The following is a 288,358-nucleotide window of genomic DNA, read 5'->3' as shown; positions in this document are numbered from 1 at the left end:
CATAAGTGCTTCTCAGCAGTGACTAAAACTTCCCTGTGATTTTGATGCTGTTTATATCACAAATCCAAAATATTTTCCCAGACAAGCTACTATGAAGAAAACTACCTCTAATACATCTAAACCAGTACAAAAATACTTATTTCCTAGTTTCCTGCCTTTCAGGAAAGAAACAAATATTTGCTTCCAAAAGACAAAAAAGAAGTGAACAGGAAAGAAATAATTGAATGCAAAAATATAAATGCAAGGAATTTATATTCTATTTTCCCCTTTAATTATTGCTATCATATGCATTTGCACAAGAACTCAAGCTCTCTCCCTCTCTTTGTTGATAATACAGGCTATGAAAAAACTATCTTTATATGTCTCCAACTAAATTTCCAGCACAAGAATGTAAGGACATAGCAATAACTAAGAGCAAAGTAGTTGACATGGCAACAGCAAATAGCCAGAAGATCTTGTGCAGTCTCTCAAGATGGAAAAGTTTGATTTTCCTCACTAAGGGAGGAAGGAAAAAAATATCTCTAACTTTAGATATGTTGTTACATTCTAATATAAAAAATTGAATTGCCTCATGGCCTGTTTTAGAATTAGCAGGGAATTATAATGAAGAGTAGTGTTCACATTGTAAATGAGAAATTATTTACTTAGTGGGCTATGCTCATTACCATGGTTTGCTGTTGACTTAGGTATTTGAGATATTAGATTTGCCTTAATCTCTAAGGCTATATAGAAAGGCAATGACAGATGACGGTATTAGTCTTCTGTGCAGCCTCAAAACAACACATACTGGACCATTCTGCGCTGTGTTCATTTCTCATAGTAATGCATTAAGGATTAAAAAAATACCTTGCAAATATGAAAAAATGCTGTTTAAATCCTTTCCTGTCTGTGTGTAAAATTTGAAAGTCTACTCCTGAATAATCTGTATCAATGTTACTGTATTAACACGAACTTCCTTTGACATAAATGAGTAATCTTAGAATGCACTCAGAATGATCTCAGTTGTCATCTTTTGTTATGATTGAAAGTGCTTACTCATACAATGTCTCCCTTTTTATTTAATTAATCTACAAATTAAGATACAACAAAAATAGTATTTTAATATCACAAGGAAAATCATTGCCCACTCCAGGTTCTGATGCTCACATTGTGTAGTATTTCGCTTTCAGCTTGATCCAAGTCCCACTGAAAGTAGTGGGATACAGTGGATTGTTTGCAAAACAGTTCTATTGATTCCTGAAATGTTGAAGTTCATCATTAGTGAATAGTATCTTAGACAGACTTCTGAATTTAAATAACATCGTGATGGGTAAAAAGCCTGCAAGCAACATACAAATATATTTATCTTCCTATTTTTGCAATACCATTGTATTTTAGTTATATTTTTAATTGTAGAAAGAAACTATGTCCTTGCCCATTGTTGTTCTACTTTTTTCTACTCAGGGGAACAATTGTTAGTTGTTCTAGCCCAGTTTCCTCTTTCTTTTAACTAGGTGCTGTTGGGGTTTACTCCCTGCATTTTTTATGAAGTAAGTTTGTCACAATTGCTAATTGCATTAAAAAACTGGTTTTGGGAAAACTGACACACACTCCAGAACAGACTGGAATATCGCGTATTATGCAAAAATATGGCAGATAACAGTTTTTCATTTTTGTAATACAGTGAATAAATACTAAAAAATTCAAACCATTTGAGTGAAACATAATTTCAGGAAGACTAGCAACTCATTAATTTTCTGCTGCTGTCACTACTATATGCTTTGTTCATTTCTGTTGCTTCTGACAAGGATGATTTCTGGACAGGTATTGGGAGACCCAATATGTCCTGAATAGAATATCTACTCCTGACTGTGTAATGTAAATTCATTTTGAGTGAGAAATACCAAAAAGGAGGAGAGATTGTCCTCACTGACCAATGGTCTGCCACATTTTAGCAGAGAGATTTGTCCATTTCCATGTATGGATGAACTCTGTTTTGCCCCTATTTGCATGTTCATAAGAGTGGGAGCTTCTGAATGTGTAGGACACGTACCTTTACAAAAATTATGGTTTTTGGCATAGTTGGCAATGGACCTTCTGAAAATCAAATTCAGGTTGTCCATGTAGTTGCATTTTTAACCTTACTGGACAATTTTTTACCTGAAATCTGATAGCGATTTAGTATTTCTTACATTATAGTTACATTATAAATAATTCTAGTTATTCATGTGTGTATAATTATGTAGATATATTAATTATATATAACATTTTGCATTTATATTCACTATTCTACTATTTGGTACACAAGACTAAGTTGACTTTGGAAAGGGAACAGCTACTGACTGCCAATTTTTCTTCCAAATTCTTCCAAATGCTTGCATAGAACCAAAAATTCTTATCTATACCTTTCTATCCTATCTTGTTCTCTCCTTTCCTCCCCTCTCCTCCCTTCCTATCTCTTCCCCTTTTCTTCTTGTTAATAAATTAATACTTCATTCTTCCATGATAAGCTAATTTTATGAAAACAGATGTTTTGAAATTCAAGATAAAGTAAATCTGTGTAATTCATTTATGACTGATCTCTAAATAGAAAAATTATTTTTAAAATGCTTTTAGAAATGGCCTAAATAATTCTCAGTAATATCTAATGCTAGTACTGAAATTGATACAAAATAGGGCAAAAATTACTAAAAGACTTAAAAAGAAAGACCTGTCCATGGTGATCCTTTTTGGTCCTCCAATGACATGCTGTGATGTAGGAAATTTTTGTTCATCATGAAGAGGTCAGTGATTCATCTCTTGTTCAGAAACTTCTTGAAAGAAATTACATCTTATGAATTTGGCAAGCTTCAACTCTTATCTGAAAGAGAATATCTAACATCAGAGCTCAATGCTGCTACTTAATATTTCTTACTAAGGATTAAAGGGTCAGCCACACTCAGCTTCAGTTATAGCAGTCACTGGCACCTGAAGTCTAGGAGCTACTACTGGCATTAAAAAGACAGCATGGTAAGTTGCGATTTTTAAAATTAAACAGATGAGATAATAATTTTTTATTTGCATAACTGTTCACTATCTAGGATTTGCAGAAAGGTCATACAAAAATGAAGATCTTAATATATATTACATGGTCTTTGGAGGACAAGTTGATTCTTACCAGGGTTTTAGTTGTACCTCCAGGGAAAACTGCACTTTTGTGCATCATCTTCATTCCTATGCAGTATGCTTCAAGTCAAAATCCTCCCTGTCAGGAGACACACATGGATCCATCATAACTCTGTGAATGCACAACATCTATAAAGGCCTGGTCTTACTGTTAAAAACTGAGACAAAGAAGGGCTTTGGCCCTGATTTCTCCCTGCATAGCCCCACTACACACTTTTAGTCCTCCTAAGTTGCTAGTCCCTTCTTCTAATGGCCATAAACTCTCCATCTTTTTTCCTGATCTCTGGTCACAGCCCTTTGCACAGCCTGGCTCATCTTCCTCCACACTAACATCTTTCAGCACATGCGGACACCCTCTTCTCGCACCTTCAAGATTTCTTTTCTGAGGAATGTCCAGGCTTCCTGGACTCCTCTGCCATTCAGACTGCCTTCCAAGGGACTCTGCCAAACTGTCTCCTAAACAGGTCGAAGTCTAAAGGGTAGCAGTTCTAGGGTAAGTCTAGGGTAGCAGTTCTACTGACCTCTCTCCTTACTCCTTTGAGAATCAAAAGCTCTATCATTTAGCAATCACTGTGCCCAAGATTTTCTCTGACCCCCACATCATCCACAAGTCCTCTGCTCACAAAAACAGGTGCAGTGGACCATCTTCCCTAGCTGGCTCATTCAGCAGCTGCATCAGGAAGTTATCTCCCACACATTCCAAGACCCTCCTAGGCAGTTTCATCTCTGTTGTGTTGTATTTACAGCAATCATCCTGTAAGTTTAGTCACCCACAAGACTTCTCCCAGATGCTTATAGAACATCTACCTCTTTATTTTGGTTGGGTGATCTACAACAGACTTTGTTGGTCTTCCCCCTGATTCTTACCCATAAATACTCAACCCTGTCATCACCATCATTAAGCTCTAGACAATTAAATCACTCCCTAGCACACAGGAATATACCACCACCTCTCCATCCTTCCCACGATCCTTGCAGGAAAAAAACAGGTTGTATATAAACTTCTTCTCTGTACTCCCCTTGTTTAATAATACAAGCAAGCAATTGACTTTCACCTCTAACATGCTGCTTTGCATTTGATGGAAGTGAGTTCCTCTGATCACCGTAACTGAATCCCTCTGGTGTATTTGTGTCCATTTGTCTATGCAACAGCCTTTGGCAGACTAAAAAGTTTTAGTTCAGTGGTTTTCCTGCTGGGTTGCATGACATATTTCCAGATGATTTACCACACAGCTTCCTGTACTGTGATGAGGCATCATCTGTTACTCTTCAAGCAATTGTACTTCATGCTGGTTGCAACTTCCTGCTGGGTTTTTTGACCAACAAAATTGTGGAGATTCTGAAAAAAAATCCATAAGTGTTGTCTGACTATTATTGCTTTATATCAGATTAAATTAACTATGATTTGTGGGTTGTCTAGGTAGACTCATAATGGTAGATGAGCTACAAGAGAAAAAAAAAAGCAGCAACATGCAAAATATTCTGGTAATATTACAACAGAGAGAAGTAGACAAAGAAGATATATTTTTTTTTATCATAATGAATGCAGAGTTGTTCACAGTGACTGAATAAACAAAAACCCAAGATTTGAAATCTACAATTCAGAATGCGGTAATGCCTCCAAGGAGCAATTGCAAATACAGCATTAAAATGACTCATTGACTCCTATGTATTGACCTAATATTGACTTTACTAAAGATTAAACTTCCATAAATTGGCTGGGGAAAGAAATAGAAGCATAAAGGTTTCTAACTGGAATATTTCTGTCTATGTACCAATTCAGCAAAACACTGAATGTTGTTTACCTTTATATAAAGTTTCTCTGTATCAGTGTCTCAGCCCCTGATGAAGTAAAAGTGATTGTTTCTGAGCAGATGAGTTCATGTAGGTCTGTTGGTGTATATTCAGAAGGGAAATTGTTTGAAAGACAATCCTTATTTTGAGAGATTATCTACATTGACATCCTCATTTGAATTACTTGCTGGGGATTTTCAACAGTTCCTTAAATTATTTGAATGAGAATCACATAGCATACATTTGAATCCTTAAAAAATTTACAACATCATGAATACTTAAACTGATGAAAATTTAGGTTGGTTTTTATTCTTTTACTTATTTGAGGATGAGGAACACAAATTCCCTTATAAGAGTCTTGCTGCATGAGAAGTATACATACAGAGAATGTATGTACACAGCAATCCTGTTTTCAACAGAAGAGTTCTTTAAATAAATGCATTGGAAAAACACTTAGAAATCATTCTTTAAATGTGGTAGGCAAACTGTTAACTCAGTATGAAATTATTTTATATTTTTTGTGATTATGACAGTGCTGCAAGCTAGATATACAAAACCTGTAGTAACTGCAGCAGGTAGCCAGGGCCTGGTTATGGCCCATATCAGCAGGAGGGAGTGTGGGAAGATATCTTGTTATTCAATATTGCCTTATGTCACGGCCAGAGGCAGGGAAAAAGGACTCTATCTCTCTTTTCTGTGATGGAGGCGTGTCCTTTTGTGGTGGAACAAAAGCACGGTAGGGTGAGAAACCTGTTGATCATTGTTCATTGTGTTGGACTCTTTGGTGAGCATTTTTGCATGTAAAATGTTCACATTTTTTGTATATTCTTGTTATTAATATTGTTGTTGCTACTGTTAATTTTTTTATCCCATTGATGTTTCCAGTAAATTGTTCTTACCTCAATCTCTGATCTTTGCCTTTGTGCCAACAATTCTGTCTGATCACCCTTCTAGTGGGGGAAAGGGGGTAGAAGAGGCAGAAAAGAGAGCGAGAGAGTGGAGTGTGGTTTGGAAAGTCTAAGTGGGAGAACTAAATAGGGGAGCAGCATTCCTAAATCACGACATGCAGTAATTGTTACTTTGAGTGAATTTTACCATTTAGTTCATGTTAAGCTTTATTTATTTTATGCTTTTCCACACTACCAGAGATTTCTTCATTTTGCTCAGGATGGCACTTTTCATATTTTGAAAACCAAACAGTATAAGAAATACTGAATGAACTGAATAATTGTACTTCTTCAATAGTGGGAGGGAGCTGCAGTGATCAGTGAGTTTGCATTCTAACATTCAGTTTGTTTTAGGTAGAAATTGTTAACTAATGAGGGATTTGGATGAAAGCAAGTTGAGAATAAAGAGTGCTTTATTCCAAAGGTCAATGTGAGAGCACCCCTAAAACACAGAAGTGTTTAGAAAGAAAGGAAAGTGAAAAGCTCAGTCAGCGCAAGGGATTTAAAATAAATCAGAGAAGGAGAAACAAAAGTGTTTGAACTGAAATTAGCTTCATTCATAGCAGAGAAAGCAGGTTTATTTTTAGGCAAAACATAAAAAGTATCAGAAAAAAATAATGTGGATCAGGGTGCGAAGAGGTGATTGCATCAGAGCTATTGTTTACTATAGAAATGGTAGTAGGCCATGAACACATTAGCAAATAAGCATCACACAGGAACAAGTTGAAACTATAGGGCAGGTTGCACATTACTATGATTATTTGCACACTTTTCCACTTCATGAAGCTGCTGTTATAATGTACTGTTCAGTAATATCTCTACCATAAACTTCGTAGCTAGGGTTACAAAGACAGTTTTTTCTTCTAAATTTGTAACATTTACTGTTTATTTCTCTGTTCCTCTACTAGGATTGTGGTAATGGTTTCTACTTTACACCTTTTTTTCCCCTCATATATGATGAGGGTTGCCACACATAACAATGGGTGTTTTTAGCATGCATCCTTTTCACAAGACATTTCTCTCAAGGCTGGTAAATTGCCATTTCTCATTACTTCTGGAAAAGTGTTTGACTACCCAAAGTTGCATATGAATATTATTAAATAATCCAGCATGATATTATCTTTCCTGGGATCTGCTTTTCAAAGACTTCCATATTTATTTATAAGGTGACAAAAATGAAATTTATTTATTCAGCTTTCTTCTTTTCTTGTTTGTTTTTTTAAATGCCTAATTAAGTAATGAAGTGATGATTTTGACTTTACAATAAGAGTAGCATCAAAATACCCAAAATTTTACCAGCTGCTTCTACTATTTTAAATTCAATTATTATCTGTCCAGAAGAATGTGTTTTACTACCCCAGCAGAGACAAAACAGATGCAACAGCATAATGCATCCTTGTTCAAAGTCATTGCTGTCCAGTAATTTTGTCTCTTGACTGAGGATATGATTCATAGGAGCTGCTGAACTGTACATTACCAGCAAATATTAACAAGAGCACAGCTGGTTTATTCTAGACCCATAAAGCTGAATTCCTAGCAAAAATATCTCATCTATATTTCATCAGTATCAAAAGCAATCAGACTAACCATATCTAAAGGTACAGAAAAACATTTTATTTAATGTCTTCAGATCATTAATTCACCCAATCCTTTTCAGTTTAAAAAATCCTGAAATTTTTTTTTGCGGGTTCTTAGCTACTCAGCGATATTCACTAGGGGGAAACTGCAAATATCTGTGTGTGTCAGTACCCATAATTAAGAATGAAAGAATTTTTAATCATTTATGACATTTTATGCTATGTTAAAATTATTGGAATGACTAAATATTGTTTATATCTGACTGTAACTATATAAAAAAAGGAACCCTATAGCAGACAACAACCAAAATGACAGCCAGTTGTCTCTATCTTGTACTTGTAACCAGGCTGAATTTGCAAAGAAATACTGTGTCCACTTATAATGAGAAAAACCCAAACTGATAAAGTGGCAAGAAGTATTAAAATTGTGCTTAACCATTAGTTCACATAAACTAGTAAGAACAGAAGTTCTGTTGAGGAGTTATGGAACATCTGGTATTTGGAATACAGTATCAATATCTTCAGATGTGTACACAGAGATGGACTGAAATATAAAAAGAAATTCCTTCAAGAAATCTTTTGACATACCATTGGGCTAACATAATTCAACGTATTTCCTGACTTTTGACATCAGGTATTATACACTTTAAGAAACAATGTCAGTCACAGAGCTGATATAGGAGTGTTTTATCTTTAAAGGAGTTAAGTCCTTCTCATACTACTGCAAACATTGTTTCTTGTTACCAAGACACTGCTTTGATTCCTAATTGACCTTTCCACAGGTATTGTTCTGTATTCTTGTGAGCTTTGTGTGCCTTCAATGTACCAACATGCAATATTAAATTAGGATGTCAGCTTGTTCATTTCTTTCCTTTTCTGATGTATGTCAGTGAGCTGTTCAGAGAATAACAATTCCGTTGTGAAACACCCTACTAAAATCCTAGAGATGATTTTAAGGCAGAAATTAATCATTTTAATTATGTAACCTGTGTCATTCTCAACAAAACCACAAATGACCACAATTATAAAAGGACCTTGCTTTTCAATTGTGTTTTTTTTTTCTTTATAACCTACATACTGCGTTTGGGTTTGAAATGAAGCATGATCTAAATGATGTATGGAATAAAACACGAAATTCTGCTAGCAAATGAGTTTTGGAGGGAAAAACTCTGATTACTAGCATTTTTTAAAAAAGAAAATAATTAAAATTGTTTCTAGGATTTATAATGCTGTGAATAAAGTAATGGTACTGGGAATATAAATGAGAATTGCTTAAGTAAATGACAAAGAGACTTAAAGCAAGTTCTGATGAAAAAAATTTGGAACAGATGGCATTTTAATAGAGACATCTATAATAGGTATCAAAATATAAATTACTAAGCATTATCATTATTATTTAGTTACATTGTAGAAATAATCCTAGTTTGACGTAGATATTTAAAAATGTACCTTCTATTGTTATACAACCAGAGTATTGCTTTGTCCTTTCTAGAGATGCCTTTGATAGGCTGTTTCAAAAGAATAGTAAAATTATTAGAAAATATCATCAAATTATGATAGTTACTATAATTAATTGTTACTAACATATACATGATTATTCATGCTATATTAGTACTATAAGTAAAATGATAAGAAATATCAAAATCATTTACGTTTTTAGAAAAACAGGTTTTTTTTTTTTTTCATTTACCTTTACAGGTAAATATTTGATTTGATGGTAGAAAACTATTCATTAGCTCTTAATGAATAATTGAAGGAGTAGAATTTCTCTTTCCTAAATATGATTATTAATCTATAACGTGTTTGGATCAACTGAGCATGGTGAGCTTAGGCTTTCATGAAAGCTAAAGTAACTGGTGGTTTAAATGTTGACTGCTAGGTGAAAATTTTCTGGCTAAATGTTTATTTTTTTATACCATCTACCATATGACATATGTACATATCAAACTCACAGCTCATTACTTTTGCAGCAATAAGGTGGCATGTCAGATTCTTTTTCAAAGAGGTGAATACATAGACTGAATTTTGTTTTCATTCCCATATTTTAAATAAATGATATAGCATGTGTCACGCCATATATTTGAAATTCTTTCTATCAACTTAAACAACATTTAGAAACTTAGGAGATAGTGACATGAAGGTGGCATTAATTCCTCTTTCCAAGTGTCATAAAATGTAAATCAACACATATTAAGCTTAAAAATGTCTTAAAAAAAACACAGTCAAGTAAGTTTATTTACCTTCTTTGCACACTAATTGAACAAATTAACATTATAAGATTTATTGCTTAGTTATACCATTAACTGAGAACTTGTTTTATTCTGTATTTAAAGTAGTATCTTAAATTTATTCTGGTTCTGAAATAGCAAACTATTTAATTATATAAGCTTCTCAATACTTTTATTACTTTTTATATGTGTAACTAAAATATTAGTACTGGCAGGTAAAAAGTATATATATATATATATATATATATATATATATGTATATAATTTACATAATATAAAATATCATTTGAAGTATAATATACATAGAGTTATTCTTGAAATGCCCAGTAATAATATTTGATGTCTATTTGTATCATATGGCATAATCTACCCCTTCAAAAATTTAAAAATTACAAAAAATATTCTAATTTTAATTCAAGTGTTGGTATGATAAATTGTTAACTGTTGTGATTTGGAATATCACAAAATATCTAAAACAATTTACCATGTCTGTACTCAGATTTCTTGATTTCATCAAGATATGGCAAGTTAGCAAATTTCAGTTTAATGCTGTTTAGACACATGATGCTGACTTATAGTTAAGCAAAGTGGCTTGAGACAAGTTCACATATCTGAAGATTTATTAACAGGGAAGTTATGTTGAAGGAAAATTAAAAGCAATAACTGGGTGAGAAGGTAAGGGGAGAGAGAGGAGGGAGATGCTGTTACTGCTGACTGGAGCATGGTCAAATCAAAGGCAGGTTCTGCATGCTACAGCCGCTGACTAGGAGATCTATTACAGCAGCACTGTTGGAGTCGGCAGGTGCAAGATCAGGGGAGTAACAATACAAGGGCAATTGCATGAGGAAGCAGGAGAAAAACTCCTCTTGGTGAAGAGGAAGCTTGGGTGAAGGGTTATGGAGCTGCACCTGAGAAGCAGCCTGTGGATAGGCAGATAGAAGACCCTTATAACACAAAAGGCAAAGCCTAAGGCAATGTACAGCACATCTCAAGCCAGTGGGGTCTTGTTGTTAATGAGGCTAAAGCTGTTCCTGAAATAATTCAGACTATCTTGGTCTGCATGTTTTTTCCTGGCCAGTTTCTGAGCATATACAGGGTACAGTCATTTTAGTCAGTGAGCTTGGCTTGGAAGCTGTGGAGGAGGATAGAGAGGGGCAGCAGGTCTTAATCCTTCCCTACAGACCCATCTCCTCAGAGATGGGGCCAGAGCTCTGGCCCCTCTCTTCTGAGAAAGCGATCCTCATGTCTGTTACATATAAGAAGCCATGTGTGGAGGAGAGGTGACTGATTCTGACACTACGTTCACTGTCAATAGATAGATACTGTATAGAATATCTGATTTCACAAAAAATCATGTCAAGAAAAATTATATATACAAAAAAAAAAACACGTTAGGAGTAAGTGATTCAGCTACATAATCATATCCTAGTTAGAAAACTGACAGTGTTTAGCAATGGATTTATTATAACAAGATTTATTTGTTTTCTATTTCAAAGCAAAATTTTAGGGCAACTTTCTGTAAGGAGCTGTGGAAAACAAATTCATCTAATGGTCTTCTGGGAAAAATGTAGATAGACTGTTCAAGCACGATGTTATTCTGTTATTTTGGGTGATGATACACCCATAAAAGAAAAATCATCAAAATGCTTATGAGTCTATTTTCTTTAAAACACTCAAATACTAGTTTCCAAGAAAAATAAATATATCTTTACAGCTACAGAGATACCTGAAAATAGCAAGTCCTGTTGTCTTATTTAAGTTGCAAAAGAGATGGTCATGTGCACTTTCCGTCTAAGTCACTGACATGAGTGATTTGCTCTTTTAGTAAATGAGAAAGTGTGAAATAGATTTTGAATGTTCAATTCATAGGAATCAAGATATATGTTAGAATGAAACCTTCTGCATGCCAAGAAAGAATATTTTGCTAGTGGGTATAGTCTTAATTTGAAGTGGAAGTGGGAGGGGACATGTGACCCTGGAAATTCCTCCCCATCAAAGCCATGGCTTTCTGAAGCTGTTCTTCTGGCTGACAGGGGGTGATGACCACTGTCCCAAAGCACTGCTCATAATTCCTCCCTTCCTCAAGCAAACAAAGCCAAAATGAGAGGAAAAAGCTCTGCCCAGCCTAGTGCTGTACCCTGAGAGGCATCCTCCATGGAACTTTTGAGACCTATGGGGAAAGGAGGAAAAGGATTAAACTCAGGTTCCTGAGATCTGAAGAAGGCTTTGGATTGTCTGGGATTTTGTGGAGGCTGTTTCTGACCCAGGACTGCAGAAGCCCTTTACTCCCATTGTATCACATTCAAAGTTTTATGGGGCTGGTGAGGCTGACAGGGATACTTGTGTCTATCTGCAGCAGACCATCTACTTGAGCTGTGGGCTTATGCACTGGAGCCACCCTAACATTTTCAATTTCCTATGTCATTGCTCAGTGCTGGTCCACCAGAAAACAGCTGCTCAGATGTCCCCTGGGCAATCAATCTACACATAAAGAAACCTGAGGACTGTTGTTATATCAGTGATGGATGAAAATGTTGGGTATATGATAAGGACTGTTCCCAGGAATGATTAACTATCCTTTTCTAGCCTGTGAATGGGCAGTGGGTGAGAGAGCAGAGCCTGCTACAAATCATGGTGACACTCATGTCCATGCTGTCTGTACTTCTAAGGTTCCAGCGGCCACCCTTTGCCTGCATCAGAATTTCCCAACTCCAGGAAGTCCTTGGTTGCTTTGCCTTAGACAGGCAAAGAAATGAAAATTAGACATGAAATAAGCTGTACGCATTGGGAAATTGTGATATCAGAGAAGAGCAGCAGAGAATTTCCTAAAAACAAGAATTCAAATATATCTTACTTCTAATCCAATGAAGCATCTTCTGAAAAGCAAAGTTGTAAAACCAATACAGTGTCTTCCAGAGCCAACTAATACATTGTTCCATGCTTCTTTTAAATAGTTGATATTCATTCTTTAAGGAGTAAGAGGTAAGGCAATTAATTTATTAACAACTTTTAAACATTTAATATATATTATTATAGTCATATTGAAATGTGATGTGCAATTGATACTAACAGAAAATTAGGACACATACATGGGGCTTTTAATCCACTCTACACGTCACTTGGACTTAAAATTATAACTTTGACTAGGTAATTATATTTCATTATCGGGTTTTGGACAAGAACAATTATCTTTTTGGTAATGACAAGCAAGCTGCTTTTTTTAAAGAAACTTGCTTTGGTCTAACATGGAGACTTCTAAGTTGTATCTTAGCAAATTCCGTTCGACAGAAACTGTCCCCTCTTTATGCACACATCTTAACTCATATCCTATGTTTTTCTTGCACCTCTATGTATAATTAGAAAGCTACAGATAAAACTGATTTCTCATAACTCCCTGAATTAGTATCAGATAACAACTGTTATCTGTTTTCAATTCTTGAGAATAGATTAGTTTTCATTTTAAATTTAGGGATTATTGTGCTTATGATACTCTGTAGGTTTTCTATGAGATCAGAATATTAAATTTTGCAGTGTCACAAAGCTTCTGTCATAAGTATCTTCTGACTATCATAAATTTACAAGGTCAATTTCTTTCGTTTAATGGATCTGACTTAATCTGAGTGTGAAATATTTTGGTCTAGCTGTAATCCACTATTATAGCTGAGAATAAGAATAAAGAATCACCATACTGCTTGGTACTTTTTAATAGCATCTTTCACACTGTGTATAGACTAACAATCTTTAATTCCCTTGTCCTTCTGACCTATTCTGAACAACCTCACTCCCTATTTGCTCCTTTAGTCCTGTATTTGTTATGTGCAATTTTATCATTTACCAAGGATTTACATATCCATACTTAAATTTCTCAGAAAAAAATGAAGGTCAGGCCTCACAAAAAAGATAGGTTTAGATCAGCTATTTGGAGTAAATTCTTCACTATGAGGATGATGAGGCACTGGAACAGCTTGCCCAGAGAGGTAGTGGATGCCCTGGAAGAATTAAAGGCCAGGTTGGATGGGCCTCTGAGTAACCTGATCTAGCAGAAGGTATCCCTGAACATGGCAGAGGATGCAATTAGATACTTTGTAAGGTATCTTCCAACCCAAGCCATTCTATGGCTCAATTATTATCAAGGATTATTTTCAAAGTGTACATAACTCAGAAGTGGACCTGCATTTTTCAGTTATAATGCTTTTTTTAAAATCAGTAGGTGCTGCAATGGCAAAAAGAATTTTCCATTGTGCCATCTTGCTTGCCGTATAACATTTCATTTGGTATGTAAAACAATGCTTAATTTTTTAATTGTTACTGTCTAAAAAAATTGGGTTTTTTTTTTTGCCAATTAGTTTAGCAGCAAGAAGCATTTAAATAATATTTGGTGAGAATATTTGTGATTGAGAATCAACATTACAAAATAGAATCCAGAACACAGTAGCTGGAAAGACTATCTTGTTTCCATCCTCTTCATCTCCATTTTTCAGTCATGAATTGTGGCAATTGGTCTAATGGCATTTTATCTTTACTTTCAGAGTTTAAAAGGACTGGAAATTATTTTTTGTCTGTTTGTTCTTTGACTTCAAATAGAAAAGATGCTATATTTCATTTATAGAACCTCACAAAAGGAATGTAGATAGCTATATTAAATTATTATGTAAGTACCATTAGAAAGAATAAATCTTGTTATGAAAGGATTTAGTGAGTTCTTGAAATCATGGGAGATAACCGCTTTTTCAAGTCCTTACCAGCCTGATTAGATTATGAAATACTATTTTTCTTTTACTTAAAAGAACAGTTTTTAATATTTTCTTGTCTGACAACAATGATATATTCATATAAAAACAATATAGTGTAGGTGAAACAAATGTGATGTAAGACGTTAAAAACTGTGAAAAGAAAATTATCTTCAAAGACATGGAAAAAAGTTTTGTAGCAATGTCCTTCACAATGTAAATACTCAAAATTATGGGGAAAGTAAATGATCCTTCATTTTGGGAATTTTTTATAGGCATTATTTTTCCACTTGCTGTGACTATATGCTGAGCCTATTACTCTGTGCTCACACTAAATGAGACTTGCAGGAATCTGAGTTATATGCCCCATGAAGCTTCCTTTAGAGCTGTTGTCGCATCACTTCATCTTTTTATGAACCAGTTTTCTGCCTCCATACAGCCATGAAAGAGCTCACACAAACAAGTGAAGATGTCTCTTTGGACTTGAGTTATTTTCAAGACTCAAAGCTCTTGAGTAAATATAATGTGTTTTAGAGACACCTCTGCTAAGCCATTTTTCCACTTACATAGTATAGAATGGAGGGGAAGATTCTTGTGCAGCTGGAAAAAAACCCATTTAATACTACTAAGAGGAACTCAGAGGGAAAATATCTTTCTAAGGAATCTTTACAGAAACGTGGACTTGCACGTGAATCTGTAGTGATATGTCTGCAGTATGTTCATGTTTTAATTAGTTGATTTCTGTGACTTGTGACAAGCAATTCATGATCAAGTCCACGCAAATGTCTGGGCCTTAGAACACACCTTTGACAGCTTGATGTCAATGATCATTTTACAAACTTCAAATATTTATAGTAGGGATAGAGACAGGAGAAGCAGATCCTGCCTTCAGAAGTCCATCTCTACCTTAGCACTGAATGTTTGTTTAGTTAATTAATAAAAATAAGCCTATACTTTCAAAGTAAAAGGAAGAACTGAAGTTTCATATATAATCTGTTATTTCCTGAAAAAGGAGGGGCAGCAATTTTATTGTCAAAATTTCATTCTTTAAAGCCAAAATTTAGCTATTTCAGAAGTATAATAGTAATTTAGTTCTTCAGCTCTTTTCCTGACTATAAAATGGAAGTATCAATGTGTAGTGATATGAAATGGAATAGGAGAAAGTTGAAGTGGAGAAAAAGAAATATTAATACTAGAAATATTTTCTTATTTTTTAACCATTTCATTAAATACCTGTCAGCAAGTAAAATTAATCTTTTTAATCAGAATCATGACAAAATTCAATTAATTTTCTGTTCTTGCTGTCAAATTGTGAGAACAATATTTCTGTGGTATAAGTGATGTCAGAATGAGTATCTTACATAATCTGTTTACTTAAATGTTCTTGAATAAAGAGAAATAGAATCAAAATTATTAAAGTTTTATAATATTTTCTTCATGCAATAATGACCACATAATTACAACAGTCAGTTATGTAATTATATTTGTACTTGAGCTTAGATTTCATGTAAGTGTATGCAGTAATTCAATTTCTTTTGCATGATTATGCAGTGTCATAAAAATTTAAATAAATATGCTACAAAGCAAAATGTGAATAATGTAAGTTATTAGAAAGAGAAATTGTTCGGTCCAAAGTTGCTTAATCATCATATGCTTAGTTTATTACTGCATTTTTCCCTTTTATTACTCCCAAGAAATTAGAACAAACTTTATTGGCACTTAAAACTGTGATTTAGTTTATTATGTAAACTACACTACATTTCCATATTCTCTAGACTTTCATTATTGAACAACTGATTCTTGGACTTAATAAGAATAATTTCTTTGGAACATCTTCATGAGCTCTGCTGTTGAGGATGCAATCATGTTGATCGTGTTCATCAGCATATTGCAAGAAGGTGTGGAGTAAAGAGAGACTATTGATGAGGAACTCACACTTCCATTAGACAAGTGTAAGAAGCTGTGGGGTATTTATTCCTATATAAACCACAGAAGTTAGGAAAAAAAAGAGAAGTAGAAATAGCTAAATTCTGTAAACAGCACAGGCAAGAATATCTGTTTCAAATTATTTTCATTTGGAAGCAGGTTCAGAGATTGCCTCCTGAAGAGGAATGTTATGTTGGAGGCACCATGAGAGAAGTAAATTCAGTGATGAGTAGACCACAAAGCATGCTAAAAAAAAGGATTTTTGGAGAACATGCTTTTGGACATGACAGCTAAAGTTTGAAGAAGTCCAGTGAGTGTGATTCAGATGTACCAGTCAAGCAAATAATTTTTCTTATTCCCTTTCTTCTTGTTCAACAAGGACATAGTTGAAAGCACATTACAATAAAAAAAAATTAAACAAAAATTTAGTAAACAAGAGTGAACAGAAACAGAGATTGAGGATTCCATAAAATGATCAGAAAAAAGCGCAAAATTCCTTTGTCAATGAAACACTTTATCTAGAAACTGATATAAGTGAAGCATGTTCAGCATATTTCACTGATCTACCAAATCGCTATAGATTTCTTAGGAAATATTTTGCAACTATACTAGAAACATTACTGGAAAAAAACATGAGGCATAATAATTCTCTTTTATATTTTGGTTTTTTCTCTCAGCTATGATTTTGGAAAAGATTTTAATTGACTTTGCCATAATTTAGCTCACTGCAAAGACTGATCACACTCAAATATAGTTTCAAGGCACTGAGCTGACTAGACTTTCATCAAATGTTTTTTCTAGTTGTGTGTAACTATTATATAGAGGGAATTTTTATTTCATGTTATGATAGATTTTATAAAATGCTAGTTAATGGCCAAAAGGAAATAGAATTCCTCCCATAAGAAGAATAGTGAAGTGGATCAAGTTAAGGTCATTATATTAGAAAATCCTGAAAATACTTTGTTATTTTACTTAAGTCTTTATCACTACTTTAATATTTAGAATGTATTATCTAATGCTTTTTTTATCATATGGTAATTTTTTAGTGTTCGCCTTTGCAATTTGGATTAATATTTTTTAAAGATTCTTATTTGTGTGTTATTTCCCATATTTTAGGAAAACCTGCTGACAATAAGTAATTCCATGGACTAACATCAGAATACCTTCTATCAAACCCATGTTATTTTCTAGGAACATCCACACTTGCTACTATGCAAACTAAGCTGTTACTTGACTTTTGGACCACTGCTGAAGATACATAAGAAATTCTGATTATGGGAAAAGTGTTTGGTTCATGCAGCTTAAACAAAATTAGAAGTGAAGTGTTTTATTGATTTCTTAGTGATACATGATTAACCTTGACAGTGGATGAGGATCAACATCAACTTAGCAACAGAGAAACCATGGTCCTAGGGAATTGCAAAGGGTTAATAAATACCCACAAATTTCCTAAGCATGCTTCCATAATCATTCTCAAAAAATTCTAATCTCAGGCACATGCAGAATGAAGGTAAATCACTTCTCCCTCACAGGCGAGGGTTTTTCTCGGACTGTGGTTTTGCTTCTTGCAGATGCCTCCTGTGGGAGACATCAATTGTCTCATTTATGTCAACCTGTGCAATGTAAGCACCCCATATACATGTATTTTGAACATCACTGTTCCTCTGTGTGTGTGTGAATTGATAATGGTGTGAGTTTTGTAATCATGAATCTGAAATTAAGTCACTATTATAGTAAATCTTATTGAATCACATTATAAATAGTAAATTGTTCAATGATTAAGTGCTGCTAAACCCATGTGCACCCTCAGCTTTTTGTTTCTGTATCCTCTGTACCCTGCCCTTTCACATCTCTGGTGTCTGTGTAAATCATTCTAAATTGATTCTAATCTGATTTTCCTAAGTATGGTTCATCCAAGTAGTAATTAATAGAGTGAACCCTAGCATCCAGCTCTATCATAAAGTTGCACTTTTGCAAATTCATGCAGACTTGGTGCAGTCTTTGAATTAGGCTTAGCCAGTTGCTAAAATATCAGGAAGGATTGCCTTATGGAGTGGGTTTTTTTTATTCTATTAAACTTTTTTTTTTTTTTTGTAGTTCTAACTCTTGTTATGCCTCTCAAGGATTGAGGCAGGGGCAATCCTCTGTGACGTTACTAAAAATGCTTTTACTTACAATCAAATAAAATTAGGTTTCCCTTTCCATTAATTTTCTTTCCATTTTTGAAGTCCCTAGTTGTGAGCAAAGTAATGTTTTTTTGTTTATTTTTTTTTTCATTGTGCCAGAACGAAGTACCTTCTGCCACTTTAGTGACTGTCACAGACTGAGAAACACTAACTCACCTGAAATATCTGGCTTCTGGTTAATTGGGGTCAATTAACCCAATCTGAACACTGAGATTCAGAACTTGCTGGTTGTCCTCTCTGGAAATGTTTTCCTGCTGTCACCTCATAGAACAGTAGAGAACACTAGACTCTTTTTTAGGGGTCAGTATGGACAGAGCAGTTCAATATTTAAACTGTTAAGATCCAGGAAGACATTCAGAATGGTGATCTGTTTATCATTGCAAATTTGATTAATGATGATGGTGCAAGGTTAGCAAAAGATGCAAAGGCCAACTCCTGGCAGGGTTTCAAGTTTCTCCTTGGACTGCAACAATGCTTAAAAAAAGACAGAACTTTCACAATAGGAGAACAATTTTTTGTATACTTACCCTTAAAGTGGCAAACCATTTTGGCTACACTTGAAAGCATTTCACAGCCTTATTTGCAGGCAATGTTATCCACCACCTATAATCACATTTATAGTGTCTTCACTCTGTTCATCTCTTTTTGTTTTATTAACACCTCTAATTGGCAAACCAGGCAATTTTCTACCTTCAGCTGTATGACCTGAAGAAGAAACACTGTTAGTGAACAATTTAAGACTGTCTATCAATAATTGGAAGTGTTAACAATCAATTAAAGGTCAATATTTTTGCCCTATAAAATCACCTGCAAAATTGCCAAAATAAAATTACTGAGCACTCTGTCATTTCAAAGGGTTGTTGAAAATAATGCATTATAAAGGACCTTCCTGCTTCAGAAAGCACAAATCAAGCTTTATGAAAAAGACTCATCAGACAATTTCTGTGATTAGTTTTAAGTTACTCTGAAAATGCTCATCCACCTTTGTAGTGGTAGTGATGTCTCAGGTTTGAGCTTTTATATTTTTCAGATTCTGTACTGCTTTAGTGTGCACTTCTGAGCTTCACATCAAGGGATGGTAAGCTCTCTTCACAGAGTAGGAAGACAAAACAATTTCTTCTCTAGTTGGGGACCAAGGACAAATGATCCAAATCTCAGGCCCAAGAGCATAAATAATGGTGGACTGAAGAGAGAAAAACAAGAAGGAGGGGAGTTCAAAGTTAAAGCTATAATTGGTCAATTGGCTCCAATATGCAAATGAACCAGAACCTATAAAATTGTGCAACCCTGTGACTGGTCATCCATTTTGTGACCATTTTGGGTTAATCTTGGGTGCAGCCCTGGCTGGGCTCTTGTACTGCCCAGGGTATATCCATTGAGGTCTTCTAATAAATACCTACTTTATTCTTTCACTCCATCTAGCCTCTGTTCTAGGTCAGCCTTCACAAGGCATCAATTTCAAAAATGTAACAATATTTCTTTTAACCAAACTTAAGATTCAAATGCTACATGAGACAATGTTTAATATTTGTTTTTAATTTTTGAGTCATTAAGCTAATTTGAATAAGAAAATTTTAAAGAGCCTGACCTTTACTTCAGGGTTGTGTTGCTAAGAAAAGTGATTTTCCATGTGCTCATTTACTCCCATTTTACAACTCATTTATTCACATTCACCTTATATAAAGAAGTACAAAGCAAAAATATTCAAACATCAATGATTGCAATACAGACATTTTGCATATGTCTGGGAAAATGAATTTCTTTTATTCCTGTGTAGAATATTTTGAAACGAACACACCCTTGACCAGACTTTCTATTTCAAATATTCATACTTAAATTCCATTTGGGATCATAGTCTTGTAATCTGTTGGAGATAATATATAAAATTTGTATATTGGGGCAATACTGTACCAAAAACAAAATTTAAAAGGAAATAATACCATAAGAATGAGGAATGTTTGCAATTTTGGCCTGCTTGTTAAAAACATCTGCCAGCAATGAATCAGGACTAGTTGAAGCTTGTGAATGTAAATGGAATACTTCTGTTGCATAATTGGTATTTGGTTGGTTTTTTTATCAAAAGTGGGAAAATGGCTGATGAAAAGGACATGAAGCATGGTGTGAAAACTTAGTATAATTCCCTGATTGCATTCACAAGAAGCATCTGAATAGAGGAACATTATTGCAGTGCTTTTTCTCTGGGTTTAAAATTCCTAAATCAATTACGTTTATTTGATGGCATGCTCAGATCTACTTCATTGTTGCAAGATATAGCAATTAAAGTATAGAATAACTGATTACTTCTCATATACAGAGCTCAAATCTTGAAAATCACAGGTAAAAGTATACATACAGTTACTGTATGTATTCTCTTAAGATTAGGTTTTACTGGCTCAATGCTGTCTTTAGACACAAGATAGACAACTTGGTCACATTATTTTCCAGTATTTTTTTCAGATATCATGTAATAGTTATTTGTGGGCTACTTTTTTGTTTAAATCATATCAATATTTCCTACCTCAAAAAAAAAAATACAAAGTAAACAAAAAAACCCAAACATTTTTATTTATCACAGAGGTACATGAAATCAGTGTTTAGAACTGAGAATTCAATTCTGAATGGGACAACACCTCAGGACACACATGACAAATCCTTACTGTTTTCTTAGAGTAGGAGCACAATATGGCAGCAGTACAAGGCTATTCCCATTCCAAATGTACACATCACCCAGGGATACCAAGATTACCAGCTGCTGCACTGGCACACTACTGTATAAGTTTCCTTTTACCTTCTAGAATTAACGTGCATCAATCACAAGTGCATTTGTTACTATGTGACCAATGAGTTTAGGTGGGTCCTCTGTCCCTTTCCTTTCCTATATCCAATGATCTTAGAGTAGCACAGAAGTAAACAAAACAGGTAGGCAGACAGAGATGTACTCAGCATTAAAACTGAAGTGATATTAACTCTGTGTTTTTCACTTCGGATGAACTCAGGTCTGAGCTATCTTCTGAATTCAGTTGAGTAAAAGGACTTTTTTTTTTTTCCTGCTATTATTCTTACATGACAAGTCAAAAAGTTGCAAATGCCATCTCTAGATTAAGAGAAAATGTTTAGTTACATACCATCTGTATTTTCTGCATCAAACACAGAAATGAAAACAGACATCAGCAAAAGGATAAGTAAATTAGACATCCTGCAGGTGTTGGGTTTTGTTTGGGGTTTTTTTTCCACTTCTGTACATAGCCACAAAATCTATTTTAATTTTATAACTCAATCTACATTTTAAAAGTTCTATGTGAGGAAAAGAAAAATCGCCAAGCCTGTAGGTAGATGCACAAAATTCCAGGAATGGAAACAATTCTTCTTAAGAGATAACAATAAGAATTTATTTTAATAAATGCCACAGCTGATTATCAGTTATGCATGAGAATACAGACAGAAAAAAAAAAATCCAGAGGAAAATGTCCAGTCTCTACAAGACTCTCCTTAATGTAGGTTTAACTAGAGAATTTGGAATAAGCAAGCTGCAGGCGATAAAAACATATTTTGGCTTGCCAACATCTTGCTGTTCTGGTGATTACTAAACACTCGCCATCATCCTACACCTACTAAGCCCTTATCCACTCTTCTAAAAAAACTTTAAAATCTGAGCATGGCAGAGAATTGTTTTTAAGGTGCTGTGTTAAAATTTTAAATCAGAAAATTGTCACATTCATGTAGAAGTGCTTAGAGTTTTACTTTTAAGTAGCCGATTGCTCACCAAATTGCTGAAAAACATAAATAAAGACAGCTATGACAAATTAATGCATTGCTTAGTGATTTTAGCTTACACATTTTTCTGGGTTTGGTAGTATCGGCAATGCTCAAAAAAATTAGTACAATACATGAGTGATGGTGACAAGGACTGTAGTAGCAGAAAAGTAGATTACTACTAAGAGAAGAATATGTGTACATCACATTTTGGGAGTGTAATAGAATTCTAAGTAGTAAACATACAAATGTCTAGCCACACTATAAGAAACTTGCTTTATTGTTACATTTAAAAGTTAGAGGAAGAGAAATCCTGAAGATGCTATTTCATTTATACAATGTAATAAATAAGTTTCTAGCAAGGTATCCAAGATTAAAATGTTTAAAAGAAAACTGATTGTGGAGTGGCACACTTTCCACCTGGAAGAAAATATTAATAGAAAAGAAACTGAAATTAAAGAGAGAAAGACAAAAACATTTAATTCAGAGTTATGGGTTATGGTCTCAAAACTTTAATTGTTGAAAGGCATGTATTTCAACAGACTGCAATAGGACTCTGCTGATTTCCATCCAATAAGGATTTGGTACATAAAGTTAAATATCAGTTTATCATAGAAAAATGAAAAATCCTTGTCTGTTCCTTTTGTTTTGCTCTTACAGGCATTTGATGTTGATAATGAGCCTTATGTGAAGTATGACAAACAAATATTATAACCAGTTCCTTCTAAACAAAGATAAAAATTGCTACTCTCTCTGGGTTATGGAATTTTTGAAATACATGCTTCAGGAATTCAGAAGTTTTAGCATGCCTACTTGCTTGAAGGGTACTAGCAAGAGTAAATCCAGGGGTATGTACATGAGTCAGTCAGTGAAGATAGTGTTCAATAAGCAGTTTTATGATGGCAAATATGTCAGGTTTTTTTGTAATTTCCAGTGCTTGTGGTTATTTTTGAAGTGATTTTAATATATGATGTTAATGAGTCATAAATAGACTACTGAGAGCAAACACATGGCCAGAGATTGGTCTTGTAGGTTCTCTTCAAATTCTGTCCTGAAACTATGACACAGGCAACAGATGAAGAAAGGAAAGCATGAGCATTACCTGTGACCTTGATTTTTTAAGATGAAATCTACTGGGGTTTAGTTTTCATTTAATATATTAATGATTCTTCTGTGCCTCAGGCAAAGCCCCAACATATGCAACACTTATGTTAAAAAGGACCTGTGTGGTATTTTTAATTTTAAGTATTTCCCAGAGACATATCATTTCCCTTAACAGGGCATGTTTTGTTCTCCTTTTCCTACTTATTACTAATCACATTTCAACAAGATTGATGAGTGGGTCCATGGGAATCTTATGAGGTTTAAGCAGACCAAGTGCAAGGTGCTACACCTGGGTTGGGAAAACCCCTGTTATCAAGAGGGCTGGGGGAGTAATAAATCAAAAACTGCCTTGCTGAGAAGGACTTGGGGCTGCTTGTGGATGAGAAGCTGGCCATGACCCAGCCATGTGCACTCACAGCCCAGAAACCAAACATGTCCTGGGCTGCATCCAGAGCAGTGTGGCCAGCAGGGCAAGGGAGGGGATTCTGCCCCTCTGCTCTGCTCTGCTCTGCTCTGCTCTGCTCTGCTCTGCTCTGCTCTGCTCTGGTGAGACCCCATCTTCAGTGCTGCATTCAGATCTGTGTGCCCCAACATGAGAAGAACATGGACCTGTTGGAGTGAGTCCACAAGAGGACCATGAAGATGATCAGTGGTCTGGAGCACCTCTCCTGTGAGTAACAGCTGTGGGAGATGGGGTTGTTGAACCCCATGATTTCCATATAGGCCTGTTTCTAGAACTTGCCAAGGTCTCTTTGGATGGCATCCAGTCCCTCAGGTGTGTCAGCTGTACAACTCAGCTTGATGTCACTTTCAAATTTGCTGAGGGTGCACTTGCTCCCGTTGCCTGTGTCACTGATGAAGACATTAAACAGTACTGGACTCAGTATAGACTTCTGAGGAACAGCACTTGTGACTGATCTCCATCTGGACATTGAGGCATTATATTCTTCTATTTCATTGCTTCTTCTGTGGTAATTGGAGGCCTCAGATATGCCATTTTCATCCAAACTTTCATTTTCTAAGCTGCAGAAGAAGATAACATTTCTCTGACAAAACGCATTCTATCAATTACTCAGCAAATAATCTCACAAAACACTACATCATTTGCTATTATGATCAAATGATCTATATGAAAAACTAAGACTAATTTCACAGTATAAGGGAAAAATCTTTTAGTAAGACCCCTTCTGTTATTTTTAATTTTGTGGGGTGTTGCAGGGTTTTTCATCACTTCTTAGCAAGAACAATTTTTTTTTCCTTTCTGAGAATCATTTCATTTTTGCTCCCTTTCTACATGACCACAATTAACTGAGAAATATCTGTAAATATTGATACTTTTGAAGCAATGTAGTAGTTATAACTGTATCCCTCTTAATGAAAAAAATAGTCTGAATCCTCAATCCTCTTCTTTTTTTTTTAATGAACACTGAGTTTAGATAAATTATTATCTTTGCAATGAGACATATTTTTCATTAATAACTGGAGTGCATATGTTTGCAATTCTGTAGGTTAATCATTTTTGAAGCATTTTTCAAATATATTTATTTTGCTTTTGTCTGCAAAGCAATTTGATGTACTGTTGTTGTAGCACAGTAGAACATGCTGATGGATTCTGAAGGATTTATTTTTTGTATTTTTGTCTTTTTCATAAAAATATATTGCTTTCAACTGAATTTAACATTAAGAACAAAATACAGCTACTTGTTACTGTATCTAGTCTCCTTTTTTAAAAAAAATTAATTGATTTAGGCCTGTAATTTTATACTAAAAATAAAATATTTAAAACTTGGGATTTCAGGAGTAAAAGTGAGCAAGACAATTTCATTCTGCAGTAGAAACAAGTAATCTTGGAAGATACCTCCACAATACATACAGCAAATTATATATAATTTTAACAGTACTTTGGGTATCTTGAAAAGCATTACAAATTTCCTGCAGTATAATTTAGTGTGTGCAGTCTACCATAGAAAAAGGAACAAGTAGATCTAATAATCAGTGTCATCACAATCTAATAGCCCTCAGCAGGTCTGAACAATGTAATTCTACCATTTTCTGTTTGGGTACAGTTCTCAGAATAAATCTGTCAACTTTTAATAACAATAATATCCCTTTAAAGCAATTCCCAGCAGAGATAATTCAAACCTGTATTTTTTGTGGACTTCAAGTCAATAAATCCTGATAGCATGACTTGCAATTACCTTTGGTGAGCAAAAAAATTTGTCCCCCTGAGAACAAAGTATCTTTCTACCTTATTAACCAACATCACTATTTTTCCCAAAGGATTCAAGAAGAACAGAAGCCATGACATTACACACATTTGTGAATATCAGAAAATCTGAAGTGGTACTAAAATGTGCAATTTGTAATTAAATCTATGACATTTAAGAGAAGGTTTGCCATTGATTTATAGAACATCAGATCTCAACATTCTTCCACTTGACTAATGAAAAGCCCATAAGTTCAAATTGTACTTAGGAAGCTTTGTATTGACACAACCACATAATTCTAGTTGATAAATTTCAGCATCAAGACTGTTAGCTTTACACTTACACAATAAATTTTCAAAAGAAACTTAGGAAAGCATAAATTCCTTTGCTCACAAAACAAGGATACAAAAAATTGCTATTTTGCCTGGTTCTTGGAGTAACTCTTGTCACCACTTTGGTAATTCCACACTGAGACATTATTGACCCTTTAACTGTAACATAATGTAAGTCTGAGTTTTGCTTCAAGGTTTCATGATTTTTTGGGATTTGCTGATTTCCTGTTTTTCCAGGAACAGATAGTGTGCATCGCTGTGGTGAAAAAGGCAAGTAATTAAAGATCCATACAAACAATAAAGAATTGCTTATTTCACAGCACTCCAATGGTAAGTTGAATAAAGTGATCCATGTAGGAAAAGAAATATTATTTTACATCAAAAAATCAGCTGGAAAGTTCAAACCCATTGTGATATCTCAAAAACCTCAAAACTCCTCTGTTGCACTTTCACAAGAATTGCCAAGAGTCTAATTAAATTTTTACAAAATATTAAATTGTTTCTTGAGGGTGGAAATAGTTGCTGCTTTTATTTTCTTTCTGGTGTAAATATGCAGCTTTTCTCCTTGCTAAGGAATTGAAGAAGCTTTGCTGGAAACATCAAACTTAAAGACATAGCCTAGAGTGTTGACATTTCCAATGTGACTTCTCTTTTTATTCCAGAATTTATATATCTGACATTAAAAATCAAGAGTTTATTCTAAAGTTTTCTTCTCTATCTTGAGATACAACTATAAAAGCCATATTCCAAATGGTTAACATTAGAATGAAAACTTGTTATTAAATGGCATGTTGAAAAGCATGCAGGTTAAAACTGAGATCCCTCCTGGGTCTCTTTTTTTTTATCCTTTTACATGAAACCTATTACTGATCAGGAAACTAACAGGCAAGTAATGCAGAAATAACATGAAATAGAATTGTGAAATCACAGTCTTACATCTCCAAATGTAATCCAACAAAATTTGCTGTTGTCAGACATAAAGATACTTGCTTCAGTATTTCCAAGAGAGCCTAAAATTTACCAGGTAATATCCAGATAAGCATATGCACCATTAAGAAAAACAGCTAATCATATGCTGAATATTTTCCATAAGCAAGAACTTTCATGAGTCTTCCTATACCATACATGTACTGTTAAGTTGATCAATATGAGAATTACCTGTCATTTCAAATTAACAGGATATTTAACTGGCTTTAAAGGTATTAAGTTATAACAATGTTGAAACAAAGCATAATAAACTTGCATTATATTTGAAATTCAGACATTTACTCAGAAATTGATTTAATTCATGTCATATACATAAAATATGAAATATTCAAACAGAAGATACCAAATCATAAAAAGAAATGCCAGTCACAAATTGAAAGATTATAAAAGAATAAATATGGAAATGAAAATTGATTGCTGTGGGAAATATTGATGCAGAGGACAATAGTACAGTAGAATAAGAAATCAAAAGGACTTTGCAACACAAACGATACCGAAGTTCAGATTCTTACCTTTCACTTGAAAGAACAGTACTAAATTTAAAACATTAGTAGATCAGTAGGTTAAGTAGGTTAAATTTGAAGAATACATAATATTATATCTTTTAGTTTATATGGGCAAGAATCAAAAGTTAAGCATATGAGCACACTTGTAGATTATTCTATCATCCCCCTATTAAGAAAATTAAATATTCTTTGGAGACACTAAGTAAACAAAGCTTAATTAATGTGAATTTCATACTGAACTGAAAGAGACAGCCATGGATCGCAAAAAGACATAGAAAAAAAAGGGATTTGAAGGGCTCCGGCTTCATTGAGCAGCTTGGTATTCACCCTGATGAGCCAAAGCTGGTTGAGCTTTTAAGAAGTCGCCCCCAGAGGGTGCAAAGCACCACAGTCAGACAGGTAAAGCTCTGTCTCCTCTCCCCGCTGAGTGGGAACCCAGTCAGCTCTTTCAGAGTCCTTCCTTGTAGAAGGGCAAGCAACTGTCTTAGAAGAAGTGCCTTCTTTTTCTTCAGCTTTCTCCTGACTATATTAGCTGGGGCTTTTGTAAATATGGACAAATACTTCTTGCATGCTTCTGCCTCTTGAGATTCACTCAGGAGCCATTTAATTTTCTACCTGCCTAAACCAGTAGGGCACTATTTCATCATGCTTTCACACTATTTACTCTGAGATTTCACTGAATTTCTATTTATAATTCAGATAGTGCAACTTCTTTCTTTTCAATCCAAAAAATCCTACTAGATTTTTAGTTAATCCTACTAGATTTTAGTGAAACTGATGTCTTGCTAAACAAATGAAAATAAGCAAAGTCTTGTCTCGGGTAATTGCATTCCAAGGAAATACCAAGAACACAATAAGCCTGTAAATTGTGTTCAATTCTGCAACCAAAGAGCATATGGAATGAGAATGTGAGAGTGTTTATGATATCAGCAGAACGCATATAAATACCAGTTATTGGAAAATCTTATAATATTAAGTGATGCACTTTGCAAGGAGCTATGTCAGAGTAAGGAGACTTGAAAACTAAAAAATATTTTGTTCTTTAAACAATAGAGAAGAAAAACCATATTATGAAACTTGTGGTTTACAACTTCACATGTTATTTTAGTTGGGGTTTCAAGATTTTTTTTTTCCCTAATTTAAATTTATATTAGCTTTCAGCAGGATTATGGTTGTCCAGATTAAAATACCCCCTTCTTTCTAAAGACTAGAGTACTTCTTAAACTATGATATTTCCACTTTTTTTTTCATTTAAATCAGAGTAGCAAATGCAGTAGCGTTAAACTGATCCTTGTAGTTCAAAAAGTTCCACTAGAAGCAAGAAACTGAGGCTACAGGTGTAGCAAAACATAAGCAATCTTACAGACAGCAATTATATCTTAATTTAAATGCTAAAATATCCTCCTGCTTTTAACGAATATCTTAGTTTATATCTTCTGAACAGAGAATGCCAGCATGAAATTGACCATATAATTAACAAACACTGCACTTTACAGAATCAATCAGCTTTTTAAGAGGATCTACTATTTTATTTTTTCACTTGTTTGTACCTTCACAATCAGAAAATTAACATGATTATACCAAAAGCACAGCTTCATTGGTCCCCTCAGGGAATTAATTAACCTGTTTTATCTAGGAAACAGCAATAAACCTCATAAGTTATTAGTGGCTGTGTTTAATATTGCCATGTAAGTCCAAAAACATAATGAATTATTAAGCCATGGAAAATGAAGGAAGACCTTTATCTTCTGTCTGAATGAAAGCAGAGACTTCAGAAAGTAAAAATTGTTTCCTTTCAAAGGATGAGATGCATGAACGTATATAATATCCTTCCCATATATTATGAAGAGTTTAACAGAATTTTATTACTTAACTCCAGCTATTGTCACTTTCATAAATCAGTAATCTAAATTCGTGGGAAAAAAAAAAACCAAAAACAAAACCAAAAACAAAAACAAACAAACAAACAAAAAAAAAAAAAAAAAAAAAAAAAAAAAAAAAAAAAAAAAAGAAGCTGGCTTACCCATTATTTAAAAGCTTTGGAGTACAACTGAAGAGCTAATAATTTTGCAATATTAATTTTGCTTTCTTCCCGGAATGCTTGATCTCACTGAAGGCAGAGTTTAGGTAGGTAACAAAGTGTGAGCAAACAGTCCCTGAAGAACTGTACTTTGGCCAGTGTAAGATACTACAGAATCTCTCTTTTTTTCCTGGGCAAAATAAATTATTATAAGGCAGTGTTATTTTGAGAAAATCTGGGTAAGCTTAGCAGTGGATAAGATAAATCTTTAGTTTCTTGCAGTGTGGAGAAGTCCAAATTATGAAACCTCAAACCAGAAGCAAATTAGTTACAGCAGTATAAAGATGTACCTACTAGTACTTAGTACCTGTAGCCTCCTGCCAATGATGTACTGTGCCAGAGTCCCTTGCTTGGCACTAACTTGAATGTCAGCACTTTGTGCTTCTCCTTCTTACCATAGAGGAATGGCCAAAAGCAAAACAACTTGCTCTGACTGACAGCATAAATGCTGAAAGAGATAGGGATCTAAAATAAAACAGAGGAAAGAAGAACTGAGACAGAAGATTTTGCTGGCTTGTGATCAAATGGTTGTGGAGGAAAAAATGCATGAGAGAAGAAATGAAAAGGGGTCCAAGCATCAGAGCAGCAAGCTTCACAGTTATAATCCCAATTCAAAAATCAAATTTTAGCCAAGAGCTCATTACAGCCAAGATGTCTACTGGGAGCTGTCACCCCTTTGACAACTGATGATGAGAATACAGTTATTAAGTCAGTTGGCATTCATAAAGCTCCAGAAAATTCTACTGGCTTATCAGGTTCATGCCACAGGGAGCTCTTACTGCCTTCTTTACAGCAGTTCTAGGAAATAATGAACTCTGTTTCATTCTGGTGCTTTCACAGCAATTTTTGGTGTCCATCTCTAAAAACATAGAAAGATGCAATGTGCATAAATATTCTATGACTGAATTCAAGTTGAAGAACTATGACTCTTGGCTCAGGCTAACACAAATATCATCATATTTACAGGCAATTAATGCTCACTCATCAAAAAGCTCAACTCCTTTTCTTCGAGATCTACTAGTATGGCACCATACAGACACATCTGTAAAACCAAGTACTGTACCTGACAGTTTATGCTCATAGTACAAGCAAATTGTGATGTAAAATTCTTCCATTCTGAGGCTGGATTTTTTATAATTTTTCAAGGATTTAATCCCATAGCTGCAGTAAACTTAGCCAAGTACAGGAAATCAAACGCTCAAACACTTCAGATACATGAAAAAAAAAATACCACTGAATCTTTGAACTGCATTAAAATCTTGTTTGAACTACCCCTAAGAGTTAAAATGGTGTTTAGCTTTATTTACATACAATGTCACTCAGTGTGGACAAAATTTTAACCTCTTTAATTTTTCTTAAAAGCATCCACCATGAATTAGTTGTTTAGCTAATCTACTTTAAATTCATATACAAATAATTTGAGTTAAAACTCTTAATGCCATTTAATTTTATATACAAATGCTTTATTTTATAAATTTAAAAAAGCAAGCTAATTAACCACCACTCAATAACTATGTTTCATAAGCACACACACACACACACACACATATATATATATATATATATATATATATATATATATATATATACACATTTATAATAAACTTCATTTTTCCTCTTTTAAGAAATAAATCTCATGGACAAATAGAACTGATATATTACCCGTATAATTACTTTTACTGTTCTGATTTTACCTTTAATAGTATTTTCAGGATTGTAGATATCTGAAAGAAATGGTGTATTCAGTTTCATTTCTGGAGTTAGTGTGCTTCAGTGCTGAAGCCACAAAGCTCAGTTCTGATCCCCAAATTAGTCTGGATTCCTGGAGGCGAATTTTCACAGAGAAGAATCAAGCAGCAAGTGGGGCAGAGATAGCAATTTCCAAATGGAGAAATGAGCCCAAAATAGAGCTAGCAATTAGCCATTAGCTGGAAACCTGTGCCATCATCATTAGAGAGTTTATAACAGTAAAGAAAATTCTGTGACTCAGAGCCCCATTGGTGCTGGCTTTGAAAAGCAGCCTGAGGTAGCATTTGCTCAGACACAATTGTTTTCTGCAAAGAACACAAAGTGTAATAACCTCCCAACAAGTGATGACCACTTCAAGAGTAGACTCATTTGTTCATCATGAAGATGGCAAAAATTGCACCAATTACTTTGTCCCGTTGTAGAAAGTTGTCATTTTAATCACAGAACTGCAGCAGTAATCACAAGCTCATGTAAATTGTGTTTATCTGAGTTATCTGCTAATTTATATATTAGATTATCTAATAAGCTATTTACATTTAAAAAGCAAAAAAAAAAATAGATGTGCATGGAAAAAAATCAAATATCAAACATTCAAAAAATAATTTTCTTACGAATAACTACAATTGAATTTATTGTCTATATCTTCCAATAGAAACTTAAAGGCAAAGTTGACAAAATTTGGCTTTGAATAGCAGGTTTGCTGGTAAAAAGAACAAGGGGAAGCCATTCTTAAACCTTCCTTAGTGAGGACTGTGCCTCAGTAACAGCCTCATGCTGTTCTACACTGATGTTTTCTCCTATTACAACTCTGTTGGGAGACTGTTTAGCATGAGAGTGGGTGGTGATATGCAGCACTTTTCCCTTTTTGATTCCCTTAAGACTAGGGAAAACTTGGAGTCTCTTTGATCAGTCTCGATTCATGTGCAAATGACAGCCTTCTATCATTCAGAATTCATTCATTCATATCACATCTTCATCTTCTCACTGACATTAATATCTGCATAATCATGTTCAAAAAAACCAACCTAATATAATAAATGCACAGGCTTTGTGTATGCCACATTAGAAATTTGACAAATGTTAAATTCACTTACATAAAACTGCTAAGGACTTTCTAAAGAAAAACTCAATTAAATTAATACGAATTCCAGTAACTGATCTAGCAAACCCTTGAACCATGCATTTGCTCAAAAGACTTCTTACGTCTCTACTGATTTTGAGACACAAGGAAGTTTCTGGAAGTGCAGAAGATAATGATCATAAATAATGACGATTCACTAATCTCCACTAAGAATAGCAACTAGTTTTAACAAAAAAAAAAAAATTAAAAGGACATCAGTAGAATTCCAGTAGAATATAATTCTTCACATTAACATAGGTTGCTGAGAGAGACTCTGAAACCTCTACCCAGGAGGATTTTCAATACTCACCTGGATGACATCTTTCATGATTGATCTTGCTGTGAAGCTAACCCTGGTTTGAGCAGAAGACTGGTAAAGATGACCTGCTGAGATCTCATTCAACTTTTTTTCTTACTTTGACTCCTGTAATCTATTATTCTAGTGAAAAATACTGAATGAGTTTTAAAATATAAGAAAACAATAAATTGAAGAAATGTGGAAAAATAGGTATGTGTGCAAAGCAAAAATTTTCATTCCTAATTTCCAATGAAAATAGCATGTTTTAATACCAAAAATAACCCCACTGATAACAGCCATGTCTGAAACAGAAGTTTGATCAGCTACAAACAGAAAAGAAGTGTATGTACTGCTGCAAAAGTTGAAATTGTGAGCATGAAACAGCAAGGATTCAGAAATCCATTCCTATTCAATATGTGAAGAAAAAAAAAGTAAATCTAACTGAATAGCTATTTCTGCAATACGCGAATGGAGGAATAAGCACACGTTGTAAACTGCTTCATAAAACTGAGCTTGTGAAGTAAAACATGGAAATTGAATTAATATATGTGATAAAAACATGAACAGAATTTAGGCCAAAGGTAAAACTTCACTAAAATATTACATTTCATTGAAGTAAGGAATAATAGAAAGAATACCATGGACTATGTCAATGGGAAAAACAAGAAATTTAAATAAACTTTGGGGGGCAAATGAAGAATTATTGGAGAAAAAAATAACTCAGACTTTCTGTTTTCTTTGTTACTCAAAGATTTATTTTTCACAAACATTATTCCAAAAGGGTCAGAGCATTTGCTGAAAGAGAATACCAAGCTTCTATTCATCAACTCACCATGATGTTGAGCGTCAACTGATACAAGTGTCAGAGCCTGACCAGAAAAGGACAGAAAATAAACAGAATGGAAAACGAGATAGACAACATCAGTCAACCAGAGTATGCATGAATACCTGCTCTTGAAGCAGTGGGAGTTAGCTAGCACTTATTCTAAAAGCATATTAGGACATCTCTCTCTCTCTCAAGGTGTAGAATTTCTCTTTGTTTGAAGTGTACATGTAACCCAGCCCTATCCCCTTTAGTACCATCAGCACCTTCCTCCTACACTTTGCTTTCCCAGGCTATCCAGACCTAGCTGGAGAAAGAGGCTGAAAAGGTATTCAGGCCAACTTGGTTTATGTGGCATGTATTTAATTTATCTGATGTATGCTATGCTCAGTGCAATAGCTTTGTTTCAGGTGTCTTGATCTAATAAATTTTTATGTGTACTTAGCCTTGGCCTATAGTTTCAGCAAAAATTTATGCTGTATGTGAAAAAGAAATCTAATCAAGTGCATCCATTTCTTAAATGTATATAACCTTATTAAAGCTTTATTACCAGCTGCAGGTTATTGTCAATAATCATGATCATTCATAAGACATTCATGATTAAACATGTCTTAAGCCATGAGTTGATTGCTACCAATCAGCAAATTTGAAAGGGTTACGATTTCAAAATTTGGAATAGGAATATTAAAATCTTTCCAGAGATTTATAATTAAAGAGGTAAAGTAAGCCTCCTACCTAAATGGCTTTCTATTAGAATTTTTAAAAAACCCTCACAATCCAGTATTAACATTATCATGTATTGCTTTTACTCAGACTAACCCCCACACTCAGAAAATAATTAGGTGCTGTTCTGCTCTTTTTCAGTATTATCCTCTTTAATCATACGTATTGAACATTGCATTAAATGTAAGGGGAGTGGTTTTATTTTGGGGTTTGTGGGGTTTGGGTGATTCTTTTTTTTTCTCTTACTATATCTGTAATGTATACATGTGTTAAAGAATTATTCTTTTGGATTTTTTATTTTCTGCCTCCAAAGGACAGACAAGCAAAACTCATAAACAATTCACGAACGGGGAACAAAGCATAGATATTTTAGGCTTGTGTTTGCAGAACAACTATCTCCCTTAGGTGGTTGCCAGGATGAAGAGCTAGGCCTTGATATTTTGTTCTTTCTCTGTTTTCTATATGTCTTATTCTCACTGGCTGTATATTTGATTACAATTTGGGGCATTCAAATCAGCCAGTATAGCTGCATCTTTCTCATATCATAAATCTGACTCAAACAGGACCACTAGGTACAGAAAAATTAGGAATAAATCCTGTTCTTCTGGACAGCACATGGCCCTCTGAATAACATGAAGGTTCTTTCTCTCTCTAAAAACTCGTGCTTTTCATTATATTTCAAGTTTAGCAAAGAAAGAAAGCAGGAGTCTTCTCCAACATTATACAGCCCTCTATTATCTTCAAAGCTGATCTAATTTATCCATTATAAGTGAAGCAGAAAAACATGGTATCTGATGGTCTAATTGATATAATCACTTCCTAATAATGTGGTTTTGCAAGTTCAGAGTTTACTTTCATCATCCTTTGTGCAAATAAATTTGATAGATCAAATGTTGACATGAATCCAGAGAAATGGTGATCTAACCAAAGCCTATTTAGCAAGTCATGAATTTTCTGCTTGAAATCTAATCTTGGAAGAAAAAAAAAATCTGCATTTTTTTCCATCTTCCAGGATGTGAGCTGAAAGCAAAATGAACTGAACATATAAAGAATTGCAGTTACTGCTTTCAGCTGTCATTTTTCACCACTTCATGCTGTGTATTAATTGAAAAACTACAAAGAGCCGCTTACAAAACAGAGGAACTGCTATTATTTATCATTATTTGTTTGAAATAGTCTTTAATAGAAATAGCTGTACTCAAGTTCTAGTCTGGCAATGTTGTAGCCAGCCTTTCAAACTTTACATGTTAGATGCATCTTGGATACCTAGTCATCTTCTGAAATTTGGCTACACAACATTTCCAACTCTTCCCAGGCTTATGCAAATGAAGTACTTTGCATAAATATGTTCCAAGAACTGAGGAAATTCTGAGGAGAACATTTACTTTGTTATCCATGTATTCCTTTGACTGTCCAAACTCGTCATCTTGACTCAAAAAGATCCACATGGTATTCAAGCAGTGACTGTCATGAAATTACACTTTAATGAAACTAATACTAAATTATTTTATTCCAAGCAAGGAAATATGTTTATTTTAACTAACCTCTGTCATGTTTAACCTTAGAGAGCAACTAGAATCCCACAGATTCGCTCGTTCACTCCCCAAGCCCAGCATCCACTGATTATGTATTCACAAGATTGTCCATGTAATGTCCATGCCTTATTATAATAACAAGATTAGCAGTTAGTGAAGACTGCCTATCTTTGAGCTGTTATTATGGTAGTCTCAAGTTACTGTGAAATAATACACAGTGGCAGGGAGAGAAGAGGCTGGGCAGACCATGATTTGTGAATGATGCCTCCTATTCTGAAAATCACTGCTTCAATTCTACCTTTTTTTCCTTCTTCTAGGACTACAAATCAGAATAACTAGGCAGGTTTTTACAAACAGCTCCTTAAAACAGTTGTTATTAAGGCCAGATTAACAGGGAGAAAAAGTAAGGTAACACAACTCTCTACAGACCACCCACTTTCTCTGAAACATACCCTGGAGCTTACTCTAGGTCACAGATCTGCCTACTCTCTCAGGACACATCCATTTGAAATCACAAGTCTATATTTTATTGTGGTAGGCCACTGGTCTTAATCATCTTGACAATCAGCTACACTGAATTATAGTCCAAAACCAGATGAAGACAGTTCCTCACCTACAATAATCTATTTCTCAAATGTTGATGCTTCATGCTCCTTTTTCCTCAATGGTTTTCATTGCCACAAGCAGTTAAATACAGATTCTCCAACTTTTCTCAAGTCTGAAATTCTGTGTGTTACAGTCCTTCTCAAGACTTATGATTGTGTGTTTTATACATTTTTTTTATGAAATTATAAACTACACATAGATTCTTCTAGTCCTTAATCTCCACAGTAATGTCAGATGCTGCAAGAAGCTCCATGCAGCTCTGCAGCTCTTTTGACTCCACATATAATGCATATCATAGCACCAAGAACTAGTACCTTTGTTGAGAGAGACTAGATTCTGACGTGTCTTGGGCATTCCTTCTCTCTTTAACTACTGTCATATGGAAATGCAATACTGTTCAGCCTTTAGGAAAGGTTGACGTATTTATGTCTTCTTCATCTAACATTAGTTTTATTCCACAAGAATATATCATGAAAGGGAAATAATGGAGAAACTCTGTCAAGTACAGCAAGGTAGATAGCTGTTACTTATTTACAATATTGACTGCAAGTAAGTCAGACTTATTTGCCCAGCCAAGAGCTGAATTTTGAAAACCATATGAGCTACAGTATCCTGCAATTGAACTGAGCCAAATGTAATTGACATGGATCATTTAGCAACAGAGAGTTACAGCACTTCAATTTGCAGAAAAGAAAAGGACTTTGATTCTCAATAGAGCAAGGCACCAAAAAAGCTTTACTTACTTAGGGGTCAGGAGACACAGAGGTCCTTGACAGTTCAAGTTATTTTTAATTTTTTTTTTATCCCTACTTCTGCTAGCCAATTCATCCAGAGATGCTTTTCTTCCCCATCTTCAATAGTGGAAAGACAGCACATTGCTCTCAGAGCAAAAACTACATCCACAAAGCTTGAATATATGAGAGATCAGGAGAAGAGGCTTAGTAATCAACATGAGTATGCTGACAGTTCATGGCATGAGAATCTACTAGCAAACACAAAATGGCACAAGTCATGTTTTGACAGTATAAATGAGAAAATTTGAAATCTCCACTGTCTTGTATCACTGACAGTACAAGAAAATGGACTAATTACCTTTCTTTAGAAAGAAAATAATAACTGCAAAAGTTTAATGGAGCTCATTAAATGCTAGTTGATCCCCAGGAAGCCTTGACTGGTTTACAAAACTTTTTAATTCCTTGAATGTGCCTACAGTAAGGAAAAGAAAGCTAACAGACTGGAGAGATAAATTCAAATCTATGTTTTCTCTCCTGATGATTTTTGGCAGGGGTTTTGGTGGGTTGGGGAGGGGGAAGTGGATTTTATTTTATTTTATTTTATTTTATTTTATTTTATTTTATTTTATTTTATTTTTATATGCCTACGTTTGTGAGGCCAGACAATGTTTAAGACCACTGCTAATGACCAGTGCTAAGGACAAGAGCTACCTGTCAATGATATTGTAACACTTTGTTACAGCTGCAGTATTAGTGAGTTTTCCTTACTTTTGAAGGCATTTGATAGCTCCCTTGTGTGTTACCATCAATCCCGAATGTTTGGAGCCATTTGTACCTCAGACCATATATCTAGATTTTTTTTAAAGTGCTTTCTAGGCCTTAGAGGTTTCCTCTCCCCTTTGAAGCTTCTGGTGTTTTAAAGATAAATGGAAGTTTGGGAAAATGGTAGCAGTCAGAGTCCATGCCCATGGCCTCGTTTAAATTTGTCCTAGTCCCTGACCAGGTCTAACTTTGGGTCTTTCAAGGTTCTGGTGTTCTCCCCCTTGTCAGCTAGTCCACTTTAAAGTGTGCTAGTGAGGCATCACTACACAGACAGCAAGATCACACAGAACAGAGTTAGGAACAGAGTTTAAGAACATAGGACAGACTACAATGATCATGAACAGAGCTCAGAAAAATATATATGGCAACCAGGAAGCAAGTTAAAATGGGACTCTGTACTTTTGTCCTCCTTATTTCCATTTTCCCATGTTTGTTCCTCCTCCAACCCACCTGTATCTCTCCCTTTCCCTGCCTTTGGCTCCACCCCTAACATCATAGAATAATTTTATACATTCTCACATTGCCCCTATAACCTCCCACTATAAATTTCACATATTCCCACAAGCCTTCTCAAATATCTCAGATATAAACTTCCCCCACTTATTCACAAAATATTTATCTTCAAGACTTTGAGTTGCTTCCTCAGTTTTGTTTCCTCAATCTCTCATCTGAGATATGCTCCTTGGTCTTCCTTATCTCCTGTGCCTTAGTGTTTGTGTATCTAGGTGGGGTTTATTACTTCTTCTGTCTGTGGTCTTTTTTTTTTTTTTTTTTTTTTTTTTCTCTTGACTATCTGTTCATCATATATGTCCATTAAACAGATATCCTTACATTCCAAGTGCCTACATATCCCTTGTATTCTGCATATCCATAAGCTTCTTAGTGTCACCTGAAAAATGTACTTAACACAAGCAAGTTTTGGTAACATATCTCACTCTGGTGACATCTGGGGTTTGACACATAATCTTTAAATACCCATTCCAGGTTTGCTGTCAGATGCCATGAAGTTTTCCTAGGCCTAGAACTCAAAGTCTGTGATTTGATATGGCACACTGACACTGACTTACAATGCATTCTTTTCTACAGGTATCTTCTGCACTAGAACGGTGTTTTGTACAAGGATGTGAAACAAAACATGGAGGCAGTACAAAGCAATAAGGTTTGCCTTAAGCAAGGGCAAGTAATTATTATACATGCCGAAACAGAGGGAAGTAGGTATAGCAAGATGTTGTCAAGTTGAATGCTAGAGAAAGCCACAAATTAAGTCTAGTTAAACCAGGATCAGAACAGTGCAGTGGGTTACAGGGCTGTACTATAATCACTGCCATCAGAGGCTCTCTGCAGGCCTGTAACCAGTCTTGTGTTTTACTGTCTCTGCACCACTTAGTGTAGAGATTGCTGCTGTAGCACTTCATTAATCAGAAATAACCTGATTCAGATCACTCTATCTTCATATAAGAAATGTGACTGACCCAATCTCATGTCCAATTTGCAAACAGGTAAAGGAGAGCTTTCAGCAACTAAACATGAAATCGCTGATCCTAATCCCGTACCCAGAAAACTCTAATTTCCATAGTATAACCTTACCCATCTTCTACTCCCTCAGCTGACCCCACTAATCAAAATGACTGTGTGCTCCTTTGCTGTCTAGAGTTTCCCAGCTATTGATTTCAGTCTCAGTGCAATACTTCAACCTCAGCATGAGAAAAGTTGCTTCAGCACTTTAATGTCTTTCATTCCCAATACTTTTCCTAGCTCAACAAAAATACCCCATGACTGTCAGTATTTCAGTCCTGAGAATACTGCAGCATTCCAAAATGTTATTGTTACAGGTTATACCTTGCCACATTACACATAAGACAGCAAGACAGAGTGCATCTAAACAAAGCCAGAAGCCACAGATATCCATCAACAGCAAAGGCAATACTGGCACCCAAACAGGGGACTCATTTTCAGGTAACACTGAGTCCAAATTTTGTCTGACCATTAACTAAAGGGGCATTGGGTCTGGATTTGCCAACACCTTATTTGAGAGGGTAGTACTGAATAAGATGTTGAAAAAATGGGCTAATCTGCAGATGCCTTTAACCCTCTGTAGTCCAGCTACAATTATGGATGTATAAATAATGTATTTCACAAAGGCCAGTGTATAAATTGAGTGCTGGCTATCTCCGGGTTATGCCAATTCATTCCTAATCAGATGCATGTTTTGTTATGTCCGTTTCAAGGGCACAGTCATCAGCATGCATGATTACCTTAATGATTCTGTGGAGCACTGTAGTCCATCAGGATAATTGGAAGCACATTGATATTCTAGAGTGTATTCCCACACTATAGAAATATTCTTCAGAACATTTAAGAAAAAAAGAACAGTGCTGTATCCATCAAACACCTTGATTCAAAAACTGGAAGAGGATCAAACACCACACACTTTGACCTTGAATATCAGGAGATGGAATAGATTTATCATAAAAATTCTGTCATGGAACTGTAAAACACTGAAAAAAAGTTATGCTATAAAAAAATCCTTTGTTTTGCAAATCATCCCAACATGATCACAAACTGGGAATCTTTATGCTAAAAAATATATTGGCAGCTATCAGAAGGGAGTAGCAGGAGTGGGTTGCTCAGTAAAGAGAGGCGGCCTGGCATCTGAGTGTGACAGCAAGCCTGAAAGGACAGTGCCCTCACTGGCATATCACAGAAAAATGGTATCACATGGTATCTACAAAAGCTGAGCAGAGCAAGCCTGAGGATGGTGATAAAGCTCAGCTGAAGATCAGTGATCTCCAGAGAAGCCCATGGTGATGAGGCAAGTCTAAGGACAGCCGGAAAACCAAGGTGCAGCAAGATCAAGGCAAGACAAAGGCACAGCTGCAGCATTGCTCAGACAGATCCCAGTGGGGAGAGCCTGAGTTTAAAAGCGTCACACAAGTGAAGGGGACACATGCCTATCAAAGCTTTGGAAACCTCCTGCTCAGACTTGTAGCTAACTCAAGGCCAGATGGCACATCAATTTTTTCTGTAGCTCTGGCAGTCAGAACAGAAGGATATGGAAGAAGGGTGTTCACTGTCGTGACAGGTACAGTCAAGAGTAACATAGTGTCATCATTTTCCCTGTTGTCTCTCTTTTAAGCTAAACAGACTACGACAATAGTCTAAAAACTATACTATATTACCCATTTAAAATATTTTTGTCTTTTATAAACTGCTTTTGCTATAGGGAAGAAGTGACAACAAAGCATTTCCATCACTCTGGCCTTTCTTAAAAAATCCTAGGCTATCTGCTGAGAAACATGTGCTATAGATTGGGTAGGCCACAGTATTTCCTAGTCATTCCAGTGACTGTTTACCTAACAGAAACAAGAAACATAACAGCTCTGCAGCCTTCAGTTGATTCAAATGTTCTATTCAACACTTCAAGACAGTAGAAAGCAAGACCAGCAACTATGGTTTCTCAATTGTTCCTCAGACCAGCACTACTAATAGTCAATATTAGCATGTAATTAACATAAAACCAAAGAACTTTTATTACAGTAGAAATCACTCCCTTAAGCTCATACATACTACAAGATAGCAAGATGATGATAAAACACTTACTTTGATTCTTCTTCTTCTGGCACTGGAATCAATATTAATATTGTCCCTTGAGTAGGGATTCTGTCAACCTAAGAAGCTCCTCACAAGCAGTAGTTTCCACTGTCTTTTTATTACCTATACAGTATAAATTGTCCACAGTGGTCCACTTATAATCTATTCACTAATACTGCTTGCAGTTCTTTGACCTTTTCATATCAACTACTCAGGCTGTTATGCTTTAAAATTTTGACATCATTGTACTGCAACCTTAGATTTTCCCCAGCATTCTTATGGCAGTTAGTGATTTTCATTAATTCATAAATGTTTTAGTTATACAGCTAAAACCAACTATCAAGGATTTGATTTAATTCAATCTTTAGAGTCTAAATAGACTCTATTTTTTTCCCTGAGTTTAAATTTGCACCACAGTAGAAATCTCAATGTCATGCAAGCTTTATAAGCACTACCAATGATGAAATGAAATAGGATGTAAATATTGTCTCTAAATGCATCTAGAAATGAAGTTACTCCATCAAACAAACAAGCAAAACCAGCCAAGAATTAATTCAATATAGAACATGTCATACTGCTAACCATCAGAACATGCAGGTACCAGAACAAACTTGCAAGGGAAGAGGCAAAACAAAAATACCCCATAGCTTTTGAGAAGATCATCAATTAATTTATTTAAACAAAGATATAAAACATGATGACTGTGTAACAAATACTGGACTTAACTGACAGGTGAAATTTTTGAGTCCTGTCTAAAATATCACACAACACCCTTCTGAATTTCTGACAATTGTACTGGAAGATTGAGTCCTAAGAGAATTTCAGGCAAGGAGTGAGGGGGCTTGTCCTCTAAATATTTAATCTAAGTGGCTAATGTTTACCTTTCCTCTTTCATGCATTATAATACTTCTAACAGCCTCATTTTAAAATTTCTATAGTTTTAAACAAATGGCTGAAAGTTGTAACTCAATGTGAAAGCAACTGTGATTTACCCTTGACTCTAATAGTATCAAAACACACATCACCACAGCACTATTGGCTTTAAAGTATGACTGCAACTCTGAAAAAAAGAAAATTTCAGGCCAGTTTCCTAATCCAGACTGTGTGTAATAACCTTCCTCCAAATCACCAGTTGCTCAAATGAGATAACCAGTGTGTATGTTCCAGTATATTTCCATAAATATATACATTCTTACAAAACATATATGAACATTTCCACCTAGATATATCTCCATTCCTCCATTGAACTTTCTGTTCCTTTTGGCAGGCAGGAATAGATGATGAAGTTTAAAAATTATGCTCCTAGACAATGCAGTATTTTCCCCCTGTAGCTGTGCAGGTTGCACTGTGTTTAATTAAATCTTCAAAATATTTAGTGTTTGCCTGCATCTGTCAACAATTTTAAACACTATAAATTTGTCAAAATATTTCAACTATAAATATTGGAAACTGAGGAAGCAGAAGAGAAAAAAGTAAGAACAGTTTAACATTTCCCACAAAAGCTAGAAAAGTTTGTAATAACAAAGGGCTAAAACTAAATTAAAATATAACAGGACTAGTTATTATTAAGGCGTTGGACCACAACTTCAAAATTTCCATTTTTGATCCTATTCCTCACCAACTAAGCTATTAGAAACCAAAACCACTGAGACGTCATGAAGGGACAACAAAACAATCAAATCTACATATTTAAAAATAATACTATTTTAAAATCAAAAGAAACTAGAACCTAAGTAGAGTTGGAGCAAAACCTAAGACTTTGGAATTTTAATTATGGATGGGAAGGTGGAGAGCAATGTTCACATTCCAGACATTCATGTCAAGTTCTTCTGAAGCAGCACTACATCTGCCAGACAAGTTCACCACCACTTAGCTGGCAGGAGGCTTAGGGGAGCAATAGACTGTTGGAACTTCATTATGTTGTCCACAGTGAAATGCTAACATCAGACAGCCATATGCTGCCATAAAAAGTTTGAGAGCCAACAAGTGCTGAACAAAGCAGTGGGGACACAAAGTTATATTGCAGCACGCATGTCGCAGGATTCTGAGACATCATGCACCTGCAATATTGGAAAACAGCACAGGACAGAATAATTACATCATTGAGCAAACCGTGCAATGCCAGACGGCCATAAAGGAGCATTTCCTCTCCTTCCCTATACCTCTTCTTCCCTCTCTTCCCTTGGGAAAATTTACCATTATCTTTTGCATAAAACTCCAACTGTTTTATGCAATATACAGCAACAAAACAAGTTTCTTCTCTCATCAGAATATATGGGCTTCAGCTGGTATCTAAAGAGAAGATGAAAACTCATTTCTAACTGAAGTGTCTGCATTTACTGGAGCAGAACGTGCCACAGGGCAAAGTTTGTAAGCAATCCACAAGAAGAAAACCACATTTATAGCAAGCCCAGCTGGTCTCCATTAGTGGCATTGCCTCTATCTAGCCCTCCTTTAATCACAGGGGTTCACAAAAGTTGCTATTAAAAACAAATTGTTAACATTTGACACAAACTATGAGGCTTATTTTTTCAGACCATTTCCCATAAGACACCAGGCAAAGCCACATTTATAATTTTCCTTTTAAATTGCAGTGTCATATCAGTCAACTCAGCAAGCAATTAAGTCTAGCATTTGATCAAAGTAAATGAAAACATAGACTTGCTACCTTTACCTTGGTTATTGAAAGAAAATTTAAAGTAAACTAAGTAAGCAAACACATGTTTTAATTACTTTAAGAACAAGGAGCAAGAGACAAAAATCCCTGCGATTTGTGGTTCATTAGAAGCTGATATTTGAGGGGGACTTTTATGGCTTCTTTTTTCTTTGGAGTAGCACATAGCATTTTTGCTTGAGTAATTATTGTTTGCAAGAAGTAAGCTAGATATCTGGCAAAATAGGGAAGCAGGAATAAGCGCTGAGATTTTTCAACAAAACAAACACCTAGTATCTTATGTGAAGCTTTAGCAAGTCTTTTTGTATCTAACAAAGAAAAAATAAATGTTTATTTCTCTCTATTGAGGTTCTAGAAAGTTCTTTTTCTGAGCTGGCTATCCAAGAAGCCATTGGCTAAAAATAGCATATGTTCACATACATAATCTGTGCAGACATCAAGGTCTGGACAACTGCCTACAGTTTTTCAAGTTATGATGTTCCCAGAATCATCATGTTTAACAATAGGACTCTGTGAAAGTACAAGGATCCAGTTCCATACCTAAACCGCTTAAACACTGATTACTTCCTAGATGAATAAGGATCTCTGCCTTTTAATTCAGAGTTTAACACATGGCAAAAGTTATACAAATATAGAAGAGATTCACTGCTCTCAGAGCAGAGACAACAAAGTTGATGCAGATCATAGAATTATTTAGGTTGGAAGGAACTTCTAAGATCATCAAGTCCAACAACAAGCCTAATACTGCCAAGTATAACACTAAACTATGACTCTAATTTATCTATATGTCTTTTAAATACCTCCAGTGATGGTGATTCAAGCACTTCCCTGGGCAGTCCCTTCCAAACATGTTAAAAAAGAACCATTAGTAGAACAGCAAACAGAATAATCCACTGTGCTTTAATGTCAGCAGCATAATACATGGGAATTTAGGTCTATGAACAAGGCAGAGGAGTTCATCAAAATCTCTAAGCCTGTGCAACCTATTATTTTCATGTCATCTATTGAGATACTCATTCAAATTCCCCTCTGTGACAGGTTTCAATGTGGGATCATCAGGTAATTACATTCCTTCTCTAGTGCTATCTTTGTATGTATTATTCTTTTCTGGCAATAACTAGGAAATGGTTTCTTTTTTAATTTTTTAGTTTCCAAATATGGTTTATTAAAATTCACAATTTTCCATAGTATTACTCTGTAGTTTCATGTGTTTGTTGTTTTTTTTTCCTGCCAGGATATTAGCTTCATCAGTTTGAATTCCTAAAAGTGAGGCAGACAAGATACAGTACCACTGCTAAAAGGATATTTTTTTTAATTTTAAAACAAAACTCAAGTTATGTATATTTAGCTAGAGAAGATAATGAAATAGAAATGCTGCTACTCTTCTGCTTAGTAGTCTGATTACCTTCAGGAGATGTAAATTCTTAAATTTCACTGCTGAGGAAACATCATGTATCAAACCCAGATAACTGCGTTGATTGATCCACATTGAATTCACAACTTATGAGTACAGCAATAGGAAAAAATTAAGAAAAAAATAAACAGAATTTGAGGATTAATCAAAGGAAATTTATGCTGAAAGTTATTGTCATAAAAAAAAAGGTCAGGAGAAAGGCTCTACACGGAGGTGTTGTCTCACAGGACGATTAGACCAATCTAGCAGGCAGCTGCTGTGTAAAGTGGTGGTCCTGCCCTCCCACTGTCCCACACTCCCACCAGGAGATCACCCCATTTCCTCATACTTGCATAGGTATCAAGTTGATTGCATGGCAAGACAATCCTGGGAGCTAAATTATGAAAAACTGATCTTAAGAGCAAAATCCAAAACCAAACAAATAACAAAAAAAAAAAAAAAAACAAAACAAAACAAAAAAAAAAATATGAAAAAGAAAATCTGAAAAACAATCTCCTCAGAAAATAATGGTTACATTCTAAATATTGCCTTTGTAACTTCTGGAAAGATTGTTCCAGGTGATCACATGATTTTTCAATGGGCTTAGGAATACAGACAGGTCCCAGTTGATTGGAAGAAAATGCCCCAGTTTTCAAGAGAAACAAGAAAGATGACCCTGGAAAATACAAGCCTGTGTCAGTCTCACTTCAGTGCTTGGTAAGACTGGGGGGAAGATTATTCTGGGAATCATTGAAAAACACCTGAAGGTAAACACAATAATTGGTCACAATGCAAAGTTTGCCAGCAATACAAATTTGGGTGGAGCTGTTGACTCCCCTGCAGGCAGAGAAGCCCTGCAGAGAGATCTCAACAAAATAAAGAGATGGGCAATCACCAACCGTATGAAGTTTAACAAAGTGCCAGATTCTGCACCTGGCATGGGGCAACCCTGGATATATGGACAGACTGGAGAAAAGAAGCTAGAGAGCAGCACCGCAGAAAGGGACCTGGGCATCATGGTTGATGTCAGGTTGAACATGAGCCAGCAGTGCCCTGGCAGCCCGGAGCGCCAACCCTGTCCTGGGGGGCATCAGGCACAGCAGCACCAGCCGGGCAAGGGACGGGATTGTCCCGCTCTGCTCTGCACTGGGGCAGCCTCACCTCGAGTGCTGGGGGCAGTTTTGGGCACCACAATATAAAAATTATATTAAGCTCTTAGAGAGCAACCAAAGGAGGGCAACAAAGATGATGAAGGACCTTGAGGGAAAGCTGCATGAGGAGCGTCTGAGGGCACACGCTCTGTTTGGCCTGGAGAACAGGAAGCCTTCTGAAGCCTCCTGAAGGGAGACCTCATTGCAGTTACAGCTTCCTCATGAGGTGATGAGGAGGGGCAGGCACTGATCTCTTCACTGTGGTGACCAGTGACAGGACCTGAGGGAACAGCATGAAGCTGTGTGAGGGGAAATTTAAGACAAGCATTAGGAAAACAGACTTCTCCCAGAGGGTGGTTTGGCACTAGAACAGGCTCACCAGGGAAGTGATCACAGCACCAAGCCTGACAGCGTTCAAGAAGAATTTGGACAATGCTCTTAGGGGCATGGTGTGACTCTTGGGGATGACCTGTGCAGGGCCACAAGTTGAATTCAAGAATCCTTGTGAGTCCTTTCTAATCCAAGATATTCTATGACTCTAGTGGAGATTTTCAGCCTAGTGGCAGGACCTGAAGCTGACACCCATTGCTCTGACTGATGCTGATGTTTAAGATCTAGGACAAAATGCTATTACTTTATCTAAAATGTTAATAGCAGACTCCAGATAAACCAAGAAAAAGATATTTTTGTTGTTTTCAGGAAAGATCTGGCACAAAGATTTTCAGAAACCAAGTTTTATGCAGTAAGCTATTTTTGTTAGAGTGTGGTGGATGAGTTCACTGAAAAGATTTGGAATTACAATGAGGAACATTTTAACTCATAACCTTTTCTTGACATTCTGTTTGCTCTTAATCACCTATACTTCATTTAATATCAGAACTATGCTTTCTTAAATATCATCCTGCATATTCTGTGGGGGAAGGTGGAAAGAGAATGTACATTCTGAAGTGAACTCAAACAGACACACTGGCATTTGCACAGAATGTCAGATGTTGGGAGAAATCAAACACTACATTTCTTCTTTAGCTGTCAGTCTGGTACTGGTACTGTTTCTGCTGCAAAGATATTTCTAGGAAGTCTACAATTCAAAGGAAGGGAAAGGGTGAAACCATCTTTAAATATGAGAAGACTGATAATCAGATATTGGTTAGTCTAAATGGCCTTGCCTTAGATTTTAGTATGGCATTAAAAGTCATAGGGTGCACATTAACTGTCACAAGCATGATTCTGCTGGTGCAGTGCTGGGCAACAGAGAAATCAGCTAATCTTAGCCCACATCCCTGCACAATAGCTGCTGATTGAGATTCCCTTGCAGAAGATGTTTATCTTCATGTTTGTTGTACCTGAGCATTAGTCAGATTGTCAAAGCGAGTGGCTACATCTAAGCTGCAGTGATAGAAGAGGTTTCTCTTCAGCCACTGAGACAGAATAGTAAATGAGCAAAAGAAGAGAAACATGGAACTGGCTTGGACAGATTACCACAGCACACATAGCCTGTCAGACACGGGATGATTTGCCTTATTAAGTATTCATTAAAGTATGTGAGGGGACTTGGTGAATGGAAACTCACTTAGACAGACAATCTGCACACACTACCTGAAAAAAATGTCACCTAAATCCTCAGTAGAATAGAGAACTTGGAATAAAAAAACTGTTGCTTATACATAATTTCTTGTAATAGTGATCCCAATGCCTGACAGTCCACATCCATTTATACATTTACAGAATGAAATGTGATATAGTACTTTTGTATGCTATAAACATTTGCACACAAATTAAATCAGTGGAAGATAATGGAGTAGTTTAAAGGATATCGCTATTTTATCTCTTTCCGTATTTAATCGCAAGAGTATATACAGAAAATATCTCGTGTTTGAAGCTGCCAATTAAATTGCTCTAAACACAAGTAGTTAAAGGATTTTTATTCTTCTTTCAATAATTTGGAAGTCTAAAAATGGCTGTCTAAGAAAGCTTTTAAGCCAGTATTTATGGATATATTATTACAAGTTAGTATAATAACTTAACTGCTACTGACACAGATGACCAGAGGCAAGGAAGCCAACTTCTTTCTCTTCATCTAATATTGAAATTTGAATATTCAATATTGATACTTGACTACCTTTCACAAGGAACAACTGTTCTTCCCTGAGGCCTCCAGCAGCTTTGCCTCAGTTCTATACCAGACATCCCTGCTCTAGTTCTCAGCTCCTCAAGGAATTACAGCTTAAATGAGCTGAAAAGCTTAAAGGAAAACTTTAGATAAGTATCACTATTTCTCTTGCAGACCCCTACAGCTATTATTCCATATGGTTGCTTGTTTCATAATCAGACATGCTTGCACTAAAATTACTGTTAAAACTGTTTTCAGTGCCTCAGCAAATTTTTGCAATAAAGTTTGCTGTTCAGTTCTATAAATAGCTAGTTGACCAGATACAAAGGACTTGCATTTCCTGTGCAATAACCTAAAGGATTCATTCTAATAAACAAACACTCACACACACCCCAAAATCTCTATCTACATACACAAACCTAATATTCAGTAATTTAACTGTAAGACTTGGAGGAGTTGCAGAAAGTGATATCCTGCCATAAGAATGTTTAATTGTATCTTGAAAACAATTAAGATGCCATCTGTCTCCTACAGAAATGTCTTCTTTATTTTTTCCTCTACTTTTCCCAACATTTAAGTTGGTGGAGAGAGGGAGCAGAGGCTGGAATGGCTTTTTTGATTAATTTTATACCAGCATGTCTTAGGGCATGCCCTGATCTATTGAGTTCCTTCCTTTTATGATTTCAGCTTTGCTCTTGCAAATCATTCCCACACTTTCCACCAGTAGAACAGTAACCTTTAGCTTTTATAGAGTAAAGCTGTACAGAATCAAAGTACAGGCAGCAGTCAAACATTGCACTGACATTTAGGAAGCAGATGACGCCACTGGGGAGCAAAGGGCCCCACAGTAAGAGTAATGCTGCTGAAGTATCTCTGGAAAGCTACCTTCCAGCCACTTTAAACTAAATGGATAATCCTGCCCAAGGGCATGGGTGCCTGGACTGTGGTCACAGCAAATCTGTGTTAAACTATTATCACCCTGGCTATCTCTTCACAACACTAGTGGTGGCTGCTCCATCATATCAGTTTCACCATTCTCTTGACAGAGGGCTCTGTTATGGTTTGTTTTTTTTCTTCCAAACAGTTTATTTCAGAGAAATGAAGATGAGAACTGGTAGACAAAGGTTAAAGACCAAAGATATTGAAAGGATATGGTCACCAGTGTAGTGCAGAGAAAAACATGAGGACATGGGAAAGAACAGAAATTACTTTGTCTGTCTTAGATAACCAAAGAACTAAATCTAATCCATGAAATTGTACTTAATATTCCTCATACTTCAAGGAAACTACTGTGCAAACATAGTCCCTTATATTTTCCCAAAAGAAATTACTTTTAAATGTCAGTGTTTTTGCAACATACAGAGATAGAAACATTATAATCTTATTGACTATAGTTCATGTCTGAGTCATTAAAAAACTACAGCAATATTACTGAAAAACAATTTCCTGTGAAAATACACCTTTTTTCTGCCAATGGAAGGAACATGCCTGTCTCTCTATCATAAACTGTATCTTTATGTGCCAATGCCTTTTACAATAGTAAAAAAGAAGTCCTTAGTGAGAGACCAAGATTAAACATTTAGTTATCTTCTAAACTGCCACTAGAAATTTTACAATAGTATGGCACAAGACAGAAGGAAACAAACAAAACCCTCAAGCCTCTACTCATGTCAAAATATGTGCAAAAGGCATCTACACAATCCCCTGATATTAGAGTGCCACCTCTGGTATGTTAGGACACTTTGGAATATTAGGACACTTCGCCCAGTTTTTTTACTCACTCTAAGCAGATAGACCTTTTCATGTATAAACTTCTTTGGGAACCACTAGAATTTAAGATTACTAGTTTACCATTTAGTCCTCAGCAATTCTGTCAACATCTGTTCATTCAAAAGCTTGGTAGTTATGAAGCAGTCTTGCAATGTTTGCGTTACTGCAAGGCTGTTAGATAAGTGGGAAATAAAGAATTAAAAACAGGTCTGGAAAAATAATAAATCATCGCTTGTCAGTAGAGGAACAAACATTGAGAATAACTATGCATCTTTAAGAAATACCTTTTCATTATGGGCAAGTTTCTGCATATATGCATGTGAAGGAAACCCAGAATTTGCAACTGCATTTACAAATCAGTTGTCTTTTCTTTTTTTTCTTTTTTTCTTTTCTTTTCTTTTCTTTTCTTTTCTTTTCTTTTCTTTTCTTTTCTTTTCTTTTCTTTTCTTTTCTTTTCTTTTCTTTTCTTTTCTTTTCTTTTCTTTTCTTTTTTTTTTTTTTCTTCTCTTCTCTTCTCTTCTCTTCTCTTCTCTTCTCTCTCTTCTCTTCTCTTCTCTTCTCTTTTTGCAACTTTGGTAAAAGGTGACAAAAGAGCAAAAAGTGTATAAGAAGATTCATTTAACAAGCAGATGTATGTGAATTAACTTCAAAGATGGAAGAAGTTAACATAATCTTCTCCCTGGCAAAACCTTTTTTGACAGCAAATATACCAAATTAAGTAATTTCCAGTCAGATACATGCACAAAGCTTTTGAGTTCCACAGGTTACTAGAATTGTTAGATTCTAGGAGGTACATTTCTGAGAAAAAAAAGTCTTTTCAAGTGAGCCTTTCTGGATTCACAGTGATATAGGATTATCCATATGCACTGTACTTTTCTGGTGTTTCTATGAAATTCTTGGGAAATTAAAATCTGAAATGGGACTGTATCTCAAAAAGTATCCTTTTACTATTTGTATATTAGACAGTCCTTTCATTCCATTTGCAGGTTTACCTTAAAGCTTTCACTCACAAAAACAACAGGCTTCTACCTACTCATGCAAAATCACCTTCCTAAAAGTCACATACAGAAAGTCACCAACTGCATCCAACTCAAAAGACAGAAAGTCTTCACCTATCCTCTAAGAAACATCCTATTGTAAAAATTATAGTGTTAGTTTAAGTGATAACTAAATTCCATTAGAATACATCTTAAAAGTTACCTTTTAGCATCCTAAAAGGAGCATCCACAGGCACAAGCATTGAGTTTTCTGGAGTCAGCAAATGCCTCCTGCTGTAACTTCCAGGTGCATAGTTAGTGCATGGAAATAGTGCAGCTCTTCTTTTGCAAAGTTCTTCAAAAACTGTCCACATCATTGCCATCTAGTTCTCCTAACTGCCATCCACTGCCTCATCAACACTTCATAGAGTAAGTGCATGCTTATCCCTCTGAATTAAGAGGATCAGAGTATTGTCTGTCATTTTTTTGCCTGCCATCTTGCCTTGACTCCTTCCTGCCTTGTGAAACAAGGCTCCCACATTTCAAGTGGATGAATCATTCATGTAACAGCAAGTTGAAGTTTTTATTCATTGTTTCCCATCCATAGTCACCAAAGCCAAAGCAATACATATGCATGGCCTAGATAGGGCATGATTTTTCAAGGACAATGAGTTCCCAAACCTGTTCATGAAAGAGATTCAATAGCAAGTCCAATTATATCATATTAAAAACACACACCAAAAAAAAAAGCAAAATGAAAACCACTAAACTCCTTCCAAGATATTCTGATCATTTTTGTAAAAAGTAAGGAAAGAAGTGTTCCTACATAAGATATGACAGCTATGTTGTGCCTTGTGAAATACGAAAAGTGGCATTCAGCCTTCCCTAGATGTTGATAGATTAAAAAGAAGCATTTCACATCAAAATGGCTAATTCCAGTGACCTTTCCACATTTAGAAAGAAATATGAAAAAGCCTACATGAATTACACTTGTGGGCAACTGACAAAACCAAGGTTTTCATTTTATGAAACTTCAGTAGCTTTCTTAACATGCAATCCCTTCAGTAAGGACATGAAATTAAGGACATTTGCTGCCATTTCAGGAATTAAATGACAGCAGCTGTAGAGAGAATATCTGCTTCTGTACCTTATTAAGGTCCAAATCTAAAGGTGACACAGTGCAGTAAGCTCTTGACAAGAGATCAAATTGCAAGGTTGTACCAGCCAAAGAGCCATGTCTGCTTGTTTCATTTTTCCAGGGATGACTGCTGTCATGAGTTGATCATTTTGTTCTCCTATCAAACTGAGTGGCAGTGGGATGCCTAGTTCCATTTGTGGAGGATGTTCACACTGGGAACACCAGCAAGCCAAGGCAAGAAAATAATAGCTGGTACAAAGATTACCAAGAAGTCGGGGGGGGGGAAATGTTTTTTTTATCACAGTTATACTTTTAATAGCTACCTCATATCAGGCATAAAGAAAATTCCAGGTTTATGCTGTATTGTACTATGTAACAAGACAAGTTTGTTACTTAAATACAACATTGGGAAAAAATTAAATAGAACCCAAACTGATTATATGTCCCACTCCTTCACTTAGAAAAAAGCACATTTGTGCATCTCAGTCCTGAAACAAGTTTTAACAATTACCAAGCACAGCGTAAATACACTGTTGATAGCCAAACTATTAACAAAGAAAGGAAAAAACTAAGACTGGAAAAGAGTTTGTCAGACACACAGGCACTCACACACACACACATATATGTAAATAAGCACAGTGTTAACTTTGCTTTGACTACTGTAAAAAGCCTCTGTACCATTAATGTATGACAAAGAGTACAACAACTGCTATGACTGAGAGATTTGGCACCATTAGTAAATCAACAGGTCATACACTCTGCATCAGAAAGAGCTTGTCCCGTACAAATTCCAGGAGTAATTGTAACTGAACTGTACAAGTCCATATATTCCCCCAGTTCAGGTTCAGCTACTACGACTAAGCTCCCCAGGAAAGACAATCATGTCTGTAAAAGCAATGTGCAACCAATATGCAGTAGAAACTCAGAAATCATTCAGGAAAGAAAAAGAGATATCTCCTACTGCTCAAAAGTGAGAGAACAAAAATAAGTACATAACAGTTTCTCTTTTTCTGACATAAAATGATGACTTTTATGAACATGCCCTTAGTGAACTTCTATGTGAACATTTTTTTCTAAACTTTTGTTTGAAACCATAATCAAAAAAATCTATCTTCTCCACTCTGCTATACAATTCTTTATAAAATCTGGCTGCCAAAGTTCATTTGCATGTCATGGTACAAGCATCTTCCCTTTTTTTTAAATCTGCTATTGCCAGCAAAACAATCATTAGCATCACTGCAAAAGCTTGTTTTAAAATAATAGCTAGCTGGTCCCCTTCCCTTCCCTTCCCTTCCCTTCCCTTCCCTTCCCTTCCCTTCCCTTCCCTTCCCTTCCCTTCCCTTCCCTTCCCTTCCCTTCCCTTCCCTTCCCTTCCCTTCCCTTCCCTTCCCTTCCCTTCCCTCCCTTCCCTTCCCTTCCCTTCCCTTCCCTTCCCTTCCCTTCCCTTCCCTTCCTTCCCTTCCCTTCCCTTCCCTTCCCTTCCCTTCCCTTCCCTTCCCTTCCCTTCCCTTCCCCTCCCCCTTTCCCTCCCCCTTTCCCTCCCCCTTTCCCTCTCCCTTTCCCTTTTCTCTCAGGAAGATTTTAGTTGTCAAAATCTGACTTCTGCTGTCCCCTCTCAGGTCAACATGGACCAACATCTATCTGCCTGATTATTGCGATAGAGCCAAAGATGTTTTTTTTTAAATGCAGCATACTTTGACTGCGGAAATGTATGGAAAAAGTAGAACAACACTTGACATTTACTTTCCCTCTATGGGTCCATTCTACTGATCAGACAAATAATTATTCCAACTAAATTACTGGAAGTGAGCATAAAGCTGTTTTACTAGCTATTCAAACCCCCTGTGACTGGTAACATATCTAATTAGGTCATTTTGATCACAGATGAAAAATCTAGTCATTTTGTTGAGATTGCATATAGCTCAAAAGTTCTTGTATCCTGCATGTTCTGTGTGTTATGTCTCTGGAAGGAATGTAACCAGCATCACCATTAGGCTTCTGAAGTAAGGCATTCTCAGAAATACTTCAATTCAAGGAGGAAAAAAAAAGGTAAAAATGGTTAATATACTTTTTTTTTTTAAGGAAGAAGGTAGATGAAATATTCAAAGATACAATGTGCAGATTATTAATAATGTAAAACCTTATTAAAGCTATAACCACTAACGAAACTCAGTTTTAAAATATTCTAATAACTTCTATCATGTGTGCTGAGTGTACCAGTTTCTCTGGGATGTCCATTCAAGTTATGTGATCTGTAATTAATGGATTGTACAGATGTTTTAGATTTCCTAGCTATTTTTTTGCACAGCCTTCCTCCCCCTATACAGTCACCCATACAACTGGAAGATTGCAGTTCCACAATAGTTCTCTGCCTAACTACACAGACAAATAGTAAATATGTCACTTTTCTCCTATCATTCCAGTCATTTAATAGTCACTCCCATAGCACTCCTCTGCATTTTGCGAAGTCAAAGCTTTCCTTTTTTTGTGGACAGTAGTAGCAGTTATATATTGTTTTTAGAGAAGTACTTAGTATGAACTAGATATAATGTATGAGCATATGTGGAAAACACACTTCAAATTCCCTCACTAAGCAAGCATATTCCCAACCAGACGGAAGAAAATTAATGTTATGGAAGGAAATTAATGTACTACAATGCATTTTTCTGAAGAGACTAATTCCAGCAACATGCAAGAAACCTCTGCAGCAAAGTAGTTCTGGGTTAGGGTGGGGATGGAAGACTAGGAAGCATGTTTACCATTCAGCAAGATCTGTTTATGATGCAAAGAATTGGAGCAGTACCTCAAACCCACTCCCAAACCCATGAAGGATATCTGCAGTTTTGGGTACATCACTATAAGAAGGACATCAAAGTATTAGAGTGTGTCCAGGGCAGTAGAGACAAGGTGGAGAAAGGCCTCAAGGACAAGTGATGAGAAGTGTCTGAGGTCTCTTGGCTTGCTCAGCCTAGAGAAAAGAAGCCTGACAGTATCCTCATACAGTGACACTGTACTCCCTTTCCTCTGTAGGTCTGTGTGAACACTAGCTAACACCCAGTTGGATAGCAGAGAAGTCCAGTGAGAGTTTTGAGTACCATCAAAGTGCTTTCAAAAGCTGGATCATGGCTCTGAGGGATTTGAGGGTCTAGGGGAGAGCAGCTCCAGGATCCCAGGGTGTAGGTGCCAGCCACTGGTTCAGCTGTGTGCAACACCAACTACCTGAGAGTCATGACATGTATGTGTGTATAGGTTGCAGCTGGCAAACTCCAGTCTTGCTCAGATGGAATTGAAAAGCTCCTGTAACAAACTCATCTAACATGGATGCATGTTTATGTGAGTCCCATGTTTATGAGGGTGCAGATAAAAGGACTGTTCTCTGTCTGTTTCAGTCTGTGTGCCCAGTCATAGGCACAGTTTAGGCAGGGGAGGGGGCGTTTGCACCTGCTGGGAATATGTGCTCAGCCTCACTACAGCCTGGAGCCTGGAGAGACAGAACTGCACTAACCTCATTGATACATGAGGAATTCCCCAAACCCAGATCCCTGTGGGCATAGTCACCTCTAACAGAATATAAGATACATGAGAAAAAAGGCAGAATATAGAGATGAATGGAGTCATGATTAAATATATTCTATAGAAGAGCCAGAGCCATTCTTTGACAACATTGCTAAAATTTGGAAATGCATATTGCAGCCAAGCAGCTGCATCTTGCATACCACAGGCAGTGAAAAAATCTTCATTTACCCAAAAAAGCTGCATAACAATGTCATTCCTGATAGGATATCAACTTGCAGCTTGCAAAAGCTTCTGAAATGTGGTTAGGAGCAGAAGTCAGGGAGAGAGTGGCCTGGGTGTGTGCACCAGGAGTCATCCTGAAGCATATATTAACATGTAGAAAATCAATGCTCAAATACTTGGGTAGAAAACCACCCCGTTTCTAAATACTTGGGGTTTTTACAGTCACTTTAAAATGTGTATAAGTTTCATTTCATCTAATCCTTTCTATAGTATTCAGAAATATGAATAATGAATACTTTTTCCAAAACTTCTGAATGTTGATTGAGGAATATATTATAAACTGGCATTAAATATTAAGTATGGAGTATAGATTTGCCACATTGAACAATTTTTAACAGTGTGAGAAGTAAATTAACTTCCTAAGTCTAGTGTTGTAGAGTGAAAATTTTAGGTCTTTAAAATCTGTTTTGAACAAAACAGCTCATTCATAAGGACTTAAAGCTTTCTTGCCATATAAAAAAGTTGATGTTAGTGGAAAAAAGAGGTAAGAGCAGATGGAAGCATTTCTATGTCTTATTTCTTAGGCATGAGTAATGTATGAGACAGCTGAAGCAAACATTTTGATGGATTGTCCTTTTGTACTGTTACAGTGTCCTGTCACTTTTGATAGTAATATAAGTCTGCTATAGAAAAAGTGAAGGCAGCCACATGGACGTTTTTGTATCTCTGTAATTTGTGACGACTCCCTGCCTTCAGGCTGAGTTGAAGAGACATTATTTAGCATTAATGCATCATTATTGGACTACATTTATAAAGTAGACCAAATGGTGCTTCATAAAAAAAAGCACCTGAAGCTGAGGACTGGAAACTCACACATATGCATTAAGGGGACTTACTCTAGACTAACTCTAGTCTGGTCTGCACTCCAAATTGGGCTGCATCTTCTGGTTCAGCCCATGAGAAAGAAATGCTGCTCCACAGTAAAGTGGAGAAAGTGCTCCAAGGCACAGAAAGTGGGGACAATCAAAAGATTTGTTTCAACTGCACAGTTGTGAACTGATCTGAAATTATAAACACAATCTGCCTTTGAAATTCTTCATTTAATGTCAATGTCCCATTAAGATTTTTTTTTCTCTATGCTGTGGATAGCTAGCCTGTTTACCATTGAAATGATAACATTTCCTGTCCTGTCCTAAATTATAATAGCTTCAAGTTGTCATTTAGATGGGATTAATTTTACCTACTTTTAGTTGAGTAAGATTAATTTCCTAATATCAGTCATCCAGACTCCCATCTGCTGGAGAGAAAAACACCTCAAGATGGAGATTAATTTTAGGATGGAATGGATCACTCTCAAAGTGTTGCATTCTCCACAGGATAGAGTTGGAGCCTCAACCTGAAGATTTCTAAATTTTAAGGGTAGGTAATGATGAAAATATTTTCACAATAAGTCATCAGAGCCAGTTTTGAAATCCTTCCTTATTATAATGGTTTAACATCAATTTGCAAAGTAATCTTTGTTATTTTCTTAAATTAATTTGAATTATTTATTAATTAGAGTAATAAATTCATAGAATAGCAGAAGCTGGAAGGGAAACATGCGGATTATTGGGTACAACTCCCTGATCCTTGCAGGACCACCTAACAATAAACAATATAACCAAGAACATCATCCAGACACTCCTTGAATTCTGGCAACTTCAGTGCCATGACCACTTCCCGGGCAAGCCTGTTCCAGTGACCAACCACCCTTTCAGTGAAGTATTTTTTCTTAATATCCAGTCTGAACTTTCCCTGACACAACTTGGTTTTATTTCTTCGTGTCCTGATGCTTGTCACCAGAAAGCAGAGATCAGCTCTTCCCCCTTCACTGCTCCCCTTGAGAAAGTCACTGAACTCAGAATTAGGATTAAATGAGAACCTAGGATAAACAGCAGTTCAAGCACAAGTGCTGTCACACAAGTTTACCAAGCAGCAAGCTGGTAAACCAGACCTATTTAGCTCTTGCCCTTCTCTTTTCCCATGCCAGTTCATCCCAACCCACCTGGATCCCTCGTCTCCCAGCCCTTTGCTCTTTCCTCTAAGCCTCCCATAATACACTACACACACCAAAATCCCTTTCCATAAAATCCCCAAATTTATGACTGACCTATTGAAAATTGTTTTTTTCCCTTCCATCCCCTAGCAAATCCTATTTGTCTCTAAGCTGTCAGTTTAAATGGCTCTTTAAGGAGAGCATTTCTGTCCTTATGTCTTCCTGGAAGATTTCATACCTCTTGCTCTCTTTGGCTGGCTGTAGGAGGAGCCAACTGAGCATTTTTTTATTCCCTCCACTAAGGTGATACTGTGCCTTTGATACTTCCCATGTGTTTGTGTCTAATTTGCTTAGTAAATGGTCAAATAATTGTAAATGTCCTACTGCCACTAAACTGCACAGCTTTTTCCACACAATCACCACCTTTAAATACAATTATGTAAACCTTGCAACTGGTGAGCCACCTTACTGTAGACTGAGATGCAGCTCTTCATTCTTCATCTGTTTGGGTACAAATTACTCAAAAGATTTTTTGTTTTGTTTTGTTTTGTTTTTTTTCCCCAGGCTCCTTAATTCTAATGATCAGATATTGAGCAGCAAAAATCCCCACACCAATCCATACGACTCCTCCAGCATAGGCTCCTCACCTCTGACATACCTGACACACCACAGCACTTTAAATTTGGGAGGAGCTTGTGAAGGCTGTCAGTGCTCACTGCAGTATTTCAGAATCAGAACATTAAGTCCCATTAAACTTCAGGAGGTCTTCTGAGCACAACCTTTCTGGTTTGACTGACCATGACTATTTATTTAAGATTAGAAATAAAATTTGTTCAACAGAAGCTAATCTTGGCATTTTTATTTTTAGTATTTTGTGGTATTTTATAAAGAAAGATCAAACAAGTGAAATACCAACACCCAATTCACTGTCCTACTCAGCATCTTCCTCTTCCACTCTGTCTTTAATTCCTAATTTACTTTATTGATTGAGATAATTATTTCATTGCAGAAGAGTCTGACTCAATGACAGAACATATATCACCAAATCTACCCAACTTTATGGTTTATTATCAACTAAGGGACTTTATTTAACTTATTCCAAGGTTGAAAAAGACATTGTGAGAATGTCTTTTACATTTATTTTCATTAATATATCCTGGAATAAATTACTGCTATATCTACCTAGTGCAGACAGGGATTCTGGCTTGAAAATAGTTTTTCAAAATGAATCTGCAAAAGTAAATTAATTACATATTTTACATAGCTTTATTTCATGGTGGATTTTTAAAAATTAGCGTTATAAAAATGGGATTAAGTGCTATAAATTAGTTTCAGTATTTAATATCTCAACAAAAAATTCAATAACCATCATTAGAATTACATATGAAAATTACAATTAATTCAAATAAAACCCTGTGTAATCACTTAAAATATTTTAAAAATACAATAGTAGCTTAATAATTATTTTAAGATCATAAAATTTCCCAGTTTGGTGGGGGGGCTGGAGGGGAGAAAGAGAAACAGAAAAGTAAAGTCCTGAAAGACACTAATGTGAGGGTATATTTTTGTAATGAGATCTGTGTTATAAATACAGGTAGCTCAAAACCTCTTTTTCCAAACAAACCAGCCACCACCTTTTGTTCACAGTTATTTTGTCTATAAAATAACAACAGTATAAATGGTCATTCTGCATGGGAATAATACTTGAGTCGACATACACAGCTACACTTTTCAAAAACAGCTGTTTGAATTTGCATGGCATTAAGAATTAAAAATTAATCTTTGTACTTACTCTTTTCAAATAGTTTTTTTAGGCAGTCCTTTTTCTTGTATATCTGTAGCAGTTTTCCTCATCAAAAATAAAATGCATGTATATAAAAAAAGAGACTTTGCTTTCGAGTAATGCTGTTGAAGACACAAAACTGTAGAGAATTTTTTTACTCCCTATAAAAAACAGAAACAGTACCACAATTTAAAAATGAACATTCAAAATAAATATTCCATCCAACATTTAAGTAGTTAGGCAACTGAAAGTTTTTATCATACTTGTTTCATTGTTTTAACTACTACCATGTTTTAAATGTAAAAAGGACAAAACTTCTGAGATGTGATTTGGGAAAATGTCAGTCAAACTATTCCAGCTGCAGAGGCTTCAACATGTACTCAGATTCTCATGGTATTTAATCTTCCACCAAGGTAACTTGCCTCTCTCCCAAAAACAATGTTAAAAATTACTGATTACATTAAAATGTGCATGCAGCCAGACTGTTTAGCACAGGGTAATGCTTCAAACACCAAGCAGACATACATAGTTTCATCTAGGGTCTGCCAATTATTTTATGATAATGACAACGAAAATGCACCAAGAGTTGGAGACCTGCACCAGGAAATCGGTGATCCAGCAGGAAGCTGCAAAAATACTCACACAGTATTTGACCAACTTTCAAGATGCCAAATAATGGGAGAAGCATAGAAGGTAGCTCTATGTTGGTAGGAAGACTACAGTCAAGAGGGCATTTTGGAACAAGCTGTCTGTGCTGCCATTATTACACAGCACTCTGTTGGCAACTGCAGTCATGAATTTGCCCATGTTAAAATTCCAATGCAGCAAGATACATTTAAGCCTTTACAGCCAGCTAACAGCTGGTGCAGCTGAGATGTGTGAGTCATTTCTCAGCTATACAAACACAGGGTATAACATGGAAAAAATTCACCCAGCTTAGTCTTCTGCAAAGAACTCCCAGATAAACTGGGTAGTAAAACAAAAACTGAGTAATTGACATATGTGTGGGCTTCCAGCAGGCCATTTTAAAATGCAGTGGATGATACCACCTGAAGATGGTCAGGCCAAGAAGCTGAGTACAAGTTGCTTATACAAATTCTCTCAAAAACCATTATAACTTCCCTAGAAGCATAATTTAGAAGTGCTGTTTTCCTGAAACCAGACATGGGCAAGAGGTCATTTTGCACACCATGTTGCCACTTTGGTAAGTGAACCAGCCTTAAGGCAAGTCCTCCCACAGAAAACACTAAAAATTCATGAAAGCATTAAATATGGGATCAAACCAGCAGTAACAGAATCCAGAAAAACTTTAATTCATTCATTCATTTATTCATTCATTCATTTCAGTCTACCTAGTTCCCTAGGAACTGTCCTACATGTGGTTGTATAATACACATTGTTTTGAGATTTTTTTGATTTCCCTGTAAATATCTTTGGTTTTAATTTTTTAATTCTGTTCTGCTTCTTTCAACATCACAGCTAAATTTGTAGAGATTAATAAATAAAAGGAACATATAAAATTTCAGCTTTGATTGTAGCTTTTCCTGCAAATATCCAGTGGGAAAGAAATCATCTAGTAACTCTGCATCTTTGTTTTCATGTTAGTATATTATTGTTTGCAATTTTACTCAGAAATCACTAATAATAGGTCTTACCTATTATGTCTCATTATTTGAGCTACAGAGTAATTCAAACACTCCCCCCTTCTCATGCTCCCACACAATCAACAGCCCATTACAACTTGCACATTTTTTTATCCTGCACAAACTGTGCAGCTAAAAATCACAGTAGTAACCTACATCTAAGTACTAATTTTTCATGGCTAGGATTTGACTAAAACAAACACAAACAACCCTAAACTTGGTGAACTCCGTAATATGCATCTCAAAAGAGCTATTAGTTTGTGAGAATATGCCTTGCACTGGAGCCGTGGGTACTATACACTTCCAGGGCAGTGAACAGCTTCATCTCAGGCTGAGATACTCAGGAATAACAATTATGCAACTATACTAATTACAGTCATTTAAACTGTATTGCCACCACTGTCAAAAGTAAGAGACAAAATAGCAGCTGCAAAACATCTTCCCTCTAGTTAGTGCACCTTCCTTTTTACAAACTTTCTTGTAGACTGATTTCTTAACATTATTTCAGTAGTATTTGGATGGTATTTCACATTCTCGGCAGATAAAAGACTTAAGTTCATTTAATAGAACACATTTCTGACTTGAATTTTATCCAATAATACTGTCATACATCTAAGATTCTTAGATGTAACAGTCACCTATAATTCATGAAGTCCTCACTACTTCACTGGCTATATCTGCTATACTATACTTTTTTACTATACTTTTTACTATAGTAAAAAGTACACATTGAATATTGTACACATATTCCAAAAATAAAATAGAAAAAAAAAATCCAGGACACATAAAGAAGAAAAGGTGCTTAGAAAGAGAAAGGAAGAATGTATTCTGCACCACCATTTATTAAAGATCTGCCAAATCTATAGCAAACTAACAGAAACCTTTTTTTTTTTTTTTTTTTTTTTTTGTGGATGGGAGTGGGTAGAAGTTAAATACAGGCAAAACACTAAAGTACTTCCACTGCTTCCTAGCAGTTATGCTTTTGTTGAGTGATAGGCTCAAAACCTTTTTTATGGGAAAAAGGAAGAATGTCAAGAATGAGCAGCAATTATAAAGCAGGGTAAACTTATATCAAAACAAGGGGGAGTTGGAGGGTCACCTTTGTTTTGGATATTTGATTGTCCCAATGAGTCATCAGTTTCTATAAACTGTCTCCCCTGAGATAACAAGTAGAGAGCATGTCTTTCTAGTGTGTGACCAACCTGGTGTGAGCAGGGGAAAGTGTGTGTATGTGGCTCAGCCCAGCATAAAATATAAAACTGGACAACTAATAAAACAGTCTTTGAAAAAAATGAAATTTGTGCTGACTTCAAGCATGTACTCCTTGCCTGTGACTGGAGATACCCAGCATCAGGACATAGAGATTGAGAATAGGAGTCACAATCCTATAATCATGAAATGATTTATTGTGATTGCTACATTATGGTGTGCATTGCTGTATGCCTCTGTTAAATAAAACTTCCATGTCATGTAAAATATATCACATTAGTGAATTTGAGAGTAAACATTAAAACCTCCTTGTGGAACATCTAAAAGAACCTAATTAGGGACAATTGCCTCTGTTTTTCAACAGCTCACCCTTCACCTGGAAAAATTAGATTAAGAAGAGTCAGGGAGTCCCAGCAAATGAAGAACAAAAGAGGGTCAATGGAAGAGAGAGCCAGGCCAGCAGCTCCTGCTCAACAGGGCAAAATCCTCAGTATGGAGCTGCAGGAGTAAGTGAGCAGGCTGTGGAGCATCAGGGAGGATGAAGGGATCAGGACCAACACAGCAGCCCTGTGGAGATGAACACCTTAATCTCAGCACCACAGCACAGAGGCAGGCAGAGTCTTTGGCCCAGGTCCCAGCTGGGGTTCCCCATGGCAGCAAGGGCATTACCAAGTTGCAAGGAGTGCCCAGCTACGTGGGCAGGTGGAGCACAGAACCCATGGGGAGACACTTACAGAGCTGGTTTAGACCAATCTGGAGAAGAAAGACCAAGGAGGCTTTCTCAGCTACCTGCTCTCTTCAGGTACCCTGGGAAGTGCAGGAGAGGACACAGTCAGGATCTCCTTGCAGCTACGCATTGAAAGCACAAGAGACCTTCACTGCACCAAGGGCAGGACTGTGCTTCTCATCATTTACCAAGGAGATGAATCCTGTGTTTTACAATTTTCTAGAAATAGCTGTCATATTAGAGAAGATGCAAAATAAAATCACAAAGGTGTTTTATTCTCTAAAACATAAAATAAAAAAAATAATTCCCTTAATTTGAAAAACTGGACATGAAATAGCCAAAAAAGAGCACACATCATTAGCCACTTTGAATTTTTTCTGTGTTTCATTTAGCAGATGAGAGGGATTCTGTGTTTCTTAGATCTGAAGTCTCATTCATCAGAAAGCATACATCCCTCTAGAACTGCTTCCCAGATTGCAACATCTAACTTAAAGAATCTTTGCTGGAATTCTACTTTAATGTGTGCATATATCCTTCCACATTTCCTGTTAACCAGAGCACCTTTGATCAATATGATCAGGATATTGACTCAGGAATCCCCTGCGAGTGTGAGGCCACCTAACAAAATAGTGGTGACATGCAGAAACATTTCTGCCTCAGCAACAGACTTCTATTATGAGTTAGCTTGTCAGGGCACTTATGGGGCAGATATATTCCTTCTGGACTATCTGGTAAGAAAAGGAGACATTAATCACCTCTGAGTTTATGAGTCTCAATACATACATTTTTCATGTCATAAAACTCTAGAAATACTTATACAAACACATCAGTGAAATGAAACTCAGCTAACTGCTGGTTTCATAGTGAGACCAGATATAATGGGAAGCAAGTGATTTATGGGGTCTCTGAATGATGGACATAGCTGCTCAGGACTCTCCAACTCATTAAGGAGACATTTCTTTGGGAAACTGAGCAGACTGAAGAGAAAGCTGCCTAGAAGTCAGGAACTGGATCACTGTGTAGTTAGGTTCAAAAAGAAACAGAGAGCATTGGCAAGACCCTCCTGCTCCCCTGACAGCACAAGGGAACAGCACGGCATGAAGACTGACAAACAAGTAGGCTGGCCAGTATCTCCTGAGAGCAGAGAAAAAATCAGTAAGTTCCTATCAAAACATTTCCTCAGAATCAGAAAGTGTTTTTCTTAAGGAAGGTTTTCAGTGGTTCTTCCTACAGTGCCAGGCCATTAAATTTGTCATATGTTCTGTCATATGTTCCCTCACTGTTTTCATGAAAAAAAAAAAAAAATCCAAAAGGCCTTTATTGTAGTTATTCCCTTCTCTCCTTCTGCTTTTACCCTCCCTTCCTGGATCTTGAGGTTGAACACCACTCTGTATAAAATTATTCATAAATTTTAATCAGAGGAAATACATGGGGAAGGAGAGCACAGTTAATGACTGTTTAGAGAAAGATCTATTTTATGGGAAATTAAATTATTTCATTACATTATTATTATAAGTTGTTAAAATTAAAATTAATTTTCATAAGCATTGTAGCAATAATAAAGGAATGTCAAAATGTGTTGTCTTTGCAGTTTTTTAATATAGCATGAAAACTTATACCAAGAAAAATGTTCTCTTCAATACCAAGATGTGGTTTTGTGCTAAGAGAAATTTTTACATAAATGCTCATGAAAACGCAATGATGTCCAATAGTCAGGAAAATACCAAAAGTGTATTTGGCAGGGACTACCACACATTTTGGTTAAAAAAGCTATTAAATAGTGGATTTATATGCCTTTCTATGTAGCCAATCAGATGAAAATTTTTACCAATATTCTGGAAAAGAAAAACAGTATCAGAAAGCCCATAGAACAAAGCAGAGGAAGAAATACAATATTCTATTTTCATTTACTTTATTAATAGAGCTATTTTATAAATCTTCTATAGCAAAGGAAAAGAGCCAAACCACAAGAAACTTTTTTTTTTTACTCATTAAACACTATTCTCACTCAAATTCTGATCCATCAAGCCAAGTGATAGCTACAGTTAGCAAGACCTCACTCTCCTCATCCTCGGAAAAACACTTCGGTCCTATAGAGTTATCTTTTTTGTTACTGTACATAGAGTATTATGCTCATTGACATTGCCACACACAAAACCCTGTTTGTACTGGGAAATCAATTTGCAGAGCATGCATGTTATGATGCACAACTGGAGAAGAAAGAGCATGGCACATCAGACAGTGTCATCCCGAAAGAGGTCTGTTTCTACAGTTTGTCTCAGTAATGAATAAAGATCAACTTAGGAAACTCTTCTATTTACACATGGCATGATATTAATTTCTAGACCAGAAAGTCAGAAATATTTCTGGTAGAAATATCCACCCAAGATTTACAATGCCATTGTTTGCTGTCAGAAAATACTCTAAGACAGGAAAGGGTGAAAAAGATACCATATTAAGATACACTGCGGCGTTCTCTCTTTCTCCCCAGTCCGGGGCACCTCCAACGCCCTCCGGCGCTGCCTCCCCCCGGACTTCCGGGTTGGCCGCTTCTCTCCCGCATGCCGCTGGCACCAGCACGTGGGTCGGGGTCTGCCAGGTTCTGTCGCCCGCGCTACGGGATCCAAGGTAAAGAGGGAAGGAATGTCCAGATCACCCACGAGGAAAGCAGGAAGGCTTTATTGTCGCTGAGAGCTGCAGTGGGGGGGATAGCGACCCACGCTTACCACTCCACGTGGGGGAAATGGCAGCAGGACCCGGGAGGGAGCGGGATGATATAGGGGATGTGATAGGGAGGGCAGACGCCACCCCCTTATCCGTGCGGGTGACGCGATGGTGACTTAGGACAGCGACCAACCAGACAACCCCACAGGGGCGGGCACCGAGCCTCGGGCTGAGTGGGATTGTGGTGATGGGGTGGCAGACACGGGGGTTCCCGGGGCTGGACGGGGGAGTGGTTACAGGAGCGGCAGAGGGGAAAGCACAACGGCAGGCAGCCTGGGGCCAGAAACCGTGGGGGGGGGAGCGACACGGGGGAAACACAGGGGTACACAGGACTCGGCTAGTTAAAACCCAATTCCAGGATGCAACAATTCCCTCTTTTTCAAAATATAAAAAAGAAGAATGGCTGCTTGATTTCTTCGCTGCCCGTCTGACTGCTTCTTTGCTCAGCTTCTGCTCTTGGTGTTTCAGCTGCTGCAATGGCTGCCCTTTGCAGACAGAGAGGGCCTGCTGCGATAATGCTGGGGTGGTTCTTCCCTGGGTGCTTGGGGATAGAGGAACTGGGACAACTTTATTACAAACATGGGGATTTGGGACACACACAGACTGGGGTGGCTGGAAAGTTTTTCTGGGACTTTCGGGAAAAGCATTTTTTAAGGAGATTGTAGGGTCCTTTTTCTTTTTGCATCGCCTGCGGTTTGATGCAACCCCCCGATTGGTGGGGACATCTGCCGCACTCACAGTCACCCTGATGTTTTGAACTACCACCTGCACAATTACTTGCTAAATCACAGCTCCCCTTAAGGTGCTGTGACCTGTCTTATTTTTATCTTCATGTGAGGCAGATGCGCATTGTTTTTTCACTTTTTTGGGGGAATGGGGTCTCCCTCCCCCCCCTCTCCCCCCTCCCACTGTCCCTGGGGGTGCCCTGCCCAGAAATGGACATGGAAGAACTAAATGTCCTCTCTGATCACAGTGGAAGCACTGGCATCTTGCTGGAGGCTGCTTCGGACCAGCGTTCTTTGGAGGCACAGCATCCAAGGCAACAGTGTTCATGGATGCCGCTTCCAGGACAGACTTGTCCTGAACCTCCGATCCCTCCACATGCCTCTCAGCTGCCACCTCAACCCATTCCATGGAATCTGGAAAATGCTCAGAGACCCACATTGGCTTCCCCCTCCCCCTGCTTCCCTCCCTCCCGGGTCTCCGGGAACCATGGGACTGCAGAGTCATGGGCTCTTGCTCCCCCCTCCCTCCTCTTCCCTCCCTCCTGGGTCTCCGGAACCATGGGAATTCTCCCCCTCCTTCTCCCCCTCTCCTTTTCCCTCCCGCCTGGACATCTGGGGCCCATGGGAACTTGGAGATAGGGGTTCCCATCCCCCCCCCCCATTCCCTCCCGCCCAGCTCTCCGGGGCCCATGGGAAGATGGGGGTCGGGGTCCCCGCTCCTCCCTCCCCCCTCTTCCCTCCCGCCCGGATCTCCGGGACCCATGGGAAGATGGGGACAGGGTGCGGGCAACAGGACGGGGGCTGCCTCCCTCAGGCAGCAGGGCGGAGACAGCAGAGCTCTCCCTGGTGGGGGAGGGCTGGGTCGATGACTCAGCAGGGATGACATGCAAAGGACTCAAGGGAACGCCCACTCAAGGGGGAACAATGGGTGAGGGAGTAACCCGACCTCCCGAGGGGGGTGGTACCCATGCCCACAGGGAGGCAAGTGGGGGTTGGGTCAAAGGTGGGGATACAAGGAACAAAGGACAGAAAGGGGTTGTGGGAAGAAGAGACCCTGCCATGTGGCCGCCCTCCATCTTGGGAAGACAAAGGAATCAACCACGTGGCCTCGGCCTCCTCAGAAGAACAAAGAAAAGGGTTTAAAGAAACAGAACAGTGCGGGGCAGGTCTAGAACTGGGATTTTCAGCAGGGAAAAAGGGGTTGGAAAAGGGGTTTAGGGTCAGTTCCTCAGCGAAGTGGCTAGTTTTGCTAAGGCAGGGGTGCCGGGGGAGCTTGGGGGAGCCAGGAGCACAGCCCACGCTTGTGGGGCTGCCCTGCACCTTAAACCAGCAGAGTACCCCCCGCCCACCCACCCGGGTTAGGGGAAGAAGGGGTAGGAAAGGAAGGTGGGGAAACACGTTCAGGAGAAGCAACATTTTTGTACGATGGCTCTTTCCCCTCCCTGCTTGCTTCTCGTGCGGATTCAGCTTTCACCACTTCTCAAATCCGCATTTGGAGGGTGGCAAAGGAATCTTTCACAGAGGGATCCCTGTGTTCGATCCCCTCCCCCAATTTCACTCCCACCCGCTCCCAGAACTCTTTTTTGCGAGCATCCCCCACGGTTACGTGTGGGAAGGAAAAGTATAACCACCTTACAAACTTTAACTGAACTTTTGGGGTAGGGGCCCTTCACCAATAGAGTTCCCTTAAGTAGGGTATAAAATTCCTTCTGGTCAGCAGATAGCACGGTCCCCATGCAACTTCTACCCACACAACCTCACCCCTGGTGCAGAAAAAGAGGGAAAAAAAAACCAAAAAAATGCAAAAGACCCCGGCGGCCACCGCTCACGCTGCGCGCTGCATGTTCCATACCCTCAGAAGCACAGTAAAGCCCACCCAAGTGAAGGAGAGTATAGGCCAGATACCCTCCCATCGCTAATACTCACCAAACTGGGATCTCTGCAAACAAAAAGCTGTCACCAGGGTCCTCGGTCCTGGGAAGCTTCTCTTCTTTGGCTCTTTGTGGCCATGAAGAGTTTCACTTCCCCTCCCACACGGGGAAAAGCATCCACATGCTCCCTCATGGGTGGCGGGGAGTTCACTGACCTACTTCGAGGAGTCTTCTCTCCCGTTTTCAGTCTAACACAAAGCACAGTTCCGTCGCAGCTCTGCACCTGCAGGACAGCGCTCCATGTGGACTGCACACGCTCCGCTCGGCGGCATGGCCGTGCGCTGGTGGCGACGACTCTCCACACGGCTCCTGGTGCTTCGCGGTGAGTCTCTGTCTGCACAGGGCGACTCCGCCAGCTCAGGCCCCACTGTTAGGCACCATCTGTGGCGTTCTCTCTTTGTCCCTGGTCCGGGGCAGCTCCAACACCCTCTGGCGCTGCCTCCCCCCACACTTCCAGGTTGGCCGCTTCTCTCCCGCGTGCCGCTGGCACCGGCACGCGGGTCGGGGTCTGCCAGGTTCTGTTGCCCGCGCTACAGGATCCAAGGTAAAGAGAGAAGGAATGTCCAAATCACCCACAAGGAAAGGAGGAAGGCTTTATTGTCGCTGAGAGCTGCAGTGGGGAGGGGGGTAGCGACCCACGCTTACCACTCCACGTGGGGGAAATGGCGGCAGGACCCGGGAGGGAGCGGGATGATATAAGGGAGTGATAGGGAGGGCAGACGCCGCCCCCCCAATTCATGCGAGTGACGCGATGATGAAATAGGACAGCGACCAACCAGAGAACCCCGCAAGGGTGGGCACTGAGCCTCGGGCTGAGTGGGATTGTGGGGATGGGGTGGCAGACACAGGGGTTCCCGGGGCTGGATGGGGGAGTGGTTACAGGAGCGGCAGAGGGGAAAGCACAACGGCAGGCATCACAGGGCCAGAAAACGCAGCGGGGGGAATGACACGGGGGAAACACAGGGGTACACAGGACTCGGCTAGCTAACACAAATAACAACCCCTAAAACCCAATTCCAGGATGCAATGTGGCAGAGAGGAAAAAAAAAAAATAAACAGAAACAAAAAAAAAAAGCAGAGGCAAAGAGAAAGAAAGAAATGCATGGATGACTTTAACAAAACAAATAACAAAGGACAACTGGCAGCTTGTTATGCTACTGTAAACAGACAAGTCTCAAGCATTCAGGCTGAAAATCCAGTTGCTCTGCAACAGCACATGCTCTCTATGCTTATAGTTTGCATTTCCACTGAGATCAGACTCCATTTTTTCTTTCCTAAACGACATTTTCAAATCTTAAATGTGACTCCTATGTCTTACATCATTTTCCAAAGAAAAGAGGGGATTCTAAGGGAAAGGTTCACACTTTCATAGTTGGCTTGTTTGCTGGTTAGTTTTCAAAATTTAATAACTAAAAATTATCTTCCAGCAATTTCAGCATTGCAAAGTCATCTTATAAAATCCTTTTTCATCTGTTAAAATTTGATACATGGTGAGAGTACAAATGCAGTCAGTTCAAATCAGGTTATCTCAAATTAAATCAGTTAATTCAAGTTCACAAGCAGCTAATCTGACCTGAGAATAGGATGATGGAATGGGGATGACCTTGAGATAGGACATTTTTTAATGGTTTCTTCTGACTACAGAAGTTCTATGTATTTGAGAATATAACAGCTTGGACCTAGCATGCAAGGACTATTTGCATTTTGCATATGGTACTTCTTATTAATCAGAGTAGAAATTTGAATTATGCAGACAAATTTAGGAATAATTAGTCCTCAAGTCCTCAATGTAAATGTGCTTGTGTCAGCAGCTACAAAGACTGTTGTTCCTAGCACCTTACCTTCCATGACTTCTATGGCCCCAAACATATCAAGGATTTTTATTATTTAGCTGAATTCATACTGACTCCCAAAACTTCAGATCTATGTCAAAATCCCACTGTTCCCAGGCAATGCTGATGTTGGCCTTTAAAACGTACATTGGAAGAGAAAACACCCTGAGATAGAAGTGTAATTTTTCCATCTTATTCCCACAGAATATAATAGAAAACAAATGCACTACCAACATTATTTTATGATGGCAGTTCCAGTTCTTCCACTTCTGGGATACTTAATACCTATCCACCTAATTAATCCAGCAGGTTAAGGGAATAAATAAACACATGGGGGGGAAAAAGCCTATTTGCACTGGACATCTTTCTGTGTTTAAGCTAACCTACACAAAAGATAAGAATGCAAAATTTATTCAGTATTGTGAGCATAAGAACCGTAAATTTAATTTTCTTAGAATTTTGAGATTTGAGAAAAATACAGTTCTATCTTATAGAAACAATGATAATGATTTTCATTCTTTTTATTTTTCCTGTATTGAATGTAGTATGAAGCATTGGCACTATCAGGTTACTTAGGCCACTTAATCTAGAAGAATTTCAGGGAGGGAGCTCTTGGTTCCAATTTCATTCTGCCAAGTCTACTACAGCTGAATTCTTTGTCCATAAGGTGACTAGTAGAATTATTATCTAAGCTGAACATATTGCCCTTATTCTTGACAATATGCCAGACAAAATAGAATTGAATGGACAAAAAACCCCAAATATAAAAAAAAAAAAAAAAAAAAAACTTTACAGAAGAAATCACCTCAAGCAGAAACACTCCCATAATAATTTTAGGTTTAGCTTTAGAATTGCACTGAACCAGTAGAATTTTGGAGCTCTCCATGCATCTTTGAGTTGCACTACTACAAAAACTTTCTATTTCAGTATCTCCATAGTTACCTTTCACTCAAATGTAGCAATGCAAGAGAGAAAAAAATCACTAAAAAATACACATTTACTCTATGATCACAATTCATTGATACTGCAACAAGGCAATGTCTTACTCTATTTTCCTTTTTTCAATCTATGACCTTGCAATGCAGTTTCCATAAAGAATGAAGTATTAACATACAGAGTCCTTGCATCATAAAGGGCATTTTCACTATCAATATTTTCCTGTCTGACTCAACAGTAAAACATCATTCGACATCCCACTGAAATCAGTTTTGTAATACCCATATATATCTGTAGCCTTTCCACAGAAGAATATTCTGCAGTGCTAAGAACAATAACTTCTCATACTTTTAAAGAAGTTTAAAACCTTTGTAATCAGAAAGCAGAGCCATTTTTTTGCATCTTATTTACTTAAAGCAATATTTTGATATAAAGCCCTACTTGAAAACCTTTTTGTTCATATGATCAAATCAAAACCAAGATATCTAGGACTGACTCTGCTAATAATAGCAAATACTGCAACATCTACTATTGAAGCAGCAGAAAATAACAGACCAGAAGTTGGAGTTCTCAGAAACATGACCAGTTTCTAAATAATTTTACACTTATTCCTAACTGCAGTTCTGAAGGGAAAGACTGGTGTGATAGTTAATGGTTTTAGCCTTTAAGTCATGTATATTAACACAGGGCTGATTTAACATTGGGGCACACTTCTCCTGCTGAAAGCTTATCTATCATTAATTTGAAAGGCAAATGGTCTTGCAGTTACTGAATGGTAAAAAAAAATCCACAAAGGCAGTGCTACACTATAGCTAAGGGACAGAACACAGTATTAGAAACACACTGTTACTAAAATTCCATTGAAGTTTATGACAAACTTTGTTCACTGTCCTTTGCACTCTCATTTTCTCTGGAAAAAATATTTTCCTTTCCAAAGTTCATACCCAGGAATTAAGAATTAATATGACTCAAAATCCTGTTGAATTTCATGTCGGGGAACATTGAATTAATGGGGGAGCATCTCACTGTGGTAACAAACTCAGATTGCTTCTAATAAAACATGATTTGAGAAGAAGACTAATTAGTTGACTAATCTGAAATAAATTAGACTTCTTTACCAAATAATAGAAGCCATAGGAAGTTCTGTCTCAAGAGGCCTCAATGGCATAGACCAGTGTACAGTAATTTTCTTACTGCAAGGAGGTAGTCCACTCTAAAATAATGACTATTTACTTAAAAAAAAAAAAAAAAAAAAAAAAAAAAACCTAAACAGAAATATCAGAAATATCACCCTAGTCTCAGTCAAAGACACTAATGAAGAAGCCTGAGGAGATTCACTATTGAGTATGGTAGAGTCACTGGTATCTATGTTTCCAGCAGCAGAGTGCATATATGGGATATATTTCATTTAAGTAGAAGAGATACTGAGACAAACCAAGAGCTGGTCTGTGCAATTCCTCTCCAAATGTAAGTGTGTATTTTGGCTAGAAACAAGGTGCACTCAAGTGCTGTGAACTTGAAATCTTTTTATTTTTTTTTTTTTAACTAAATAAGTATTCCCAAAGGCATTTCCCCCTCTTTCTTCTTTCAAGCTCTCATAACTCATCTCCTGTGTAGAATGCATGAAGCCGTTCAAGAAAACTTACATGGTGATTGAAAACAGAATGGCAAATACATACCTACAAATTGAAGAAAGCTATGACAGATTTTAAGCTGCTAATGCATCATGTTCTTTAGAGGATGGGACTTGAAATAAATGTTCCATTTAGTAAGGAGCTTTACTTATCTCAAATAATTGTATCATGACCACTTTGAAAATGAGAAAGGGGATGGAGGAAAAGCAACACAATTTATTTGGAAAGATCGCTTTCAATAAAGGGCAGCAAATTTATTGGTGTACTATACCTTCTGGTTTTGAGGGTGTTGTAAGGAGACACTATTGAGAAGTGAAATGAATTTCTGAAAATGAGTCTTTAAAAGATGGATAAATATAAAGTAAAATTGGACTTTAGGGTTTTTACTTCAAACAGGCCAGATATTCAGGGAGTTAGTCAAGTTGAAATTCAGAAAATTAAGTCTCTTATCTGGACACACAGACTGCAACACAGGGCACAAAAGTAGGGAGTGACATGGACTCAAGTACTCAACAGTCAAAAGTACTGAATATTGCTCTGTATCACCCATTTGGTGCATGAAGATTTTCTTTCCCACTATTAACTTAGATTACAAAAATATGTCCCTTCATCAGCACAAGCCACAAAAGCAGGTTTATAATTTTGATATCAACAAAAGCTATGTTTGTCTTCTCTCAAATCACCTTGTTAATTCCCTTAAAATATGAGCTAAAATATGCAATAATGTTTCATTCATCTGTGACTCACTGCAGGATTCTCCATAGCCAGCACAGAGCCAGTCTAATGGCACAGATCTGACTCTGTTTGTCAGCAGCTTCTGCACAGCATCCCAGCTGCTGCTTTCAGCTCCTGTGTGAGCATCTTCACCCATTCAAGTCAATATTCACATAACATAAAGCTTTAAATATGTATTAACATACTTCTCACACTACAGAACTCCTCCACAAGCTGTTTCAGTTTCTCAGTGTCTTAAAGACATTATCACAACATTACAGTAAGATGCACTCATCTAGTAGTCCTCCAGGGTCACTGACTTGGGCACATATTGCAAATTCTGAGGCCACTGTACCAAACAATTCTTTGAGCTAGTTATTTATATGTTCTGTCAGTTAAAAAAAATTTAGGAAAGAATCAGCTTTATTATGATCTAGTCATTCATCTCATAAAAATTATTCTGGATGTGTTTAAAAAAAGACTGGATGTGGCACTTGGTGCCATGGTTTAGTTGAGGTGTCAGGGAACAGGTTGGACTTGATGATCTTGAACGTCTCTTCCAACCTTGTGATTCTGTGATTCTGTGATTCATCGAAGTATGGGGTTTTTTCAAATAAATCAGTTTACTGGCTACTGGGTTTCAAATTCAATTGAACAAATGGCAGATCCATTGGTAAGTTTATAATTTATTCATTTCCAGATGCAGGTCTTCTGATTCACCCACACAAGATCTTACTCTGTGCTAACAGAGCAGCATCACAGTTATGCCAGCTCATGCAATACAAGTACTGCCCACTTCAACAAGTTCTCGAAGAATAATTAAATTTTGGTTTTTTCTTTTCCCATCAAACATGAGGAAACATAAAACATGACAAACACCATATACAACTCCATATACTACCTTTTCATCCAGACTCTGAACTGCTGCATTTTGATTTGAATCTCATTAGATAATATTTTATTGTAGCACTTTGGATTTACTTTATTAATGGAAGAACCAGCTATTAGCAACCTATTTTGTCACTGATTAATTATGGTCTTTTCAGTGTCCTCAGAATTTCATACAAGAGGCTAAAATAACTTGAACTCCATTTGGCATCCAAGCTGTTAAAACCCTTCAGTTTTTAGTCTTTTAATATATACAACATCAATTTTTATATTAATTTTACAAACATAGAATACATGTTACATTTTTCCAATGCCTATAGCAATTGCCTTCAGTTCAGTAATAGTTTCTCTTACTGAGCTACATGAACATTATTCAAACTGAAGTGCTCCAAATCCTAGCTCTTGTCGCTAATTCACAAGATGATTATTTTCCTTCCTGTTGGTTTTAAACCCTACATCAGTTTTGATTCACAATTAAAGAGAATTAATGTTCCTGTGGGACTTTAAAAAAATATATTATTTTCCTTAATCTATTTACTTCATTTATGTTATTACTGATAGTTCATTCTTGTGGCTTTTGTTCTTCGCTCCAGTCTCGAGCAGCTGGGGCGCCCAGCTAGGCGCTGCTTTTTGGTGAGACCGAAGCTGCCGCGTGCCCGGGCACTCTAGGGCTGAGCGCACCGGCGTGGGTATATTGCTTTCGTAGCCATACGCTGAGAGGAAGCAAAGAGATGAGAGAAGGCACACCTTGCCTGCATGGCTGAGAACTTTTATTTCCCGCGTGGCCACTGTGGTGGCTGGAGCAGCCGTTCCCAGGCAGCACAAGGACAAAATGGCGCCAGGACAATGAAGGCATGGGGTTAAATAGGGGGCGGGCAGACAGGGGCGGAAATCCCCCCTGCCCAATAGGGACAGACAACAGGGGAGTGATGTGGGAAATAACAACCTATGGGAACATAACAGAGGTGGGTACAATGTTCTGGTACAAATAGGAATACAAAGGTGGGGTGATTGAACCAGAACCTTCAAGAAGAATCAGGGGAGTGACTACAAGATTGGCATGGGAAAGCTCCTGTGGTAAGTAACTTGGAGCAAACCATTGTGGGGGGAAATAGGGGTTCAGAGAACTGACTAACAAACATTTATTAAATCCCCTAACTGAACTAACCAGCATACAACACATTCTGTTGAGAAATAATTCAGAGACAAGAAATATGATGCAGCTTCTATGCTGGTGCAATGCCAGCACCCCCATGAAAATACACCTTCCCAAAATAAATACAGTGAGATGTGATCAGGAACAGAACAGAGCAGGCCCAAGCTTAATAACAAAGGAAAAAAACTTTATTAAACTACTACTACTGTAAAAGACACACACACTAAATCCAGGATGAAGACCCTCCAAAACACTCCTCCTCCCCCCACCCAATTTCCTGAAAACCACAGTGAGACACCACCCAGGATTCCCGATCAAGTTGCCACCCTTCAGATAATCAATATTCAATCCCTCAAAAGGAGAGAGGAGTCACTCTTGCACCATAGACCCCCCCCCAGGAAACACAGCTGCCATTCTTCTGTGTTTCCATGTCTCACATGGCAACCGTCTGGAGAAAATCTGCCAGTGTGACACTCTCCTTTCCATGTCACAGTGCTCTCCCCACCATGCATGGACAGACTGCTCATAGGGCTCCTTTAAGGATGCTTTGCCACAGACCCAAAGAGACAACAGTTCAGCTTCTCATCTTGGGACTACAGTCCCCCCCATTTCCTCCCTCCCCTGGGGCCAAGGGTCTCAAGAACAGAGATCATCTTCTTCCTGAAGACAGAGGGCATCACCACACCCTCTTCAGCTTTCCTCTGTTCTTGCCACTCCTGTGTTGGTAGTCGTTGAAACAGGTCTCTTGGTTCACCACTGCATCCCCCTAAAATGCAGTCTCAGTTGCAGGAAAATTTGGTTCAGTCTATGGCTAACAAGAAAAGTCCAGCCAAAAGCCACTCTATCATCTCCTTCCACCCAAAAATTTCCTCTTCCAACATCTCAGATCCCAGACTGTCTCTCTTCTACTTCAAATCGAGGAGGAGGAGTATTTTACAAAGCCTTTATTTCCCAGGAAAAGGCTTAAAAGTCTCGGACTCTCTGGACGGCTGAAATCTCTGCCCAGAACTCCAACTCCTCTATCATCTCCTCCTCCTCTGCCAGCAAATTTCCAGGTGCTGCCAGGCTTTCTGTCGCTTTCCCTCTGAGGGGGCGGAACAAAGGCATTTTTTTTTTCTCTCCACCCTTCCATCTGCAAGAGCTGGCTCGGTTCCAGTCGCTTCACCCCTTGCCTACCTTGACCAGGCCGCATGGCTTCCCCTCCCCCACCCAGCCCATGGCTGGGCAGGGGAGAGTCTGCACTCTCTGACGACCAGAACCAAAGAGAGAATTCCCCTGGGAGTTCTTGCTTTTAACCCCCTGTGTTCTCAGAGGCGTGTCCATGCCTTCAGTGGTCAGTCCAAATGCCAATATCCAACTCCGACCACTGATTGGTTTGACTACCAGCTTCCTGAAAAAATTCACTTCCATGTCAAACCACGACAGCTGTCTAGATTTGACTGGTCATTTTGAGCCTCTGAACAATGGAATCTTCCAGATAGCTTCTTACAAGCTGCCTGTATATATAAAATGCCCAATTTTTTTTTTCTTTTTTAATTATCAAACCAGAAAAATAATAAACATTAGTGATTTCTTTTTTAATTATCAAACCTAAAGAATAATAAACATTAGTGATGATAGGTCTTCACAGAAGATGAAAAAGCAAATGTTTCTGTTTTCCATAGCCCAGGAGGAAATAATGTGAATAAGATTGCTGCTGTTGTCAAGAAAATTAGTTAGAAATAGGCTGCATGCACACCATGTACCAGCACGGGACAGGTGCTTTTGCTGTATTGAATCTGGAGAACTGTATTGATTCACAAGTGGTGCAGAAGAAAGGCAGTGGGTCACACAAGCTGCCTCCATGGCGAACAAGCACAAATGTAATATTATGTCACTATCCATATGCATTTTAGAGATAAGATTTTGAAAATTAATTCATTGACTAATTAAAACAACAAAAAAAATGTGTCTGATAATTTTTCCCTGGAAATTGGACTTTCTCATGCTCTGAAATCTAACTTTATGATCCTGAAGGAAAAAAACAGGACATTAGGAAGAGTACATTAAATAAAGCTCTAAATGTTAGTCAGAGTACATGTATCTAGGAATGCCACCAAGATTTTGATTATTATAAATAAATTACTGAATTCTCTCACATAAAAGACAATTCCCTAGATCTAAACAGTCCTCATTAATGTAGCATGATACAATAGCCTCCAAAATATATATTAAATACTTCCCAGATTTTCCACATATCTCCTAAAATCATACATACTTGGAGATAGAATGTACAATCTATTTTTGTAAATATTATTTTAAAAATCAATTATAACATTTAGTAGACATATATTACTATTTCTCTATCATAGTCTGATCCCAAGAGTGCCACAACATGAAATTTAGATAGCTTTGGAAAGGAAGCTATTGTAAACATACACAGACTGAGAATGTCGTTTCCCTGGCAACCAAAAGATCTGAGAACTCATTCCTTCAGGTTGCAGTTCTGATTATGAGCTTCCACATCTGCTTGCATAGGGATGAGACACCTGGGATTACATTTCTAGAGTGATGAGTGAGAAATTAGAAAACAATAGACATTACATAGCTAATTTTGTGCAGTGATGAAAATTAGTCTTCTGTTGTTTATTGTCTTGGACCACCCAGAATATTTGAGGACACCAGCATTCATATCCTGATTAAGCATCCAGCCTTTTCCCTACTTACCTTGACAGGAGCAATACCTGTAAGAAAACCAGTGCAGATGCTCTCCTGCTTTGTGCTAACATGGGTTAATGGACTATTTTGTTAGGGAGATTGTAAACAATCCTTTCTGTTAAAGCAATATATCAGCCAGGGAAAGGAGGAAATATTACACATTAGATGGTGATCAGGAAAGAGCAGGCACTTTTGTTGGCTATTTCCAAAGCAACAGGTGCAAAAAAAATTCATTTCCTGTAAAATTTTATTTTACTCTTAACATGAACAACACTACAACTCAGCTGGCTTAGATGGAGGGAATTACTGCAGCAGGATGCTTTTATTCCCTAATGTCTTCTCTGCAAATACTCAGTGTTTGCTATATGCAAATGACTTTTTATGGATGCTGTCACACCAGCAGGGTTATTTTGTTCAGCCCAACATCTAGAGGCAAACTACCTCAGCTAGGTTGTGACTAGTATGTCTGAAAAGTAAGTGAATTTTCAACACTAGCAGTCAACATAATTGACTCCCTCAGACAGTCCTACATTAGATCAGCTGAAATTATTGGATTTGTTATCATAATTAAGTTTATTATAATTAATGACTTATGTGAACAAAACCATTTTTGAAGGGGTTATGGATTGGTTAGTTGCCTCCAAGATAATTTAATTGTCTTTCATGAGGCAAAATGAAAGGAAAAATTACTTTGGTATTACTCCTTTCCCTACTAAATGTGTTCTTCTATTGTCTGAACACCTTTTTGTTGTACATTTTTAATGTTGAGAAATGTGCAGTAAGTTTTTGTATATATAATCAGAATTATCCAAAGAAACTGTCTTGTGAAGAGTAGTATCCCTAAAAACCATTAAGGTTTGCTTCTTAATTTCTTTTACTTCTTTTAGACCAATTTATAGAATTTTATTAAGTTTTTGAAAACTGAGGCTAAAAAAATTCATGATGGCACCTGTGCAATTTTAGCAGCAAGTTTTCTAACATACACAGCCTTCAATGCACTCTACCAAAACCAAAAGATGAACACCACACACCCCACCCATCAAAAATCCTCATAGACTTACAGCCTGATTTAACATTACTTTGAATTTGTCTCAAGTAATAGCATACCCTCAAGTTTTCACCTACTTTCATACTCAGACTGACTGAAAATTTCAGACTTTCCAGAGTAAGAAATGCATTCAAACTTTAACTATCAGTACTGGGTAAATTACCACTTACCACTTGATGGCACACATTGAAACTGAAGCTTCTGAGCTTCTTTCCATGCAGCAAACACAAGTGGAGCCTTGTTGCATTGTGGGATTGGGTTTGAGGGGTTCTTATTTGTGTTAGCTAGTCGAGTCCTGTGTGTCCCTGCGCTTCTCTCGTGTCATTCCCCCCGCCCCGCGGTTTCTGGCCCCACGCTGCCTGCAGCCGGATCTTCCCCCTCTGCCGCTCCTGTAACCACTCCCCTGTCCGCCCCTGGGAAACCCCGTGCCTGCCGCCCCAAGCCACACGATCCCGCTCAGCCCGAGGCTCGGTGCCCGCCCCTGCGGGGTTCTCTGGTTGGTCGCTGTTGCTGGCGTCACCGCCACGGCAGCCGCCCCTATTGGACGGCAGGCCATGGATCCTCTCGCCCCACCCCTCCATAAAACCCTATCCCGCCGGCACCTAGGCGCCATTTTCTCCCATGCGAGTGCCAGGAGCAGTTGAGTCTTTCCATCGAACCGCACCACGTGACCAATAAACCGTTCCTGCCAAGCACGGAGTAAATGGACAAATTCCTTACCTCTTTAGCAGATCCCTAGCGCACGGTAACAGAGGCTGGCCAGCCCACGCGCCCGAGACACGGAGCCGTGTCCGGGAACCCGTGGCAGAAAATCCCGGCAGCACGTGGAAGCTACGCCACAGCTGGGCTCCCAAGAGCTGTGTGCAGCCGGGGAGAGCGAAAACCCACGCCACAGAGCCTTGCACACAAAGCCCAAAGTTTATCAACCTGAAGGTGAATATCAAGTATTTTTTCTTTCTGTGGCCATAAAAACAAATTAAAGACTTACAATGAGAAATATAGTTTACCATTAGAGAGACAACACATCTGTGCTAATAGAAGCAAATAAAAACGTGTATATTTTTACAACAGAATAAATATTTTGAAAATTCGAGTGCTTCACATTATGCAACAAACTTTGCTGTACATTCTTGAGATTTGAATCTCCAGAATTTGTTTCACTGAGCAATGTAACTCGTATCAATGTCTGAGGAAAAACAGCTAAATTCAAAATTTCCAGGCAAGCCTGACCCAATATGTTTGTAGCCTCTCACACTGAGCCCTCTTATCTGCATTCCGCTTACATAACACTTCATAAGCTATGAAAACACAAATTCAATCAACAGTAAAAATTTAACACCTCTGTTCTTTATTTCCCATCATTTTAAATCCCAATTCTCAACTGTACTGCCCAAAAGTGTAGGCAGACTTGAAAGGAGGGAAAAAAAAATACATTCTTAATAGGAATCCCCTTAAGGAATAGGATGACTATTATGTTGTCTTAACGTATTAAGCTATTTAAAGGGAAGAAAATAGTTCACTGTCCTCATTTCAGCTAGGATAAAGTTAATTTTCTTCCTAGCAACTGGTACAGTGCAGTGTTTTAGATGCAGTATGATCATGATGTTGATAACAAACCGATGTTTCAGTTGGTGCTGAGCAGTGCTGACCCGAAGTCAAGGACTTTTCTGTTTCCCATGCTCTGCCAACCAGGAGGTGCACAAGAAGACGGGAGGGACCATGGCCAGAACAGCTGACCTGAACTGGCCAAAGGGATGTTCCACACCATAGAACATCATGCCCAGTACATAAACTGGGAAGGCTCAATCACTGCTCAGAGAAAGGCTGGGTATTGGTCAGTAGGTGGTGAACGGTGATTTTGCGCATCAAGGATCTCTCTGGAGTTTTATTACTCTCTATTTTTGTTATATCTTTTTTCATGACATTATTGTTGTTGTAGTGGTTATTGTTGCTGTTGTTATTATTATTAAATATAATTTTTATATATATTGCATTGGTGACAGTAATTGTGACCATGCAACTGCACAGCACATATTTGCTAGCTGGATTTAAATCACAAAAAGATCAATTAGCTTGGGCTGAGTATATGAATAGTTCAAATATTACATCTAAATCAGGACATGTATTTCAAAACACATAAAAAGAGGTACTCTTGTAAGAGCAAAAAGATTTTTGAAGATTGTTCTTCAATGCACAAACCTTTGAAAGTCTCAAATAAAACCAGGGACATCTAACACTGAATATATTAATACACATTTTTATATTATAATTATATATTATTGGATATTTATACTATATTTAAAAACTTATTAAAATTATTTCTATATTAATGTAATGTAATGTAATATTTTTATCATATATAAAATATATATATCTATATATACATTACAAAGAACTGCTCAGAGCTTAATTTGATTATATTAATTAAGCTGAGAGAAAATGTTTTTTTTACCAGCAGGAAAGAGCAAGAGGAATACTAGTAAGGGAATATTTAAGATTCTTAGCACATTAGACAGATGGGCACACATTTGCCTGGGGAACACTGAAATCTAAGCTGAAGTTTGGGAAAACTACAAGGTATTATAAAATTAATAAGTGTTAGAATGGCAAGAAATACCTTCTAGGTATTCCCTTGCCAGCACTGGGGAAAGCATCCTAGGCCCCTCCAACCTTGGAAGAAAATCATACATGAGTGTGGTTAGAAAAACACCAGCTGTATTGTCCTGCTTCAGAACACATTTACAGATACAGGGCTTTCAACCTGTAGTACTTTGCATCTCAGCTCTCAAATGGTTTCACTGTATCACACCAATCCCTTCCTAAATACACGCCCATTTCTCCACTTTCCAGCGGCACTGGTTTGGTTGACTTTCTAGCATGGTCTCGTATTCATGATATAGATACCCTATGAATTTCTGTGCTGGATATTAATTCTGCTTAGATAATTGCTCCCCCCACACCCCCCACCTTTTGTTGTCTACATTCTGACATTTTCGTGTCACCATCTTGTTAGTGATGCCACAGGTGAAAGGTGGGTCACCTGCACAAACATGAGTTTGCCTTTTTATTCTGCAGCAACCTGAAACTCCTCATGTTGTTACCTTGTTAGTTGTGCCACAGGTCAGGGTTAGCCACCTGCATGCAAACCCTAATCTATAGCTCAAAACAAGTTCCTGGATTTTAGTAGCAAATAAAGTCAAGCTTTGTATGTGTCCCCTGAAAATTGGGACTTTAGGGATAGCAATGGACGAAGTATTAGTGACAAATGCTTACTTTTTAATTACTTTTCTGATAATTAGTAGCCTTATGCAGGCAATATCAAAAGATTCAACCCTTCAGTATAGTCATTCCTACAACTGTTTGTTTTCCAGCAGATTTGTCTTACTTGGTCCTGCAAAAAAAAAATGTACTATCCACTTTCCTGCTTAAACACAACTTCCTTTAGTTATACCAAGCACAAAGATCCATCTAATGAAAAGGTCTGCTCACATCATGCTGAGTATGGAACATGCCAAACAAGCAATGCTGTTTTGCAGTCTTTGGATTTAAATTTAAGGGTGGTTTCTAATGTTTTGGTGTTTTAGAATTTCTTCAACCCATTTCATTGAACTGCTAATAACATTTTTTATTACAAGCTGAGAACATCTCATTATTTAGAGAGCAGAATTTAACTACAGTTTTGGTTTTCGTATCATTTTAATCATCTATCTTCACTTTCTACCAACATGTGGACAAAAACCTCAACCTGAAGTTAGAATTAGCACATTCAACAAATTTGATAACAAACAACCAAAATAAAATCCATGGACATGGCAAAAGGTATCAGTCAACTGCTGTTGTCATTGGGCAAGAAGAAGAAGAATTATCTTCATACATACACCATAGGTGTCAAATCCTATGCAAGCTGTCATAACAGCTACTATTGTTGCAGAAACTGCATAGGTGAATTTCTTCTTTTGAAGAATTTAATTTTTAATTTAATCTTTAATTCCTTCAATACACATTTTGCTTAAGTTTCAAGGTCTGAGACATGGGATAACATGAGGTCCTCAGCTTTGGCAAATCACTCTAATTCTTCATATTCAGGAAGACTGAAGGTGAAGCAAGTGGACTCCACCAAAGAGATGTCCACAAAGAACTTTGGTGTTACAGACATCTAATTAAACCATTAAGTTCTTGAATTCTCAAAGGGTCAGTATCTGACATCTTAGTCACCAAAAACACCAAGTCTAGAACATTCACATTACTGCATACAATTTTTCAAAACACACATGCATAAAAGGGGGAAATATCCACTTGTTTATTCATGTTGGAAAAGTGCAACTCAGGCTGCCAAGTGACTCTTCTTCTAGGCTTTTTTTGTGGTTGAATATTTTTGTACAGCTTTATTAGATGCCTTCCCCTCTACCCTTGTTTACCATCATAATCTAATTTTCTCTGATCCGGTTTTTTAGATATTTAGATATTTTTATATACACCCCTAGGATTCAGTTGGTCACACATCATACACATATTTTTGCTACCTATGCATCCCAAAGGTAGACAGACATTGATAGACATTTTTAATTTTGCTAATGTTATAATATGAATTATACAAACATTTGCTTTGTTTTAGTTTACTGTAACATCATTTATCTGATGTTAGAAGGTTGTAGTTTGGTAGCCTGCTATCTTTGCTCTAGATGCTGTGCTCTGAATTGGGTTTAAACTTCTGTAAAAGGAGAAGATGGTAACTTGCTTGAGATGGCTGAGCACAGGTAATTGCAAGGTGTTTTGAGAGAATAGATTGAGGAAGCAGGGAGAGAAGAAAGGACAGATGGTGTTAGCCCATGTAAGGAAGGCTACATAGCACTAGCAGAGGTTTAAATACTTTACATAGACTTGCTTGTTCAGTTGCTGTAATTTTCCCTCCGTATTACTCTAGTGTACAAGAACCTAACCATTTATTTCCAGTTTACGCAAAAAGTGATTCCAAAGATGCTAGAGTGACTGAGTAGGCAACTCTTTCTTCATTTTTCCAACATAATGGAATGAGATCTATGAGTTAGCAGCATGCCTAGTCCTTGAGAAAGGGCTAGATTAACTCTGGAAATTTCTATCAAGGTTGATGAGTACCTAAAAGGAAGCCTGCAACATCAGTCTGGCCACTCAGACAATCACCCATAGTGTCTGTAGAGTTTTCTCCTGTGCCTACTTTTTAAAATTTTTATCTTTGAACTCCACATGGAAAGCTTCTCAAGGCTTTTCATTTTGGAAAATTCATCATGCTGGATGGAGTTTTGCTTTATGGCTTCATAAGAAGGAATGGAGGCATACCTGGCAACTACCAACTTCTATAAATTTTTGGGGTCTTCTAGTTCAAAATTACATTGCTTATGGTTCAGTGAAGATCCACTGAGGATGAGGGCAAGCATTTCTGAGCTAGTAAACCTCATCACATCATTCACAAAAATACAGCCTCTGACATTGCATTCAACTTTGCATTTCATACTTTCTATGAAATCTAATACTCATATTCTTTTGCACATATTCTTATTCTGCCACCACAGAAGAGAGTCATGTTAATTCACCTGCTCTGTTAATCAGCATTTCCCAAGTCTTATAGAGACAAACCAGCTTTGAGTACACATTTTAGATGTTGAATATAAATAACAGAATATTTCAAAAGAACCTACATACTCCATCATATTAAAGCCTGAAATGTCTTTTTTTTTTTTTAAGAATGCAGATAGTAAATTTAAAAATTGTTCCATTATGACAAGATTTTACTATCTGGCCAAATTATTGCTGTCAAGGTTATCAATCAAGGTAGAAAGAACTGCACTGTACAATTACACAAGGGTTGGTAGAGGTAATTTTTTTTTCTCTGACATTATTTTTGCTTCAAATAGTGCAAATGACAACACACAATGTGTATCACTGTCTAATTAAGTGATTTTAGGGCCTCAGTAGCATCCCATCCCTAGGGAAGGGAATTAGATGACCAACTGATTTATTTTGTGCTTCATCACTCTGCATGCTGATTTCAGTGCATCCTTATAAAAAAAAATGCAAAATCCAAAGATAATGAAACAGGGTGTTTTTTCATTAAAATAAACAGAAGACATTTTTCATATAACAATGGGTTGTAACTGCCATCTGATGTGGGAGGAAAGGGACTACAAGTTTCAATCCAGCTGCATGCAACCCTGAAAAAAAGGCAGGAACTATATTAGAAAGCCAAGACTATGCCTTCCTCTTACCATTTTAATAAAGCTCCCTCTGTACCATAGCTTCAACAGTCACAGAGATCATTTCTAAAGGGACAAGAATATCACCTACACTGGCAGAAGCAAAACAAAAAATAACATCTGGAATCTTAAATCCCTCTCAGGTACCTAGTTTAAGGCAGTCCAATAGTCATCCTCCCCAAAGAGGGAGGCAATAAAACTAGAAGGAAAAAATCAGAATTTGCATTGAAACAAAAACAGGGGGAAAAATGAAAAAAATACAGCTTTATTTTGCTACTTTCACAATAAAAACTGTGAATTCTTGCATGCTTATGCTCTAAAACATTTTTCAGTAATGAAGAATAACTTAAAAGAACCAACACAAAGATAATGAGAAACTGAAAGCAAGAACTTAATGGAACAATTCAAAGAATCTTTTTGTATCTAAAATTCTTTGAATTTTACTTAAGAAAATGGTATCTGGTCCCCTAGTGATACCCAAGTGATCTTTCTTCTCAAAATTAAAAGTCACAAAAAGCAGCTTTTCCTTCTTTTCCTTTGTGAAACCTTAAACCTACCCATTTACTAATTCTAATATAAACATGCAAATTTCTGTTTCCACTTCCTAGACTACATAAAAAGCAGTGTAAAGAAATTTCAGAAATTAAGCACAGATTATTTTCCAAATAAACTGGGGGATTTATTTGCATAGATATCCAAATGTCTACATCAGCTGGTCAAAATATTTTTTGCTGTTAAAAATATTAATACCTGTATTTTATTCTAGTACACCAAAAAATTTTTACTTATTAGCCTCTATTTCACTCTGAATTATTTCAATGATAATATAGTACAAAAGTCTGGTACAGAAATAAAATCATGTCTTCTATAAATATTTCATAAATAGGTATATTACATATACACATATACCCCAGAGCTAAATAATTTGCCATGTTAACAAACCTCTCTAGGAAGAAACGGCTTTCATTTAGCAAAAAGATGAGTGGGACCATAAACTCTGACACTTCAACACTTTAACTTATGACAAATAAACAAGACCTTCTCTCCCATGTCACTCTTACAAGGATTTGCCTATTAATTATTCTCAGCAAAAGAATTTCAATGAGTTTTTTGGTACTAATTTGATTTTTTAGTGTCAGTGATGTAGTAAGCAAACCTGAATATTCAACTGAATATTCAACTGAATTGGAGGAATGAGTAAATGAATACATGAGTACTCTACACAACAAAGCTGTTCAAACATTTATTAATTTGTCTTATTCATAGTCTCTCTGCCTTAACCTATGAACCAAAGTTTTTGTCATCCCAGATATTAAAGACTTAATTTTACCTCTGTATGAATGCCAGCAATTTTTATTTAAATTTAATTTTTACTGACAGCATTTTCATAGCATAAATAACTATTTTATGGTTCTATAAATATTTTATATGTTTTACAACAATATTTCCTAGTGGCTGATTTCTTATGTGCTCTCCACTTTTCCAAAAGCTTTTAAGTACAGAATATGTGTGGGTAACTTATAGTTTATTTGTTTCCTCAGTTTGGTAGCTAGTTTAGTGGCAGTATTACACTAAATGACAGAGTAGGACATATTGATGTCAAATTATTAGACTGGAAACAAGCCTGAAGATGCCTAGAGAGAATCTGCAGCTCTACATCTAGATAATTGCTCTTTTGAGAAGAATTGTTTGACAACCCTTTGACAGAATGGTTTCTGAAAACAGCTCTAAGTTATTAAGCAGAACAAACACTAGCTAACCCTCCATGGGACAGGGCAGTTTACTGTTTTCCTCTGCTCTGCAGACATGGCAAAAGAAGCTACAGGCCATACATCATATGCAGAAAAGATCTACTTGATACAGATTTTGTATATCTGCACAAGTTAGAAGTCTTGGAACAAGCATGGTTAATTTTTACACATAAGAAGAATTTGCAGGAAAGAGGCAGAATGAACTCTGACCAGTTTTACACATACTAACAAATATCAGTTTTACAGAAAGCTAGATTTAGATTCAAAAAGCTTGGAACTCAGAATTAAGCAGAACTCTCCCCATAGCAAGTACACCATCCTTAACATTCCTGAAAGATCTGGATTTATTTCAATTTTGCTTCAGTTCTCTAGAAAATAGTTTGGAACTAAAGAAAAGTTCTACTGGTTTTGGTTTGGTTTTGTTGTTGTTTTTTTTTTTTTTTTTTGCTTGTTTGTTTGTTTGTTTGGGGTTTTTTTTGAGGGTTTCTTTAGGGCTTTTTGGGTTTTTTTTGTTTGTTTGGTTTTTTGGGTTTTTTTTTGGTTTGGTTTGGTTTGGTTTGGTTTGGTTTTTTGTGTTTTTTTTTTAAAGGTAGTGTAAGGTTGATTCACATAAAAGCTTAACAGCACAAGGTCAATAAAACACACACATGATTCACACTGGTTTCTCCCACTGCCAAAAATTATTAGAATCTTCATTTTCTCCCTCTCAGGAAACTGTTCATCTCATCTTTCCTATTGATATAATTCAATTTTCTATGAGTGTCTAATCGATAAGTACTGGATATCCAAATCTCCTACTTCCCTACATGATCTCCTAGCCATGAAATTAGATCATACTAATTTTTACTGCTCAGATATAAGCACTTTATGAGATGAAGCAGAAATCTAATGGCACGGGTTGAGAGAATTCCATTGCACAACCAATGGATCCAAAGTCAAGAAAAACTGGGATACTGTTTTAAAGTGAGGTATACTACCCAAAGAAAGGGAATGGCCTTGAAATAAAAACTCCCACATTCTGGAATTAATGCTAGAAATTCTGAGAATTTAAGTAAGAAGTAGCACAATGTCTCTAAAAACTCAAAATCTTTGGAAAATTCTGTCATAGCTTACATTTAGTTTCAGGATGACAGAACACTTTGTCTTATCAGCACTATCGTTTACTTTGTGTCACATGACACTGTGGTCAGTGAGGTTGCTCATGTCCAATCATGTCATCACTTCCAATAGTGATGACCATATAATGCAACACTGGGACTGTTGTCATTCACCATCTTTAATAGCACATGTTCTAAGCAACATTTCAAACTCACATGGTTGTTTCCGGCCATTAATTTCTACCGAGCTCCCTACCTCAATGGCGGTTAAAGTACTTGAAGGAAAAACTACTTGCTTTCTCTGCTTTATAGCACACTAATATGCAAACTTCATAGCTAAAGTCAATCAGAACACAGGAGTAATATACTAAATTCAAAAATTCTCTTTGTAGGTTTCATTTCCTCCTATGTTGAAGGAAGCTCAACCCATAATTCCTTGAAGGTTTCAACAGATTTAAGCTAATCAGAAAAATACGCAAAATAAACCATAGTATTCATGACACACCTATTCCTTTTGCAAGTCTGTATTTTCACCTCTTTTTCTCATATGATTAACCACCTTGGATACTGCATAACTGAATGGAATGAACATCATGAAGACCGATGAAAAAAAATCAAGGCAAGTTATTCTGAAGAAAAAAATATTTGGATTACTGAGATTTTGAAGAAATGTATTATCCCTATTCCCCACCTCTCACCACCTCCACCTCTAAACAGCAGTGTACAAAACATGACTAGAACAAAAAAAGTATTTTATTTCCAGCAAAGTAGTAATTCTAGTTATTTCTGTTCAGTGATGAGAATGGATTCAAAGTGGAAATAATGGTTCTGAAGAAAACTGGATTTTTCCTTTTTGGAAATGACTGTTAAATGGGGATATTTGGCCATCATTATTTAATGTATTTTTTTTCTGCATTCTGCCCATACCCATTCTGAAATGAGGTTAAGATACGAATGAACTGTCTCTGTGAATGCAAAAATAAGGTTTCTGAAGCTGAAAATTATATCATAGAAATCATTACTTGAATTTTAGAAGCTAACGGGGATTGAAGAAAACTGAAAATTACAAAAAAATAAATATTATATTCACAAGAAAATCAAAACACATTTTATAACTGTGTTTTGCAGTGGAAAGTAATTAGCAATCACCGATGTACAGAAAGCATACAATAGTTGTAACATATATATCTCATATTACTTGACAATTTCAACATGCAAAAGGATACCTAAAGGCCTTCCCAAGATCTCTTCTATATCCTGCAGTGGCTGGACATACAACAGCAGTGACTACAGCTCAGAAAGACTTTTCAAATGCAATCTGAAACCTGTTTATGATTGATTGTCATTAATATTACATTGAGTGCTTGCCATACATTTTAATATTGTATTGATGGAAGTAATCTGAACTGATCAATACCACAGCTCGCTCATACTCATAGGTGTTATGATTGATACAAATAGCAATTTTTTTTTCAGCACATAGTCTTTCAAGCAATCCAGGAACAAAGAGTACCTACTTTCATATGCTCTGCATATTAGAGTAAGAAAGGGAATATCACGTTCAAAAGGTGTCACTCCATTCTTCTACCGACTGACCACAAGGAGATTAATTGGAAAACTTTGATACAGAGAAAATAGCATAGCAGCAATGAAATTTAGCAGCTGTTTATTTGGACAAGCAGAGGCCTAATTCTACTCTGAAGAAATGTCCTAAGAAACTATTGTAGTCCAGTTATAGTCTTATCTCAGTAAACTGTACTGTTGGGAAGTCAGGCAAAGTATGTGCTTCACACTGAGCAGCAGCAGTAGAGCTCAATGAGAGAATTTTTATATTGCCCTGGGATCTAACATTGTCACCCAGCTCTCCACCTTTCTCCCTCATGCACTGAAACTTCCCTAAAGCAGTCTGCAGGACATTTTGTTCTCTCTTTCTTTTCTCTTTCTTCTTTCATTGGATATGTAGGATAAAATCATCTCTATTTTTGTGGAATGATTTGTATTTTATCTCAGTTTTTAATATTTAATTCTCTGCATCAAACTTTCAGTTAAAAATAAACATATACAACCTTTTAAATGTTTTACTTTTTTTTTTTCATGATACGTTGAGGAGCTTCTGCCAAAATTATGGCATTAGTAAGTGTTTCAGATTTAATGTGACCTAAAAATGACAAAGGTAGAAGGAGGGAAAAAAGGTAAAATGGGAAGGGATTCCACTGATTTCAGCTGTAGACCTATGTTCTACTAGTAACAACCCTGGTTTTGAAAAAGTCTTTAAAAACATAACTGATGTAGGAGATCTCAAATCATAACTATGACCAACGTTGCCAGACATCTTCATTTGTTGAATCAAAAGCATATTAACAGAAACAGCTTTGCCTAGCAATACTGTGGGCAGAATTATCACCGATCATAAAATTTTAAAATATTTTTTTGTCATTAGGTGAATTAGTGGAAATGGAAATAAAGTCCCCGTAATCATAAAATCATCATTTTCAAAGGCGCCTTTAGTCCATTCTCCTGCTCAGTTAGTCCATCAACAAGTCAACTGGTGTGTTATATATCAAAGTCTTGAAAAGTTCTAGAATCAAGATAGTACTACCTGTTCCACTGCAGCACTAGTCTACTATGTAAATATTTTTTCCTGTTGTCCAACATGAACCTCCCAAGCTGCAGCCTGAGAGTATTGTCTCTTGAAAATCATTTGCCTCTGAAGAGTTTATGTCCACCACCTTTGTCACACTTTCAAGTAGCTATAGGCCACACTTGTAGGCGCCTCTTCAGTACAATAAACAAGCCCACTTTCCTCAACCTTGTGGGACATTTGCACCCCAAATTTCAGTAGCACCCCTCCAATGAACTCTCTCCAGCTACTCAGCACTGTGCTTCAAGCAGGGAGCCGCATCTGGACACAGCACTTCCAGTGTGTTTTCATCAGTGTCAAGCAGAGAGTAACTTCCTTCAAAGACACTAGCCACCCTCACCCAAAGGAGCTGGAGTGCATAGCTTGCCTTCTTTATGATGAGAGTACCTTGCTGACTCATATTCAGCTGGACACCTACCAGAATATCCAATTCATTTCCAACAGCCCTGTTTCTCCAACAGTCATCAGCCTCTAACACATGGATTATTCTACTGCAGGTACAGACCTTTGCCTTTCTTTTGTGCTGAAATTAATATGTTTCTGTTTTTCCAAGCCTCAAGTTTCCCAAGTTCTCTCTTGATTGAAGTTTTAGAGTTTAGTATGTTAGTAATTTCACCCCACTTGCTGTCATCAACAAATCTGATGAAAGAGCAGTTTGTGTCATAACACAAGCCAGTGATAAAGATATTCCATTACCTGGGCTTCGGTATTGACCCCAAGAGTGCTCTGCTTCTTACCAGGAACCAAATAGATGTTCAACCAATGATTGTCTCATTTTATATATAAAGATCCAGCCAATGTTCAGTCCACTTAATTATCCTTATTTCCAGAATATACTTCATGAGCTTCCAAGTGAAAATACTGTGGCAGATGGTGTAAGAAATTTAACTGAAATTAAGGTATATTGCATGCACCAGTCTTTCAGCTTCTTCATTTCAATGTAGAAAGTAATTATGTCAAGCATGATTTAGCCTTCATAAGTCCATGCTGGCTATTCTTTACTATCTGTTTGCCTAGACAGCCAAAATTTAGACAGATATTAACAGCATGCAAAATTACTTCATGCAGAAACTTACTAAAACTTGGACAAATTTGCCACTCATTGCCAAAGAATGGACAAATCCAGACAGGTTCTGAACACTGAGAAGAGATAATTAAACCATGAAATGTGTAATGGACTTGTGGGATGTGACTATTAATACAGGATTGTTAAAATGTATATCACCTGAGAGAATACTTTAATGCTAATTAAGTTTTATAGCACATCATAATTCTAATGACTCATAGCTCAGTTACAAGAAAGAAGAGCATTTGCTAACACAGGCACTTACTCATACTAACTCCATCACTCAGCTTAGAACCAGAACCATTTACGGCTAGCATTAATTATAAGCTCAAATGATTCTTCTCAACCTAAAACTCTCCTTTAAAACCAAATTTCACATATACAGCTGTATGGAAGGAATTTTTTTTCAAACTACTTAGCTACTAGTCCCAGATCAAGTTGTGTCAAATGATTGTATTCATATTCTTCTCCATGAAAATCTATTTTCATCTTAAACTAGGTGGTCTATCTGGCAAGGCTACCATTTATCCTACAGTAGTGAAGATAATGAGCAACAATTAGAAGGCAGGTGTTCAAGTACAGCTTTACTAAGCTTCCTGACTATGAAGACAAAACTTGCTCGTGTACGCAACTCCATAGACCATTCCAGAAATTTTACTCTGATTTCACAGTGAAGCATTTCACCTGATATCACCTGAAGCATCTTCATTTTTTGCAATACTCCATAAGTGAAACTACATATGGCCCATAACCAGAAAAATAGCTAAATTATTGGTAAAATAACTCATAACTGCAGTTATTAGGGAGATTGCCTTGTTCTATGATATAATCCTGGCCGAAGAGGAGTTAATGTCCTGTTAAGTGATAGGATTTAGTAAAATTTGGGGTGATCACTTTGGAATAAGAATGACAGCTTTCAGAACAGAAACATGAAGCAAAGTGAAAAAGAATAGAACAAAGGACTGTAGTGCAGGAAAACTACATTGATACAAAACTAATACCTGCCTTCTTTACAGGAGAACAAAATTATTGAAATAAAGGATATATTTTTCTCATTACAGAATAATGAGATACACCACACTGTGAGTAGATGTGGAAGAGAACAATCATACATCAAACCTTTAGCAGAGTTAAAATCGCTACATCTTCAGGGATAAGCAATATGAATTCAAGTGACTATATGGCAAGGCCAACCAGGTCAAAACACATATAACAGTGGAAACAGCAGCAGGAAAGCAGCACACTGAGTGTCAGAAGGAGATTTTGTAAAACTTAAACAGTAAAGGCCTAATGCAAGGTCCTTGGTTTTGCTGATATTTTTCTTGAATAATTTAAAGAATTTCTGTGTTTTTTTCCTTGGTTAGCAAAGGAGAGAAATCATGAGAAAAATTTTGACCAAAGAAATTCCTAACAGTGAATGAAAACTTAGCAAAATAGATGGTGGGAGTTTAGGGAAGCAGAAAAATATTATATTTCAGCAGAATTTGTACGTTTTACCTTCTAAAATGTATGAAAATACATCACTGCATAACCTTTAGCTTCCAGGTTTATACTCATTTAAGAGGTAAGCTCTGCCTGTCAAAATGTGATAGTTTGGGGTGGAGGTTTTTTTTAAGAAATCCAGAATTTAATTAATTTTTCTAATCACCATCTCTAAGTACTTAAACATATAGTTTCACTGAGCAAATCTTTGGCATTCCAGCCATAGTGATGCTATAAGATGTTCCTGTGAACAAACCAGCAGAGAAAGAAAATAAAGAGGCGTACGAAGAGCAGAGGGATGAAGAATGACAAATAAAACTCAAGTAAGATGTGATAAAAAAGTTTTGAGGAAAAAAAAAATTGGTCCAGATTTGGAAAAGACCTTTCAAATATTTCTGTTCTTTCTAAAGACAAGGAAGTAAATAAAAGTCTAAGTGCAAGAGTAGAGGGGGAACAGGAAATTTGCATTGTTTGTTAGCAGCAAGTCTCCAGTAAAGAGCTGTATGCTGCAGTTCCTTCTGAAGAAGAGAAACGTATGAAATTATGTACATTCTACCATCTGACTAAAGTAGTGATCAGTCAAGAATAAAACACCTTTTATCAATTGCTAGTCTAACAAGTGTTAGACATTTAAATTTACATTTGTTACCTTTAGCAGTGACTCCAAATTACGCTGGGAAATCAGAAAGATAAGACAAATTACCATTAAAAATTAAATTGCGGTGATAACAAAGTTTACAAAGGTCTTGTGCATTTATTTGGAAAAAATGCCTTCCAATCACAGACTTCCTAGGCTTTCAATTTCATGACAAGTATGAATGACATAAAAATCTGGATGGTTTAATCCTCTATTCTTATACTAGGCCATCATGAAAAAAACATTACTGCTTAAGCTACCAAAATCCATATGCCTACTCCTCTTTAGAGACTACAGTCATCAGGTAGACCAGGACAAGACATTTTTATTACTCAATAATTAGAACTTTTTTAATTGTACATGTAGGTTCTTTATTCTCATTTCTATTTTTCTTCATTTATACAAATCATTTTTTTCCTAGTAACTAAAAAACTCCAATTCTTAAAGCTCATATGACAGAAACTTTTGAAAAGTGGTTTTCATTTGTCTAATTTTTAAACATAACACTTTCATTAATGACATTTCAAAGATGGTTTTCCCTTAAACAAACATGTTTGAAACATACACAGAGTACTATACTTTTCCTTCAATGAAAAAAATCTCCAGAGAAAGAGTATGAATGCCTCAGTTCTTGCATAATTTTCCATACTGCTTACTACTGGTAAGTTTCCAGCTGAAGTACCATGTTCATCACTGTTCATAATATGGAAAAGATGGCATGTAAGAAAAAAATCAGGCTTTTTAAGCTATCAGAAAAAGCCAAAAATTATGTAACATTATGATGGCCTGGGGTCCCAGGGGTCCATCTGGCCCCCGGGACAGCATCCGCCGCAGGTGTCCCAGATAGCGCTGTGCTGATGAGGTGCAGCCTGTCTGGGTCCCTCAGGCCAGCTCCCAGCCACAGGCAACTTTAGCGAGCACTTGTGGAGTGATTTCAGCTCTTAGTGATTTCACCTCAGAAGTGATTTCACTCTGTGCTCGCAAAGTGCCTCGGCAGACGCAGGGATGGAGAGAGGTGAAGGCTGTCTGGAGTTCTGCGGAGATGTCTTTATTGGCAGCTTCTGCAAAGGGTTCCAGTGACAGCTCTTCCACTGAACTGGGCAGAGGTGAGGGTTTAAGTAGGGTACTGGGAGATTGGAAATTGTCCAATGGCCATGGTTGAGGAGAATACGACCTACAGCCTTACAGAGAGGTAACAGGGGTCTGAGTGCGGAAGAGGGGCAGCTCTGGTCCACTCATCATGACTATGCATTTCTTATCTTAGGCGAGTGACCGCCATGGAGGCCTTTCAGGGCATCTGACTGCTACATAATATCTTCTTTATTAAAGAAGACAAAGGACAGTCAAGATTAGATATTAGTTCTTCAGGGTTTTGCATAAAATTATATATATATATATGTACACATTAACAACTCTAAAGTATATGAAAAATATTCCTGAGTATCAGATAGCAATGTCTCCAAATGCTACAGATTTTTAAACATAGTAGATAAATTTTGCTATGAGTATTGAGGTAGCTGATGTGTCTTTAACATCCTACTGGGTAGGAGTTTTTAGTATTCCATTTTTTATTTTGTTAGCTGCATGAAAGAACAAGAATCTTTCTTATATGTGGTTTTCACTTCCACAGGATCAATTGATCTCTCAGTTCCCCTCAGCAATTATTTCGTGACTCCAAAACCATCTAAATAGATTTTTTTTTTAAATTAAAACCTCCACACAATCGTTTTATTTGGACTTTAAAAAGTTCAGTTCTCCTAAGGTGACCGATTTAAAGTATTAGGACATATTAGAAAGATTATTGTCAAAATCATCAAATGATCCCTCATTTTGGAAAAAAAAAGGTAAGTAACACTCCAAGCACTTCTGTCTCAGTCCCCTGTCATTCCAGGTGAGCAGATCAAAGAATCACTATCACAAACTAATCAAACACCACCATAGGATTTAATATTACACCTATAGTTCAATTCATTTATCTTATTAAAAACTGATGAGCTTCCACACTTGATAATGTGCACCATAAGAGCTCAAATTTATTTTTAATACTGTTCAGTTCCATTCCTTCTATTATTCAAGTACTTCATAAAATCCTCTTCCTTTTCTATGATATCCTAGTTTATTAATATAGTCTCTTTTTCTTCCAAGAGAGTAAATTATTCCAAAATCATAAACAAATTTTACTTTCAGTCTCACCAAAACCTGTTATCTCCATTGTAATGAATTCAGCAATCATTTTAAGGCCAAAGCTGGGAAACATGATTTTCAAGCGGCAATTTGGAAGTTTCAGAGCCACCTGTGAGACCCTTTAATTTTATAACACTCATGTCTGAATGTTGAAAGACAACCCTAAAATTTAATTTTACATGGATTACCATATTTTACTCTAATGTATGAATTTCATATATGCCACATGGTTTTTCTGTGTTCTGTATTAAAAAAAAAATAAAAGGAAGCATTATTAGGTGGATGCATCTCGTTTAAAGAGCTTCACAATATAATTATGATCAGTTGAGGGAACTCCAGTTATTGTGCTGATAACAGTGAATAAGAACCCATCAGCATTTGGGAAGGTGACTAATAGATAAATTTAAATCTGAAGAATTTGTTTTCAAGTATATTTACTAAATTCCACATACACTGCACCAAAAAAAAAAATTTAGAAAATAATTTTGGCAGCCCAAGTCCATAGTAAGCAAAAATCAGTTACACCTTAAGATTAGTTGCAAAATGGCATATAAGTAGCTTATTGATTGCAAGGTCATTTCATTGCTGAAGCAGATGATTCCATTTATTCTCATTCTAAATTTCTGGTCCAGTCTGCAGTCATATTATCAGGACAATACACTCCTATACATTTTTTAATACTAGATTATTTCAAGCGACCGATCACCATTTTGAAGGAAATAATACTCAATTTTAACTTGTATATATTACTATAAAACCTTTCAAAATAAAAAAGCCTTATGGCTCAACACAGAAAATGCAGGAATTTATAATTGCTTGCTTTTCTATATTTCTATCAGACACGTAACAACCACGAACTCCAGTATATTCATAACATTAAAAGAGTGGCTCTTTATCCTCTATCTGTGTTTGTTATTTTCCACACACAATGAAGGTGGAAGATTGATTGCATTCACTTCCTGTCCATTTTGTTCTGATAGAAGCAAACAATTTTGAGGCAGCAAAGCAAACTATTATAACAAGTATTTCAGCTATGATGAAACATTTCTACATTTATACAACATGCAACATTTACTTGCCAAACATTTTTTTAGATTTTGAATCTATGAGTGGATCATTCGAGTGATTAGAATATTATTTTTTCATGTCTTTCTGAACAATTTCCTTGTCAATGTAAAGTTTAGATAAGTCTTAGTCTGAAGAGACAAATATTATCTCTTATTTTGCTATTCACCCATTTACAATTTTAATGATTTTACTTTATTTTGAAGAAGTCATAAGCTGGAAAACAGAGTAAATAAAGCAACTGTCTGGCAACCTCTACATTGCACCAAAATAGCTACAAAACTTGATTTCAAAGCATCTCTGTCTCCATCCCTTCCTTTATCAGGAGAGTATCATTCATTTATTTCTATTAAATCTATTAATTAATGCTTCTATTACACGGTGTTTATGACTCTGTGTAGTGGTGTTTACACCGTTCCATTGATTTCCATTAGCTTCAGGAAAGTAGATGCATGCTGACCTTTTTATGTTCAATTTTTATTTTTTTTTAATGAAACCGAGCATTTCAGTGAAAGCTTCCTAACTCCAAAAAAAAAAAAAAAAAATAAAGTGAAGAAAGAAACTGAAGGAAGTTGCACCAGCAGAAAAAACAGATTAATAATAAAACTGAAGGGGATATTTCATAGCTTTCTTCTATGTAACAAGTGCTGGTCTGGCCTGCTGACCGAGGGTAGAGCAGATTTTATTGTTTATCCTGACTTCAGCAAGGCATGCAGCAGTCTCTCTTTCAAAGTGCTCACTGAAAAAATTATTAAATACTAATTACATTAGTGAATGGTGAGGTGGGTTGGAAACTGGCTGAACTGCCAGACCCAGAAGGTGATGATCAGTGGCACAAAATCCAGCTGGAGGCCAGTCACTAGTTATGTGCTTCAGGAGTCCTTAACGGGGCCAGCACAGTTTGACCTCCTCATTGGTGACTCACATGACAAGAGAGTGCACCTGCAGCACCTCTGCAGATAACACAAAACTGGGAGAAGTTGCCAACACTTCAAATGGTTTTGTAGCCATTCAGGAGCTCTCAACAGGTTAGAGAAAAGAGCATCTTGAATTTCAACAGAGGGAAACAATGCACTGCTCCTAAAGGCTCCCAGTGCAACCAAAACCTTGGCACCTGCACCTGATACAATTGCAAATGAGCGGCTTGACAGCTGCTACTTCTTTCTCAAAGACCTTGGAAAACAGCTTTCCAAGGAGTGACTTGCCACTCAAGACCCAGCATCCCTAGGGACTCACTAAAACATGAAACAGAGTAAGTTTACAACAGAATATTCTCAAAACCAATCTACTTTATTGTGAAATAAGTGATTACTTGTCATCTCAGAATACGCTCCATCATCATGTAATCGGCTTTTCTAATTCATAGCATTGTATTGTGAATGCTTAACTTCTAAGTAGTGCATTACATTTTATAATGGTAGATTAGACTTCCAAGACATTTTGATCTTGGAATAAAGCTTACTCCTTTTCATTCATAAACCTTTGTTAACTGAACACACACACACCTTCTCAGATATTTCTATTTAAAATCTGAATAGAGTGTATGCAAACACCTAAGGTAAATTTATGTTATTTTGATTTTTGCTCTCTTCCCTCAGTAGGTAGTAAAATTCAAATTACTAAAAATATTTTTTAAAAATTATCTAAATGCTATACAATGTTCCCATAATATATAAAATTAAATGTTTTACATATTAAGAAAAGCATCTGTAATGCTTTAAAGGATAAGTATCAACTTTTATTTGTTGTCTAATTTTAAATTCAATATAAATGTGTAGTCAAATATTTACACATAACTGAAGAGGGATTGTTTCAATGTAGTAGTAAAAACCATTCAAGAAGATGCTATATTTTCCTAAAGAAGGTTAGAAACATGCCAACAGAAATATTTTGAAGTACTAACAATGTTTAATTATATTCACATTGCAGTGCAGCTGAGTCTTTTATCATCTCTCACTTGGATGCCCTCTCACTTGAGGGCATCATACTTATTTCATTAGCATCAAAAAAAATCCACAGAAAAGCTGTCATGGAAACTCAAACCTTCAAATGGGTGATTAGTAAGTGATATTCGTCTATTTTATTTGGGTGTTCAAATTTATTATTATTTGAGTCTGGCACAGGCAGTACAGTTTATTATTGCTAGTTTATGTAAAGCTCAAAGAGTTGTATTTATTAACATATTATCTTATATATACTAATATGTTCATATCCACATATGCACAAAGAAGCTTAACAAATTTTCTCAGGTTTTCTAGAAAACCAACTGGACTGTACAATCGTATTTCAGAAAAATATATATTTAAGTAGCCTAGTGCCAAGAGTATGAGATTCTACATTTCCTCACTCTCAGATAGCTTCAAAACCATACAAAATAATAGTGTAAAAACTCTTTGCAGAGGAAAATTATAAATTAAAGTATGTTATTAGAAAAAATATTGGCTAGAATTGAATGAGGCTCAAATCCTTTTTCTGGCAATTTAGTATGCAAATTTGGGGTTGAAATCAATTGCAATTTTTTAGACTTGATGTTTTGGTAAATTCTGATAAGGAAATTTTCTTCCACCACTTTCATTTAATCTAACTTTTCAAAAGAAAATGTCTAGGTACATTTTTACTGTCCTGCACATCAGAAAAAAAAAAAAAAAAACAAACCAAACCAAACCAAAAAATATTCCTACACTGGCTTCCTGGACTTTATATTGTGCAACAAGAAATGCAGCAATCAAGTTTAATGCAAAGAGAATTACTGAAGTCAAAAATATGTGTAAAATCTCGTAACTTTTAATGGGTATCATAAAGGCTTGTACGTACTCCCTTCTGCCTCACTACCTATGCTTAGAAATAGTTAAGTCTATCATGGTGTCCTAGCTGTAAAACAGTGACATAAATGTAATCCACTATTTCAGTAATCCCAAATAAATCAATTTATATCTGCCATTACTTCCAGTAATTGTCCTGGCCTTGCTTATTTTATGAGTCTATAAAGCACATCAACTCCAGCTCTAAATGAAAATAAAAATTTTAAGTACTATAAATCAATTTTTGTTGTCTGTAACGAGGTGAAGGAATCCCAGAAAAGCAAATGTTTGAGAAAAGTCTCTTCAGAGGAATATAGATCAGATTGGACAGAAGGCTGCTTCACTTCCTCTCTAATAACATATCCCACCTGGTAAATAGACTTGCTTTTTCGTTCAGTCATTAATACTCCAGAATAAAGTCTCAGGAGTAGATGTCAAGATCTTGGGATTCTTTCCAAGGTAAATGAGGAAGACATAGAAGAAAACTATGGTTATCTTCCAGGTAGAAATCAGGTTATCAAGTCCTACATTGATTGGTACCAGTAACTGAGGTATAAATTTACCATATAGTATTAAAATTAAAATAAACCTTCAACTAAACAAAAACAGATGGAAACAGTCTAGTAGTGGGTGGTGATGCTTTCCTTGAAACTCTCATACCAGCTGGCTCTCCAGCTAAAGAATGCTAAACATTCCAGAGACAGTGCATATGTGCATGTTACATGGAAAAACAAACAAAATAAAATAATAATATTTGTTTAAAATCTAAAAGTCGTTAAGCACTACTGTCCTTCATTGATTAAGCAGGAGTAAGCAATAATATTTCATTTACAGTCTTATTTTTATCACAGTTTAACTGAGCCTGGAACAGGTCATCTAATTCAAGAACAACTGACATATGCCCCCTGAGAGGAGAATTTTCCTGGCCAGGAGAAGCCTTATCTAGTCTTCACTAGCTCCAAGCTCCAATATTCAGCTCCAAGCTGAATATTTGAAATAACTGGTAGAAGCAAATAAAGCCAACAGTTATTGTCAGGTACAGTTATAACAGTTATTCTGTTACTCTTTTGGAAGTGTTGGATAAATTTTAAAAAGACAGAAATCAAATAGTTAACAAATGTTGGACGTATATAATGACAATGCAAAATCTTGTTCTAGTATACATTATTCATTGCAGAGAGCTCCCTTCAAATATCTATTTTCAGTTATTAAAAAAGGAAACAATTACGTTTAATGTGAATTGCTATACAAATTTCAAGTATACAATAAGGACAATTTAGGCCAACTACCCATGCTGAAAACCTTGCAATTCATCGGAAGAGATGGAAAGATGAGGAAAAGCAGAATGTAACATATTCTGCTAGGAATGCTGTCTTTCCTGGTATGAGGAAAGGGGTTCATTTAGCCTATGGAGAGCAGCCTTAAATGTGGCCATATATTATTTAATTTATGGTGACTGTGATCAAATCCCAGAAAAAATACACCTTTCTGATTGTCATTATATTAGCTAAGCATTGTGAAGTGCAAAAACAATTTAGAAATGGAAATCTGTCCCATTCTTTACTACACTAGGCTATACACTAGTATTTTCTCTCCCTTCACTCACATTTAATCATCTCACCTCCAAAACATGTGGGGTGCATTTTAATTTAAAGTTTGCACAGAATCTGTTTTACTATTTAAGCAAAGAGCAAGATCCACTCCCATTCCCTCCCACTGAGTCTATAATTTCAATATCTTTTCTAGGCCAGAAAATTCACAAAATCTCTGACAATATCACCATAATTATTGGCCTACCTGAATTTTTGTTCTGCTCTTGTTATAGCACATCTAATTTAATTTCAGAAGAATGGTCGTGCATTTTAGTTTTGGCACAAAATTACTCAGTAGTAAGGGTTTTGAAGCATCATATATTACATTTCCTTTCTTATGAAGATGTCAAAATAATATGTATAATTAGTTAGATGGAAAGCAAATTTAAATTTATGGAAAGTGAACTGCTAATGTGATTTTGTAATGTAAATATTATACAGTGTTTAGTTGCACTCACAGAGATAACACTGTCAAGCTCCCTGTTTCTTAATATAGCAGCTTTTTACAATGACTGCAAGAGTGAGTAGCAATCAAGGCTTTGATTTTTGTGGGGGTTTTTTTTTGGTTTGTTTTTTTGGGGGGGGGATTTTATTATTATTATTTTTATGTATTGATACCTTCCTCCTACCATTCTTCATGACAGACTGAGGAAAAACTTTTTTTAAAAATACATTATTTCCTACTGGGTTGCTTCAGTAGAATAAATCAGGTTACTTCTTTTCTATATAACTTGTAGGAGTGGTAGAAATCTATCCCAAAAACATTATTGTCTTTGCTATTCTCTGTTAACTGATAAAGACCGAGTTTCTGAAAATAAAAAAATAAGGATTTGAGAGATCTTCAAAATTTAGAAGACAACAGTTACATTTATCGTCAAATGTTATTACTGATAAGCCTAAATAACTATGCTAGTTAGTCTAAAGCAGTAAAAGCAAGGTAAGACTTATTCCCTGAAAAATGTACTTAATTGCATACATTTTAAGAAAAGACAATACTGTGCCCTTTTTATGTAAATGGTATTTATGTAGGCTTTCATTTTATTATTGTCATTTTCAAACTGAACAGAATATCCTGGAGACACAGAAAATTATTTTTCTTTGCTTAGTCTTTGCTTTTCTAAATCAAGAAAAATACACCAGTGCCATTAAGCTTGTTTCAATTAGATTATAAAGCTATTGACATAAGAACTGAGCAACATTCTGACTTTCATATTCTTTCACTAGGAATCAACCCCCCATTTTTCAATATTACTCACCTTGAACATGAAATGTACTCCAAATGTGACTTGCAGACAAACATTATTCTCAAAAACTAGAAGCACATTGTAGAAATTTTGGCGTAATTTTCTTTTCACTTTCATAGCTGAAAAAACTGAAGCGTACTCTAGCCTTACATAATTGAACTTACATAATGCATTATATTTACATGGTTAATAATTTTTACAATCACTTTTCTTGAAAATGTCAAATTTTAGCAAGAACATTGGTATCATTTCAGACTAGAAATAAAGAAGAAATCTTTTATGTTGAGGGTAGTGAGGTACTAGAAAATGTTGCCCAAGGGAACTATGTATGTCCCATCCCTGGAAAGATTTAAGGTCAGGTTGGACAGGGTCTGAACAACCTGATCCAGTTGAAGATGTCCCTGCTCCTTGCAGGGGAGTTGGACTAGAGGATCTTTGTGGGTACCTTCCAAAGCAAAATAATCTATGATTCTGTGATTTCTTCTGAGAAATGCCTGTATAGAGATCTCATGTACGAATAGACTGCTTGCTCATTCAAAATTGCTTCCGTAGTCATAAAAACAAATTAATCAATCTTCTCAATACACAGATGCATGATTTTTGACTTGAAGATGAACAAGGCAGGTCATGTCTATCCTATAATCTTCAATTTACTATGCATTATTGTTTGTTGAAATACGCTTCTATTTTCTCTGGGAATATAATGCAACAGTACATTAAAACATTATAACTGCAACAGTATAAATATCAGTTCAGATCATTTGGAAGCAGGAATGTAATTTTGTGCACATTTGCAACATGTGAAACTTACGACACAGGTGTACACCTGTGTCTCATCTCTTGGAGAACATGTTTAACAAATATGTATTTACCCTTCCAGTTTTTTATTGGACCTGATTGATTTCGGAATTTCCTCACTTGACACATGCTACATAACTCCTTGGAACATAGGTGAAATTTAAATTTTAAACAATCCGTTGTAGATACAGCTGTCATACGGAAAATATGAAATTTCACTCCAAGATTTCCCCAGGTAGGATGAGAGAGCAGACTGGAACAATCCGTTGCTTTCCAATCCTGCCTGAATTAGGCAGGATAAGGAATTAACAGGAATTAATAAGGAAATTAACAGAACTCTCAAGAATCATGAGATTCAGTGGCATGCTTCCAAGCCCAAGCTTCATGTGCCTCTTTCTGCGGTTTCATTTCATTTTTTGTCATGGTACTGGCTAGTTATCATTTTTACCTTTTCAGATCTTTCTCCTCTTCAGGCGCTTCTTCTTTCTTTAGCTGCTTTATCTTATTTTCATATGTCCTTTGACTTCTCAGCATTTTCTTTCCTCATTCTCCCTTCTCTGGAGCACCAAGCATGTCTGGCCCTGTCCCTGAGCACTGCAATAAGCTCTTGTAGGTCAGACTGTGCTCAGTCAGAGGCCCCTGTTTTACACCTGGGTAAATTATGTAGTAGACAATACCATGAAGAAACTACTCACATCTTGCTCTGCAAGCCTTGAAAGACTCTTCACATTAAGGAAAATGAAATCTAGCACTGGGCCAAACACCAAAGCAAGTTTTTTTCAGACATGTTCAGGCCTTTTTTTATTCCTTATCCATTCTTCTTGAGTAGCTATCCAACCACCACCACCAGAGAAAGAGCTGTGTCTGCAATTACCTGGAGGAAGGGTCTCCTTTCCAATCTTTGTCCTGGAAAAGTCCCTGGCCTCCTACTACAAGATTTTACTGTAAAAGCCTCTCTGCTGCAACTCATAGTTGGTGATTAATATGTGGATGCTGCAGAGCACATGCCTGCTCTTGAGAGGTCTTGAACAAGCCCCTCTACACGCACATTTTTGCGCTTTCTCTCTGGGTCTGCCCCTGAGGGCAGATCTTTGCCACAGATAAAGCGAGGGACAAGCACTACTGGGAAATCTCCCTCTTTTCCAACTGTAAGCCCTCATCCAGATTTGCTTGAAAAAGCTTTTTTTCACAGTAAGTATTGTAAGAATTTTAAGGGTGTTTCTAAGTCAGCACCTGATACACTCCAGGGGTTCACATGCCACCTCTTGGAAAACATAAATGACCCACTATATGTGAGGGTATTGTGGTAGTGTGATTTATAGAACAGAAGCAGAAAGAGCCAAAAGTAACACCAGCATTACTTCCTAAAACTGACAGAAATGGTAACTGATGTCAGAATGGAACAATTTAATATCACTCTTGTATGCTGACCTCATCTTTGTAAGACAGGTAGAAAGAAAACACAGCTTTTGCCCACATCATGCAACAGCTCATGAGTTCCCTTTCAAATCACTGATATAAAAACCACTGATACATAGACAGCTTGCAGACAGCACTGTGAACTAACACCAACCCACTTTAACACTCAGTGGGATATGAGCAGTTAGGCAGTAATTGTTCCCCCCTCAGTGATTCACCTTATAATGAAAAAGAAATGTATATGGTAGGTATATCCAAGAACATTATAATTGCCACCCAAGTATGAACAGCCTTGAAAAACATCTGCATTTAGGTCCTGAAAGAGTTATTAATTTGTCAGCAAGCAGCACATGTGACAAAGTGAGATATGTCTGTGCTGAGTTACAATTTCTACTTGCATTCTGCTGAATACCAGTCTGACCTTGTCTAAAGAATCTGCTCTACTGCATTGCGGTCACCGCGCCTGGAAATTCATTGAAGAAGTAGTGCTAAGAGGCTTCTGGGACTGTCAGCTTCACTACTGGCCTACCTCCAAGAAACATTTTTTTAATGATCAGTAGAAGTCAGTAAGGGAAAAAGAAATTACAATTAGCGGAGCTGCTGTTTCTTAGACTCAGCATAAAATATCAAGAGAGCATCATATCTAAAAACACAGCTCGTCTCCAACAGGGGCAACCATTGCAACAAGTAAAAAATACATGAAGAAAAGAGGACAAGGGAACCAGCTCAAAGCCCCAGTCAGCAGTTAGCCGTGCTAGAGGACGATCTCCCCCAAGACTTAATAGTTTTCAAGTGCACACATGAACATTCAAGTTCAGACAAAACTTGTAGCTGCCCAGTTGCGGCCACAGTGTGGAAGTCTCCCGGCTAGCACGCTCCCTGTGGCTGCCCCCAGGTGTCTTCTGAGACCTCCTTGGGTGGCAGTGCACACAGAGAGATCAGCAGTTCTCTGTGGCTGGCTGTGGCATGGGTATCACAGCACTGAAGCAGTACGAAGAGCCAAGACAAAGAAACAGAGAGGGGCTACTTGTATGAGTTCTAAGGCAATTTATTGCCAAAAAGGGTTCAGGGACAAGTAAGCACAGGACCAAGGGTGGCAGCACATTTTAAAGAGGGGAGCGTGTAAGGGGTGGAAACAACTCACATCCAATGGGGAGACATTAAGGGAGGAGAACACAACTGGGGTAACAGACAGGGAACATTCCAGAACAAACTGGGTGTGTTCTACTTGACAGGCAGGGGTAGGGAGCAGTGAACTGGGGATTGACAGGGACTCATAAGGAGGCAAGGGAGGTACAAAGGAGGGACCGGGGAGACTGACATGGGGGTTGATAGGCACTTGGCAGGAAAATATTGAAGTAAACAACTTAGCGCTAAACCATTAGGGGAACAGAACAGGGTACATGGAACAAACCATTACAAACTGATTAATAAAAGCAATTATAAAACAACAAGCCACCACAAGAATTCTCAATGAGTAGGAGACTTATTTCTAAGCTTTAAATTACATCAAGGCTGTCACACATTCCCAAAATAGATTGTGAAATAGATTGCGAACTACCAACAGCCTGAGTAAAACAGCCGTATAAAATGCAAAGCAGGTTAGTTCGAGGTTGGTTTCAACACCCAGAGGCAGATATCAGCCCAAAATGTGCAAAATTTGGGAGTGTGCTAGAGGGTCCCAAAGCTATCAACAGTGACTGCACTTTGCTGAAATGGTGAAAAAAGCTGACAGGCTTTTTTAATAGAAAAATAGAAAATATATAAATAGAAAAATGAAAGGTGGAAAACATGTATGACATCAAGAGCCTGAAGCATCTAGCTCTGGACTTTCTGATGTATCAAGGGAGGAGAAGGGAAAACTATGGGGATATGATAGGCTTGACAGTCTGAGCTTTTGCAACAGTGGATTGGATGGAATTGTGGGACTGGCTCTCTCAGTAGGTGGGACTGAGCTATGAAATTTAAATGAGTAGTGGCGGAAATGCAGGTCTGAGAGGCCTTGTCACAGAAAATCAGGAACTCAGAGGAATGAACATGCATGTCTTAGAAACTGCATTTCAGCTTATCACACAATCTCTGAGACTCTAATATGTTTTTGACCAGCTTTAGTCTCCAAGCCTAACATAATTACACCCTAATCAACACTCTCTTCCATAATTCCCCAGTTACTGCACTCTGTGATGTCTGATTACAGGCTCACTTAGGTGAGTAGTTCTGCATCTCACTAATACACCTTTGTTATTTGAGCCTCTAGGATTTATTTAGTTCTCTATTATACACTGAATCTGGAACCATCCAAAATACACATCTGGCTGACAGCTCAACCCCTTCACTGAGCAGATAATATTCATGCACAACAAGGTTTTTGACCTAGATACATTTATCCTGCATGCAGAATAAAGTTTATGAAAACTATCCATAACCAAAACAAAATATTCATTTTATAAAATTATAAGGGTGTTTTTTTTTTTTTTCACTTCACATACAGAACAGAAAAACGACAAAAGGAAAGTCACATTAATATCTATCTTAATTGGTCAGAGAAACTATAATTGACTAATAAGAATTTAATCAGATGTAGCAATCTTGGATAAATTTCCTCAACCAAGATTCTGAAAGGTCTAAAGAAGAGCTGAAGTACTGTGGTGAGAAGTATGCATCCCTTTTATTGTCATAATACACACTGTTCTAATGATTCAAACATTACATTGTACAATACCACTGTAGATACGCAGTCCAAAAAAAAAGTAAGAGTAGATGTCAAGGTGAGTCTATTTCACATTTATGCTAGAATTGACGTGCTTCATCTAATACATGATTTTAGCATATAATAAGATGAGAACACATGAAAAATTTAAGTGTTTTGAAAAATTATTGTTACTACCTTGCCATGGTTTGAGTGCTTATAGCAGCAATGTAAAGCAAAATATGTCTTCTTTTAAAAGCACTGGTTACACGGAGAAATTTCTATATTTTAGTTCAAGGACTAAAGACATTTTATTCTCCACTGCACTAGTTACCATTTGTACTTAGCAGAGGGCTGCAGAGATGTTAATCAGAACTTTAAGGATTAATATAGTTCTACTTCTGCATGCTGCTGGCATTTCAGTGGGTGTCTTCTCTTTTGAATAACAAGATTGCTTTTGCCATATTTCAAAGAGCTGCAAATTCCTATACCTAAATCACCCCAGTTTTTAATGTAACAACTTGGAGAAATAATCTGTTAGAAAGTAGACTTTACATCCTGAGCCTGAGGCTGTATTCTGCAGCTTTTTCTGTCTCTGCTTTCTACACTTATGGTATAAATAGGCAGCTGTGTTAATATTTTTTCCACCCTTGTCTTAAAATTGCTGTAAGAAAGTATTTTTGGGCACTGCACTCCAAAATCCTTACAATTCTGTAAATTTTAGTGAGCCCCAGAGCCAGAAGCAGAGTTAGCTCCACTACCTGGCATCACTTTTGTTCTCCATCTGTCCTAGAAGACCAATGAATTGTGAGTTGATAATATTCTTTCCTGTTTGTGCTATCAATTAACTCAGATATCAATGTCTGTTCAAGCATTTTTTAAGTATGAAAGTTAACTTCCCAGCTTCTGTGGAAGCCAAATACAACCTCGCCCTCATTTTTTTATAGCCAAGAGCCATAAATGTCTTTCTTTCAGTTTTGGAAGAAAAAAAAACAAACAAAAAAGCATAATATCCTGTCAGTGTCATTTGACAGAATTTAATTTCTCCTTGTATGTGTGTGATTTCAGGTATGTTAAATAATTTGCTTTTACACTATCATGCTTTACCTACCTACATGTGCTAAATTTCAGCGTTTAGAAAAAAATCTAAGGGAATCAGTTCTCTCAAGGAATGTGGGAGGGTGAAGAGAAAATAAAAATACAATTGTTTCATACAGCATCTGAAATACTTGTGACATTTGATGCTTCTGCCATAACACAGCTGTTCCTATATAGGGTAATGTACAATTTTTCTGGAGGAGGATTGTCAAGGCTGACTGAATTAACCTAGAAGTATTCTTCCCTTAGGTTATAAATTTCTGCAAATCTAAAACATGAAGCTGTTTGAGAGAATGGGAAAAAATCCCTGAACTGTAAGCTGTGTTAGTAGCCAGAGACCCTGATATTACTATCCTTGAACAAACCAGACAGACAGAAATAGAATGGAGACAGACAGAATAGTCTGGAGGACTGGACACAGAGAAACCTAATGAAGTTCAACAGGAGAGTGCAGGGTCCTGCACTTGTGATGGAATAACCCCAAGTACCAGCACAGGCTGATGTCTGACCTACTGGTGAGCAGCTCTGTGGAGAAGGACCTGGGGGTCCTGGAGTGACAAGCTGGCAATGAGCTGGCAGTGCCCTTGTGGCCAGTGATATCCTGGGGTGCATTGGGAAGAGCGTGGCCAGCAGGTGGAGGGAGGTGATCCTGACCCTCTTCTCAGCCCTGGTGAGGGCACATCAGGAGAGCTGTGTCCAGTTCTGCGCTCTTCAGCACAAGAAAGACAAGGAGTTACTGGAGCAGGTCCAGCAGAGGCCACAAAGATGAGCTGGGGTGTGGAACATCTCTCATGTGAGGAGAGACTCAGGGAGCTGGGCCAGTTTAGTCTGCAGAAGAGAAGACTGAGAGAAGATCCCATTAATGCATATGAATATCCCAAAATCTGGTGCCAAGAGAAAGTTTCACAACTTTTTTTGGTGATGCCCAGGTACATGATAAGGAACAATGGCCATAAATTAAAATATAAGAAGTTCCATCTCAACATGTGGGTGGCAAAAGACTGGAACAGGCTGCCCAGGGAGGTCATGGAATCTCCCTCTCTGGAGACATTCAAAACCTACCTGCACACACTCCTGTGTTACCCACCCTAGGTGGCCTTGCCTTGGCAGGGGGTTTGGACAAGATGATCCCCAGAAGTCCCTTCCAACCATAGCAATTCTCTGATTCCATGAAATACAGCCTAGACACAGCTGCATTAGAGTCTTGACAGTTAAGTCATAACTTTGCATTAATAATCTCCAGGTATCAAAGTCAATGTCGATTAATGCTACTCTTATGATTCACAGTCTTAGATGGGGAACAAACCAAGCTAAAAATGAAAGGGGGCTCTCCAAAAATCAGAAATCAGAGAATTGCTTAAAAAAAAATCTCTACTCAAAAAAAAAAACCTATAATCACCCAAGCTAAGAGGACACTGAAGCAAGAATAGTCCTTATCTGACACCTTCCCAGTTTTTCCTTAACTTCATGATACATAGAGGAGCGGCCCTGGAGAGTATGACATCTCTGGAGAAATTTTGCTCTTTTCAAGCTAAATACAGATGGATCTATTCAATTTCTCTTAAGGCACATAGAGATTTTTAACCTGCTCATGAGTAGATTTTCTAAGTTGCATGAGAACCTCTGGGGGACTACAGTAATCTAATAGAGTTTTTAGCTGGTCATTTGGTTGTGGTTTGGGGGAGTGAGGGGGCTGTGTGGTGGGAAAAAATGCTGCTGTGCAAAAGGTTTATGTCTGTCAGAGACTAAAGGAAATCTGCTGTCTGATAAGCCTGATAACCTCTGGCAAATGTTATAAACTGTTCCTTTCTCATTTATTCCCCACTACATAGTGTTACTCTTTGCTACCTATCCTTTCTGATCAAAAGAATAAGGCAAAATTACAAACAACAAGCTCATGCTCAGAGTATTCACTCACCTCCTCTCCTCATATCACCATAGAATTTTCCAATTTGTATATCAGAACAGCTGAATAGACCTCTCTGGGGAAAATTCCATATTGAATTGTTTGTTGAGGTTTATTTTCATGTTTCCTCTTCCCTATGTACTAGAACCTATTAACAAAAGTTTTAGTATTGCAAAAATTAGCATATTGCAGTTCACCATAATGCTGCTTTCAAGCATGCCAGAAGTGAAGCTGGCATTAAATAACTAAAACCAGGTTTTACATGCAGATGTAAAAACCTGAAAATTGGTATTTGGCTAAGGACTTTAATAAGGATTGTCCTTCAGAGACAGTTAATTTTGTCTTTGATCAGCTTCCTCTGCATAAACTCTTATTCCAAATGTGTTCATTACACTTCAAAAAATGGATTAACTTAATTCACAAAGAAAGGATATAACAAAGAAAGGATCCTGCAGCAAGGTAGACAGACAGTAAAATGAATTGAAAAATGAGAGGGAGAAAACAGGAACAGAACTGACTGGGATCTAAAAGCAAGTTAAAAATAGATCAGAGAGGTTTTTCTGCAGAAATGGCAAGAGACAGGTAGAAAAAAATAAATGTAAAGCGAATAACGAATATTATTGCTTCAGCAAAGAGGATAACCTCCGTGATTTCCTAGAAAAGTGACTTGATTTAGACAAAGGATTCACCCATGTACCGTGAGGTGATAGTGACAGAACTTGTTTCGTAGCAAAAGCCCTATTTCCTCAGCTGTGGGGTATAGTACAGTCATCCTGACAGAGAGGTACATGTGAGGAACAAACCTTTCACAATAAACAGTGCAGTCAGGATTTGGCTGTTCTGAATTTTGCTATCAAGCCTTTAATTAGTTTTCCACAGATGACTGGCAGCTGATCTGGGTGCTTGTTAGAGAGCAGAAGGGCGTTTGGGATGTACTTTTAGTGTGAAGTGTCACAGAACACTAAACACTTTCCCAAATCAGTTTCCAGACCCTTCTGCAGAGTATTCCAAGAAACTGTAATGATTTTAATTTAATGTCCTAGTAAATTAGGAAGGGTAAAAATTAGGTGTCAGCTCACAAAATGAGGCACTTCAAATATAAGTTTGTTGATATTTATGAAGTATTGGTTACTATTAGAGTTAGTGCCATAGAAAAGACAATTAAAATTTCAATCTTTAAAGCTAAATTTATAAATATTACACTGCAAACAAACTTTAAATGGGCAGGAAAGTCCTGTATACAACTTAACCAATACACTGCAACTGTCCAGAAAGTCAAGGAGGAGAAACTAACAGTAAAGATTTATACTTCAATGATTTTCTTTCAGCACATTTAAGCTTCAGGAGTGAACTCCAGATACACAGATCATCAATTAAAAGAAATTTCTAATCTCACTCTGATTTATAGAAACTTGTTCAGAAGGTGCATTCAGTTATATAATTCTGCAAGGAAACTTCTACTGTCCCCTTGACTAATATATACTTTCTTATCTTTTCTTCACTAGAAATTGCATTTAATTCCCCTTCTCTTTTCAAAAGTCACAAGTGCATATTAAGAGTACAATTATCCCAAAAGCTCATATGCTGTGATACTTAAAAAACAAACAAACAAACAAAACCCCAACAACAACAACCAAAAAACCACACCAAAACCAAAATTATTTGTCATTTGAAAGACTGAAACAGCTACAAAACATAAAAGGTAAAATCAGTTGTCATTCTCATTCCAAGCACATAAATGATCAAGAGTTTGTAGCTATAGGACTACCCATTATAGTCACTTATTTTTTTCCTACCCAGTAATGATCATTACAGTATAATTTCTCAGAAGCAACAAGAATTAAGGCACACCATCAGCAGAGTTCACTTCTGCTGACTTTACATGGCTACTAGTAATTAAAGAATAATGCCATAACTCCTTGCTGTCACTCAGCCACCACATTTCTGTTCCACAGTAAAACTCTGTTTTAGCCACTAGATTATTTAGCAGCCTTAGGAAAATAAGTGCAAAGGGCAGCAATCCAGTGAAAAGTATCTTTGTTATTAACAAAGCATTCTCTTTTGCCCAATATTAATTTTTAGAGTTCTGCATACAATTGTACAGTTAAGTACAATTAATTGTACAGTTCAATCATACATTGGTTATGTCCATAACAATTTTATCTCACCAAGAATTACACACAAAAATTCACTCTAAACTGGTAACTTCTTTCCCTGTGTCCTGATTTCAGCTGGGATAATTTTCTTCCTAGTTGCTGGTACAGCGCTGTGATTCGGATTTGATATGAGAATAATATTGATAACACACTGATGATTCAGTTGCTGCTGAGCGGTGCTTACCCTAAGTCAAGGATTTTCAGTTTTCCATGCTCTGCCAGTGAGCAGGTGCACAAGATGCCAGGAGGGAACATGGCCAGGACAGCTGACCCGAAGTGGTCAAAGGGATATTCCACACCATAGATCATTCCCAGTATAAAAACTGGGGTGTTGGCCAAGAGGGATCAATCACTACTTAGGGACAGGCTGGACATCAATCATTGGGTGGTGAGCAATGGCTTTGTGCATCATTCATCTTTTTAAGGTTTTATTACTTCCTCTTTTTGTTATCTCCCTTTTCATTGTAATTACATTGCTGCTGTTGCTGTTGTTAGTAGTAGTATTTATTTTATTGCAATTATTAAACTGTTTTTATCTCAACCCATGAGTGTTACCTGGTTCTAATTTGATTATACTACACATACAACTCTCCAGAGGGCGGGGGAGTGAGCAAATGTCTGGTATTTATTTGCTGGCTAAGGGTAAATCATTACACCCTGGCTGTTTATCAAAACCTTAAAAGAGGAAAGTAATTTCTTTATCTTTCCTACTTAAGAGGAGAACCACTTTCCTCATCAGCTAGTGGTTAGATTGCTTAAACATTTGGCAGATATTGCACAGACACTTAAAATTGGTTTAGTGCATTTCTAAATTCATTAAATGAAAATGCAAGAAGTTTAACACTTAACGTTTGAAGCAGAAATCTGATCAGGGCAGAGATGAGTAAATGCCTATGGAAAAGTTTAACAAGTATTGTGAAAGAATAATCCGTGTATTAAACTTTCCTTTTAAGAAGAAATAAACATTTCAGGAAAGCACGAGTATTTTACAGAATATACTTGTGTGATAAACTTTGATTTAAAAAATTTTCACCTCTAAAGATTAAGTGTTTAAACCATGTAAAAGCTGTTACAAATACACCAACCTTACTGTAACTTGAACACGCCATGTTGAAACCACTGGCTGAGATCCCATTACCCATGATACATGGAGGATCCACAAAACAGTTAAAAAAGAGACATAAAAACATCCATAAATTGTTAGGACTGCCAAATCAACACTAGGTTGCCTACTACCAGCTAGTCTAGCCTGATGCTCACTGATCACCACCATAGACACACACCCACACACAATGTGTGTGCTCCCTTCTGCTGCACAGACCCATGGGCTCTGCAACCTATGAAGAACTCACACCAGCACACATTCCTTTTCACACAGGTGAAAGGTGTCAGAGAAGGAGCAGTGGAGAAACCTGTATGCACTGAATGTGACTCCCAGCACTGCTTCACTGAAGAGGTAGAGTGTGACCTGTGGCAAAACCAAGGAATTTTTGTCCTTAAAAACTCTCTATTAAAACTTCAGATTAAATTTACGGAACTTGACAGGTATAAGCTATTCAAGTTTCATCATAAAACCCTGAGTCAGCACTACAGGAACAAAGCCCAGCTTCCAGGCCTTGAAGGCCAAATGGACATCACTGAAGTACCCACATCATTGAAAATGGAGGTTTTAAAATAAATTCTTAGTTAAAAATATTTTATTCAATTGATAATTTTCCTTCTCTAATTATTAACTGACTATTCATTAACTCTTTGATGCCACACAGAAAGAAAGAATTAAATAAGTATATTAAAATACTGGGTTATACAAAATGATCCTATTGTTCTTCACTGCAACTAGGTACTTACCCACAGGTTTTTTTCCACCAATGGCCTAAAAAATATTTGCAACCACATGCATCTTAAGTAAAGCAGATGATGGTTTTTGTACATTGCATTATACAGACATATTTACAGATTAGAAGCATTTTTAATTTTTCTGAATGTATACGATCAGTATTTTTAAGCCTGTATAAAATACTTTTTTTGCATACACTAGGACTGGACTCTGCATTTATTAAACTTTGAAATATTGAAACTTACAAGATAGTAATCTATTATTTTTTCTCTAACTCTATTCAATAGCAACCCAAAGTTAGACTCATTATTCAGAAAAGCCTCCTGAAAAAATATTATTTTCAAACAATCATAAAATGCTATTATTAAGTAATTGTGGAGAACCATAAAGCTCTTGATTCAGGGAGGCTTGTCTTCTTTTTGACCAGGAAAATTAGTTTTTGTTCCTTTCTCTGCTATTTCTGTATATTGAAGAGAATTTTAATAGAACCCTGTTGTTCTGTTGGAAGGTAAAGAGCTCTGTGTGGATGGTGGATGTACACAATGCCTGGACATCTTGCAACTGAATGCCTAGAATTTGATCTTATGCAATGTAAAAGTAAAACGGCATTTCTACAATGTAAAACCAAGTGAGACAATTAGCAGATAATAAAGGTTTTCCACACTTTTTATCCCAGCAGGCCCAGTCAGTAATGATCACTAATAAATGCCTTTCACTGGCAATGCTTGTAAAAAGTCTTCTTCATAATTTCTTTTTTTGCAAAACAATTACCTATTTCCCGCTACACACTCCACAGTTTGAAATGTAGTTGAGGACACTATCCCTAGGAATCTCATTTACAAAGTGCTTAAAGAATTATCTGAGATCAAATACTGTTAGGAATTCAATTGAGGTAGCAGCAATTCAGCTTTCTTCCATGCTGGAGAAAGCCATTTCAGAGCCAGAAATACAAGTTTCCCATATAGTTTCTGTTTCAAAGTGAGGTTAGTATATGAGGAGGAAAGAAATGTTTAAAAGTAAAGAGAATTACTTCTTCAAAGAATGATTCCAAAAAAGAATGACCACAAATAAAAAAAAATGGTCCTGAAGTTTTAAAATCAAACTAGTTTCAGCAGCTGTAATATCTTTAATCTTTTTCTATGAAACTATATTAACTTACAGTACTGAATGCTCAAGAAAAATATAATAAATTCATCTGGAATGCACTTCAATACTCATAACAGATGCATCATCTATAAATGTATCAATTATAGGAAGATATACTATAAGCACTTGTCACAATTTCTCAGAATTTTTAATTTCAAACTACCCGTAGCCATTGCAATTCATTTTATCAATTCATCTTTTAACCTTTTTCAAAATACATTACACATCAGACACAAAGCTATCATCACAGAATTATTTAAAACACAAATAATTACAGTAATAAAAAGGAAAAGGCTTATGAGCTGTTACATTTATGAAATGGGGAAGCAACATTATTTTTTCAGTCAGAAGTAATGTAATAATAAACAAAACCCAGATAAAAATGACCAGAGACACAGATGTAGGATCAGAATCAAAAGTATTTATGCATGAAAATGCGAACATGTTTCCTACAGTCTTTCTAACAGAACCTGCATCTCTAGGTTGCCAGAGCACTGTGGAAAACACCTCCAACTCTGATTTTCAGATCATTTTCAGATCATTGGAAATGATCAAAGAACAAAGGCACTCAGGAAGCAACTCTTTCAATGGCACCAAGTAGCTCCCTGCCTCACAGACATTTCCAGAAAAGAATTCTAAGTGATGTGTTATTGGTGGACACAGTATTACAAAGCAATCTTAAGGTTAACATGATAATAATTCTTAGAAAAGGACAGTAGCTTCTCCTCTAGGAAGCTTCAGGCTACTCTTCCATTCCCCTAAATCCTGCATGGTTGGAATGAAATCAGCTGTGGAAAACTGTCAGTGTCGTATTTCCTAAGAATATTGACTTCATCATAAGAGGGATTAGCACCTGAATGTTCTTTGTCTAAGATTTTATTTGTTTGCAGCTATAAATATGGAGAGAAAAATTGAAAGGTCAAAATGGCTATATTTAACGAAATTATTATTTCCAGCCAGCTCCTCATAACAGACTGGGTGACCTTTCCTAACAAACATACTGTTAGGTTTATCTCATTTTCGGTCATCGATTTAATAATTTATAAGTCAGTACTTGGTCATTTACTGTGTCACAGGTGAAGAAAAAATGTGCTGCACACAGCAAAACTAAAACCAGTAGCAATATCCAACATCTTCAGTATGACAGAAATACCCTAACCATGTGTTTGCTCTTTGATCTCTGATGTATGATCACTGATCTCCTCTTTGGTGATAAACACTGATTTATCTGTGTAAAGTCTCCCTCCCACATCCATAAAAATAGAGTCTACTTCTCAGGTACAATAAAGCATTTAAGGAAGCATTTGGGAATAACTTAGAGACGCCAGTTGGTGAGTTTGAGCTATATAGTTTACAATATTTTTACACAGAAAACAGATGAAATTAAGTGCAGAAACTCATAATGTTTTGGTCACAGCAGAAACAGGTATTATTAAGACAGGTGTCAGTCTTCAGTCACTTGCACATCCTGAGAAAGTTTAAAAACACACACTTCAAAATTTCAGTCTGTATCAGATAAATTTTAAGTTACCTGGCCCTCTCAACAGTGCACTGCTGAAGCCAAAATAACACACAAATCTTCCATAAGAAACAGAAAGTGCTAAACCTCTGTGAAAAGTTCAGGGGAATTGGTGAGGAAAACCACAGAAGGAATATCTATGAATCTGAAGGTGATGGGGATGAGGGAAAATGGAATTTCCATTGTGACTTAAGCCAACTGTAAATTAGTGGGGCAAGAAAATAGATAAGAGAGGAGACATAACTTACCAGGGCCTCCTGAGTCGCAGCCTCCTCTTCAATCTCACACTTTGCGTGTGCCAACAAACTTTAGTGAAACCTAACAGTTGTTCCACTCTGTGGGAACTTTAAAATTACTTACATTTATTAAAACATTTCTGAAGACATTTTAGATGGATATGAGGAAAAAAAAAAGAGTAAGAAGAAAAAACACTTCTTGATTCTTCTGATTCTTTATCCAATATAGTATATGGTGTAATGACATCATCAGACTTGAGAATTTGAGTGGTTCTTAGATAAAGATCCTGTGTATTTGTCAAAAAATCTGTTCTGCCACTGTATATTGTAAAACAGTGATAGATGAAAACTCACAGTGATTTTTTTCTTAATTACACTGTCATTCCTACAAATCTTTGCAAAGTTCAAACAAAAATACCTTTTATTTTTATTTAAATTAACACCTTAGTATTATACAATTATAATTCCGTGATTCAAGCTGACAAGACTAATAAAAATTTCAAGGAGTTACTACTATATCATTTCCTTCACCCTGACTGTTCGGTTTTTCTCTTTTCTCTGTTTTGTTCTTCTTCCAGCATTATAGTCTCAGAAGCTGCATTTTGCTGTTACCATGGAAAATAAAACTGTTTTCGGCACTTTATTTACCTACCCACTCCTTTTATTAGTTTAAGTCTAACTAAATGTGCCCTCAACCTCACATATCTTTAATAGTGTAGAATCTACTTTGTGAATGTGGCTACTTTAGTTCTTTTTGTTGACCATCTCCTTTCCATCAAAGGAAGGTGAAGATGAGAATTTGTTGTTGGAGTTCAAATTTTTGAAGTTAACTGACTGAAGATAAAGCTAGCATAAATAATTGCCTAAGTGAGTTGTATAGACCTTTTTCAGCTGTGGCAGGACTGACTGTGAATCAAAACTTAAAAGCTTGTAATTATACAGAGTTTTACAACAGTAGCACCTGAAGATGCTCGTCATATCTCAAAATAGAGTGTACTCTTCAGTGCATATACATAACAGCTTTTCTGCCAAATGTAGCCTTATCCTTTTTTATTTATGCAACAGTACATTCTGTATTTCAGAAACAGCGGAATAGTATTTGAAGTTTGCTTCTGCTTTTAGTAACCCTAGAAGGATTCTTTTGTAATTCATCATTGTCTTGGTTAAATGCTGCAATGATTAAAAATTTACTATGAAAAGTATCTCCTGGAGATTAAGTAATATATTCTATTGCAATATTTTTAAGCTAAACTTTGAAATTTCCTTACCAGGTAAAACTGCATTTCTAAAGTGTAGCTGACAAGATTAGCATACTATCTCTGCATCTTGTTTATAGCATAGAAGTTGACTACCCACAGAGATAAATAATACCTTTCATCTCTGTCTCTACAAAAATTTGAATATCTGGTAAAAGCATTTTTAAAATTATTTGCTTTCAGAGATTAGCATTTCAAACCTTAAAACTAGAGGTTGGGAATTTGACCAAAAATCAAAGGAATGAACTTCAATTGTCAAGATTTTTGAGGTAAGAGGTTGTAATTTGTTTTTCCAAGCTAATAAAAATAAATTACTATGAATAAAGACTTGACCATGCTACAAATAGCATATGCTAAAAAGATTTACAATGGCTTTGTAATTAATGAGCATCCTTATGTTACACAGGGAATGTGAGAAACTCTTTCATATGTATTTACCCTGAAGACCAAAATTTGTTTAATGCTCTTCATGGCACAATATGCTATTCTCAATATCTTGTGCAAAAACCATTAAGAACAGAAATTTCTAAATCTGCATCACTGAGTACTACATATACCCAGATCATGCAAATAAGTGACTTTATTTTTTATTCATATTCATATCACACATTCTATCTTCAGTGATAATAAGGCCTAAAGACAAGCAATAATAGAAATTTCAAATCAGATGCTTCATGAGGCACATCAGCAAGGCAGGCTGCAAGCATAACAAACTTAACTGTGAGGTAATGGTGTAACTCCTTAAGAATATGCCTCATACTCACTTTCTCAAGAAGGTTTCAGTTGCACTTGTAATGAGTTTGCAATTAATCCATGAAATAACGGTGAGGTTAAGGACATGACCAAAACACGCACCAGGCTCAATGCTCAAAATGTTTGAGAAACTTCATATATAAGACAGATGTGAGACTCTTCCCTTCTTCCCAAGATTTCTGGTATGTGAAAGCTCTTTGTGAAAGTTCTGTGCCACATGAGTCCAGACAACAGCATGACATAATATTTGATGTGTTCTTCAAAATGTATTTGTGCAATCATGCATATGAATTTAAACATGCAGTGTTTGAGACACACAAACTGGACTACAGCTTGAAGCAAAGAAATGACAGAGTGTTACTGAATGTATAATTTTGACTATCAATTGTGAAGATTGACTTGTATGTCTCCCCCATTTTTCTCTTCCTTTGTGCCCATTCCTCACTTTAAATGTGAATGAAAGGTATCAAGGCATTCTTTTCACTGAAGCAAAGATACCTCTATGTGCTATGAGTCAGTCTAAGTGCTGTGAGTGCTATGAGTCAGTCTAAAGCCTACCTCTTTGACACATGGAAAAAAAAGAGGGTTTAGAAGCATCTCCAGGGCCTGTTTCAAGCTTTTCTGACTTTACTCTAACACCAAGGTCAGCATTGTATTTTTCATTCCACAAATCCCATTCCTAGCCTGAATGAACACTGAACAGCTTTTTATGCTGCAGTATCACCATGATTTATCCACCACAGACGTCTTTTCTCACTTTTCTGGACTCAACCTGGCAACATGACTAAGCACTCTCTTTACAAATTTGCATACATACCCAAGGCTTTTTCTCTCTAGGGCTTGTGGTGAGTGCCCATGAAGGCACTGAGGCTCTTGACAGCCGAGGTCTGATGATGTAGTCAGTTTGAAGTAACCACTCCCATCACAGAGACTGAGAATGTACAGCAGGGCTCCAGCTGATGCTGTCTTGCCTGCTGCCATTCTGGCTTTGCTGATCAGTTTGGAGTCTGTACTGTTAATTAGAGATTGCTTTAGCACAGTATCATATGATCAGTATATTCTGAATGGCAAAGGTTTGTAGAAATTATACCGGTTCAAGTTATGGCATGACCATGGGTAAAGGTAGTTTATATTGTGTTTATTTTTCACAGGGATTAGATTCTGAAATCTGCAGATTTTGAATTTACCCTAAAGTGGCTAAAACTAGCTTGCCATACTGTATGAGATTCATGATCAGCTTTTCATTTGGGGTTAATAAAAAATATGACAAAAGGAGATAATGTTAAGTTTATACACAGGACATAAAAAAAGAAGTTTGAAAATTGAGTAAAATTATCCAGCTATAAAATTTTGGTTTGATAGTTTTGCTAGAATATTCCCCTTACATTAATAAGGCAGATTGGAATATGAAAAAATGTTGAACTTCTTTGTGGGTTCAACATATATAAGATATATGATATAAGTACAAATAAGGTCCTATTGCTCTTGAAAGGAAATATAAAAGCCATGTAAATAGTGATTTGAAACTCCCAAGACTTGAGTCAAAACTGAAACAAAGCCAGACTCAATATTGTATTGGGTCTGTTTTCCAGAAATCAGCTTGTGGCAAGTATGACATAGTGCAAATAAATCTACAAGCAAATAAAAAAGCCCAAACATTAATTTGAAGGGCAGAGAATTACTCATAGATTTATTTTGCATTATTATAAAAACATCCATTCTCCCTTTTATAATTCTATTTCTAAAGATAAAAAGACATTGCTGTCATAGTCACAGAATCATAGAATCACAGAATGGGCCAGGTTGGGTCATCTTTCCTTGAGTTTGAACAGGCAAAACCTTCCCAGCTTTTCTTCTTAAAAGAGATGCTCCAGTTCCTTAACCATTTTTTGTCACCTTCTGCTGAATATTCAACCTTTGCATGGCTAGAAACAGGAACTACCAAGGGAGAGCAGAGGGAGAAATCTGACAGAGTGAATTCTGCCTCAAAACTTCTTAGCCTTGAGAGTGGATGATCAATAATGACCTAACAACACCAGCTGATACTAAACCACTCTTCATTCATTACAATAATTTACTCACATTTGTGACCATCAAGAAAAAACAGCATACATGGATTTTCACTGGGTGTTCATTAGGAGAGAAAAGTGATATTACAAAAAAATGAATTGCACAACTTCCAGATGTCCTTTTTTTTTATATTGTTTATACACCATTTTCTTTTTTGCTGTCCTGGACAACCTTCTAATTTACTTCCCAGGAAGTTTCATCAGTGATTTCTTTTAAGTACAAATGCTCTCACTAATGCTGGACGCACATCTTTCATTCCCTGAAGAATTTTATGCCCCACTTCAAATTTACTTCCAACCCAACAGCATTGTTTAGTTATGACCAGAAATGCATTGACCTATTTTACATTAAATGAAGGTCCTGTACAGCCAGGTAAGTAAAGATGGAGGATCAGGTGAAAGAAATAGAGGAAAAACACTGCAATGGGTGACAGCTGCTAATTATTAAGAGCAGTAACATATATAGCAATAAATGTGCATACATTTCTTTTCTAAGTAATATGGATGCCAGGAAAGACAAAGTTGCTGGAACCTTCATAGCCAGCAGAACACAGGCCAAGCACCTTTTAATGTATCAGCCAGCACATCCATTTATAGCAAGTTTGACACTGCACTGTTTGCATTGGCTCTTATGTCACAAATAAATATTCCATGTTTGTAATATGAGGTACCCTATAAAGAGAGACTTATTTCCTCTTTCAGTGAAAAATGGGTAAGTAAAGCCTATTATTCACCACCTAAATGGCCACCAGCCAGTCACTAACAGCTAGCCTATTTGATCATGAAGTTGTAGCTTACTGATATGAAGTCATATTTCATGGCAGCTCTTGACTGAGAAAGAGAAAGAAAATGCAGGGCTCACAGGAGGGCTTTTGACAGTCGCTGCCATGAAATGTTTTCATTTGTCACTATGACAGTGAACAACAAGATACTGACTGAAGGAGAGGGCATGAGGACAAAGCTGTCTTCAGCCAACTTTTCACTGAGCCTTGACATACAGACACATAAACACACTTGGGGTTACTTAAATTTTCCTGGTTTTGCTCAATAACCTTATTAACCATTTGTATTTTGGGCAAAATATACAACTGCATGTTCCTGATGCTGCAGTCATGCGTAACAACAATTGATGCAGTCCAAATGTCATTAAAAACTGTCTAAATCTAAAGCATTGTTGTCTTTAATGACAACTTTTATTATGACTCCTGGCTTGTTTCCCATTATCAACAAAGTTTTCCACACTCTTTCCCTTACTAAGACATCTCAAAAGCTGCTGCTTTTTTTTTTTAATTAAAAAAAGGAAGTTAATTTTGCATTTCTACAGAAACATCTTTCCCATTCAAATTTAACAATGCTTGTTTTCCTACACCTGAAGGAATTTCTAACACAATTTATCGTTCAGATAATGTTTAAATCAATGAAATAATCAAGAAAGCAGTAACCTTAACCAGATATAAAAATTCCTTGAACTTCAACATGAAAAAAGCAGACCTTATCTCTTGAATACCATTTGCATCATGCCACCAGCAGCACAATATTTAAGAGTTGTCTTACATGTTCCTTCCACTACACTTTGCATTATGCCAAACATAAAGGTAATATATCCCTAACATTTCAGTACTATTTCCTACTGAATATCAAAATCAGTTAAGGTAGCAATACTCAGGTTTTAATTCAGGTAAAAAAATGAAGCCATTGATAAGCAATTTGAGTGCTGTAAAATTGCAAAGAATTTCTTTTATTTCCATAAGGACAAAAGCCAGTGTCTGATGTCATTTTTTCAGCCTTATTTCTAAAATATCTTTTATGTTCATCAACCTACTTCTAAAAGCAAGCCCTTGCCTATCTCCATATTTTTTGTCATTCGTTTTAAGCATTTTCCACCAATAGGATATGATCCTGTTCTAAAAATCGTGATCATATCATATAAACATTCATTGCCACATCACTAGTCTTCTTAAAAGCTAGAAACAACCTTATTTGTTTTCCTGAAAACATTCAAAAATGTCATTTATAAGCCTGCTAACAGAGACCTATGAGAGTAAAAGAAGTCCTATACAGAGTCACAGGGAAGAAAATCAATTGAGGTGTTCATAAACTCATGAAAGGGAAAGGAATAAGACTAATGAGCAGATCTGAAACATGTAATTAGAGCTTTTTTTTACAGAGATTGGGGGAATTTCAGTTCTAACACTTTAAATTAAAAGGAAATTGTCACTAACCATTGTAATTGTAAAGCTACATGAACATCTGAGCCAATTAAGTATGCCCAAATAAGACTAGGATTAATATTTGCCCTAATCTACAATATATGTTGCAGACATGGAAGAAAAAAGATCAAACTGAAAAGCAGCCTGCTTAAGAGACATAATTTGAAGGAATGGGGGCTTCTTTCAGATAGGATTTGCTTTGGTACTGGCATATTATTTCGATCTTGTACATTACAGCAGGTGTTACAAAAACAAGATAACTGAAGAGAAGGGCTGTGAAGGCTGTGCAAGCAGGTAGCTGGGCTTGGCCACAGCCAGTGTTTGTCACCACAAACAGAGCTTAAAGACCAGAAGCAAGCTAAACACAAGCAGCCAGCTCTCTCTTGGTACAAGTGATACCTGGGATAAAACGTTGGGCCAGTATGACAGACAAAGTTTGAATGAGTGCTTGCCTTGCACATGAGCAATAGAGAAGAATTTTAGATATACTTTGGAAACAGAATGTTCACTAGATTATTTATCTTCCTGCTAAAGATTCTTTTTCTTCCTGTATTGGTAAGAAAAAAAAAAAAAAAGGAGGGAAAGTAGATGTCAATCGAGTTATTTGATTTTCCTTTTGGAGGTGGAGATGAGGGAGATTATCTCACTAGTGCCTCACATTGTTCCAGATTTCCCACGATGCTGAGTAGGACTGAAAAACAGTGTTTATTAATTGAGACCTCCAAAATCTGTACCTATCCTTTGTTGCTCCCAGTTAAGTCTTGAAGAAAGGTTATACAAAGAAATCCCCAAGATTATAATGTTCCTGACCCTAGAGTTCTTTCTTATGTGAAGTACTCCATAAGCAGGAAATTAACATTTACCAGAGGACAAACACCGTGGAGAGAAAAGATACTGAGTAGAGGTGAACATAGGGTACAACCTCCACTCTTATTCTGCACATCAGCAGCTCCAGGAGACCTTGCTCACCTAGTCATAGTCCCAACATCAAAGTTAATGGAATCTCACATAGGATTGAGTATTGTCCTTAATAAAAAAGATATCTGAAAATGTGAGCGATCTCAAAATATTCCATTAATAATATGTTGTTTATAAATTCTCTTGAACTCACTCAGCAGAATTTAAGTCTCACTCCCCTCCCATTATGCTACTCAAGAAGTGGAGGAGCCTGAAAGCCGTTCCAAGAAGTTGATCCACAAAAAGGTCAACATAAAAGTGCCTAAAATGTGGCATGGCACTTGCCCAAATAACTTTCAGATTGTTATCATTACTCTGCCAATGAAAAATGTGGTCATCACCATCTCTTCATACACTTTCACTTCATGTTCCCATTTCCTCAAATGATTTTACTGTCTGCTTCCTGAGCCTGTCTCTCTCACGCATTCATCAAAAACTCTTTTGCTCTGCACTCCTCATTTCGTTGGATCATTCACTGTATTAGAGTAGCTTTCCATTCCAAATGGAGAGAATATGGGGAATAATTTCTCCATTTCAATAAACACTTCAAAGGAAGCCATTTTAGAACAGCAAATTGCTCCCAGGAGCACAGACCACTTCTCCTTCAAATAAAATCTGGTTTAGTAAAGGAGCTGGAATTATCTTTAATAACTTTATTTAGAAGCTGATATAGAGGGGGGAAAATGGAAAAAAAAAACCTATATGATCAAATAAATATATCTCTACCTTGATTTTCATTTATCTTACCTCCATAAAGAAACTGGGCTTGGTGCCAGCATTACTATGTGAAATTACTTTTCTTCACATTCGCATTCAGCAAAATCTCTCTTGATGCAGAGTCTCAGAGGAATATAATATGGATTCACTCTTCTTCATCCTAGTTACTCATAACCTGCAGGCATTTTCTTTTACATAGTGTCAAAATCCAACAATGCTAATAAAAGGTGTAAATTCCTGGTACAAGGTAATGTGAAGTCTAAAACACACATACACAAAACCAGCCCACAACACTATCGTGCAAGTTACAATTCATTACCCTGAGTCTTTGATTAGCCAATATCTGCATGTGATTATGGTGGTGTCCTTAGTTATTGTTACATAATCAAAAGCACACTGTGAGATTTCTCATCCTCAGATTAAATGCAGGTCAGTCTCAATGGAGGATTGGGACCCACCTTACTGAATTATCCATCTTGGGAAAAAAAGTCAAAATTCAAAATCAAAGGTCTTGACTCTGCTAAAGCTACTGAAAAACCCCTTAAATCTACTGAACAGATGATGTCCTGATTCAGAAGCTGCATTCCTAGTGAGCAGCATGAATTCCACACCATTGCCTTCCTAGTCAAGGGTACACCAGTGCTAGCAAAGGCTTACCCTATGATTCCCAGTGCCAAGGCACTGCAGGATGTGTGGCTCCCTGGGACTAGGAATGCCAGGGACTCACCAGGGTGGGTCATAACAGAGTCTGGAAGCCAGGATTATAAACCCACTGGGATGCTTTAAATGTTGATAATTCATTGATGCTCTTCCAGTTTCTCAGAAAGAGAATCTTTGTCAAAGTTGAATGAAAAAAAATTGCAAGGTAGCAAGCTACTTTTTGGTCCACAAAGCCACTGAAAATGTTTTAAATGTTCCACCAATAAGCATGATTTCAAAACAGATTCAAGATCTTCTGTCATGAAAAAACTGGATATCTGGATCACAGTGCCAGTTCATGCTATCTCAGCACAGAACCCTATACTAGTACACTGTGAATGGAAGCTTCTGTTTAAGGCCAAGCAAGAGTCAAGTTCCTTGCTGTTAACACACCATAAGTCAAACACACCATAAGTGCTTGAACTTTGCCCTCAGAAATTTAAGCAACAGTCATTATCCATGTATATCTGCCTGATTTCAGTTTATACTCTTGCTTTGTTTGCCATTTTAAACATTTACCTTATTATTGGTATCATTATCAGTGCTGGTAAAAAAATTCAAGCAAGTTCTTCATCCTCAGAAACTACCTACATTGATATAAGCAATGGTCATTCAGATAACAGCAAATTGGAATTGCTTTACTAGGTTTAGCTTTCTAACATAACATTTATCCAGTCAACATACTGTTTGTGTTGGACGCATGTCCTAAGATGCCCATATCTGCATATGAATAAAAATAACATTTTCACAAAAGAGAGTAAGACTTAAGAGCTAATAAAATGTCAAGAAATAATGCAAAGCACAGACCTTTTTCCTTACTTATTTATTGCTAGCTAGATAATTTTAAAATATTTTTAATGCCCATTTCTTTTTAGTTTAATGTTTGGGTTTCATTTTAAAATACATATACTTCATTTTTAGTATTACATGAGAAGTGCAAAGAGTTAGTATGTCATTTTTTACAAGGTCTAGCTAAACATATACTCTGAGAGAATGAAAGCATTTTTCTTAAGCCTCAGCTAAAGCTACTTTTCTTCTGCACAGTGTGTAGAAGCAATACAAGAAGATAATCTCCAACACATTCAAAAGTGTGTCACCCTTAATACTGACAGAAGTACATTTCTTTAGCTTCTACAATACAGCCAAATGACAGAGGTAGATTATTTTTAACTTCTGATTGAAAGATAGGCTATTTAAAGCAGCCTGGGTGTTCTGGATGTGTGAACATGCACCTGTGCTATGAGCAGAAATGTTAAATCAGGAGCGTAATGCTTATAAAGGGATTTCACCCACTTAGATTAGCTTGTTGAACTAGATATATGTAAGCTCAGAGGTTAATGAATCTTGAAATGGAGCTCCACATGACTCAGCAGACAATACTGTGCCTGTTAAGGCCTCGTAAGCAATTTCTTCAACACATACCATGCTTTTCCTTTTTAGTGTGTTTTATTGCTATTGAATGAAGATGGTCATGCTTCATTGTTGGTTCCTCTTCCCAAACTTAGCTGACAGTGTCTCTGTCCATCTGAAGAAATGGTGCAGCTCTCAGAACCACGTGAGCCTCCATACTTTGTCTCTAAATCTGCATAGCATAAAGCATCAGAAATTCAGTCCCCTGCCCTTCTTCTGGGGGAACAACAAGAGCCACTGGTGACACTCAAGCACATATAAACTATATATATATATTTACCATATATAAATGCTCCTTCTTGATGCAGTCAATTTGAAAAATACACTTGCTTCTCTTCTTCAGAATCTCTATCATGCAACTATGTCTGTCTTAGAAATAAATATAAAACATCTGGTTTTACCCCAGTCATGTTGGTTTCTTCATAATATATTGATGTTGAAAAGCAAAAAGATCAAACCTTAAAAAATACAAGTAAATAGAGGCCAGCTCTGATGAAATCAAAGCATCAATATGTGAGGAAGAGAATTAGGTTACTGAAGAGTAAAGCCAACTTGCAAGTATCATTTCCTCACACTATGCCTTGATTTAAAGTGCACACAATTTTTCAATCTTTCACCCACCTTCACTTGCTTTCTTCTGCATTAGAGAAATGTAAGCAATATTAAACCTTTTTATTTTTCTCTATGGTTTAAATAAAGGTTTTCCTGTGATTAGTCTACAAGAAAGATTGCATGTTTTCACCCACCTTGTACTGAAAAAGGAATTTGTTGAAACTATTTCCAATTTTTTAATACAACTACTTGCTTAGCCTCTCACACACGGCACCTAGTCAACCACTGCATTTGATACTCAATCACAGCAATAATCACCAGCTTTTTCAAATCCCTATCTCACTCCTGATTTAATACTGATGTTCATGATAACTTAATAAACAGATTATAAAAAGTATGTAATACACATGTTATAAATAGCAATGTAATTATACCAAACCTTCCCTTCCTCCTTGTGGCAATTGAGGCAATCATTACAAATAAGCACTCAGCATCACTACCAATGTTCAGTGGCACAAACAGCAAGAGGCATTATGTCAGCAGCATCTGGTTTTCGTTACTGCATGCACCATTACTCACTTAGTTTGTTGCTCTTGCATCTAAGCCTTTAAATTTGCAAAGTTGCCTATTCCACTGTGCATTCATTGCCTTTTGCTGTCACTTCAGCCTTGTTTGGTAACCCCCAGCACTAGATAATTGATTACTCTCTTCACTATCTCTTTGTGCAAAGAGTTATACTAAATCGAAACTGTCACCTTTAAATTATTGTGCAGCCTTCACACTTAGGTATTAGTACATTAAAGTGCTATCTGTAATCTATACTACAAAGTTTATTGTTTTAATTAAAATTTTCCCCATGCTCTCCAAAGGAGATGATCCTTGCTTTCCCCTTGCTGCTCTTTTATGAGTCATAAAATTTTCTAATTATCCCATATGATTTTTGGAATTAATTCACCTAATTTGACTTACTCAGTGTTACAGTGACTTCATGTATGTACAAGTTTACAGATGGTTCTATTTCATCGGTGAAAAATTGTCATGGTTTAACCCCAGGCAGCAGCCAAGCCCCAGGAAGCTGCCACTGGCCCACTCCTCCACCAGCAGGATCAGGAAGAGAATTGAAAGGGTAAAAGATAGAAAAGCCAGGAGTTGAGATAAAGACAGATTAATGGGAAAAGCAAAACCCATGCACACAAGTAAAGCAAAACAAGGAATTAATTCACTAATTCCCATGACCAGACTGGTATTCAGCCATCTCCAGGAGAGCAGAGGTCCATCAGATTTGATGGTGACTTGGGAAGACTAATGCCATCACTCCAAAATGATATCATATGGTCTGGAATATCCCTTTGGTCAGTTGTTATCATCTGTCTTGGATGTGCCTCCTCCCATGCACCTCCAGCCCCTTCACCAGCAGGGCAGTACGGAAAGCATAAAAGGCCTTGGGTCTGTGCAAGCCCTGCTTAGAAATAACAAAAACTTCTCTATTACCATTACTGTGTTTAGCACAAATCCAAAACACAGCCTGACATAAGCCACTCTGAGAAAATTTGACTGTACCCCAGCCAAAATCAGTAGAAATTTTATTTAGTGGAATACACCATAATTTACTTTTCCAGATGGGACATCAACAGAATTTGTCACCAGTGTGTGCTAACATTACAGTGACTATGATTTTTCACCTTGCCTTTTGTTTGGTCCTGAGGTTTGACTCTTCCTGGAACTCACTGGCTGAATGAGTTACATGAAGAAAACAATATTGTGTTTGTGATCTGAAACATACAAGCATTTTAAAAAATAATATTTAAAAAAGTATTATTCCAGTCTTCCTTATGTTTAATAACAACAGTAGTGTAAACCCTGGGAATTTATGAAGCCTCACAAAAAGTAAGGCTGCTGTTACTGTGCAGATACCAAACTATTTCCACAGTTGGGAAGTAAGAAGCAACTAGAAACTGCTGCCTTTCACAAGTGCTGCAAGATATTTTTTCTCCCTTAAGAGTGCTTAACAGTGCTGAAAAAACGTTCCAGCCCTCAAGAACAATGAAAGTGAATTTTAGCAGACACATTCAAAGGTGGAAAAGCAGTCAGTTACAGCACTGAAAAATTTACAGTAGAAAAGATAACAGCTCCAAAATTTAGAGCAAAAGGAATTTTCACCCCCATATGTAAACTCCTGCTCAAGCTGAAGCCTTCTTGAGGAACAGGACTTGTTTGTTTCCTTCATGCTGGTTTTTCCTCCCAGCTGACCACTGGTGACTTGGTTGTAGCCATAAGCCGTTCCAGGCTATGCCCCATGTCTTATCATCACTGAAGTTGATTGCCTTCCTTCTTAAGGTATCTGCTATCATGGCAGGTGTGTATATTTCTAAAATATACCATTATTTCAGACATAAATGTCTCATTCTACAGTTATTGTTACTATCTCTATAATTTTTTTTAAAGTGTAATTTCCTTTATTTTTTATCTGTTGTGTTTCTGTTTTGCAATAAATGTCCAAAAGATATGGCCAAAGATTACTGTCAAGATGGGGAACCCTGTGAAGTGTTTGTATCATGCATGTGGTTGATAGCAGCAGGATATAGAGACAGGAATCACTGCCTATACTGGAGAAGCTTTTGAATTCAACCTTATTCAAGAAACAAGCCAATGCTCAACCTCTTGCTTTCTTTCCCCAAGATTACAGCTGTGAAACCTTTGACTGGGTGAACTAAACCATCCTGCTTATTATGGCTCTATAAGGAGCTGCTTTTTTTGTGCAACATGCAATCATCACAACATACTCCAATTAAACCCTTTCTAGATATTATTAGCATCACAGTTCTGATTAAAACCTTGTACTTTGAAACACTGTACTGTTCCAGCCAGTATTTATTTACTAAATCAGAAAGAAAAGCCCTCAAGTGAGATGGATTACTTATTTACAGATAGTCTAAACAACGCACCAGTAGGATCCAAAGTTGTTATTAACTAATCAATCTGAAAATCCTAGGTGATGAATTAATACAGCAACTTCATGTTTTTCAAGGGCAAGTGGAAATAAAAAAGAATCAGCATCAGCCTGAAATTTATCAGTTTAGAGAACTTTTTGTCAAATTGCTTTCATATTAATCACATTTTAATCTTCTCTACTGTTATTGAAATATATCTTTTTCAAGCACAGTTATGTTTAGCATTTTTTGATAATGGAAATATTTTCTAAAGGAAAGGATAATAATTAATTCCCTTCCATAGAAAACATTGCTTGAATGGATTTATGAAGCATCATATCTGTGTTAACTAAATGATAGGACTTTTTTCTCCAGATAAGTAAGCACTTTGAATAAATGAAAAAAATCATATTATAGAAGTAGTACACAAACTTTTCTAACTTTGAGCCTCATATTCTGGTGTATTTCTCTTGAGGATAATTCCTTCTGAATAACTACTTCTGTATCTTTGAATTTAGTTAAAAATAAGTCAAAGGTTCTTAAACTTCAGATAATATTTCTTAAAGTCTTTGCTTTATTTGCTCCTTCACTCTATGGTCTCAACAGTCACTCACTGCAAGAGGAATTATTTGGGTGAGAAATAGCCTAAACACTGAAATCTTTTACTTCACAGTCTCTGCAGGTTCTTTATTTGCATAGTACTCCAGCTTGCTTTAAAAATTTCTGTCTCCCACAGTTTTCTCTCATAGTACGAAATACTTCTGCTTGGCCATTTGATGAAACAGGGCTGTTACTAACATCCCAATAATTGGAATAAATCTTGTCATTTCTCACTACTTTCCCTTCCAGAACCTCAAATATGTCTGATTTGAAATCTGTCAGACTGCCTATGTTTCCCCTTGACCACTCACAGTGAGCATTTTGTTGGTTCATTCAACATAGGTCATTCTGCTTGATTAGAATTTGGAATGATTTTTCCTGTAGCACATCTCAAGATATGCAGCGAAGAACACTTACAGTTTGTATCCAAATATTTTCTCCTCTACTTCGATTGCTATAATTAATGTGTCAATGCATATTAATAGGGTGCCTCTTCTCTACCTTTCATCCAGGTTTGAAGGAGCTCAAACAATGAAAAAAATTGTATATATTTGTAATATAAATATATGAAGACAGTACAAACATATTTTTTTTAAATAAGCAGTAGTATACCACTTTACCTCGTAAAACTGTAGCCACCATGACTTTGCTCTGTAGTTTAAGTATATTGAATGGCGACTCAGATCTTGGGTCATACACCAACCTAATCATGCTTTTACTGCAGAGACAGAGGTGTGTCATCTTCAGTGCTCCTTTGTCTTCCCATATTTCATATTAATGCGTTATTACTTCACATAGGCTTTGGAAGGATAAAGACAGCAACCAAGAAGACATTTGTGGTGCAGAAAGAAGCAGCTTTTAATATGTAACATGTTTTTTATATATTCTGGCACAGACCTAGGGAAGTAGCATCTACTTCCTAAAATATTGACTCTTTTCCTGTGGCCAAACTATTTATGCATGCTCGTGACATAACATTATCAGAAACTTACAAGAGAGAGGAACTGCAACAGCTAAGAAGGCTGAAAGAGTGCTATTTCCAGGCTCTTGTCCTCACACATTATGCCACAACCTGATTATGTCAATTTATATTCTTTTGGCACAGGTTCTGTGCATCTGTCAGCAGAGGATTAGGGCTTGGAAGTCAACAGCACACTGCTGAGGCTGAGGAAATGGGGTGATGGAGCATCGCATTCTCCTGCTGCCGGGTAGGTTGAACACCAAAGATACAACAACCCTTTTTCCAGAAAGCTCCTCAGAAGATGGAGGACATGTTTAATGTCTGGTGATCAGCAAAGGACTTTCTTGAAGCTGTTAAATACATAGTCCACTGAAGGAGGAATAGAAGATCTAGAAATTTAAATAGATTGAATGGCTAGTGACACAATAAATTTTCTTCATTCCAGTGTTAGACTTGGCTGCAGGCCATAAGCAAAGCTTTTAGTACGATAACTAACCAGCATATCCCAATTCAAAGTGAATTTAGGTGCCAGATGACTTTTTAAGAGTGCAAATTTACAATACTAGAAGATAACACTGTCTGCAGCCCTCACTCAGAAGGAGAACTTCACCAGACACTGGGACCTGATTCTCAACCCTCTTCCACCCCACAATGCTCAGTGCTGGTTCACTGTTCATGTCAGACTAGACACTGCCATTTTGGACACTGCATTTTCCCAAATTAGAGCACAAAATATCCACATACAAGTTTCTGACAGCCCCACACCTAGAAAGTGAAGGTACTCATCACTATGTACACATTACTAAGACTTCTGCACTTCCCACATAATCCTGGAAAACCCAACCCAGCAGCTAGGATTAAAATGTCATAATCTAAAACATGTTTCCCTCAGTAAGTCACCATCAAAATCTTACCATAAAGGAGTGTATCTTTTAACAAGGACTATAGTGTGTAGAGAGATTAAATACTGCAGTTCATTATAGAGTAAATCCCTGTGTACAGATTTTGTCAAAGCAAACTTGGTTTTAAACTTACAGTCATATCCATATTATGCTTTATACAGTCAGAGGCTATCTGAAAAACAACAAAAATTTACCTAAGATTTATTGATTGCTCTGCATGACTTCCCATGGCCAGATTATCTTTTAGAACAAAACAAACCAAAAAGAAACCTGACAAAAGAAATCTCAATCCTACAACTCATATTTTAAGGGACTTATGAAAACTGTATTGGTAAGCATTCTTTTAATTATCAATATAAAAAAAAGAGTCCCTATTATTTTTTAGTTGACCAGTAATTTTACATAAATTTTTAATCTATACCCTCAGTAAAAACTTGTTTCTCTTTTGGATTTGGTAGATAAAACACATTCAAGTAGAATAGAAGCTTGCCTTATTGTTTTTCCTTCCTCACCCTTGTTCATCGCATATATTGTCTATAAATATTCATGTCATTGTTTTCCTTCAATACAGAAATATCTAAAGAAAGCATGAATTTCTAAACTGTTGAAAACAAAGCTACAGACTGATGAAAAATATGGTTGTTATAGCTTTAGAGGATGTAAGCATAGTTCAGGACAATTCCATAATACTTTCATCATCCCCTTCAGAAAATAAGGAAAAGTAGTGTCCTACCTGCCGAAGCTGTTATCATACATCATGTTAATGTAATTAGTATTTGTTTCTACCAGTGACTCATTAGGGTAACCAGAGACAATTCCATTTTCATGTCATAAAAGCTGACTTTACTGATTCCAAGTAACGTAGATCCAGACATACTTGATCTCTGTTGATGTTGCAGGAAGTTTCCTAACATTTCAATTCCTGCTGCCATATTCAAGACAGTGGGACATCTTCTAAGAGAGGAACACATTTGTCTCCAGAGATTTCAAATGGCTCCACAAATTCTTAGCAAAATAAAACAGAAAAGAACATTACTCCCTCTTTGTAAGGAAATACAGAACAGTGATTGCTGAAAGCCTTTGCATGGAACATCAACACTATAAACCTATAGCCCCTCTGGCTATCAGCGCAACCATCACGCTTTTTCCATCTTCCAGATGGCTAGGGATGGGAAGAATGCTGGGCAGGGATGTATTTCTGAGCTGAAAAGTAATATTGCAGCTAGGATAAGTGGATAGGGAACCAAAAGATATTTTCTTTCACATTCATTGCTGAAGTTTCAGAAAACCTGCCATATTATCCTTAGTCCTTGCTAAACCAGTCTACATTTCCTGCAATGGAAAAGAAATGCTAATATGCCTTAAGTACTCTGAATGGGAAAAAATATACTAAAAATCATCTGATGTGCTTTAAGAAAGAATTCATGTTTTTTTTCACACTGTTACATTTCCAAAAAACAGACTTGTCCATGGGGAAAAATCCACCAGCTGTACTTTTCAAATATCCTAAAATAACTGAAGAGAGGTAGGGAGGAATGTTGTACACTGATAGGTTCCCTATATAATGCTAAAGTGCAGCATTACATTAGCTTTCCCCACACACTTCATTCCTTGTGACATTTTAAGGCATAAAGAATATAATGTACTCACAATGTCTTTATTGTCTTTAAGAGTAACTGCATACCTCTTGCCTTCAAATTGCACAAGGGCCTCATAAAGAAAAGTTTTCAGGAACATCAGACAATGTGCTTCTGATTCCTCAGGCACAGCTTCTGTCTGTTAAAGTCTTCCTAATGTAAATAAATGAAAATTTTATGTTACATGAGACTATGTAGTTTCAGAAGCAGATTCACATTATGTACCTTTTGCCCTGTCTCTCTTGCTTTCTATTTCAGTGAGAGAGGTTAAAAAAGAGAACATCCATAAACATGCAGGATCAGTTGAAATTAAAACTTTATTTGCTTGCAGTCTTGGCACTCAGGTCTTTTTCTAGTCATTAGAAATATGTGCATCTTAGTTCAGATAAGAGGATATACTAGTCACACATCTACCCAAAACCTGAATTCATTGCACAGCTTCCCTCCTTGCTGTCCTTTCTTAGTCATAACCCTACTTCTGCCATAGGTTTCTTGTCAAAATATGCCTTTAACTTGTTTCCATTACAAGATAATTTATTTGTCTTGTTCTGACCCTGAACAGAGAGAAAACTATATGATTATTTAAGTATTTTTAGGTTTAAATTTGTACTGGCTTAATCTTCAGCTACTATAATTTTAGCTCTGTAAAACCTAGGTAAGGGCAGACTCAAGGGATATTTATTTTGAGAAACATTTGCTACCAAACATTGTCCCTGCCAATATTTTAGGAGTTCTTTGTGTTTCTTAAGGTTAAAGATGGAGCTGAACTGATGGTATGACTGTACTCACAGCAGGTCCTTTACTTTTCTGTCTCTCAACTCAAAGGCCAAATTTGCACTTATCCAAATGAACCAACTTATTGCCTAATTTTAATCTTTCTTTGTCTAGAAGCTTTTTGTCATTCATCAGCTTACCATGAAATATCATCAGTGATGTCTTTGATGATATTCACAATATAAGGATACATCACCAAAAAGAATAAATGTCTGCAAAAGTGAAATTCAGTGCTAATTTTCTTTCCCTTAAATGCTACTTCTAATGATCACTCCATGCCAGGTTCTTTCCCCAATTTCTTTTTCTATTCTCCATTCAAAAGAGGAATTTTAATGAAGACAAGACTTTCTACCAGTGCTCAGGTGATCTCAGAAATCTGTTTGCATTAGGTGGACATGAATTATCCATACTTCACAGAGGAGAAGCAGGAGTAGTATCCCATCAGCAGGCAAGTATACAGTAAGTATGAAATAACATGTAGCAAGTGAAGTTAAGCATTATGATGCCTAGTGACATTCTGGGGGGAAAATAAAGCAAAAAACCCATGTTCAGTACAAAATCAGTAACAGTGATATTGCCAGCAAAATGTATTTCTGAAGTAAACTCTACCAAAGATAGTATAATGAACTAGGCTTATGAAGGCTGGCTATCTCAGCCATGAGCAGAGACATTGTGTAAAGCAAATAATATTTTTGTCATCAAGAACAGCATCTGAGTGTCCATTTTAATTACCATCACTCTGAATAAAGATACATCAATCTGCCATTTTCACACTTACCAGGACACTGCTGTTTCCAAAAGGTAACATTACAGGTAACAGTAGGAGGCTTTTGCTGGCCTAACTGTAGCTTTTGTATTGTCAGTTCAGGATTCCTTTCATGGCTCGTGCATTCCTATTCTTTTCAAGTATTTTCTGAAGCCCACTTCATCAAAGAATGATTGAGCCTTGACAGTGGTTTCAGTTTTTCTGATTAATGCGGAAGTGCCTTCATGGTTAGTGTATATATTTCTTTTCCCAGTGTGTCCAATTATTACTGTTCTAATATATGGTGAGGGTCTCACCTCAAAAAGAATTTCAGTTAAGCTGTGTCTTCACAGATTTTTCTAACTTTCTAAACAATTATCTGCCATCTCTTGGTTTATGGGAGCTAGGAACACTGTGTGTTAACTGGATCTGTAGGACTACAGTACATTCTTAAACCTGCTTTTGGCAACACATTTTTTGTCATGTATCATAACAAGCTTGTCCATATTACAGTTTCTTCCAAGTATAGAACTCATTTGAGAAAAACTATCAAAATATTGAAGCTATGTAGCAAATTCTAAAGGTCACATTGCAGCTTTTTAATGAGCTTCTAAGCCTAAAGCAAATGGCATATAATAAACAGTGGATATGGAGTATTCACAGTTTAATAAGGAACCTCAGATGCCCATGATCTTGGTACTATGTGGCCACTCTATTGCCAGAAGTTCATTCTACATTTGGCACAGGATAGCACACTAGCAAGGCTGGCAGTGAGATTTGTTTCAACTCCTTTGCTGATACTCCTCAGCCCTGTTATTCCTAGTTGATCATGTGCAGTCATTTCTATTGTAAAACTTTGGCTTTGCGCAAATAGCTGAGTTTTGGTCCTGCTGTATAACTAAAACGATCTGGTCTACAAACACTCTTCTCAGACATGCTTTCAAAGCTCTATTTTCTGCACTGAGGTACTAAATTTTTATTTTATGTCTTCTCTTCAGAGATGGGGATCTCTAGTAATTCAGAGACAAATCTGTATATCCAGAAGCCTTTATTAAAATGAATGCTGGAAGTGTGAATTTTTTATACTGGCAGGAAATTTTTGGCATCTGTGAGGTTTCATTGGGCTGAAACTGTGTCTATGCTGGGGTCAGAATTCAGCCACAATGGCACTTGGTGGTGCAAATCAACTCCTCTCACCTCTAGAGAGCTGCTTCATCTCTATCCTACATTCTGTCTTGATTGTGTTAAGAATTTTCTGGAAACATTTTCTCCATCAACAAGATATTTCAGATTACAAAATTCAGTTTCATGTTGAAGCACATTCTAAACTTCAAGGCTGTGGGAATCTGATTAGGAAATTCTGCAGCCTGTGAATAAAAAAACCAAGAAGCACAATTTTGCTGGCTTGTTAGTTTATAAATTGCATTCAACATTCCTGAGAAAAATAAAAGGCAATATATGTGGCCAAAATGCAGTAGTCAAATATAACACAGAAAGTGGGACAAGAAGATATAACATGCCAGTTTTTGCTGGTGGTGCAATCTTCATTTTGATTTCTCTCACATCTTTGAAAAACAGCCCATTAACTGTTCAAATTTTCATTACTCAAAACACTTCCCAAAAGCTTGCTGTCAGGCATCTGCATGCCTTTTAGGTGAAAGTGCATCCATCTGAGTGCACCCGTGAGAACACAGACTGAAAGGCAGTTCTTTTCATCAAGTTTAGTGAGCTATGGCAGGTAGCTACTTAACCTGCCTGACTGTATAATATCGATTAAAATAATTAAAGGATCGCTGCTCCATTGCACTAGAGACTCTAGATTGATATGCATAAGTGCACACTTAGCAGCAAGGTTCAGGATACCACTATATCAAATATTGTTTAGATTTACTTCCATCCATTTTTTCATTGGCCTTTTTTTGTCAATATAAATGTTGTTACCTGATCACAATTAACTATGGCTTGTTTAGTTAATTACTCATGATTATGCCATTGCTAGGGAAATTTAAATAATATAGGGATTTTTCTGTCTCAGAAATCTGTTTCTAAAATACCTCCTCTAATCAAACAGCAGTTATGTTACTCCCCACTAAAACCATGAGCATGTTGACCCAGCTAGTCATGTTCTGGAAAATACAAAGAGAAAAAATACATAGCAACAGTGACTACTCCATAGAAACAACAGGAACAAAAGGAAATCCACAGAAAAATTTTAAATGCCAGCATTTGGTCATTTCACTGCCATGGGTTTTATCACTTCAGCAAAAGAGATTTTAGGAAAAAAAATTAAAAGAAACAGTTTAGTTCTGACTGAAAGAATAAATACATTGTTTGTATAAAAATGTTTAAAACTATTTCTTTGTTTTTTAGGAAGCTTAATACTGATAACAGATTGGGAAACTGGCCAGGGATAGGTTGTCTGAAAGAAACAAAGAGGCACAGATCTCATTACTGGCTCCCAATTGAGACTACAGAACAGCAGCAAACACTTCAGGGTAATTAACTGCCCAGAAATTATCTTCAGGGAATTCCACAGTAATGCCAACATATACACTTATAACTTCCACTCTTCTTCCAATAAATTCATATCAAGATACAGGACTCATTGGAGCAAAGTCATGCCTTACAAAAGCACCCTACAGTTGCAAAAGGCTATTCTTGTTTCTAGGCTCCTGTGTTGATTTTGTTACTTCATTTCTCTCCCTGCTTCATCTGTTAGTTATCTTTCCTGTTTTCAAGTCTTAAACTTTTATGTGCCCCAATCAGGTCATTTCTTTTCCTTCTTCCTTTACTCTTACCTGCTTTTAACTATATCCTGGGTTTTCCTTATGCTGTCCCCAAACTCTTCCACATGCTAATCTTAGCTTTATTCCCCAGTCCCCAAGGAATCATAAGAAACTCTTTCTATGGTGGATAAAGAGTCTTCAGTCAGCATAGTGGAAAAGTCAGAGGAAACCTGAAGACTAAATTATCTGCAAATGATATTAATAGCCCTGAAAACCCTGCACAACATTTATAAACCACAATTATATCTCAACAGTAAAAATTTGGCCAAGATATCCCCAATTTTAAAAGTTGCAATCTGCATGAAATATGAAATAAATTTCACTATCAACTATTACTTATGTTGCCCTTATAAGTGGAACCAGCTGGAAAGAAATGTGTTTAATTACTATATTGCTTTCTTAGTCAAGGTAGTTCCAAGATATTCTATCAAGCTTAATACTTGCTGTGTAGCTTGCATACACTCAACCACTTTCTCCTCAAACATTCCTCCTGTCCTGTGTGGTCCACTGTATTAAATTTCTGTACTCCCTTACAATGTGTTATCATCTTATACAGTGCTTCTTAAGGAACCCATACATCTTCTTTTACAAAATAAAAATTTCCTGCTGTTAATTGTAGTTTCCAGCATATAATATTCAGCACTTTATGGCTTAAATCATAAAGCTTCTGGCTCGTGTCCATTCTGGATATAATCATTTTAAGTACTGCACTAACTGCATTACATTTCTTAACTCTGCTTTTAATTTTCATAAAAAATAGTAAAAGAATAATTCTGTCTTGCAAGTTTTCTATAGTTAAATTGCCAGTGTCTATAAAATTTCCTATCAGTCAGTGCAGTATCATTATATGCCTCTCAAAGATAAGCTGAAACTAAGCTCTAGTAGAATGATTTGAAAGTCATATATATTTTTTATTTATTCAAGTACATATCACTTGATTAGAGACTACCCAAGAGAGAGGCTGGACTTGTTTCTATGTATCCCCAGAAAACACAAGATGCATGCTTCCATACAGTCTCACTGTAAAAATTATACTTTTTCAAGTATATCAAAATTAAGTACTATCATTTTTATAAACACTTTGGCATGTACCCTTAAGCACACATTCAAGAGAGGTTATATAAAGGGGGTTGTCCCTTTTCTTTTTGTTTTTTACATAGCAGTCATAAAACCATTCAGAATTTCTCTGTTTCTGTTACTATATTTCTTGCCACACTCTTACATGCTCTTGTCACTAAAGAGAGGAAAATGACAGAAACATGGAACTCTGACACTTTGGCTTAAAACTTAGATTTCATTCTCAATGAAATATTAAGTTTGCCAATGATCCTAAGCTTGGAGCAGTTATTGACTTCCTCAGTGGCAGAGAGGCCCCACAGAGATGCCTCAACAAATTAGAGATGGCCAGTCAGCAGCTGTACGAAGGCCAACAAGGGAAAGTGCAGGATTCTGCACCTGAAACAGGGCAACCCTGGATGTGTGTACAAACAGGGGAATGAGATGCTGGAGAGCGGTGCTGTGGAAAGGGCCCTGGGGGTCCTGGTCAACAGCAAGCTGAACACGAGTCAGCAGTGCCCTGGCAGCCAGGAGGCTCAACCCTGTCCTGGGGGCATCACACACAGCATCACCAGCTGGACAAGGGAGGGGATTGTCCTGCTCTGCTCTGAGCTGGGGCGGCCTCATCTCAAGTGCTGGGGGCTGTGTGGGTGCCACAATATAAAAAAGACATTGAGCTCTTAGAGAGCAACCAAAGGAGGTCAATAAAGATGGTGAAGGGCATTGAGGGGAAGCTGTATGAGTGGCAGCTGAGGTCACTTCATCAATTCAGCCTGGAGAAGAGGGGCCTGCAAGAAGACCTCAGTCAGGAGGAGAGGAGGGGCAGGCGCTGATCCCTTGTCTCTGGTGACCAGTGACAGGACCCAAGGGAATGGCCTGAAGTTGAGTCAGGGAAGATTTAGGCTGGATATTAGGAAAAGCTTCTTCACCCAGAGGGTGGTTGGGCACTGGAGTGGTCTCCCCAAGGAAATGCTCACAGCACCAAGTAGGACAGTGCCCTAATTATCTAGCTTATTTTTACAAAACTTTTCCACTCTTTTTTCTTCAGAACTCTTACAAAAATTGCAAAAAACAGGATCAGAAGCATGTGCCATGCTCTTAAATCACCTCAATGAGCAGAGATATACTTGGAACACTAACCCCAAGATTTTAATATACTATTGAAGTTCTCCATTATGACTAGCTATAGCAGCAAAATCAATTTGAAGAGCTCAGGAAGCCAGAATATGCAGCATTTAAGACATATTTTGCATACAAAATTACAGTTGAACCAATTAAAGAAATCAAGGTTATTTAAAACAAGTTAAAACTTTGACTTTATTGCAGTCAGTTTATCTGCTGTGAGACTTTTCCTTCTTTTTTCAAAGCCTACCTGCTACAAAGTTACACTCATGAAACCATTACAGGGTACCTGTGGAAGTACAAAATCCCTGAAAGATGAGGGAAAGCTTGTCACCTCAAAAAAAAAACCAAAAAACCAGAACACATTTTCCATGGGATGTCCCTCTGCTCGTCATAGTCCTGAAACTAAAGATGGACTGCTTCACAGAATGCATGTGGCAGTGAAGTGAACCTGTGGGTCTCCAGAAACTTCCCTAGTTTGGTATGCCTGATCTCAGTGACAGCTGTTCTCCTGCTTGGGACCTCCTGCACCTTCTCTGTAATTAATGACATTAACTCTGACACCACAGTGTTTCTATATATCGACAGCCAAATAAACATCACATAGCTATCATGATACACCTGTTTGGTTTTTTTTTTTTCCATTTGCTAGCAAAATCGATCTCAGACTTCTACAATAAGCCCTAAAACATTTCTTACAATATTAGAAAGTATTTCATATGGTGCTCCATATGAACATTTGGTGTTCCAAAGGTAACTATGGAAAGATAAAATAATTGCACTGTCACTGCTATTATTCAGGGCACTTGTTTCAATGCCAGATTTAAAATAACCCCTTTGTTATAAAATAACCAGTGTTAACATGATTTGAAATCTAACTAATACAGCCAAACCCTACTATAGGCCACAAGAAACACTGTGTTATATACAGCACTTGAAACATTTACAAACAAGACTGTTAATGATGTTTATCCCTAGCGCAACTCATTAAAATCTCATGGAGAATATGATGATCAGAATCCTGATAGTATTTTTTGTATTGATTTACATACTGTGCAGGATCCACTCAGAATGTAACATGCTACATGAAGCTATTTGATCTTACTCATTAAGTTTAAAGCAGGGAGTGGCCATACGCTGATGCCCAGTCTGAGAAAAGAATTAACTTTATCAAAAGCTAGCATAACATGAAAATGTACCTCTTCTTAGCGCAAGCTTCTGAATAAGCAAGTAAGGATACAGTCAGTTATGGTGGCTTTCAGGATATTTAAATAAGATTCTTGAAAAACATACAGGTGGAAGATTATATTAATATTGTTATTGTTGTTATCATTATTATGATTACTACTATTATTCCTGTATTGTTATGCACATCTAAAGTCATGATTTTGTAAGAATTGTGACAGTTCTTTCACATGCACCTATTCATTCACAGTTTAAGATACATAAGATCCCTCTCTTGTACTATTGACAGTTCTGCTCACACCATTTTTCACATTCTGAAAAATTACATTCACTAATTTTTATACTACATCAGTTATTTTTAGCATGGATATTATTTTTGTTTAAAGAAATAGTAAGCTCATTTTCTCAAGTTAAAAAAAATTAAACATTTAAATCATTATAAACTTATGTAAACAGAAAACTCATACTGCTTCTGTACTGAATTACCATTGAAGTAATTTTGAGGTCTTGGGTTTCTTTCATTTCTGGACAAATGTTCCGAATATGGCAAAGGCAAAAGACACTTGTTCTCTGTCCTATGTACCTTAGTCCACTAACAAAAGTCTATGTGATCCATAGCTAAGAACCACAGAGTTCTTCCCCAACACAGAAGTTAAATGCTGCAGTGATCTTGTTGAGCACTGTCTTTAAAGCCATAAATTCCAGGAAATATATAAAGGTAAAAATAATTATGTTCAGTGTTTTACTTCTTTAGAGGATGCATCCTCATGAAAATTTGTAGTAGCTAAATATTAACTCACAGTTTCACACATGTAATACTGCATAGCCTTAGATTTGGCCAACTCGTTTTTATTGATAGTCTTCCTTGAGCCTCAGAGGTCTTGATTTCTTGCCTTGTAGCATCACTCGTTTCTAATGCAACAAATTTCATCAGACACAGAGGATGAACTTTTCAGCCTCCTCAATAAGCCAATACCTATGCTTTCCTGCTTAGAGGCTGAATCAGTTCTATAAATAAATACAGAAATAAGCTTCACTGTCCGCAGACAGTTGCCTAAGTCACTTAGCAGTTGCTTCTACGTGTATACCAAGCATCCAGCATGAAAAATAAAGAAAAAAACAAGCTATTCAAGGGAGCATCATACACCAAGTATTTTAAAACCTTATAATGCCATACTTTTCATGTCCGTATAAATGTGTATATAATGAAATGTATAAAATAATCCACCCTATGTGTGGATTGTATCAGTTACATTTTATTGCATATCATGAAGTAGAAGCTGCTTGTTCTCTTGGAGCAAGCTATTGCTACTGTTACAAAAGTTCCAGGTAGAGCTAAATTTTTATAATAAAAAGGCTTTTTTGAGCTGTTTGGTTCTCTGCTGTTTGAGATGCAAGGCAAGCCTTTGCAAACTACTGTAAGAGTAAGTCAAAATGTTTAAAAAGCAGTAGGAAAGGAAGGCAAGGTTCTGATAAGCTGATCTATCAGCTAGTGTTTGTCGAACAATAAAATAAACACCCACTGTTAAGACCAGCATTAGCCAGACTGAAGCGTGCCAGTGGAAGATGACATCTGAATGGCTGACAAGCATAGCTCCCTTGAGTGTGAAGGCAGATGCTATCTTCTGTGTCAGACCTAGCTGAAAGCCAGAGAAAATAGATAATTTTTTATCAATTAGTAGATAAAGAATAAAAATAATAATTAAAAAAGGCAGAATTTCTGCATGCCTTCAGAATAAACAACAGAACAGGGTAACACACAGGAAATGGAAGAGAAAGTTATTCATGAGAGTCTGCAGATCTCATGTCTGAGCAGACTGGGTATTTTGAAAAGTTCACTGAGTGATCATTTTTCTAGCTTCCTCATTTACTGCCTGAAATGCAGTACGTAGTCACTATTCCCTAGACACATAATGAGACTTTGTACATATGAAAAGCAGCTTGACAATGACATAAAAACAGAGCTGATAGCATGGGAAGCACAATAACTCTGGTTTTCTAGGTTAGGTTAACATGAACTAAAGCAACCACCTAATATGCTTTAAGATATCTACTACATGTGTGAACTTTTAACTGTTACCTGCAACTTCCTTTATTAATTCTCAGGGGAAAACAGGCTTCTTTTTTCTGGACTACTCTGCTGACACCTAGTGAGTCTCGGCGCCAACAGTTTCAGAAAAAGGGAGGTGGTATCAGAGCAGCTGAGCAGCTGTTCTTTTCATTTCACTTGCAGTAAAATGTTTTATATGGCCATGTCTGTGATTCAGCAGAGTGCTGAATCATATATCAACTCAGAGAACACTGTAATATTAATGAGAGGAAAATGTAGAAAGATGGTAAAGAGGAGAAAGAGGAAAGAAGCATAAAGAAGTGCTAGGTGGAGCCTTTCCCTCACAGAATAAGCATCTTTAACAAGGGTGAATAAAATTTGCCACTAGTTGCGACTTCCATCTTTTGCATTCTCTGTTTCACATAATTTACTGAGATATCTCAGTGTCTGTAACTTCTAGATAATGACTACTGTGTTGCTTGGTTTAATATAAAACAAAAACTACAAACAACTCCTTATTATTGTCTTAAAATTAATTGCAGTAAAATCCAACCATTACAATAGAATAAACATGTCATTTTATTCTTGGATTTGTTTGGGAGAGTAGCAATTTCACCTGAGATTCTCAGCTTCACTAAAGTGGCTTAATATTGCCTTGAAAACAGGCATCAGTTAGATGAGATGGCATTTTTTGATGTCAAGGAATTCTGCAACTTATAATGGACACAAAAGCAATTTTAAAATAAAAATCAAACTTCCTCTTTTCAAAAGAAATTGAAAAAATGAATGTAAGTGCTGGCATCTGATAGCAAAGATGAATAAGATCACATTTTACTTCCCTGAAAAAATGGCTCCAAGAGGTCACAGTCATTGCTCCTGCATAAAAAATGTGAGCACACATACTGCCACCCACTGTCATTAAGTTGGTCTCTTGAGAGTTGCGGGTCAGGAATTTTTAGGTTTCCATAAGAGAATTTCTTATCTGTCTTTCTGAAGTGGTTTATTTAACTAAAATAGTACAAAATGCAGAGGTGCTTGGATGCTTCTTAAAAACACCTAAACAGAGATTTAGGCTTCTCCAAGTTTGCAGTGTAACAAATTTAGGGTAACTACACTTCAGCAATATAAAGGAAGACACTGAAACAAACACTGTGCTGTTCTTTGCATCATAAACACAACCAAGATACTAAAGATTGCATAAGCTGAAAATGACCACAAAACAAGAGAGAATATAGAATTCTATTAGTGAAAGAAATTAGTTAGTGGCTGCTTGAGTGTACTTTTCTTACAATGATGCTCATGACAGTGACTGGGCTTCTCCTCTTAGACATTGCTCAAGCTCTTCACTGTGATACCAAAAGTCACTGCAACTTTCTTTCCTCTTCAACCTGTTTTCTTGGCTTTCACACTTCAGTCAGTCAGAACTTAATCCTGCATTTAAATGGGAAGTTCAGTCACTTTTTTTTCTTTCTCCACAATATAATAAATGAAATTAATATTTCCAGATAGGCCAGAGGATATCTCACTTCAGAATGCTCTGTGATTATCATCTTAACTCTCACATTGTAGGTGCTGAATCTCTTGAGACTAAAAGCTGATTATGTCCAAAATATTTATATATCTACAATTTTCATTTTATACATGTAAGATTACAAGTTATCAGGGGAAGATAAAATTGTTCATATGGAACATCAGAGGTTTATATATTTTTGCCTTGCAACTTTATTAGGACTAGTGTAATTAAGCATTCAGACACAGACCTTAAAGAAAGCCTCAGTCTTTAAGCAGCTTTCTGATAACTGCAATTAACTGTCTATACGTGTAAGAGACATTTTATTATATAATTACATGTAAGTGTGATTAACTGAACTTTTTGATATAGAGGTCAGAGACTGCCACTCAATATATTTTAACTCTATGAGAAATTTCAGACTCAAATTATTACACAACTTAATAAAAACTTTACTTTAAAAATCTTAAGTGCTTTTTTTCTGCTGCTAAAGTTCAAATAAATTCTCTGTCATCAAAAAGTAAATTAAAATTTTCATCTTGTAAAAAGAAAATTCTTATTACTAAAATGCTTTTACCCTCATGCTTATAATCATTTAGTATTTTTCATAACTTATTTGATTTGGCTTGAGATGCTAAAGATTATTGTTATTAGTTGACAAAAAAGTGAATTTACTATGTCTTTTGCTAGACCTGTAATAATTATAATTGATATAGCCAAAATTATTACTACTACATTTATAATTTACAAAAATAATTATGGAGTTTAAATAATAATCAAGGAAATAATATATTCCCACTGGATACAAAAAAAAAAAAAAAAGAAAGTGAGAAGAAAAACAAATCAGACAAGATCATTTTACCCAACAAGTTCAGGAGCACAGCCTTTATTTCTAAAGCTTTCACTCCTTAGCCTTATCCTTGTTTATATGAATGGCAGAAACTTCTTTGTTCTCATTTCAATTGACTTGATCCCTCCTCAGATCTCTCTTATCTCCACTTAATGCAGGGAACAATTTCTTCTTGAGAAAAAGAAGGAAGGTGGTTTTTATCATCTGTCTCATTGCCATAGCTTGGCTTGTGAATCCATCAGGTACAAGATACAGTAGCTACAACAAAGCCCTGAGCTGCTAAAAATAAAGACATTTGTAGTGTTTTGATGCTTTTAACTGTCAGAGCCTTTTACAAATACCAACAATATAATCCTTAGAACATACCTGATTTCCATATATCCAATGCACTGATACAAGAAAAAGGAAAGAACCTGATGTGAATTGCTTTGCTGACAACATCCAAATTCCAGACAGGTCCAATTCCTGAACACAAACTGTCAAGTACTGCTGCTTTCAGTACAATCATAGGCAATGTGAAGCTAACACGCAATCAAGCTGTTAAGACAATTTGAAATGGTAACAGAATTCTCAAAGCTTTGGTACACTAGTTGGAACCACAGCGTACTCCTGAAATTTTCCTAAATAGTGGGAGAAAAACGTAATATACGTTATACACGTCTAACTTCCCACACCTGCATTACATATTGTGAGTCTCAGTAACTGTCTTGTAGTTCAATACCCAGGTGGCATTACAAATAAATTTTATATGAAATTTAATTTTATATCAAAGGAAGTAATTTAAAAAATTACCAGTCTTCATTACAATGCAGCCAACCAACAGCACATTAACGAGACTAAAGAGGCAGGCACACCACCTCTTTATAGACATTTTATACATACAAAAAATACACATTTTTTTAATTCACTTGAATAAATGCTTCTGGTAAAAGCACAACAGTACGAAATTGGGAATAGGAAAACTAGTTGTCCTATTGTACTTATCATACCTGCTCCTATAATATATACATTGTTAAGAGCCAGACATATACCAAATCTTGTAAAAGAAATCTGCTATAATATCTACAGCAATACTGGATAGACTCCAATTAAAGGTCACTAGTATAATAAAGAGACTGGAGTGTCTCTCCCACAAGATAAGCCTGAAAGAGTAGGACTGTTCAGCCTGGAGAAGAGAAGGTTCAAGGGCAATCTTAATATATGTAAATACATGAAGGGAGGATGTAAAGAGCACAGAGCTAAGCTCTTTTCAGTGGGACCCAGTGATAGGACAAGAAGCAAAGAACACAAACTGAAACACAGGAGGTACTGCATGAAGATCAGGATCATAGTTATTTTCACCATGAGGGTGACTGAGCACTGGCAGAGGTTTTCCAGAGCAGCTGTGGAGCTGAGAAACTTAAAATCTGCCTGGACACAACCCTAGGCAGCCAGCTCTAGGAGACCCTACTTGAGCAGGGGATTGGACAAGATGACCTCCAGAGCTCCCTGCCAACCTCAACAATTCTGTGATACCACAACATCCCTTATAAATAATAACCCAACAGAGTATTTTCCTAAAAATTATTTTAATAAGTAGGCTATTCAGTAAAATATTGAAGTGATTCTGATCCATCCCAGCTTTCACACATGGTCCTCTGTTGTGGTTTGACATGGAAGTGAATTTTTTTCAGGAAGTTGGGTCAAACCAATCAGTGGTCAGGTTTGGATATTGGCACCTGGAGTGACCACTGAAAGTATGGACACGCCTCTGAGAACACAGGGGGTTAAAAGCAAGAACTCCCAGGAGAACTCTCTCTTTGGTTCCGGTCGTCAGAGAGTGCAGACCTCCCCTGCCCAGCCATGGGCTGTGTGGGGGAGGGGAAGCCACGCAGCCTTGTCAAGGTAGGCCGAGGGGCTGAAGGTCTGGAACCGAGCCAGCTCCTGCGGACGGAAGGGTGGAGAGAAGCGGAGATGCCTTTGTCCCCCCCACCAGAGGGAAAGAGACAGAGAGCCTGACGGCACCTGGAAATTTGCCGACAGAGGAGAAGGAGAAAGGGGAGGGATGATGCCCAGTGTGGGAGTCGAGAATGCTGGGCAGAAATTTCAGCCATCCAGGGAGTCTGAACTTTTAACCCTTTCCTGGGAAATGAGGGCTTTGTAAAATATTACTCCTCCTCGATTTGTAGTGGAAGAGAGACAGTCCGGGACCTGAGATGTTAGAAGAAATTTTTAGGTGGGAGGAGATGATGGAGTGGCTTTTGGCTGGGCTTTTGTTGTTAGCCATAGACTGAACCAAATTCTCCTGCAATGGAGACTGTATTTTAGGGGGATGCAGTGGTGACCCAAGGAGACCTGCTTCAGCTTCTAACAGCACAGGAATGGCAAGAACAGAAGAAAGTTGAGGAGGGAATGGTGATGGCCTCTGTCTTCAGAAAGAAGATGATCTCTGTTCCTGGACCCTTGGCCCCAGGGGAAAATGGGGGGGACTGTAGTCCCAAGATGAGAAGCTGAACTGTTGTCTCTTTTGGTCTGTGGCAAAGCATTCTTCAAGGAGCCCTATGGGCAGTCTGGCCATGCACAGTGGTGAGAGCACTGTGACATGGAAAGGAGAGTGTCACACTGGCAGATTTTCTCCAGGCGGTTGGCATGTGTGACAGGGAAACACAGGAGGTGGCAACTGTGTTTCTTCGGGGGTCTGTGGTGCAAGAGAGACTTCTCTCTCCCTTGATAGACTGAGTATTGACTATCTGAAGGGTGGTAATTTGATCAGGAATCCCAGGTGATGTTTCATGGTGGTTGTTTTGGAAATTGGGAGGAGGAGGGGTGTTTTAGAAGGTCTTCATCCTGGATTTAGTGTGTGTGTCTTCTGTAGTAGTAGGTTAATAAAGTTTTTTTTTTCCTTTGTTATTAAGCTTGGGCCTGCTCTGCTCTGTTCCTGATAACATCTCACAGCATTTATGTTGGGAAGGTGTATTTTCATGGGGGCGCTGGCATTGCGCCACTGTCAAACCATGACATCCTCCCACTTCTCTTTTGCACCAGGTTTTTCCTTCTTTTCAAAGTCAAGGACTCATTTGACACAGTGCAAAAGAATTTCCCATTCATGAAGTAATATTCTGAGATCTCTATATAAAACTTCATTCATCAAACACTGTAGCAGGCAGAGGCCCTGCAAGGCCTCCCTGGCAGTCACTCGCCTAAGATAAGAAATGCATAGTCATGATGAGTGGAGCAAAGTAGCCCCTCTTCCACCCTCGGACCTTTATCTCTCTGTAAGGCTATAGGTCGTATTCTCCTCAACCTGGCCATTGGACAATTTCCAACACCCCGATACCCCATATCAACCCCCCATTTCTGCCCAGTTCAGCAGAAGAGCTGTCACTGGAGCTGCCAATAAAAGACACTGCTGCGGAACTCCATACAGACTTCTCTCTCTATCCCTGCATCTGCTGAGGCACTTGAGAGCACAGAGCGAAATCACTTTTGAACTGAATTCACTAGAGCTGAAATCACTCCAGGGTTGCTTGCTAAGTTGCCTGTGGCTGGGAGCTAGCCTGAGGGACCCAGACAGACTGAGCTTATCAGCCCAGTACTATCTGGGACACCTACAGCAGTGGCTGCCCAGGGGGGCCGGACGGACCCCTGGGACCTCAGGCCATGTTAAGACACATAGGTTGGATATTTACAGAGCCTGGCTTCCCATCTGACCAATTTAGTAAAATGAAGACCCAAAACTACTCCTCATCCACTGAATACAGCTGGCTCCAGTAGCACTATTATTGCCTCTTTAATTTTTAAAAGGATAAAAAGAGATTCACTGAAATCTGCCTAAAAACAAAGCCCAACTCAGTATTAAATTTCCCACTTAATATTTTGGGCTCAAGTAAAACTTCTATTATGTTGACATGACACAGTCTAACACTAATGCAAATTGATCAAATTTTTGTGATCCAGAGATCACCAATCAGCATGTCTCTTCATGAGGATTTCACTCCCATTATGTTTTGACATACCTCCTCCCATTGTGAAATGTATTCTGTTTTGCATAGATCATGCATTTCTTAATTGGTTTCTCCTTTTGTCCAAGTAACAAACTCATTGTTTGTCAAACATAACTCACTTGAAACCACTTACTTTGAAAGAATAAACAGCTATATTTGAGAAATAAGGATTACTATGTAGAAGTTGGAGACCAAAATGCAAAAAGGAAATCATACTACAAGCATTTTTTGAGCTTTACTGTACCACAATGCAGTGTCAAGAAAAATGAAAAGCAACTTATTTCATGAGTAAAATGAAGTAAACATTTTGTCTTGGAAGGCACAATCATTTGAGCTGTGGTTGCAATGATTATTATTTTGTCTCATCTGCACATTTACACAAAGTTTTTTAAATGAAACAATACTGATTTATGTAAGTAATAAAATCATAGAATGGCTTGGGTTGGAAGGGACCTTTAAAGGTCATTTATTCCAACCTCTCTGCAGCCTTAAACTAGATGAAGTTGCCCAGAGCCCCATCCAATCTGGCCTTGAATATTTACAGGGATGAGGCATCTACCACCTACCTGAGCAACCTGCTTTAGTGTTTCACCACTTTTATTATAAAAAAATTTCTTCCTTGTATCTAGTCTAAGTCTACTCTCTCCTAGTTTAAAACCATTATCTCTTGTCTGTCTTACCACAACAAGCCCTACTAACATTTTTCCAAATCTTTCTTTTAAGCCCATTTTAACTACTGAAAGTTAACACAAAGGAATTGATTTGTGAAAATGATGGCCTGCAGAAGGGTCTTTTATTGAGCACATCTTCACAAAGCATTTCTAAGCATGCACATGCTCTTGTCACAATCTTCTACAGGGCTTATCCGTTTCATAATCAGTTAACATTTCCTTTCCAGGTATATTTTAATCAGATTAGAAAATATACTGAAAGATAAGATGAACCACTTACAGTGCTCTTCCCAAACTAAGCTACTGTTATTTTGCTGGAATTGCAATTCACACAGAGAAAGAGAGAAAACAAATTCAGCTTAAAGAGAGGAAAGCATAATGTGATATTTAATATAGTAAGTTAAATAGGTCAGTTAAGAAGAGATTCCAGGTTACATTTTTCTGCAAAAATTACACCTTTTATACTTAAGAAATGGATGGTGGTGGGGGAGACACATTGCAGGAGGAGCTATATATATTGGCTGCCATTCCTGTGGCAGTTTAACAGGGAAACTGAAAACTTTGTTATTTGCAGGCAGCTCATGTAAAAACAGTGTCTTAACAAGTTACTCTGCCTTCTGTTCAATCACGTTAACCTCTTTTCACAGACAGTTCAGAGTCTCGTAACTCTTCTTTTTCTGTGTGTAGATTTTCTTGTTCTAAGATAACACCTTTAGAGAAAAAAATCATGTTTTTACATCATCAAACATCTGTTGTTTTTCTTACCAAAATAGGATAGCTCATACTCTTTGACAGCAAAAGCTAAAATAACTTCTTCAGTTATCAAAGTGATTGCAATGCAAATAATAACTCTAAAAAGCTAAAGGCCAGCATCCATTTTAAATAACATCTCTATCTAAAGAATATTTTAGCTATGCCTTTCATCCCTCTTTTTCTTCTGCCAACTTTTCCAGTGTTGATTCAATAAGTCTTTGTTTTGGACATTTGTTTAAAAGATTGAATGTGCAAGTAAATACCAAGAAAATTCTAATTTTATGTGTAGACTTCAAGGGCAAAGCGAGATTGGTAACATATATTTGTTTTTTAGTTTTAAAGGCTCAGATTTTAATTACATTTTCCTATATTAAGATACAGATACATAATATATGATCACTTATACTGGATGTTTTCATTTTATTATTACAAAAGCTATAGAGTAGTACAGCCCTTGAAAAAGCTGCATAATACAAATTAAATGCCAGAAGCTCCAGTAAATGGCATATCTTGGGATCCACAAGCACGTGAAGAACACCTGCAGCATTGGTTTTCTAAGTGTTCTTTGCATTCCAAAAGTTTTCAGATATTTGTATACACCCATAATGTCTGTTTAATGTGAATGCTAAAAATTAAAATGTGGTACTATGAACACTAGTTAAACTTTATTTCAAAATTCATTAGGAAGCCATTTAGTACATCCAGGTCTGCATAATTAAAATAGGATAACTGTCCAAACAAGGAATGAAAAAAAGAACCCTACACAATAAATATAAACTGAATTTTCTCCAATATTGATTTAATTATGAAAATAATTTAATGAAGGATATTTCAGAATAAGAAGCAGTTTCTTATTAATCCAATTTTTGTATATATACCACAGCAATGTACTTCAGATTAAAAAAATTCTTTTCAGTGATGACAACCATACTTACTGATAGTTTGGAATTGCATTGCCTACTGTGTTTGAAACGTGAATTTTTCTTTTTCCTTATAATCTTGAAAGTGCAACAAATCAACAACTGTGAGAAAAGTGACCTAGGAGCTAAGAGATATGAGTGTAGGCACAGAGCTCAAGGAAACAATATTTTCTGAAGAGAAGTTTGTATAGTAGTAGTATACCCTATACAGCACAGTATATATTTGAAAGGTTAGGTTGCTTATTTTAAAATACTCTAAAATTTATGAGGGATTTCAAAGCACTATGATGAAACTATCTGCACCTTGTTCAGAACATTATTTTACTAGTAATTTCCAAGGTAAAATTGCATAATGTTCATTTTTAATTATTCTCTAAAATACATGTATTTATCATGCCCAATTTCTCTATATGAGAAATTCATATAGAGAATACCTTCTGTAATCCTGAATTCCTCCAGACCCTCGAATTTATAGTGCTGCATGATTAATAGCAGCATAATTGAAGTCTGTGAATAGTATTTCTTGACTAATCCATTCAGTACCAATAGCAGAGCCAAAGAGTTCTAGACATCCAATTCTACAATACACAAGGTTTGGTTATTTTATTGATACGCCTTTCCATTGAAGGATTCTATTACCCATTTCTGATATGATGAAGATGAACAAGAAAGAGCTAATTTTCCCCCTGTTTAAGGCATATGTCAGGGCACAGCAAAGGCAGGCTGCTTGGACAGGACAGTGGAACTGGAAGCCAAGAGCCACAGCAGGGTGGGCAGGGCAAAGCTCTCTCTGACAAGGACACAGTCCCATGGCACCTGAACAAAAAAGAGAGCAGCCAGGGCCAGCTAATGTATCAATGACTGCCAGATGAGGCTATAATAACAGTACAGATCTGAGGTCAATCCAGAAAGATGAATCAGCAAGGCAGGGCCTGAAGAGATTATGATAACCAGACAGTGCCACACAGATCAAGGCAAGGTAAATAGTAAATGAGGCAGGTGTGATTTGAGCTGCACCAAGTGTTCTCCCAGCCCAGGCAGCAAAACCTCTGGGAGAGCAGGGTATGCACTCTGGCCCTTGACATAATACTACATTTCAAGTGCTCATTGAACTTTCCCCTGCCTCATTTTTCCATCCCTGATGGTGGTTTTGCAGACACCTAAAGAGACTATGCCAAACCTTTTACAAAAAGAAAGCTAAAACAGAAATAATAGTGATGGTCAATATCAATTGTGTCACTGACCTAACAGCCTTTGGAATAACTAGGATCACCAGTGTGGGAACTATCCTTTGCCTTACTATTCCCATCAAAAATCACACTGAAAAAAATGTGCACAGTCCCCTCACTGAATTACTACTGGGTTTGATGTATCCACTTATCTATAGCAATGATAGTACAAAAATGCCCATTTGAAAAGTGGTATTTGAAGCGTACATGGCTTGTCAATTCTCAGTATGAATGACTTGCACAAGGATGAAATATGTTCATCTTCTTCAGAGAGGAAGGTCTTGGTGAAAGACACGAGTCCGTGGCAACTTAGAACTCCAGTGAGTATCCAGAAATCTCCTGGAAGCTGGAGCATGGTGTTTCGAGGTTCAATAAAGAACACTTCAACCCTTCTAACTTTATTTATTGCCATGTCTAAATTAAAAGTATTTTCTATAAAAGATTTTCACATATTTCATTTGTATCATTGTGAGTTATTTAAAAGAAAAAAAAATACAAATTCCAACAGGGAAGGACCTCTACAATCAGAATTTGTTTGACAGAATCAATGTTCCACCTAAGTTTTATAAGTTATTTGACTGTGGAAATGAATGTTGAAGTCTCCTGTATTGATTTGACATAAAATTGAAAACAGTTTCTCCATTTTAGCCTCTATGAATGACAGATGCAGCAGGAATACTGATTGTCTCTGCTTCCTCTTCTGAGGAAGCAAACTTTGGGAATGGTTTGTGGACCACTAAGATACATGACCTCCTGAACTCAGCAACAAAAATACACTGGTTTTTTTAATGATTAATAAGTGTGCTTGAAGTGTGAGGCCCATAGTGTCTAATTAAATGGAGCTGCTAATATTTCCCTTTTAAGATTAATTCCTCCATGAAAGGTTTTCTATGTGAGACACCAAAAAAGCTGCAGCAAATAAGCAAAAAAAGGAAAACATAAAAAAAAAAAAAAAAGGAAGAAGGAAAAGGGGAGAGATGGGGAGGGAAAGGGGAAAGCCCATTCTACTAATAACACTGATGACAAGAGACTCAGCTCTGGTATAGTAACACACAAAAAGTATCCGTTCATTCTTATGTAATGCTTCTGATCCATTATATATTTATAAGTCCTGAGCCAGATAGTAAGGAATTTTGGCAGCTATCAGATGCTTGTTTTCTTATGTAACACAATGAATTTGTTCGCCAAGTAGTGGAAAAGGTGTGATATTTTTCCAGCCTTACCTTCTTTATTTAGACAGCAAGCAAACTATCAGTTAGGAAATAAATCTTGGAACATAATCTTGAGGAATTTTAAGTAATATGAATGAACAATAGGGCTTAGTTTTCCATAGATACACACACACAAAAAAAAAAGAAAGAAAAAAAAAAACAAAACAAAACAAAAAAACCAAACAGCTCTGCATTTAGCCTCTTGAAGGTAAGTCCTGATACAAGAATATTTACTACCAAAAAGTAACAATGTTCAAATTAATTAATCTTTATTTGAGGTAAAATTAAGCACACAGGAGGAGTGCTTATGCACACATAAGTGATAGGAGCACAAATACTTGTCATGATTTTTCAAAGACAGCAAAGTTAGTGTCACTATAAGATGTAGCATTATAAGCCTATTGTATAGGTTTATTGAGAATAATTTTATAAAAGCACCATAATGGAGTCTATGATTTAGAAATAATTTTTTTAGAAGTGTTCCACTGTGTATCTAACTACATAATAATGTTTACATTTAAAATCAGAAAAGAACTCCTGGAAACCTTTTTTTTTTTCTTTTTTAACATTACTTGACATCACACAGAAGGGCTACTCCACGGAGTACCCAGTGCTCTGGAGGCTGACGGGTTTTAAGATCCATAGCAGCAATGTAATTAAGATCTGTTCGACTGCTCTTTTTGTAGACTGGACATGAATACAGACGTGGATCTTTTGCAGCTGAAAAGACAGAAGAGACATAAAGAGCAATTAAAATAAGTTGAAAAAATGGGGCCCTAAGGGAATGATCATGAGGCAAATGGAAAACTGAATCCAAGTTCAATAGTACTCTGCTCTCTATTTGCTATTGCCAGCTGAAGGACATACATGGTTTGAAATTTCTGTAGGTTTAACATGAGCACCTAGGAACTGATGCAAACCAATATATGTAAATGGACACTTTAGAGTAATTAGTGCTCTTTTTGGTTCAATCTGCCCACTGAACACTACTTCTTATCAATGTATTATTCCAAAATGAAATTTCCCTACTTTTGACAACCTGGCTTGAAATGCATTTAGTATTTGAGAGTACAAGTCATCAGCTATTTCACAGCAGAATTAGAACAGTAGTCTAGTCATGCTCAGTACTTCAGTATTCATTATTTAGTATCTTGGCTGCTGACCATGCCTTTTATAAAACATTAGCTATGCAAAATAGCATGTTAGCTAGATTTGCTTTTAGAGGTGGAATGCTTTTCAAAAGAGTTTTCCAATTTTATGTTTTGCAGTGAATTATTCTATTCTGTTTTACATCCCTATTCAATAGCATGTCCTATTCTATATGCAAAAACCCATCACATTAAGATAAATTACACATTTTCACAGCACTTTCCTTAAGCCCCATAAGTTTCCTTTCCATTCCTACATTCCTTTACTGCCTCAAAGACAAAACATCTCCCACCACCTCACTCTACCTCTTGCTTGCTTCCATGACCTCAAAATCAGACTTGTCCAGGAAAAAAAAAGTTTTTATAAATATGCACATTTTTAATATATATATGTTATCTATAAACACAATATATACCTGTATATATATATGTGTGTGTATGTATATAATCTGTTAGTATCTTGTATGTTGTATATACATACATACATATAAATTACATTCATTTTTGCCAGGAGTGAAAGAGATTATTTAGATTTAGGTTATGGAGGCTACAGAGATCACAGAGTTAATGTATAAGAAAAATGGCATTTTAGGTCGGGGCACATATTGTCAATATGTACAGCTTACCTGTTACAAAGCTTTTAACACCATTAGGACCACGTGTAGAGACCTATCTAAATATTAGGAAAAGTGACTACAATCAATTATGAGGGAAGTGTGATAACACATTTTCAATGGAAGACTGGGAAGTCTTCCCCATTGAAAGAGATTTGCTATCTATACAATGATTAGCAACAGCCTCATGAAATCCCTGCAGCCCAAAAGATTTCAATGCAGTTAAATAAAATGTTATGTTGTATTCAATGGAAATAATATCCTTTACAATACTGTTACTTACTGTTATTCTCTGCATATATCCTTATAACTGGCATCAGCTCAAAGAGGACCTTGGGCTTAGATTCTGTCAGTCTCATGTTTCTTCTGTCCCAACAAGCTCCTTCTAAATACAGCCCATACACGTAGACACCTTCTGAAGGAGGGCTTGTGATGTCATCCTTCATCCATTTAGTGACTTCATTGCACAGCACTACACTGTCAAGAGCCCATCCTTTGTTAGCTCTCGTTATTTCCTGCCCAAACCAGACAAAAGTCAGGTGGTTACATTTTCACATGAGTACAGAATCTTTTCCCACCAGTTATTAAAAATACATTTGTATGGTCATAAAATATCCTCTTTAGTACAAAAAAAAAACACCAATCCTTTACAATATTCATGTTCACAGAAGTCTGATTTTTCTCTAAGGGAGAGATGGCATGGCACTGCAAGAAAGCTTTTGGTATTTCTTCCACTATATTTGATTTTAATTTCTTTCTATTATATAAAGTATCTAATGACTATACCAAGTAATACAACCATTAAATGTCAATGGTAGCCAGCTAGCCAGCTTCTGTGAACACAAAAATTTCACATATTTGATGAGATGAGAAAATATTACCTGCATGTGGTAAGTGAAACATATTTCCTATTCCTGCACCTCTACTCTTCAGTAACTGTATTCCTAATGAGTAAGAACTCACTCAGCTATAAAGTTATGTAAAGAAACTGCAAAAAAACCTGTTAGTTAATGCACTGGACAACACTCAGCTCTCTGTAGCCCAGTTATTTACTATGCTATGCAAATAAGTTATGGCAAACCCAGGTTTTATCCTGGTCTTCCAATGGCTTCAAAAATCTTTCTTTGAAGTAATTGGAATGAATGCTTGTCCCATACTGCAGTTCCATAGATGATCTAAAAGAACTCAAGATTTATAGCTCAGTGATCGTTCCTCTTTCTCATTTCTATTTGTTTTACCACACAGCAAAGTCCAGAAACTCTTTTTGGTGTTTACTTGGGATATTAGGTTGTTACATATTCACAGTTCCTTTTTACAGAACCATAAAATTCTGTAGTTTCCAACTGGCTTTGATCCTACTAGTAAACCTTTTCCATGAGTTTGGATGCAAAAGACAGTCCTATTTTAGGACTGTTCACTCAAAGAAATATTTTGTTACATAATTCCAAGGCCATATGCCTGAAATTTTAGATTACACTACCCAGACCTCAGCATAAGAGGGAAATATTTTTCCTACATCACAAATCTTCATTCTCTTCTCCAAAAGTTTGGGCTTTTTTTTTCCTGAGGTCCCATTGTATTTTCACCTGAGTATTCTTTCTTAATTTTACACATTCCAGATGCTTATTGTCTCCAGTATATCCCTTTATGTTGATCAACACAGGCATATATTGCTTCCTTTTAAAGTAAAAAAGTTGTTGAGCAGCTAACACAATCACCAAATCAACATACATACATAAGCAAACACATCAATAAAGGAAAATCTTTCTTACTTCCTGAAGACAGACTTAATCAGCTACTGAACAGCAGCAGTGGAATGTAAGACTAATTCTGAATAGCTTTTCAGCCCATTCTCCAGTCAGGTAAGTACTGAACACAGAACAAAACAGAGGTGGGGGGGAAGGTAAATTCATGGGCTTAATGGCGATTCTCAGAGAAATCTCAATGGAAACATGAGACTAAATATTTTTCTAGTCTACCTTAATAATGTTGTGAGGTAGCTTCTACTCATTTGGGCCTTGGTCAACGCAGGAAACATAATTTAACACATTAGTGGTTGTTATACTGAAAAAGTATATGTGAAAGAAGAGCAGTTAACTCAGGAAATGTTAGACAGCCACAATCTTCCCATGTGTATAAACTCATCCTTCATCAGACAATACAATTTTTTTTTAAAAAAGCATGTAAAAAACTAAGCAGAATAAGAATTCAAACACAATTTACCTGTCTCACTGCAGTTAAAAATCCTTGAGGATTAAAAAACCCTGTCATCCAGAAACAGTTTGGTCGACTTTCAAAAATCCACTTGTAAAACTGGTGGTTTCTTTCTAGAAGCTCAGTAAACCAGAAACCAAGTGTACTGGAAGGCCAAGATGCCTAAAAACCATAAACATGTTTTAAAATAGCATATTGCTGTCAAGAAAAGCTACATCTTCCCATGGTAATAAACAATATAATATTAGAAAAGTGTATTTGAAGATCATCTATCATATCTTAACTTTATTCTGATGCTTATACTTTGCATCCCACTGAAACCTGAAGGAAATTCTTTCTCTGTTTAAATTCATGTCTACTATTCCATTTACATGTTTAATGCTCTCTGTGGAATTGTCCATTTTATGACATTTTTGCAAGGTTAGACAGCTGTATAAGAAAAAAAGAAAAATTGTATACATGTCTTTATAATTCCAAGGTCAATATACCAAGACGTGATTTCTGTAAGACTGTTCTGCATTTTTATTCTTCTGAATAAAACCTAAGGACAACTGAACTTGGACTATGTGGAGATATAGCTGTATTGTGAAGCATCTAGGTTCACATCTAGGTTTTCTACCATGAAAATGCTTTGCCAGTAGAAACAAAAAAAAAAAAACAAACCTTTTTTCTTTCCAAAAAAAACCCCATTTTTCTTTCCATCAGTTGCCATTAACAGGTCTAATTATCCCTGAAAATAATTTCTGTGGGGAGAGGCTGAGATCTGGGCTTGTTTCGCTTGGAGAAGGCTTAAAGGAGGCTTAAATATGTTTATATCTCATGTGGAGGACAGAAGAAGATGGAGCCTGATCCTTTTCAGCAATTGGACAGAAGGCAATCGGTTCAAGATGAAATGTCAGAAATTCTGTTTCAACTTAAGGAGTTTTTTGTATGTTTGGCTGGTGGTTGGTTGATTGGTTGGTTTTTACTGTGAAGATGATCAAACAGAGGAATGGGTTGTACCTCTCTGATTCTGGAGGCTCCTGGGAAACCTGATTTAACTGACCCTGCTTTAAGAAGTGTGATTAAACTACACTGTCTCTATAGGTCCTTTCCAGCATCCACTATTCTGTAATTATGTGGCTATTACTTAAACTCAAAGTGCATTGATTTTGACCAAAATGGACAGGCCACCTCTACTTAACCCAGAAACGGATGTTCAATAATTATATATGTCCAATAAATAACACCATCTTAGTCCACTAATATATGGGTGCTAATTTTTAAAATCCATCATCACATTTTAAATTTCTCTCCTCTCTCTGGGTTTTTATACTGCCAATATGTAACAGATTGTTAAAATGGCACAAAGCTGCATCCTTCACATTCATTTCAATTTTCATAAATGAAAGAAGGCTTGTTTTGAGTATGTTTATTTTAGCACAAAATCAATTCCAGCAGTTGCACAACTCTGGTTAACACTTCTGAAACAGTTTGAAAAAAATGTTTATTATAAGTCTAGCAGTTTAATCTAGTCTTCAGAAATAGATTTTTTTTTTCCAGAACAAGTGATGTACACCTACCTTTTTCCAGCTAGCAGGAATCCTTCCATCATACATGCAGTCTAAAGCATCCGTCAGATTTTCACTCATAACTATTGTCCCATCAATGGCAAGTTTTAGATCAGTCAGAGTGCTTCTCACTAAAGAAATAACTCTCTGCATTTGTTCAATCTCCTGTCGCAAAAATATGTGCATAGGTTGAAAAGGTCCCATGTTCTTTAGTTTTTCTTTTACCTGTTGGTAGAAAACCAAAGATCCTTCAATAGAAGTGAAAAAACAAAATTGGCTTTATATCAATGTTAGGCCCCAGTATGATCTTTGAGACATAACATAATTTATTTATGAGCTTAAATGGTCAGTTTGGCACCTCCCTTGAATTATCTGCAAGAGAGAAATACAGGATTTGTTCCAAGAGAAATCTGTGATGCTGAGACTGACTGTTTTTAGTCCAAGTCATTATTTAGTCTTTGAGCTAATGCCACTTAAAAGCTTGTAGGGTGTTTACCTTAGTTCAAAGAATTCAGCTTTAGTTCCAACAAGCATTCCAAGGTTCTTTTTGAACAAACTAATCAAGACTAATTGCCCCAGCCACTTTACTTCAACATAGCAGCAATGCCTGGGAACCAGGCAGTCTTGTATTCTAACCAAACTCACTGATACATTTTTAATCAGAAGTGTAAAATAAACAAATAAACAGCTGCATTAACATAACTAGAAATTTTATAGTGTCAACAACCTCAGTTAAAAGTTGATGATCCTACCTCCCTCATAGTGCAAATGACAATTTAAGCATTAACAGGTTTAATATTTCTGAAAAAGTCCTTACAAAAGCACTTCAGCACACATTTAATGACTTCATTGTAAACATCAATAGTTTGGCCACATTTCTATAAAATACAAAGTATTTCCTGTATGAATTAATTCAAACATGCTTTTAGAAAAGTTTTTGGGGATTTGTTGGGTTTTTGTTTTTTTTTTTTTCAATCCATAAAAGGCAAGATGGACCAAATGTTTTTACCAGAATTTCATTAACTCACTTCAAATGGTACATAATCAGCAGGAAGTTTTTCCAGCATATCATCAGCAAGTCTGGCTACAACTGCCTCTCGAGTTTCACCTCCTCCACCAGAGCTATCTTTAGGCTGAATACTGAGGATGGTGTCCAATACACCTCTGGAAACTTTACTTTGGTAGGTGATATCCGCATTGGGGTGCAAACCAAACACTTCTGGTGTGTCATAAGCAGGAAGGCTCTACATAGCAAAATATAAAAAGAGTACAACTGGAGATTTAGAAGCAAACCATTAAAAAAAAAAAAATCCCCCCAAAAAAATCCCCAAGCAAAAAAAAAAAAAACATAAAACTCAACACACAACAAAACCAAGTAAAGAACAGGAAAAAACCCTCAATTACTGTTAAGTAACAAGCTAGATTTCTTCAAATAGTCTCAAGCCAAATAACTTGCTGTGATCTATTTGTCATGCCATGGCCCAAATCACACCAAACAAATTGTGTTTTAACAACTATACACTATTTTAATAATAAACTATTACTCTCATATATCTACACCTTTTATTTCAAAGAGGTTGTACCCAATGTCTGGACTCCATTCTTTGCCCTCTTTAATAACTCTGTGCTTTTAGGTATGTCCCACAAGCAAAACACATGAAAAGGAAAATATATATTACTGTCAAGAAAATTATAACATTGATAACAATAATTAGTTGTCACTAATAGATATGCAAACTGCTAGAAATCAGTTTAAAAATCTGTGAATGAAAGACAAAATACAGGTACTCAGAAAAAAAGAGAAAAATTATAGGGAATCAGGAACTTCTGAGAAACAAGTGATTAGCTTTCATTTACCAACCTGTATGTACTGAAGGTATTGATCCACCATAGTACATTTGGGTATGCTGTATCCTTTGTAGAAGCTGAATTCCTGACTGAATGTGTTTTCACTGAACCAAATCTTTACAAAGGTGTTCATGAGTCTTTTGTCAAAGTCATCTGTCACACGACCACCATACTGGATCTCACCTATCATATAACAAACAGTACTCCAGCAGATCCCCTAAAACCAAGCAGAAACCAATGACTTCAGCTAATCCCCTTCTTACTTACTTAGACCTGCCTTAGTAAAAACAGCTGATGTACCATGTCTGTCCCATTTGAAAGTTACTTTCCTATTACTCTTCATTATAATCTTGCATTCCCTGAACACTGCAAGGATTTCTCAAAATTTCACCAATTCCCATTTCAATTCAAGAGCATCTTGAAGATAGCAAGAAGGTCACAGTTATATTTAAATTCTCCTTTCACTTAAAATGCCAATTGCAAATTGCTCTGACACAGACCTCTCTGTATGGCAACTGACCATATGAAAGTGAGAAACATAGGAGACATTTTTGTATAGTCATTTAAAACCACTTTTGATTTCTTCATGCTGCAAAGATAGGTGGGGTGGGGCAAATCTTATTTTTACTCGAAATAGATTTAAACAAAAGAGTATTTGAAATATCCCTTTTAAACTAATTGACTTAATTAGAATTGAAAAGAAGGTCTATACTTCTAAGGTTTATATTTCTGAGATGGCTGGAAAGGATTTTTTTTTTTTATGTAGAGGTTAATACAGAAATTAAACATGCACTGAATTAGAAGTCTAAGTCTGCTGCTGTAGAGACAGATATACTTGAAATATTGAATATTTGTGGAGAAAACAATAAGTTAAAATCATTCTTATAGTTCAGTTATTAGGAAGCATTTACATACATTCCACTACTAGAAAGTTCCATCATCTTAATCCATCTTTCCCACAAAATTATTAATTACCTTCTTGGTATCCATGCGATTCAAGTGGTTTTGAATGAACTGCACAGCAGCATTGAAATCAGCTTGATTAAACTCGTAGGGAATATTCCAACCCAGAGACCCGAATTTGCGTCTTTCTTGAACAGTGGAGTGCAGAAAGGCTACAGCATACAACAGTGGTTTCCATTGCGCCATTTTACTGGCATCTAATAAATCCTGGTTGACACCTATTGATTGCAAATGGGCTTTATGAGAATCACTGTAATTGTCTTTTTCAAAACTACTTCAAATCAGTACTAAAATATCACTCTAGAGATAGTCACTTGGCTCTCTGCCTCTCCCAAGGGTAAATTGCTGTCCCACAAAATGTTCTGTGCCGGAGACAGTTTATAGCATGTTATTAAATTGCTCAAATTAAAAGAGTAAACTTCAGGGGGAAAAAAACCACAATTCACTAATAGCTGAATTCACATCAAGTTACTTTCTGCACAGAGTCTTTGTCCTTTATTTTATGTAGTGTAAAGAGCATTTGATGACCAACCATGTCATTTTTCTGCCAAAAGACAGAATATTAAAAATTCAAACACTTTGAACTGAGATACTACAAGCCAACATGAGAAAAGAAAAGGCATTCACTATTTTGATATCCAGTTAGTTGTGGCAACAGAATGTCAGCAAATCATCTTTTTAATTTTCAAAACAAAAACTAAGATGTGCCCTGGCGTCATTGCGAACAGTTCCTCGTACTAGCTTACACCTTCTACCAGTTTAACCTGACCACACAATTGCATCACAGTCCAAAATCATTAGCATTCTATCACTCACCACTGTATGTTCTCTTTAGTCCAGCTCTGAGACCTTGTGGTGGTTCATTGGTAAACTTAATCGACATTTGAAGGAGAGTGATGGGGAATTGTTTGTGAATGTCAGTTGTCATCCATAGTCTAAAGCTTTCATGAACATTCTCTGTCTCTATTACAGTGTCCATTAACTCATCGAGAAAGTCAAGTCCAAGGTGGCAGTTTTGTAGAAGTGCCCAACCTCCCTAGTTTAAAACAAGAGAATTTAAAAAGTTATCAACATTGTTAAAAAACTGAAATCACTCCTTGATGGAAGCTAAGATCTGGGCTGTTTCTTCTGGAGATGGTGTTAGCTTATTTGTTTTTTTTCATCTGAACAAGTGGTCCCTACTTGTCTCATCTGGTCTATTCAAATATTCTCTACCTTTTCCATTTCAATAAATTTAAAACATACCTTGTCATTACTACAGTGCTGATAGAAACTGATACATTTTGACTTGCATCAAGGAGTTCAGGAGTAGCTCCAGAGAGCAACCTGCTCTGCTAAACCTTGTAACTCACAAGGGTTCCAGGCTTGGAAAATAATCAAATAAACATACATTATTAATCTATTGCTATCAATCAATAGATGTCAAACTTTTTAATATGAATTATCATATCTCATTATAGGCATCTCATATACCTCTTCATTAAGAGGGCTTGTGAGATAGTGAGGGAAGATAACTGATTTTCTCTTAATTAAACTAAAGGTGCTCCTTTCCCCTGTTTTTGAATGGGTTTCTTCTCATTTGATCATTTGACCATTTTGATGGTCAGTTAATTCCTTATGAGAACTTATCAAACAAGAATCTGAAGCAAAAGAGTAAAACAGGTGATAAAAACAAGCTCATAGCACAGGAGAGTAAGATCAGTATTTTCACACCAGCAGGCATAGCAGTAGTACCACCAGATGCGCAAAGAATGCCAAATTGGAACATCTCACCTTTTTCAAACAGATAGTTTTGTTCTTTAATTCCTCTTCCTGTAAAATACCTGTTGTCTCTACCTACCAGATTGTCCCTCCCAAGTCCAAATTCAGACTACAGCAATACAAAATAACTTGCTATACTTACCTTGTTTTTCTCAAGTTTATGTAACTATCAATAGCATATCTGGAATTCATTTTCTTCATTTAACAAAATACATCCATATTACTAAAATATAAAACTGAAAATATAATCTGAAATGCCTACAGAAGAATATTCACTGGTGATATAATCAAAAAAACAAAAAAATCAATTCAGCTATGTTCATCAATCTGCAATCAACTATAAAAACTCCATTTTATATGAAAAACACTCCATTTTCAATGAAAAGCATCTGCGCAGTATCAAGAAGCTTGTTATGGCAAATTGAAGGAGTGTGAAAATACAGTTCTCTTGCTTAGGACACTTATATAAATAAATGTAGGGGTTTGCATCAGCACTAACTACCCACCAAACAACATTACCTCATGGCAGGATTTTTGTTTCTAAGTGTTTAAACACACAGAGGAAAACGTTCAGATTTTTGCTGCTTACATGAGCCATTGTCTGCTGCAGAAGTTTACGAGCATGGACTCCTTGCCCCTGGCCCATGGAAACACAATACGTTTCTGTCTTCAGTCTTTTTCCCAAAGCAATAATCGAGTCCGTAGGATCAGAGCCCATGGAAAGAAAGCATATGAGGGGAGTACGTGGATCTGACTCTTCCCATGTTTTCTCCAAGTCCAAGATGACTCCCTCTGCGTATTTCTCCCCCATAGTGTCAGTGATATATTTTCTTGCCTATATTAAAAAGGGTAAATTTAACTTGTGACCTAACCATTTTATACTGTTTTCTTCCCAGTGTAAATATTACCAAAAAGTCAACTGAAGACCAAAAGCTGCTAAAAATGTATATCAAAACTATAAATAAAAGACAAGTATATTTTTACATGCCAACACATCATACTGTCTTTGAAGGTGTTATTTTTTATAGCCTTATACAACCAGTTAATTTTTAAAAAATAATTATTATATTTCATATATCTGTATGTATTTTTATATATAACTATAATTCGAGTATAATAAAAAATAACAACTTCTCTAAAACCTTAGAAAAATTTTAATGATTTAAGGATATCTCCATTAGATAGTGTAACTCTTAGCCTCAAAATCTAGATAAATAAGAGAAAAAGACTAAAGATGGGCTTCAAACCTCCTTTCTCACTCCACAGTTAAATAAGCAATGAATTAACAGTACTAATGATTAAAATAACTATCACTAAGTAGACGATCCAGAGGAACAGGTGAAAACCAACTCTTATCCCCTCTTTATGTATCTTTAAAAATTCTAGATTATTGTTCTTTTTCTCAAAGAAATAGGAAAGGCTCTTTGAAACAGTCTGAGATGATCTTTCTTGTAGTCTTCGCCCCACACATTTATCTTGTCTTAGATAAATCTTCCCCTTAATACCTCTGGGTTACCTCTCAGAGACAAAAGACATTCAGCATTAAATATTTGATAAACTATCAATTTTCAAAAAACCATGGAAAGATGAAAGTTTACTTTGCCCCATTAACAGTAGGGAGGAACTAATCTCATGTGATCTGTTTCAGATACATAGCAGACATCATACAGATATTCTTTACACAGTACTGCTTAACCCATTGACTGCAGTTACACCAATAACTGGTGAGATTTTCTCAGAATCCAATCACAATGTCTAAAGATATACATCAATAAAATTAACACCACACTTCAAGTGATGCATTCTAATTTCAGTAAATCATCATTAATTCTTCTGAATTGTCAGTAATGTTATAATTTTTTGTTCTTTTATACTGGAGAAGAACATAAAGGTTAAAAATAGGTTCTTAGAAAATGATTTCTCTTTAAAAAAGGTCTATTTAATAAACTTCAGTTCTGTAATTTTTTAATAGATGTCTTTAAATTGAGAGCTTTGAACAACTTTTATTAAAGATTTTTCTAAAGTGGTTCTAATTCTTCCATGCAAGAAATAGTTTCTCAATTAAATTGTTTTCAATTTTCCCTCAGCCAGTCAAGTTCATTAAAATATTTGACTTCAGTTTAACACTGAAGTCACTTCTAGAATTCTAGTGAGCAAGCAAGGATAGCCAAAAGTATCTTCTGAACTAATAAAACAGATCTGGATAAACACATATGATTCCAGCAGAAATCACCACAATGAATAATATTTGTTCAATATATTGGAATAATTTTTTTATCACTGCCCTTGTAACAAATACATAAACAGTCTGAAAAGAATTTCAGAAAATACAACATAAAGGTCCATTACAAAATGGACCTTTAGCATTATATAAGACAGTATGGACCTCTAATCTGAAAATATTACTGTAGTGATACCTAAATAGACCATGTAGGCTATATAAATATACCTGAGCTATGGTCCTGTCAGGACACCAAGATCTGATAAGAAGAAGATGTCTGAAGCTGTCCAGAGATTGACCATAGCCACTAGGAACCAATTCTTCTTCGGGATTCTTACTATCAAACCAGATTTTCCACTGTTTCTCTTCTCTGGAAATCTGCAATTATACCATCAAAGAAGCAAATATTACAAAACAGACAACTCATATTTGCACTGCCACTAGGCCTCAAACTTTTAATGAGAGTCAGAGACATGAAATCCACACCCAGGTATTTGTTTAGAGTCATTCTTCCACAGATTTAATAAGGCTATTAAAAATGATAGGATAAAAATTCATATTTATAGTATGCTATTGTAGAATGCAGCACCCTGGAGTATTCATATTCTGAAAACAGGAGCTATTAATCAGTATGTTTTATTCTGATATAATAGCATAGCTAGGTCAGAATATGGATAGCTAGGCACAGACACAGCTTTGAGAACAGCAAGTACATAATTGTACACATGAATGTACCTTCTCCCTAACTTTTACTCCATGTAACCAGAGAAATATTGGAACAAGCATCAAAAAACATAGTGTAAGAAAGCACAATGGGAATGCAAGATAATGTAATAACCAGAATAAAGTTGCCATGTATTAATTGGATAATGGCAAGTTGAATCCCAATCCGAAACTATTATAATTTTAGAAAGTGTGAACACTCTACACTCTTCTTATTTTCCTGGGCGTGGTTGAGATTTTATATCAACATAGGTTGCTAAGCAGTCAGGGCTATAACTGAGGCTATCTGTTGTCAGTTTTGTTTCTCTTCCATAAAATTAACCAGTTTCCACCATATGGCTTGATTGCTACCAGACAATTACATGTTAAACAAGAGATCAACTTTCAAAAGCTCTTACGTACTTGATCAAGAATATCTGAAAACTGTTCAAGCTTACTGAGCTCCACCAAATTCAACCAAGTCATATCCAGAATCCATTTAGCTGGCTTAGGAGGACAAGCTTTAAGGTCTAGTGAAGCACCGCCTGCAAGAAATTGAAATTAGTTATTAGTACTATTGGAGAGACAAAGAAAAATAAGAGGGAAAAAAACAAATACAATAATCCAGTTTTTAAATCATGATGTTACAGGAATTTTCTACCTTACAAAACCATGCCATATTTGATTAAGCTGAGTTTGCAATTTGGTTAATTTATATTATTTTTTTAATATTATGTAACTTAAACAGAAGTATTAACCAATTTATATTTTGAGGCTTTACTGGCTTTTTGTGCAATGTGCCTGGAAATAAAGGCTTTTTGGGAAAAGATATTCTGAAGATTCAACATGGAAAAATTCACACATATAATCCATAAATAAATACTGCCTGGAAAATTAAGTCTCTTGAAAAGGTAATATAAAATTGATCCAAAATTTCAAGGGAACTCAGTGCTTGTATGCAGCTGAGGCCAAAGCCGTGACCTTGTCACATGCAGCTGAGACTCCAATGTTCTTTTAAAATGTTAGCATCATTTTCTGCTCCTATTTCCTACAGTACTATAGTATGTTTAGTACAGTAATGACTTTTCTAAGTTAAAAACATACCTGATGGTATTTGAGCAGCAGAAAACAATATTCCTTTCAAATTCTCATAATTATAAATATATATTCATCAATATTCAGTGTGCTGCTATAAATTAGAGCTGCCATACAATGTTGTCTGTCACCAGATCAGAATGATAAACATGTATTCTTACAATTGACTGATTTCTCATGTACAAAAGGAAGGAGCATGCTGACTAGGAGATACAAATACATAAATTTTCTAAAATAATAATGTGCTCTCCTTATAATTTATTCATAGTTCCCACCTTTAATAAGTGTCAGAAATTCTTCATGTTTCACTCTGTTTCTTTGTATATCAATCTTCAAAGTAAGAAGTAATGTGAAAAGAAATTTATGCTCCTCATAGAGCCCTCGGGCAGTATATTTGAATACTTCATAAGTCATATGTTCAATAATATTGGTAACCCTCTTGCTGGTTATAGGGCTCTTGGTAGACCTGTTAGAAGAAAGGTCTGCAGTTGAAAGTTGATTTTTCTTAGGCTTTATAAAAGGGAATACAATGCAAAAGGGAAAAAGCCATAGTTCAATATTTTCAAAACATGAAAAATAATAGAACACAAACAGAATATCAGACAGCAAGCTGGCAACAACTTTCAGATTGAAGGAACAAAAACAACAAAAAAATCCTTTCTAAAGAAGTCTTTTTGTCCAGCTGAAAAATCAATGTAGTATAATGGTTTTTAAGTATCTAATGCCAAATTTTGAAGGACTGTAAGTACATCAGAAGGGTCTTTGCCTTGCTAACTTATAAAGTTTTATGGGTATTTAAGCTGACAATTCCTGGTCAAGACTGTAAGAAGCAAGAGTCTTCTTTCTGATATTAGTTCACAATAAATCTTTACTGTACTACCAGTACAGGCACTTCCAGGACTAGGTAAATACAAATTATACTTATTGTTAGCTAATTTACCTGGCTAGGGAGCGGTCAAAAAGCCCCAAAAACTGTCGAAGAGATGTCTGATACATGACATTGACCATGCTCATCTCAGTGATAAGGAAGTACAAGATGCTACCTCGAGTTGCAACTGAAGAGCAGGAAAGAAAAATTTGTTCAAAGTAGAAATGTAGAGCAGAAAATTTTAACTCTCCAAAACATGTACACTGATTTTCACACTAATGATAACTGAAGATCCTTGAGTTTCTCTATTCTTTACTGCCAGAAAAATAATAAAATCATTCATTTAATCCTCATGTATACATCAGGGGTAAAAAATATTTTCTGTAATTAATGCAAACTATGTAAAGTCCAGTTTTCAAATACGAGCATATCTGGAGGTCTGCAATATTGAGATCATCAGCAGAACACATAAAAATTATGGCTGTTTAAAATACTGTTTATGTATCCAAACAAATTTTCTTTTTACAGACTTTTACAAGACTCATATAGAAGTCAAATGAGCTATATTGATTTAAGTTACCCAGCACTGATTTAACTTCTTTTCAGTACTCATGCAGTTTTAAATGCAAAGGTTTTACAATATCTGCAATGTTTCTGGTACACTAACTGTATCATCTTATACATTTCGTAGAATGCAGGCAATTACAGAGAGCTATTTTCCCCCCTGTTTTTTTCACATTATTACCTGTCAGTTAAAAGTCAAAAGACTCATGAAATTTTTATGACTATAATAACCAAAGGATAAATGGTGAAGCATTAATCAGAACAGATACAGAGGGTATTTAATGTTATATAAGCTCTGTAAATGAATGTCAACATGTTGAACTCAAACACAGACTTACCTAAACACCCTAATGACTGATGAGCTTGTTTATAGAGCAATAGGAAGTCTACAAAGAGAACAATTCACTCAATTTTATAAATTCCACATGAGGCATAACATTGACTATTTTCTCCGTTACAGCTCAATATGACATCTCCTGGATAGATTTTACTTACAGGAAAGCACAGATCTCTCCCACCAGTTTTGGTCTTCCTGATCTCATCCTACAATTTCTCCTACTCTGAGTACTGGTGTTTTAAATATATGGACCAGCTATTTGTCTTCTATGACTACCTTCACTCACCAGGTCTGTACTCTTCGCGGGCTGAATTGATCTGTACTTCAGTTTCAGCAGAAGTTTGCAGTTTCTGTGTTACTTCTTCAGCAGTCTTCTTAGTGTTACTCAATACAATTAGTAGGGTCTCATCATCTGCCAGAGAACTCTTAGTGCTTGTAAGTCGAAATAAAAGGTTATCTTCTAGGTCTTTAATCCTCCTTTTGTTCGTAGTCACATCTTCAATAAGATCAGTTCTTTCTTTCTCTAATTCCTATTGGATTACATGGTAATATTTGGGAAACAGAAGAGCAATCAAAAATAAAAGAAAAAACCCAAATATTTAGCTTAAAAAATACTGATCCTACCAAAACAGTGTAGGTTAAAACTAGCTGAATTAATTTGGGGAAATAATTCCAGTGGTATTTCTGACACAATATATATTGCCAGGATCTGAACCTGCTACATAAGTAGGCATTAACAAATCATTTCTACAAATATTATGGAAGATGCTTGTATCATGCCCTAAAAGAATAACAAGTTCACTGTGATTTGTCTTCTCTTTCTGTTTCAGAAAAGACAAATGCAAGCACCATTCCAGACGTAGGATTTTATTCCCCTTTATGGAATCTTATCCTCATTTATGCCTTGCTTTACAATTGCCATATTGAAAACTTAGTCTCAATGGCCATGCTTAGTCATCAAATCAAGAATCAGATATTTCAAGAAGTGCCAATACTCCTCCATCAGACAGGGATAATTTCAGTCTCTCACTAAAATGCTTCATTAATCAAGAAAGTATGTAGAACTTGAGTTACTTCACTAGAATTATTTTATACATTTAGTAATACATCTGGGTATTTTATGTACCTAGATTCTTTTCCAGTGTCCAAATATAGAAGATGAATAACTATTAACCAAGAGTTTTACATTAAAAAAACAGCTATGTGAAATCCCTAGAAAAATATTTTTCGGCTATAACAATCTGTTCAGTTTATTCTTAAAATTAACCTTTAAAAATTTAATATAAATTAGTCCATCAGAGATAAAAATCCTCTACTGAAATATAACTAAATGTTTCAGTACAGTGAAGTAAAGAGAAAGAAAAGAGAGAGGATGGGTTAAGAGTTTTTCATAAGAGAAGGTTAATATGAATCTTATGAATGAACAGTAAGTGAGCCAGTTGGTAGAAATATTTGCTGTCTAGATAAATACTTCACAAAGTTTACAAAGGTCTGGTGAATAATTTTAACAATGTCTCTCTGAACTTGGATGTTCCACGTGCACTCCATCATTGCCAAGTCCATTTCCATGTTGCTTACCGGCTGCTAATATTCCAAATAAATAGGGACAACACTAAGAAACACAAGACGTCTCTTATAGCACTAGAGACATAATGGACCTGAGCCCTTAGCAAGGCTTAAGGAAAGGTTTTACTCCCCCATTTGAATAGTCTTCCTTTATACAGCTTTGAAAAACTATTACAAATTTTGAATTTTTTTTTCCACATTCTAAACTTTTGGTCTTCTCAACCTACATTCTCCTCCTACATTCCTAATTCAAACACTTATTTCTTTTAAAGAATGCCCTTTTACCTTAAAAAAGAATTTAAGAAAAATCACCTTATTATTATCAGATTTAGAGTTTTTTCTTGGTATATTGAAACATCATAATCATCACCAGGTAGAAAATACTTAGTGGGACAATCATTTTAGAATAATGCAAATATAACATAACTTAGAGGATGTGCTTACTTATTCAAAAGATCTGAAAAAATGGTTGAAAATAGACAAGAAAACTACAGTTATCTGCATTTCAATCAACTGCTGCTTCATGGAACTGAGGAAAACAGGTAACAGTTTCATTAAGCATTCTTTTCATGCAAGTTTGATGAAGTGAAAACTTCTAAATAGCATTAAAAGAAAGTTATCATCCAATTAAATATAATAATTAACATACTGTGCCAAATTAAACTTCATGTTTTACTGATTCAGTTCAAAAATTTAAACATACTTTAGAATTCAACGCTTCATAAAAACAGAAAGCAATTCTCCTCACAGGAGCCTGAGAAACAAGGTGGAAACAGAGTTCACCAAGCCAAAGTGAAGTAACCCTAGATGAAAACCTTAGTGAAAAGCTCTTAAGCTCATCTATTAAGCACTTAAAATGCTTTTTGCAGATCAGAAGGTGTAAACAGTTGAAAGCTTTCTTCGTATCTTCAAAAATTTCCAGTCATAACACCAAGGATGCAGAAAAAATAAACCAAGTTACCATGTACATAAATTCAAGGAACTTGCACCAAAGAGACTATTTCAAATCCTGTTTTAAGGAGTTCATTTCACAAGCAGATGACATTTTGCTAACTGTACCAAAGAATGCCATTTCTTGTTAATATTCATAACATTTGAAAGCTGCTACATAGCTTATATCATCCTGTCACAAAATGTTTCACAAGTAAAAGAATTTGCATCAACTGTTCCTTACAAAACTTGACTCTTTTTCCAGCAAAAATCTTGATATATTAATGTGAAAATTCAAAAAGCCATAAAGAGGTATTACATATTATAACTCCACTACTAATCTGACTTACCTATGACACTAAATAAACAAGCTTTTTGTCAAATTACATAACAGCCAATGTATCAAAATAATGATATCATTAAAATATCATAAGTTAGAATACCTTCAGACATATATCAAATCTCTCAAATCCTATTATTCCAAGAAATATAGTAGAATCAAATTTATACAGATCTACCAGCTGCCCTTGACCTTATGCTTCCCTTGTATCTTGAATTGGCTTACATTCTGGTGGAAAATTAGAAATCAGTACTAGTGTTCCTATCAGTAAACAATTAATTCTGTGAGATATATGCAACAAAGATTCTCTTAATGGACATAGCAGACAACAGAGAGTCAGACTTTGCAGAAACTTTAAATACCATGCTGTAAACACTCCTTTTCCTTGCTGGAGGTCTAAACCTCATTCATTCTAAGACCAGAACCATGTAAGAGATGGTAGAATGGGAAGAAGGATAGAAATGTGCATAAAAATCTTGAAGAACTCTGATTTCAAATCAATAATCTCTTTTTGGGACAGAAGTTCCACACATACATTGTAACACTGGATATCACCAATCAGTCATACTGCTCGAATCATTTGGCAAACTGTCTCACAGTAAAATAATTCCACCACTCTCCTTCCAAAGGCTACAAAAGGTAGTAAGAATCCAGACACCTAAGAGGGAGACCCCCAAATTCCCAAAGATGCATCATTAGACATCATAGGAAAGTGTTTGGATGGTGTGATGTAGTCAAATTGATTCCTCAGGAAACCTTGAACCACAAGGTGTATAAACAGAGACCAAGAAAACTGCAATATGGTAAGTAGATTCTGTAGAAGTTCCTCTGCCTGTCAAGTGGTCCACTTGTCATTTATCTAGAGGAAATATACCCAGATGGTTTCAAACAAAGCAGTAGTGAGTATAACACTCTGAGAAGTTGGTAGAGAGAGCACCGTATGTCCATTTATTAGACATTCCCACTTAGTGACAAAGAGGCCATTGAATAGTAGAATGAGTTTCATTTGGAAGGCACCTACAGAAATTAACTAGTTCAACCCCTGCTTGGACCTAAACAGCTCAGTTGCTCAGGGCAATGTCCAGGTGAATCTTGAAGCCTTCCCAAAAGAGAAATTCCACAAATCTTTGGTTAATCTGCTCCTGGGCTTGATCACTCTTGACGTAATTATTTTTCCCCTAATATCTAATCAGAATTCTTCATGTTCCGTCCTGAGTTTTACTTCTCCATCTATTTCTTGACTCCTCTGAGAAAAGTCAAGCTCCTCCCTTTCCTGTGTCCTCCAAGCAAGCACACAGCAACAGCAATGACTGGAGGAATTTGATAAACTGTCTCCTGGAGGAATGTACTATATTTCAAGGCCCGAGAAGTGAAGTTTGGCATAAGGCTTTGTGAATATACACACACAGCATGTTTTAGATAGACAGCGATAATTTCTTTACATAGTGGGTTGACAAGCTATCAGTGGTTGAAGAGGAGCTGATGGTGCAATGAAGCTGTCTGACAAAAAAGAGACCTTAACAGATTGAGTGTGATTTCTCTCACGAGATTCATGCACTGTTTGGGAATGAAATGCAACTACTCGACGTGAACAAGATGACTGAGTTTATTAAAAAGAAGAATCTTACATTGGTGGGGCAGAAGGAGGTGTTGGAAGGACGGGAGAACCTCAACAGATACCACAATAAGGAAACAAAGATATTCCTGTCATTCCTCTCTAGTAAAGGTAAACTGAAACTATTGACAAAATCTTAGTAAATACACAGTCATAGCTGCATAGTGTTTCTTATGATATGAGCATTGCCTGATCTTACAGCTACAGGGATTAGCTGTTCCATAGTTAAAAAGGTACCAACCAGCCTCCCTCCAGAACTGCATGTGGCATGTTGATTGGGACTGGCATCTTGAACCTGGATTTCCTCAACTAATATATCTGCAGTGTCAAAAGGTATGTCAGTAGGTAGCCCATTTTCCCTTGGAGCAAGGAAGTAACGAAGTCCGAATTCTTTGCATTAGGTTATGTTGCCATGAGCCACAGGGCTTGTAGACAGAAGAACATCAGTTTTGATTTCAGGCCCTTTTGCTTTTCACAGGCTATTCTCATGAGGTTATAACTCATTGAGGCAGGATAAATAAGGTTAATACAGTACAGTTGCAACAATAAAGAGACAGAGAAACTTCCACATGAATGAGTCAATTGCTTCTATGCCACTTTTTAAACCATTACAGATAGGTTATATTAAGAATAATCATAATAGAGAGAGCCAGAAAGTCACCTTGCAACATGGGTATAGAGAGTAATAAATTAAAGTAAAACATTCTACAAGTAAATATAAGAACTACAGACAGGAAAAGAGATACAATCAATTTTACCTGTTTCTCTGTGAGAATGACTCTGCCTAAGAGTTGATTTTCAAGACCTTTCATGGTTACAGTAAAGTCAATGATGGAGGTTTGAGCACTAATTTCAGGAGAGTAACAAGGATTTGACAGTTTTGTAGTAATGTAAAGTCTGAAGCCATTCATAACATCCACTTCCTTATCACCAACTTTCACCTTAAGAAAAATGTTAAAAAGAAGTCTTGAAATATAAAGAGCCAATACACACCTTTTCAGATACTGCATATAGGAAAAAAGGTTACATTTTTCTGCTTAAAGGCTTAAAAATCCAGTTTTAAATCTGAAGCAAAAAATTTGTTAAGAACAGGACCACCTTAAATGGTCCATTCAAACATTATTTCAACTTCTTAAAGTTGTCATAAGCAAAGGAACAAGCAACTCTATGCATTAAATATATTAACCATTTGTGAACTTTAACCCTTCCTTATTTTCTCTTTTATTAGCATTAATCAAGTTTAAATGAGTTTAATTTTTTATAGTCTTATATTTATTAGGAGTTATTTTGCTAAGGAGAAGTTGTGGGGAGGGAAAGGGAGGAAAGGGGAATCTACGTATGTTTTCTCACTTGTTTTATTTTTACCTTGTTGGCTGAACCTGTTTTAATGATGTTTCTCTCCAAAATGTTATCAAGTGCTGGCTCCAGCTCTTCTCCAACATCTTCTACTAAAAGAGGTCTTCCCAAAGAAAGGCTGTCTTCTAAGTGGTTTCTAAAATACTTGTGATTCAAAGAAGTGATCTAAAAACACAGATGCAATACCTTATGCCCTTTTACCAATCTTTTTCTTAGTTTCATATTTATAAATTATTTAATTTTCTTTAAAGTACTGCCAAAAGCAATGATCCTGTGAGTAGACTGTGAGTAGTATTAATGCAAACATTGTGAGCTCAAGGAAAGTTAACATCAGCATACCCTATTGCCAGATCTCATGGAATGCAAAGTTCTATTTTTCAGCTGCAAAGGTAGAAGCAAAGCAGTGCTGAGCACTTCCAATTTTGATATCCTATGAGTGCAACTACTCAAGAATTTCACTGGAAAAATTCACAGGAACCTTTTAGCACCTTCAGTTTTATCTTGGATAACATCTCCAAGTCAAACTGCAGCAGGGTCAATTCTAAGATAAGTATTTTCCTGTGTTTTTTTTTCACCCTTGAAAATTAGAGGTTTACATGGAACAGGACCTTAAATAGTATTTGCTTTAAATAGTCCCCAGTATAACTGAGATTTTTCAACATGTTCAAAAAGCACATTCAGCTTAGATGTTAATAAAGTTGCAAACAAATTAATAATAATTTTTATTATAACTAAGCAACCGTTAAAGGTTTCCACACCTAGATAACAATCACCATGAAAGTGGTGGTTATAGTCACAGAGCCACTCTATTATCACACCTCAAGCTACTTTTATGGATTTCAGGGTTTTGTTTTATTTTAAAGCTGGTTTATTGATGTAATTATAATTGCAGCAAGTAGGGACATTCTTCCTTATATTTTCTTGTTTGAATTGAATTTGTGTATCTTGCCTCAGACTGTACATTGTAGCATTACATCTTCCCTGTACATTTGCAGAGTACTTAGCAGCTGACATCCATGCTAAGACGACAAAAATTAACAACAATTTCTGATTAAAAGATGAAAAAATATCTTGCTATATCATTTATAAGTTATTCTTCATTTATAAACCCTTACATGAAATTGTATTAATCAACTAGTTGGTAGTTTTTTCCTAACACTTACACTATTCTGAAAACATGTTTATTACCAGACATTGCCCATCCAGACTATTTTCCAAAGTTTATGTTCTGTTAAAATAAATTTGTTAAACAAATGGAGTCACTGGTACTAAAGGATACACTTCCACCTCTAGTCAAATCTTAAATCCACTAAAATATATCTGAGATATTCTTTATATTCAAACCAAGCTTTTTGTATAAATATCATGTCCTAAGCATTAGGGGAATCACAGAATTGTAATGCTTGTAAGCTTCTAGGGATTTTGAAAGCACAAGCATTTCTATTACCTGAAGGTCATTTCTGCTTTCCTTGTTTTTAATCCAAATTTTACCCTGTGCTTGTGGATCAATTAACAAAGGATAACGAGATGCTTTAGTGACAATGATTCCATTCTGTATGGATAAGTCATCATTTGGCAATCCTTGCAGGTTCCATTCACTGATAGTTGGAGCATCAGTCAACATTTCTATGAGGTTCAAGTTGTTACAGAAAGGAATTTTTCGGCTTTTCATTTCCTTTTGCCAGTCATTTAACAGCAGACTACGGAACTCTTGGTTAAAAGGACCAGAATAGGACAGAAAAGCTGTAGCCAAGAGTACATCACCTCAAAGAGAAAAAGGAGGGAAAAAAAACTGAAACAAACCAAAGCATTACAACTTTGCCAATTCTATTAATGAACAGACTGTTTCCTTCACTAGTTGCTAGTTTTGTTATGTTTTGGCTGGTAACTGAAGAACACACTTTGACCCAAAAAGAAGGCAAATCAATCTTTTTTTCCAAGACTCACTGCATGGCATGACAATGGTACATTTCAGTAGAGACCACATTTACTTTGTTCTTACTATGCAATTGTAGGAATCAAGAGATCAGCATCTGGCAGCTTGTTAAGGTCAACTCAACACACACATAATGCTATTCCAAACACCAGATCCTGCACAAGCAGGATATAGCAGAGAGGACTTAGTCGTGAACTTTTAGTTCCATCATTTCCTTGTGCATTCATAGGAACAGGCTTAAACAACTGGGGTGTGTGTTGTGTTAGGAGGGTTGTGGGGCGGCAGGGTGGAACCCCTTATAAGTACTGATTCAATTAAATTACTGTAAATCAATTACGGTGATGAGTACTGGCAATAAAAACTATCAGAGACATCATTATGGAGGTATTAGTGTGACAACTTTTAAACTTCTATTCATTTTCAAAATTTCCCCCCTAAATTTCATGACACCATAGCTTGAGGGGGTTTTGTACCTCTGAAATAAGAATGCAAAATTTAAACTGGAGAAGATATCATACTTTTATACTGAGCTAGTATTTTTTGGACACTTTCAAGTTATCTATAAAAGAAATAAGATGAATCTGTGGGGAAGGTATCCCGGATTTTTAATAAGTTAATATACATATATATATTATAGCAGCAAATAAACACAACTTAGTTACTATAAGACAGGGGTGCTTTTTGTAGCCTTTCAAGGTAAAAAGAGAGAAGAAAGTTCAGGCCACAGTAAATGACGAGATAAATTTAAGTTATTGATCTAACTAATGAACCAATTATTTATTACGGAGTACTTTAGTTTACAAGTGCAAATTTAAAAAAATAATAATGACCTTCTAAGAAGCAAATTCTTATGAATATTAGTAACTGCAGTTAAAAATATTGATTTCTACATATAAATGTCAGTGCCTGAGTATCAGGCTTCCTCACCTCGATATATGTTCTCAGTTATACACGTTTTATTGGCGTTTGTTAACACATCACTCTCTTTGGACTGTAACCTACAAATATCAGTCAAGTTAAAATTTTAGTGTCCCAAATATGTGCCTCCACATTCACAGTATCCACTACCTTTTCTTTTTAAATATGAACTTTAGCCTTATATTTATTTTTCACCTACGGCTTTAGCAAGGGAATTAAAACAATTACCCTCGTTTTTGAGACAGGGATCTAAGATACAAAGGAAAAGTTGGACATTTCAAAAGTTGGACATTTCAGTTTCACTACTCATTATTATTCAAACAACTTGCTTCCAAGTTCCAAGGTTTGTATAAAAACTTACCAACTAACCTCTTGGTTTGCATGGCAAATTCTTTACTCTGTTCTGTCCATCTCTCTTTTTCACCTGCTAAACCACTTATAAGACTTGAGGCAGTTTGCATTTTATGTCGGCAACGCTCAGCATCTTCCAGCAGAGTCTAGAGAAAACCATGCACCAAGAGAAATTGTTTACAGTAATGTGTCTGATAGGCCAGAAAATCTCTACATCTCATTAAACCAGTAGATAACAGGTTAGAAATGTATTCTTAAACATCTCTATCACCATGCAGAGGAGGGAATGTGAGATAGAACAAATATATCAGGACAAACTCTCAACATCTCCCAGAAACATGATTCAATATTTCTTTTTAATATTTCTGTTCTTAACTTTTATTTTGGTGCAGTTGTTGAATAGTATATAAAGTTCTTGATACTTATTCATTCTGGGGAATTCTACTCAGAATTTCACATACATTATACATATATAGCATACATGGAACTTGAAGTTACAGTAGAAGGCACTGAATAAGGAATAAAAATAAAATAGTTTTTGAGGGGTGGGAGGGAAGAGAGGAGAGGATCAGAGCCAAAGGAGAGAGCAAAGAGGTAGTATTCAAATACGCTCTATCTCTTATCTGCTATCCATCAACAAGGAATAATAGTGAAATTGAAAGAACACATTAAGTGTTCTTTAAAGCAAGGGTAGAAATTTCTTCTCTGTGAAGGGCAGTTCACCTGTTTTTCTCTCATTGCATTTTCATACTCTGCCTGCACAATATCTAATTCTTCTTGCTTGGCTCCCAGTTCTTCTTGAGCTTTCTGCAGATCCAGCATAGCACTGGTTAGGCGTTTCTCTTGAATTGCTAAATTAGCCTACAGAGAATAAAAACACAGAAGTGTATTCATACACAGAGAATTTCAAAGTATTTGCTATAATATATTTCAGAAAGTTTTGCTGTACTACATTTCCAAATCAAACTCTTCAGTAGAGATGTCAACTCAGCAAAACCTTTTATTTGAATTTTACAACAAACGAAATTCTGATTTCAGACAGCTGCACTTGAACAGTTGGCTTAATGTCAATTAGAAAAAAATAATTAAAATTACTTCTGGGAATGCCAGTCATTCTTCATGTGACACAAAAGTTAGTCTGACATAGATTGCAGAAGAGAAGTCTACTTGATTTGTCCAACTAATATGCTAGGCTGAAATACAAATCTTGCTCCCTTCTCAGTCATTCCCATTACAATACAAGCTATTCTCTGTTAAACATGCTTGACCACATTCTTCACAATTTTCATTCTAACTACTTAGGCCCAGTTTTTATCTCTACATAACACTGATTAAGAGTAACTGTACAATCTTCTTATGAACTGAGATCTGGAACATTAAAAGAACCAAATCTCAAGGCTTTTTTCTACTTAATTCAAAATTAACATAGAGTATTTGCAGTAGTGTATTTAACTAGATGGTAGATGCTTTAACCCCATCCAGTAGGGGTCCAGAGGCATAAAACCACACCACCTCTTTCGTAATTTTGACAACTCAAATGTACGAGTGGAAGTACATTTAAAATATATTTTATTGTAGAAGTACAGTGTTCAAGGTAGTAAATTTCAAGAGAGATAACCACCATAAATAAGGCAGATGAAGTTTCCCACAGATTAAATCCTCAAGTGCAAACAGGTGAGGATGAGAAGGAGCAGAGGGTGCCTTTGACTGACAAACAGATGTACCTTCAAAGGTAATACTTCTTTGTTGATGGAAAAAAATACGGCCATAGCTTTCGTCCATGAGCAAAGGCCAGCAACATTCCCACATACTCTCTTAGCTGTCTCAATGTTGTAGTCCACCATTTCAAAATAAGGGCTCAAAAGTTCTACCACTTCTTCATTAATTGTGTCTTTCTGAAATTGCTGAAAAAAAATTTTGAAAGCACAAGTTACAAAACAAATGCAATAAGTGTCAATGATATATACATGCATTTCAGAACACATAGAATACTAGAAAGATCACAAGTGTTTCTTACGAATAATGAATATGAAATTGTTGTCACATGTATCTTTGAGACCTTTATAAAGTCATTCCACTGTTATATATACTTACAAAATGGAAAAAAGTTTGCTTTCATTTATGATCTTTGCTATCTCACACTCACTATTCCTGTTACACAGCTAACAATTGTTTCAAAATATTACTGGTCCTGCTAGAAATTTCATTTTACTTAATACAGAATAAGTTTTAACAATCTTCAAAAAGAAAATGAAGAGCTAAACTCTAGTTCAAAAATATACATTCTGCAAGACAGTCCTTTCAAAGGTCAAGCCATCTATCTAACCCTTAAATTACCTTGTCTAATTACTAGAATGTATTTAATTTTTAAAGAATTTTTTTTACTCTTTTCTTGAAAAAGCATATTTTTCCTTTTTCCTCCTGAAAACCTCTCAATTTTCTCTCTCAAATTTATTTACAATGTATAATGAAACCCAATCCCAGACAAGCTTGAAAAAGAGCTGTTCCCTGATGCACAAATAGGTTGAATTAAGTACGAGCAAAATGAAACGTTGAAGTCCTTTAGAAAACTAAAAACCTTTACAAGTAGATGCAATGTGAATCCATGCCACTACCAACCATACAAAGCTGCTCAAGCCTCCGACTAGACAAGTGACAAATTAAGTAAACACAAAATGCACAAATCAGGGACGATAACACTCAGCGGAGCAGGGAAACATACTGTTTATTCCAAATAGATAAAGCATAATATTATTTGTTTTAGTTATGAAAAGGGATTTGTATTCCATTTCCCTAGACAAATCATGTGAACCAAAAAAATCCCAAATTTTAAAAAGTCCTGGTGTGTTCATCCTAATAATCATCTATGCTTTTCCAAACCAGTGCACAAGCTGAAATGTTGAAAATTAATGAAAAGTTAAATACCAGAAAAAAAGATGTTTGTTATCAGCTTTAATGAAACAGATAAGTAATGGCTATCCAAACCAAATGCTTCAAGCTTTGAGTCATTTGTCACCTAAAACAATATTATTGCCTTACTTAGGAAAAATTATAGTTGATTTATAACATGACTTTGCAAGAAGGATTAAAGTTTATTTCATTCTGACATATTTATTCTTAAGCCCTTATCATTTCAGATCTGCTGTGCGATTTCCTTTGCACATTTGTTCTCCTATGAACACCAGAGAAAACATTGTCCCTTATTTTCTTACATTATAAAAATAAAAATAAATAAAATAAAATAAAATAAAATAAAATAAAATAAAAAATAAAAAAAAAATAAAAAAAAAAAAAAAGAAGGAAAAGGTTGCACAAGCACCTGTAGGCTCTGTAAGAAGTTGCCTGTTGTCATCAGCTTCAGCGATTCTTGCCACGATGGGACAGTACAGCATTTTTCCTGATCAATTTTCACGTGGTTGATTTTACGCTGGAAGAGCAGCAGCACGCAGTCCATGATACGCATGATGAGGTGAGGCGGTCGACCCAGTGTGCGCACAGTGGCAATATCTGCAGGTTTTATTGTCTAGGAATTGAAAACAAAGGGCAAAGTAATTACTGTTACTGTTTAGTTAATAAAACATGGGGCATAAGCTCACCAACAGTATTAATCAATGGGAGAAAAAATATATATAATGTTATTTTTACCTTTAAAAAGCACAAAGCTAGAAGGATTTTCACTACTAACTCCCATCAACTCCTAGGAAACCTCAGCACAGCATCTCCATACCTTAAAGCTCAAAATTACCATGAACTGTTTTGACAATAAAAAAGAACAAACCAGAAATATCTTGAAATTTTACTTGTTTTTTAAATGACCAGAAACTGTGTCTAGAAAGGAAATATTTTTTGTTAACATCCAGGAAATGAAGGTAAATTAAGGAAACCAGTGAGAAGGCCTGGTATATGTATATGTTTGTACCTCCTAGTACATCTTACCAGGAATATTCCTGGCATAGAAGGAGGCCATAGATAAATATATTATAATAAGGTATGAAAACCTAGGCCCTAATAAGTAAGGCTAAATAAGCCTAGGGTGCAAGTCTAACATTGTAACTCATAACTCTACATCATGAATCAGAAAAGACTTAGAAAAGTCTGCTGAAGATGTCTCCTTAGAGAAGGCTTGATTTGAGGAGCAGTGTTTACTGCACCACATACAAAGCAACAAAACCACTGAACAACGGGAACAGCTGATGGGCAGACCTGCTGCTACAACACACACAACTCTGAGCAGAAGCTTATTTACAGGCACTTTAATCAGTCCAAGTACACGACAGCCCAAACAGTAAGCAACAGATTACTGTGAGTGTCATGACATCTTGCTTCTAGCCTAGCACACGCCTCACTGGGAATTCACGAAGGCAGATTTTAATTACTTGTGTCTATGCTTCAATAAAGAGAATTCAAAGCACTGCAGACTATCCAGGTCGCCTTCCCTCTGCCAGCCCTTGGTTTCCCTTCAATATTTTGCTGCTTGTTGAGTTCAGTGTGCACCAAATAATTCACCAGAGATTTTCCAGATATCTGCGTGAAAACTTTACCCAGTGTTTCTTTATGACTATTAGGAAATTCAGCTCAGCTTTTTTTTTTTTGCTAACATACAAATTGTGGAAAAATTGTTACATTTAAATGTTATTTATTTATTTACTTGTCTATAGTTGTGCATTTAATGTGCTATTTTTATTACAGGGCAAAGTGCAACAAAGTTCTACTGAACTCTGACAATTCTTACTCAAACTTTAAAAAACTAGTCTCACTATATGTTTAGAAATGCTTATAAGATGTTGTGCACCTGCCTTTCTCTTAATATAGCATTTATCATTCTTAAAATATGTTAAAAATTGAGTAAAATAGCTAATCACTTTTTTTTTAATCTGGGAAATGGCCTTTCTATTTGTCAAATATTTTAATAGGCATTTATCTACTCTGCAAGCAGAATTCTACTATAGGAATCCCTAGCTTGAATTTGCAAATCTGTAATGATTATTCAGAGATTAATTTCTGAGATTCATTTTTGAAAGATGCCGACTCATACAGAGAAGATTCTTGCTTAAGGGAATGAATGAACAAATGAATGAATGCTGAGACTACATAGACACATTCGACTAGGTCTCTTTTTATGATAGTTTGCCTTTCCCCTTTAGACATAGGCAAAGGAATTTATAATAGAAAATTCAAGAAATTCAAGATTAAGCCTAAATACTTTTTCCCATTGAGAAGTTTTACAATAATGCCAGCTTCACTTTTTCTTGAAATCAAGTTTTCATCTATTAGCACCCTGCATTTCAAGAAGAGCAGTATTGTTTTGGTTCAGCCATTTTAGTAGAAAGCAGAAAGTAACCTTTAATAAGATACAGGTCCAGACCCAGCATACTGGAGCCCTCTTTATACTGCAGATGCTGACTAATTAACATTGCTTATTTTTTCACTTGTCAGAATGCGTGCCCACTACCAGGTTTGCTGTTTTGTTGTTGCTAGCTCTTTTACCTTTTTCCTGTGGCTATATATCAGGGTCCTATAATACAAACCTTCTCCAGTTGTCAGGTCATGAACCTTCATTTAGACTTTTGCACGCTGTCCTTTAAGCATTATCACAGTGTCATGGTTTGACATTGGTGCAATGCTAGCACCCCTATGAAAATGTACTTTCCTTAAATAAATGCTGTGAGATGTTATTAGGGACAGAGTAGAGCAGGCTCAAGCTTAATAACAAAGGAAGAAAAACTTTATTAAACTACTACTAATACAGAAAACACATAAACTAAATCTAGGATGAAGACCTTTTAAAACTACCTCTCTTCCTCTTAATTCTAAACACACCCAGCTATGAAACATCACCCGGGATTCTTGATCAAATTACCACCCTTCAGGTAATCTATGTTTAAACTATCAAGGGAGAGAGAAGTCTCTCTTGCACCACAGGCCCCCCAGGAAACACAGCTGCCCCCCTGTGTTTCCCTGTCACACATGGCAACTGCCCGGAAGAAAAATCTGCCAGTGTGACACTCTCCTTTCCATGTCACAGTGCTCTCACCACTGTACATGGACAGACTGCTCGTAGGGCTCTTTTAAGGATGCTTTGCCATGGACTCAAAGATATAACAGTTCAGTTTCTCATCCTGGGACTACAGTCCCCCCCATTTTCCCCTGGGGCCGAGGGGTCTAAAAACAGGACTCATCTTCTTCCCGAAGACAGAGGGTATCACTATTCTCTCTTCAGCTCTCTTCGTTTCTCGCTATTCCTGTGCTGTTCGAAGCTGAAACAGGTCTCCCTGGGTCACCACTGCATCCCCTTAAAATGCAGTCTCTATTGCAGGAGATTTTGGTTCAGTCCATGGCTAACAAGAAAAGTCCAGCTAAAAGCTACTTCTTCATCTCCTCCCACTTAAATATTTCTTCTTCTAACATCTCAGGTCCCGGACTATCTCTCTTCCACTACAAATCAAGGAGGAGTAATACTTTTAAAAAGCCTTCATTCTCTCGAAAGGGTTAAAAGTTCAGACTCCCTGGACGGCTGATATCTCAGTCTGACGTTCCGCCTCCCACGCTGGGCATTTTCCCCCCCTTCTCCTTCTCCTCTGCCGGCAGATTTCTAGGTGCCGCCAGGCTCTCCGTCTCTTTCCCACATGGGGGGGGGGGCAAAGGCATCTCTGCTTCTTTCCACCCTTCTGTCTACAGGAGCTGGCTGGGTTCCAGACCCTCAGCCCCCTCGGCCTACTTGGACAAGGCCGCGTGGCTTCCCCTCCCCCACCCAGCCTAAGGCTGGGCAGGGGGGGAGTCTGCACTCTCTGACGACCGGAACCAAAAGAGAGAGTTCTCCTGGGAGTTCTTGCTTTTAACCCCCTGTGTTCTCAGAGGCGTGTCCATACTTTCAGTGGTCACTCTAGGTGCTAATATCCAAACCTGACCACTGATTGGTTTGACCCAACTTCCTGGAAAAAATTCACTTCCATGTCAAACCACGACACTCCACCCTTCGCCTCTGAGAACACACATTTCTAAAATTATTATCAAAATTACATTCAACACACTTATACATAAAACAATAACCTACACTAACCCTCCACCTCTATATTGGCACCATAACCTAATACATGCTTTGCTCTTATTCTTTTTGATCCCATCTCACAGCTCTCATCTTATTTTCATTTCATCTTGACCAGAATTCGTTTCCCGGTCAGGGAACCAAAAAATGTCATGGTTTGACATTGGCGCAATGCCAGCACCCCTATGAAAATGTACTTTCCCTAAATAAATGCTGTGAGATGTTATTAGGGACAGAGTAGAGCAGGCTCAAGCTTAATAACAAAGGAAGAAAAACTTTATTAAACTACTACTAATACAGAAAACACATAAACTAAATCTAGGATGAAGACCTTTTAAAACTACCCCTCTTCCTCTTAATTCTAAACACACCCAGCTATGAAACATCACCCGGGATTCTTGATCAAATTACCACCCTTCAGGTAATCTATGTTTAAACTATCAAGGGAGAGAGAAGTCTCTCTTGCACCACAGGCCCCCCAGGAAACACAGCTGCCCCCCTGTGTTTCCCTGTCACACATGGCAACTGCCCGGAAGAAAAATCTGCCAGTGTGACACTCTCCTTTCCATGTCACAGTGCTCTCACCACTGTGCATGGACAGACTGCTCGTAGGGCTCTTTTAAAGATGCTTTGCCATGGACTCAAAGATATAACAGTTCAGTTTCTCATCCTGGGACTACAGTCCCCCCCATTTTCCCCTGAGGCCGAGGGGTCTAAAAACAGGACTCATCTTCTTCCCAAAGACAGAGGGTATCACTATTCTCTCTTCAGCTCTCTTCGTTTCTCGCTATTCCTGTGCTGTTCAAAGCTGAAACAAGTCTCCCTGGGTCACCACTGCATCCCCTTAAAATGCAATCTCTATTACAAGAGATTTTAATTCAGTCCATAGCTAACAAGAAAAGTCCAACTAAAAGCTACTTCTTCATCTCCTCCCACTTAAATATTTCTTCTTCTAACATCTCAAGTCCCAGACTATCTCTCTTCCACTACAAATCAAGGAAGAGTAATACTTTTAAAAAGCCTTCATTCTCTCGAAAGAGTTAAAAGTTCAGACTCCCTAGACGGCTGATATCTCAGTCTGACGTTCCGCCTCCCACGCTAGGCATTTTCCCCCCCTTCTCCTTCTCCTCTGCCGGCAGATTTCTAAGTGCCGCCAGACTCTCCGTCTCTTTCCCACATGGGGAGGGGGGGCAAAAGCATCTCTGCTTCTTTCCACCCTTCTGTCTACAAGAGCTAGCTAAGTTCCAGACCCTCAGCCCCCTCGGCCTACTTAAACAAAGCCGCGTGGCTTCCCCTCCCCCACCCAGCCTAAGGCTGGGCAGGGGGGGAGTCTGCACTCTCTGACGACCGAAACCAAAAGAGAGAGTTCTCCTGGGAGTTCTTGCTTTTAACCCCCTGTGTTCTCAGAGGCGTGTCCATACTTTCAGTAGTCACTCTAAGTGCTAATATCCAAACCTGACCACTGATTAGTTTGACCCAACTTCCTAGAAAAAATTCACTTCCATGTCAAACCACGACACACAGACAGAGGCTGTTAAACATCTCTCACTCTAAGTGAAGTCTTACATTCAGAAGATCCATAAAAATTCTTCTACACTAGGTTTCAAAGCTAATCATGACATTCCTTCAAATCAGTCTTTAACCATCACAACTGCTGGCAGCCTCTCAAATGGAAAGGCTTAATTTCTAGCAAATCTACATAAAACTCTTTGAGGTTTGTCTATCCTTCAGGTTTTTCTTCATACTTTTCCATTTCTTGAGATGTGATCTCCCTGCTAGCATCTAACAGGTATATTTCAGGTTCCACTAGTACTGCTCACAGCAAAATGTCTTGAGGCACATCCTCCTATAAAGTCAGCTGAGCAGACAAAGATAAATATTATGCAAGATCAACAAATATTAATCTTTTTTAATCTTAAATATATGGACATTCTATTTAAAAAGCTTTACAAAAAAATGTGGTGAAGGAAATGAAGTCTTGATAATGCTACAACCCCTAAGAATTATTTTATTTTTTTTTAAGACAGAAAATAGTGGAGCAGAAAACTTATTGAAAATGCAATTTCTTTGTGCAAACTTAAAATAGAAGGTTTGGATTTGGATGGAATTACAACTGATTCTACATGAACAGCACTTCACTCATTGCACACAAGCTGTTTAATGATAGTTTCAATTTTCAGTTACTAGTCTAACATCAACCTGTGGCACATGCTGAATTCACTTACAGTTTCAAAGAAAGTTAAAACTTGCTCTTTTCTGAAAACTGACTATTTTGGGTTGGTACTCATGTGAAAAAAAGAAAAACAAAACTGAACATAAAAAGCCTCAAAATACATATATTTATTTTCTATCAAGTGAAGAGTTATGCAATGCACCTGCAATTTTGTATTTCAGACATTCACCTTCTTAGTGGAAATGTTATACATAGTCCAAGTACTAACCTGTAAGGCTGCCTCTGCCTCTTCCAAAGCAGGCTTGGCAGCTTCCAGCTTCTCTTCAGCAATGGCTTTGTCAACTGTGATACTGTCTACAATAGCTTGGGCTTTGTCTTTCACTTTCTGAACATCACCCTTCACATTCTCAGCAGCCTGTGCTTTTACAGTAACTTCTTTCAATACCTAGAATGTAAGAAAACCCGCATGCCATAGTTAAGTTTTTGTTGTAAAATCATATCTGTCCAATTCCAGAAAACTCAAATAACATCATTTTCTCCAAGATCCTTTCTTTTCAACACTTAACTTCATTTTAATTGATTCACATTTTCAAAATAGAATGAATAAAAGGAGAAAAAAAAAATAATCAAACAGCAATACACTTTGAAGGCTGTACATACCATGTCAGCTTTTTCATTGGCAATTTGAAGTTCCTTTTCTTTTACCTCCAGTTCTCTGCTTAGAGCAGCCACTGACTCAGAGGCCTCTTTCAATTTTTCCAGTCCAGTATTTATTCTGAAGTTAAAAAGCAAAATAAAAAGCATCTCATTCGTTATGTAATTTACACTCTACTTTCTATCTGTAGAATAAATCACATTAATCAGAATGAACAATTGCAAATGATGTTTCACACCAAAAATAAAACTTGGACAAGAACTTTTACATTTCTGATATCTTCAGAATCAATAAAGTGGACAATAAAGTACATTAATAAAATTTGTGGCTTGAAATTTTACCCACTTCTGATCAAACAGTATCATGTAGGATTGCATAAAAATCCTACATTGTTCTATAAATGTCACTGTCCCTCTTGAGCCAATAATCAAAGAACTGAGTTCTGTGCAGCAGAAAGCATTTTCTGGTCACCAAAATTCTGAAAATTATAACCAATCAATATTTCTTATTTGAAGTGGACACTGAAAAGAAACCAAGACCAAACAAAAGAGAGGAAAAGAAAAGTAGTATTGAGATAAGACTTCTCTGATTCAGCATTAAAATGCCCCTTCAACAGTGCTTTTTTTCTATCAAAAATTCTTCCCTTGGGACCTTTCAGATAAGCTTAAAAGGCCTCTCCAGAGACTGTTGTTGCAAAGGCTATGCAGTACTTGGAGAGCTGAACAAATACAGGAGAACAGACAAAGTGTAACCCCTGACAAATTCAGACAGTGCTAACTAAGTGCTAAACTAAGTTTAAGTGGAAGAAATTGGACTCCATGAACTAACTTGGTAAGCCTCAAGGTAGAAAACAGGGCAACACCCTTCTGTTTTATAAGCCTTCACCCCTAACATAACTACAGGTTTCAAACTCAATTTGGCTTTGAAGACATGTTTCAAAGCCAAATAAACAAGTTTAAGCCTTTCTTTAAGGTTTCCAGTTCTTTTTGACAATCTTTCAAAATGGAAAAGGAAGTTTTTCTTAAGGGTGATACCAAGTAATGCACTAATTGCTAATTTTACATTACAGCTGGGTGCTCCTGACATGAAGATATATCAGCAAATAGATATCATTAGTTTAATAAAGCATCTGAAAATAGAAATAAGTATATCGAAACAACCTTAATAACATACAATTAAAAAGCTCAGGAGTCTAAGTGAGGCTCTGTGTTCACAAAACCACTTAGGACATTCCTTACGTGTTCATAACAGGAGATTACAAGTGTTCAGTTAGGAAACAAATGTTGCCACCGGGCAAATTAAATGCTATTATCAATATTATATAAAATTACATGTAGATGTCTTATTTTATTCTTTAAAAACACATGGGTATCATTTATATTCACCTCATATTCCCTCTACCTCTATTTTTCATGCATCACTACTCTTTCTCCCCAGCCCCCCAAATATGACAAGAGCAACTACAATATCTGAATAAGTTACACCTTCACATAATTTTAGGAATTAAAAATAACCTTTTTTTTGCTGTGTGAGGAGACAAGCCACACATTGAAAAGAAGCATATCAAACTATACCTACCTGGGGAAGAAAACTACAGAAAAATAGAAGTAACCTGAGTAGTTTACCTGTTTGATAATATTTGCACTTCGGCATGCTTTTCTTTGTATGTGGTTTTATATCCCTGAATAAAGGTCAGGTAGGATTTGGGAGTCACATGTGTAGAACGTCTGTATCTTTGAAAGTAATCAGAACACTTTTCTGCCACTCCATCCTGGAATGAGCCCATACACTGCACAATTTCCCTCTTTGTATCAGCAGTGCAGTCCATATCAAATGAGGACAGGAAGTGTTCAGACACTTAGGAAAGAAAGAAAGCCTAAATGTTAATAAATATTTACAAAAACATCTTAGCTTATAAACAAGTCACTATAAAACAAGTCAGCATGTAGTATCTTGGCTTTCACCCCGCTTCTGAAAACCCAGTCTTCTTTACTCTTCACAATTAGATTCTGAATATTATTCCACACTTGTCAGTAAAAAGTACAGCCAAGGATCTGTCATTCTTCATCTCCAAAGTGCGCAACTGCTTTTTCATGCTGAACCTAGCTGCTACCTACCAAGGACTGGGTAATCACAGCCTTCCTCTATATGTCCTATCACAGACACATTCATAAATAATATCTTTCTTTAGTAGCATCTTTGCCTTCTTTACAAATACTTTTAAGACATCTAGACATCTTCACGGGGAATTTTTCTTTAAACTGTGCTCAAAACCATTCCTCTGTTAGAAATATTTTGACAGCTTAATAAAACTGGCTTTAAAGAAGAAAATGCCTACATCAAATTTTAGAATCAAGGAAGTTTTTTCTGTTAAAATTCAACAGAATTAAAACAGCTACATGACCACTGATCAGAAAATTATGTGTCTGCAAAGATAAAACCTACACATACCTGCCACCAGAGCACCCTTAGGCCATCGGCTGAACCAATCTATAGTGCATCCAGAAATGAGAGCAGGGAACTTCAGGGCCCTATTTCGGAATTTTTCACCTACTGGTGAAAAGCAAAGAACTATGTGAAGGTTCTGATGGACTCTGGCCATGAAATAGTCATACAGAGCTTCACTGGTTGGAGGTCTTCGTGGATGCTCCTTTTTGAAGGAGGGAATGAGGTCACTAATGATCTCATCTACCTCATCACGTGCAAATAAGTTTGACACCTTTGGGAAGAAGGAAGATTTTTCATGCTTTTTGAGATGATCCAAAATAGAGGATATAGCACAAGGTTCTTTTAATACACAGCATTGTAGGAAGGGACATACATCTCAGACACTGAAGTTATTAGTACCCCCCAGCTTCTTTAACAAGAAGTTTTAATGAAGTAATTCCATTAAATAGACTGAAATCAAACTTGCTGTAAATTTTAAATGCCACCCTCCAATAGCTTTTATTCCTTCTCTTTATATTCTAATAACTATTAGCAATTACTCTGCAACATAACCCTGAAATAATAGATAAGTAAATAAAATCAATAAAATCCATCAATTCTGGACATAAATTTACCATACAAAAACTAACTGTACACTAATAGTTGATTTAACAGACAACTTGTTAAAACATCAGTAATATTTCTCAAGTCTCAATTTTATTTTTTTAAAGCTGTTCTCATGTTCCTTGAGATAGCTTCTCTCAGTCTAACCTAGGACTTTGTAGATTTTGTAGACTGCATTCATTTTTAATAATACTCTAACGACAAAAAGCACTTGAGTTCTAGTTTTTGGAAGTGTACTCTTTGACTTATAACAAAATATTCAAATAAATTATGTTATTTTACCTCAGAATTATGAATTTGAAAAAGCAGAAAATTGGTTATCTTACCTCTCCTGATGACAAAACATTGTTCAAGTATTCCAAGAAAGACTCATCTTTGATCTCATTGTCTGTAAAAAGAAAACAGGTGCCTTTGCCTTGCAGTCCTGCTGTTCTGTATAAGAGTTTCAGATCCTCCATCAAGTTTAAAGTGTTGTATGATCTAAAAAAAAGAAAAAAAATTAACGAATACTCATCTCATTTTAAAAAAGTCTTCTGAACAAAAGGGTAAAAAAACCAAGCAAATTTAAGATAGAAACAATGTCTTATGATAATCAAGGCAAAAAGGTGCTTATATCAGATTATATCAGATAAATCCTCTGAGGAGATCCACACCAAGGGACATTGCCACATATGAACCTACAATTTCTTCTGCAGCCAACACACCTGCAAAAGATTTAAAATAATTTCACTTCTCTAAAATGACCTCTTATTTGAATGCCAAAATTGACCTGTACTACAGACAATGGGAAAGGTATTCATTCTGAAGCATTCAGAGAATGACTTATAATTTATTTTTTTATCTTTTGTGAGCGATTTCAAAAGAAACCACATTGGGTTGAACAATACAAAATAAGGCAAAAATGTACTTGGAAAAAGTTGTCAAAATACTGATATATATGTAAGATCTACCAAATTAGAGGACAGGGACAAAGATTCAACCTCCTCAGATGACAGCATTTCAAATATTACAAGATTAATTCATAAAGGCCTTTTGGATAGATAACCACCTAAAATATTTTGAGTGCCATTTAATGTACTGGGTAAAGACTTGACACTGCTAATATTCTCTCTCATTCTGTGAAAGAAACAAAATAATTTCCTACTCCAAAGATAGTAAAACTTCACAATTATTGTAGAAAATCAAGCAAATCTAGTAAGTTTCAAAGGATTTTCATGTCCTTCCACTCTATGTGATGGTGATCAGACTACATTAAGCAGAGAATGTGAGACTGTTTTATCTATAAGAAGACTTAAAACACAAAGTACTTATTTAGTTAAATTTCAGGTAATTCTCACCTTGTCAACATTATCTGGAAAGTGTCATACCCAGCTATGAAGGATGCCAGTCTTGTCAGGCTCTGCTTTCCTGAGCCGCCAACTCCAACTAAGAGAGCATTTCCACGAGGAGTGCGAATCACACGAGAAATCTGTGTAATATACCAGTCATTTATTGCTACAATGTGTAAGAGTTACACACCCAAAAATTCTATGCTACCCTATTAATAAAGTTATATTAGAAATGAAGAACAAATGAAAATTTTAAGGTTTAATTAAGGGATTCTATATTACTATTAATGTATTCTGTGGACATTTGTACTTTGCAATATTTACTGTTGACCTGTCAAATATTATAGCAACGATTTGATTCCATCACTGTGTATGTTCAGTTATCAGTAGAATTACATCTCCCACAAAGTACAAATAAATCTCAGCTGTGATTTCTTGGTGATGTGCTATCACAGCATGAGGGATTATCAAAATTGGGAAGGAAATAATAATATCCCCAATACCATGACCTCTGGATAACTTTGGTAAGACTCTTCTCACCAGGTCCTTTCCTTGTGACCCAAAAGACATATCCCAGGCATGTTAAATCTGGGACAAAGAGTCTTCACTATTCTCTGCAGCAGGTAATAATACTGCCTTTATAATGAAATTTGTTACACTTCTTATTTACTTGACTGAAAACATGCACAGTATCAAGTATGAATATTTGATCACAATGAAACATCCCCCAATTAGATCTACATTTCTTTCCCACTTCATTATTTATCTTTTTAATCAAAAGGCAGTAGCTTCCTACTGCTCTGCATTTCCCTTCAATTCAGGACTGTGCAATGTAAACAAACCTACCCTTTAGAATTCAGAGAAAAAAAAAAAAATCAGCATTAACTGTGAACTTCATACAGCACTTGTCCTACTGCCCACAGCCAAAAAACAATACCATGAAACATGGCAGTCCAACAGTTGCAAGTGGACAGACCTTCACTGTACCCAGAAGGGCCTACACTAATATCCAGAGCAGCACAGAGCCAATTCCCTCTCAAAAACACAATAATACCAGCCAGCTGGGTAGCAGCTGGTCTCCTTCATATAAGCAATGATGCACAGGATTGGCTTCCGTTCTCTTTATTATTTTGAACAGTTCTTTGATGACTCCAGAATTCCATCATGTCAATAAACAACTCTGGACACTTATTTACTTGCTCTTCCTCTAAGCGACTTCTTTCTAAGCTATTAAAAATAATCATGCCAATTTCCTCTAATTTAAAACCTATTTATTTTACATATTGAATGTAATGTATTTGTTATTTTCCATAGGTTAATGTTTCATAAGAAAGATAAAATCAAGTATGAAGGTTTATTCTAAGTTTTATTATTTAACCAGAGAAAGAAAATTTAATTTGCACAACACCCTTGCAATATCACTGAACATTTCAATAATGGCTATTCGATCTGTTCCAGGCAGAGGCACACAAGCTGTTGTTAATTGGAAACTTTGTTTTCTATTTAAGATATCCCTCAGCTTTAACTCATTTAAGTCATATTATGTCAGCTGAGATTAGGCATTACTTCAACTGTGCCTATCTCACTTTCTCTTAGAAGATGTCTCAGTTCTACACAGTTGTTCCTGTTTTCAAGAATTTAGAATCATAGAAACACATTTTATCCAAGCAATGCATTTTGTATAAAGCATAAAATTATAATTTTATCCAAGCAAATACTAATAAAATATTTCAGGTATTTACCATGTAGCTACCCAAAGAAGATATTCCTGATGACAGGTGGCTGTTCAGTGAAAAAAAAAATATTACATCCCAAACTTATATAATTTTTTCCTAGAAATAAATAAGAAACTTATTGGGAAGTGTGATGATGATTTATAATTGTTCTAAAGAAACCCAGAGCAGAACAACATTAATTTTGCAGTGAACCTTAGAAAGAAAGAGACTAATTTTGTGAAATAACAAGAATTCACTCAAAAATTTTGAAAACCACAGATGCAAGGTGTTTGTCAATTATAATTAAATTTAAATTGTTTTGATATTTAATACTGTATTTGGGAGGATGATGCAAGTACATATTCAGTTCTTAATAATTTTAAAAATACCAAAAACCTCAGTATTCAACTTAGACAATAGGGGTTCTAGTGTTAAAAAAAAAAGGCTCTCCTTTGTATGAGGCCTATTCTGTGTTAACAATCATATCAAACTGTGCTGTGCTGAAAGTTATGGTCAACTCCAATCCATATTCAAAAGAACTTTAAAAGTAGTGAGCATACTGTGGATCTACAAAAGAATTTTGGACTACATTAATTCCTACTCTGCTGTGCATACTCCTTCAGAAGCAACCAATTACGTCTTAACCTGAATTTCATTTGACTCATTCCAAAGACAGGATGGGCTCCCAGAAGAATTAAGAAGAAGGAAGGTTGAAATAGAATTAGAATAGCTAGCACCATGATACCACCAAACATAAAAGATAGGTATAAAAGAATAGTTCCATCTGGTGCATTTTCTGAAAAGTTTTTAACAGGTTTTAATACCTAGTCACAGTGTGACAGATCAAATATTTGATAGCAATAAATTAGTTGCTGCAGTTTCAGAAGTAATTTACCTTGATTCATGCATACCTCTACTCAAAAGAGATGTGGGCAAGTGAACAACAACAAACAGCAATCCAGCAAGACTGTACCTTGACTAAATGAACCATAGCATCCTCAAAGAAAACCATGTCCATTCCAGTACCACGAACATTCTCATTGTATATTTGTAAAAACTTATTTAAACGATTCTGTAGCTGATGAAATGAGGAGATTGGTTCATAGATTTTGGGAATATCTAAATTAACTTCCTCTGATTTCTCATCTAGAACAAAAAGCAAGTAATAAAACCTTAGCAGTTTAAATAATTGACAGAGATTCAATGAGGGGGTAAGTAAGTGAAGGTAACTAGAAGTTTCACCACCCAGAAACAGATTTATTATACATAATATTATATGTTAGATGTACATATGAGAGTGCTGAGTACACCCTGCCTGTAAGATATGGTAATTTCAGCAACAAAATTTTTAAAGACAAAACGAGAAAAAAAACTAAATAGCCTTCTTTCTTTTTATCTGAAACTTGAATGATGAAAAATGATACTTGTTTAAGTGCTAGGAAAAAAAGTGGCACCAGAGAATGAAGGTAAATAAATACTGTAGTTAAAAATTGCAAATAATTTTTCTGTAAAAGAAAAACAGTCTAAATTGATTAAATAATTGCACTAGAAAAAACTCTTGAAATTAATAACTGCCACAACAAAAAATATATTCAGTATGAATTAGCATACACATGTTTCCTTAGGTGATATGAAAGGCACAAGTCAACTCTCAAAGAAAGGAGGTAACAGTGCTGCTGCCTCATTCATAGCCTTAATCATGCTAAAAGGTGACATGCCTTCATTAATAAGAATTCTTACAGCAAATAAAACTACAGAAAAGTTGAGATTGGCAGGGAATTCTGAAGGTCATCTGAAGGTCATCTCTGAAGGCCCAACCCCTTGCTCTAGATGGGCCTTGAAGCATGCTCAAGTGGCTTATGAATACCTCCAAAGAGAGACTCCACAACCTTTCTAGACAACCTGCACCAGACTGTCACAGTAAAAAAAAAGAAAAAAAGAAAAAAAAAATGTGATTACTGATGTTCAAGTTCTCCAATAGATTTTATCCACTATATCTATGTCTTTCTTGTACTGGGGAGCCTAGACTTGGACACAGCACTCCAGGTGTGGCCTTAGTAGTGCTGAAAAAGGGAAAAGACCACCTTCCTTGGCCTGCTGGCTACATTTCATCTAATGCAGCTCAGGATGTCACTAGTTTTTTCTTCCTGCAAGGGTACACTACTGGCTCATGTTCAGACTGGTGTCAACCAGCACCTCCAGGTCCATTTCTCCAAAACTGACTTGCAGATGGGTGACCACCAGTGTATATTGGTATGTGGGACCTTTCCTCCCCAGGTCCAGGACTTTTCACTTCCCTTTGCTGAACATTATGGAGTTCCAGTTAAGGTCCATCTGGGAGCCAGCACAATCTCTGGCATATCAACCACTCCTCCTAGTTTTGTTTCATCTGGGAACTGGCTTGAGGTTGCACTCTGCCCCATCACCCAGACCACGAAGGACAATATTGAGGATGACTGGACTCTGTGCTGATCCCTGGGATATACCATTAGTTACTGGTCTCCAATTAGACTTTGAGCCACTGATCAACACTGTCTGGCCTTGACTATTCAGCAATTTTCAGTTCATTTCACTTCTCATCCACACCATATGTCATTAATATATGACTGACAAATCTCATTGAAACAGTGCCAGCAGGCAGACAACAGGGGGTTTTTGGTTGGTCGATTGGATTTCCTCAAAAATAATACTAGCACAATACTAGTACAATTTTGATCTTATTTACATACATTTAGCTCAGTTAGTTTCAGGATTTCATGATCTGTATATGCTACAGGATGTATTTTTCCAATTATCCTAGATCAATCAGTTTTGCTAAGCCTCTCCTGACTTGCTCAAGAAATATACAATTCAGAAAATTATCTCTAATTGGTAGAATTAAAATCAATTAAATAAGTCATCCCAGTAAAATAAGTATTCCCCTAAAGCTTAGTAAAGCACTAGTAGACAACATGAAGGTAAGGGACAGAAAGGTGGAGGAAAAAACTCCAACCCCCAACCAAACTCTACTGTATTTAGAATAGTGTCGGTAATTTTTTTCTTGTTTCAAACTTTTTCTCCATTTCCTTTCCATTGCACCATTCTAATGTTCATGCAGTTTCAAAGGAAAAAAACAACAGAAAAACAATAACAAAACTAAAACCCAAAAAATACATATTTAAAAACATAGTTTAAGAAAATCACATTTTACCACAGAACCTACTTTCTCAAAATACTATTAATTCTCTTTCAGCTGTCCTTTATATTGCATATTTTGTTTGCTTGAAGTCACCTCAATTTCAGAATTTTTAGTTCTATATTTCTTCTGCATTTGAACACACCTCTAGATTAAAACCGAATTAAATCAATTGACTTCCTATTTTAACCTGTAAAAGCACTACAACAAAAGGAGTATTCCAGGTGAAAATAAATTTCTTACAAGTTGAATAAGACATTTAAACAAATTAGCAGCTAAGAAACTAATAAGAAATACATCAAGGAATTAAACTGCAGTGATACTTTTACAGTTTTGAGACATTTAAAATAATTATATCATCTTAATTCTGTTCCTACAGTTTTATTATTAATGTCCAAGGACAGTATAATCAAGTACAAAACCTAAGGGCAGACTCTTCCATTATTTAGAGAGGCAGCTAGCAAAATTTACTATTTTAAAGTCTTGCTCAGTCTCAAGATTCATAATCACAAGTACTAAATAACAATGACAAAACCAACTGATAAAAACACCTTTGAATAGGTGAAGGGTCTTGAGATCACTAGCACCACTAACAATTAATTTGAAGCTAGAGGTCTAAGTTGACTAACATCTAAATCATCATGTATTTCTCTCAGGGACAAACATATTGTGCTTTTACAACCCAGAGACAAAAAGATTATGCAGTACCAGTAAACATATTACTAATCTGAGCATAGGGCTCTGAAGACAATGTCAGACATCATTCTTTATGTATTTAAGAGCTCAGAAATCAAGGTCCTGCTCTTACACTTCCATCATAATGGAAAATACTAAATGCCATTATAGGGACAAATAAAACAAAATTACGCTTGTTATTCTTTTCATTTAAAGCCAAAAACAGAAAGGGGGTTCTCAAGGCTCAGGATTTAGGTTAGGTCCTGAAATCTATTGAAGGCCAAATACAGCCTTTCTATATGAGAGTCTCCTGCTTTGTATTTAGATGAAGTTTCATGCTAAAAGGCACATTACAGGACAGGTACATTTAATCTGTCACCAAGAAGGCAAATAATTTTGAGAAATACATTTATTATTTTATATTTCTTTTTCAGTTCAATATGATGATTTCTAGTGTGGACTTAAATTTTCACATTAAAGATCACTCTTCACCCTCTCAGTATGCATTCTGACTTACTTTTCAGTCTTCTCTATACTGAAAAAGATTAGCAAGTTATTTCCTTTCTTACACCAGTTTACTTTTACTTTTCTTTGATTCTTTCCAATGAAATATATCCTATCCTTTATTCTCCTTTTGTCACTGCCTGCTGTCTACTTCAATTGTTCAAGAAAGGTTCAAATAGCATTAGCCATTCATGACAGTCTCTTATTGCCTCCGCTCTCCATCACTGCAGTGATAGCAACACAGATAATAGAATCATCCAATGGCCTTCCCCTAAACACAAACAAATGTTTTTTGTTCTTTTGCAACAATTGATAAATATTCCCAGGTTATTTAGTGAGATCAGTGAAACCATGGTTTTGTTTGAAAGACAAAAAGGTATTGCTATAAGCAATATGGGTTTTTAAAGAGGTTTAACTAGCATTCAGGAAATTTCGAATTAATAGTCATTTGTTACAAAATCATGTAACAGTTATTTCCTAAAGAGTATTGGATTAGCCCAGACACAGTAATTTTTTATCAGATTTCTAGGGCATGTTACCTTTGCTATCCTTTATCTAGTACTTCAACCCCACCATTTCAAGTTATTTATAACACATTTCCTTCATCATTTTGGAATAAAGATTCAAGCAGATTATTTGGCGGTTCTTTCTGCCACGCCAATTTAAATGAAAGCAAGGCTCTCCTACGCAGACAACCTGGATATCAATACGGACTTAGAAATCCCATTACAATAAAAATGTGCCACAGCTGGTAACATGGACTACCTTCAAAGCCACTGAACAAAACAGACACTTTTGATGCATGCACTTAGTATGAGATTTTACAACATATTTTTCTTAATATCTATAATTATCATATCCCCTTGCCTAGTCTTGTCATTTCCATTATTATTTAAGTCAATCTTTACCAGTCCTTGCAGGTGCATCCCTTAAGAAGTCAACAAAGAATGCATCTGTTTCATGATTCAGCAAAGCTTTTGGATCTTCAAATTCCTCCTCAATGAGTTTTGCCACAGCTGTGTGAAACCAATTAACGTCTTCTGAGGTTGTGAAACGATCAGCAATAACACACTTGCATTCATGCTTCCACAGTTTTATCAGCACCTACGTACAAAAAAAAAAAAAAAAAAAAGCAGGGGGGCATTTGGAATGGGCCACTTTGGAAGGGACTGCAGTGGGTCATCCTCCCTGCTCAAGCAGGGTCATCCTAGAGCACATGGCACAGAATTGCATCCAGATAGTTCTTGAATATCTCCAGTGAAGGAGACTCCACAACCTCTCAGCATCACCCTCCCAGTAAAAAAGTTCTTCCTCATGTTCAGGCGGAACTTCCTGTGAATCAGTTTCTGCCTCTTGTCCCATTGCTTTGCATCACTGAGCAGAGCCTGGCTCTGTCCTCCTGACAGTATCCCTTTAGATGCTGGCAGACAGGGGTGAGGTCTCCCCTCAGTCTTCTCATTTTGAGGCTGAACAGGCCCAGCTCCCTCAGTCCCCAGAGGTGCCCCAGTCCCTTAACTGTCTTTATAGCTCTCTGCTGGACATGGTCCAGGAGTTCTATGTCTCTCTTTTACTGAGGACCTCATTTGGCTTGCAAAAAAACTAAACCAACTTTAAAGCTTTGCCTTCATTTCTTAATTTAAAAATAACATTAACATTAGAAAAGAAATAGTACTGGGGTGGGGGGGGGGGGGTTCTTCAGAAGAGCTACCTTGAGCTTCTTATTCTGGCCAATAGCAATTTAAGATTATATTCAGTTAACTATGGAAGAAGGCTTAATCTAGCGTTCCAAAGTGAGGTGTATGAAGATTTTATTTCCTCAGCCCTAAAACCAGATCCATACCAGTTAACATGTTTATGTATCGATAAAACACTTTTATAACTGGTCATTAAGGAGAGGATGGGTGAAAATATAAGCATCATGGCACGAATAATTTCGTGCCAAACTCAGATAGCACTCCCTATGCTACAACCAAAGTAGTTAGAGAATAACAACAAAGAAAAATGTTTAAGTGTTTATATTATCCCTTCTCCAAATTCAATATACCTTTGAAGTCTCTCCATTTGGTCACAGGACGAAGAAGGAGAACCTGTCAGGCTGTTAATACCAGCAGCACTGGTTTTAATCCTATATTATTACTTTACAGTACTAGAAAAAATTCCAGATACTTCTTGAAGACCTTTTGTTCAGCCTACAGCACTTTGTACAATTGATGCATACTATGTCAACTCTCAGAACTAATATGTAAATTTATATGATATTATTTTGACCAATTGGTTTTTACACTTCAAAAGACATTGAGTGTGTATATACAAATACATATATATATATAATCTAAGTGCTCCATGGTTTTGCTGCAGAAATTAAAATCCATTCTGATGTTTAAATTTGAGATGCAGTAGAATTCAGAAGCTTATTCAACAGAGATGCATGTTGTTTGTGAAGTTATTATATAACCCAAATATTTAACAAATTTTCCATGTTTACCATAAACATTGCTTTTTCAACACTAAATGTTTCAGAGCTTAAAACTCTTAATTACTTTTCCTTAAAACAATTAGAAGAGAAATTATGTTTTACTGGAAGAAAGATGGATTATGGAAAAAAAATATTAGTAATACTTGTCACTACTTCTTTTTAAACCATAAACCAGAAACCATTTGTGAGACAGAAATTAGGCAGTGACTGAAAGTCTCAAGACAGGAATGGAGAGGAGGAACTATTCAATTTTTTAATCAATATATGAGCATTTTCATTGGGTTAAAGTAAGTTCATTGCTTCTCACTTATTTTCTCACTTCTTTCAAATAAACTAGCATTTGTCAGTAATAGGAAAAGCAGATAGAAGCAAACATTGTGACAAAATAAATGGGCTTTGTCGTTGTTTTGAAACAAAGTTGTCGTTTCAGTTGGTGCTATAAATGCTGAACTGAAACACCTTTACCTCAAAAAACCCACTAAGGTTGCATTTTTTAAAGCAAATTCAAATGCCAAGATAGACTCTCATCCCCTTTCCTACACTAATTATAACAAGGTCACTGATGTGCTGCACTCACCTGTGGTTCATTGATCACTTCTGATGTAGCGTTCAGCATTCCTTGCCAAATCCTTGAGAGGTCTCGAAGGTTGAAGACATAATGAAACTTGGCTGGTGTGGGCAACATTTTTAGCTTGGTAATCTGCCACAGTCTGCGTGTCAATGGAACCAATTTGGCTACTGTTTTCTTCACATCATCTGAAAATCCCCGCTCACTACAGTAGTGTCCTTCTCCTATTACACCTGTGGAATTGCCAAATCAGAAACACATTAGCACAACACCAAGAGCAATGATTATCTGAAGCTTCTGTTTTGTTTTTTTTCCAATCCCAAAAATCTTTTCAAATTTGTTAAAATGGCTTTCCAGTGTATATTCAAATTTTGATTCAGCCATTCTTAACACCATTTGCCACTTACTCAGTGGTTATTTAGCTTTTAATTAACAGCATATTAAAATGTACCTATTCTCACAAAATAGTTTCCACTGGCCTTGAATACCTAATCTCCTGGTATGATCGGTATGATCCCATTCTTTGTGAAAGTCTAGTCTTTAGTCACTTATTCTTAGCAGCAGTGGCACCTGAGCAACTGTCTAGAATTGTCACTAAAACAATACCTTCATGGCATTCTTATTAAATCTGAGCATACTGAGAGTTTCAGAGACGTGGCTGGACCTGAAAAATTCACAGATTGATGACATTGCAGGTGGGGAGTGATTACTGAAGGAAAATGTGCTGGTAAACAAATCAGAGGGGAATTAAGCCTCAATTTTAACAATAATGTGTACAAATAGAATGATAAGGAAAAATCAACTACTATTTTAAAAAATGAGATAGATACAAAGCTAATTTCCCTTTACCAAAAATTTTGTCAATGGAAGAATTGGAAGGCAGAGTACAGTTGAACACTGAAAATTGTCTCTTCAGCCTCTGTGGAATATCATTGCGACCTCCCCCAGGGTGGATCATGGCAGCCAAAAACTGAATGTCCACGATGTTGGTAAATTCCCCAGGTTTTTCCAGGTTATACAGTCCTTTCTGTTCCATCAGTTGCCTAACTATCTCATTAGTGACCTGTAAAATAACCAGGTTTTATATAAGACAATAATATAGGTACAACGGAATGAAATACGAAACATATGTTTGAAATACCTAAGAAAGAGTATAACAATATCTTGTCCCCTAATCCTCTGCTTATTTGCTTCAGGATAAAACTGCACTGCAAATAAACACATTTGGTAAAGTCTAAGGATAAAAACTGTGGGAGTAGAAGGGTACCCTCGTTTAGAACTAATCATTCATATAACAATATATTCTCACTTAAATGCTGCATGATTTCCATTGGAAATACTTCTGCCTTTTAAAACCAAATTTCCAGTTTTTCTAGTCAAGCCCAAACTAATGCATCTTTGCATCTTTTTTCAATCAAGCCCACACTAATGCATCATGTTGCAAATGATACAAAATATTTGTATTGCATTTAAGATATAACAATCACAAGCATGGTTTTCAAGCTGAAATAATAGAATTACTTCCATACAAAAGCATGCAAGATCCTTTTCTCTAGCTATAGAGGGATACCCTACATTTCTGTTTGACAAGCTGAAAAAACCCTACAGAGAGTACATCCTATAGCTATATTCCTATAGAAATTCTAACATTAGTTTCCAAAGCAATGTACTTCAGAACAACTTTGTCAATATGCAAAAAGATTACTTCCATTTTGTCTGAAGCAGGGAAGACACTTCTTACCTCCCAGGTTTTGCATATTTCAATTATTGCCCGCAAGGTCAGTTTGCTATCACAATTTGTGTGCTAAAGACTTCTTATTTTTAATTAAGAGTGTTGTTAAAAAACATTATTAAAATTATATGGGCATGTTCTAAGGAGCACTCAAACTGCTTCTTGCTGTCAGCATATTTATTTTCAATTAATTCCTGACAAATTAATGTAGATGGGTTCTTTAAAAAGACAGTTTAAAATTAAAGTACTACATATCAAATTTACCCTATTCTGAATGACTGAGAAGCCAGTTTTACAGTGTAGCATAAAACCAAAGAAAACCTTCTGTCTTCTTTTGTCTTCTTCCACAAACTAACCTGATCTCCCCATTCATTGATTGTGGGCATGTTCACATCATCAATGAAGACTGTCATCTTTTTGCCTGCAGGTGGACCATAAGTTGTGCCCATGCGCTTATCCACATAACTTTCTATTGTACGCTGTTAAAAAGCAATTAGCAGCATAGTTACAAAGAACACTTCATTTCATACATGATTCAATCACTTAAACATATTGATGGTTCTGTTACATAGAATTTTACTAAGTGAGGTTTAGACAAGGCATTTGCTGGAGGTAATTGCACTAGTTAAACTAGAATGTCTGAAATCTCAAGGTATACAGCACTAGGCTGGTGTCTACAGTAGGCAACCATGTCTAACACTTTAATAAATCTGAATAGGTTTCAAACTTTTCTTTCATTTTATTCATTTATCAGCAAAATTGATGATTGCTAGCAATAAAGATTAAATTGAAGATGTAATTCTGGAACACCTTTCCAGCAGGTATCAATATACTTTATAAAAGCATACATTTATAATTAAACTCGTATATATAAATACACTTGATGAGAAAATTTTGCCTAATGGTAGACCTGCTGGTAAACTGTTCTTCTTGTCATCTTTCCATTTCTGTGTTCTTCTTAAGGTCCAGTTTTTATTTACTCTATCCTAAGTGAAAATTCACTTAACCATACATAATTATTCTTCAATATAAACCTAAATATCTGCATTCTTACACTATGCTTAGGCTCCAGTCTTACACAATTGGCATCAGTTAGACCAAGATTTTAAGAAGCTAGAGTAATTTTAAAGCATGTGTTGTAACAGAATGTTTTGACCTAGATTCTTAACAGAGAATTGACTTAGTCTTGTACATCTATTTCAGATGTCCTGGTCATCAGAATCTCACCTATCACAAATTAAATCTATATTTATTTTATTAAAATGTTACTTTTTGTTTATAGCCCAATAAATAGAAGAAAAAAGTCCTTAGGAAATTTAGACCAAAACTACATGTTTATATATTATATAACATGTTAGTAGTTTCTACTATGCTATACAGGCAGATGATAGGTGATTCGTCAAGCTTATATCAAAGTTATATCAAGTTATAGCAAACTTGCAGCACAGACAGTGCTTTGGCATGGCATACCAGACTGCATTAAAAGTATTCCCCAAATATATTGCCAGGAGGTTAAAGACACTTGAAATAATTCAAATTAGTTTGGTAGAAATTCTGGACAGGCAGTACAGTTTGGGATTTAAGCATTCATAATTGTATGTAGAGCAGCTGCACTGCACATGTTACTTTTTTAATGAGTAATTGTAATGACTGAAAGTTAAATTGCAGACAACACACTTTTAATGACAGATTGTTGTGGGTAGCACTTATTTTACCCATGGTGTTTTGTGAAATCTAACAGCTCTTCCCAGTTAGTGAGAATGGACACATTTGACACAAAAACATAATATGATGAAGACAATAATAGACATGTTATTGTAAAAGTCCAAGAACAGCTCAATAGCTACTGAAAAAGTTGAAAGGAATGATTTTTTTACAGAAGTCTTAAATCATGTGTTAGAATGCTTGGAGCATTTGAACAGGTGCTTTTTTATTGTTCAGAATCACTTTCAGAAGCATCCTCCTGGCAAATTATCAGAATATTCTCTGAATCCAACCATCTTGTATGAGAAGATTAATCACTACTATACCTGAAAAATTAATGGGGTCGTTGCAGATGAAAAATTCAAACTCTTAGTTATGTGCCTTTCAGAGTTATAATTTGACATAAAACCTTTGATTATAACAGTCTTTGCAGTTCCTTGCTCACCAATTAGTAGGACAGCCTAGACAAAGACAACATCGAAATAAGATGAAACACAAGAGCTGTGTGTCTTGGCAAAAGCTCAACAGTCCCATTTAGCTTTTAAACAGAAAAGAAACTAGAAAAGTTATGTAAAGTGAACTCTTCATGAGAGACATGTAGAAGTAAAATAGTTAATGTCTCAGATTTTTGCAGGCCTGACAAGTTAAAAATGTTTGCAGTTAATGGCCATATCATCCAGCACAATCACACTAATAAGGAAAGGAGTTAATTATTTGGAAAAGGGTTTAATCATCTAGAGACTCAGTATCTGTAAAATTTCAATTGCTTATGTGACACAGCTTTGGTGAAGAATAGGGTTTCATAACCTAAAGCTACCTAAATTCTGTAACTGCCCCATGCTGGCAGAGTTCAATCAGCAGAGTCACATATGAGCCTCCTGACCTATATGCTTCTCCCTCTCACATCAGTACATGAAAATATTGGTTCCTGATCTCAGGATTGATCTCAATATTGACCTGATCTCAGCGTAATTACAATTATTTCCACTACAGAACGAAGGGGCAAGGGCAAGACAAAAAAGTCTGGGAGCAGTGACTATTCAAGAGTTCAAGCATATTTGCATGAAAGTAGCTTCTGGAAGCACCATCTTATTCTTAAAAAAAAAAATGAAGTCCTTCCTTTTCAATAATATAATATTTCATTGCTAATCTAAAACTTTTATCATGTGTTCTGTTGGCAGTGCTTTGATATGAACTATAGAAAAAATACCTTGCCCTGTTTTGCTATGGTTTCAATAAGAAAATCCATTCTCACATTGTCAACATTAGGCACAAGAATTGAGTCATACTCTGGAGTACCACTACTGGGATATACATACTCTTCAACACGTGTATTCCAGTGCATCCATGTACCTAATAAGAAATAAATTAATGTAATGTTTTAGAAATACTAGGCATCATCACTTCCTTTATTTTCCATTCAGTTCACTCATCTGTATATGCTTCTATCTCACGTACAGCAATCCCTCTCTGTGTATTCAGACTAAAATTTATAGAATCATAGAATCATAGAATCCCTCAAGTTGTATCTAAGACTCTTACTCCTCTTTCCTACATAAATTGTGACAACAAGGATTATATGTTCACTTGACAAATCATCACCACAAAGTCCATGCAGTTTTTGTAGCAATAGATCCACATTCTGATTTTTCACTGGAAATAGGGAAAACGCTAAACACAACACCACCAGTAAAGTATAGCCATAAAACACAACTTGCTAAGGGACACAAAAGAAGGTAAGCTATAAAATACTTCTAAATTAATTCTCTAAAAAAAAAAAGTACAATTATAAAATAACTTTTTAATTTTACCCCATATCACCCTGCTGAGGTACTAACCATCAGATGCTACATAATAATCAAACATTGTATCTTCACTGCCTTCTGGGATACAGGGAAGATCAAGCTTTACTGTTGTGTGTTTTCGAAGCCAGTATTCCATTTTGCATCTGTCCTCCAGCTCTAGCAATGCTCCTACACTCCACATGAGAGAGAAGATGTACAGCCTTTCCAAGTATTTTGGAGTCAGTTCACCACCTTGCTCCTGAAGGATTGAGTTAGGTTTTAATTTTCAACAACCTGAAAACTCTACTTGATAATCATTAGTAACATGAGGTTAGAAGTGTTCAGTTATATATAAATTTAGAGATGTCTTCAGTGATCAGACAGAATGAATATAAACTGATAACAAATCACCCAAAAATAAAAAAAGGAAAACTGTCAATGTATGCTCCATGTGCTTAACATAAACCAGTGCTTAACATAAAATCCAAATGTGAAATTGTGAAAGAGGTCACATCCCAGCTATTATTTTCTAAAGAAACAGAAGGCATTCCTTACTAACCTGCATCTCCTTTGACATTCCAAGTCATCAAAGAATCCCTCTTCACAAAACTTTGTTACTTAAAATTATCTGCAATATGTTAAGTAAATGGAAAAACATTCACACTACATACCTTAGGTGGGATAAGGCCCTGCAGCATATTAATGCTCTGCATAATCACAAAGGCTTCCAACATCTCAGTCTTCAAATGGAGAGACTGAATGCTGAAGCGGTACAAGTCTGGGAACAATGAAGAATATAGCTGACGTAGAATTTCAGCCTCTTGGAAGGAACATTTTTTCAAAAATCCCTGTTGCAAAGCATAAATTTAGTTCCCAATGCAAGTCTCAGTGAATTCAAGTACAGTAATTCAAAAGGTTCAGGAAGCATGGAATGTTGATTTATTTGGGGCAAAATGGGAGAAGGGGGAGGCGGTGGTGGGGGAGGAGGGGGGAGTTACGTTTCCCTGCCCATTGGGCAGGGTTTAATTAACAGAAGGTCAAATTTTACCCAAGTATGCATAATTCCTACTGGATGTTAAAGATGAAGAGAACTGAAAAGAAAAAACTGTGTTCAACAGCACAAAAATCATTATTTTCAAATATTTTCTAATCACAACAGCCATGAAATGTATCAAAAAACTCTGCAAAGAAACCAAACAATATGTATTGAACACAAATTTGATTTATTCTACACATTATTTCTAATGGGGAGGAGGATAACCTGAAAGATCTGGCAGATGTACAAAAAAAAAATCAGGATATCAGGGGGAGGTCTGCTGGTGTGTGTAGTGTTCTTATTTTGTATCTCAGTATTTGTAATGATGAATAAACAAAACCTAAGTAAACTACCTTTTTCTTAAGATCATAGAATAGGATTTGTTCTTTGATGCCTTTAATTCAAAGTAATAATGTGATTCTTGGTGTTACCTTGAAGTTTTCTCTCATCTGCAGGGTAGATACTTCTCATTTACATCCCATAAATTTATTTCCTACATAAAATACAATTACCAGCAAAAACACTTGCAGATTCTTCTCCAAAACTCAAAACAAAATTTGGAACAAATTGAAATCAAATAAATTTGCTTTAAACAGAGGATGATTTTCTCTTGTGAGAGTAGTTAAAGCTGGAACAGGCTTCTCAGTGACCTCCTGAAGTCTCCATCTCAGAACTCAACAGGACACAGACTTCAGCAACCTCCTCTAGATTGACTTGACTAATGTTGTATTCAACATTGCCTCTAGAGGTTCTTTCCAAACTCAACTATATTGTGCTTCTATTATCCTTTCTATTACTTTCATAGTATTTTGAAATTCTACTTTAACTTCCCAAAGTAAATAAACTTTGAGACTGATTACAAATAAGTATATATATGAAAAATTTTTCTAGAAACGGGTAGGGGGAAAACAAAGTGAGAAAAATTAAAAGGCAGAAAGAAGTACTTAAAACAGATATCCAAAATTCACTGATTGTTCAAAAATATTAGGGATTAGTAGTAAAGCTGATAAGATGCATTTGCTTTAGAGAAGGTTGATAAGTAATGGATCAAATACCTTTGATCTCTTTGCAAAAACTGCTTAAGAAGCACATTACATGAGAACAGCAACATGAACTTGAGAACTATTTCACTGAACTTGGAAGTTGCATATGTCATAATAATGTATCCAAGTAGACAGCTATATTTATTTGTTTGCAACTGGTAAGGATTGAAAATAAAAATATATACAACAACTTCCTGAGTTATCCATATTTTTCTTTAATCATGTTTTAAAGTTCTTCTGAAATATCAATGAATACTGTTTCATTCATCATCTGAGAATCAGCAAGGTTAACATCTACCCTGACCTGTTGGAATATGAAGTGTATTGCATTACAAAATAGATTTAAAGGGAGGTATATTGAAAAAGCCATCAAGACAATTTATCTATGATGTCAGACCAAACCAAAAACCCAAAGAAATGCTATTAATTAAATAGCATTTATTATTAAATTATAAATAACAATAGGCTGCAATTTTATAGCAAATTTTTTAAGGGGGAAAGGAAAGGGAGTTGGAAAGGTTACTTCATGGTGAATTGAACATAATTTTGCTTATGTAATTTGAAAAAAAATGTTTATTTTCTTTAGTTTGTTTCTACCACCAAAATATACTAAAACCATAAGGTTATGGATTAAGGAAAACTAGTTTCATACAACTCTTCAACACAACTAAATTTAACCTGCATCTCACTTGTGAGGAGGTAAATCATGAATGACAATGAAAAATAAAATGCTTTTCTTCCTGCTGTCTTTGCAGCTGAATCTTTAGCACAATCTTTAACATCCAAGAAGTGGTTGTCTGCAAACTAAGCAATGCAAGGAGGCAGAGCTGTGGGAAGCTACCATCAGTAGGCCCTATACAGTGTTGTAAGCAGAGAAAGGAATAACACAAGTGAAATCTCAGGGGAGCCACTGTCCTAGATTCATAATTTACACTTACACTTTCCTGAGTATCCATATTAGTTTAAATAATTTTAAAAAAAGTAAAACTTGGCAGTAACATACATAAGGCACTTGTATTGACTGCATGTATTTGCATTGGTAAAACTGAAGTTTTGCCAGACAATTTTTTAGGAAACTTGTTCCTTTTTTCATAATAGGACTATAAATATTTTGGACTTGGCAAAGGAACTCATCAAATGAATTAGTGATGATTCTCAAGTGTTGCAGAGACCTGTGACTGAACAGAAAATTCCATGTGATTTAATATCATTCTAAATGGAAAAAGTTTCAGTAACCACTAGAAAAATATAGTATCAGTCCTCTGCAGCAACCCTTAGCTCTTCATAAGCAGCAAACCTCCAAGTTTGCAACAAGTCAATAGGACACGGGTGTTTCCAACACAGGAAGGAATATCTAATGACAATCCCATTTCTTTTCCTCCTAATGGGTTAAGGCTAAGCAGGATTCTGGTGCCTTCACAGAACGTGGCCAGCCCCACCTCGGTGCACAGAACACAGAAGCGCCCAGGACAAGCAGCATCCTGCTCCCGCCAAGAAGCAGCGCCTTTGCCGGGCTCTCCAGAGCTGCCCAGGACTGGGGAAAACAACGCAAAGCCGCACCTTCCCTAGTGGGTCTTGCTGCTCCTCACCTATTTTCAGGGCATTGTACCTGACTGGCCATTTCAGATGCGCAGGTGGAAAAGAAACCTTGTGTCTGTTGCCAGAAATTACAAGTTTACAGCCTTCCTCACCTTGGTGATTTCTGTTCACCAAAACACATCCCCTGGCTTCACTTTTCCCAGAGGAGCTCCACTGCCTCCAGTCCCAAAGAGAGGCACCAGGCACTGCCTGGCACTCAGGGCTTGGACTACAGCATACTGTCTCTTTTGATTTCTGTCTGGGCTGAAATCTCTCATTTGCTAAGGACATTGGTTCTAGGCAGTGCCACAAGCCAATTTCCCTCTGTTGCCAGACAAATCAGTGATTTAGGGACAAGGAATCTACTTATAAACAGCAAGCTATATAAAGCTTACAAGCATGAGAACCTTTACGGGTTAAAGAAATAAGAAATCTGAGAATAACAGAGTAATCACTACAAAAGGCTGACATCTGAAAGTTAATGTGAGGCCAGCTGTATTTTCATAGGATTAGTTAAGCAACACTAACTAGGTGAGGATTTGTTGCATTTTCCACTAGTATCCTATTTGATTTAGGAAATGAAATGACTGAATGAGACTGAGAGACATTAATCTTTGAAAAACTTGTTCATGTGATACATTCTAGAAAGGAGGACAGTAAAATTTAGTCTGTTAGAAAATTTAGTCTGTTCATAGTAACCTATAAATTTTTGTCCTTTTGAGTCTGAAAAACAGGGAAGCAAACACACTACAAACTCCTGGACGGTGTTCCAATTTCATAAACAGGAAATAATTCCCATCTTAAAATTAAAGTTTAAATCCCATATAAAGGAATTTAATTTGGGATTGTACTGAAATATACTTGGGTTTCAGGGGAAAGTAATTAAGTAATTATCTGTATGATCACAGCAATAAGTATCTTAGCCATGCAGGAGAAAGTTTTCATTTTTGATATTCAGGAGACAGACCACATTTATCAAAACAAAATAACGTTAACCAAACAATCTCAACAACATGGCCTAGACAAGAAGAAATTCAGAGAAAAAAAAAATTTTTTTTTTTTTTTTAAGTATTAATCCTGAGTAGTGGACTTCATTGCTAAATTTCTAAGGCAATATAGGGCTTAAGGGAAAAAAAATGAAAAAACAACTTTTTTTTAACTGCTACTGTCTCTATTGCTTTCTTAAAAGTAAACTGTAATTTTATACATAATAAATAAAAATGCTGAAAGCTTTGTTGAAATATATTACTATGGAACATTGGTAGGTTCTTGGGAACTCTCATGTTTCATCTTTACCAAGATTTTTGCTACATGAAAAAAAGCAGTGTGCTCAAGTCTTAGAATTTGTCATTTACTATATTGCTACAAGCATTCTGTCAAGATTAAGATTTATTTTTACTGGGTTTTGGAAGATAAATGATGACATATAAAAGGAAAAAAAAGTAATTTATAAACCACTTTTATATATTTCAATATGTTATATGGTGGTTTTTGACTCTAAAACACACCTGAATCATGTTCTATTTTTCTGAATTATTCATTCCATGCCAGAGAGACAGTAACCACTGCCTGGTTCTTCAGATACTTTGCTTCTAAGTATGTTAACAGACAAGCAAGTAACAACATAAATCTAAAAATTACATGTTTTGATGCTTCATTGACTTTATTTCTGGATCTAAATCCCAACTGCAATAAATTTTAAGAAATATCAAGAAAAATTCTATTTTCTTGAGGATTTCAAGTTGCCTGAATCAGCTTTACTCTCTTTTCCTCCTTGGTCTGAAACGGTATATGGGCTACCAGGCAGTTAGTGTTTTAAAAACTGAGTTGTCCTTCAATTGCATAAAACACTTTTAATTAGAAATTTGTCCCAAAGTAAAATTGCCATATTCTTAAAAGTGTAATATGTTAACTATGTTCCTTAAAAAAATTATTCACTCTTGTATCAACTACCAGAAACATTGCTATTTTAAGTACTGACCTAGAAGTTCATACACAGGAAAAGGAATTTCATAGCAAAAGGCACAAAAATAGGTCCTACAGTAATAAGAGTGAAGTGTTGAAGAAGTAACCAGCAAAACTTTCAATGCATATACAGACATTTAGCTGTTCTACCTCAAGGATAGGACTCCAGGTGAGAACTGATGAGCTCATGAACACCATCCCATTTCTTGAAACTGTTGCTGGAGAAGCATTATCAATATTATGCGGCTCAAAGACTATTTTGCAATTTGGTGCCATAGGTATCCGATCACCGTTTGCTAGTGTTAGAGTCCTGTTGTCATCCAGGACAGAATTAAGATTCTCAATCCAAATAGCATCAACTGGACCATCAAGAACTATCCAGATATGGTCACCTATAATGCAACATAACAGACAAAAAGACGTATGGATGACGTGCTGGTTTCTTTCAAGGACCAGTTTCTTACTTCTGCAAATTTTTAACTAATTCTGAATTAATGCACACAGCTACCATCTCAGCTTTTAATACAATTACCATTTCCATCAATTTCAGTTGGGTATTTCATTTTGTCACCTATTCATAATAATTATCCATTCTTCAGTATATAAAGTGCCATCAGCATAAGTCACCAGTTTTTAATACTCTGAAAATGTTTTATAGATTCAGTCTTCAAGACAGTAATAAATTAGGTTTATTTCAAGTTACATGAAACAACATAAAGAAGATAAGTACAGATATATTTAAACACCATTCATTTGTTTTCAATGAGTTTTATAAATGTAGAGAAATTAAATTAAAGGAAAACTTGAAAAATCACTCTTTCAAATAACATGCACACTGTCATAAGTAAAAGATGTCCATTAGGGAAAGATTCTTGTCATTTGTTCTGTCCCTAAACTTGATCCATCTTCCTTTTAAGTTTTTCCATTGCTTTCCATTTACTAATAGAAAGGTATTTTAAAGCCTGCCTCTGTTTCCTAGGAGGGTCTGGGTGTGTTTTGCTTGCCTCACTTGGGTACAGAGCAACAGACCCTGGCTGGAAAGAGACCCCACCTTGTCTCCTGGCTGCCCACCCCTTAGGGAGCAGACTGCCCCACTGTGCATTGCTAGACATCTCTTTAGCCAGAGACTGTCTTTCTGCCTTCAGAGTCGGTGTTTATTATGAAGGCATAGGTGGCTTGGAGCTTTGCTAGCATTGAACCAAGGAGATATGAAACAGATGATAAACTTTTTATATGAGGGTTTTAATAGCTACAGTTCAGGCATCTCAAGCATGAGATGGTCTGGAGTCTGACTCATAAAGAGATATTACAGAACTCTTACAGTGTAAATCTGAGGAAGTTATATGAGTGTGCTAATATATATTTCATCTTGAAGCAAAAGATAAAAAAATCAATAGTTAATGCTATATTACATTCTCAAGGGTGTTATATTTCTAGATTTGAAACAAGCCTACCAAAATTAAATTGAAAAGGATTTTCTATTTTAAAAGTATCTAGTTCTGAAAACTAAGAATTTTTGTATGAAAATAGTGCAACAAGTGTTAGGATTTTCTTTTATTTTTTCTTCTAAGGCATAATGATAAGATTGCATACTAATTTTCAGACAAAAAAGGAAGAAACCATCTAGCATCAAATTATCAAGGCCACTCATTTAGTTAAAACAGCAGTCTAAGAATATATGTCAGCATAATTTTAGGCAGAAATTGGCAGCCTAAACAGAATTCTCTAATGCCATTTGAGATGGACTATGATATGCAGGGCTAGCTGGTATGACACAACTGATGAGATTTATTTCCTTTTAATATGGCAGCTGGAGAACAGGTAGAAATCCTGACAGCATAAAAATTTTTATAGGACACCACTACTGGGGCAACTGACTTTTACGTTCCACTTTCCTTCCACAGGAGGGCCTAATATACAAAAGAGAGAATTCAGTACATGCAGTGAAGTAGTATTTCTTAGTCTACACTGTTTGAACACAAAGCATTTAGAATAAAGACTGTAAAAGGGACAGAAGTTCTTCTAGCAATTTTCCAATGATTCCATGTAAGAAAAAAAAAGATCTGTTACTGTGCTTTATAAAGTTTTCCTGAAGCTTTTTCTTTTCTGAGTTTTTTTTCTTGTTTTATTTTGAATGGAAGCCTTTTTCATTATACCTGTATTGGGTCTGGCTGAGCTGGAGTTCCTTTCCCCATAGCAGCCCTAAACAGTGCTGTGCTCTGCATTGGTGGCTGAAAAGGTGTTGATAACACACCTTGTTTTAGGTTTTGGGTTTTGGGTTTTGGGTACTGCTGAGCAGCAGTGGCACAGCATCAGGTCTATCTCTCAGTATTCCCCACATCAAGGGGCTGGGCGTGAGCAAGGTCCTGGGAGGGGATGACACCAGGTCAGTTGACCCAAAATATCCGAAGGGATATTCCATGCCATATGACATCTGCTCAGATATAAAAGCTAAGGAAAGGAGGAGGGTGGAGTTTCTGTTGTTTACAATGTTTGCTTTCTGGAGCAATCTCTATGAGTGCTGAAGCCCTGCTTCCTGGGAAGTGGCTGAAATTCGCTTGCTGATGGGAAGCTGAGAACAATAATTTTTTTTCTCTTTGCTTGTGCTTATGCAAATTTTTTGCTTTTACTTTAGTAAACTGCCTTATCTCAATCTATGAGTTGTTTCCCATTTACTTTCTCTCCCCTACCCAGCTGGGCAAAGGAGTTGTAGTGCAACTTCGTGGGCAGCTGGAGTCCAGACAAGGTCAACCCACCACAATACCTTTCTTTGCTCTTAAAGTTTTTCTCCAGAGCGCTGAAAATATTCCATCTGTCCAATCATTTGTTGCCACATCAAGGCGTCCAAACATTTGTGGAGCAGTTATAGCTTTAGGATTCATTCTCATTTCACGATGTGGCTGTCCACAATCTATGAAGGCAGACCATCAGTTAGTTTTTAAATTTCTTTTCAGCAGTAAGACAACTTAGACAAACTCAAACTCATCACACCAAAATATATGCTTTAATATGTATTCATGATTATAAGAACATGTGTATTTACTTGAAAAACTTCTCTTGCTATACAAAAATTAATTGGAGACATCAAAAAAAAGTAAAATGAAGTTCTGAAACTTTTGACTATTCAATTCACATTTCATAGCTTCATTGGGAACAGAAAAGCAGCAAGATGAAATTTATTCAAGGTTTGTTTAATATTTTGAAGGCTTATCAAACAGTAGAGCTTTAAAACATTCGGTTTGGATGCACATTTTTAAAACGCAATGAATAAATACCAGACAGATGATTGATCATTTTCCCATTCTGTGCACTTGCTTACGTCTTAGAATAGGTAAAATATACAATATTGGCATATTCTTGTGAATTCTCTTAGACAGACAAATTCTATCTAGGCATACCATGACCACATAACCTTTATTTTTTATCTTGTTAGCAACAGCTTAAAAACTACTGTGTTGGACATCTTTAAAAAACCCGATATTAAAATGTAACCAGGAGCCAGAAGTAAGATATTGAAAAAAAGAGCTGATAAAATCACTTATTTTAAAATAACATTTTTATAATCAGATTTTGCTAACATGTAAGACAGAAGCCTGATGGATCAGTTTAACATTTCATGAGGTTGTGTGAGAAGATCAGCTTTGAAAAAAGTAGCGAGGTGATTTTATCTTGGTAGTAGTTCACATCTCAGTGCTAGAAAAAAAGATAGGAAAACTGTGCATTGCAACTTTGTTCTTTCTGGCTTTTTTCCTAAATCGAACAGTCATTTCCACTGCAATGTAGAGCTGACAGTGTTTCTTAAGCACAGCACATTACTGCATGTATGAGACTTGCTGAACTATTTTTGAACTATTTTTTACAGAAATTATTCACTTCTGGAAAATTATATAAGCATCCTGTAAAATGGGATAACACAAGCTTACCTCAAAAGAGATGTTTTTCTCCCCAAGCTATGACCTTTTATTTTAATAAGATCAAGCAGATATTCTTCAACTAATATTTTTGTTTAGAAATACAGATGACAAGAAAACTACACATAGTCTTCAAGCCTTCAGCCAGGACACAAAATTAATACCCTTAAAGACTTTTTCACTGTGTAAACCAGAAATTTATGGTTATAAAACCAGTTCTTTTATATTGCAAAGACCCTGTCTTATGCATTGTGTTCAAAAAGACATAAATACTTCTGATTAGCAAAAGGTTCCAGTATTTCCTCAGCAAAACCCAGGAGATGCTTTAATCACTTGTCTGTGCTGCCTGCCTAGACTGTATTCCTCTTTCTTAATCCATCTAGAATAAGAAGTTCTGATAAAAGTATGATAATATGAAAAAAGACATGAAACATGCGGTTTTGAATGTCAGATATTTTTAAGCTACTGAAATAATTAGTATCTCAACATACAAACTCATTCTTCCAGTATTATATTCTCAGAGTGAAGCAATTGTTTTCTGAGAAGAAACAATGGGGCTTAAAGTTTACAGTGTAACAGTTCAGTAACAGTTTACAATATAAAGTACTAACATACCTGTCATTGCTTTCATTAAGATGTGGATGCAAGTAGTTTTTCCTGCACCACTAGGTCCTAGTGTCATCAATCCATGCCTTACTCTCTGGGTTTCAAAAAGCTGGATAACTTTCAGTTTCCAAGGAGGATGACAAACAAGGCCAGATTCCTCCACCTAAAAGGCAGTGACAGGAAACCAAATTACTATGATTTTAGAGCACAAAATATATTTTGATGCCTTTAGATATAGATAGATAAATACATAGACAGATAGATAGATATAGATATATCATCAACAGATTACTATACTCTTTGTAAAGGCTTTGTGTATATAAAAAAAAAACCTTTTGGAAAAAGGAGATATATTTGGCATTCAAATATGCATTCAGAAAAATAAGGTAAACCAGCCTCTATGTATGTTATAATCTATCTATTGATATACTTATAATATATCTATAATATATATGTACACATTATATTCTTAAGTTGGCCCTACTGAAGTATTATAAACACCTAATGGGAAATTAAATAGAAGAGATGTAATTTTAGGTAAATCTTTTCTCAAATTAATATTCTAATTGTCAGGACTTTAGATAAATATTAAATCCTGGATCACATAAGGCAAGCTCATATACATGCATTTTTCAGATTGGACCCCAGTAACCATGACTCAAGAAAACCACAGGACACTATAATCCAAATTTAGTGACCTCCTGAAGAATAAGCTTAGTAATACTATGCAGGTGGTAAAGATTTATGGAAAAGCTTAAATAGTAAAATATAATATTGCCAGCTAGATAGACTCCACAGCAAGAATTTTCTTAGATGTCATTTCATGACAGTTATACCAGAGCACCACAAATCATGAGAAACATCACCTGTTTGTCAATGGCTGCTTCAAGTTCAGAATAGCCTGCTTTATCAAGCTGGATATCTGGAAACAGATCTTCAATTAAACTCAGAAATAAGGGTTCATCTTCATCAATCTAGTGAAAATCAGGGAAAAAAAATCCACACAGATTAAAACCTATTCTATTTATTTTATCAACTTTAGAAGGAACAATCCCTAAGTCCTGAAGACCTAAAGAAATGCTTGAGAACATAAGGAACCACCTATAAAAATCCTCTAGGCGCTAAACATTAGAAGGACACAGCAGAAAGAGATCACATTATGCTTCTATTTGTCAAAATAAACCACTAACATGCAGACTGAATTTCTTATAGTAGATTTTAGCAATAGCATTTAGAAAATTGTTTCTTTTATTTGGTGTAAAAAAAAAATTATGTATCACAGAAACAGAAGAGGGTTGTTAGCTATTTAGACAGGTGAAATGCTACTCATTACTACAAATAGTAGATTCTTTAGAGTGACTAAATACTTAAGCACAAAGTTTCTAAAGAAGTTTCTGCATAGACATTTATTTTGTTACTGTCTTCTAAAGGTAGCAGGGAAAATATGTAAAAAAATAATTCTAAACAGTTCAAGGTTAAACCCAGATAGAAACTCAAACAACAGAAAGCTCACTCCCTCCTCAGTCCCACACAGGGTACTATGAGAAATTCGTCTCCATCCCAGCCAAAATGTTCCACTCAGAGAATGAAACATTTCCAAGCTAGCTTCTGTATGTATAAAGGTCACATACAATCTTCTAGTGATCACATAGCTCCAAAGTGCAGTTTAAATTATTTATCAGGTCCTCAGAACTTACTAGTTTAGACAGGTTCATATCTCTCAGAACACGCATGACGATGGTAGATTCAGTATCTGTGGGATTTGCTCTTTTTGCTGCTCCCAGTGTACGCAGCACAGACAATATATTTCGCAAGCCGAAATCATAATGCACCTAGAAGGTATGTGAAGTTTGGGAAGATTTTCCCCAAGTTAATAGGGATGAAACAGTTCTTATTGGTATTTAAGACATGGATGGATATGTAGGAGAGGTGGTACATGTATTTCAACTGCCTCCAAACATCTATCAGCTATTTTTTGGCTGTATGACTATGGGCTACTTCACTGTCCAAATCTGCTACCATCTATTAAAATCTAAGGTGTGACAGAAAAAAAAAAAAAACTTAATCATAAGTAATTGAATCAAGACAGGGTTCCCAAGGACTATTGAGAAATACTTTATCAGTATTATTTTGAATTCTCTGTGGCCCTTGGGCACCGAGAAATATCTGTACAAGTACAGGCAGCACAAACCAAATGCCTCTTAACCCACTCTGTAAGACCAACAAAGGCTACAATAAAGCCTTTATTTGTCTCAGCCATCACCATTCATTAAAGCTAAATCTTAATAATAAGCAGTGTTCTGCATGAAAGCCCCATCCTTGCACCGACAACCTGCAGCAGGAGTTAATCTTCCAGGATAGCAGAAGGCTGCATTACTAAAGTGCAAGTGTGTCTCAGCTTACTTAGTGAGCATGAACCTTTCCTTATTCTTCACATGAATATTTTGTGACTTCACAGATAGTTTTTGCCTAAAATAATCAGGTTGCACCATATGAAAATAATCACCTGCTTTGACAGCTGTTCTTCACACAGCTTGTACAGTGTAAAGAATTTCCTTGCCAACACAACATTAGCAATGAAACCACAACTAGCCAATTTGACACGAATTATGATCTGACGATCAGGAACCATCATAGCCACTGAACGGAAATTGATCTTCAAGTTTTCAGGAAGTTCTTGCCGCCCAGCATATCCTGGATTCTGGAAAGGAAAAACAGATGTTGAAGTTGACAGTACCTTGTACAAACAGAAGAATTAGCAAAGGAATATGCCATCTTGGTTGGTAAAAATAATTTGTTGGCTTTCAGCCACATGTTAAAATTAATTCTCATGCAGACTTACCACCATATCTCTACAGAATTTTTGCCTCTTTTATAGCAATGAGATATGAAAAATGTTCCACCTAAGCATTTCAAATCTGAGTTTGTCTTTTAGGTCCTATTTTTACTAGCTACTCCTACCTATATCTCTATAGCAATTTTTCTGTAATTGTAGCAAAAAGCATACTTTTGGAGCCAGAATTTGGCATGTAGAAGGAATCTGAAATTGAGATAACTTGTATTTATGGTGCTGCCTGCATTTGTTAGTTGCATGTGCTTGACATTATCGAAACAAGACCCTGTAAACTGCATTTGCAGCAATGCTCAATGTTCTCAAATTATCAGTGAGTTGGTTCTAAGAACTGAATGACATAAGAGTTAGCAAATACCAAGTTAGACTCGATTATTGTACAATCATCACTGGTATATTAGAAACTTACTGAATACCTACCATAGTAAGAAAGATGCCAAATTCTGGGTTCATTTCTACATTGTCTCCATCAGTAAAAATAAACCTTTTTTTACGTTTCTTCTTACATGTCAACACAATTGCTATTTGCTGTGCAGCTACTGATAGCACTGGTAAATCAATACGATTGAATTCATCAAAGCAACCCCAGGACCCAGATTGAGCAAGACCTTCAAAGAGAAAAGCAACGAAGCATACAATCATTTTTTTGGTGCAATTCACAAGCCAAAAATTAGGTTAATCTATCTCAGGGGTGGAGGGGGGGGGGAAGAGTTTATTTTTGAGAAAGTGTTTATTTTTGGGAAAGGAACAAAAAGACAAAAAGAAGAATTTTAATTTCTTTTCAAGTAAGAAAATACAAATTCACAAAGTCCTTAAGATTTTCTAGGATACGATGTTCTTTGATTTCTTCTCTTTTTCTTATATCTTGAATGTTTTCCTGTTCCTCTTTACCTCCCAAGAAAAATTCCTGCTGTAATTCTATGAAAATGTGACAGGTTGTCAACAGCTTATTGCACATATTAAAAGGAACAATACAGTTGCATAAAAAAGCTGGAAATCAGTCTATGCTGGAACTGTATTTTTCCTTGGATTTTTGGGGGAAAACAAAACAAAACCATAGATACAGTCACTTGCAACAATAGAATAGTCAAGAACCTCCCTTTGGTCTCTAATTTGACATCTGCCATGACTGACAGGTATAAACTTCAGATGCCTAAAAAATGTCATCTGCAACTAATTTCAGTGAGCTCTGCCAATTGTTTTTAACATATCTAGAACTACCCATGCATTTCCTTCTACTGAAAGAAACTTCAATGTTTGAATTAGACAAAATACAGAAATTAAAATTCAGCGTGTCCCACCAGTTCAGTTCCAAATAAATTTCATAGCATTTTCTCTTCATAGCAGCAATTCTCCTTGTGACTTTAAGTCATTTTAAGTGACTTTATCTATCCTTTCATAAACTGTGTCATGTTTTCATAGCATTTCTATTTACTGAAGACAGTGTTGCATTTCTATTTACTGAAGACAGTGTTGCAACTGTATTTTATACATATAAAAAGGTATTAATTACTTGCATTTATTAAAAAGCTGAAACCATCTGCCAGTTATGTCTCAACCTTGTTTCACGGAGATGTCCTCTTATTTGAAACTTTCACATAGTTCATAAAATCATATCTCAGGACATAAAGGACTGACTTATAAAGGACTCATGAGGATCAACAAGTAGAATTCCTGACTCCACAAAGGTGTATCTAAAAGTTAAACCGAATATATAAGATGTCTAAGCACCATTTGGACACTAACAGGCTTGAGACCCCAGAGACTTCTTTGGAGACTTTGTTCCAGTGCTTGACCACACTCTCCGTGAATACCTAGCTTGAATTTCACCCCATGCAGCTTCAAGCCATTCCCCCATATCCTATTATCAGACACCAGAGAGATCAGCACCTCCATCTCCCCTCCCACTCATGAGGAAGTTATAAACAGCAATGAGGGTACCCCTCAGCCTCTCAAAGCAAAATACAGTATATTCATCTGTTCCTCTTAAGTCGTCCTCTAGTTCTTTCACCATCTTTTTTGCTGTAATTTGGATACAATCCAGTATTTTTATATGTTGTTGTATTGTTGACTCCAGAACTGCAGAGTACTTAAGATGAGGCCACTCCAAAGCTGAGTAGAGTGGAACAACCACTTTCTCTACCCAGTTAGTTATCCTGTGCTTTGTGCACCTCAGAAAACAATTGACTGTTTGGCCAACAGCTTACCTTTGGTCCATATCTTACCTTTGAAGATCCTCCCAAGTCCTCGGAAATCCATCTGGTCTGAACAGTTGAAGACCACTACATATTTTCCAAGGCACCGCCCCATATCTTTCACAGTTTCAGTTTTTCCAGTTCCTGCAGGTCCCACAGGTGCTCCACCCATGTTCATGCCCAAAGCTTGAGCCAAAGTGATGTAACATCTAAAAGGCAGCAATCAATCAGGCTGCAGCAGACAGATTTCTGTAAAGTGCTAGAGGAACTTACACAAGGTCTGATTTAAGGAGAAAAGGAAAGTGCTGAAATTATATTCCACTAATTACAATTTAGATCAGTAAGGACAAAACCCCTTCACTCAGTCTCTGATGCAGGGAATATTAAGTTCATTTCACCATACATAAAGTGAGAGAACAGATAATCTTCAATTATCAGCAATCTGAAAGATCACAAGAAGGGAAGAAAGCAGATATAGAGATTCTGCCTAAGTTTTAATAGCTTGGATACAGATTTATTTTATCTGGAGTAGCTTTGAAACACATTATTCTGTGGAGTACAATAATGAAAGACATCTAACCTTTCCTTTCTCATCCATCTTTAAAATGTGATCACACAGTGCATGCCATTTTCATAAATGAAACATCTATGCATAATGCAGGAAAACACCAGCTAATAATTATATATCAAGACTAGCTCTAGAATTTTTTTGTATGGAATAGTTAAAAAAAAAAAAACTATGACCAACCAAACTGCCTTTATTTTGCCAGTGATAGGTTATAAAGCATTCTTTGTGCTATTTGAGTTAGACAGGTAGTTCTTTCTGTTAATAGGATTGCAATTCTTTCAACATCCTTTTAGATCAAAAATCTCCAAACTACTGCAGCTGAATAAAAATTGCTTTTCCTGTTTGTTCTTGCTTTTGCTTTTCCTGTTTGTTCTTTCTTTTGCTTTTCCTGTCTGTTCTTTCTTAGCTCTTTTCATTAGCTTGTCTGTAAACACCTACTTTTGTCCTGTATCTCTACATATTTTATCTCTTGGATATATCAGATCCTCAGGTATGTTGGCTTCATGTACATAAGAATGCAGGTCACTTACATCATGAATGCAGGGACCAGTGCAAGTATGTGGGAGAAAATTATTCGCATTATAGGGCACAGAAACAAAAATATTGAAGCATTCCATATGAAAGTACTGACTTTGACAAGACTGTGAAGGATAAACTCTGTAGAGATCAATGTTGCATCCAACAGGAATGACAAAACTGCTCTTGTAAAAGCCGAGGTTTGGCAGCAAAGAATAAAGGAATAAAATTAGTCTTTTTCACCTGTCTGTAAGAGGTGTTATGACAAGCCTGTCAGTACAGCCCAAGAATTCATTCTGGTATGTGAAGCTCACATCAGTGATCTTAATCACCATTTTATCAGAGTCTTCATTAAAATAAAATCTACATTGTTTCAGCCACTCAAAGTCCGTAGGGCTCTTGATATGCATGCAGCACTAAGAAGAGAGGGAAGACAAGGCTGTGGCATTCATGGTTAACATTTACTTTCACATTTATATTATGCCATCTAATTAGTAGATTCAAAGGTATCACTGCAAACACAGTGGAAAATATAGTGGATAGTGGAGAATCTATCTGGATTTTTACCACAAAAATTGCTAATGTATTATTGTTCAATCGCATACTTAGGCAGAGGAACTTCAGGCTTTAGACAAGTGTGTCAAAAGTCTAAATACAAATTTACAGTTCATAAGCCTCAAAAAAGAGTCATTTCAGTTTAACCTTAAAATTGCCATTCCTTTTAGTCCTCTGTACCACTTTACTTTTGCATTAGTCAGAAGTACATAATGTGATATTTGTATTATGATATGTGATTTTATAAACTGCTATGAGAATTGTATGAAACCACATGCATATTGGGAAAAAAGATATTTCCTGGCAGTGTCATGGTGTTGATACTATCTAAGGAATTCAACAGAACTGAGAATAAGTCACAGTTGCTCTATTGAATATTAAAACAGAATTTTAAAAAAATCATTCTATTTATATCTAAAAATTACATTTTACATAAAATTATTATATTAGAAACAAATGATTCTACAATTAAGAGATAAATGCCTGCCTATTAATAATGGGCCAAAACTCAATAATTCTTTATTTGGACAGCTTAATTTCAGAACCAGGTCCAGGACTTCCTATAGGTAAAAGGTTTAAGTTTGATCAAGCTAAATGCTTTAAGTTTGATCAAGCTAAATGTTTTCATTTTCCTTATTTTAGCATTCTGTGTCAGCATGAGAAGGTGTAAAGTGAATAAAGAAATCCCTAAGTAATAATTAGGTATGCTATTTAAAGTAGAGCAGAGAGAATACCAGCTTCAACCTTTTTCCTGTACTATAACTCTATATTCATTTTATTTACTTGTAGAAATTCATTATGCAGTCAAGAAAAAGGAAAATTACTTGCAACAAAATGTATGAGGAAAAAGAAGTCCTTAAGTGATCATGCTACAGAGGAACTATTAACTTTAGTGGACCAACATGAAACATGACAAAATTCTGCTACTGCTTGAGAAGAGGAAAAGCCACTGAATTACTTAAAAAGAAATTAAGACTTGGTTGAAGCAGCATCAGCACTTTTATTCCAGGACACATAATCATTATAGTAATGAAATTAAATGTTTATCTAATGAGGCAGGACTTCATAGGTATCATAATATTTTCTTATCGTTTCTCATTGTGTTATGTGGAAAACCCCTCATAATTCATTGTTAATTTTTTAATACTTACAAGACCATCAAAAATGTCCCTCTGATGCACATGAATAGTGATTAATGTCTCGTATTTAACTCGCTCGTATGGACTAAGGTCTTTTGTTGTCATATCTATCAACATGTTCAGAAGATCCAGGAAAAACTGGTTTGTCTTACGCATAACTTTTTTATCCTGCTTGGCAAGAGTCAAAGCTTCTTCTGAGTCTCTTGTCCAAATCATTTGGATTCCCAATAACCCGACCTTAGGAAACACAGAAGTACATGCTTCATAATCTTTTGTATTTCACCTAAAATGTACATTCACAGACACAGAAAAACTAAAGAAATTTTTCTCCTTCTATATGTATAAAATTACTTTTTATGCATTCATACAGAGGTCATGTTTTTTGTGTCCCAACCTCATTCATAAACAGATAGTTAAGCCTGTACTTCGGTCTTGTAGATACTGCCTACAGTGCATTGCTTATACAACTGCTCAATATAATTTACAGTATATATAAAAATACTATATGCAACAAATATACTTTATATAAATAATAACTAGCCAGTGAATAATTAATGCTTCCATTTGAAATATTTTTATAGTCATTCAGAAAGCTTTTATTCCATCTCCATCAACATTCCTGATCACAAGTGAAGCTTCTCCTAAAAAATATTTTTCCTTCAACACTACCTTCAGTTTCAAATCTTTCGCAATATGAGCAAACATACAGTTTTACTACTTTTCCTCCAGCAGCCAAGTATTAAGCTTGTAAAGAAATAGTGTTAATTTCATTACATTAATTTATTGTGTTCAGCATCCTTTTTAAACAGGAACTTTAGGGTAAGTTATCTTCTTTTGGCTTCAGCTATGTGAAACTGAAACTTAAAAGACTGAGATGATTCAAATAAAATTAGATGCTAGTTCTGTATTTAACACTGGCTGCAACTTTGAATGCAAAGACAAGAAAAAAACCTGATACATATCTGGGAATAATTCTTCATTCATTTAACAATGATATTACCTGGGCTGGATAAGTAGAAAGAAATTCAGTAATCTCAAAACTTGTTTCCTGGATGTCCATAGCTGCCTGGCGAATAACTTGATGCAGTGATAGCTGGGATTCCTTCAACAGAGAGCTGAGCCAAACTTCAACATTACCTTCAGCCATTACAGGTCTAGTCAGCTCTACAGTCTCACCCTCTCGTGAACTGATTGACAATATACGATCATATATCTAATAAAAGAAAAAATACCTTGTGTTTATAGATACATTATTTATCTTTACAATAACTCATATTTTCCTGCAATCACTCCATTACACTGATATAAGTAACTAATAAATTATATCAACTTGTTCAATGAAATGTAAAGACTATTAAATCATTATTTTGCTATGCAGAAAGGCTTTAAACAGAACACTGCCATGAACAAGGAGACAAAACCTAATATATTGACAGTTCCTGGATCTCACTAAAGTTTCAATGGTAATCCTGTCCCATATGCTCTAGAATGACCCTGCTTGAGCAGGGAGGCTGGATCAGACTACCCACTGTGGCCGCTTCGAACCTGATCCATTTTGTGATTCTGTAACATCCACTTTCCAGTCACAATAAAGGAAGCCTTCCCCCATTATTGGTGGGTTAACAGCCAAACAAAACATACAGCCTTAGAATCAAAAATAATGAAAGCAGAAAAGTTAAGGAACATGGACCATCAAAGGAATTTCAAAAGCATGGGGAGGTAATTAGTTTCTAAGAAAATGCATACATAAGGAGAAAATGTTGCTATCTGTTCTTGTAAAAGGGATAAGAAAAGTGTTCTTCAAACACTGTGTGTGAAGGTATAGTAAAGGCATGTCAGAAACAGGAGAGACAGTATATATGCTTTTTCTTTCAATCAAAACATGAATGGCAAAATACAAACGCAGGCAATGTAAAGATGTAAATAAGCTCATAAAGATTAAAAAGCTTATTTGAGAGGAAGCCACAGAAAAAAGTTCAGTACATGGGTGGATTTCTCTGAAATTTAAGCACTGGTGTAAATTTTTGGTTTGCTATTCTACATGAAGTTTTACTACATCATAAATGAGAATATGAAACAAATCTTAAAGGAAGAAAGCCTACTCAGCATCAAATAGTTACTGAATAAAGTAGAACAGCTGAATGCCTTATGCAACCAAGTAGCTCTCTAATTTAGCAAGTATCAGACATTAATATAAAGGAATGTAACATTGAGGTGTGGGCAGTACATACCCTTTCATGGAACCTGACGGTTTTAATGTTGTCAAACACATTCAGCAGATGTGCCTGTATATTGTGAGAGTTCGATGCCTGGCCAAGAATTTCTAAGAGAGCAGGATCTGATACGAAGAAGAATCGTGGAAATAGCAGGCGCTTTTTCTCCAGATACCTGTATTTTTTAAAAATTGGCAGAGAAGCCAGGAGGGAGTAGATGGTAAGTGATATGGGTTAATTTATACATCCTCTCCTCTATAAAAGCGGTATTTCTCACAATTAATTATACAATTTTTAACTGTAGCAATGACAATTTTTAATCCATCATACAGTCATGTTAAGCATCTGCTTTAAAGCCACTCTCTTAGTATCAGAAATCATTTTATGGAAAACTTTTATTATTTGCTATAATCTAAACACCAGTAAAAAGAAAAGAAACTAAGCAGAAATAAAATATTTTTACGTTAACTCTTTTACTTGCTATTTACATCTCTCAAGCCAAATGTCTCCCAGATCTGTGAAAGGCGTGAATGGGATACACAAATCTAGACTGCCTTCTGGATTGAATCTAGACTGAAACCAGCTTTGGTTTCAACAGAGACAGACAGTGAATGACGCCTTAGTCACAAATCAAGTACTTATCCATGAGTTGGTTTCTTTGGAGATGTTGTATTATCCTGCTAACTTGTTTGCTCAGTTCAACTGCATTCATAGTAGAATAAGAACATGATCTTTTCAAAGTTCTTGGGACAATATCTGAGCAATTGCTTTTTCCCCAGTTACACATGCACAACCATCTGGCCAAGAACGTGATCTTGTAGTAATCTTACCCTGTGAGCGATTTCTGACAGATTTCAAGCTGTTCCAGTAAATGTGGCAATAACTGTCCCATTATTTCATCTCCAACACAGCACTGAACAACATTGGGTGTTTCATGAGCTCGAGTCATGATCCTCACCCAGGATTTATCAATGTTAGAGAAACGCTTTGCTTCCTGTTGAAACATGACAGTGAATGTAGAATGAAAGAAATGGAGGAAGGAAAAAAGAAGAGGGAAAAGGCATCTGCTTGCAGAACCATCACCCAGCAATCTCAACAATAATCTTCTCACTTGTAATCATGTCTTCTAGAAATACTTCAGCTTAGACACAATTCTTTCTGCTTACACAATAGAGCTTATTTTATACTTGGCTGTCAAGCCTGCTATGTACTTCCTCTTACATTTCTAGAGAAAAAGACAGAAAACTCATTATATTTGAATTGAAGCTTCAAATCTGAAGAATTTATTTTTCTAAAACTGAAGTTCATTTTTCATTTGAAAAGCCATGCAGAAAGTTTAAGATAAGGATTCTAAGATACTACTATGCTAGTAGTAAGTACTACTACACAAGGCTACTACTAGGCACAATGTTTAAATACATTTTAGCTAACAGCTTTACAATCTAGAAATCAGAAGATCAAACAGATCACATGGTGCTATTATTCTTTCTCACACTACGTCTTCCATTGGCACTGCTTACCTAATTTCCTAGCAAGACCAGTTTTGTTAAATATTAAAGAAATTAATTTTTTGTTACTGCATCAATTATGACATCACAGTTACATTTTATTCTTAAAACGTTGATAAGCAAACTGAAAAAAAGGGCATGTCTAGAAACCTTTGGAAGTTGTCTTGCTATATCACCACCAATAAAAACAGCTTCTAAATAAATCCACAAGTTCTGCACAGTCAGCCAGTTCTCAATTATATCTGTTGTGTTGGAAAGATAGTGCACCCATTTCTGAATCTGTGTCTTGAATGGTGTATTGTATCTACAGTGAAAAAAAAAAAAAAAAAAAAAAAAAAAAAAAAAAAAAAAAAGAGAAGAATTTCTTTATTTCAAGAAGAAAACAAGACTCTTGAAAACCAGTGTATAAGTCACAGGATGAGGACTAGTTTTTATGCTTAAAATTTTTCAAGTTAAAGTATAAAAACTTAATTCAGCTTGTTGGCAGCTCTAAATCCAATCAGTTTCAACATGCTGCTGTTTACACAAGGTGCATAGCACAGCTCTGATCCAACAGAAGTGGAATGGGAGCAAGACTTCAATTTCACTCTATGGTAAAGAGACTACTCAACATCTTGAAAGCTGCAAACTCACAGAGTTCCCGAACTCTCCTAAACTCCTGCTTTTGAGCATCTGCCTGATGATCAGGCTCTGTCTTCCTTATTTATCTGTGTCTTTTGGCATGTGAAACCAGATAACCTGAATCTCACTTTAATTGGGATTTTCAACACCTTTGCCATGAGGCTACTCTGCCCCTACTCTGTCGCAGGGGCAGAGTAGCAGTGCCTGTCATGCCCATATTATGCCTGCCATAGCCAAGCAGTGTTCTCTCTTATGTCCCCACTTTCTTGCATCAATGAAAGCTTTTCAGCTGTTTATTCAAAAAATCCAAGATGCAGCTACATATTTTCAAAATAACTTATTGAGGGGATAAACAAGATACAATAAGAACTAGCCCCAAGAACAGTTCAAGGACAAGCAAGCTCTTAGGTTTTATCTAGATGTTTCTTTACCTTCTTATCTGTGATAGATTTGTTCACTAAAACAAAGCCTTTTGCTAATATTTTTATCTCTCCCCCATCTCCTCCCTCCCTTACCTGTTACTCATGAGAGAACCAAGAATCATCAAGCTGTCCTCCAGCGTAGCAATCGTTTCTGATGTGCTGTCACCTCTTAAAAGAAGCTCCCCACGAGTTTTAAAGTTTGTAAAGATAAACATCTTGTTATCCCATTCAGCTATCACTTGTTTTAACTTCTGCTCAATGTCTCTCTCCTTCACAGCACTTATGCAGATAGCCTTTTAAATAAACAGGACGTCAAAACAAGATATGAATCCTTCAAGTCCCTGGTATAAGAATTTAGCTCTTATGTCCTTTAACACTAGGTAACATTAGGCTCATAAGTATTTAGTGGAAAGGTCTACAGATATACAAACACCATAGCTAATAATCTGTATACCACATCACAATTTAATCAACTCTGGGGGGAATAAAATAATAACATAGTGAATACTTTTCATAAGTTTAATGTCACAAAGCAAGGTACCTTCACAAATGGCATGACTTAAAAAAAAAAGAAGTTGACACCACAATATATTTGTGTAATAATTTTACAAAAACCTGAAGTGATAGTTCATTTCTCTGTTCTTTTTACAGAAATGTTCTAATTTCCTTCTTGCTACTGATACTCCTATACTATACAAGCAGATTGTTGGTTTCATGTTTCCATATTTCTTCCTTCATAGTACCTCTATTTCCTCCTTATATCTTAGTAATGGAGCTTCCATTATATTCCTCAATTTGAATGTTTCACTCTCCACATCAAATCTGTGTTCAGTGAGATCCATAATCTGCTTCCAGTGCCGAGGCATCATTGTTTTACTTGACATGTGCTCAAGCAATGGGCAACATTCACTGAAGTCCTCTATGGTCTTCTGTAGGTCAAGAAAAGGCTGCCATTCCTTTACAGCACGAGGGAGTTTACGGCACCTACATGGAGATAAAGCAAGCTTTTTCAAAGAGTTTCAAATATTCTTTCTTTAAAGCCACATTATATGGTTTTAACAGCAGAACACATACCTTCCAAATTCAGGTTACCTTCAATTTGGAGTTTCTCTATGTGCTTCTCCAAGAAAATCTGTTTCCAGTCTATTTCAATAACTGATAGCTAGGTAGGCACCTACAACCTCCCCTTAAGGAGTGTAGCTGCATAATTTTAATAATTTTGTGCAATCTTCAAAATCAGTTGAAATGTTCTGCATCTTTATTTTATCTTTTGGTGAGACTATTGATATGCACTGCTCTGAGCTCTGGAAAAATCCTGTTCCCCAGGGTTTAATTCTTTAGTTTTTTTGATTCCTGGTTTGATGAAAAGTTCAGCTTCTATGTATACAATATAACCCATTTTGTAGAAAAACTATTTAGCAATTCACTAACTTGCCTTTGACATCTAGCAAAAAAAAAAAAAATCTGTCTCTCATGAACAAAAATACTACAATAAAAAGGTGAGACTTTCCTTCATGGACAAAATAAATAACAATTTTAACATATATTCCAAAGGAATTAAAAAGGTAGCCAAGAATCTGCCTAAGGAATAATAATACTCAGCATTTAGAATTTTTTCTTGATTTTATGACATTGGTAATGGATATACTTTTCAATTTAAATTCACATTTTTCATGCCTTACTAAATAAATACATGCTCATATATGATTATTGATGCTAACCAATTATAATCATAAAGAAGAAGTACTTTAGGCAACTTTAACACAGCAGCAGTTTCTCACCTGTTCTGAAATTCCATAAGTTCACTGTTAATTTTTTCAATGTCTAATTCCGACCAAAGAATATCATAGTAGCCACTGATTGTGTCAATGACACTGTTATATATATTATAGAGTTTCTGCAACAGATTCAGCTGCTTCTTTATTTCAAGCAGGTGAGGACATCGAGTAACTGGCAAACCAAAAAGATCTTCTCCACCTGTACAAGTAATATATTTCCGAAAGAGATTATCACATCGATTCTAAGAAAGAAAAAGAAAAAAAGTTAAACAAAATAGCTAAATAATAATAAATCAATTAAAAGTTAATAAAAATTACTAAATATTCAAGATACAAAATTATGATTCGAGCTGAATTAGACTAAAATCTAGGAAATAATAGAAAGATGGAGAGAGATAGTAACAGCTTACACTGTCAACAGTTTTGTCAACAATTTTCTTAGAAAAGTAACTTTTAGCTAGCTTGGAGGCACATCTTTAGAAGCTGACAGAAAAACCATTTACTTCATGTGGCACAGTGACAGAACAATAAATGCTAAGACTGCACTTGAAAGAGGTGAAGCATGACACACAAAGAAATAAAAAGGTGAATACAGCAAATTCTACCTCTCCAAGTGTGCTGTGCAAATCTTATTGACTGTTGAAGGAAGAATTACTACCATTAAAGCAGCAAAGAAAAACGCAATTTAATTGTCAATTGCAATATAACTCAGGGTACATAGTAGGAAGTCAAATGAATAGCAGTATGGGAAAAGCAGTATGAGAAAAGTATTAAAAGTTATTATTGCAGGAATAGATATTAATAATGATATGAAGACAGACTTCAACCAAAAAAAAAAAAAACAAAAAAAAAAAACCCACAGTAATGAACACAAGAATAGCCTATAGCCAAATACACTAAACTTGTAGGAAGGCACTCATCTGAATATTCTATCTAGCAATCATTACTCATTATCTATGCAGCCTTTCTGTTAACGCCTAAAAAATTTGGATTTTAATAGTATTCCTTGCAAATGCATAGAAAAATTCCAACATAGCTTTCACTTAGACAAAACAGGCTTTGCCAAATCAGTAACCCTATCTACCAATGAAAGTTCATTCAACTGCTGAGATTCCTTCTCAGAGCCTTTATGTGTTAGCTCACTTGTAGTAAGTATTAAGTTATGTCTTAGAATTAACAGCACCTGGAATATAGTAAGCCTGTCATTGGCTTCCTGAGGTGTTAAACCAACCACCATTGGCCCATTCTAAAAGGAAAAAAAAAAAAAATACATCAATTTAGAGAGTGAGACTAATCACAACTTATTTCTAATCAGCATTTTCTAAATGCTAACCTCAAACACTTTTGCAGCCTTCAGATCCCCTCCCCAGATCAGATATCAACTGAACCAAGGGATGACAGTTAATCTACTAGAACACTTTTTTAAAAGGATTTTAAAAATTCAAATAAGGCAACTAATTGTATTTTTAATGCAGAAACTTTTCATTACAGTGCAAAAGCTAGGAAGTCATAGCTCATTTTTTGAGTAAAAGTCAGCATTAATTAAAAGATGATGCAAGATTAATTCACCTTCATTCATTCTAATGAAAAAGAATGTGAGAGCTTAAGTCATTTGTACATATATCAGAACGAAAGAAGAGTTTTCTGATGCTAACATAATTTATCATTAATCCTAGTCTTCACATTTGTTCCTGATAACTAGATGCTTTTCAAAAACCTTAAATATCTCAATTCTTAATTTTTAGGAACTGATTACGAGCATTACTTACATCAGTCATATACAAAACATTAAACAAACCTGCCCTGAACTGAAACCCAAACACCATCTTAACAAGAATAAACCTATTCAGCAGTTGAGGCCCATCCCATTAATTAGTCAAATCCAAAACCTTTCCATGTTCCCATCTCTCCTTAAGAATTTCTCTAATATAATAAAATAGAAACACTTGCCTGATCATAATCAGAGTAAAACTGTGCACAGTCTTCAGTAAAAGTCTTCACAGCACTAATAAGCTCTCCTCTCAAGTTTGGCTGCAAAGCAACAAGCTCATCCTGCACTTCATTTGCACGGATTAGCAGTTTTTCCCAAGTGTAGTGCAACGTGTCCACCTTCTCTGTCTCTTCCTTGGCAATAAGTAGATTATATCTGCTCAACATAGCATAGGATTCCTGCCAGAAATTTGGATCAAGATACATAAAATGGTAACTTCAGTTAAGTTTATAAACATATAGAGAAAACATATATTTAAAATGCTAACATTTAAATTTTTTCAGAACGGAGAATGATTTGTTAGAAAAAGAAATTCTGTTCTTCTTGCATAGCCATTATCAAAATTGGGCAAACCAATACCAAACTGGAAGAAACATCTGCATTTTTTTCTCCGAGCATTGATTTCAGTTTGCATCACCAACATATGAACAGTCTATATACTGAAAACCCTTAGTGAATTTTCACTAAAACACAACTGACATTCACTTTCTATAAATTAGCACAGGGTAGGGTAGCAATAAACATGTGGCAGTTTCATTTGAAAATTTTTGTATGAAGTGGAATTGTTTCCATTCATACGTTCCAGTTTGATCAAATTGTAGCCAAATTGCAAAAATGGAAACATAACTGTCTACTCCAACACTATGTGGAAAATATGCCAATCTCCCGTTCAAAACTGAAGCATCACTTCTTGTGCCTCAGGACTCGAGGGTCCTGCTTGCAGAATTGGAAGCTTATAATGAAATTTTGGGCAATCAGGAATCATGAACATGTCTTAGGAAAAATAATTCTACTGAAAAATCAGAGGTGCATTTTGCCATATTATAGCATTCTTAAATAAATACTGTGGTCAGGAATGCAGAGAAACAGTTACCATCTGTTTTTTAGCCTGCCATTTGTCAGATGCTCAGTAAATGCATTCTATCACATTAACTTTTTTTTAGGAAGTCAGCTGCTTTTGTTTATTTTAACTTATACAGCTGATAAAAGCAATCAATCCCAATCAAACTCGAAAAAGTAATTAATCTGCTTAATATTAGCTTTTTACTCCTCTTAAGGCTTAGCTAAAGAAAAAAAAAATTAGGACTCTCATTCCTTTTCATACACAGACTTCTTCCACAAAGACGAAAAGATTTCTTGCATTAAATACCTGTATTCTCATCTTCCTCTTACCTACGTCCCTCAATTTCTACACTGTTCACTAAACATCCACATCTCACCTCAGCAAGTTTACATTTGCCCAGATTAGACTTTCACACAAAAAAAGTTTACAGGAACACAACAGGCCTGTCACTCAACATTCAACACATATTAAATCATAAATTTTCAAAGTTCACTGTTAACCTTTAACCCAGAAAATAACTGCTCTCTTGAAACAGTACCCGTACATGCAACATTCCCACTAGCTACCTCAATAGGGCCAATTTGGGAGTCAATAGAGATCTGTAGTTCTCTGATCTCTTTTAAAGCTGACATGGCTATTCTGATATCATCCAGGTCCGTGATGCTGCGATTTAACTTCTTGCCAGTTTCCTCAATAAAAGTCAAAATTGCTTCCATCTGTGTTCTGTACTTCTTATTGCAATGACACCCCAGCAAAGTCATCCAGGCTTTGGTTTCTGATCTCAATGCTAGCTTCAGATCAGCTAAAAATATTGAACAATTAATAGATATTAGATATTGTAGATATTTGTTAAGATGCACTTTCAATATTTTTAATTACATTTGTTCTCTTCAGTGCCAGTTCTGGTTTTTCGATCTAACCCTTCACATACAGACATGGCAAAATCACATGGACACCTTGAAGTGGTTTATAAAATTGCTTGCAATTCATGATTGCTTTCCTCCTATTCTTCTCAGAATTTATTATCTTTTCTACTGGAAAAATTATCTTAAAACATTGAACAATTAATAGATATTAGATATCATACATTTTTTTTAGGATGTACCTACTGGAAAGATGAAGTTGGTCTCCATACTTGTCATCTTGCTTATTTACCATTATACAAACTTCTGTCCTATACATCACTAATGAATTAGTTAATATTCTCATCTAAGTCTAAAATCTTTTCAAAAATTAATCTTTAAAAAAAATAACATGAGGAGGAAATTAGGAGTCTAATTATGAAAGCTGAAGAAACCAAGTTTGATCATAGCATTGGTGGAATTGTTAGATAGAAAGGGGTTCAGCTGTCTCACTGCATGCAGTTGGGCAAGGAGAAAAGTAACAAACTTATCATCTTACTCCCATGAAGTATGTACCCCTGGGAATCAGTGACAGAAGGATGGGCAAACATATGCAGGCGCGGTAATAAACTCCAGCTGAGCCTCACAGATATTCTTGTGTTTTGTTTGCAGCATTTATAGCCAAAACAGCAAACAGCCCTTCTCTCTCTCTTTCTCTTTTCCATTTTAATCTAGCTCACCCATCCAAAACTGCCACATCTCTCCTTCCTACTGGAGTCAGAAAGCACATGTCTCTGGAGAGAAGCTGAACTCTACCAGTGTACAGTGCAATAGCTCCCACGCAGACGTATTCAGGCTCAGAATTGATTTTCAGGTCCAGGTCTTGGAAATGCATAATTTCAGATTCAAAATCATAGAGTAATGGGTTTCCCAGCATGAATTTATCAATGGTTTCCTCCTTGTCCCTCTGCCATATATGGTGGTAACAACTAAAACTCTCCAAAGCTGTAAGAACTTCCTGAAAGACATTTACAAGTTCAAAGAAAGATTCTCAGCATCACATATATACATATAATTTCTTAGCAGCTGCTCATTAGAGTACACTACAAATTCCATAATGGAGCAGGTTGAAGCACCTCACTAAACAGAAGGTTGTTGGTTAATTTATGCTAAAGTTCCATTACTGATCACATTGTGCCAGAAACCCTATGTTCATCACATCTAATTTGTCAGATTAGTTAAAACATTTGCCAATTAGGTGAATCTTCAGTCAATAAAATCATTGGAATTAGTGGGAAGTAAAGTTTAAAACCAGGATGCAGTACACTTGTCCTTCCCTGCCATTTCTTGGGCTAGAAATGGAAACCTGAGCTCCAGGGCCCAACATAACAAGAAAAATTCATTCTGAAATAATGAAGCTATGAGACAATTTTTTTAACATTAATTTCTACACTCAATTCAGGTCTCTTTGATTTGAATATCATTTAATGAGTGTGAAAAAGAATTATTCTTTTGGTTCGCAGGAGTTCAGAAAAATGTGAGAAAGTTAAAGTTAAATCATCACTGCATCTAATTAAACAAGTAAATGAGACGAGTCCTACAAGAGATAATCCACATCATGACTTACGATAAATATAGTACATGCAGACATTTAAAGCTGGCTAAATGATAAAAGTTTACAATATTACAAAATACCAAATATCAAAATACCATGATAACTATCCACCATTATCAACTACTCAGCACCAGCCTGGTAGTTATGCTTTAGTACCACTGAAGTTACAAGGCCTTGAGTCAAAGATTTTCACATGGCAAGACTTAAAAGATTGGACCAGCCCCAGAAGAAACTGATGCAGAGCTCCCTAAAGTGCGGCGTGGGTTTTCGCTCTCCCTGGCTGCACGCGGCTCTTGGGAGCCCGGCTGTGGCGTAGCTTCCACGTGCTGCTGGGGTTTGCTGCCGCAGGTTCCCGGACACGGCTCCGTGTCTCGGGTGCATGGGCTGGCCAGCCTCTGTTGCCGTGTGCTAAGGACCCGGCAAAGAGGAAGGAATTTGTCCATTTACTCCGTGCTTGGCAGGAACGGTTTATTGGTCACGCATGGCACGGTTCGATGGAAAGACGCGACCACTCCCAGCACTCGCATGGGAGAAAATGGCGTCTGACTGCCGGCGGGATAGGGCTTTATGGAGGGGCGGGGCGAGAGGATCCATGGCCTGCCGGCCAATAGGGGCGGCTGCCGTGGCGGTGACGCCAGCAACAGCGACCAACCAGAGAGCCCCGCAGGGGCGGGCACCGAGCCGCGGGCTGAGCGGGATCGTGTGGCTAGCACGGGGTTTCCCAGGGCCGGACGGCAGGGTGGTTACAGGCGCGGCAGAGGGGTAAGAGACGGCAGCAGGATGCATGGGGGCAGAAACCGCGGGGGGGAACAACACGGGGGAAACGCGGGATTACAGAACTTGACTTATCTTAACATAAATTAAAAACCCTAATCTAAACCCAAACTCCGGGATGCAACACTAAAGAAATATAGTTTACTAAAGAGTGCATAGAATAAGAACAAGGCAAAGAAGTTATGCATATCCTTTAAGATACATCCTAAGCTACTCTAGCAAATCCTATGCAGCACTTTACAAATGCCAATCTGATAGCAAATTTTCCTCTAAAAACCTTCATAACCTCTTTGTAATGTTGCAGAAATCATGCTGGCTTACTTAGCTACACACAACACAACTACACTTAGAGTTTTTTATGATGTTTTAATTTACGCAATATTCAAAACCTCAAATCTTGGAACAGAGTACACTTAATCCATGTTACACTTTTAAAGCATATTTGCAAATTTTCAGCCACATGTTTTCCATCCACCATCCAAAACTTTTTCATTATTACATTTAATCACAGTTTTAAATGCCTACCCTTATTACCCAAGGATATTAGAAGTAATAAATCAATATCCCTCAGATAGTGATATCAAATTAACATCTCAATTGTCTTACCCCTTTTGTAGAATTGATGGCACTGCTGAGTACAGATACTAATTTAATAATTTCTTTGTTCTCTGAAACATTCTTGAAGTAGCTGTGGCTTTGCACTGCATCAGATGAACTGAGTGATGCTGCATCTGATACACTATCTATAAAAGAAGATTCAAATATAGAAGCAGGCTTAGGACAGACATACTACTTAGGAGAAGTAAATTCCTATAGACAAAACCGAATTACATATTTTTTCAATAAGCATGCACTTTAAAGTTAGGTGTTCTTAAAGGCAACTAGAAGACAAGGAGGCCAACAAATTCATAAATATTTCCATTTTAGTAAAATTGTTCCATCCAGGTACCCTGTCTAATTTGGAACAAGTTCCACACCAATCTTTCAAATAGAATCTTTCTTCTTCTCTTATCCCTCAATTCTGTATGCTTCACCTAAGTGATTTATTTATATTATCAGCATTTGCTTACTTATATATCAGCACTAAGCATTTTTATTTTCTGAAATACCCCACAACTGACAATTTGAAATACAAATTAACATTACTCTGAGAAGATGACCATAACCAGTCCCCAAAAAGGACATCATAATTTTTTATTTCATCTCTTGCAAGCAAAATTCTTAGTTTTGAAAGATTAATTTAACTTCTTAACCAGTTCAAGTATTACTGTCCAATTTTTTAGGCATATAAGAGAGAGCTAAGCTAAAAATATTCAAATGTAATTTTTTAGAATCTCGGGTACAATGTAGAACAATTAACTTGGCTTTATTTTAAAACATTTCAGAGAAGAAAAATCCAATCAAAGATACCATCTTAAATTTTCTTGAACTAATGACTGCAGCAACTTAATGTCTGGTCACAAAACAGAATAATGAAAATCCTTTTAGAAATTCTAGTCTATTCAATCTTTTACATAATCCTCTCTACACCAATATTGCAATTTACATAGACGTTTTTATTTAATACCAGGTATTGTGAAAATTCAGTTTACCCTTCTTAAAGGGTAAGCACAAGTTCTAAGATGCCATCTGAACATGCCAAATTACAAACCACATTGGCAAATCATGAAAGACTATTCTGTAGCAAAATGACTATAACTGTAACCAAAATATATGCTATAACCCAAAGCCTTAAAACTCTTCAAGAAGCCCCAAAAAATCCCCTTACTCAAATCCACAGAACAAGTGGAAAACCTGGTTTCTAACGAGAAAGAGATTTCTTCTCTGAGGCAATTTAAAATCTATGAGGTTGCTTAAAATCTATCAAGTCTACTGTTTTTGATGCATTTTGTAATTAATATCTTCCAATACATTCTGTATAAATCACATTTACCTAACATTCAAATTTACTGATGTCAGAGTTTATCATTACCATGGAAGTTTTTCTTTTCAGTCTCTTTCATTCCATCATCAGAATCGCTGTCTCTGCTCCCACTGCACAACAGAATAACTTTTCCCTCTAACACTTTCTCCTGAAGAGAGAATAACATTTATTTTTCATTTGCAGCAGTTTTGCACCGTTAATTCTAAGTAAGGCTGTTAAAGACACCAACCTTGGATATTCTCTCCTTACTCCAATGCCGAACTCCTTTCATTACTTTCACAATACTATCTACAGCTTTATTAAGTGTCTGCTGTACCTCATCCAAAGAGGGTGTCATGATGATATTAGGGATACATAGGTTAATATTAGTCCTAATTATAGGATAAGCACCTTTTTTCTGCTTAGACATATTGTGATTTTCTAAATAAAAGACAAAAACAAAACAAAAGGGCTGTTCATATTTTTTTCAAGACATCAAACCAGGCATTGTTTTGATATAAACCAACAAATATATCTCCTAATGTAGAGCATTGAGTGTAATTTCTGAAGGGAAAAATAATTCCTGATGTACTGCTAAACTCTACAGCAGCACAGATGAAAAGTAAGTGCAAAGCTATGTTTTCCATGAAGCTCCTCTTCAACTTGCTCTGTGCAGTTAAACTCTGTTTAGCACTTTAGCACACAATTTTCTTATCTGACTGGTACTCCCAGTCAGCATATTAAATTGGGCACAGAACCTCCTTAGAGTCTCATAATATTGTATGCCTTATAAACTATAGAGACCAAAGACAGCTGCCCTTATTTTTGTTTCTTAAAGGCATGAGACAATAAAAACACTTCAAAACAGTGTTCCATCACCATGTATGGAAATGTCTGAAGGCAATTATAGTAAGAGAAAAAAGACAGCTCTATTTTTTTTTTATAGAGTTTTATGTAAAAGGCAAGGTCAAACAGATCTTGTATAGTTATCAAGGTCTTAACTTGATAACTAAACAAGTTCATTTTTAACTTAACTTGTTAAAACTTTTAACAAGTTATCAAGGTCTTGTAGAAACTTATCTATCAAGACTAGCTCCAAATATAATATTGGCTTCAGAACAGTACAGTGAGTCCTAAGAGAAACAGCATTGTATTGTCACAAGGAAAAAAAAAAAAAAACTTTGGAAATAGACAATGTTATTGATTGTAACTTAACAAGACAGCTTAATCAAAATCCCTTTGTTTTCCTCTCTTTTACACTTGTGAGTCTGATTTATACAGTTATGGGATATTACATTGACATTTTTCTTTATATAGCCTAAAGACCAATGTACTACAATGTAGCCACCTAAGAAATTGATGGTGGAAGATGCATGAATGCGCTTGCGGATGGTCTCCAGAGTGTGTCGAGTGACTTTCAAAAGGGCATCAATATTACGATCATTGAAGTAAGAAAGCAGTTCATTGGCTTCTTCCTCTAACTTTTCTAAATCCATTCTCTTCCTCTTTGCTGTAGGAGACAGGCCAGCCCACATCTCACTGAACTTTTGTGAGGAAGTCAAGATTTTTGATCTTCTTTCCCCTTCTGTTGCTAAAACATCATAAATCCAGTTAGTTAAATATATGTAAGGGACTTGAAAATACCATCCTGCAACACCTCCACAGGTGCCTGAAATAATGTTAAGGAAGGGCAGAATTACTCAATTGTAATCTGCACCCCAGTGTAACAGGCCTATTCCTATCTGCCTTCTTATTCAGTACAAAATGGCATGATTATCATCAAAATTTAAATATTATTTAGTATCCTCTTTCTCCGGGAAGTCTGGCAATTAACCGAGGCTACCAAGTAGTTCTATGGCATGAGCCTTTTAACAGCCAAGTTAGATAAATAATACTGACCTATTTTGTAGATGATAAATTATTGTTACATTATTCATTATCCAGGCAAATTCAAAGAAAAGTCTTTAGACATTAGATGCTAATCAGTACTTCAGTCACCTAAGCTACAACGTCCCCCAACACAAATTATCAGCACGAAAAAGAAACAAACACCAAGGACTACAATACAATCTTCTTACCTGTATTTTTGTCCCTTTTTTCACCACTGGGTACAATTGACTTCTCATCTTCTTTACTGACTTGTTCCTCGGTGTCAAGTAACATGTTTATCAAATCATTAGCAGCAGCTTCCACCAGTGAGCTTTTTAAGTGTAAAGTCCGAGAACCTTTTATACAGAGCTCCTGTTATCAAACCAAAACAATATGCTCTTAATGTCACAATTCTCATGTCAATTTCACAGTCACAGCAGCCTTTATTAAGAAAAATGTCAAAGCCTAAGATTTGTGAAAAACCAGATCTATATACAACATTAATTTTAAATTTGTTTGTTCCAAAATACAAGATCAACAACAGATCAACAAGGCATCGTAAATGTCTTTCAGCATTGTTTTGGCTTCTTTCTCAAATCACATGATTCATTAGTTAATATCATTAATCAATGTTTATAATGTCTAGTTTCACTAAAAGGGTCCCAAAAGCAAGGGCTTCTCAATTTTCTTAACTTTCCAATGTAGACATGGGAGATTCAACACTTCTTTTGCCAGTTTACATTGCCAGTGTCTGTGCCATAATGAGTATTAGCCAACCATATTTCCCATTTACAGTTAAAAAAAAGATAAAAGGTACACAAGGTATATTTATTATTAAAATAAACACTAAATTATCAACTGGAGAGAGAAGAAATCAAAGAATGAGATTAAATAAAATTCAGAAATTTATTACAGTACTGTGCATCTTATTTCTCCAATGCTTATAATAAAATCAATTAAGTATGCTACAACTAACTGTAATTTTTATCTGCAATGGCCTTTTAATTTTTTACTTCATTGGTATCTCATATTTCACTCAGCTTAAACAAACATGACTACCTTTATTTAATTAAAAATCAATAATTGGAAATATTCAGCCATTTCCAAATTTTAAGATAATCTTTGGCCTTCCTAAAGGCTCTGTTGAGTTGAGAGAGAAGGCAGATGTGACTTGTAATATCACAGCAACACTAAAAGTATTCTGGGATTTTTTCACTGGGTAATTATTTTTGTTGCAGCAATTTCTTTAGAAACTTAAAGACACCTGTTAGGTGACAGAAGTTATTTCTAGTCCCCTCTAATTAAAAATTACAATAAGCTTACAAACTGTTACTATCTTCATTGTACCCATAACTGGGGTTCTTATACCACTTACTCTGCTAACTCAACTCAACTGGCTGTTGTAATTACTATGTGTATAATTGCTATGTAGCAGTTCAACTTTTCAAGTTACCATACTGTGCAGAGCAGGTTTTTTTTGTGCTCACTCTCACATATTTTTACCTTAGTGAATATACATTTTAGTATCTGCCCAATCAGGAAGGTAGCAGCAGGATCAAGAAAAACAGCTATGGATTGTGAGGCTTACAAACTACTACTCATTCCATATCATATTATTTTAACTTTTACTCTGTATTTAACAAGGTGAGTTGCTACAATGGCCAAAATAGAAAAGGTCAGAGTTAAAAACACTAAGATAATCAAAACTTTCATTTGTAATAGTTATTGCTACAAGAGGAAATGAATGGGGATTACCTACTTGATTTTCTACAGTCTTTATCAAACCAAATTTTATTTCAGGAGAAAATACATTAGACATTACAACCTAAAATGCAATACCTTACTATTGCCTCACAAAATTATTCTGACATAATTATGACCTTAATCAGCTTTCTAACCAATAATTTACATATTTATAGTTAATTACCCTCAAAAGTCTTTTGATGGGATGAAGGAAGGGTGTTTTCCCAGAACCTTCATCCAAGTACTCCTGCATATATTTTCCACATCTCATTACCAACTCAGAGACTTTGAGATACTCATTACACAATCCTTTCTACAGTATTTTGTCTCCTCAGGCAATTGCTGGAGAATTCCCTTATTTAAACAGGAATAATGAAAAAAAAAATACTATCATAGAGGTAAAATTTTTGAGTCTATGAAAGCATAAAAGAAATATCATACACTATCTGGCTTGACATTAATAATGGATAGAAAATAACATCTCAGCTCAGATCACTTTGCATTTGGCACTTTTGTTCCTTTTTACGATCTCAGCCAAGCAAGTGGGGATTTCCAGCGTATCCCATGCATGCTTCATTAATTCAGCATTGAGAATTTTTTATCTCATAAAAAAGAAAAATATCTAAACTCAAAGTCATCTATCTCTTCTTCATGAAACTTTTATCTACTAACCTTAGTCTTTTGAAGAAATTCCTCACAGCTCTGTGGTTCATCTTCTGGCAACATACAGAGTGGCACTCTATTCATTTCTTGAAGGACAGCATCAATACGAACTTCAACCAAGTCATTCACGCGATCAAGCAATAACTCCAGCCCAGCTTTTGAAGAAAACAGAAGATTCAAGACAAGCTTAAAAGTTTGAATTAATAGCCTTTGCAGAGTCTCTCAGTGTTGTTTTACCTCAACAAACCAGAGTGTTACCAAACAACCCAGAGTGTCATTTTACCTCAACAAACTATCACATTCAACTGTATATGAATTCTGCACCTTAACCAATTTACTCCAAACATCTAAACTTTTATGGCAAGCTTCACCACAAGAATCATAATTAATTTTTTGCATAACAGATACTTATCTAGCATATACTATCTATGTGCCAAAAGCTAACTAAAATATTATAAAAATATAAACTATTGCACAAATATATATTGTATAGCTTTTTATGAAAATATAGTATCTATTATAAATATACATAAGATTAACTTAAAGGATATGTATTTCAAACATGAAGACATTAACATTTAATTGAGAGCCAACAATATTTCATCTTCTCCTATAGCTTGAACTAGTTACAACTTGCAGAATCTACTAGCAACAATAACTTTCAGCAAAAAAAACCTCTATGCTTCAAACAAATGTTAGAGGCCAAAGAATAGTTAACACAAAACAATCACTAGACTTTTAAAAGTTTAATAGAAATCTGCTCTCAATGTTGAAGCGGAAATAGCAGCAAGGTGACTGATCCAGACTCAAATTACTTTTATTATTCAAAATTAATTGAAGCATAATGTCACACTAGCATCCAAAATGCACTTTAATCTGCCATTTCAACTGAAGAAAATTTCCACTATAACTACTTATGCAATTACAAGAAAAAAATTCTGTTTGCTATATTAATTAAGCTGAAGAAAAAGGAATTTTCTATCTTCAGAAAAAAAAACCACATCTCAGTGCAACCTTGTGATAATCTTTTGAAAATATTACAAGCTCATCTGTTTTCTAAAGCTGTTGTCCAAAATATGTGTGCATTATTTTTAAAGAGATTGATGTTTAAAACAAAATTAATATTAAATGCTATTGAGCAATGACAGTGACAATTGAGTCAGTGTTTTATTCCTTGAGAAGTTGTTTTGTACATTATAGAAAAAAAAAGCAGGACTAGAAAAAGTCTGAAACCTAGGAACTCTTTTAAAAGTAGCTATGATTCTTTAAATTCAGAATACACTGCGCCTTTTGCACTGTACTTTATGTTTGGTGTAATCCCACCTGCCTAACATATACATTAGTAAAAATTTGATGAACATAAAAGACAAAAAAGAAGGTGGTGTTATAAAACAAATGTTTAATGGAATACAGGACAGGTGAAAATTCTGGTATCTTTTATATAAATCAATTAAGTGCAAATCACGTAAAGAACTATAATCTCATATTATAACTTGCATATGTATAGAACAAATAATCAGAAGTTAACAGAAGGAGGCAAGTAACCTACCTAGCTTAGAAAAAACTGTATTAATGTATTTCTCAATATTCAGGGATGTCCAGTTCAGTAACATTAGACCTGGCTGGATAGCATCATCTACATTTGCTAATCGAGGAGCCATGAGTTGTTCAAAAGGGTGTTGTATTTTCAGTTTAATTCTTTTGTATTCTGCCAACATCACCTGAAATAAATAATGAAAATATTAGTTAATGTACACTGATTTGAACCTCTTCATGTACACATATTTATTACCTAAACTAAGAAAATTCATCTGTATGCATATTACTGAAATTCTTAAGAAGTTATAATTAATTGCTTGGGAAAGGTTTTCATTATTTTTCGCAGAAGTTCATTATTTGTTGCTCATTATATTTCTATATACATTTGTTGTTTTATGTGAAGCACAACTTCTTTGATTGCACAGGTGCTGTGATGGAGTTAATTTCTTTCTCAGTGGCTCACATGTTGCCATGTTTTAGATTTGTGACCACAACTGTGTCACTAATACACTGATATTTTTGGGTATTGCTAAACAGTGATCATACAGCATTGAGTCCTTTTCTGCTTCTCGCACTACTCTGCTCGTGACTGGGGACACACAAGATGCTAGGAAGGAACATAGCCAGGACCCCAACTGATTACTGGGATCCCATACCTATGACATCATGCTTAAAAATGAAAGTTGGGAGAAGAAGGAGGGAGGGGGACACTCAGAGCTATTGTGTTTGTCTTCCCAAATAGCTGTGATACTGCCTAGTTTTACCAAATTCCTTCTTTTTTTTTCCCTTTTGCATGCACCTCTTGCCTTCCCTATTAAATTGTCTTTATCTCAACTCACATGTTTTATCTTTTAACTGTTTCTCTTCCCCCATTCCAAGGAGGGGAGTAAGGGAGCAACTGTGTGACATTTGGTTGCCTACTGGGTTTAAACCACATAACAGAAAAATCTTGCAAATTTCAGTTGGTAAATGAGTGTTACAGAAGACAAAAAGCTCAAGGAGAAAAATACATCTAGGTGAACTTTCCAGCAATTCTAATAAGATCAGCCTTGCCAGAACTATATTATACTATTTTCTTTCTAATGCCTCTTTAACCCGCTGATCTAGTTTCACATGTTTGGCAATAGCATTCTCACTTAAAGTCATAAAGGCTTTATGATTTATGGTTTTTTTTTTTCATTTCAAAGTAGTCCTTTAAATCTGTAGGTTTCTAGACATCTATTTTTGAATTCCCATCCTGAGTCATTGACAATCTTGTCTGTTCATAGGCAGATAAAATGATCTAAAAGATTAAAAGACGAGAGAAAGGGAAGTTTCAACTTCTCTTTTTAAACTGTTCCACAGACATCCATGTAAAACACCAATGCCAGGGAAAAAAAAAAGCTGCTACTTGCTGCATGCTTTACACTTTTTAAAAGCAGACCACCTGTTCCTCTCTTCCAGGTATCCTCTCAAAACTAATGCTGCCCAATGTTGACTTCATTATTGGATGAGAGATAAATTCCTTATCATTTAGAAAGCAAGCAACAGCACAAGGTATTTTGTAAGCCTCCTTTCCTCCCCATTCTCATCTCTGTCCCAGAAACTGCAGAGCCTCCCCAAACCCATGCATCTGCAAAGTAACTTCACAGAAAATATAAAGCCAAGAAAATGTTTTAAGTGCCTCAGGACAGTCATACAAATACAAAAATAGATTTGCAAATGTTTTCTTGGTACATAATCGTTGAACTTAATTTATCCTTTTCCATATGTATAGAACCCAGGCATCTTAATAATGTACAGTACACATACGTAAAATAATGTAAATGTAAACCCACATGCAAATTGTTGACAATCTTCTTGTACCAGTCTCTCTGCTGTTGAATAACACTTGCAAATGGTGGAATTTCAAGGCACATGTGAGCCATGCAATCTGTTTCTCTGATTAAAGTTAATATTTGAGGGTCAAAATTTACAAATAATTCTCCTGTTTCTGGAGATTTTACCAAGAGAGTTGCTTGAAGTCCTCTTTTAGTTAATTCAATCTGCAGGAAATAAAGTCATCATTCTGATCAGACAAGCCACTACAACAAAATACTTCGGTTTGTATATAAATATCACTTTTGCAGATACTAAAATCAGGTACTGCTGACAAAGATTCATATGTTATATGAATCCAAAACCAAAATTTATTAACACAATGTGTATGGACCCAAATGCTTAATAATCAAACTGCTATTTATCTAACAATATTCTTCTGTTGAGTCTTGGATGTTATAAGCTGCATTCAACAGTCCAAAATCAAATCAGAGCCATAGATTTTCTTGCTTCAACCATCTTAAATCTTAACACTCATGTCCTTAGAACTTAATGCATATTCTGCAATAAGGCTGCACATAACCTCCTCAATGAATTAAAGTATTCTTGGATAACCTCTTCACATATCTTTTGAATGAACTTATCCCTATTTCTCCTTTCACTTGTTTTTCAGTAGCTAATAGATATATAAATCTTAATGGTACTGACAATTATATCCAACAGCTCGGCAAATCTTTTAAATACTAAAATTAATGCTTATTATAGATTTTTTTTTTAATTCTTAAAAGCAAAGTATAGTCACACAATTGGTTTACCTGCCTCATTTAAATATTAGAAGACCATTTTTTCTCTATGTGATTAGAAAGGACAGCATTCCTTAGGGCACCACACACTGAAAATTTGGCTAACACTAAAAAGCAATCCTGCCTTAGGCAGGAAAATTTTTCCTACATTAAAAACTTTGCTGCTTTCCTTATTTTCCAGTTGTCCTTGGTTGATGTAATTTTATTGTTCTTTATTTGCTCCTCAAATTTCATGTATCACATTACATTGAGATGAAGCTTATTTCTAGGCCATAGTTTCAGAACTCATTGATATCTTTCAGTGCACTTTTTTCTTTTTCTATGGAACACAGAAAATTTGCACCACCTTTCAATGTCTAAAATATAGTGGAACATACTGCTTGCTTCAGCAATATCATGTGCTATCAAGACATTTGTCACAGCATTTTCCAAGAAATAATCTAATCCATTTTTGTCAATGAAGATGTCATGCTCTATCCACTGTCATCAGTCTTCAAAAAAAAAAAAAGAGCTGGGTTTTTTTCTCTAAAGTTCAACAGCAAATCTTACTTTATTCATTTTTGAGCGTCATACTCATTATGCCCACTCTCAAGTCTTCCTCCCCCGTTTATGCTTTCTTCTTATGCAGTTTTCATTGTTAAGGCAACAGAAAATGGCAATGCAAATAAGGGGTACACTGAAGACATAAATATTACATTGCCAGATAATTATAACTGCTACATTTCCAAATAATTTATTATTTTTAATATGTCCAAGTTGAACATCATTTGCTATAGCAAAAAACAAATATCTTTTCGCTATTAAAAAAAACCCTGGAGTAATAAGATGTAATAACCTGGGTAATAACCACCCAGTAACAAATACAAAAAATAGGGGTAAAAATGTTCAGAACTCTCAGAAAGTGACACTAAGTATAAATAAATAATATAATATATATAATTACATAATATATATATATACACATACACTATATATATACTATATATATAGTATATATAATATATACTTATATATACTTATAATATGTATAAGTAATATAATATATATGATATGTATAATAAAAAGTAGTAGGAGCTGAGTCCTATTTGTGTTCCATTTCTATTCCCCACAGGACATTTGCCACTCTTGCGGGTTTTTTTGTTGGTTTGTTTTTTTTTTTGTTGTTCAGGAGTAGAGCAGGAGCTCCACCTTGTGTTCTGTGACACTTATATCCACACCCGTGTGCACTCTTCTTGCCTGAAAGAAGAGACTACGGAGCAGTAGTCACATTTTTTTGCCGTACCCGGTAGACTAGCGCATGTATGTTAAAGTGAATATACTTTTTGTGTCTTTTCAATTCATGTGTGTATGTTTCAAACTTGAAATTTTGTTCAAATCCACCTCCCTTTGTTCCCACCTAATGAGTATAAAGTTGGAGCAGGCTCAGGAAGTTTATATAGCTGACAAGTGTGATTTGACTGCTATAGGAGAAAGCAGACAGGTAACAACAGATCAGTACAGATTTGTACAGATCAGAATCAGAACTCAGATTATTCAGACCTCATAAAGGAATGTACCACTGCAGGGGAGATGCCTGGGATATTATAGTTATTTCTGAAAAGAATGAAAGGCAAATGTACTTGACTGCTCCATCAAGGCACAGTACATGTCAGAAAATCTGATCACTAGATCATCTAGCCAAAGATGCAGCCCCACAAGAATCATACATTCTCCTCAGTCTTTACAGATGAGATGAGGTGGTGGAAACTATCATCAGTATACTTTGAATGATGCAGATATCCAGGTCAGTATGGGAATCAAAAAAGAAACTGAGTCCAAGATAGAAACACTAAACAAATGCAGAAGGCTTCCTCCTGAAGCATTACAATTCATTACATAAAATATGAGGGATATGCACCAGCTGTCTGTGAAGAGCACATGAAAACATATGAACTTCCTATGTTAGCAGAATAAGCATTAAAGACCTTTTTAAGTAAAATAGCAGTTTTCATTACAGCCTGGAAGCAGAACCAACTATATGCAGGTTAAGGGTGCCAATTTTGGATATTATGTACCTGAACCATAATGTAATGAAACAACAATTGAGGTACCACTGTTCAGGTTCCTTGATTCCCAACTTGCACTCAACTCCAGATTAATCATCAATAATATATATTCAGCACTAGGTCTCAATCCAGCATATTTTATGTACTCTAATATTGCAATCATTTCTCCTGGTTTACTATACCAAATTGACACAAAAAAAAATCCCACTTACAGTATCAGACAATCAAATCTGGTGACTCTTTAAACTACATTTCACACTGCATGCCAAATTCAAGAGTGAAAAAGGACAGACTGGGAAATCCTAATATATTTAGACTGGAGAAAAGGCAGCTGGTACCTCTGGTCCCAGATCTGGTCTAAGAATACCTTCAAGAAGATTGGTAATTATCAGCACCAGAGATTTCCACAGTGTACAAAAGCTATGCCTGTGTTCCAAAAACAACAGGCAAATGCATTGACAGGTGTCACACTACCTTCAAAAACCACAATCTGGATATTCCGATCCTTTTTTTTCAGCTTTGCAAGGCTGAGGCAAATTTTTCTAGAAGATGATCTTTGACAAGGCAACAAAGAAACTGGAGGTGAAAAATATGCCAAAACAATAGTAGAAACTTGCAGAGATTTCAAGGACTTAAAGTAGCCCCTGCAGAAGTCATCTGAAAATATAAAGGTAGTCAGAGGCTCTATGTACAAAACCCGAGAGGGTAAAATTAGTCAAATGAGATTTAGAATTTAAGGTGTTCTCTGAAGAATATTCAGGCTACAAAGTGTTCTGCCTGTAAGGCCCCAAACAACTTGTTCAGCAAGACACATAAAAAGGGCTTATGGTTGTTCTTGTACCCAGAGTTACATGCATGGGAGAAACACCGACCAGATATTCTCAAGAGATCAAAACAACAAAAAAAAACTTTACTGGCAACTTTAGAAAACCATAGAACTTCAGCAAAAGGTTTAGTACAATATTCAGTCAACATAAAACACTTCTCAAAGCATTAACTTGGCCCATCCAACCTTGCAAACTCTAAGCCCACTTCATTTTAAAGTTACTCCAAAGATTCCAAGAGGGAATTAGAAGAAGAAAGATAAAGAAAGACAGAAAATACATAGAATAGCACACATACAGCCATCAATTCCTGGGTTCCAGCAGTGTTCAGATAGAAATTCCAAGAGAAGGTAGCGTCAAGACATCAGATAGCTTCATATTCAGCTTAAATACTATTACGCCTTCCTAGGCCCTTCCCCTGGGTGGGACTTCCAGTCATTTGGGCGCTCAGGAGCTGAGTCAGGGGCTTCAGATGTGGATGTGGACCAGTGCCTCTGGTGTGCCAGGGACTGGCAGCCACTGCAGGGCTGGGATACAGGCTTTAGGGGTGAGGTACACTGCCTCACCAGGGCAAGGCCCCACCTGCCCCTTCCACCTAACACGTGCATTCTAAAATTGTCAATAGGAAATGAAATTACTTTGTACTGGTACTGATTGGGTTGATTTTCTCTGTTGGCATTTAATTTTCTTCATAGCAGCTTATGTGGTGTCATCAGATTTGTTATCAAACCAAGGCTGATAACACACTGAGGTTTGAGTTGAGCAGTGCTTTCACAGCATCAAGGCCTTCTCTTGTTCTCACTCTGTCCACACAGTGAATAGATTAGGGGTTGGGAGTGGGGACGAAGGGTGCAAAAGAGGCTGTGAGGGGACAAAACCAGGCAGATGTAATGAAATAATAAAAGGATGCTACAAAATAAGCAAAGGGATATTCCTTGCCATATAACATCATGCTTAGCAATAAAAAGGGAAAGGCAGGGGTTGAAGGGGTTAACCACCCTCTGCTTTGGAATTGATTAGACATTGTTTGACCCATGGGAGATGGTGAGAAATTGCCCCTGCAGGCAATTTCTTTACCCTTTCTTTCTCCACTTCTCCTTCACTAACTAAACAACTTATCTTGACCCAAAATTTTTCTTGCTTTTGCTTTTCCATTTCTCTTCCCTGTCTCACTGGGGGTGCATGGGAGGAAGCAAATGAGCATTTGTGTGTGCTTAGCTGCTTATTAGGATTAACCCACAAGTGGCTCAAAGCCCACTTGTGTGCTGAGTATGCTATCATCTGTTCAGACTGGATGCTTTTTACGTCTATATTCACAGAGTGAATGGATTACCACTCAAAATAAAATTCGTATTGTCCAGAGCAGAGGAAACCTCTGTGTCTGCTTTCACTTTTGGCCAACCAGCTGACAAAACTCTCCCCAGACATGATGATCTTGCACCAGTTGGAAGAATGTGGCAGAGACAGAGGGGCAGCTAAGCCTACCACTGGATATTCATTATATGTTTTTTTTTCTGACTTCTTAGTTATAATGAAAGGTCTTTCAGTTGTTCCTAAAATCAGCTACAGATACTACAGGCCCTATTTTTTTAACAGGAACACTTTTCGTAAAATAACTTTTCTTATTCCATCCTTTAATCGAGAGTTATCATAAGTCAGGTTAAGCATACCTGCTGCTACTAACCAGGGATAACACCATTTTTAAATTTTTTCTTTAAGGAATATCTTCATCAAAATCAGCTGGCTTACCTGCTGAAGCCACTCCCTGTGGTAGATCACTTCAAATTTCATAAGAACTTTTGCTACTTTATTATAATTGCGGATTATGCTCTTGCCATCTGGTGTTTGTAGAACTGCTGGATGTCTCTGGAAAGTCTCCATGGGCTCCTTGATCCTATGGAATAGGTGACGTGCCCACAAGATCTTGCCAGCTATTGGAGGCAGATTACGAGCCAGTGGAGGGTCCTTCTTGTGCCTAGTGTAGATCTTACAGACAGTTTCTATATCATGGCCATAGTTTTGAAATATTTTCTGATACTTTTCATCAATGCCAAGATTCGGGATTTGCAATCTGCTTAGAAAAATAATAATTGTGAAAAACCTCCTTCAACACTTCTGAAATCCTCCTAATGCATTGTTGGAAAACAGTTGTTCCAGATTCCCTTGCATGCTTTAGAAAATAACTACTTCGGCAGCAGAGTTTTCAGCTTGAACAAATGCTGTCACAACCTGATTCCAAACAACAAAGATTTAGACCAGATGATAAAAGTTTCCAAGTAAGCCTACACATTTTCTGTTTTGTCACTGTTTTCAAACACTGGGCTGAAATTATGTGCAGCAAACTGTAACCAATTCACCACTAGCTGTTTATTCTATTAAACAGATGATAATACAAAAACTGACAGAATAAAGAGTAGGGCTGTTTTGCAATAATGTCAGTTTATAAAGACAAATTTCACTGTTTCTTAATAAAAGCATTTTACTCTCTTCTAACTGCATTGTGGTAACAAATTAATGTCATTGTTCAAGCATAAAGCTAAGGCAAATATGCTAACAAAGTTTTCCTGTACTTCAGCTGGTTTTGAAAGGAGAATATTTTGCAGTTTCTGATACAAAAAATATGGGTTTTATTCATTCAAGCCACTAAAACAACTCTTAACAAGGCTGAACAGCTGAGAGCAAATAGGTTGAGTTGGTTTTGTTTCTATTTAAGAAAATGCCTCCTGCTCTGCTCTCCCTCCACACCCCCCCCCACCCCTCCCCCCACCTTTCCACTATCCTCAATGTTTTATTTCTATTGCCTGGCAGAGTTTTAGAAATCTAAATAGGACATATTACCTTTCAAATTTCTGCAACATACTCAGTGCCCTTTCAGTGTTCAGAATACTTTCAAAGGTGATGTCCATGAACCTCCTTAATTGATCCTGAAGAAGAGTAAATAATTCTACATCAGATAAGTCCCTAAAACACACATCAAATATGCCAAGTATTATTTGATGGGGTTTAACATGCAATATATTAGAAGAAAATTTGTTTATATGAAACTAATCTCAATAAGTATTATTTTTCCGTTTATTTCTTCCCACAATAATTAAACAAAACACAGTCAACTTTCGAGGCATTTTCTTTCCAAGTTCCCTCTGTAGCTCTGCAACCAGGAAAAGCTTCTGTAGCCTCCAATGTTTCACCATGTTGAGAGGCCATAAAGAATGCTTGCTTACCCTCTCTGGCAACCAAAGCAAGACAAGCTTTTTTTTTTTTTCTTCTGCAGATACCCTTTCCTTTCCCCAGCTTGTGATTCCGGAACTATTGGAAATTATCTGACTTATTATTCACTCAATGAAATCACCCATTTTTGTTATTCTTGCCAGCATACAGTAATGAAAAATCCTTTTGCTGGAGGCCCTCAATGGCCCATTCCATTAAATTTGTCTGAAAGATAGTAAATGGAAGCTTCAAAGTGGAAATATCTTGGAATAATTTTTCAATTTCAGAATACAAACTTTGAGATTTGCATATTTTTTGCGGTAACTCAGAGAGGATAATAAGGATTCCTCAATAAATTAAATTATTTTGTATAATTGTATCATACATGAAGATCATTTATGTCTCTGCAAAACTCTTCATAGTCTTGGTCAAAATCAGTCTTCCGCTGATCCAAGAAATCATAATGCTTATTCTTCATGTTGTCAACAATGCTCTAAACAATTTCACAGAAAAAGAAAACCATTACCAAAAAATGTCTTATGAAAAAGACTTACCACACCAAACATTTAGCACAACAGGCTGTGCACATTCACATTTTACCTTTGCTAATAGTTCCCAGTACTTACTGAGCAATATAAGCAAACCCCTTAAAAGAAATATTTGCAGGAATCAAGTTGGTGTAATGTCCATTCAAATTTCATTTGTATTATTTATTTCAAATAAATTTGAAATTTATTTCAAATTTCATTTGTATTATTTATTGATCTTATTCTAAGTCAATTAGAACTGACAGAAAATTCAGACTTACTTTTCATCAAAGACATTTTTTACTCATTAAACATTCTGTCATGAAGAAGTACATTTCTATTAAAAACTTAAAGTTCAACAGAGAAAAATATTTTTACATTATTATTTTCCATGTGGTTTAAACAACTGATTACATATATAAATAGACTATTCAAAAAGCACAGTAAGATGCAGCACATCACCAGCCCACAAATTAGTATTCCTAGCTCCTCTGACATAGCTGCTGTCTACACACATGAAAGTATATCTTAATCAGCATCTCCCTTGAGGTGCACACACAGATAAAGGATTTCTAATGATAAACTACTGTTCAACATCCTAGTAGTTTACCACAGTATAGCTATGAAACTCAGCATATTTCCAGTTCAGCTGATTTCCATCATTTTATGGTAAGACAACTGAAATTCAGTTTCATTGCACTGCTTGTAAATAAGTTCCATCTTTTGCTCAAACAACAAGCAAATTCTAGATAGGGACTAAGTGTTAAAGCATAAAAAACAGCAAAATAGTTAACTCCTATTGTAAAAAAAATTTAAGACATATAATCAGTCACATACTAGCTATAGCTATGGTCAGCGTCAAATACTTCAGTACCTCAATTTTTTTACTTTAAAAAGGAGTGTGATCACTTTCTGTTTCTTCATCCTGAAACACAATTGACTTTACAGCAGCTGGGTCTCACACAAAGTTCTTGTTTAAGGACTTGGGTGCTGCAATGGATAATGAGGTGTATCTCTATAAAGTTTGCATCACAGCCTGGGCTGATGGTCACAGGCAGCTTTTCAAATACAAATGCCCCAAAGAAATTAGATTTCTGTGTTCCAGCCTACGAAAATAGTACCTTCATTGAATGATCTGAAAATTCTAAGCAACCTGGGTTGCTGAGAAGCCTAGTTATACAGCTTTGGAGAGCAGCTCTTGGAAATAAAATTTAGAGCACTCCACACCTGTCCTGCCCACATGGAAAAGTCTTGGACTAAGCTGTCCTTACAGCTGTGCCCTGGATAACTCTCAGAAGACTGTAGAACAGAACAAAGCAGAAAACTGGTTACTGTGAAGGATGTATTCAAGAAATCAAAACCCCACACTACAGAGGGAGTAAATCAAACCAGGAAGGACCACAGAATAGCCACATTTTACACTAAATTATTTCACTAAAGCAAAGTGATTGACTCCTGACCATAACAAAAAGGCAAAGGACAAAGTAAAGCAAACTAGAATGACGATTTTCCTGTACAGCCACTGACTCATATGTGATCTCAAAAAGCTGTCTACAAAGTCCACACATTGACACCTTCTGATTTATTTTAATATTTACAGATGCCATAATTACGATACTGCACTGATAAAGTTACACAAAAAAGTAAGATAACTTGGGCTCAGTAAAAGCAGGAAAGACTCCATTTAATAGAAAAGAAAGCTATCTGAGAAAGAAGGAAGGAAAAGAACACGACTTAGCATATTTATATTCTTAAAAGAGCTCCTTGTTGCTCAAGTCACACTTCTCTTAAAAAAAAAAAAAAAGAAAGAAAACTGCATAGTAATACTAATGAGCCAAGGGGCACTCACAGCTAGCCCAACATTATAGAGATGGAAATGCAGCACTTCTCACTTTTTCTCGTGACCACAGCACAAAATCATGCTCCCATTACTCCTGTTACAAAGTCACCCCACTTTATTGCTTTTTTCAATCAGCTTTGATTTTAGCATACTTCTTTCACATGTCCACTGGCACCTTTTCTTTCATCTTGTCTGCTCATTTCTCCAGTAATCACATATTTACATTGCTATTACCCAGTAATTTCAGCACAATTAATGAGTTAATTTTTCTCTCAATAAACACTTCCCTAATTTTTATAATTTTCTCATAAATTTTCTTTCAAGCTAGACTGACCCAATATACAAAATCTAATGTGTACCTGATATTTTGTGATCATTTCTTCCAATCCCTCTATCTTAGATTCCTGTAGAACTGAGTAGGTTCTCATAGTACTGAAAACATCTAGTATCTTTACCAGACGACGATGAAAGGCTTCAAATTTTCCAAATATATACATCTCACTAAAATCAAATTGTCTTTCAGCTGGATTTTGTTCCAAATTCTCTTTTATCTTGTGGAAGCAGTTTTGATATTCCTTAAATAAAGAATTTTAAAGAATGTCAAGCGTATAACAAAATGCACTGTCTTTAGCTAGAACAAAATTGACACAGACATGTATTATCCCAACCTGATAGCAAGTAGAAGTTTCACCAATAAACAGTCATGAACACTATAAAGAGAGTAACAGAATTTGCCTCTGAAAACTAACCCATCAATGCCATTAAAGGATTACACATTTCATCAAATGACCGAACTGCACATGTATGTATTTGTACATATCCTTGGCTAGCGTAAAATTCTGTTCCCTCCATATCATAGCAGGGTTTGATGTGTTTACTGAACAACGAAGACAACAACCCAGTTTCCAGAGACTGAAAATGTTTGCATGCTGAGAAGTTTTACTGAGCAATCAAGGTTCAAAAATCACTTTCAAGAACAAATCACTTCCTGAACTTTTAATGCTGCTCCATAGCAGCTTCCACTTTTCATTCTGCATTCATAACAAGGAGCAAACCTTACTCCAAACTTGCTAAATTCATCCCAAAGTCAAAGTACATAGTCTTCAGATTCGCTTGAAAGTGTTTCTTTCAATAGTGGTCCTCTTTACAATAAAATGCTCATTATTTTATCACATTTATGTATGAATAACCTCACTCAGAGATATCAATACAAAGGGTCTAGATTTTGCCATGTTCTTAGTGATTCAAATTCTAAGTTTTAATCTATTGAATTTCTGAAAGTTTCTGGAACTAATAAGACTCAAATGAATACCTACTTTTTCAACATATCTTCATGCAGCAACTAGACAATTTTATATAACTTCATAGAAAAAGACAAGTTATTGCTCATTGGTGATTGTAAGATGTCATACAAATTTACACTAATTTATTCTAGAACTAGGCAAGATTTGTTGCTTCAGGAGGTATTAGCTGTAGTCCTGCATGCACATATTGGAAATGAAAAAAAATTAATGCAGAAAGCCTACGTGAAGCTCCCAATATGTACAGCGAGGTTATCAAAGAGAGTGTCAGGCTGTTCTTCACAGAAGCACATGGACAGAAACCAAGAAGCAAAGGGCATAAGTTGAAATGGATGAGGTTCTGACTGGATATGAGAATCTTTCATCCCAAGGACAGTCAAACAGTGAAAGAAGATGCCCAAAAAAAGGCTGTGTAATCTCTCCATCCTTGGAGAACTTCAAGAACTTCAGAACTGGATAAAGGATTGGGAAACCAAGTTTGATCTCATACTGCCCCCGCTTTGGCTTTGGGCAGAAGGTTGAACTAGATACCTGCTGAGGACTCTTCCAAGCTGAATTATCCTATAATACTATGCTTTAAGGGGAGAAAAAGAACAAAGAAAAAAAACTTTAAAATTATCACAGAAGTGCATTCAAAAAAAAAAAAAAAAAAAAAAAAGGCTCTCTTCCTGACAAGTCTAGGTCAACTGAACAGCTGAATTCTTCTCAGTTCACTAAACTGTCCTTTCTAAATGTATAGCTTGTCCATGCATCTTTAGAATATATTCATTTCAGTAACTCTCCTTGTTTCAACTTCTATTTCATAGCTCTCTACATCAAGTGAGAGGACACAACATAGAGAAACATAGGCATGAAAATCCAAGCAATTATCTTATAAGCATAGTTAAGATAGACTAAGCATCAAAATTCTGTTTCCAGAAGATCAACAGACAACAGACTAAATTCCTTGTTAGCTCTAGCAGAAGCATTCCAGTTCCAGTGGATGTTTTTCAGTTAACTCATTTTTCTTCACTACAACAGTGCTTTCTCACATAAAATCTTCCTATTCCTGCCCTCTTAAATATCATCCTATAATCTGTTTTCTATATGTTGTTCTCACCTACCTGTTTAAGTCTAATAGCTGCTTGTAGTTTTTCCACAACTCTCTCCTGCGGTTGATTCCAGATGGTGGCTGTGCCATTGTTTGCTATGTAAGATTTACATGCTGTGATCATCTGATTGGTCACCTAAAAGCAGTTTTAACTTCATGAAAAAAACAGCATTCTAAGACAAAGCAGGTCTTGCCAATCCCTCTCCCATTCCTCTTACTCCACTGACCTAAAGCCTGACAAATAGCAATACCAAATACCAGCCACATCGACAGACTGTCTTCCTTGCAACACCCAGCCTCCAGAACATGACACAACAAAAATGTTGTGGGTTAACTATACTCATCCTAAACCTACACATCTTGTATCAATCTTGAAATAGCATTGAAGGGTACAAAGTCATAAGACTTTGTCTTTTCTGAAAGCAAAGGTAAAATCAAGAGTCCATAAGAGTATAAATGGTAAAGAATAGGTTGTCTTTCCAGTCCATTTGCTTCTTTTTGCAAGCATGTGGAGGTTTAAGGGCAATATGAATTTAATGTATTCATAACAGGCAAAACTTGTAACAAAAAATTCATCTCTGTACATCAGAGGTGAGATTTAAGTCTGAAAATGTTCCTATAACTCCAAATTATAGACAGCAAAATAAGTCCTAAACTTGAAGTAGTTTATCACTATTTCCAATTCTTTATATGTTCAGAAAGCAGCATTAAAGTGACTGAAGTGCTGCCTTCCCAATTCCTTGGTTCCTTTGTGTTTTCTCTTGCACTCAAGGAAAAACACAGAAAACAATCTGGGAATATTTATTTTCCTGTTGAGCACCAACCTTCACAAACAGTGAGGAGATCTTTTCAGAAGTGTTATAATACTGAGAGATACTCTGAATCATTTTAATTGCATTTATGAGTCCTGGAATAGCATCCAGCATGGACACCTGGAAAGAAACACACAGTATGAACTCTGCTCAGTATCTCTATTACCCCACATTATCACAATACCTAATTAGTGAATGCAGGAGAATTATGAACATGGTCTTTGGAATGGTTCTGTCCTTGTCTACCTGGGCCTCTCTTGCAGAGCTGCCTGTCCTACATCATTCCCCAAGCTCTACAATTTAATTTTGGGGAAAAATTTTCACTGGAGTCTTGGCTGGAAAAATTCAGATCAGTGAGTGAAATTTGGTAGAAGTAAAGGCTTGCTTTCTTTCTTCTTTCTTCAAAAGAACCACTTTTTTCACAAAAAAAAAAAAAAAGTTTATATGCTCAGTTGCTAAACCTGATGTAAGCTTGCATGTAAAGATGACCCCTTCACCAAGCTTTTGCTCTGTTTTTATGGGCATCATAACCGAATAACCTTTCAATAGAGAAACTCAAATAGCAGATTGGAAACACTGAAAGAACACACTGTTCTAATATCACCCAGTAAACAGAAACAAACATGGTTGCCCAGAGCACTCATTGGAAACGATTTGGTTTCAGGTGAAGCTTCAGAGGACAGAGAGGAAGCTAGGATAGGTCAAAGTTTTGAGTCTTCATGGCTACCAGTCATATTTCTTTGACTAGCAAGACACATACAGTCAGTTGCAAAACCAGTTTTAATAAAAGCAATTATTTGCCACCTATTTTAGTTGATAATGGGAGAGGGAGAGTCCTCCAGTCCTGTACTTTAGGGTGGCTGGTTTTGTTTATTGCATGTTATGCTTACATCATCCTATGCATTCTCATACTATAGTATGAGAAGGTGATTTATAATTATGTCTTAATATTTGCATAATCCTATTTATCTTTTCCTAACCAAAGAAGCTGAAAATTGCCCTATAAATTTTAATCTAACCATTACTTGGCCACCGACACAAAGACAAAAGATCAAACTTTGTCTTTAGCATAGCATTAGATTTACTTTTACTTTTTTTTTAATCTTAAGGAATTCACTTTCTCCCATACCACAGAATCCAGTCTGTTCATCACAACTAAATCTTTACAGATACTATGGTACGAAAATAAGAAGTACTTTATTTTGTAGCCAGAAATTCCCAGTAATCCACTTTTACCACAACTGCACAAAATCTCAAACTGGAGTTGTATATGTAAATTCTTTTGTTTAATTTCCAAACTCATCCTACAGAATATATATTCATGTTGCTTGTCTCAAGACATTTATGTTGGGAATTTAAAAGATCTACTTACAGGATCACTATTGTATAATGGGTCATAATATCTTTCCAGAGAATACAGATACTTCACATTATCTTTAGCTTCATTTGCTGCGTCTGTGATGCGAATATCCAATGCTCGCCACTTCTAAGAACAGAAAGTTGACAAAACAAATAAAAGTATGCATTTCAGAAAAAAATGTTTTGAGATTATTTTGGTTTGTCATTAGTTTCTAAACATATTTGAAAGCATAGATCTTTTACTTCAGAATTATACACATTCACCCAAAATGGGGTCCTTGTCCTGTTTCAGCAACTTGGCTGTGAACATACAGTTGGTTTAGACCACTCAGCTAAATAGTCAGTGGCAGTGTGCAGTAAAGCTGCTGTAAAATATGTGAGTTATGGATACATAACTACATATTTGTTCCACATCTCATTTTGATGAGACAAGATTTTTTGGTTTATTTACTTATTTTCTGTTGGTGATGGGACTTTAAATTTGTTATGTCAATGTAAGAAGTTATGATTCCCCAAACAATTTTGACAGGCACTGTAACAACATAAAAACAAGGCTTAAAAATGGGGAGATTCATTTTTTTGCCATTAAATATCCAGTTCATTAATACAATATTCTGATTTAATAATCAACTTTACAAATATTTTTAATTATTTATTTCTGTTGAGCCATGTGGATGAACTAGATTTAAACTATATCTACTCAAGCTAAGGAATAGAGAAGGAAAACAAAAGCCAAAGGTGTTTCAATGTTTCCCCCACCAGCATTGTTAGATACATTATCAAAATGAGCTAGGGTATAAAGAGCATTTCTAGTATTTATATCTGTCATAATTTAAAATAAAAACCTTCAGCAGTTTGGATTTAGCAGCAGTGAGTACTCCAATCACTGCCTTCACATCTGGGCTCTTCAGCTGCTCCATAAGGTAGTGGAATTTTGATAATTTCTTTTTCCAATAATCAAGCTCTACACGTGGTCCAAGGTCATCTGCTTCTTTTCTCAACTGGTCATTTTCTGCAAGAACCTTTTATCATACAGTAATGTGAGAGATGTTCATATTTTTTATCTGCAGAGCTAGCATGGATTGATTCTACTTTTAACAAATGGTATTTAACCTTGCCTGATAAGTTATCTAACTTAGCCTCTCCCTCATATAAGAAACTTGATCTTGCTTGGTCCTTTTATTTCCAAGTTAAAGAAGAGATTCTGTTCCTTCTGTTCCAAGACCACTGTTACAGACAGCTACATTTTCTGCAAATAACCTGCAAAGCATATTTCAAAGTACAAATGTGACCACTCAGAACAGTGTTCACTCAATTACTGTATTCTTTTTGTTTTCATTAAATCCACTGGGAACTACTAACTGTTTTGTAGTTTAATAACAGGTAATTATCAAAGACTGGGGACTAAGCTTCCCAAACTCTGTATCCCTTATCAACAAGCAGATGGAAAAAGCTCTCAGTAATATTTCCATTGAGAAATAAAAGCACAAAAATTATAACAACAGTACTTTAAAATAAAAAGATTGAACTCATCCAAATTTATAGAAAGGTAGCTATAACACCAACAGGATTAAACTCATCTGCCAAGATGCAGATGCTGTCGTATTTCACATTTGTCCCATGTATCACCTGTTCAATTTGTTTGGTCCATTCTCTCATGCAGACTTCTATTTTTTCAAGAGCCTCTATGCTGTTAGCAACCATCAAGTAATCTGAAGGTCCTTTTAGATTTTTCAGGTCATATGTTTCACATTTCTTCAGGCTGATCTAAAATTTAAGTTTTTTAAAAAATGAAATGCTGAATGTTCATGACAAATAACCTAGGAACTTTAAAGACTAACTCGTTGCCCTGCATGGGGTGTCTCGCTCCTTATTCCCAGTTCAGTCTAAATTAAACTGGTTTGAGGCAGAAGTGGAGTCCAGAATCTGAAGAATTCACCAACCAGGCAGCTACGCTCTCATGAAAAGCTGAGTAGAAACCAACCAGTTAAACCAACAGTTTGTCGTACATTAATCATTCAACATTTAAGAGCAACCACAGCCATTGAAGATACAAGAATTTAATAGCTCTAAAGAAATGGCCCCAGAATAAACAAGAACAGAAGCATCTACAGAACTATCAAAACCACAGATCAAAGTATAATGAGTTACTGATGACAATAAACAGAAGTGTTGGGTTATTCTCCAGTTTAACAAAAACAAATTTTATGAGTTATCTACAACAGCAGTTAATTTAAAAGGTCTAGAGCTAGAGACATTCTACAGCTAGCTCACTTTCTACTTCCCACATGAACATACTACCTTTTCCAACAGACTTTGCTGAGTTCCTGATAGGACACTAACAAAGGCTTCAAGGGCACAAAGGAAGTCCTGCTTAATGTTGGGAACTTGTTGAGGTTCAACCCAGCCACGGTCCATAGTCTGAAAGGCTGGAATGAATATTTCTGATATCAACTGCTCAACACTTTTTAATAAGCCATCTCGACCTATATCCAGCATATTAAAATTTATTTCCTGTAAAAGAGACACAATACAAGGGGTCTTTCACCAGTAAAAACTTCATTATGTACAATTTACATATACACTCTCAAAAGTAAAATAATTTTTGTTTTTCAAATGAATTTGCTAGATTTTTTTTTTAATTTAACACCTTAGTATTTAGGTATTCACTAATTACTCTGCCATTACGGATTGTCTTAAATTTTCTTCCTCAGTATCCTTTTTTCATATGAATGATATACATCAAGTTGCTCCCACAAGGTAATATCTGTATTTCCATTTCTGTCCCTTTTTGTCCTGTTTCATTTAATCCATCTGTGTCCTTTTACTCATTCCTCCATGTCAAGAGCTGTCAAAGTATATGCTGAGAGCAAATACCCCATGGTAAAAACAAATTTTAAACAAGATTATGTACAGAGATGAGTAGTCACTGACTTACTTGATAAATATTCTCAGTTGTGACTGGTTTAGAAAAACTAGATCTAATGAAGAAAATGCATACACCAGTTAAAGCAACTTCTTTTCCCTCTGTCACAAATACTTTCCGTTTCTTCTTCTTGGTCAAGTGAGAGTTCATTCCTATTCCTGGAAGTCCAAAGTACTCTACAGATTCAAACAAATAAATAATTAAGACCCATTGATCACTTATTCAAAGAAAAGTTTTCTACACAAACAGTTCAGTCATTATTTGTGCCTCTCTGAGTCCCAGTCTGTTGGAGACATCTCACAGAACTAGCCAGAGAAAGTATGCAGCATTCAGAGTCTTCATGGCACAGTAAGAAATATTTCATCTAGTTTTGCCATTTTTGCATCAAAAGCCTTTTATTTCTATTCATTTATTTGTTTTTTCTATTCCTTCTAAATAATGGTTCAGGTTCAAGGTCCTTTTACAGGCTCAATCATGCAGTTGTAGATAATGCTCTCTTGCTTGAAAAAGAAAAATTAAAAATCAGAAAATGCAGTGATGTATTTTACCTTAGAGGAGCTACTATCAACTGTCCTTCCCTAAAAATATGCAAACATAAGAAATAAAAAAATAATAAATGGGGTGCTTCCAAAAACAAGGAGAAAGAGGCCATAGCAGATTCTTTAGGGTGAAAGCAAAGAAACAAAAACCAATAAGGGAGCTACAAGGGACTTCCTTGTCCTTTCTTCTTCTCCCAGCATGAATATACTTCTCCCACATTCAGGCTGCTGGAAACACTTGTAAATGGTCACTAAGAAGAAGCAGTGTCTTTGGTGGCAAAATATTTCTCATATGTTTTTAGTCACAGTACCTCATGCTACCTTGTTACTAGCTTTTCAGTGTTATCTCAGACTAAAATTTATGTATACACATCTCAGTGAGGCACTACTACAATAAGAAGATGAAAAAGTAAGTTGTTGATAACAGTAGTTAAAGGACAACATCTAAAAAGTGATAGACCCCTCTGCACATTTTTTCTTTCAGGTACGTGATCATCTGCACCAGGAATCCCTATTTTGGATCAGGTGGCCACCATAAGTTCCCTCCCCATCCTTCTGTTCGCATCATCTTTCTCTCTCCCTTTTTTCACCGCAGTTCTGAAGAAGTCTCTTCTTCATATACATCAGAAGTACAACAAGGGCTCTGTCACCAGCAAAAGACCTGACTCTGTAAATGTTATGAATTTGATGAATTACACTCTAATAAACTTGTGCTATCTTTATACTGCAGTAACGTTTCAGTTTTGCATGGTTCTTGGTAGTGAGGGGGCCACAGATGTGCTTCTGTGAGAAGTTGCTGGAAGCATCCACCATGTCCAGCAGAGCCAATCCCTGGTGGAGATGCTGCTGGCCAAGGCTGGGCCAATTAGAGATGGGGTGCAGTTTTGTATCCAGACAGAGAAAAGGAGGAGGTGAGAACATGGGGAGGTGCCCGTGCTGGAGTGGATGGATGCCTGGAAGAGGCTGTGATCTACTGGAGGACCCAGTGGAGAGAGAGGTCCCTTGCTTCCAGGCTGGAGCAGCCTGTCCTTGGAGGACTGCACCCTGTGGAAGATGGACCCATGTTGCAGCAGGTTTGGAAGGACTGCTGGTCATGAGATGGGAACCATATTGGAGAAGTTCAAAAATAACTGTCACCCATGGGACGGACCCCACAGTATCACAGGGGAAGGACTCTTCTCCCTGAGTTGTGAAAGAAAACCTCGGGGCATGAACTGACCAAAACCCCCACACCACTGTCTCCCTGCCCTGTCAGTGGGAAGGAGGGAAGTGTCAAGGAAGAAAAGGTGTTTTTAACGGCTTATTTTACTTCTCATTATCCTGCTCTGATTTAGTTGGTAATAAATTCACTTTGTACCTTTAAGCCAAGCCTGTTTTGCCCTTGGAGTGTTTTCTCCCAGTCCTTATCTCAATTCAAGAAACCTTCAATAAATTCTCTCTCCTCTGTTCAGCTGTAGCAGGGGAAGGTGATCATGGGTGCCTGGCATCCAGCCATGGTCAAAGTGCCACAAGTAATTACAGAGGCAAGACCAGCAAAAGTCATCAGAGTTTTCCCACAATCTGTGGAGGTGAAGCAGGTAGTATAACCTGCAATCTCTTTAGAAAATATGTACTCTTAGTGAAAAGGGTGCTAGAAGTTTTTAAAATTCACAGGAATAGTGATCTTCAAAACGCTGCAAGAAATCAAACTTTTAAATGACACCTTAGGACACTGAAGTAGATCTTCCTGAACTCACAGATACAGTCTCCTGCTCTGCAGAAACACAAAATTCCTTGTATACTCCTTCATGGGATCATCTTCTGCCCTAACACAAATGTTGGTTGATCCACATCAGAAAACCAGCTTGTGTATGAGGTGGCCGTAGTAATTGCCCTTGCCAAGAAGGTGCGTGTAATGACACAAAAATTCACTTAGCTTTACCAGTTAGTAGCTACCACCACAACTGAGATTTTTGCTTTGACAGTCTGTGAACCACAGGCCTGAACAATCAACACAGATAATCACTTTACAAACTCTACTCCACATACAAAGGGAAAATGTACAGCAGAAGTTTTACTGTCTGACAGTATTACAAGTGACTGCACTTACAGCTGTGGGAAAAGTCAGTCTCCAGCCCACTCACTTAATCCCCACTGTCTTCTCCATCACTACCTTTTTTTCAACTTTATTTTCCTCCTGTGCATGATGTTCTAAGGACTTTTGCTTATTCACTCAATGCACACCTTACCGTGAATTCATTTGGGTTTTGCTTATGTGTTTTTTTTCAACTGCTTTCCATATTGCCTATATTTAGCACCAAACCCCAAAAGGTTACCAAAATCATACCATACTGTAGTGTGGTTGTGGTTTTTTGGTGGGCATGGGCAACACTCATTAGATTCCTAGGCTTTGACCCTTGCCTCACACTCTCTTTGTCATACTTTCACCACTTTGTCTCAGGTATGTTAAAACCTGCTCATCAGATTTCTAAATTAGTGATTGGGTTTGTGTTTTCATTTAACTGTATTTCTATGTGCATTGAAACTTTTTTTATTAAAGTTGCTTATATCATATTAAATAGTCTTTTCATCCCTTTTAGATATATACAGATATACTGAAGAAAATACATATATATAATACATATATACAGAAAATGCATTAAATATAAACCCATATTTTTGCATCCATCTAGGTATATGTTTACCTATGTATAAACCCATTTATGCAGCTAAGCATAGATATGCTTACAGGACTGTTCATGTACATCCAGGGTAGCCAAGTGGTGTGAACTTCCACCAGCCAGTTACACGCTCTGAGAGGTCACAGAACACCTGGCTGGTCCCAACAGCAACATCACTGGAGGCTCTGGAAGAGGAGCCATGGGCAAAAAGAGGATGTCCTTATCACAGAGGTCCTGAGCTACCTCCAGGGTAAGGGAGAAGGAGGTTTCCCCCAGAAGTGTGGAACATGGGGGCACTCGGTAAAGGGGTACGTGCAGAAGGGACTTCTGGGGTAACACCCCTTCTACCCATAATATGGGCCTCATGAAAGCATTTGTCATGTAACAGGACCACCTAGATGGATGGTCATGTGCCCAGAAATGCGGATGGCTTCTAGGGCCAACAGGTGACATGACTGAAGAGGATAGGAACGGCATCTGTCACTACTCACCTTGTGTGAAAGTCACCTTTTAATTATCAAAAACGAATTCCCACAGTCAAGAGCTGCTGAGCTCACAAGGAAGTACTTTGCTGCTTCATAGCAGCAATATGCAGAAGTGCACTAATAAGCTTCGGTAATTTCATCAATCGTCATTTCATAAGCAGGGATCAATGCCTTGGTATGACCAAACCTGTCTTGCTTTAAGTCCCAGTTTATAAGAATTTGATTGTTTTCTTTTTCCTTGCGTATTTGCTCAGCACAGCTGTAACATGCTACAGGAGAATATAAGTTGCTTTACCTGTATCCATTACTTCCACATCTTGATAGTAGAACATCAGATGACGCAGACCTCCAGGGGCCAGGAATCTGTTCATGCGCTCTATCTGTTTGAAATCATGTTAAGATCATAATACATCATTGATTTGATTCATATCACAGCAACAGAGGAAGCCTTTGCTTATTTACTTGTTTACAAGTATCAGGACTTCATCAATACAAGGCTGCCATCAAGCATCACTGAAGCATGTATTGGTAGTGCAGTCCACAAATCTCACATATAGGCCATATAGGCTGAGGAAGAAACTGAGTTGCTTTATGCTAATATGCTGATCCATGTCTCAGCACTTTAAAGTCTGGCGTCATCCATTATTTTTCTAGATCTGAGTCACTCTTCTATGTAGTCCCCAACTACATTAGCTATCTTCAGCAGAAAAAGCTCCTTCAAGTTCATCTTCAGAAACATTAGATGGTACCATTTGTGCTTTCTAGTGCAGAAAAAGGCTAAAAGATCACCAGAAGCTGGAAGAAAGCCACAATTATCCCTCTTCCATTAATAACAAGCCTCAGTTACACCAAGATAATGAACTGCTATTCCAGAAAACCTTGGCTCAGCCCTCCAAGATGAGGTCAAAACAACTATTACACTTCTCTCTTTCCAAGTGTAGAAATTGCCTATATTTTCCTCATCTGACAGCTATTCTCTGGCACTATAGTTTGCCAGGAAAACCATTTAGAGATAGAATGCACAAAGGCTGAAACAAATTCTGCTTTTTAATGCTCATGACAGTGTTCTGCACTGCTCATTTGCTATCTCATGAACTCACAGAAATGTTGGAAGGGACCTCTGGGAGGTCTTGAGGCCAGCATCCTGTGTCACCACCAACAGCTCAGATCATCTAGAGCTTTTCCTAGACTGAGTCTCAAAAACCCCAAGGACAGAAATTCCACAACTGTCTTGAAGTAGCCTATTCCCATGCCAGGGGGAGGGAAGGTAATTCCTATTACCCTCCTGGTGAAGAAGGATCTCTTGGTGGCCATTTTGCAAGATGTGGCTTTATCATTGGAGTTATCATCTGCACCCACTGAGAATAGTTCAGCTCTGTCATCTTTGCAACCACTCTTCAAGCAGCTGCAGGCTACTATTTGAGTGCCACTCAACCTCTTCTTCTCCCTCATCTCATACTTCATGTGCCCTGTGTCCCACCCTTTCTTTCTGGTCTTCCACTGGACTTTCTTCAGTTTCTCAACAATATTAGCACTGAAATGAGAATGCATAAATTGAAAGCATGCTGATGGAAAGAGAATACAAGAGAAAACAAACCATAACAACCCAAACCACGGTCATGTTTACTTCAATGTCAGGAAGTAAAATATCTACTTCTATCTACCTAGCTTTTTTTAAAAAGTGATATTTTTCAATGTCTCAATATATATGAATTTGTAATTGCCGTTCATGCAGTCACAGTCAGATCACATAAGCCATTCTATTTTGTCAAGTAGCTTCTACCTATTTTAATTTGCCACACTAGATTGCAATACAGTCTCACAAATGCTGCTGGCAGCCTTACAGAAACAGCAACACGCAACCTGCTGTTGCCAGGACTCTTGAGCCTCTCTGTGCTGTGTACTCAAGGACTGGGAGACTTCACACTGTGGTTTCACTATGAAATACAGTCAAAAGTGTTAGCACATTAACTATAACCACTGGAAAGCAGAAATTCTAATCAATTTAAAAATCAATATTGTTACAATAGGTCCTGGAATTAAGAACACTTTTGTTCAAATTAATTAAAAATGCTGAAAAAATATTTTTTCAAGGAGAATACTTGAGTGATATCAGGTGTGAAGTCTGAAAACTATCTCACCAAGAATTTAAGGTAATATTAGTTCCAAAGTATACTATCAGCTTCACTTTCAAATTCATCAGATTACCTGGTTTCCATCAAGAATAGAATCTTCTACTTCTGCTTTGTCCAGATTCACACAAGAGGCAACGATATCCAGTAAGTAATCATGTCTGCCATCCAGACGAGCACGCTTAGCCTCCCTCTCATCCTTGAGCTTTTGCTGTTATTAAATACAAAGTGGACAATGAAAAATTCACTATCTAATTGGAAGACAAAAATAAGGCTTTAAAATTTATGTTTAAAATTTATTTCTGAAAGTAAAGGCTATTACATTCAATCCACACTTGTGATTTATGTTTTTATGGTGCTCAAATGAAAATTTTAGAAGCAGCCTTTGTGACAATTTTACAGTTTGTTTATGGTGTTCCATTTCCAGATTTATCACAACATTTCTATCATAAATAATGTTGTACAGAAAGCTAATTTGTTGAAAGGTTTTGTAGGGAAAAAAAAGTATTTAATATATACAGCTCCATTATTGTGCAATTTACCTTCAACACCCTAAGTCCTTCATCTCAGCTTTTCAGTCTAGTCACGTGTGACCATCAAGTCAAGACAGGATTCTGACTGATCTTTGTTATGCGTGGAAGATATTGTAAGCACTCCCTAATAAAGACAGATGCTGCTGGAGGAAGCTAGGGTTTTATACATTATCTCTTTAATATAATGAGAAGTAAAACAAACCACAAGCCTCAAGGTACACAAGTGTTTACAAATGTGCTTAACTATAGCTATTATACCATTCTTCAAGCAGTAAGCCTACTCTTCTAATTAAATTGAAATCCCATATGTAACACACCTCATTACATTATAGACAAAACTGCCTTCTGGAATAGTTACTGGTATTATTGTGCTTGCGGGTTACAAGATTCAATATAATTTCATTTTCAAAAGAACTTTAGAATGATGTTTCATTGGTGGTAAATTCAATCCTTATTTCCCTGGTGATTAGGAGAAAACTAGTAACTTTATAAAGTATGCATAAGTGATTTATTCACAAGCTTTTGCAGAGCCAAAAGGACCTGCATAATATACTTTATACCCTTATGCAAATATCTTTCCTACTTTCTGAAGGAATTTTCAAATACCTGCTAAACTTGTAACTACTACCATGCCTTCATAAATGCTGAATGCATTTGAAATATTTCTCCATATAAAAGACAAACATACAAATCCTATTATTTACAGAGATATGTCTGAAGAACACAGTAGCAAATTAATTCGTACATGTACTTTATGCTATTTTACCCCTCTCATATCCTACCATGGTCTCCAGTTTCCTGAAAGTGAAGTGTCATCACAGGATTGGCTTTTCCTACATATCTTTAAACATGAGCATAAGTTTTCCTCCTCATTAGACATGTAAAAACCAACCATTTTGTCTGAATCAGCTTCATTCACACTAGATGATAACTATAGAATCCTCAAAACTATTGTTCCAGTAATTTGAACACAACTGATAGGGCATCTTTAAGAAAAAAAAAAATAATACAACCCAATACTCTACCAATTAGCTTCTATTTAATACAGAAAGAAGCCTTTTGTTTTGCCTAAACTACAGAGAGACTACTTTTGTACTCTTCTTGTGTTTCCAATATAGAGCTCCAGATATATTACTATACTAGACTACATCTTACACTGTTTTGTAAGTCACCAGCTCCATCTATACAGATGCTCTTGACATGTTCATAGCCTCCATTTCTTCTACAAGTTTCTGTTTGTATAGGCTGAAATCATGATCACCTTCTTCTCAAACTGAGCAATCATGCCCCAACATTTGTTTCTGGTTTTTAAAACTTGTTTTAATTGCTGTGTCTCAAGCCCTATGACACATATACAAGCTACTGTGCATAGCTGTTCATACAGCACTGGGCAATATTGTTGTCTAAGTCCAGCAACAAGAATATTCATTAAGATATCATAAAACTTTAAAAGTCTCATTAACTTAAATTACTTAATGAACCATGCCTAGAGAAACAGGAAACTATAAATTAAATGGCAAAGCAATAGTTTTGTGAAGATTAAGACTTTGACTTGTGTTTATCACATGTCACTACTGGAAGGCATTTGTTTTGATATGTTGGATATTTCTATTACTAATGCAAGTTCCACACATTTTTTCCTGAGAGCTGCTAAAATGTAATGCAAGAACATTCAATACAATTCAAGCTGTCAAGCTTCTATATTTTGATGAGTTATCATTTCTACAAACTTCCTTTCCTTCCCAAATGAAATCTTGCTCAATCACAAACTCACACATTAGTTGTTGCAGTCATTAGAAGAAACTTCTGGCTCACTTTTAGGTTAAAAGTTAGTTTTCCTCTACTTTTCTGTGTACAACCTATTCCTTTAGGTTGTACACAGAAAAGTAGAGGAAACCTAATTTCAGTGCTTTCAAAAGCAAGCCACTAATTTATGTACTTAAAAACACCAGGAGGTTATGCTGGAAACTATCTTCCAGTCTAGCTTCTGAGCTTCTATTTGCATACTACTAAAAGAATGAATTTTAAAGATATTCGGTACTTAGGATTAGGAATCTCAGAGAATTAATTACAAGAAAATGCTGAGCTTTCTACCTCTCATTCTTCCCTTTCCCCTTTAGCTACCCTCACATCTCACTTCAAATCAGCATTGTGGTCATGGCCTAAGTGTTTTTGTAATTGTATATCCTGCAGTATTCACTACAAAAGTACATAGGCCTAAACAGAATCTATACCAAAAAATATTACCCAAGAATAGGCAGCTCTATGTAATTCAGAATTTCATAGAACACTGAAAGACTAAGATTTGAAGATGGAAGGATGCTGAAACACACACAGGATCATTTATGTAGGTAAAAGAGAAATTGGTGTTACATGCAGTACACTGACATGCAAATCCTGAAAAGTATCACCAGCAACTCTGATCAAGGTCATACATCAAAACCTCTTCCTAATGTCCCATGATGCAGTAGAGACATTAGGAGGATGTAGTATTTACAAGAGATAAACACTGTCTCACTTAGATATCTGGAAAGATTGTCCAAGTTTTTTACAGTACAGCTTCAGCTCAGTTTTTCATGTAAAGAACAACACAGGTAACACATCCAAGTTAGTTTTGGGTTTCTTTAACCACCTTTGGTTATGAAGGTGTGAGAGGTCATATGACAGTCCCACAACAGATGACGGTCCAAAGCTAAACTCATTAACTGAAAAATCCTTTTTATAATGATGAGTCAAGTTACAACATGTAGCTTGATTCATGTTACATAAAACCTTAAATTCTTAATACCGAAATACTAACAATTTGTCACAGGAAACTAATTTCAGTAGATATCTTCTCCTGAAGCAAGAAAAGGAAGATATGCCTAAATCTATCTTTCATATACTTAAACCCATAAACATCTCATCATCTGAAGAAATAATTTGAGATTAAATTAAAATTTTCCAAAATCTTCCTAGCTGCTAAAAAAGTATATATATTTAAACAGCCAATACTAAAAGAGTACAACTCAGAGATGCAAAGGGTTCATTTTTTGAAATAACAGGCTTAGAAACCAGCTATTGACTATTGCCAGCTTCTCCATTACAGACGGTAGCTGCTGATGCAGATACCCTGAATAGAGTTAGCAAGAATGTTGTTTAATATGCAAGTCATATGCACACAAGATAAAACTTGTTCTGAACACTCTTTATCCAGCAAATGACGCATTTTGTTGTCAGAATACTGTGCATTGCTGAATTTAGACATGCTGAAATCAAAGTCTTATGGATGAGCAAGACTTTACAGGGAAGTTCAATAGTGAAAGAGTCAAAAAGTAACAATGTTTTATTGTTAGTTTACTGTCTTATCCAAAATTTATTTAACCAGCATGGTATTCCTTTGTCTCTCCTTTAACTTGCTAAGATGTTTTATATTACATAAGCCTTGCTCATGAATTTCCCTTCAAAAGTAAACTGCACACCATTTCAAATATTTTCAAGCACACTGAGTTTTCAATTTTCAGGTTTCAGTGTTTTTATTTCCTCTTTCCAAAAAATATACAAACCCTAAATAATTAGGGCAGTTCCCTTATCTAACTCTTAAATCTCAAAAATCAGAGCTCTGCACATGTGTCATCACATTGCATTAACTCAGGAACAGTTTGCTTAAATAACCAGCTTTTAAAAGTAGTCTAAGTATCTTAATGACTTCTATAGTCTATTGTTTCTCAATGCTAAGTATTGCCTTCAAAATTCTATTCCCATCTTAGAAGTATGGGAAAAGTGAAGTTACATTTCTATTTTCCTTCATGGCATAGTCAACCCATGTTTTGTTGCCACGTCTAACATCAAACTCTTTAGTGTACTAATATAGCATTTGTGAAATTATACCATTACCAGACCACAGCAACAATCTGGGCAAGATACAAGCACCACTAGCCAAATGCATAAACACCTCCCAGTGCAAATTTACCTTTCAAAACAAATTGTGCAACTAACATTATCCACTCATGCCTATTTTAGAACACTTTTTTTCTATGCCTTCCCCCCTCAATACACATCTTTATTCAAATTATATCTTTATTAGTCTAAACCTAGTTCAAAATTCAGTTTTCCTTACCTTTATCACTCTGCCAATGCTTCGTTTCCAAAGTTGCTTTCTTCCAGCTCTAAACATTGTACTATTCAATATAAGTATCAAGCACTGTTTTTCAGGAACAAACCCTAATCCATGGAGAAAGCTTCTACATTCATTATTTTGTACTCCCCCCAACCTTTTGTTTGCACTTGTTTCTTTCCTTTCAGTAGCAATGCCAAAATAACTCTGGAAAATATAGTAAGGACATTAAAAAAAACAGCACCTATTAACCTTATCTCTGTATTTAAAATTCAGTTCTAGTGTGCATACAAATTGCTAGAAAATTAAATTGCACTACCACAGAAACAAGAGGTCTCTAGCCACCAGAATTTACTGCCTATAGATTAGGCCTTGAAAGTTACTGCTACCAACCACAGTGTTGTTAAGGTGATACTGTTTACATACAAACACGGCTGGATACAATTCATCATACTCAAGGGCACCATAAGTATTTGCAGAAGTCAATTTTATAACTGCTTCCCTGATTTGTGTTTAGCCTTCTGAAGCAATCCTTGTGTCAACAGGCATCTTTGTTTCCTTGTCACAGGTGACTGTTTAAATATACAGCAACAGTCAAGCAACTTTTAAATATCTTTTACCTACAGGCTTGTAAATTACTGAGTTTTCTATTCATGCTTTTATACAAGTACATTCAGTTACACTTATTTTTCAGTTGTACAATGGTTGCTTAATACAGAAATTTTTCTTCAGCAAGAAATGTTAGGTTTTTTTCTTCCTAAAAGAGCTTTAATTTTTTTCCACTTCAGTGACTGAACATAATCCAATGTCCTCTTGAAAATGCCAAGAAAAACAATCTAATTATCCAGTATTAGTAACAAGAAAACAGACATTTTACAGCTATTTCTGGCTTTAAATGTCCCTAAATATTTCTGCTTCCACTCATATCAATTTGAGTAATGTCTAAAAGCACTTGACAACCTTAGCATTGACAAAAATCACATGAGTAAAAATCATTGGTCTTTTCCAATCCAATTGATTCAGGTGTAACAATTGTCTTTTTCTAGTTATCAGGAACCTCCCCAGATCATCATGGCCTTTTGAAGAGAGATGGGCCTCAAAATGACACTGGTTTCCTCTCTCAGGACCCTCAGGTATATCTTATCTGCCCCCATGGACTTCTATACAACCAACTGGCTTAAATGCTCCCTGACACTACCTTTGGTTATCACGGATAATCCCTCATTTTTGCTCACTATGCAATGAGGCTAGCGGTGGTTCGTTGTTTCTCCCAGCTCCAGGCAGCTCCAGCACCTTTTGGCACCACCTCCCTCCGGAGCTCGGGTTTGCCGCTTGTTCCTGCGTGCCACTGCCACGGCACACTGGTCGGGGCTTGCCAGGTTCTGTCACCCACGCAAGGGATGTTGGTAAAGAGTGAAGGAATGACCAAATCACCCACGAGGGAAGTGGGAAGGTTTTAATGGTCACGGAGAGCTGCATCAGGAGGGCCACGACCCACGCTTCCAGTGCCCGCATGGGGGGAATGGCCACCGGGACCTGGGAGGCGTGGGGTTTTATCGGGGGCAGGGCAAGGGGAGTCGGCCCTCCCGCCCAACGGGGGGCAGGCGCTGTGGCGATGACGTGACCACAACGCCCGATGGGAATGTGTCAGGGGCGGACATGGGGCTCTGGGGTGAATGGGATCACAGGATCAGGGTGACAGACACAGAACTCCCAGGACGGAACAGGGAGTGGTCACAGGAGTGGCAGGGAGATGCTCCAATAGCAGGCAGCCTGGAGCGAACCACTGCGAGGGGGGGAAACACGGGAGGTGCATGGGGGTACACAGGACTCAGTTAGCTAACATAGATCAGAACCCTTAATCTAAATCCAAACCTGAGATGCAACAGAGGCTTGAAGGTCCAAAAGAGCCAGAGGGCAAAGCCAGCTCATGAAAACTGATTTAAAAAGTGACTGAAAACTTCAGCCTTCCCATGTTCTTTGCTCCTTAGTCTCCTGTTCCCCTGAGCAGTGGGCCTACATTTTCTTCTGCTGCCAGTGTATTTAAAAACTATATCGTATTTTCCCTTTGCCTTCCTCACAAGTTTGAACACCAGCTGAGCTTCTTAATGCCATCTCTGTGAACTCAGGCATTGTGCTTATATCCTTCCTGGGTGGCCCTGATTCTACTTCATCCCAAGCTTCTAAGGAAGCTTGCATGTTTGCATTCATACCCTCTGTGTTCATCCATGCTGGCCTCCTACAAGGTGTCCTCTTCCTTCTGCACATTGAATGGCCTGTGTGTTCCAATGATGTTATGTTTGCAGGTCACAAAGCTTTCTTCAGCCCTGTTTCCTACTAGGGAAGTCCTTCATGGATTCCCACCAAGAAGATTCCCTCAAGAAGTCAAAAATCTGATGTTCTGAACTCTAAGTTTCTTTCAGGGTTTTAAGCTCCACAATCTCATAATCCCTGAAGTTAAATGTTCTCTCAACTTCCCCATCTTCAACTAGTTTTCTTGTTTGTAAATGGCAAGCCTAACAGAGCATCTCTGTCAGCTCATTTATCATTTGCAAAAAGAAATAGTCTTCGAACTCCAGAAATCTCAGTCATTTAAGTAACTAGGAATGTGACATTTTTAGAATTAAAATGACTGTCAATCATTACAAGGATTAATCTAACCCATGAAAGGAGCGATATGTGTTGATATCAAATAATCACAAATCATTACCTTACACAGGAACTCTCCTTGCAGCTGTAATATATCCTCAGAACCCTTGGGACAGCCTGCATTTACAGTACTAGATTATACACTGATACTGGTTAGAATCATTCAAAGATTATTGACATTTATGGAATTTAACTTCCAGTGATCTTCCATCTCATTACGTTATAAAAAAGAAAACAGAAAATAATGAAGTGGTTGAGACAGTGCTTAACTGCCATCATCAGGTCACTGTTGTCCTCAGGTCAAAAGCCAGACTTCCAGCAGAGCCACTTTAGTACAACATTAATGCAACCAACCCAGAAGGCTGAGAAGCAACCTTTTGGTCAACAGTTATATGCCAGAATTTTATAACCTCTACCTCTTCTTTGTCTTATGAGCCACAAAAATAAATAATGCTCAGCCTTAAATACAGTTTAACTAATTTTGGCTTAAACTGCTATAAAAATACTGCTTTAGGAATTTGCTTTACATCCACTAGAGCATTAGATTGGATAGTGTATAATGGCTATGTAAACAGGTCAAATAATCTAGGTCGATTTTTTTCAGATTTTTAACCAGAACAGTTCTTGCTGAGGCAGAGCTTAACAAAGACTCCTTGTTCTATCCCAGTACCAGATTTGACCTATAGAAACATTTTTATAATTTGGGGAAAAAAAGAGTTTCCTTGCAGACTTTAACCAGCATTAAAAAAAACTCCTCTTTTATATTTATTTTATTGGTGATACACCATCAGATCTGTAATTTAAAGAACACATTTCCTCTCCAGATGCTTCAGGAGTGCAAGATCCATGGTGAAGTTGGATTATTTTTAATAACTTAATTTATACATTAATGAGGATCTTGTATTATAACTGAAAATTCTAAGAATAATTTTAGTCTGTCATATGTCTCTGGCTAGCCTTAGCTCTGCTCTGCACCCAGCAAAGCATTAAGTCAGATCTGGGGTAAATTACTGCTGTGCAGATGAGTAAAAAACTATGAAGCACACAACCAACTGTGTCAGAGAAACACTTTTCAAACTAAAATAATGAGTTGTCATACTATTTTAGGAATTATGAAAGTTCATTTCTCAATGCCAAAAGACTTTGTTCATGTTCCAGTATCAATATTAGTAAATGGGGTAACATTTAGCTGGAGACCAGTCACTAGTGGGATTCTGCAGGGCTCCATCTCCACAGCATGATGGGAAGAGGAGTGGCAGACACTGCTCTCTTCTCTGTGGTGACGAGTGACAGGACCCAAGGGAATTGCCTGAAGCTCAGTAAGAGGAAGATTAGGTTGGATATCAGGAAAAGGTTTTTCACCAGAGGGTGACTAAACACTGCAACAAGCTCCCCAGGGCAGTGGTCACAGCACCAGCCTGACAGAGTTCAAGAAGCATTTGGACAAGGTTCTCAGGCACATGGTGTGACTCCTGAGGTGTTCTGAGTAGGGCCAGGAGTTGAATTTGATTATCCTGATGGGTCCCTTCCAACTCAGTATATTCTATGATTCTATGGGGTTTTTTGTTAGTGTTACATTGCACAGTTTTGGCAACAAGGGTTCTTCTACTTTGGGCAATTAGGGTAGTAGATAGTAGTTAGCTACCATCTAGTGGTTAAAAGCTGAAAGTGTACATGACTTTCATGTTTTTTTCACAAAATAGTTGATATAAAATTTTGCAATTGAAATACTCTTTACAAATATGACCACTGACAAATCACAGATGAAAATCTACACTGAATTTAACTGGAGGAACTTAAGGATATTCGACTCTGCTGTATTCTCTTGATACAGCTAGAATGCAAATAACTGCAGCTAAAGGCAGGCATTACCTTGAGCTGCTTTCAAAGTCAAAAAACACTGAGGCTTTAATACCTTGAAGGCAAGAATTTTTAACTGCTCTGCTGAGAAAAATTAAAACTTCAACATATTTAGTGATTTCCTGCACTAGTAGGCACATGGATCACTTGTCATTCCAAAAAAGCTCTTTTTGTCTTAAAATATCTAACAATGTACAATTTGTCAGCCACCTAATATCTTCAGCTCAAAGATATTAAAAAAAAAAAGGAAAAAAAGAGAGAAAAAGAAAAGCTATCATAGCTGAAAATTGCACTTCTTACTTGCTTGATGAGGTAATAGGTATGACTAAGACTTTAACCATGTTACATTGCTATTCAGCAAGGATTTTATGTGAAAGATAGTACTGCTTAAAGAACAAGCCTACCATGTAGGAAGTCCTAGTCTAATTCCTTCTTCTGCTTTAAGCAAAACATTTGTTCTCCAGGCTATGCTTGCTTATTTCATCCACCACTAATAAAATAAAATTTAAAGATAAAACACATAATTATATAGTTGACAGATAAATAATTAGCCTTCTGTTTACAGGACAAACAGGATGTGTGGACAGAAAATTGCTATTCATGTAACTATGGTAGTGATAAATTTTTCATTATAAGGAATTACAAAACCTCACACCTTCTTTCCTATTTCAAATTATGTGGACATTGTGCCCATCAGCTTAGCCGGCACAAAGATCAAAGGCAAAAATACCCTACCTCAGGATCTTTAAATATCCCCAGCACCACTCAGATATTCCAGTATCCCTAGAAATGCAGACTAAAGAGAACGATAAATTCTCAGCACGCAACTGAAGACCAGGAAAGAAAGGCCCACCCAGATTCACTGGAAGATGAGAACACTCCTGAAATTAAAGGAATGGTTTTGGAAGGAACAATTTAGATAAACTTTGTGGCTTTTACTCTTAAATATTAGAGAGGAGGTTTTAAATCTAGACTGAGGAAATATTACCAGGCCCTAAAGGTCATTTATTCTCAAAATACATATTCACTTGTGTGAAGTTCAGGGAGCTAATGACATGATAAAGCAGAGGGTTCCACTTGTCAAACTGCAAGCCATAGCAAAAGACTGAACAGTAAAATGTTGTCCTTTTGAACAAGGTGGGAGAAAACAGAAAACTAAAACAAGGACATAACTACTTTTACCTAAGCAGGAAAAGTCCCAGGAACAAAGTTGGGGAATCAAACTAGGAAATGGCTGTAACAATAGCACTAGAAACTACCAGAATAGCATAAGTATGTACCTTGGTACATTGTACCATTGGTACCTTGTGCCATACATCAAGGTATTTACTACATAGGAAATGTGGAAAAGTTCACATTGGTTTGAAAGAGTTCCGTGTTCAAACAAGTTAGCGAGTCAACCAGAGTCCAACAGCATAAAGTTTCAGTCACAAACAAGATAGACACAGCATATGATATTGCTGTCTGCCTAATTAGCCTGGAAATATTGACTGTGACATGCTGACAGTGACAAGTAGGGGCCCGTGGCAGGGAACAGAATCAGCAAGTAAATTTAGCTGTATTCATATACAGCTGGGAAATACCATTTCAGATTGCAATGCTGATACTAGTTTTTTAAGACATCAATAATAGAAAGTTCATAATTCAAAAACACATGAGGCCTCAGTGCCTAAAAAGGCACAATATCAGGTTCAAAATATTAGCTTTCAAATAAAATACAAAATTTAACAATCTCACAGCTGTAGAGGCCCAGAGAACCTCACTGGTGACGAGATGGATTGTGGTGATGCATCCCCACACTCTACCCAGGCCTTACAGCAACCTGAGTGGTGTCCATTCATGGTGTTAACTCATCATGAGAAAGAACTTCTCCTTTTCTGGAGGAAGTCCAGACTGGAGATAGAGTAGCACTTTTCCCTGAGAAGGAACCACAACACAGTACAGCACAAGTGCAGCAATGAGTGGCAGGAAGAGGGCGTGAACTATAACATGGGATTGAGACACCAATGACCCCTAAAGCCCTCCAATGCCTTTCCAGAATGATAACTAACATGATAACTAACTTACATAGAAAGAGAGAAACCTGTTCATAAAAGAACTACTTTCTCAAGCTTGGGCAGTGCCCCCCAGACCCTTGATGTCTCACCGGTGGACTGACACAGCTAGATCAATTCTTATCTGTTACATCCATGCTGGAACCAGAAGTGGTGATAATTTTCTCTCTTTTTCTCTGTTGCTTTCTTTCTTTAATTATTCTCTGGCTCTTTAATTTCTCTTGCTTTCCCTCTTCCTTTACTTTCTCATTTTTTTCTTTAATTAATCTCTCCCTCTTTAAATTTTTCCATCCCTTCCACCACACTCTTTTATCCAAACCCCTGTTGGGTGTTAATATAGTAGGTCAGAGACTTACACACCAATTTCCATCCAAGTGTAATTTACTAATAAAATTTTCTAATTGTTTGCAGACACGCTTACATTTTTTTGTTCCTGTTGACCAAAGAGCATTTACAAATCTTAGGTGCTTCCTTCCCCTTAAGGGTGGGTCATCACAACAGCACTAACAAAAGCTTTAGAAAAGCCAATGCATCTTCAAACTGGGGAACCACTAAAAGTAAGAAGATAGAAATAACAAACCAAAATAATTAAATATTTGCAGACAACATCCAAACTATTTAAGAACATCATACTGAAAACAGAATGCAATTGCACAGCTTCTACCATGGAAAAACATGAGAAAAAGCATAAGCCAGTCAGCATAGCTAAAAAGTAGAGCAAAAGCCAGCAGGTATCCTCCAAAAAGCTGGAACAACAAAGACATGGAAAAAATCCAGATAAATTAAAACCTGAGAGCTTAGCCAATGATGCAATAAGGCAAGATGAAGCAGACTGAATAATAATTGATAGGAAATATAAAGTGGTAATAATGAGGTCCCTGCCGTGGTGCACCACAATAATAGGAAACTTCCCACAATGTCTTCAAAAAAAAAACATGGCATTGCAAGACTTGGGAGTGCTGGTGGATGAGAGGCTGGACATGACCCATCAATATGCTCTTGCAGCCCAGAAAGCCAAAACTGTCCTGAGCTGTATCCAAAGCAGTGTAGGCAGTAAGGGAGGGAGGGAATTCTGTCTCCCTACTCTTCTCTGGTGAATTCCCACCTGCACTGCTGCAACCAGACATGGACCTGTTGGAGTGAGTCCAGAGGAGAGCCAACAAGATTATTAGAGGGATGGAGCACCTGTCCTAAGGTGAAAGGCTGAGAAAATTGTGTTTGGTCAGAAAAGAAAAGAAAAAATGCTTTGGGGTGACTTAATTGTGGCCTTCCAGCACCTGAAGGGAGTTCACAAGAAAGACAAAGAGGGACTTTTACCTCTGTCACATAGTGACAGAACAAGGGGAAATAGAGTCAAACTGAAAGAGGTTATACTTATATTAGATATTAGGAAGAAAATATTTACTGTGAGGAAGGTGAGACAACAGAACAGATTGCCCAGAGAGGCTGTGGGTGCCCCATCCCTGGAGGTGTTCAAGGCCAGGCTGGATAGGGCTTTGAGCAACTTAGTCTACTGGATGGTGTCCTAGCCCATGGCAGGGAGGTTGGAACTAGATGTTGCTTAAGATCCCTTCCAATCCAAACTATTCTATCATTCTATAAGAAAGCAATAGAAGAGTACTAAATTTGTATATATTTTTGCTGCAGAATTCAATATTTTCTTCACAGAAACCTCCAATTAAGGAGGCAAGATATTGGGGCCAGATGATGAGTTTATAAGCTAAAAAAGAAAAAAAAAAACTTGTTGTTTTTTTCTAAATGAATGGAAATTAATGCCTCAGATGGCTAGATGCCCAAAAATTGCAAAGGAACTCAGACAAAAGAGTAAAACTTCTTAATGTGACATGTAGTCTGCATCAGTATCAGAGGATTGGCACTGGCTAATAAAATAAATGCACACCTTCAGGGTTAGTTGAATGAGCAATACATGATGAGGAAGCCTTGGTAGGTAAAGTAACAGGCATTATATTAAAGCATATATAATTAAGAGGCAGCTCAAATTATTTAATTTCCAAAGGAAAACCCAAAAAGATTTTTGTGAAAAAGAGAAACACTCATCATGAACTGCTGAGGTTCACTACAGAGGTTAATAAGCATTAGTGTAAAGAAGATTGAGCTAAATTATATGGATTTGCAAATAAAGCTTTCAGAAAGATCAGTTGTCAAGTACTTTTAGGAAAAGCATAAGGGAAATGACCTTCAAAGACAGAGACTTGATTAAACATTGGAATGGAGAGGATAGGGGAAAAAAAATAATAGTTAGATCTTACAGCAACAGTTTTAAGGTATAAGTGGAGCGCTCCAGGCATCTGTGCAGTCAGGTGAAAAAAGGAAAAGCCACAAGAGTGACATCTGCAGACAAAAGTATGTTATTCAAGGCAATAAGGAAGAGCACAAAGAATTACAGAAACTTCCAAGGTTGAGCAACTATGATGTGTTAGAATGGCAAATGAAAATTCAGTGTAAGCAAAAGGGAAAATAACAAATCTAAACCAAAATTCACATCAAAATCATGGTCTCTGAACTGATCATTACTACCATGAAGCCTATTTCTACCTTTGTGAGCAACTGGCTAACACACAGAAATTAGTAATCATGCTAATTTAAGGGGTCATGATCACTACTAGTTAAAATTTCCCTTTTTAATTAAGCCTAAGACAAAAGCACAGTCTAAAAAATACAAAAGATTACTGGAGACAAGTTTTTAACAACATTTCCATTTTAGGCATATTAGATGATGAAATAGGAATTTTTGCAAAATGCAACTTCTATCACTATAAAGGTAAAAAAATTTATTTGTACTTTTTCTAGCAGCATGGGAGGCTGGGCAAACTCATTGTTTATGTCATTTATCACTTTTTAAGGTAGCAAATACTTTTACACATATTAACAACTTTCTACAAGCTGTTTTGGTATCCTTTTAAGTGAAGGTAGTCATGTTTGTAGTTGTTTGTATTTTCTGTTCTACCGCCCTTTATTTACTTGAGTTGGAAGGGGATTCAGCAGCACAAGCCTTAAAGACACATGCCTGATTTTTCTTTTTTCTGCTATGAATACCACATAAGTAAATCAATAACTACAATCTTGGTTGTACCTGGGATGTTTCTGGGTAGCTTAGCACTAATAACAAAATGTTCATTTGGATAATTTGTTTTCCATGGAATAGCCAAATAAAAAAATTGCCAATTAAAAGCTCACATTTTTATTTGGCTATCAATGGATATCAGACAAGGCATTTGATTCAGGCCCTGCACGTTGTTTCATGTCCCAAAACTATCCTAACCTTGGTTGCCAACACCAAAAGAACACCTGGATCCACACAGAAGCAACCAAACAGATATGGAGTCTTTTTTTTCCTCTTTTAGTAATATTAACATTTGAGGGGATCTATTGCTGTGCTGAATTTAGCCTTTTTCACCACACTTGTTTACAGTTTTTTAGAGTTGTTCAGACATAGCTGAACTAAACTGCTATACAGCTTTTTAAATCTCCATTTACAGGTGCACTGAGCTCGCAGGAGTAACTCCTCTGACCTACGGGTCATGAGGAAAGCACTTCTTATGCTCCAGAGACAGAAGCCAGCTCTGCAGCTGAGACATGATGTATTCATACTGAGTAAGTGATAGAATCATTTAGGATGAAAAAAAAACTTTAAGATAAAGTCCAATCATAAAAGTTTGACCATATAGCAAACAGGATGTAAATAACTTGTGCACTACATATCTATGCCATTACAGATTTTAATAAAAAGGTACAATTTCCACTGTACTGTATCACCCTGCTATGCACAATATATTCATTAAAACAGTTCAGTAGCTATGCT

The 288,358-nt window shown here is 36.4% G+C and overlaps 1 protein-coding gene across 1 annotated transcript; it reads right to left on the bottom strand.

The window, feature by feature from the left end:
- Positions 1-157,388: 157,388 nt before the first annotated feature.
- DNAH5 (dynein axonemal heavy chain 5) lies at positions 157,389-278,032 on the bottom strand. Its single transcript, XM_053942412.1, has 79 exons — positions 277,976-278,032; positions 273,420-273,554; positions 271,502-271,591; positions 267,540-267,701; positions 266,903-267,115; positions 266,231-266,368; positions 265,447-265,623; positions 264,615-264,728; positions 263,255-263,362; positions 262,444-262,566; positions 260,399-260,614; positions 258,058-258,165; positions 257,304-257,389; positions 256,215-256,536; positions 250,814-251,020; positions 249,007-249,178; positions 247,467-247,612; positions 245,261-245,423; positions 244,531-244,773; positions 243,433-243,623; positions 243,252-243,351; positions 241,886-242,010; positions 239,707-239,908; positions 238,615-238,850; positions 237,165-237,383; positions 236,398-236,460; positions 235,218-235,456; positions 234,180-234,420; positions 233,530-233,729; positions 232,544-232,697; positions 231,716-231,879; positions 230,904-231,060; positions 229,673-229,885; positions 228,685-228,909; positions 227,222-227,394; positions 225,925-226,103; positions 224,120-224,307; positions 223,355-223,549; positions 222,546-222,680; positions 221,715-221,822; positions 220,858-221,011; positions 219,096-219,242; positions 216,482-216,723; positions 211,381-211,557; positions 210,764-210,968; positions 210,136-210,278; positions 209,252-209,386; positions 207,578-207,700; positions 206,339-206,552; positions 205,499-205,722; positions 203,354-203,549; positions 199,065-199,237; positions 196,386-196,516; positions 195,375-195,528; positions 194,449-194,716; positions 193,623-193,854; positions 192,003-192,117; positions 191,611-191,787; positions 185,444-185,647; positions 183,849-184,028; positions 182,848-182,985; positions 182,135-182,270; positions 180,367-180,683; positions 178,929-179,084; positions 178,322-178,504; positions 173,399-173,642; positions 172,284-172,398; positions 171,619-171,809; positions 170,672-170,793; positions 169,775-169,924; positions 167,915-168,160; positions 166,381-166,600; positions 165,577-165,782; positions 164,615-164,818; positions 163,782-163,997; positions 162,766-162,978; positions 161,213-161,365; positions 159,273-159,504; positions 157,389-157,947 (listed from the first exon to the last, which is right to left on the bottom strand). Exons 1-79 carry the CDS (start codon positions 278,030-278,032, stop codon positions 157,796-157,798), a joined length of 13,875 nt encoding a protein of 4,624 aa, XP_053798387.1. The 3' UTR covers positions 157,389-157,795.
- Between the last annotated feature and the right edge of the window lie 10,326 nt (positions 278,033-288,358).

This window comes from Vidua chalybeata, chromosome 1 (assembly GCF_026979565.1).
Source record: "Vidua chalybeata isolate OUT-0048 chromosome 1, bVidCha1 merged haplotype, whole genome shotgun sequence".
Taxonomy (NCBI): Eukaryota; Metazoa; Chordata; class Aves; order Passeriformes; family Viduidae; genus Vidua; species Vidua chalybeata.
This window is presented reverse-complemented; position numbering and strand designations above follow the sequence as displayed.

Bases quoted from the DNA above. Each gene is read 5' to 3' on its own strand.
- DNAH5 (XM_053942412.1), bottom strand. From the start codon at position 278,032: ATGTTTAGAGCTGGAAGAAAGCAACTTTGGAAACGAAGCATTGGCAGA. The intron at 273,555-277,975 runs GTAAGGAAAACT...ATTTAATAACAG, and splicing joins GCATTGGCAGAGTGATAAAG to CAAAAGCTCAAGGATGAGAG. The intron at 263,363-264,614 runs GTAAGTAGATCT...GTTTCTTTCCAG, and splicing joins CATTATACAATAGTGATCCT to GTGTCCATGCTGGATGCTAT.